This window comes from Diabrotica virgifera, chromosome 5, assembly GCF_917563875.1.
Source record: "Diabrotica virgifera virgifera chromosome 5, PGI_DIABVI_V3a".
NCBI classification, from domain to species: domain Eukaryota; kingdom Metazoa; phylum Arthropoda; class Insecta; order Coleoptera; family Chrysomelidae; genus Diabrotica; species Diabrotica virgifera.
Window position 1 is genome coordinate 19366044 of NC_065447.1, and position 287818 is coordinate 19653861.

At 32.9% G+C, this 287818-nt stretch overlaps 3 protein-coding genes and 1 long non-coding RNA gene across 5 annotated transcripts; 2 read left to right on the forward strand and 2 right to left on the reverse strand.

Moving 5' to 3' along the window:
* Positions 1-13694: 13694 nt before the first annotated feature.
* Positions 13695-217352, reverse strand: LOC114335011 (single-minded homolog 2). 2 transcript variants are annotated; one of them, XM_028285162.2, is made up of 8 exons: positions 217095-217352; positions 56585-56782; positions 48927-49102; positions 43583-43780; positions 31527-31729; positions 24698-24804; positions 23504-23651; positions 13695-22558 (listed from the first exon to the last, which is right to left on the reverse strand). In XM_028285162.2, the coding sequence occupies exons 2-8, from the start codon at positions 56757-56759 to the stop codon at positions 21949-21951; spliced, it is 1617 nt and encodes a 538-aa protein (XP_028140963.1). In that variant the 5' UTR covers positions 56760-56782; positions 217095-217352; the 3' UTR covers positions 13695-21948. The 2 variants fall into 2 exon arrangements, with proteins under 2 accessions (XP_028140963.1, XP_028140965.1); XM_028285164.2 differs by having other exon boundaries at positions 56585-56785.
* Positions 217353-241093: 23741 nt separating this feature from the next.
* Positions 241094-255987, forward strand: LOC114333804 (uncharacterized). Its single transcript, XR_003653008.2, has 2 exons — positions 241094-242808; positions 255756-255987. It is a non-coding gene; the product is annotated as an uncharacterized LOC114333804 (long non-coding RNA).
* LOC114333803 (transmembrane protein 267) lies at positions 247242-255951 on the reverse strand. The gene is made up of 2 exons (XM_028283808.2): positions 255664-255951; positions 247242-248125 (listed from the first exon to the last, which is right to left on the reverse strand). The coding sequence occupies exons 1-2, from the start codon at positions 255949-255951 to the stop codon at positions 247802-247804; spliced, it is 612 nt and encodes a 203-aa protein (XP_028139609.1). The 3' UTR covers positions 247242-247801.
* Positions 255988-256075: 88 nt separating the features above from the next.
* Positions 256076-270809, forward strand: LOC114333802 (eukaryotic translation initiation factor 4E type 2). The gene is made up of 6 exons (XM_028283807.2): positions 256076-256405; positions 256473-256635; positions 257633-257809; positions 259101-259178; positions 268492-268679; positions 270676-270809. The coding sequence occupies exons 1-6, from the start codon at positions 256353-256355 to the stop codon at positions 270713-270715; spliced, it is 699 nt and encodes a 232-aa protein (XP_028139608.1). The 5' UTR covers positions 256076-256352; the 3' UTR covers positions 270716-270809.
* The last annotated feature ends 17009 nt before the right edge of the window (positions 270810-287818 follow it).

Here is a 287818-nt window from a genome sequence, read left to right on the forward strand (position 1 = left end):
ACAGAACATTAAAAAACGCAAATTCAGTATTTAAACGCAAGTATATTTAAGGTAAAAATATATACCACAGCTTTGATCAACTAATATTTTTTATAATTAATGTTTTTAATTTTAATTTTAAATTAATCACTTTGACATTTACGTCAAATTTCCGGTAAACGTTTACAGACTTGTCACTACTGGCGCTCACGAATTTATAAATATCCCCTCTACGTACGAGCTCACAGCGGATAGGGATTTTCATCGATTGTCATTTGTTTCGAGCTTCTGTCATAATAATAATACTGAAAAGGCCCATGAACGATCACATCAATCACTTATTTTGTATTTGCTTTCTTTTTCTATAACAAACGTTTGTTATTTATAGAAAAAGACAGCAAATACAAAATAAGTGATTGATGTGATCGTTCATGGGTATTCTTTCATTTTTCCTACTGTAAATCACCTTAAATCAAAAACATCCTCAGAAAAATACAGCTGTTCAACAATAATATATATTATTATTTACTATCTTTAATGGAAATTAACAACAATTTAAGTTTAAAATACGTTTATTTTGACTTTTCGCTTTCCACTTCGGAAATCGTTGTCAATAGACGAAATTATCTTAATTAAGACTAAACAAATTATTTTGTTCTGTTGTTAAACAGAAATTGTGGTCAATTTTCAATAAAGATAGCAAAAAATAGCTTCAGAACAACGACATAACATACACTCAGGTGCAAAAAATTCGATATTTTATAGAGAAGATACATTTTTGGAGATGTGTGGATGTGGAGATCTTCAAAGACACATTTTTGGAGATGCCACTTAGGTATAGATTGGGCATATACAGGGTGTTTCATTAATAATTGTCCAAATAGTAACTGGAGAAACCTTAGCACAAAATACGAAGATTTAACATAAAACACTTAAATAAAATGTGGTTCCTTACTGAGTTACAGGGTGTTTTATCTTTAAAAACTATTTTTGCTCAGCATTTTAAAACTATTCGATCTATCCTTTTCATACTTGGCAGAAAGTGCGACTACTTTACACCCTATTAAACTGTGATACACAAACATTTCTAGCTACTACCAGAGGCATACGACAGGGGATAGTGAACGGTTGACCCTTCTCAAATTCTACGCTACTGGAGAAATTACTATTTTAGTACCAGTTTTAGATTCTCCAATACTTTCTACGTAAATAATATACTCCTCATTGGTAACGATAAAGTCATTATTTTTCGAGATATTTGAAGTTAAAATGAAACGGCACAGTTATTTTGATTAATTTATGAAATAATTCATAATATGATTAAAATTTAAAAATTATTTGTACCCAGTACTCTAAAACTATTTGGCGTATCCTTATCATACTTGGCAGAAAGTGTAGGTTCTGTACACCCTACTAAATTGAGATAAATACACGTTTCTAGCTACTACCAGAGGCGTACGACAGGGGATAGTGGCTGGTTGACCCTTCCCGAATTCTACGCCCATGACGAAATTACTATTTTAGTGTAATTTTTTGATTTTCCAATACTTTTTATGCAAATAATATACTGTTCATTCGTAACGATAAAATGATTAGTTTTCGATATATTTGAAATTAAAAATGAAGCGATACAAGACATTAATCAAAATAACCGAGTCGTTTAATTATTAACTTCAAAGATCTCGAAAACTAATGACTTTATCGTTACGAATGAAGAGTATATTATTTTCATAAAAAGTGTTGGAGAATCCAAAAATTTAACTAAAATAGCAATTCCGCCAGTGGCGTAGAATTTGGAAAGGGTCCACCATTCACTTTCCCCAGTTGTACGCCTCTGGTAATAGCCAGAAACGTTTGTTTATCATAATTTAGTAGGGTGTATAGTAGTCGCACTTTCTGCTAAGTATGAAAAGGATACGTCAAATAGCTTTAAAATTCTGAGCAAAAATAGTTTTTAAATTTTTAGATAAAACACCCTGTAACTCAGTAAGGAACCACATTTTATTTAAGTGTTTTAGGTTAAATCTTCATATTCTGTGCTAAGGTTTCTCCAGTTACTATATGGACAATTATTAATGAAATACCCTGTATATTTAAGGAGGAACATTAAATGTAGGTAGGTAAATAAGAAACAATTTATGCTAAAAAATTATTTGTTTATAAATTAATATGTACTTACATAAATACCAATGGCAATATTTGAAAATTGAAAAAAAAAATGAAAAGGTGATAAACAGTTATAACAAAATAATGTTATCTGTTTATGTCGTTATTGTTATGAGTACCTACCTAGTATTTCGGACCCTTATGACAGCCTGCCTAACTCTTGACATTGTGGTAGTTATAAATTGTGGACATGAAGTTGGTCCAATTTGTCCCACATTGTCTGATGAGCCGCACGAAGCTCAGGCAAGTTGTTTGAACGAGGTAGCAGCAGGTGAATTTATCTTACCCAGCATGTTTCATATATGTCAACATTCATTGACAATTCTACCACATTGGAGACGTGCGATATCGTCCATAAAATAAAAAACAAGGTCATATGAATGGCGCAAAAGGTACCACATGCTCATCTAAAATGAATATTATATACCTTGGTTCTGTCATAGAATCTCCATCCACAAGAACTAGGTAGGTTACTACGGGCATCGGAACTTGTGCCAGCTTAAACCATATAAGTGAGCCTCTTCGTTATGTTATTCTATCGGAAATATTTCATTGGGCAAATAGTTCTCCTTGTCTTCTCCAGATTATTTCACGTCCAGAGAAATTTTGGTGAAATCAAGCAAAACCTTATAGACCAGGGCTCATCTGTAAAAATATTAGCACATTTGGACGTTGAGAGGTGACTCAAATTTTTTTGCAGAAATTACTTGAAAATAAATCAAATATGTAATTATATTTGAGTTATCCTCCCTCTCAAAAAGGTCCGGAACATTGTTTACAGGGCCGGCGATAACGGGCCTGCAAGGGATGCACTGCAGGCGGGCGCCTTTTTTTGGGGGCGCCAGAATGAGCTTTTTTCTGTTGGTGTTATGCAAAATACTAAAATAGAAAAATGTAATTTTTAAATGTGGTTTAAATTTGTCTTAATGCCCTAATCTGTGTTTGTTAGTTTTGAATATCACACAATTGTAAATACAAAAATATGCAATGGCTCATAGAATTCTTACCATGCAGTAATATAATTTATTGGTCAAATACTTATATCATATTTCAACCAAACAACTTGTTTTGTCAGATGATGGGTCCAATAAAACTGTAACCGAACTTTATTTACCGGGAACATTTGCGGATAGCGGGACACCGACTTAAGTCGGTTCCTCGCTGCCCGGAACACACGTTTTTAGGACACAAGTCCAAAATCAAGTCATTAATACGGAGAACAGCTCTTCTAGCTACCTCTAAAATCAGGTGGTTTAACCACATAAAGTAATACAGAGGATGTCCCATTACCCAGGGTATCCAAGGTAACATTCAGTACAAAGTCTCCTCATTCGTTATGTAGGTACTACTATAGGGAGGGGTGGTGGTATAGCTTGTACTTGGGGGTCAGATAGATACCACTCCAGGTTATGGGCGGTCAGATAGGTACCACTCCTGGTTACGCATTGTGACCGATTTGATCTTCGGACATTGTGGGTCTCACTATTCCATTAGAAGAGACATAATGTCCCCGAGGCTGGTGTACGAGTATATGTGTGTGTGTGTGGGAGGGGGCTATTGTGTTAGTTTTGCAGGAGGGCACCTTATACCCTAGCGCCGGCACTGATTGTTTAAATAATCAAAATGTCAAAAAATGAAGGAAAAATTCGATTTTTTTCTTCGTTTTTTGATTATAACTTATAAAGTATTCATTTCGGAGAAAAGTTGTACTGACATAAAAGTTGCGTAATTAAATTTCCTACGATATAGAATTGGTTAACAATTTAAAAAATCAATACAGAAGTAAAAACTTCGAGATGTATTCTGGTATAAAATCGTTTATTTAAAACTATAAAATGTCATCGATTGCAGAACGTTTTCGTTCTAAACAGAACATCTTCAGTGCCTAGAATGAAGTATTTCCACGTTAGTTTAAAGCAAAAGGTTAAAAATGTGGCTGTTAAAATGAAAAATGTGGGAATACTTACATCCTGCCGAGTATTTTGAAACTAGCACACTGTAAATAGTGTTAACATCATCATATATGGTTTACATAATGTAATATGTTAAAATGTTATGACTAAAAGTCGATGTTAATGGATAAAGTGGAACACATGCTAAAAGGGTGCCATGGTTCCCTGTTCGAAGATGCTAGGTACTTGCCAATTCAATGGGCACAGACCAACTGAGAAATTATGAAGTGGATATACAATTTGACAAGGGTGACATGACATGACAAGATAAAGCCAATTTTTGGTTAAAGTTTCATTTGATTTTGGATTTTTTAATAAAAAAAATTTAAAAAATAGTCACCCTTGTTGCAAAATAGCAATAATTGCGAAAAAAACATACAAAAACAAGTATTCGCATTTTACGTTTTTCAACCATTTGTGCTACACTTAGGACCTTCATATTTCACCAAGAAAAACTTTATGATACCGTAAAATAATACTGTAAATTTCATTAAGATCGGTTCAATAGATTTTGCAAAATAAATGTTGCATTCTAGCTTTCGCAAAAAAATTCATTTTTTCAAAATGTTACAGGACTGAAAATAAAGCAGATAACAAGTTATTTTTTTTTGCGTATAGAAGTGTACTGTACCTTTCATTTTCAATTTTGCAAAATTAAAATCGATTAACCACCACGGCGTCAGGAATTTTTTTAAATAAACATTCGTTATTGGTGCTACGCGCAGGACAGCGGATAGTTTGCTATTATTGGGCATTCCAATGACCTTTGATAATGATTGATACATTTTAATTTTTATTACATTCCGGTATAAATAAATAAATTTGTTTATTGCAAAATAAAAACACATACTCTATCCTTTGAAATAACACTTTTATTAGCAAAAACTTTATTGTTTATAGGTATATTTTAACTTAGAGAATAAAAGTTTATTATTTTTAAACATATGCAATTGTTTAAACAATATTTCACAAACAATAATAAAATTAGTTTGATTTTTGTGGAATTAAAATATTAAAATACAACAAAATATAGAGTAAGAAAATAATATATTAGATAAAGATTAGAAGAAATTTGGGTGGAAATCAACTTGTGTGAATCGAACATCGCTGTCCTGCGCGTAGCACCAAAAATTAATGTTTATTTAAAAAATTTCCTGACGCCGTAGTAATTAATCGATTTTAATTTTGCAAATTGCAAATGAAAGGTACAGTACACTTCTATAACAAAAAAATTTCAACGTGCTATCTGCTTTATTTTCAGTCCTGTAACATTTTGAAAAATGAATTTTTTTTTTCGAGAGCTGGATTGCAAAATTTAGTTTGCAAAATCTATTGAACCGATCTTAATGAAATTTACAGTATTATTTTACGGTATCATAAAGTTTTTCTGGGTGAAATATGAAGGTCCTAAGTGTAGCACAAATGGTTGAAAAACGTAAAATGCGAATACTTGTTTTTGTATTGTTTTTTCGCAATTATTGCTATTTTGCAACAAGGGTGACTATTTTTAAAATTTTTTACCAATTCTATATTGTAGAAAATTTAATTACGCAACTTTTATGTCAGTAAAACTTTTCTCGGAAATGAATACTTTTACAGTTATATTCAAAAAACGAAAAAAAAATCGAATTTTTCCTTAATTTTTTGACATTTTAATTATTTAAACAATGTTCCGGACCTTTTTGAGTGAGAGGATGACTCAAATATTATTATTTGATTTATTTTCAAGCAATTTCTGCAAAAAAATTTGAGTCACCTCTCAACATCCATCTCAAAACAGATACGCCCTCGACTATTAGACTTATCTGAGAACAAAACATTATTCCAAACTGCGTAAATACAATTTTCGTGTTCTCTTCCGAGCTATGCGCTCCCAAAATCAAGTCGAGCTCTGCGGTGTTCTATGGATAGCTGTGAACATAGGGCTAGTCTTCTGGATAATAAATTCGCTTCTTGCAGTCGTCGATGAAGTGCTCAAAGCACAAAAGTAAGGAAGATATGGACTGGACAACGTTGAGGAACTTCAGGCAGAATGAAGATAAAACAGAATAAAGATATACTTATATGAACTGGTAAAGTTAGGATCAATAAAAATGGAGGAATGAGTAAAATATTACTTATCTACGACTTATTACAAGAAAAAAGATATCATACACTTCGCCAACTTACGAAAAAAGAGACAGACAAACACTAGTTGCAGACATATCTAAAAACGTAATAAGAGATGCGCTACAAACTTAAACTAATGAAAATTACGAAAGACAGTTCAGATTTACTACTACAGTAAGTAGTGGTAGTAGTGGACGACCATATCGCCGCCGCCTACGAAAAGTATAACTCCGAAAAATGCCGGTAAGAGTAGAACTTTCAATGAACTCCGCGAAGAATATTATTTTTGATATGATTGTCAAAATTATAATCCCTAATAAAGTGTTTTGAGGAGTATCAGCAAAAAACATCATTTTGTTTTTGGGTAAACGAAAATTATAATTACTAAAAGTTCTCAGAAATAATTGTTTTCGTCGGCAGACACAGAAACAGAAAGGGAAATAATTGTTTTCGTCGACATCTAAGTATTATGAACTAAATCTTTTCGTTATAAATATTTTGGGAGTTATAATCTTCGCGGACACGCATATAAAAAATAATTGTATCGCCAACACTTATCAAAGAGTTATTATTTTCACTGGAAATGTATTAGGAACCACTTTAATCATAGGTACCAGCGATATAATCGAACAGGTAATGGATTGTAGATACCTACTTATGGGATGGGTGTGGAAATATCTAGCGACAGGCATCTGTGGCAAGAAACAAAACAGCAGGCAACGAAAGCAGCGAGAATATCTGGTTTCCTGAGGGATATAATCTGGCGAAATAAATATATGAGCACCGAAAGCAAAGTCCGCATTTATAAGACATGTGTTAGACCCGTACTGACATACTCAGCTGAGACAAGGGCCGAGACAACAAAGACCAAACAACTAATGAGTACAACAGAGATGAAAACCCTAAGATCCATAAAAGGTATCACACTCAGAGATACAATACGAAACGAATACACATTGAAAGAGCTAGGCGTTCAAGACGTAGTGAGATGGATAAGAGCACGACGACGCATGTGGGGAGACCACGTAGATCGGATGGACCCTGAACGTATGGCGAAATGGGCGAAGACATAGAAGCCCAACACCAAGCGGCTCATAGGAAGACCCAAAAAACGATGGTACGAGAGCTGGAGCTCCGGATCGCAGCAGAGACTGTAACAGAAAAAACAGGACATAGTCCTATTAAAAGAAGAAGTTAAGGTTTTATTTCAATACAGAGTACCACCATTCATTTGCTTTATGTATTACATTCTTATGGAATCCTCAGAGCGAACTGCGGTAAGCTCTCTGAATGAAACAAAATCTTTTTGTCATTTTACAACACATGACAACATGTAATTACAACATGTGCTTACCATAATTAACTCTGAGGATTCCATAAGGATGAAACAGATATAAGCGAATGGTGGTACTCTTTGTTGAAATTAAATCTTAACTGTCTTTCGTATTTGTCATTTAGGTACTCGCGCAATATGAGTACTTACTACAAATCAGTTTGCTATGGGTTCTTGCCTAGATAAGTTGACGTATCATGTATCATGGAATGCAATTTTTAGATTCCTCATGCCAGTTCATTTATCGTCTGTTTAATTTGCAAATGGACGGGATTCTGCAGAAAGGATCCAAACCACACTTTGTTAAAACTGAGATATTAGCCAAAAACTTTATGATCAAATTTAAAATTCTCTATTAAAAATAATCATGGTTTAACATTAAAATATATGCATTAGGTTTGATTTATCATACTGTTTGATTCAAGCAAACAGTTGTTTTTCAAAAAAAATCCACTTTTGTGGCTTGGTTCCCTTCTGCAAAACAACTTAGGTGAATTCAAAGTTAACAAACATTTATTTTCCATTATTGAGTTACATAATCATGCGTATACATAATCTAAAAAATGTTAATATGACATTACTGGGATTTAATAATTTGTTCTGGTAGTCCCGTGAATTCAAGAAAACAGTTGTCATAAAAAATCTACTTTTGTAGCTTGGTTCCCTTCTGCAAAATAACTTAAGTGAATTTGCATAAAGGAACCAACCCACATGGATCTTTTCTGCAGAACGCTGTCATGCTGCAACGATAATGTTGGTTGGTTCTTTCGCTCATAGAGGACGGTATAAGTATATCGTAATGGTATGTGGCTTGGTTCTTTTCTGCACAAGTATCTATGGGGTATTTTACAACCTATGAGACTGTTAATAGGAAAAATACATATTTGTAGCTTAGTTCCTTTCTGCAGAATCCAGTCCAAATTATAGAAAGCGCATATTTTGAATTTTCCTGAATTGATTCCAAATGTAAGAAATCCTTGGATTTCTATTGTTAATAAAAATTAGTTAATAAATAACAACTGTCAAAAAATGCGACTTGAGCCCTTAAGAGTTGAGCCCTTGGATATTTAAATGCTTACTTTATCAGACCTGGAAAAATCAATATATGAAAGTCAACATACAAATGGAGGAACCTAACGTCTTCCTAACTGAATAAATTACTCAGATTCTCCAAAACTTCCTCTAAACTGGAAGAGACATACTGTACGGCTAAAGAAATAAGCCAGACTTAGGAAAAGGAAAAGGGCATTGTCTATCTGCAAACTGTATTATAATTGGTAGAAAATCTTTCTACAAACATGAATCAGATATTACGACGGGAAACTAAAGCGGGTGTGTGCCGTCTCCTTGGAAACGGTGGGGGTGGCTACGCCGCCCCAGCCCCCATTCCCCCATCGGATTGTCATTAGCGACGGTTTAGCTGTCCCACTCGACGTCAAATATACAGAGTGGATTATGCAAGATGATGTGTTTATCATCGGTTAAACAATTTATAGAACCGACTAATAAACTGGGAGAAAGTGATGGAAGATTATTATTATAAGTAAAGAATGTCAATTTTATGTGTATTTACAGCTTTTATTAGGAATAGTATATTGTACAACAAGTGAGAGAAAAGCCATATTTCTCACGAGCGCAGAAGTTTGTTGCGAGGGAGAATCAAGCGAGGGAGAAATATGTCATATTTCTCATGTGTTGTACACTGTACTTTTTCTATGGATGCGGTTTTGTCAAGAGTTCAAATTTCAAAATTAAATAATTTAGGTGCTTTTAGGTATATTACATGCATAAATTGAAATAAAATACATATACATGTAGGTATTTAATATATTCTTAAAATTTATATACCTTATTTTTTAAATTCTAATTAACAGTTATTTTTAAACAGTTTTGAAAGGTAATTCCTGGTAGGTTTTGCTTTAACACATTTATTTGACAACATTAATTGTGTTTGTATTGTGCATGTTACCATGAAAACGGCGATCATAGTATGGAAGACCGTAGGAGAACCCGTGAGAAAAAATATTTCTCACTGCAATGGCCGACTTTTCTCACTGCATAAGGAATTGTTCGTTTTGAATGTATGTAAATAGTGAGAGAAGTTGCATATTGTATAGCATCCATAGAAAAACTAGTGATTTTACCCGCCGTCGCAAGGCGCGAGTACAATCAATTGCCCCCTACTGTCACTGCATTCAATTTTTTTTACTTCCTATTTTATCGTATCTCCCTCAAATTTTTTCTGACTACCTCTTTTTTGTTCTGAGCCTTCCTATTTTTCTTCCACCCATTTTTTGTTGACGTCATTTAATTGTTACTGACTCCCACTAATTTATTTTTATTATATATATAAATATAGATTTCAAAAACGAATTACAATAAATAACGGCACGTGGCACATGGTGACAGAAATGACTACTTCTTATAGCGCGTTATACAGTGCGTCCATAAAGTAAGGAATAAATTCATTATTTCGTAAACCGGTGACTTTAAGGAAAAATCCCGAAACAGGTCGATCTTTATTTTTAAAATATGATTTTTTTGGCATATATAGCATACTAGTAACGTCATTCATCTGGGCGTGATGACGTAATCGATGATTTTTTCAAATGAGAATAGGGGTCATGTGATGGCTCATTTGAAAGGGTATTCAATTCTCTATTCATTAATATAAATATTTCCATAATTATTTATACAGGGTGCTCAAAAACATTATTTTAAATAAAATTAATTGAGTCAAAAAGAAGAATGTATCTGTGTAATTTATTTAATTCAAAATACGTTTTATTGTTGTCATAAAACAGAAAATCAATGTTTATTTTTCAAATATTTGTTTTTTCTCTTTTCTGACATCTGTAAAATGTATTTAGAATTATTTTTCTCTTTTTTTTCCTGTAACTGGCTGTATACCATAAATCACAAAAAATAAAAACCTTAACTTGTAAAAGGTATATTTAAAATCCCTAAAAAGGGGTATATCACAACAAAACGTTTTCGGAATCAATATTCCATCATCAGTGTTATCACAGGTTTACATGCTTTAAGCCACCAAAATATACGGGTAAAAACCCTTGAGTTGTTTTTGAACAGTTGAGGATGTGTGAACGTGAGGATAATATTTGATTTTAAAGGATGTTAAAAATATTTCCAAATTAACCCCTGGCAAAAATATTAATATTTTTTGTATTTTGACAATGGCATCCGATTTGGACGTCGAAACGTTAATAACATCATTTTTTTAGTAAAATTGTGGCTTATTTCCCATCAAAACTAGTTATCTACTTATACTAGCCACAAGACAATAACGAAACAAAATTTCGGTAATATCCAATGCCAATGAGTCGGAGAAAACATTCAGGAGAAAACATTCACAGACGAATTTCCCTTGCTTTTTTATAAAAACAAAAGCGTCAGACTACCCATTATAAGCATATTTTCCCACATACGTTCCGATTTGGTCGTTCACGTGCCACAAAATAATAGCAGGTTTATTTAATAGGTACAAATAAGTCGTACGCTGCACAAACCACCCCCTACAACCCTCTAGAACAGTGACGTCTTTAATGGCCAACGTGCGTCTCTATTGTTAAACGGAAATAACACCGGGAGTCAATTCTATTGGCATTGTTAACTTGTCACCCTCTCTCGAGAGTCTCGATATGAGAACATTTTTTGTTCTACTAAACATCTTCGTTAAAATAATAATACGGTAGTGCATGTAAGAGGGTTGATTGGAAAGAGATTGCAGGAAAGTAATTTGTGGCAGATTTTTTGGATTTCAAAGATTTGTTTTCTGTATCTTGAAATCTTTTTACCAACACAATTACTTTTCAAAAAGAACAGAAGTTCTTAATTATGAACAGAAGCGTGTTTAGGATTCATGTGGGTACCGAAACAGTAGTCAGCCCCCTAGTTTGTCTTTTTTTATTAATATTTTTTTATTATTGACTCTTTTTTATTGATATATTTGTTTATTTTCATAAGAATAATCAACGTTATCGCTCATAATTTTTCTATTATTTTTTTATAGGCAATAAATAAAAGAGTATGAGAAAACTTAAAATCCGTGTAAAATAAACTCATAAAAATCTCATAATTTTAGTAGTTCTTCATCATCATTCTCTTTGTCTTATCCCTATGCGGGGTCGGCTTCCCTAATTGCATTCCTCCACACAATTCTATCTTGGGTCATATCAATGTTAATCCATTTTACCAACATGTCCTGCCTTATCGTCTCCCCCCAGGTCTTCTTTGGTCTTCGTCTCCTACTTCTTCCAGGAATCTGAACTTCAGCTATTCTTCGTAAAGGGTGATTAACGTCTCGACGTTGAACATGACGAAACCATCTTAACCTATGCTCTCTCATTTTGGCATCAATTGGTGCCACACCTAGACTTCCCCTAATATAATCATTTCTAATTTTATCCTTTTTTGTCACTCCACTCATCCATCTAAGCATTCTCATTTCCGCCATATGCATTCATTATTCCTCTTTCTTTTTCACTGCCCAACATTCCTTTCATTTTCCCTTCAGCTTCATTGGAATTTTTCTGTCAAACAACACACCACTCGCTTCTTTCCACTTCATCCATCCAGCCCTAATTCTACTGCATGCATCTCCATCTATTTCTCCATTACTCTGTAATACCGATCCTACGTACTTAAAACTATTGCTTTTCACAATCATTTCACCATCCAAAGATACCATTTTATTTGTAGTAACTCCATCTTTAAATGAACATTCCAAATACTTACTCTGTTTTAGTCCTACTAAGTTTTAAACCTTTTTCCTCCAGAGCTTGTCTCCACTGTTCCAGTTTTTGTTCTAAGTCTTTTTCACTATTTCCTATTAACACTACATCATCATCATACATTAGGCACCATGGAATGCTACCCTGTAGTTTCGCTGTTATCTGGTCCAAAACTAATGAGAATAAATAAGGACTAAGCACCGAGCCTTGGTGCAATCCTACTTTCACCTGAAATTTATCAGTCTCTCCCACACCTATCCTAACACTAGTCGTTACTCCCTCATACATATCTCTCACAATCTTCACATATTCGCCAGCGACTCCTTTCTTATGGAGTTCCCACCACAGAATCTCTCGAGGAACTCTATCATATGCTTTCTCAAGATCAATGAATACCATATGAGCGTTGGTCTCTTTATTCCTGTATTTTTACATCAGTTGCCTTACAATGAAAATTGCATCTGTTGTTGATCTGCCCTGCATAAAGCCAAATTGATTATCGGATATTTTGGTTTCTTCACGTATCCGTCTATCAATTACTCTCTCCCATATTTTCATGGTGTGGCTGAGTAGTTTTATAGCCCTGTAGTTTGTACATTGTTGTATGTCTCCCTTATTTTTGTAGACAGGTACTAATATACTGCTTCTCCATTGGTCTGGCATTTGTCCAACTTCCATAATTCTATTAAATAGACCTGCTAGCCAACTTATTCCTGTCTCTCCCAATGCTCTCCATACTTCCCCACGAATATCATCTGGTCCGACTGCTTTTCCTTTCTTTATTTTTTGAAGCGCTTGAGCTACTTCCTCGTTTGTTATTCTGGTAACCATTGCTGTTACTGTCTCCGTTAACTCCACAGGCTGTCTGTCAAATTCTTCATTTAATAAACTGTCAAAATACTTTCTCCATCTCTTTTTGACATCCTTTTCGTGAATTAGTATTTTATTATTTTCATCTCGGATACATCTAATCTGATTAAAATCTCTTGCTTTCTTTGCTCTCTGTTTGGCTATTTTATATGTAAGAACAGGCAGGATACGCCTTTAAAAATATCACGCAGTCTTCCATATGCTGCCCATCCCAGAGTTATTCTTCTTAGCAGCTCAGCAGTTTGATTGTCTCCGATTTATTCATTAATAAATAGGTATTTAATATTAATCAGCACCTTGTGCAAGTCTCTATTTTAAACATGTTCTATTCTAATCCACTATAATTCTAAGTAGCTATTTTTAATATATCCGTTATTTCAGCTCGTTTATCCTTGTCTTGCCCGGTTTGTCATGATTTGTTTCCTTTTAATTTTTTCAGTTCAGATTACCATATGTTTGAAGAAGGGGTTGCTACCTCAGGGCCTCCATTTAACTCAAAATTAATACGAATAACAAATAAAACACTTTCTAAAATAACATAAAACTTATATTTGGTTGGATAAGACAGTTATTAAATACATAATAATAATAATACAATAATATATGGTTGCTTAAAAATTACTTTACAATCTTTTCTATGTACAATCTATTCACAGTCAAAAATTATTGTCATATCTATATAAATATATAAACCATTAAATATTTCGCCTGCATGGCCAGCGCAACATATCCACCCTTAGTTAGAAGTTCCCTTAGATGAGGGAAGGTTACATATATTCAGAATGTTATTCGAATCTGGGGAGAGTTTCCAAAAAGAAGAAAGATTGTACACAAAAATAAACTTAATAATGCATTGCAACAGTGAAAAGAAATAGGAAAGATAAATGAAATAAACGAAAGGTCGTTCTGAAACAGACCTCGGGAAAATATACAGGGTGTTTGGTAAAGAATGGGCCATAGCTTAACCTTAGATTCCTGAGGTTAAAATAGGTCGATTTAAGCTAACTAACCTTAGTACCAAAGTTGATAATAACCGAAATACAGGGTGTCAAAGTTAAACTTTTATTTTATTTATTTTTGAATATTTCCTGACAGGCATGGGACAACAACACGAAATTTGGTAAGTGGTGCTGGTATTGTACAATCTACTAAATTATGTTAAACAAACGTTTCTGGCTACTACCAGAGGCGTACGACGGGGGAACGTGAATGGTTGGCCCTTCCCAAATTCTACGCCACTGAAGGAATTGCTATTTTAGTGCAATTTTTTTATTCTCCAATACTTTCTATGTAATAAACATACTCTTCATTCGTAACGATAAAGCCATTAGTTTTCGAGATATTTGAAGCTAAAAGCGAAGGAGCATAATACATTAATCAATATACATAAGTGTGCCTTTTCATTATTAGAGAGTTATCAAGTAAAATTCTATCCATCCGTTATTTTGACACGTAAACGCTATTTTTTTACGGTATAAGTTTTAACGTATATGTAATTTTAGAGTTATAAAGTGGTTGAATTTCTGCTTCACGTTAATAGTTGGCAGCTGTCAGTCATATTTCGTATTTGACAGCAACATAATTAAATTTTTTTTTAAATTTGTTCTGTTTTTGGTTTTTTTCACCCAAGATACATATTTTGTAATTTTGACTTGTTTTGTACAATTTGGATTTCAAATTTTTCTAAAAAATATGGAAGAGATCTTAGAACAGGCAATGTTACTTGAAGCCAATGACGATGATATAGAGTACTTAATACTAAATCTCGTTTTAAATGATGATAACGTTCAAAATCAAAATGTACATCCTGTCTTTAATTTCGATACCTTAGAACCTGAACAAGCCAAACAGTATTTTCGGTTTGAAAAGCAGGATATTCCAAGGCTTGTACAATTGTTAGGAATACCAGATATAATTGTAACAGAAACTGGCCATACCTGTACTGGTAAGTAATGCTGAGAGGAACTAAAACTTTAAACTCAACCAAACCAAAACCAAGCCAAGAAAACAAAGACAAAATACCTGTTAACATACAAAATAAAATTTCATAACACAACATATTTATTTATTACATGAACATGACAGAACTGAAATGGCCGAGCCACTCCGAGTCCTGCCGAATTGGTGCGATTCGCTGCTAACGTTACCGTATTTTAAGCCCGCTATCCGACCTACCGTAACGGAGCACGTTAACGTTAAAATCATTTCCGTTATTCAATATTCATACTGCGCATGCTCCATTGCTAAAATAGCGTTACCGTATTCTCCTCGAGTTACTTGATAACTCTCTATTAACTTCAAATATCTCGAAAAGTAATGACTTTATCGTTACGAATAAATAGTAGGTATACTATTTGCATAGAAAGTATTGGAGAATCTAAAAATTATGCTAAAATAGCAGTTTCATCAATGGCGTAGAATTTGTGAAGGGTCGACCATTCACTTTCCCCTGTCGTACGCCTCTGGTTAACCGCAAACGATTATTTAACATAATTTAGTATGGTGTACAGTACCTACACTTTCTACCATAAGGATATGTCAAATAGTTTTATAGTACCGGGCACACATAGTTCTTATTGTTTTAAATAAAGAATAAATTATTAAAAAAAAAGAATACTTTAAAATAATTTGACATATCCGTGTGATACTTGGCAGAAAGTGTAGGCACTGTACACCCTAGTAAATTATGTTAAATAATCGTTTTTGGCTACTACCAGAGGCGTACGACAGGGGAAAGTGAATGGTCAACCCTTCCCAAATTCTACGCCACTGATAAAACTGCTATTTAAGCATAATTTTTAGATTCTCCAATACTTTCTATGCAAATAATATACTATTTATTCGTAACGTCATTAGTTTTCGAGATATTTGAAGTTAAAAATGAAAAGGCACACTTATTTTGATTAATGTATTATGCTCCTTTGTTTTTAGCTTCAAATATATCGAAAACTTATGACTTTATCGTTACGAATGAAGAGTATTTTTTTAAAAAGAAAGTATTGGAGAATAAAAAAAATTGCACTAAAATAGAAAATCCGCCAGTGGCGTAGAATTTGGGAAGGTTCAACCATTCACGTTACCCCATCGTACGCCTCTGGTAGTAGCCAGAAACGTTTGTTTAACATAATTTAGTAGATTGTACAATACCAGCACCACTTACCAAATTTCGTGTTGTCCCATGCCTGTCAGGAAATATTCAAAAATAAATAAAATAAAAGTTTAACTTTGTAACCCCTGTATTTCGGTTATTATCAACTTTTGTACTAAGGTAAGTTAGCTTAAATCGACCTATTTTAACCTCAGGAATCTAAGATTAAGCTATGGCCCATTCTTTACCAAACACCGTGTATATCATGTACAGCTTCCGGAGCAAACCATGGCCGTTGAGAGAAACCCTTCTGCGTAAAGTTTAGGTGGGCGTGCGACCGCGACCGACCGCAACGACAGCGTTTCTCATCGGCCATGGTTCGTTCCGGGAGCTGTAGGCACATGAAAAAAGTACGCATTTGTAATTATAGAGGGAAACTATAGATGACAAGGGTGGATATTATTACTTGTCCACGAATTTTTACGCTATAATAAAAGTATAAAAGTTGCCCTTACTTAAAAACATATATGACAGGGTTGTATTGATAAAAATAAGTAAAAAAAAATAAAGTATTTACCGAACATATCATATGGCACGATATTCTGGGTATAAGAATATACAATAAATATGATACATAAAAGTAAGGAATAAGTGTATAGTCTCAAAAGAGTTACGTATATTACATTGAAATAAAACCAAATATTTTAGTGATATCATTAAAAAGTCTTCTTTTTAAGGAACCGGACTCGATGGCCAACGGACTCCGTCGATGTGAGCATTTTAGTAAATTGTAGTCACAGACCAGCCAACTCTTTAGCGTGAAGAATACTGAAAAAGTTAAAAAACCAGAATATTTCTCTCAATATTTTCTAACTATAATATCAATCGGATACGATATAAAGAGTACGAAAACGAAGATTCTTTACGAGAAGAAATATACACTTTTCAGTAACTACTAGAAGTACTAGAACTTTCAGCAACTACTGAACTACTTTCAGTACTACAAAAAAATATAAATATGCGTAAACCATGTCTGGAGTAAAAATATAGAATTATGGAGTTTCTGGAATAACCGAGTTGCTACCTAAGGTCCGTTTAGAGTTTAGAGGGCTTATCTGCGGGCCAGCAGCCCCTACTTGGGAGTTTTACGTATCAGCAACAATGTAATATACTCCTAATACCAAGAGTATAAGAATTAAAGGCTTTTCACTCATGTAAGTATTTAGTGGCTTTAAACCACTATGTTATGTGTTATGTGATGTAGCTCAAAAGGATTCTTTTAAATAAACATTACTTTTATAAAGGATTTTTAATAAAAATGTGTTTTTTTTATTAATACCTATAGTAACTATTTGGCCAATACGACGTTTCCCTCAATAAAAATATCCTCAAAAATATATCAAATATAAAAACAAATTTTGGGAACCAGCCCAATATTATAAGTAGTAACTGTACCCAATCTTCGATTAAGATTAAAAAAGAAAACTTCTTTCCAAATGATATCACTAAAATATATTCGTACGGTAAATTACCCTTTTTAAATAATACGAGGGTCAATCGGAAGAAAAGGTTCCCTACGCCGCTTAGAAAAAGTGTGACACGCTTGAAATCTGGCAACACTGCCTTACACATTAACTCTCCCTCTTTCTCTGACCCCACCACTTTCGCCACGCTGCATTGCTCAGTGTCGGCCTTGCAGCCTTAATAGATGGAATCCATTTTCCTTTAAAAAAACGTTTCACAGCATGGATTTCACATTGGCTGTAACAGCGACAGGAACCTCCATCTTCAAAGGCTGCTAGGCCGACACTGAGCAATAATGTAGCGATGCGAAAGCTGTGAGGTAAGAGAGAGGGAGAGTTGATGTGTAAGGCAGTATTGCCAGATTTCTCCCAGTCTTTCTCAGTGGCATAGGGAATCTTTTTTTACGAATGACCCTTGTGTTATACAACATAAAGTTGGAGAAAAAATGATTTGACAGTATTATCAAATTTTCAGTCATAAATTTTGGAACAGCATAATTTTTCATGTCGCCAACATGTTACAATTGGATATTTTGATTAGCACTTGACAAATAAAAATGCTTCTGAACTTTGACATAAATACTTTTGCATCAGGAAGCTTGGTATACAGCTTCAACATATTATTTACACAGACGGCCTGAATGGCCAAGTATGGCCTGAAGATAAGAACAGACGCATTGAAGAGAAGGATAAATAAACACCAAATAAAAATAGTACAAGAGACTTTTCAAATATGAATATTGTAAGATATGATGGACCGGGGCAAGACATCTCTCAACGTGACAGTTCGCAACAGCGACACTTCGTAACATTGACAATTCGTAACTATAACATTGATAGAGGAGATCGTCTAATACAGCGATACGCATGCGGCCCTCTTACGTTTGTTATGCGGCCCGAAGGCTAACTGAAAGACCCTGTAAATGATTGTTTTGAACTCAAGTAAGATAGTTGGTGGTAGCTTTTATTATTTTTTATTTGCGACATAACAGAAAAACTTGGCGAACTTAATCGTCGTTTACACATTAAAAGGTAAACATAAAATTATTTTCGTAGTTGACAAAAATAAAGTATTTGCTTTCGTGGATAAGCTAAAAGATGTACATCGGGGAAATTAATATAAAAAATCTGCATAACTTTCCGACATTGGTGAAAGCTCAACAAGATGAAATTGATGTATTTCCAGGAAACTATGCTATTTATTTCTAATTTTCTAGTTTTCTTGAGCGATGAATTTCAGAAAAGATTTAATGATTTATGAAACATTAGGAAATGTCTTCTATTAATGGAAAATCCCTGGCACTTAGAAGTAGCCGCTACTATACAACTTGCGGCCGTCTTGATTTAACAGCGCAAACTTGTCACATGAACAAATTAATTTTAAAAATGATACAAATCTGGAGGAAATTTTTAAAGAAAAAAGAGACGCAAATCAATATGAAGAATTCTGGAAATTAGTACCGGATAACTATAAAACTCTCAAAAGTTGCGCTTGCTTGTTCCTCACGTTGTCTTCGCTTCATCATACCTGTGCGAATCCTCATATTCAGAAATGAAATATGCAAAAAAATGTTTACCTATCCTGACAATGATTCGCACCTGGACGACGTTGTTATTTCGTAAGCGGGTGACTTTAAATCCTGAATCAGGTCGATTTTTATTTTTAAATTATGTTTTTTTTACATATTATATATTATATCATACTATCGTCATCCATCTGAGCGTGATGACGTAATCGATCTTTTTTGAATGAGAATAGGGGTCGTGTGCTAGCTCATTTGAAATTCTCTGTATAGAAATATAAACATTGACATAATTAAGTATACAGTATGCCCAAAAATTTTTTGTTTTGAATTAAATTAATTGACAAAAAAAAAAGAAAAATGAATGTAATTTATTTAATTTAAAATACATTTTACTTCTGTCAGAAAACAGAAGAAAATGTTTATTTGACAAATAATAAACACTGCTTTTCTCTTAAATCCAAAGTTCAAGCTGCCAATAGGCAGGTGGTTGGAAGCTTGAACAATAAATTTAAGCGAAAAACAATGTTTATTTGTGAAATAAACATTTTTTTCTATTTTCTGACAACAATAAGCTATATTTTGAATTAAATAAATGACATACATTCTTCTTTTTGTGTCAATTAATTTAATTCAAAACAAAAAATTTTTGGGCATCCTGTGAATATCCTTTTAAATGAGTTAGCACACGACCCCTATTCTAATTTAAAAAAAAATCATCGATTACGTCATCACGCCCAGGTGGGTGACGTTACTAGTATGATACATAATATGCCAAAAAATCGTAATTTAAAACTAAAAATCGATGTTTCAGAATTTTTCCTTAAAGTCGCCAGATTAAGAAATAACGAATTTATTCCTTTCATTTGCATCAATGACCTTCGAATTATAACAAATCTATATTATAAACAGCAAGCACACATACGCATTAATGAACACACATCCGAAGAGTTCGAAATTAAAAGAGGAGTGCGACAGGGGGTGTGTATTGTCACCACTACTATTCAATGCATACTCTGAAAAAATTATGAAAAGAGCTCTTGAGGGAGAAACAGCAGAAATAAAGGTAAATGGAATGCCAATTAACAACATTAGATATGCGGACGATACTATCATAATAGCAGACAACCTTGAAGACCTCCAAAAGCTAATGAACAAGATAGTAGAGTATGGAGAAGAATATGGATTATCAATAAACAGCAAGAAAACTAAATTTATGAGGATATCAAAAACCCAAAAAACTTTAAAACAAGTTGAAAACTACAACTATCTTGGCACAATAATTAATCACACAAACGATTACTCCAAAGAAATCAAAGTTCGAATAGAGAAAGCAAGAACAAACTTCAATAAAATGAGAAAGGTACTTTGTGCAAGGGAACTGAAATTAGACTTGAGAGTTGGGTTGGCAAGGTGTTATATTTTCTCGACCCTGCTTTACGGGATAGAAGCATGGACACTTAACGCGTCGACTACTAAAAAGTTGGAAGCATTTGAACTCTGGGTGTATAGAAGAATCCTGAAGATATCATGGACCGAGCATATAACAAACAACGAAGTGATGAGAAGAGTCAACAAAAGACTGGAAATATTGGAAACCATCAAGACACGAAAGCTGCAATACCTGGGGCATGTTATGCGTAATGAGAGATACAACATACTTCAATTGATTATACAGGGCAAGAGAAGTGTAGGAAGGAGAAGAATCTCATGGTTGCGTAACTTGAGGGAATGGTACAGATGCACATCAACCGAACTATTCAGAGCAGCAGCATCTAAGATTATAATAGCCATGATGATTGCCAAGAAGAAGAACTATAACTATTCGTAACGACATAATTCGTAACGGCATTATTCGTAACGGTAAGATTTAATTATTATTTTATTTTTGTTAACGTGGAAACAACTTTTAGTACAGATGCAATTGAAATTACGTTTATAAATTTAACGAACCAGCATTAAGATAAACATTTTTCAAACATTTTTTGAAGATTCTGGCTTAAATAAATATAATCTACCGTTAATAGTAGTTCACAACTTTAAAGTGATAATTCAGGATAAAAAATTTAAAAACATATTCTTTAGTTGCCATATTTACAAAAATATATGTAAAAATATGTGTGAAATAAATTTCAAAAGAAGTGGTCTTCTAGAAGTACTACTCTTTTTAGTGTAGGAAAGTATGCAAAATAGGTACATTAATTATTGTATGTATACATTGAGTAATGCTACATCTGCTAAAAAAACTAAACGTTGTCGTTACGAATTATACCGTTACGAAAGTGATCGTTTCGAACAGTCGGTGTTACGAAGTATCGCCGTTACGAATTGTCGGCATTACATAGTGTCCGTTACCATTTGTGAAGTTACGAACTGTTGTGTTACGAGATGTCATGGAACCATTATAGATAGAGTGTAAGACCATATCAGTTTTTGCACTTGACAGTTTGGCAAGTGCTTAATATACACAAGAAGCATTTGAAATTTAAACTTGAAATAATTATCAAAACTGAATTATTGATACATAATTATACATTTTCCTTCTTAAACCGTTACAGAGAAACAGTCAATGCAACTTCTGTACAATTATATTTAGCATGAAGTACGGAATATTTTTGTCACAGTTGAGGCAGCTTTTTATTGATTCGCCGTTACTAATGCACATACTCATTTGCTAACTGATACTGCTGAGCATCCACAATGACACTGGTGTACCCAGCACCGTGTGCCTGCCCGATCAAAGGCTTGAACTCATGCCCCTGCCAGTTCTGCGCCGCTTGGCTCGCTTGATTGTTATTGAAACAGTTGATGCTAAAACTATGGGCTTCCGGGCAAAAGTTATTGCTGTTCAAGTTCTGCAAATGGAGCTCGCTTTCTGAGGAACTGCAGGACGAACTGGAGGCACTGAACGGGCGCTGCTGTGGGGTTCCTAACATGTGTTGGCTGATCTCGGGATCAGAATAAGAGTAAAACATATCTTGGTGTTGATAGTATGGATCTTCTGTGTGGTAATGGATGAAACCTGATGAGTACTCGAGTGAAGGATACGTAATTGCTCCATTGGAATCGCTGAATTCGTCGTCCGGTATGGAAGGGGGTTGTGAAGGAATAATATTGACAGGAATGCGATGTGTGGGAGTGTATTTAGGTTGTGATGAAATGCTCCTTGTTGGGGGATGTATCGGGCTTCGTGGGGAGCTGGGAATATCTTCTCTCGGTGTACCTTGCGCAAGGTTTAGAGTTAGATCTTTGGCTTCAAAATCACTGCAAGAAAAACAATCATGCTATAAAATAAATTTAAAATAAAATAAAAAAAAATATATAAATTATAAGAGCAATATTTCTACTTTTCGATCACTTTTCTAAAGGGGGAGGGATAAGCAGATTTTTACCAAATTTAAGCATTTATTATACTTACCTTAAAAAAGTAGCCTATTCGCTGTGTGTAAGAAGGTACTTGGAGGGGATACGAGAAACGATCGTGCACGGGTAGCGGAGAAATCTTGCAACTTTCAGTAATTCATATTGTCAATTGAAATTGTCATATTGACATATTTCATACCTACTGTCATTGAAAAAAATGGGATTTCACAAATGCTGTGTTATAAATTTGTGAAAATACACCAAAAAATTGTTAATTGAAGTTCTATTATTGAAAGTATAGGAGCGAAAGTACCTATACTTGGGCAAGATTTTTAATAAACGAGGGTTCGGTGTCTGCGTTTTGTTTCCAGAAATTTTAAAATTACTCAGTTGACAAATGACAAAAAATACTTTCCAAAAATTGGCTATGTTTATAAACAGCTGTGTCTGGTGTATCTTTGAATATACTAAATAGATTTTAATTTACCAATGTTCATTCTAAAAACTCATATAGGGTAAAAAGGCTATTTTTGATCGATTCGAGGAGCATATTTCAGGCCCAGGGGCACCTAGAAGACTAGAAAATAGCTATAGGCTAATTTTTAAGGTATAATGATATACTAAAATTTAGTGAAAATTCGTGGGCAGCTCCTACAAAAGTGGTTGAAAAGTAAAAATATAAATATAAAATATAAATATAAAACAATAAGATATGAAATTAAAAAAATAAAACAAAAATAAAATAAGTATTTAAGAAAAGCTTCTGGTTCAGGTTTTGTACTATTATTTGTAATGAAGTAAGATTAATTCAGTTGATTAATATAATATGCATAATATGCAACTTACCTTAAAACGTAATTAACGGAAACAATACAGTGTGGTCTGGAAGATCTGGAATTATGTACTATCGTCGCGTAACTTTGCATCCAAACCCATCCGCCTCCTTTGCAAAGAAACCGGTAATATTTAGTGGTTACTTGACCCTTACAAAGTACTGTAAATAGAAAAAACATAATCAGGTTGATTTAAATTTGACACAAAAAAGGTTATTGCAAAGTAGATGCAAATAAAATATCTGTACTATTTAGTCGTCAGATATTACAATGCCATTATAGCGGCACCACACTTCGCTATGTGTTATTTTGTTATGCACCTTATTCGGCCGCATAGGACGAAGTGCGGAGGGTTCATTCGTCAATATTCGCTTCATTCGCGCGTATAATGAGTAAGCACGCATAGCAAATACGCCTATCCATCCAGTTGTCGGTTTTAACAAACTTCAAAGGACAAATATTTGGGCACATACAACGTAGCCGCATAACACATAACGCATAGCGAAGTGTGGTGCCCCCATAACATTGTCCATTAATATTTCGCTGCTTTGTGTGCACTGTGGAGAGTTTACGTTGTCAAAATATTCAATTCTAGACCATATAATATAAATCACTAATCATTCATTGAGCTGTCACCTCATTCCTTGAGCTCTTAAATACTCTAAATATTGTTGATAGGCCCTCATTGGCTGCGGTCCTGTACAAGATGGACGATTTTATGTAGGGATTTTCCCACTTAAGTCTTCATTTGGTCTGCCCATCTTGTTGGAGATCTTCATGTTCGAAGGGCCTTCGAAGGTCTTCAGCCTTCGTCGAATATGATAATGAGATAATTTGTATAATTTTTATATAACTCAGAAAGTCATCTACTATTTAACAATATAGAGTTGTAAATGTATATTTTTTTAGCCATGTAATGAGACTATGAGACATTTAGTCTGTATGGTTAATAAATAAATAAATATAATCCAACACAAGCTATTCGCCAGTGAAACATTTTTACTAGATAATCGCTTTGTCATCCTCCATTCAGTCCTGATTTCGTACTGAATGACTATATTCCGGTTTATCAAAAATAAAGTTCAATAATATGTACTGAAATGTTTTTACGTGATAAACACCTAAATATTCTGTTGCGACGGTTGTACAATAGTTATTAAAGAAGTTAAAAATTACTCTATTATGTATTTAGCAAAAGAATACTTACATTGATGGTGCGAGAGCCTAAGTGATAAGATATCGCTGCCGTGGACGTAATGGTACAGTGTTTTTTCTATAAGATCTTGAGGTTCATATCCAGTCAACTGCCCCACTCTGTAACAAGTAACAATGATATTTTGGATGATAAAAATACAAACAGTTTAATAACAAATAATATTATAGAATATAATTATGCTTGTGCCACTGAAAATTTTTACAATTTTATGGACAAAGCTTACATACAGTCAAAAGAAAAATAATATCAATAACAACTACAATTTACTAAAATTAGATAAATCGTCAATATACAGTATAATAAGCTCTAAAAGCCAAGACAAAAACAATTTATTGCAAAATTTATATAAATTGCAAATTGAACATATGTACTTACAACAAATAAAATACAACATTAGGAACTGACAAGTTTAAGCTACTGCGTAGTGCGTATGAAACCCAATTTTCTTAGTTATTCATTAAGAAATTCTTCTATTGAATAATAATATGGTCTTTTAGATAGATAGGCTTTTGTCATTTTACGGAACTTTGTGAAAGAGGTTGCAGGATTTAAGTTGTAACGGGAGATGGTTGTAAAGTTTTTTGCGGAATATAATATAGATTTATTTACTAACTCAGTGGATGGGATCAGTAAATAAATATTAAAGATTGAAATAAAAATGTATACCATTTTTATTAACTAGGTTGCATTTTTCAGGTAACTAGGTGCATTTTCCGTTGGAACTTTACCAAGCTGCAGACGGGGGATGTGAATTGCATAGTGTAGAATTCCTTTCCTTTGTCTTCACTGCAGCATCCATTTGGCTTGCAAATTGTAGAAGCCTTGGAGATGTCACCAGGAAAATGTACCAATAAGTTTTTAAATTTAAAAATCTTTTAGTAATATTTTTAATATTATCAATATTATTAATGTTGCTATTAGGATTAAAAAACTTCATCTTTCATCTATTAAAGATTGAATTTCTGGTGAAGTAAAGATTATTGGGCCTTTCTGGAAAGACATGAAGGTGTTTACGAATTAAACCGTTTCTAGAATATATAAAGATGGAAGTGTTAAAATTCCGTGATCTCTGAAGTAACTTCTGCAATGTGTAGATTTTCTGAGGCCAAATAGATATCTTATTGCCCTTTTTTGCAGTTTAAAAATAACATCAAATTGAGCAGCTGTACTAGAACCCCAAAAAGGAAGACCATAGCGAAGATGAGACTCGAACAACGAAAAATATGCTATTTTAGAAGATGCTAAAATTGAGTTCCCTTGAGACTGATCTGATTGCATAGCAAGCTGAGGCGAGTTTCTTACTTAACGAATCGATATGAAGGGACCATTTGAGGTTGCTGTCTAAAAAATACCAAGAAATTGTACAGAATCAACGGTACTGATCTGGCTGTTATTAAGAGGCAAAATCTGAAGAGCTCCTTTATAGGATAATGCTACTGTTTTATCTACGTTAAAAGAGAGTAAATTAGAGTCAGACCAGGTCTTTATCGTCAGTAGATTCGAAGTTATAGTTTCATGAAGAGATGCAATAGTTGAGTTGCTCCAAGTGATACTGGTATCATCAGCAAAAAGAAAAATTTTCCCATTGATTTTTAAATTAGTGATGTCATTTATAAAGATAAGGAACTGAAGAGGACCCAATACTGAGCCTTGTGGTACTTCACATGCAATTTTTTTGAGACTAGAGTCAATATCATTTGCTATAACTAGTTTTTTTCTTATTATTCAAGTAGGATTGGAACCAATTCAAAGAAATACCTCGAATTCCATAGAAATTTTGTTTTTTAATCAAGATGTCGTGATTTACACAATCAAAAGCTTTGGCACAGTCACAGAAAACAGTGGCAGTAGTAAGGCAATAGGTCTATAGTTGCAGGCATCAGATTTTTCACCACCCTTATGAAGAGGAATAATAATGGCTGTGTTTAGGCACCTGGAAATTTACCTTTTTCGAAGGAATCATTAATTAGTGAGACGAGGATTTCCGTCATATAGTATAGTAATAATTACAGTAAATAATTCTACAAGTCTGGACCTCAGAGGTAAACTACACTATGTCGACATGGTGTTGTTTTGAATAAGTTTTTTAATCCACTTATTTTATTAGTTGGATTATACAAATTGGTTATATATTATCATTAAAATATGGTCACATTGTTTCTCAAGTAATTATGGGATATATCAGATTTTTATAACATCCTAAGTTCCTAAGTGCCCTAAACTTTGTTGCAAACACATGCTAAAAACATAGTTGCTCAAAATAACATAGTGTAGTAGTTTACCTTCGAGGTCCAGAAATATTCCTTAAAATATAAATTTAACCCAAAAGACAAACGCAAAGACACAATCAACGTATATCTAGAGCAGCGCAGGATAAAGGGGAGGGCAAACCGGGGGCCAAATTTTCAGGGGATACATTTTTTTCACGAAAATTAAATACTTGGATCTTTAATAACTTAAAAATTATTTATTTATTTTAATAACGTTATATAACAAATTTTATGTAGAATTTGTCCTTCTATCGATTTGTGGGGGCTATTTTTAATAAAATAATTTTCACCCCCGAGAAAGGGTGGTATCCATCTTCAGGGTAAAAGCGCATGTTGGCACCATCTCACTTTTGTTTCTTAAGGTATCCTCAAACCACTCACCGATTTTTGTGAAAATCGATGGAGGTTCACCGAAATCGAAGGTAATAGTTGATTTTTACCTTCATTGACTGTACTATACGAAAGAAATTGCAATTCAATGACCGAATTGAGCGTATTTTGCGAGCTCATAAATTATTAAACGAAATGTAGTCGCAAAATAATTCATTTTATTCATTTTAAGTACAATTCTCTCTTAAGCCAAGAAGATGCGGAGGTTTTCTTGCGAAGGAGTTATAGCTCAATACTCGAAATGCGCGTCTTTTAAGAGTTTATTCTTAGAATTTATACTCTATAAAAATTATATTCGCGATACGATATACTTAGGTTTAATATTTCTCAGCATTTTCTCTTGTTGAATCAATTAAAGGGTTGTTTTGGGGTGAAGGGGATGAGCTCAAAAATCGAAACTATATCTCTTCGAAAGCTCATAAACAGCTCGTAAGTCTACCGCAAAGACGGATTCAATATCCCTATTTTTAAGTAGTGGGGGGCTGAATCCAACTACTAAACTAATAAATTCCTGCTCAGTGTAACGAGCTCAGAAAGCTCATAAATAGCTCGTAAATCAGCGCTATTTGTTTTTTATTTCTGCAAGTGGGTGGGGGGAAGGCAGCTCAACAGGGATATTTGATATTGATGGTACTGAATTAAACAAAAAAATTATATCTTTCAAAAACCTAATAATTTTATAAAAATTAACGACAATTATTATGCCAAATCTCCGGACAACATTAAGCATATTGCTAACAATTCCGCATATTGGAACGTTGCAGCTTACGAACGTAGTTTCAGTAAATTGGAACATTAGTCCAGGTCGCATCTGTTTTGAGGTGGACGTTGAGAGGTGACTCAAATTTTTTTGCAGAAATTGCTTGAAAATAAATCACATAATAATATTTGAGTTATCCTACCTCTCAAAAAGGTCCGGAACATTGTTTAAATAATCAAAATGTCAAAAATTGACTGAAAAATTCGATTTTTTTCTTCGTTTTTTGATTATTACTTTAAAAGTATTCATTTCCGAGAAAAGTTGCGTAATTAAATTTCCTACAATATAGAATTGGTTAAAAATTTAAAAAATAGTCACCCTAGTTGCAAAATAGCAATAATTGCGAAAAAACCATACAAAAACAAGTATTCGCATTTTACGTTTTTCAACCATTTATGCTACACCTAAGACTTTCATATTTTACCCAGAAAAACTCTATAACACAACAAAACAATTCTGTAAATTTCATTAAGATCGGTTTTACAGATTTTGCAAAATAAATTTTGCAATCCAGCTTTCGCAAAAAAAATTCATTTTTTCAAAATGTTACAGGACTGAAAATAAAGCAGGTAGCAAGTTGAAATTTTTTTCACTTATAGAAGTGTACTGTACCTTTCATTTGCAATTTTCAAAATTAAAATCGATTAATTACCATGGCGTCAGAAAATTTTTGAAATAAACAATAATTTTTGGTGCTACGCGCAAGACAGCGGTGTTCGATTCACACAAGTTGATTTCCACCAATAATTTCTTCCAATCTATATCTAATACATTATTTTCTTACTCAATATTTTGTTGTATTTTAATATTTTAATTCCACAAAAATCAAACTAATTTTATTATGGTTTGTTAAATATTGTTTAAACAATTGCAAATGTTTAAAAATAATAAACTTTTATTATTTAAGTTAAAATATATGAACAAAGAAAGTTTTTGCTAATAAAAGTGTTATTTCAAAGGATAGAGTATGTGTTTTTATTTTGCAATAAACAAACTTATTTATTTATATCGAAATGTAATAAAAATTAAAATGTATCAATCATTATCAAAGGTCATTGGAATGCCCAATCAGAGCAAACTATCAGCTGTCCTGCGCGTAGCACCAATAATTGATGTTTATTTAAAAAAAATTCCTGACGCCGTGGTGTTAATTGATTTTAATTTTGCAGAATTGCAAATGAAAGGTACAGTACACTTCTATATGCAAAAAAAATTTTCAACTTGCTATCTGCTTTATTTTCAGTCCTGTAACATTTTGAAAAAATGGATTTTTTTATCGAAAGCTGAATTGCAAAATTTATTTTGGAAAATCTATTGAACCGATCTTAATGATATTTACAGTGTCGTTTTACTGTATAATAAAGTTTTTCATGGTGAAACATGAAGGTCCTAAGTGTAGTATAAATGGTTGAAAAACGTAAAATGCGAATACTTGTTTTTGTATGTTTTTTTCACAATTATTGCTATTTTGCAACAATGATGACTATTTTTTAAATTTTTTACCAAATCCATATTGTAGGAAATTTAATTACGCAACTTTTATGTTAGCACAACTTTTCTCGGAAATTAATACTTTTAAAGTTATAATCAAAAAACCAAGAAAAAAATCGAATTTTTCCTCAATTTTTTGACATTTTGATTATTTAAACAATATTCCGGACCTTTTTGAGAGGGAGGATAACTCAAATATTATTATTTGATTTATTTTCAAGCAATTTCTGCAAAAAAATTTGAGTCACCTCTCAACGTCCAAATGTACTAATATTTTTACAGATGCGCCCTGGTCTACATTTTAAAGTCAATGAAATGATACATTTTTTTAGTTTGCAGTGAATTTGTAAAGTATTCTTGCATAAAAGGGAGCCAAATTTTGCTTTGCCCGGGGCATTCAAAACCTCTATAATGATCTCTCTTTGTTTATATTTACAAAGTTGTATTGTTTTATCGAGAAATTGAATACTCTACTTTTTTTAGATAATATCAAATCACCACTTTAGTTTGATGATGGTGGTGGTATAAACACTTTTTAAGTTTATTTATAGGGAGCGGAGCAACACGATACTGTATAAAGTTTTTAGTTTCAAGATCAAAATTGCTAGATGTGAATCGAACACCTGGTTCAATAACAAAAATTGGATTTCAATACAAGTAGAGAATGTTAGGATTGAAAAATAGGGAACTCAACATTCAAAGGTGAATTATCGAGCATATGTATATGATTTTTGTGTATGTTACCTTATGTTTTCACGTTCAGTACCGTACCCACTTTTTAACAAAATGGAGCCTAATAAAAATATAGTGCATTCAGGCGAATGTTTAACTAATGTCTGAACTTGTGTTTCTTAGCTTCCTATGCTCGATTTTGAAAATGCCTGATAGCCCAGTTTTTATGGAAGAATATTTCAACTGTCTTTATACTGGACTGAGCAGCGTTCAGTAAAGCAATTTTTAAAAATTGTTGACCCTCCCTCTTCCCCATGTAACGCGCCTTACGTTTTTCTCTACTATTCCTTCACCAAGTGACCATTTTTAAATAAAAGTACCAATTATATTGCGAAAAGTACCGGAAAGTCGATAAAATAACTTTGTTACTGTTTTTTAACGTGTATTGTGCACGATTGGCACTGTCTCTTTTTTTCTTTAAAAGTGTTTCTTCTTTCATTTCTTTATGCAATTTTGTAAATTCTATATGGACATCGTCTTACGCTATACCAGTGTCCCTTGCTTCAGGAAAATCAGTAAATTAGGCCAATTTTCTTTGATAAGTGTTTCTTGAGCCAGATCGTTTGGAACATTTTTAGTGATGTCCGTCCGAAAAAATCAAAGTCGTCTGTTGTTTTTTAGAGGGTTTGTCCAGGTTGTAATCTTTTAGCGATGAGCGATTTTACTAAATTTAATAAAATAAACGAAAAGTAGACAAAATATTATTAAGTTTTACTGTATGTTACACAGCCCCGACTACGATGAAAACCTGATCCATCAGTGTTTAGTATCGGAATCTAATCAACGGAAATAAAGGTGGGATAGCCAGAACAACAAAAGAATGCCAAACTGTATAAGTTAGTACAATAAACTAGCAACTAGTCACAGGAATATATAGTAAACAACCTCGACGAGAAAGAAGGAATTGTTACGTGGTAATAATTACTATTTGTGTGTGGATGATTATTATTACTTCATGACATACACATAATTCGAACACAATGAGAAGGAAGGGAAACTGTATATGACTCAAAGCGCGAAAGTCTTGTTGATCACGAGTTATTTCATATTCGGTTTCAAATCTAAATTATCTTTCAATATCTTAAATAGATATCAAAGCAATTCTAAATGCCTATTTACATTTATAAAAAGTATTAGATACTTTATGACACTGTGAAAGTTAAATGTAGGTACTCACCTTGCATCCAGAAAGATCAGCTTCAAATCTAAACTAGCCCTAAACATAAACATGTTGGTGTGTAATTTGATTTCTGTGATGGAGCTGGGAGGTAAGGAATGGCCCACGGCAACGAGTCCCATGATTTGGCAATAGCTGGTGTCATATGGACCTGAACCTCCCGTCAGAGGTTTCACCTTTAGATAACCTGAGCAGTGGATAACCTATAAAAAAAGGTAAAAGGTAAAACAATGTAGATACGGGTTTTCTTTCTACTGTAATTACTTAAACCTAGTTGCTGGTTACTTCTAGGTCCAGCTTTAGAGGATTTTCAACACATATTAGACTTAGACATTATTAGACAAAAAAGGACAGCGCATTATCCCCTGGCAAACTGGAATTCTAAAATTACAAACCTACTTGTACAATTGTACGGAAATATCTAAAATAAAATAGCAATATCGTTAAATTTGTTACATTTAAAGGTATTGATATAGCAAATAAGTTCGTTCTTCTTCTTCTTTTTAACTCAGGCGATACTCGTTAGTCTCTGGTACTTGGTCATAAGACCTTTGTACCAAACCCTGTTCTTCTCCTTAAACTCTAATAAGTACCGTGGCCTCAACGAAAACCAACAGTTTTCTTATTGGTAGTTTTAGGATCTCTTCTGGTTCAAACCTCATTTGAACTGTGAAGTCCTGCCTTACACCACTTAGCACACTGCAATGGCATAGTATGTGTATGGCAGTTTCTTCTTCCATCTTGCACTTTCTGCACCATGGTTCATTCACCTTACCTAGTTTGTATAGGTGATTTCTTAAACGGCAATGTCCGGTCACCATTTCAGTGACCGTTTTGATCTCTGGTTTATTGAGGTTCATCAAACTGTTGAGAGTTTTTTAACAATATTCTTGATTATTTTTTTAGTCTGGATTTCCCCTTGAGTGGTTTTCCATTTATTTTGATGATTCTTTATCAGCCATTTCTGAACCTCGTTTTCCGTAGCATATTTGGTGATGCCACAGAAAGTTCTGGGCCTTCAAAAGTTTCCCTCGAGCCTTGTTTCGCTAACATATCTGCTCGTTCGTTCCCATGCACCCCTTCATGACCCGGCACCCATATTAAAGACACTTTATTGTCTTTTGCCAGGTTATTGAGGAGATCTTTGCAGTTTTTCACCAGTTTTGATTTGGTAAGAGGGTTCTTTACAGCCAGAAAAATAAATTCGTTATATGAACTGTACACGGTATACAATACACTCACCATTCACCTGATTTATATTTTTACCCTTTATTCTGCTGTCAAACATTAAGAAATACGTATACATTATAATCACTTCTGTAATCGAAAATAAAGACAGTAAACTGTCCCTAGTTCTACAAATAAATAATATTGACTGCCACTGTGCTTACAAATAAATTCGTGTACTGAATAAAAAGAGTAAGATAACCGACATCTCAATTGCAGATTCATCTCGACAATACCATGAATATGCTACACAAACAAAATCACGTGTGTATTCCTCTTGATTTCACAAATACTAATAAATAGACCCTAATTGAATGATAATTAACAAAAATTACCATTCTGTCTTTACAAAATTGCCCATTACTAATTGCTAATTGCCTTTCATGTCCCACATGAAAGGAATGGAGTATTGTCGCATGCGGAAAGCATATGTGAAGTGTTGCCGAGCAACATGGATGCATATTCACAGCTCATTATTGTTAATAGGCGTGCATAGATATGATTTGATTAATGCTGCTGAACGGAGGAGTTGTAAGGTTTTTCGACATTTTTTTTCTTTATGTTTCGGTTTTCGCGAAACAATAATTATAAATAAAAGTAAGGGAAAATGGGGGAATGGTGCGCACTTAAGCAGAAATCGATTCTGTTGTAAATTCTTTAAATCTATCATAACGGCTAGTATGTTACAGTAAGCTCTAATTATTCTACTTTGAATATTTAAAATAGGTTTTAGAGAAATACAAAGTACTAAAGCAAAATATTAAAAAACGAAAAGAAGTGCCTTTGCGCACGATTTCGTATCCATGAGGGTAATCATGCGCACGGATTGGTAAATGGTGCGCACTGAATAATGTTTTTATAAAATTCTTTAAACATTGTTCTTTTCTGTTTTTCAGCAAATACAACATGTTCCTAGGTGCAGCTGGTTTTCTGGTGGTGGAATGAAACTTAATTTTATATCATATATAATTTGTCTTCATTGATAATATCTGACAAATGAGTGTCTGTTACATCAGACTACTCAGGTGTTACCTCCTTCTGCATTCTTTTCTTGTTTTGTTTGCCTTCAAGTTTTTTTTGTCTGGCGAGATATCTAGCGATTTTTTAACAAATCATTTTTGAACAGTTGCCTTTCTTGCTGCTTTCTCTTGAGATTCACGTCCCTTAATATCTTTTTTCTTTGGCGTTCTCCAATTTTGTCTTCATTGGTGAGCTTATAAGATTTTTCGATTGTTCGAGATTTTCTTTTAGTTGCTGGTTTAACTCGTAATAGATCAACATGAGTGGAATATAATTTTCTCCAGCACTCATGCAATAAACGGCCATAGTTCTTCCACCATCAACAGAGAGAGCCTACATATATAGCTTCTTTAGGTACCTAAACCCGTTCGTCTTTTTCTTGAAGTCGATCTTGAATGTCGAAAGGTTTTATCGTTTCCCTTATTTCTCTGCCGTCATTTCTAATTGCATACAGAGGATTTTGTAAATCTTCGTTAGTATAATATGTAAGAGTCATAGATTTTCTAGTGTAGTTTTGTGGCCTCTGGAAAGGAAAATGGTAACTTTATTATTTACCACTTCATTGTTTGTGGGGGAATCATGCGCACTCCTGCGCACTATTACCCCCTTTACGCCTTAAATAGCAAACGTCGTCACAAACAAAAAAACTACTAAACCATATAAACCAACAGATGCACCAAAATATACGGAAAACAACATGATTTCAATCAATAGTAATAGCGTCTTAATTTTTGGAGCAGAAAAACTAAAAGAGTTCTTGCAATTTTCAATAATCGAATCTCACTTAGTCCACGTGCAACATTCGACCAAAGATAATGGCGTCAACCGTTCACGAGATCATCCAAAAGGTGTAGGACTTGTTGAGTTTTTAAAATCATCCATGGAATTTGAAATACAATGCAGCGCACGATTACCCGCTGCGCACCATTCCCCCACTTTCTCTTACATACTTAAATCAATTATATTTCACAGTGCTTATAGGTCGACAGAAATATCTGAAGCCGTCAAGGTCAGACCGATCGAAAACTTTGGTTACGCGATGTTGTCAGATCAATTGGGCTTCAAAGGTTTTTCGATTTTTTATTTTTTACTTGTTTCGCAATAAAAGCGATAACAATCCTATAATGCTTTTGCATTTCTATAATGAATCGAAATATTTGACGTAATAAGTAACAGTGTATATTAGTGAAATTCTGGTTCAATTATTTCAGTTAAATAAAAATAAGGAATAATAAGTGTTCATTAATGACTTCAACCAACAAACATCTATCTATTAACGTTTTCATTGGTATTTTTCATAAGATTTTAATCTATAATATGGTAGGAGAGCCCAAGCAATCCAAGAGGATCCCAAGAGGATATTTGCAGTTGCTTGTGGGCGTCAGAAAATCACATGGGTAGAAACTTTGTACCCTGTAAATGTACCCCTACCATATATGGACTCTTAATACAGGGAAGTTCGTTAAGGGGGATTCGAAAAAAAATCTATCCTTAGAAAAACTCGAAATCGTCAGATTAAGATAAGGTAAGTTGAGTACATGCAGAACAGTGTAGGTATATATTTCAAAAATCTGACGATTTGAGTGAAGCGGAAGGAAATGGGAAGTCACAATATTTCACAAAAAAAGCGAATATTTCGCGAAGTGAACGTCAGATCGAAAAACTGAAAAATATGTTTTCAATATTTTTCAGAAATCTATCGAATGATCCCAAACACGACTCCCCACGGAGAGGGGGATCCTGTGCAAAAGTAGAATGGATAATAAGCAATTTGAATTTAGGAACTGTCTAGGAACAAGATTGAGGCCAAATAAGTTACATGTCAAATAAATTAATTGTGGTTTAATTCCATATAAATAAGTACAATACAGTGATGAATGCTCTAATAACCGGCAAAATAACGTAGGTAAAAGATGGAAAACATAATATACTGTGAAGTAAAAAGCGATGTAACTAGTAGAGGTGGAAATTATACATAAACGTGTAAATTAATATTAATAACATAGTTTCCTACCTTTAGACTTATCGGATGAGTATGACAACTCTCAATGTGACAGGAGAATTTTATAAAATACTCCTGTCACAGACGTCTAAAGGTGGGAAACTATGTAATGTAAATTTATACGTTTATATCGATAATTTCCACCTCCACTAGTTGCATCTCTTTTTGTTTCACAATGTATTATGTTTTCCACCTTTTGCGATATTTTTCCACGGCTCATCACTGTATATTTAACTTAAATAAAAACAGTTTCAGGACCTCTTTAGTAGTACTTATTCACGTTAACTACATTTTGATAGATGTTGAATAACTCCTGTTTTTTCTGTTTGGATCAACGTTTGCATATTATATGCGATATTGCAATACGATGTGGCATTTCATCTTTAATACGATGTAAGTTGCTCCCTGGTATAGAAAGAAAATGATAACTCATGTAAAAGACTACTAACCTACCCCATTATCGATAGTTTGTCAGCTTTGCGAAGGGGGTCATTGCGTTTCTTTGTTATGGTCACGTTTTAGCTTGTATGAATTAATTTAGTGGATTTGGCTTTACGGTAATATGGTTTTAAAGATTTATTATTTGCTTATATCAAAATATATTGGTTTATATATTGAGTTTTATTGAATAGAATTAATTCAGCTAAGTCATTTAGAAATGATAAACGATTGATACTATTTTCTTTATTTGTAGATATCGTTTCTAAATAAAATTTTCGGAAACTCACCATTTTTGGTTTTTATGGTTTTTATTAAATCGAAAGTTCCACTTTACACAAATCGTACCAAAAACAACTGCCTTCAGAATCGGGACGATTTTTATCAGTTTGGGAACGATTTTTGTACTTTTGGAAGGATTTTGAGTATCTACGTAGGCGGCCTTAAGGTTATACAGTAGCGATCAACAGGTAGCCAAAACGCGTTCCAAGATTGCGGCTGTAATTTTGAATATCTTTTCCGAGATATTTGGCACACGTATTCGTAATATAATAAAGAATGGCGGTACAGAGCCCAATTTGAAAAATATATTAACATGTGGAAATTACTCGGTAATTAAATACAATATTAAAAAAACGAGCCTGTACCGCCATTAAGAACAAAAAAATACACTTTCTTCAAATAAACTTTTTTATCCGATGCCTAGATTTTGTGTCATTTTGGAACTACTAATGAAATAAAAAAATTTTAGTAGTTCCAAAATGACACAAAATCTAGGCATCGGATAAAAAAGTTTATTTGAAGAAAGTGTATTTTTTTGTTCTTCTTAATGGCGGTACAGGCTCGTTTTTTTAATATAGTATTTAATTACAGAGTAATTTCCACATATTAATATATTTTTCAAATTGGGCTCTGTACCGCCATTATTTATTATATTACGAATACGTGTGCCAAATATCTCGAAAAAATATTCAAAATTACAGCCGCAATCTTGTAACGCGTTTTCGCTACCTGTTGATCGCTACTGTTTCCTCTTAATGGTAGGGGAGCCCAAGCGGGGATTTTTGCAGTTACTCGAGCGCGTCAGATTATTACATGGGAAGAAACCTTGTACCCTAAAAATATACCTCTACCATGTATTGGCTCTTAATGCAGGGGAGTACGTTAAGGGGGAGCCGAAAAAATATATCATTAGAAAAACTCGAAATCGTCAGATTAAGATAAGGTAAGTTAAGTACATGCAAAACAGTGTATATTTAAAAAATCTGACGATTTCAGCGGGGCGTAAAGAAATGGGCGAGTCCCAAAGTTTCACAAGAAAAAAGCAAATATTTCGCGAAATGAATGACAATCGAAAAACTAAAAAATTCGTGCTCAATATTTTTCAAAAATCTATCGAATGATACCAAACACGACTTCCCACGGAGAGGGGTGGGGGTAAATTTAAAAGTTTAAATAGGAATCCCGCGATATTTCGCGAAATGAACATCAGATCGAAAAACTGAAAAATACACGTATTCAATATTTTTGAAAAATCTATCGAATGGCACCAAACACGACCCCCACGGAGATGGGGAGGGGGGTTACTTTAAAATCTTAAATGAATGATACCAAACACGACTTCCCACGGAGAGGGGTGGGGGTAAATTTAAAAGTTTAAATAGGAATCCCGCGATATTTCGCGAAATGAACATCAGATCGAAAAACTGAAAAATACACGTATTCAATATTTTTGAAAAATCTATCGAATGGCACCAAACACGACCCCCACGGAGATGGGGAGGGGGGTTACTTTAAAATCTTAAATGAATGATACCAAACACGACTTCCCACGGAGAGGGGTGGGGGTAAATTTAAAAGTTTAAATACGAATCCCGCGATATTTCGCGAAATGAACATCAGATCGAAAAACTGAAAAATACACGTATTCAATATTTTTGAAAAATCTATCGAATGGCACCAAACACGACCCCCACGGAGATGGGGTGGGGGGGTTACTTTAAAATCTTAAATGGAAGTCCCAGTTTTTTATTGCAGATTTGGATTCCTTATGTAAAAATGAGTAACTTTTATTCGAGACCATTTTTGGAATTATGGATAGATGGCGTTATAATCTAAAAAAACAATTGTTGGAAATGGAAAATTAAATTAAAAATGGACAAGTCCCCACTAAAATGGAAAATTTTACTTAACTTTTTTTGGTTTTAGGGCCTACTCGTCACAACCCAATAGGTCCCCATAACGCTCGAGTGACTGCACATTTAGCATACTTTGCTCCCCTACCATAACAATAATATCAACCTGTATTTTTTTTATGACAGCGCCTGTCGTATAAGATTCGAAAGTGGTTTCGCTTTTCCATTTCAAAAAATGGAAATTAGTAGATACCTAAAAGTGACGCCGAATTGATTCCACATGAGATTAGTGAAGTTGGTAAAACGACTACTTATAAATTATTTCCGTAAAAGTCAAGAGAGGTATGAATTGGTCTACAATGTATTTCAAAAATGGAGCAATGAAAAAATGTGCATAATATAAATGAAGAAGTCATTCTTGCATATTTAATGGAAAAATCTAGAATCTTAAAGCCCTCGAGCGTCTGTAGCAATTGACTCAATAGGATTAAAAATGAACATGAGTAAAACCAAAATCATGACAAATACAAACGACAAAATAAATGTAAATATAAATATGTAATGTCAATATTGAGGTTGTTGACGAATTTATATACCTGGGTCAAATAATCAAAGCTAATAAAGAGAAGCAAACAATTGAAGTACAGAGAAGAATCTGATTGGCGTGGGCAGCATTTGGAAAGTTAAGATGGATACTAAAAAGCAAAAAGATACAACAGTACCTAAAAACCCGTGTATTTGACCAGTGCATCCTTCCTGTTCTGACGTATGGCTCAGAAACATGGACATTAACAAAAGTCAACGTAAACAAAATTGAAATAACTCAGAGAAAAATGGAAAGATCCATGTTAGGAATAATACTACAAGACAGAAAATCAAATAAATGGATAAGAGAGAAAACAATGACGTATGGCTCAGAAACATGGACATTAACAAGGGCCAACATAAACAAAATTGAAGTAACTCGGAGAAAAATGGAAAGATCCATGTTGGGAATAAAACTACAAGACAGAAAATCAAATAAATGGATAAGAGAGAAAACAAAAGTAAAAAATGTAACTGAACATATAACAGGGTTAAAATGGAGATTTGCGGGCCACAATGCGAGACAGGAAGATAAAAGATGGAATGCTGAAATACAAAACTGGAGACCGTGGACAGGAAGAAGAGGAAGAGGAAGACCTCAGATGCGATGGACGATATTGTAAAAGCTAACAGGAACTAACTGGAAAAGCGCAGCCAAGGACAGACGGAAATGGAAAGATTTGGGGAAAGTATATTTCCAAAATTGGATAGAAATGGCCTAAAAGAAGAAGAAGAAGAAGAAGAACACTGTCTGACTACCAATTTCTACAATTGTATACATTTTTTTAAATACTAAAGGGCCAAATTTTGAAAAAAATTGAGGTTGTTAAATATCATGTTGTTCTGAAGCTATTTCCTTGTGGCATTTTTATGATTAATTATTTATATGGGAAATAAGCCACAATTAAAATGAAAAAAAATGAAAAAAATGAAAAAAATAATTTTATTAACGTTTCGACGCCCAAATCGGGTGCCGTTGTCAAAATACAAAATATTACTAAAATAAACTAAAGTGTTGTTGCTAAGCAAAAAAAATTCTTCTAATAATTTATTTAATCTCACTCATTTATATTGGCAATTCAGACATATATTATACATTTTAAAGTAGAAGACTTTAAAATGATATTGCCAATATTTATGAGTTGCGTTCCTGGGACGACTTACTGAAAGATAGTTCATTCGATTACATGAAATTAACCCCAACTCAAGAATATCCGTCATAAAAAATTATAGCATGTGATATGTCTTTAAAAAGACAACCAAATGCAACGACAGTAAAATTCTCGCGTTAGAGACTTCATAGTAAATCACAAGGGAAAACCAGGAAAAACCCTGTGATACTATCCCGACATCGTAAGTATTTGGTCTTACATTAATTTACTCTCAAAAAATAATACCAAATTCTGACTTGTAACATGTTTAAATTATAAATATTATTAATAATACTAGATATATAAGTAATACTAAAATATAAAATATGTACTAGCTCGATATTATTGACTTACTAATCTTGGTATTTTCTTTCTATTGACTTCCTCTTTCAGTATGGGTAACCACATCCTACTGCATTCTACCGAGGAATTTGCGACACAATTGGTTTCATTTAGCATAATTAGAGCCGCTTCTTTGATTTTTCTCTTTTTACTATCTGATTCTTTCAGGACTATACTTGAATCTCTCCACTGAACTCTATGTTCATTATCCCATGCGTGTTGACATATTTGAGATCTCTCAAATTCTCTATTTTTAATATAAGATTGATGTTCACTTATTCTAACGTCTAATGGTCTTGATGTCTCACCTAAATAAAATTGTTCGCATTCACAAGGTATTTTATAAATGCAATTTTTTGTTCTTTCTTGATCATTGTTAGGTTTAGTTTTAGATAGAATAGATCTCAATGTGTTTGTTGTTTTGAATGTTGTTGAAATGTTGAATTTATTTCCTATTGTTTTAAGTTTCTCGGATAGTCCTTTTATATATGGTATTGATATTTTCCTCGTATTATTTCTGGTGAATATTGTAGGATCCCGTTCTAAGTTGTTCTGTTCCATTCGATCCAAACTTGACAATTCCTTATTTATAAACGATAAAGGATAATCATTTTTTAATAAAACAGATGTTAACAATTGTTTTTCTGCTAAAAAGGAATTTTCGTTAGAACAAGTAATTTTGGAAATTAATTAATTTATTTTAACATCAGCAAAGAGGAAATGAAGGCTTTAAAAACTTTAAGAAATGATGACTCCATAACAATCCTACCAGCGGATAAAGGCAATGCAACTGTAATAATGAATAAAATACAATATGAGGACAAAATTACAGATCTAATTACAAATGGACCTTATAGCAAATTAACGAAGGATCCAACGAAGACACTGGAAAACAAAATATATAGAGCTTTATTCAAATTTAAAAATGATCTAACATACTATCAAAGAAAATTAATGACACCTCACTACAGTAAGACACCACATTTTTATGGAGTGCCGAAAATTCATAAAGCGAACATACCACTTAGACCCATTTGTAGTACCATCAATTCTCCTTGTAGTGAACTATCAAAATTCTTATTAAACATTCTAAAACCATTTGCTAATAATGATGACACTTTTATAAAAAATACAAAACATTTTTTAAACAAATTATCAACTATTGAATTTAATCCAAATAATATTTTAGTAAGTTTTGACATAAACAGTTTATTTACAAATGTACCATTAGATAAAACTTTAAACATAATCAAAACGAAATTAGAGAATGATAATACATTGGCAACTAGGACAAGACTAAATGTATCAGCTATAATGGAGTTATTGACATTATGTACCCATAATACCTATTTTCAACTAAACAATGAATTCTATAAACAAAATTTTGGTCTAGCAATGGGCTCTTCTTTATCTCCATTATTGGCTAATATATTTATGGAGGATTTCGAAACTAATATTATTTCTAAACAAAATTTAAAACCCACAGTATGGTGGAGATATGTAGATGATGTGTTTTCAATATGGCCTCATGGATCAGAATTGTTGGATACATTCCTGAATATTATAAACGATCAAGAAGAGACAATAAAATTTACAATGGAAAAGGAATACAATAACAGCCTACCTTTCCTCGATGTTTTGATCTCAAAGAAGGATATTGGATATGAGACTCAAGTGTATAGAAAACCAACACACACCAACAGATATCTCAATTACAAGTCAAATCACAACATCAACGTTAAAAAGGGAATCATTAAATCCTTATATGATAGAGCCAAAATTACTTGTTCTAACGAAAATTCCTTTTTAGCAGAAAAACAATTGTTAACATCTGTTTTATTAAAAAATGATTATCCTTTATCGTTTATAAATAAGGAATTGTCAAGATTGGATCGAATGGAACAGAACAACTTAGAACGGGATCCTACAATATTCACCAGAAATAATACGAGGAAAATATCAATACCATATATAAAAGGACTATCCGAGAAACTTAAAACAATAGGAAATACATTCAACATTTCAACAACATTCAAAACAACAAACACATTGAGATCTATTCTATCTAAAACTAAACCTAACAATGATCAAGAAAGAACAAAAAATTGCATTTATAAAATACCTTGTGAATGCGAACAATTTTATTTAGGTGAGACATCAAGACCATTAGACGTTAGAATAAGTGAACATCAATCTTATATTAAAAATAGAGAATTTGAGAGATCTCAAATATGTCAACACGCATGGGATAATGAACATAGAGTTCAGTGGAGAGATTCAAGTATAGTCCTGAAAGAATCAGATAGTAAAAAGAGAAAAATCAAAGAAGCGGCTCTAATTATGCTAAATGAAACCAATTGTGTCGCAAATTCCTCGGTAGAATGCAGTAGGATGTGGTTACCCATACTGAAAGAGGAAGTCAATAGAAAGAAAATACCAAGATTAGTAAGTCAATAATATCGAGCTAGTACATATTTTATATTTTAGTATTACTTATATATCTAGTATTATTAATAATATTTATAATTTAAACATGTTACAAGTCAGAATTTGGTATTATTTTTTGAGAGTAAATTAATGTAAGACCAAATACTTACGATGTCGGGATAGTATCACAGGGTTTTTCCTGGTTTTCCCTTGTGATTTACTATGAAGTCTCTAACGCGAGAATTTTACTGTCGTTGCATTTGGTTGTCTTTTTAAAGACATATCACATGCTATAATTTTTTTATGACGGATATTCTTGAGTTGGGGTTAATTTCATGTAATCGAATGAACTATCTTTCAGTAAGTCGTCCCAGGAACGCAACTCATAAATATTGGCAATATCATTTTAAAGTCTTCTACTTTAAAATGTATAATATATGTCTGAATTGCCAATATAAATGAGTGAGATTAAATAAATTATTAGAAGAATTTTTTTTGCTTAGCAACAACACTTTAGTTTATTTTAGTAATATTTTGTATTTTGACAACGGCACCCGATTTGGGCGTCGAAACGTTAATAAAATTATTTTTTTCATTTTAATTGTGGCTTATTTCCCATATAAATAATTAGTTAAATATCATATTACACCAATATCCAAAATATAATTACATATTAGTAGAAACAAAAATATGTGAGTCAAAGGGTTAAGTATATAAATAATTTCTTACCTTATAACCACTATTCGTCAATCCTGCGTTTCGTTTGGCTAAAACACACTTCATCCTCAGGAAAAAGGCTCGCTCACTCTCGTGCTCGTGTAGGGGGGCGATCCCTGGAGGGTAAAGCGTGGGTGTAAGTACAGCTGTCATCTCGTCGTGGTCTGCGGGGTGGATGTATTCGTATATACTGTTCCCCGTCAGTTCTACCTGGGAAAAAAGACATGCAGAAAATCCAGAAAACATAGCTTCTATGTACTTTTTTAAATGTGTAATAAGTAAAAAATGTGGCATATACTTAGAACCAGACAGCAAGATTAGTCTTCAAAATTTCAAGGAAACGAAAGATTTCTAAATAAAAAGGGAGTAAGGTAAGGTTGTATACTTTCTCCAATGCTGTTTAATTTATACGTCGAAAAAATATTCGCAGAAGCAGTGGTAGACTCTAATAAGGGTTTAAAGTAAATGGCATATTTGTTAATAACATTAAACATGTGATAACACAGCGATAGTAGCAGATAACGTCGAACATCTCCAATGCCTTTTAAATGATCTAACTCTTGCAAGCAAAGCTTTGGATTTGAAAGTAAGTATCAAGAAGCACGGGTGTAACCAGGATGATCCTAAGGGGGGGGTTACAACTACTTGGTGGTCTCTGGGGGTATGGAATAGTAATGGTATTAAACGTATAGAGCTCAAAGTAAATCAGATGGGGGGTTACAACCCCCAAAACCGCCCCCTGTACGCCTATGTCAAGAAGGCAAAAACATAGATTATGGGAGAAATGATAACTCAAATCCATAGTTTTATGTAGCTGGAGAAGGAATCGATTAATTTAGGTAATTTAAATACTTCATTTGTCTGCTAAACAATAGTTATAGTTATCACCCTGCAGTGGGAGCACGCAAAATATAATTCTATTTTGCTGACGTCACAAAACGAATTTCACAATGCGAGAATCGAAGGTTGCTAGGCAACGTTACGTCACTAAAATAGAATTCTATTTTGCGTGCTCCCACCAGAGACATATGTTAACCGTAGACAAGGCATACTACTGAGCAAAAAAGCGTAACGCGCGGCAGTCGATCGGTGGTCTATCTATCTCTTTTTACTCAGCGATACCGCTCATATGACAGACAAAGATGGCTAGACCACTCAAAATGAATATTGACCAATGGCGTCCTTGATATCGGCGTTACACCTCGATGCACAGAGCGGCCCATAGTTAGCCTAATCTACAGGTTATTATACAGGCTGTAACAAAAATACAGGTCATAAATTAAATCACATATTCTGGGACCAAAAATAGTTCGAATGAACCTAACTTACCTTAGTACAAATATGCACATAAAAAAAGTTACAGCCCTTTGAAGTTACAAAATGAAAATCGATTTTTTCGAATATATCGAAAACTACTGGAGATTTTTTATTGAAAATGGATATTGTGGCATTCTTATGGCAGGAACATCTTAACCTTTAACTACACGCGCTGGCGTATTTTGTACGCCAGATATAAGAATTCTACTGCAAACTGCAAATATATTTAAAAATTTAATTTTTGACCTTGTTTATGTCTCTAACCTATCACTGGAATGTGCTTTACAATTTGGTTTTAGTTTCGTTATAATCGGCGTTCTGGGAAGATTGTAATTTATAGTTTATTATTTGTTGTTTCCGGTGGTGGACAATATGCGCCACGATTATATTAATACAAGTAGTAATATAAGTACATATTTCAATTGTTTTTTAGTCATTATGGCACGAAATATATTTTTCTTTATAAACAATACTTTTTCTCCCGTAAAAAATCACATTTCAAAAAATTTTTTATTAGCAATTTTATTTATCATGGAATCCAGTTGTTCCATAATTCCAGTTATAAATCCCAATTGGCTTACTGAGAAGGAACTCCAAGTATTCACTGATGCCAAATAAGGTTTATAACAAACAACTAAGTGTATTTTTTTCAAAAAAAAAAACAAATGCGCTGTTATTGTGTATTTTCTTGTGGCGTATAAAGTACGCCACGCGTGTAGTTATGCCATAACTTGATGCGCGGGTAGTTAAAGGTTAAAAGAAAAATTATAGTGAAATTTGTGCACCCCATAAAAATTTTATGGGGATTTTGTTCCCTTAAAGCCCCCCCTTCCCCCTCCAAACTTTTGTGTACGTCTCAATTACATTATTATTGTGGTAAACATTACATTAGTTAAACTCAATATTCTTAAACCTTTTTGCCTCTTAGTATTTTTTCGATAAAAAATAAATTTTTTCGTTTACATAAAAATTTTATGGGGGTTTTGTTCTTTTAAAGCCCCCAAATGTTTGTGTACGTTCCAATTAAAATATTACTGCGGTATCATTAGTTAAACACAGTGTTTTTAAAACTTTTTGCGTGTTTATATTTTTTCGAGAAGGCAGTTTTTATCGAGATGTGGCTTCTTTTTTAATATGGTTGTATAAATAAAAATGTAAATCATAAATAAATTTTCATATTATTATCAAGTCTCCATAATCGTACTTAACCATTTATAAATACCTATATGGTGGATTTGACAAATATTCAAAATATCTCGATAAAAACTGACTTTTCAAAAAAGTAGTAAGAGGCAAAAAAGTCTTAGAAATATTGTGTTTAACTAATGGTACTACAATAACAATTAAATTGGAAAGGACACAAAAGTTTGGGGTGGTTTAAAGGAACAAAACCCCCATAAAATTTTTATGGGGTGTCCAAATTTCACTATATTTTTTTCTTAAGATGCTACTGCCATAATAATGCCAGATGTCCATTTTCAATAAAAAATCTATTGGTTTTCGATATATTGGAAAAATCGATTTTCATTTTGTAACTTCAAAGGGCTGTAACTTTTTTTATGTGCACATTTGTACTAAGGTAAGTTACGTTCAATCGAACTATTTTTGGCCCCAGAATATGTGATTAAATTTATGACCTGTATTTTTGTTAGACGCTGTATATATGGCTCCCACTACTGAAACTGAAATAAAGAGTAGAGTTTAACCAAAAAGTCTTGAAAGAACTTCGCGAATTTCTGACTGATCGCAAGTTGGATTTCAACCTGAGATACAAAATGCTAAAGTCAGATTCATTAACAAACTTGAAGTTTTTGAAATTTGGTGCATGCGAAGAATGCTTAGAATATCATGAAAAAGAATCGGAAATGAGGACGATTTATGGAAAAGGACAGATTTATGAGGAACCAGTACTAGAAGTTTCGAGATGTGGTGCTACCGTCGAATGCTGAAGATAAGTTGGGTTAAAAAAAGTTACAAACCTTGAAGTATTACGAAGGATAGGAAAAGACCCAGAAATTTTGTCAACGATAAAAGGAAGAAAACTCCAATATCTGGGTCACCTGATGAGAGGACGTAAATACGCATTACTTCAAAATATAATGCAAGGAAAAATAGAAGGAAAACGCAATCCAGACCGTAGAAGAATGTCATGGTTGCGGAATTTAAGAGAGTGGTTTGGCTGCACCACTAATGAACTTTTTAGGTCACAAAAATTGGAATAAATCCTTTGTAAAAGGTATAAAATTTATTAAAATCTCTAAAGGGCTACATCAGAACAAAACAATCATCATCAGTGTAAGACAGTCTGGATGCTAGCTGAGCCACCAAAGAAATATAGGGGTAATAACCCTTCAAATATAAAATGTATGCTTTACAGATGCATATTTACTTAAAATGCCTTGTGATGGGCAAAAGGCAACAGGAATAATGCCCTAAGGTAAGGTATTTAAATTCCCAACATGTGGGATGCAAAAAAATTGAGTTTACATTTCGATGACTTTATGGCAAAGTTGCCATAAAGTCATCGAAATGTAAACTCAATTTTTTTGCATCCCATCCCAAGTTGCCATAAAGTCATCGAAATGTAAACTCAATTTTTTTGCATCCCACATGTTGGGAATTTAAATACCTTACCTTAGGGCATTATTCCTGTTGCCTTTTGCCCATCACAAGGCATTTTAAGTAAATATGCATCTGTAAAGCATACATTTTATATTTGAAGGGTTATTACCCCTATATTTCTTTGGTGGCTCAGCTAGCATCCAGACTGTCTTACACTGATGATGATTTTGTAATAAAATCGAAAACGTTTTGTTCTGATGTAGCCCTTTAGGGATTTTAATAAATTTTATACCTTTTACAAAGGATTTATTCCAATTTTTGTGATTGATGGTATACAGCCAACTACAGGAAAACTTTTCTTTCCTTGTGGATTTTTTAGGTCAGCTGTAAACAAGGTCATGATAGCCTTGATGATTTCCAATCTCCGATAGGAGTGGCACAAGAAGAAGAAGTACTGGAAGGAAGTATAGAGGGTAATGGACAGGAATCCGCAGTTTTGAAATAACATACTTTCTAACATACATGACAAGATACGGTGACAATGTACAGTGGATGCCTACACAGAAATGCACGGCATCTTTAGAAGAAGAGGAACTCTGTCATACAGCGTATTTAAGACATGCGATTCAGTGTACGAAGGATAGGGTCATGGAAACTAAATGAGAATTTTCTTGACAATGTTGCCGCTCTTCACGACAGCGGACAGCGGGTAGTATTAGGCAGGTACTTGTAGACGATTATCGCTGTTAACTGCTGTGGAATAGAAAAGGACTTATTTATGATAATTCACAGAATGGGCTAAATATATGACAATCGCATTATAGAGTCCAAACTATTCCATTCTTAACCTTTAACTACCCGCGCATCAAGTTATGACATAACTACACGCGTGGCGTACTTTATACGCCACAAGAAAATACACAATAACAGCGCATTTGTTTATTTTTTTTTTTGAAAAAATACACTTAGTTGTTTGTTATAAACCTTATTTGGCATCAGTGAATACTTACGAGTTCCTTCTCAGTAAGCCAATTGGGATTTATAACTGGAATTATGGAATAACTGGATTCCATGATAAATAAAATTGCTAATAAAAATTTTTTTGAAATGTGATTTTTTACGGGAGAAAAAGTATTGTTTATAAAGAAAAATATATTTTGTGCCATAATGACTAAAAAACAATTGAAATATGTACTTATATTACTACTTATATTAATATAATCGTGGCGCATATTGTCCACCACCGGAAACAACAAATAATAAACTGTAAATTACGACCTTTCCAGAACGCCGATTATAACGAAACTAAAACCAAATTGTAAAGCACATTCCAGTGATAGGTTAGAGAGATAAACAAGGTCAAAAATTAAATTTTTAAATATATTTGCAGTAGAATCCTTATATCTGGCGTACAAAATACGCCAGCGCGTGTAGTTAAAGGTTAATAAAGACTAGGTACATTGTATGTGTCTCTTACCTGTGATAATCCTAAATGAACGGAGGCTGTTTCTGATATGTACATGATTTTCCCGTCGTGGGCTACTACAAAAATAAAACCATCTAAGGTCTGCAACAGATACGATCCTAGTTCTTTGATGGGTGCCTCCCTGGGGTTTGGAATAACTGGAGTGGCTCCCCAAGCATCTCCCAAACCTATAATAAAATTTCCAGTAAAACCTTTGCTTGATATTATAGTATTTCTATAGGGCTTTTCATCGATTGTCATTTGTTTCGAGCTTCTGTCATGTGTCACATAATATTAATATATCTACGTCATACGTTATTGGTATATACCAATGATACAAACCAAAGACGTATGACGTAGATATATTAATATTATGTGACACATGACAGAAGCTCGAAACAAATGACTGTGAATGAAAAGCCCTATTTATAAAATACACTGTAACAATTTCTATGTGGGAGAAAGCGCAAGACCACTAAGTACCTATCAAGATAACCGAACATGAAACATACATCAAAAACAAAAACTTCAACAAAGGACAGAGTACAATGGAAAGGAAAGATAGATCAATATAATCATGAAAGAAAATAATGAAAAAGAGAAAAATCAATGAAACAACTCTCATCCTATCCTATATAACAGGGGTGGCCAAGCTCCTTGATAGTCCGAGCCATTTTTCAAAATTTGAAATGTTTCGAGAGCCGCAATTAAACAATTATCTAAAAAGTGTACAGAATGTATTACATTTTTCTCTCACTGGTTGGATTGCACGAATTTTAAGTGAAATAAAATGGTTAACATCGTTGTTTCAAATATTCAAATAATTCTACAAGCAGCCTTTGCTAATTCAGGATACTTCGATTCTTCATCATCCTTCCATCTATTTCTGGGATTGCCTACTTATCGTCTATCGCCTTTCAAAAAACACCGTCTTTAAAACTCTGTCTTCCTCTGATTTACCACATGAACTGCCCATCTTATCTTAGCGAATAATTAGCTATACGGTCTTAATTTAGATTGTCTTTTTAGCTGCTTGGATCTTAATAATGATGGTAGGGAGTATAATGTTCTATTCCACGCAACTATCCTTGCTGAGACCTCTTTTTAGATGAGCCCATCAGAGTCAAAACCTGCTAAATCCTAAATTTTTCGTTCTGCTAAATCCAAACTAAAGTACAAATTTCTGAAGATGTAAGGGGCGTGCAGAAAAATTACAAATTAGTGTGCCATTTTATGATATTTATTGATGCCCCTTTGATTGAAAAATACCGGATACTTTTTAGACAAGGCGGAAACGGCGGGTTCGTTGGGAAAAATATTCCCATGAGATATTTTTGCATAATCACATTCGTGAGACGTCCCAGAATAAGGTTCAAGAAGTCGCCCACGTGAAAAGTGGGCCAATTTTTTTTTAACAATTTTTTTTAATCAAATTGCAAAAATCGATATTTTTGGCCCGCACTAATTTTTTTTTTAGGTTTTTTGGGCCATTCTGGACAAAGAAGGTCTCTTATAATTTTTCTCTAAAGTTGATCTTTTTCGAGTTATAAGCAATTTAAAATTTGAAAAACGCGAAAATGGCTATTTGTAAGACTTAATAACTCGGTTAAAAATTATTATTATGAAAGTCAGAAAGCGACTAAATCAAAGTTTAAAGTCTCCGCTACATGATCCTGAAGAAATCTGTGTCATTAATTTACTACTAAGCTGTTATTTTTAATTAAAAACAATGAGCGGTTAGACATAGACAAATAGCGGTCGTATTGACACGGTTGTAAATGTGAGTGCGACAAGATGCACAATTGGACTGCTGGAATGGCTTCTCTCTCGCACTCGCATTTACAGTGGCCGCACACATGCATGGCGCTTATTATTTTTATTTAAAAATAACAGCTTAGTAATAAAATAATGACAAAAATTTCTTCAGGATCTTGTAGGGGGGCTTTAAACTTTGATTTAGTCATATACTGACTTTCATAATAATAACTTTTAACCGAGTTATTAAGCCTTGAAAATCGTCATTTTTCGTTTTTTTTTTCAATTTTAAATTGCTTATAAGTCGAAAACGATCAACTTTAGAGAAAAATTATAAGAGATCTTTTTTGTTCAGAATGGTCCAAAAAATTAAAGAAAAAATTTTTCGGGCCAAAAATATTGATTCTTGCAATTTGATTAAAAAAAAATTGTTAAAAAAAAATTGGCCCACTTTTCACGTGGGCGACTTCTTGAACCTTATTCTGGGATGTCTCACGAATGTGATTATGCAAAAAAATCTCATGGGAATGTTTTTCCCTTCGAACCCGCCGTTTTCGCCTTGTCTATTTTGGAAAATTTACCATTTATTGCCCCACCGATTTTTATAACCGAGTTACAGGGTGTTTTTATCGATTTTGCCCATTTTTGTCTGGATCATAACTTTATAACCACCTTGTATATTTTTTGATATTTGATACAAGTAGGTCTTATTTAGAACCCAAACGATAGAACTACTAATCAGAAGAAAAATCCAGGTCTGGATTAAAAAAATTATACTTAAATTCATTGTAACCGTGAAACAACATCCTGTATATCTTGAAATTTTCAAAGCCCGTTTGCACATTTGAAAAGAGCACAAAAAACTGAGTTTATACTAATCAATACTTAGTTACTACATTGGAACTAACCACTTACTGCTGATCACACCAAAAATACAGGTCAATAACAAAAAAATTTAAAGTGATTGTGACCTTGAAACAACACCCTGTATATTGAAATTTTCAAAACCCGTTTGCACATTTGAAAAGACCACAAAAACTAAGTTTAATGGTTCACCTTTATTTTTTGCGCAGACAATTTAACGATTTCAAATAATTTTGAAATTACGTTGAAATTTTTAGGAACTCATAACAAAAATTTCGATTAAATTTCGAAATTAATGTCAATAAATTGTCTGCACAAAAAATTGAAACGGTCAATTGAACTTGGTTTTTTGTACTCTTTTCAAATGTGCAAACGGATTTTGACAATTTTAATATACAGGATGTTGTTTCGAGGTCACAATTATTTTATATTTTTTTGTTAAATCAAACCTGGGTTTTCTTGTGATAAGTAGGTAAGTGTCATTCCAATGTAGTATATAATTATGGATTATTTTTAAAATGTGTATTTATTCATTAACTTTAATAATTTATTATTCAAAGTGCTTTAACAACCTGCTTTTTAATCTTAGAGTTCTTAAAAATATCAGTATATTTAATGTCAAAATTAAAGTCATTAAATTTTCTGTACCCAAAATTAAAGCGAACATGTAAACTCAGTTTTGTGCTCTTTTCAAATATGCAAATGAATCTGGAAAATTTAAATATACAGGGTGTTGTTTCAAGGACACAATGACTTTATATTTTTTTGTTAATCCGGACTTGAATTTTTCCTGTGATTACTAAAAATGGGTTGTTCCAATGTAGTAAATAAGTGTTGAATATTTTTAAAATGGGTATTTGTTCATTAACTTTAATAATTTATTATTTAAAGTTAATATTACGTGCTTTTTAATCCCAGAATTCTTAAATATTTCAATATAATTTCACAATTAAAGTCATTAAATTGTCTGCCTCACGCACAAACACTGCGGCACACTCTCAAATAATTTGACAAACATGTGAAATTTGACAAATCATTTGACCGTTTACAGAGCCTTTTAGTGAGCCTTCGGGCCGCATAAGAAACGCTAGAGGGCCGCATGCGGCCCGCGGGCCGCAAGTTGAGTATCACTGCATTAGACTATATTCTGATTGCTGCTGGATGAACGATTAATAGGGCTTTTCATTCACAGTCATTTATTTCGAGCTTCTGGTACGACATACGTTATTGGTATATACAATAATGCAAACCAAAGACGTACGACTTAGATATATTAATATTATGTGACACATGACAGAAGCTCGAAACAAATGACAATCGATGAAAAGCCCTATATCTATCCTATTAAAAAATCGTGGCTTAATCACAAACATAATATTTAGATATTTTATCTTTCTTAAATATAATATTCAACTTGCATATTTTAATAAGGAAAGTGTTATTTGGCACAAAACCCTGTCAAATCTTGTTTTTTTTTTCCTCCAAGATCAGAATCTTTATTAGTATTGTCACCCTTTTATTCACAAGATCTCTTGTAAGGTTCCTTAGAGGCTTTCAACATTCAGAAAGAAGATTCTATTCAATGATTGCAATGGACGGAAAACAGTGGATGAATGGTATTGAAAAGATTTTGTGATACAATATATACTAAGATACATTTACATATCAAAACTAATGTAGGAAACGCTAGATTAGAAAAGATAACATTGAATATTTTAATTCATCTGAATGCTTTGATAATAATGAAAGGAAAAAATACATAAATCAAAGTTTTAAATTTGGAATTAATGTAAAATATTTGTGACCAATATTGCAATATTTACTCAAACTCAAACAGATATTTTTATTATAGACATATATACAGGGTGAGGGTGAATCCCAAAAGAAAAATACGATTTTCTCATATTTGTTATAGTTTGTCAAACTCTTTCCTACGTTTGACAAACTGTAAATGTACAACCCTATCTCCTTCTTTTTCTTGTCCTAAGAGAAGCACTCTTCTTCTTCACCTTTTTCTTCATGTACATGTCCTTTCAGAACGTTGGTTACCATCATAGCTATCTTAATTTTACTCACTGTCACTCTATATAGCCTTATATCAATACCATACCAATCACGTAAACCTTCACGTAAACCAATCACATAAAAATCACGTATAGTTTGTCAAACTCTTTCCTACGTTTGACAAACTGTAAATGTACAACCCTATCTCCTTCTTTTTCTTGTCCTAAGAGAAGCACTCTTCTTCTTCACCTTTTTCTTCATGTACATGTCCTTTCAGAACGTTGGTTACCATCATAGCTATCTTAATTTTACTCACTGTCACTCTATATAGCCTTATATCAATACCATACCAATCACGTAAACCTTCTTCGTCCTGGACTGCGTTTGCCTGCTATTTTTCCTTTTATAATATTTTATAGCAACCTACATTTGGGATCTCTCATTACATGTCCTAAATAATCCAGCTTTCTCTTCTTGATGCTTTTTATAATCTCAGTAGTCTTGCTGAGACGTTCTAGTATTATGGAGTTTCGAATCCTCTCCACCTAAAAAACTTTTAAAATTCTTCTAGAGCACCACATTTCGAAAGCCTAAAGGCGATTTAGATAAATTTTATTCACAGTCCAAGACTCGACACCATAAAGTAAGACCGAGAACACTTAGCAGCGAAGCAGGCGGATCCTCAATCCAATTTTAGGTCTCTGTTGCACAATACCTTGGACATCCTTCTAAAAGCGGCTATAGCCTGTTCTATTTTGACCAAGCACTCCCTATACCTAAACTCATTACTTTCCGAGATATGTACTTGATAGGTACAGTCTGTTACAGCTTATAATGGAAGGCAAGATTGAAGAAGAGAGTTGTGAAGGAATAAGAAGTGAATGTTTCCAAATACCAGAAGCTACAAACTAGTGATGAGCGAGACTGGTCTTGGTCTTGCGGTCTTGGTCTTGGTCTTGCAGCAAGACCAAGACCAAGACCAAGACCAAGACCAAGACCGCCTTTTGGTTGCAAGACCAAGACCAAGACCAAGCTTGCAAGAACAAGACCAAGACCAAGACCGAACCTTGCAAGACCACGCAAGACCAAGACCAACCTGCACTTTTTTGAGAAAAATTGGTTTTTATTATTTAACTTTACTTTTTAGTTCAATAATATATACTGACAATGTAAGAAACCTTAAACAATATCGAATTTTTAAAATACATAATATTTTGGTTATATTTTTAAGTCGTTTTGATTAAGTCAAACGGTTTGCATTTTCTCAACCTTCAAAGTGTCCAAAAGACAAGTTTTCAAACGGCGACAGTTCAAGGACAATTGAAATTACTTGTAAGACAAAAAAAATGTAATTATAGATAGGGTAATCCATTAAAAAAAATACAATTACAAACGGTTTTTCTGTACCAGTAGTTTTCGCTTTTTTGTCTAATAAAAATACTGACACTTATTTCAATTCTTTTCGCATAATCGAGGAAAAATGTAGGTCGTTAAATTTAAAATTGAAAAAGATTGAAAAGGGATTCACAATGCTGTGAAAGCATTGTGGCCTGAATAAAAAAAAACTGGTTGTCGATTGTAATGTGTCAAGCTTGGTATCGCAAAATCCAAAGCTTAGGTTCAGTTTCTGAATATAATGACAAAAATTCCGATACTGGGAAATTTTTAAAATTATTTTTTGGATTAATTTTTTACAGTCAACGAAAGTTGGAAGGTGAATTATTTGTGAAAATCCCGGATGACAAACGCGTAAAGAAGTTTACTGATTTCATAGTTGAAAACTATTTGGAAGAATCTAGGTTTTCCCCAGAAAGGGCCAGTACTACAAATAGTATGTGCCGCACTTGAAATGCATGCGCATCATTTCAGTGTGTTCTAAATTCTAGTTTTTACTACCCACATCCGAATATTTCAACTTTTTAAATGTCATAATGGGTATTCAATCCAAAAATATGTGAAAATAAAAAGTGCGAATAACTCGTGTTACGAGAGCAATGTAGTTTAAATAAAATTAAAGAACTGCAAGATAACAGATTACAGAATTAAGCGTTTATAACTCCCCATTAGGTATAGTTATTATGTTATAGTATTAGGTCTATAAATAGGTGTGGTAAATATGAACGTATTTACTAAAAAGTATGTTTTAGTTAGTTTATAAAAAAAGTTAATTATATTAAATAATGATTAAATAGAGTAAAAAATATTTGATTTTTGTGTTCTCTTAAAAAAATTTAATTTATGTTCTTAAATTTGACCCTCGTAGGATAAATACTACAGTGTTCGAGTGGAGGAGCAGATCATTATCTGTTAACAACTACAAACCGTTTATCTTTAAGAAGCTCTTTTTCTTTAACATTTTATTAAAATACAGGGGCAATAAACAATAATCCAGATTCAAGACGTGGTCTGAAGGCAGGCGGCAGGTATCGACAGCATGCAAAACACAACGTGACACAACCGAAGGCCGGCAATTGGAACAAGGGTTGTAAATGCAGGTTTTTCCTACTGATAAACATTACCATTATAAAAATATACTCTAATCTCTTTATATAGAGAGAAATAATTAGGTCATTAGGTGAATGTATAATGTTAAAATTGGTATCCGTTTGAAACTACATTCTACATTCTGTTAAAATTTTAAAGCAAATAATATAGTTTCATTCTTCACATCTTTATTTATTTCAATGTACATTTTATTCGAAATTGTTTGGTTCAAATTATTACTACCAAAACAGCAAGACCAGCAAGACTCTTGCAGCAAGACCAAGACCAAGAACTAGACCGGCTAGTGCAAGACCAAGACCAAGACTGCCTTTTATCTGCAAGACCAAGACCAAGACCAAGCTTGCAAGAACAAGACCAAGACCAAGACTAACTTGGTCTTGGTCTTGTTCTTGTTTTGCTCATCACTACTACAAACATATTACAGGAGGCAAAAACCAGAGAAACATTTATGGTGGTCGTCAACTTTCAATAAAAGACAGCACCTAAATTTGACATGCAACGATCTTTATGTGTTTAGTCTATATAAAGTAGTAAATACTCACCATCGGGAAAAACTTGTCTCATTTTAAGGTACGAAGTAGTCAACCGAATAACTGATGCTTTATCAAGTTGTGATGTGATCGCAGCTGGAAGTGGGAGTAACTTTGCTAGCTCCAAAAATTCAGCATTTTCCTTTTCTCTTCTACTCCTTGCTGCATTTTTGCTTTTTTCCTTCATGGCACCCTTAGTGCCAAGCACTCCTGCTGAAACAAAACAACGATTTTAACATACTGTGTTTGATGTTTAAAAATAAAGCCACTTAAATAATAATAAAATATATAATTTTGGCTTAAATTTGGGGATTAAAAATATTAACGGTATTGGCATCTTCTTCTTCCTATGGTGCCTATCCAGTACGAATGTTGGACACTAGTGGCTATTTTGACTTTATTGACTACTGCCCTTAAAAGTCCCGTTGTGGTCCAGTTAAATAATTTTCGTAGGTAGATTATGCAACTAGGATATTCCTCTTCTTCCTGGACCTCTTTTTTCATGCAGCTTACCTTGAAGATGGTCCGAAATAGGTCGAATCGTCCTTCATAAGAAATTATCCAATCATTATATGATAGCCCAAAACACTTGCTTTAACGAAAATACATTTCAGGAAGAAAAAAAATCTGCTAACAAAGGTTTCAAGAAAGACTGCCCATTGTAATTTATAAACAAGGAATTCTATAAGATAGAAAAAAAAACAAGAAAACATGACAAACAATACAGAAACACTTACAAGAATGGATTCAAAGATGACAACAATACCATAATGTACCTAACGGGCTTATCAGAAAACCGAAAAAAGTACTATATTACAATATTAAAAATAACCAATACACTCACACTCAGATCTATCCTGTCCTAAACGAAACCTACCAATACACAATAGAGATCAAAGAACCGCATCTATAAAATACTCAGTGAATGCAACAATTTCAATATCTAAGAAACTATAAGACCACTAAGTTTGAGGATAAACGAGCAAAAAACAAAAATAACCATATACAAAACCCATATACAACCAGTGTTGACATATGGATCGGAGACATGGACCATCTCCAAGGCAGATGAAAACCTTCTGCTTATATTTTAACGAAGGATCCTGAAAGCAATATTCGGTGGCATCCGTGAAAATGATATTTGGAGGAGGAGGTACAACTACGAGGTATACCACAGATATAAACATATATTTGGTGGTAAAGACGTAGTATCTCTTATAAGAATAGGAAGACTAAGATGGGCAGGACATCTAGCAAGATCACGACATAACAATAACAACCCTCGTAAAAGAATCCTTATCACACAACCTGTAGGAAGTAGAAGTAGGGGTAGGCCAAAACTTAGATGGAAGGATGGTGTAGATGAGGACGGGAGAAAAATAGGCGCAGCAAACTGGCAACGGGTAGCAATGGATAGGACTGACTGGCGTAATAGACTTGGGAAAGTCTAGGCTGTTTCATAGGGCTGTAGCACCATTGCTGATGAAGATGTGTGTTGCGCCAGATAGTGTGTTTAAGACATCCTGCTATTCTGTTGGTTTGTATACTTGTTGGGCAATTTCCGCTTCTGTATCACCATAACTGTACATTAGCACTCCCAGGTAGCTGATACTTCTTTCTTGCTTGCTAGATTATTTTGCTGTCCATTTCCAGCTTGCACTTTATTGGATCTTTAGAAATTACCTTACTTTAATGAAGAAGGTAGAAGGCAGTGGCGTGCTGGAACGTTTCAAGCGGCCCGGTGATTTTATAGAAAAGCGGCCTCCCATCCTCATTTTACCTTCTGTTTTGAGAATTTTTTAGTTGAATTTTAGTAAATCAATAATACAAGATAGTACAAATTCAAGTATAGTGCAAATACTTTAATTTAACAATATTTAAAATAACACTTAAAGGCAATAATCTAAACATTATTTTGCAATTATTTTATAAAATAGTTACATAGCTCTCGATCAATAATTTCCGCATTAAAATAGATCTTTGAGCAAATTCGTACGTTATTTCATCATTTTTAAGCTCATACAAAGCTAATACTTTTTTTCTATAACTATTAGCATAAATGTTTCCAAGTGATCTTGTGTTAAAGTAGGTACATACTTCTTAACCAATTTTTTATGTATTTCAACGTTTACAAGCTTTTTTAGCAAGATACTTGTGTCACTAAAAGAGTGAATAAATGCTTATATATGTACAATATTTGTACTATATTTGTACTATATTTAAATTTGGATAAGCACACTAATATACGTTTTACTTATGCAAAACAGCGTAACAGCAAGCTATACAATCTTTACAATTTTTAGTACCACACGGAGGTGAATTTTCACGATATTAACAACACTTTCATGTGTTACTTCATGCTCATTATCACTTAGATTAATAATATCATCCTTCATATTTTCTGTAGACTGAACATATTCATCACTAAATAATTTCAGTATTTTGCAAAATCCTATTTTTTAATACAATCAATTTATCAGAAAATCCAGAAGTTCTTCTCTAATTGCAGTCGCAGATAATATGATATGATAATGTTTTTTTAATTTTTCAGTAAATGATTTAAATGACGTTAAAGGTACATATACCATTTTTCATTTTATCAAAATTTCTAAGATGTAGAGTGCTTATATTATCATAAAATGATTTGTCTTGATCAAATCGTCATGACCAAGACAAATCGTTTTTCGATACTTCCAATAATTCGGTCAAAAATTTGCAAGACGTTTTTCCATTTTTTATTCTGCAGAGTACATATTTTAGATTTAGATGTTTGAAGAAAATTGGAAAATCATAAATATACTACTTGTATGTATGAAAATAAATATTATCTGTAGCAATAATTTATGTACAATATAATTTATATAGCAATAATTTATGTAAATAATTGTTTTCGAAATTAAAAAATATTTTTTTTTGTTACATCTTAAATTTTTTGTGCTAAAACCTATTTGACCGGCCTCAAGAGGCCGCGGCCTCTCGGTGATTGCACCGATTCATTTATATGGCCAGCACGCCACTGGTAGAAGGTATCCTACTTGATAAAGAAAAATATGTACCAAACCAATCAGAATGTAGCAGGTTTTGGTTGGCAATACTAAATTGTGGCTTAATCCAATATAAACACAATATAAGGGTAGGTAAAGAAACTAAAGAGAGGACGACCAAGAAAAAGCTGGATAAGTAAAATTGTAAAAGCACTTAAATTCAGAAGCATGAACTACACAAAAATGAAAATGATATTATTGAGAAACAAAACAGAATGGAAAAGAGTATGAACGAACGAGAAATTTAGAGCAGACGAAGAAGAGAAATAAATGTAGTGAAGTATGTAATTATTGCCATTTTTTCTATTCCTCTATGTTAAGTACACTTATGTTATCAATAAGAATAATTAATGATCAGGCAATTAATGATGGTAAATTAATGATCAAATTCATTAAGCATTGAACATTTTTGTTGTGGTATCAAAGTTTTGTATCAAAGTCTTTCTGCTAGAATTGTTAGTTTAGTGAAATGTATAATAGACCAGGGCGCATCTGTAAAAATATTAGTACATTTGGACGTTGAGAGGTGACTCAAATTTTTTTTACAGAAATTGCTTGAAAATAATTCAAATAATAATATTTGAGTTATCCTCCCTCTCAAGAAGGTCCGGAACATTGTTTAAATAATCAAAATGTCAAAAAATGAAGGAAAAATTCGATTTTTTTCTTCGTTTTTTGATTATAACTTTAAAAGTATTCATTTTCGAGAAAAATTGTACTGACATAAAAGTTGCGTAATTGTATTTCCTACAATATAAAATTGGTTAAACATTTAAAAAATAGTCACCCTTGTTGCAAAATAGCAATAATTGCGAAAGAACCATACAAAAACATGCATTCGCATTTTACGTTTTTCAACCATTTATGCTAAACTTAGGACTTCACATTTCACCCAGATAAACTTTATGATACAGTAAAACAACACTGTAAATTTCATTAAGATCGATTTAAGAGATTTTGCAAAATAAATTTTGAAATCCAGCTTTCTAAAAAAAAATTCATTTTTTCAAAATGGTACAGGACTGAAAATTAAGCAGATATCAAGTTGAAATTTTTTTTGCGTATAGAAGTGTACTGTACCTTTCATTGGCAATTAGCAAAATTAAAATCGATTAACTACTACGGCGTCAGTAATTTTTTTAAATAAACATTAATTATTGGTGCTACGCGCAGGACAGAGGATAGTTTGCTCTGATTGGGCATTCCAATGACCTTTGATAATGATTAATACATTTTAATTTTTATTACATTTCGATATAAATAAATAAATTTGTTTATTGCAAAATAAAAACACATTCTTTATCTTTTAAAATAACACTTTTTTTAGCAAAAACTTTCTTTGTTCATATATTTTAACTTAGAGAATAAAAGTTTATTATTTTTAAACATATGCAATTGTTTAAACAATATTTCACAAACAATAATAAAATTAGTTTGATTTTTGTGGAAATAAAATATTAAAATACAACAAAATATAGAGTAAGAAAATAATATATTAGATAAAGATTGGAAGAAATTTTGGTGGAAATCAACTTGTGTGAATCGAACACCGCTGTCCTGCGTGTAGCACCAAAAATTAATGTTTATTTAAAAAATTTCCTGACGCCGTGGTAATTAGTCGATTTTAATTTTGCAAATTGCAAATAAAATGTACAGTACACTTCTATAAGCAAAAAAGAATTCGACTTGCTATCTGCTTTATTTTCAGTCCTGTAACATTTAACAAAAATGAATTATTTTTGCGAAAGCTGGATTGCAAAATTTATTTTGCAAAATCTACTAAACCGATCTGAATAAAATTCACAGTATTATTTTACTATATCATAAAGTTTTTCAGTATGTAGCATAAATGATTGAAAAGCTTAAAATTAGTCCAGAAAGCCACTGCGCATCCGCTAGGAAAAATATTCTAATTCGGATTTTTTGCACAATCTTACTCAAAAAGGACCCCTTATAACAAATTTGCATGTTGCCAGGATCAAAAGTTGGTCAAAAATTTTTTAAACGTTTTTTTTTTGTTTTTTTTCCTAAAATTATTTTTTTTGCATGGAACAAATTTTTTTTAGATTTTTTGGATCATTCCAAACAGAAAAGGTCTTTAGTGACATTTTTCTAAAGTTGATAGTTTTTGACATATAAGCGATTAAAAATTGAAAAATTGCGAAATCGGCCATTTTTAACCCTCAAAAACTATGTGAAAAACTGAAAATTTGAACGTTGCCAAGATAGGTAGATATTCTTTAAACATCGATTGATGAAATCCCGAAGAGTTTTTTGCAATACAATATCAAAAACCCCTTTGTTTTTTAATTGGCAATCAAGCATGCGCGACACTATTTTTCACCGTTGCATGTGTATGCAGTATGGTGCAAATGAAAGGAATAAATTCGTTATTTCGTAAATCGGCGACTTTAAGGAAAAATCCCGAAACAGGTCGATTTTTATTTTTAAGTTATGATATTGTGACATATATGGTATACTAGTGACGTCATCCATCTGGGCGTGGTGACGTAATCGATGATTTTTTTAAATGAGAATAGGGGTCGAGTGCTAGCCCATTTGAAAGGTTCTTCAATTCTCTATTTAGTAATATAAACATTTACATAATTATTTGTACAGGGTGTCCAATAATTTAATTTTTTTGTCAATTTGCCAAATGATTTAATTTAATAAAAATTTTTTGGACACCCTGTATAAATAATTATGTACACGTTTATATTACTGGATGGAGAATTGAAGAACCTTTCAAATGAGCCAGCATGCGACCCGTATTCTCATTTAAAAAAATCATCGATTACGTCATCACGCCCAGATGGATGACGTCACTAGTATACTATATATGCCATAATATCATAACTTAAAAATAAAAACCGACCTGTTTTGGGATTTTTCCTTAAAGTCACCGGTTTACGAAATAACGAATTTATTCCTTTCATTTGCACCATACTGTATACACATGCAACTGTGGAAAATAGTGTCGCGCACGCTTGATTGGCAATTAAAAAACAAAGGGGTTTTTGATATTGTATTGCAAAAAACTCTTCGGGATTTTATCAATCGATGTTTAAAGAATATCTACCTACCTTGGCAACATTCAAATTTTCAGTTTTTCACATAGTTTTTGAGGGTTCAAAATGGCCGATTTCGCAATTTTTCAATTTTTAATCGCTTATATGTCAAAAACTATCAACTTTAGAGAAAAGTCACTAAAGACCTTTTCTGTTTGGAATGATCCAAAAAACCTAAAAAATTTTGTTCCATGCAAAAAAAATAATTTTAGGAAAAAAACAAAAAAAAAAACGTTTAAAAAATTTTTGACCAACTTTTGGTCCTGGCAACATGCAAATTTGTTAAAAGTGGTCCTTTATGAGTAAGATTGTGCAAAAAATCCGAATTAGAATATTTTTCCTAGCGGATGCGCAGTGGCTTTCTGGACTAAATGCGAATACTTGTTTTTTATGTTTTTTTCGCAATTATTGCTATTTTGCAACAAGGGTGACAATTTTTAAAGTTTTTAACCAATTCTATATTGTAGGAAATTTAATTACGCAACTTTTATGTTAGTGCAACTTTTCTCGGAAGTGAATACTTTGAAAGTTATAATCAAAAAACGAAGAAAAAAGTCAAATGTTTCCTTAATTTTTTTACATTTTAATTATTTAAAGAATGTTCCGGACCTTTTTGAGTGGGAGGATAACTCAAATATTATTATTTGAGTTATTTTCAAGCAATTTCTGCAAAAAAATTTGAGTCATCTCTCAACGTCCATCTCAAAACAGATGCGCCCTGGACTATAATTTTTGTGTCTAATTTGGAAAATCCTAATTGCCACTAGGACGCCTACACAATACATCGTTAAGCATTGAAAAGAAATTACAGTTTTAACTTTCTTTGGGTAATTACCTATTGATATTTAAAAATTTCATTGCCATCTGCAATTTACATTGTAAACGTCGAAACTTGTTTTTTCTAACATTTGCTAACATTTGAGTCTACTTTTTTCAAATATCTTTTTTTATATTTTAAGTAGTATTTCTGAAAAATCCGCACATAAAGTGATGCAAAGGAAAACCTTAATTAAATATTTTCTTCGAAAATACACTGCTGGACAAAAAAATACGTGACGTGAAATGGTCAAAAGAACTAATGTTGTTTCTCCCTTTCTACTCTTGCAATCATATCTTTTCATATTTTGATATCTTTTCTAGCAAATTACATAATGTTCGTATATCTCGGTGTTATTTTTTATCTCTCTTTCTTTAATAAGGATACTTACTTTCATTTGTATTCAGGTTACTTATAATAATATAATCGGTTCATAACGTTCTACGACGTCTTCCGATTCCCAATCGCCATTGTTCTCGATCGTAGCACATGTCTTCGTTCAAGCCTCTTTCTCTGATTTCCCTATGGATTCCTTATATTCAGCTTTTCCTAGGTCTTCCTCTTTTCCGCCGTCCTATTGGTGCCCATCGTAGCACTTGCTTGGGTAATCTGTCATCTTCCATACGTTGTACGTGGCAAAACCATCATAGTTGCTTTGTTTTTATATCGTCCATTATTGTATGCTTTACATCCATTATCTCCAATATTCTTGTATTTCTGATTTTATGTATTCTTGATATACCAACAGCTCTTCTCCAGAAGTCCATTTCAGTTTTTCTGAGCATATTTTCGGATTTTTCTTTAAGTGGCCAAACTTCGCTGCTATATGTTATAATGCTCTTAACAATGCTGTTATAGATGTTATGTTTATTTTCTTTGGAGATACTTTGGTCCCATAGCCCATAGGATTTTGTTCAGTAATGCGATAGCTTTCCTTCCTTGTGTGCACCTTTCTTGGATATTGTTGCCCAATGTTCCATCTTGTGTAATTTTAAGACCCAAGTATTTATATTCCTGACAGTGATTAATAGTTATTTCATTTTCCAACGCTAGATCCTGCTGTATACCTCCAACGCACATGACATATATATTCCGTTTTCTTGGTATTCACTTCTAAACCCCAGTTCCGGTACTCTTCTATGATTTTGCGGGTAATATATTCAATATTGTGATAATCCTGGGCATAAGAATCTGATCATCCGCAGAACATTGAGTGTACAAGCATGTTACCATCATTTAGATTTAGCGGTAGGTATACCCAGATTCTTACATTTCCTTTTCCAGGATTTCAAAACTTGCTCTAAATATATTTTAAATAGTGTCGGCAATAGACAGCAACCCTGTTTAAGACCTTTATTCACTTCAAATCCTGACGAGATTTCCTTGCCCAGCTTAACTTTTGCTATATTATTGTGGTATAGATTTTTTACAGCTTTAATGAGGTTCAGACTGATGTTAGTTTTTTCGAGGGCTTCCCAAAGTTTACTTTGTGGTACAGTATCGTATGCTTTTTTTAAGTCTATGTACACTAAATGAAGTTCTTAATTGTAGGCTATTTGTTTGTCTATTAACTGTGTTACACAATATATGTGGTCAGTGGTGGATCTGCCAGCGTGGAAACCGGCTTGCTCTTCGGCCTCTAAGTCCTTGTATTCTTCTACTATGTTATTTTTAATAATTTTTCCGTAAACTCTGCTGATGGTGCTTGTGACAGATATTCCCCGGTAATTATCGCATAATATATTTTTACTGCCTTGTGTATTGTAGATACTACAGACAATTGCCATTCTTTTAGTGTGACTTCGCCATTCATACATCTATAATTATTCAGGTTACTTACTTTTGCATATTTTACTTTTAATCTCAAATAACATATTCTGTCAGATATTAGCTTGAAAATCTATCAGCATTTGAAATGTGATGTTACCGAAGGATGATGCGTATCTAGTGAACACAACCACTGAAAATGTATTAAGTCACGTATCCATACAAGGGTGAACTCCGCTCCGTGTAGCTGCTCAAATGGATACGACATGCGCTCCCCTACATATAAACCGCAAATCGGTTGAATCGAAGAGGGTGAGGGCCGAGCGGCGATCACCGACGTATCCACTATGTGGAGCTGCTACACGGAGCGGGGTTCACCCTTGTATGGATACCTACTAGATCTAGATCCAACGAACTGTCAATACTGATGGAATGGGCATGAAGGGAATTTAATGCGGCCAGGATGAGATAGCGTAGTCAGGGAAGGCTGAAAGATAATCGCCATCTTTCGTAAACAAAAAAAAAATGATAGTGGTAGTCAGGGTTGCCAGATTGGGGTAATATCCCACAATTTTGGAGTAACTTGAAAGCGTCTAGGGGAATTTTTTAAGCAAAAATGGTTGGGGGATTTTTTGGGGGGACAATTATGGAAGATTTTATGAAGTCATGGTAAATTCAATTTGCGAATATACATAGAACTGTATATTTTACTCTCATATTTTTCAGTTTCTAAGTGGGGGATTTATAAAATCACATCTGGTAACTCTGGTGGTAGTTGTAGCAAATTTTCGCTGGCATTCTCCGTCTCTCTCTAGGACCTCTCTCTTGTGCGTTGGCCGCAATCTCGCTGTTTGAATGGGACGGGGCCATTCCATCAGTATTGACAGTTCGTTGACTAGATCACTATCAGAAGCTGATCTTGATCTGTACAGTAAAACATAGAAGACTTTCATATTTTGGTCATATGATAAAAAACGATAAATACCACATTCTACAAGTTGTCATGCAGGCAGGGCCGCCCCTACCATGCGTGCTAAGTGTGCATCGCACACGGGCGGTCAACAATAGGGGCGGCCAAAAGCAGTCCACTGATGGTACTACTTTTTTTAAAACGAAAATAAATTCAAATAATTAAATAGTAATGATTCAGAAAACTTGAATATCTGGGGCATATAATGAGAGGTAGCAGATACAGGATGCTGCAGTTAATTTTCAATGGAAAGATCGACGGAAAAAGAGGAATTGGTCTGAAGAAATATTCATGGCTCCGAAACCTTCGTCAATGGACTGGCTTATCAGCAGATCAATTGTTACATGCCGCACAAGATCGAGAACGATATCGGCAAATTGTTATGGAAGCTACACACGCCTAAAAATTTGGGCACGGTACTTAAAGAAGAAAAATGATTCTAATAATTCTGTAAACCATTATTATTATTGCCTGATAATACTAAAATGCGTTTCATTTATCATTTATAGTTCTTTTTTTCATCCTAATCTAAACAAAAATGTCAGAAAATATTATTTATTCTATGCACTGCCCTTTTGCAACTACATATAGTCATAAAGCAGTTCCGGGAACACTTTTTCATTCAAAGCGGCTGGCGGCTGTGGGACTTTTAGATATATTTTCTCGTCCCTGTGTGCAGGCGGGCCGCTCAAGTGGAATACCTCCACAGCTTCTCCTGTTCATATCTCTTTGGTTAGTCAAGCTCCTAACCTGTCCCTATGTGATAGTCACGGGCGCCCATATAAAAATTTTCAGGGGGGGGGCCAGACGTGAAGATGTTGCTCATTATATTTTTTTATGCTTTGGATAACCATATATAGTATACAGCACCTGAAAAGCTAGGGGGGGGCCACGGCCCCCCCCTGCCCATGGGTATGGGCGCCCATGGTGATAGTTAATACTCCCAACTATCATACGACACCCACCCCTACCCATCATAGGTACACGTCCCGATAGGCCCGATACCCAAACCTATACCCGCGGAGAAAACCTCTGAAACCAGTGGAGGAAACCACTGAAAACAAACGGATATGCATAGGGATGACAGCTATGTATCATCCTAATATACCGCCACCCCAACCTCAAAGTGTAACACCATCATGCCGAAGGGGTGATGGCCCAGGGGTAACATAGTGGGTTACAAGCGATGCCTAAGAGAGATTGCGCACTGCCCCACTGAACCGATCAGCACGACCCAACTAGTGGGAAGAAAAATGGGACAAAAAAGAAAAACAATAAAGTCGGAAAAGAGAGCAGCGGGAAAAAGGAAGGAACAAAACTCGAGGGAAGAAAAGCTGGAGGCGAAAAGTGGAAGAAAAGGGATAAATAGGATCTAGAACCAGTGCAATCAAAAGCAATGGAAAAGACAGAGAAGATAAGAGGAAAAAAGGAAGGAAGAGAGAAACAGCAAACAAAGAGAGAGGAAGAAAGAAAGAGAACAGGAAGAGAAAAATAGGGAGAAGAGAAGAGACAGACAGGCATTTCATTTATTAAAAATAATAGGTGAAAATAGTTTCTATCCTTGTGGCATCGGTACCCACCGGAAGGACAGCAGACGTTTAGATACAATTAAGGTAGACTTCCGCACCAAGCGACCGAGACAGGAGACCGCGACAGGCGACAGATAGGTCGCGATTAGACGATAGTTGGTCGCTGGTCTCTGTCGCGGGCTGCAGAACTACCCTGATATAATTGCATTGAGAGCAGTCGTGGGGAGACCTCGCCTATCTGTCGCCTGTCGCGGTCTCCTGTCTCGGTCGCTTGGTGCGGAAGTCTACCTTTAGCGTCTCTTTTGAAGTCGACTTTTCAAAGTAACAAGATATTTACTCAACACATTACTTCTGCACATTTCTTTAAATACTAGTAAGGTACATTTTTCTAAAGTGTTGAAATTGGAAGAGGGCGGCAAATATTAAGTTGCACACACCTTAGTGGCGGCCCTGCATGCAGGGTAAACGAAAAGGAAGCAGGGCAGAGTGTCGGGTAGACGATGGATCTATTGGCTGAAAAATTTGAGTGAGTGGATGGGTAAAACATACTAACGACTTGTTTAGGACCGCTGGCGCTGTAAACAAGCTGAAGTCAGCCAGAACGGTCGTCTACATTTAATGATGATATCGCAGGGAAAGAAGAAGAAAAATCCCACTCCAGAAAATCTATTTGTTCCACCGCTTTTGATGACACAATGCTCAGTGCTACTATAGAATGCTCTTCCTTTTTTTACTATTCCATTTGTCAATTTTTATGCTATTTTGTATACATTCTTATATGAAGGCAATAATTACTTTGCTTTGAAGTATTGTTTGTTAACTTTTTCTCCTGTTCTTAGATTATCTTCAAAAATTGGTTGCCTTTTTATAACGATGTAGGTATCATTTTTCTATGCTGTGATTTTTCTATTAGTTTTTTGTATATTTTCGTTTAATAGCTTCTGTTAGTTGTCCTTCTTCTTTATGTCATTCTTTCCTATCCACTCACATATTTTGCCCATATCTAACATTAGATATGTAGAGATGACAGATGACACCATATTGATAACGGATAGTACCTACACAAGGATTGAAAACACTTGCCAAGGTTACGCAAAAGAATTTGTTGGAAGAGAGTAGGCGCAAAATTTCCGGCCAATGCTTTTTACACGCATTCATTTTTTTCGGATCCTGAGGAAACTAATTAATATTTTTGAAAAATTTAAACACAGAATGAAAGATTACATTATTACCGAGGGCCGAAAGTTCCTTATAATTTCTATAGTGTATATTTTAATAAGTTTATTTATATAAATTTATAATTTTATAAAATATTTATTGTTTTTTTCAGGATTTGAAAAAATAATGAATGCATTTAAAACAGCCCGAAATTTTGCGCCTAGGCTCTTAAGAGCTATTGTATTTGCACAGAGCCGTGCGGTACATCTTTTCAATATGATGCAAGTCTTCGAAATGCCGCCCCTTAAATATTATTGAAACTTAACTTACTTTTATTTTTATTTAAGGGGTAGACGCAAAATCTTGTTTGCGCCTACGGGAGTCATTTTTTCGAATCTTGAGAAAACTAATTAATATTTTTGAAAAATTTAAATGCAGAATGAAAGAATACATTTTTACCGAGGAGCGAAAGTAACTTGAATGAACAAAAAGTTTTTTTGAATGAAATATTTGAAATTAAAAATCATACTAAATTTTCTATTTTTCTCACCTGTAACTTTCGGCCCTCGATAATAATGTAATATCTTTCATTCTGCGTTTTCATTTTTCAAAAATACTTATTAGTTATCTCAGAATTCGAAAAAAAAATGAATCTATTTAAATAGCATTAGACCAAGATTTTGTGCCTACCTCCTTAAATGAAACTACACAAAATGAACGAAAACTTTTATTTTAAAAACAAAACATACTTTAAATTAAATGAAGTATGTACCCTTCTGACTTTAATTTTGACAAACTCGTCAATCAGATTGGTGTAGTTTAGTGGGGATAGATAGGTCTAGCAGCTATAGTGAGAACTCTATTGAAATACGTGCTAAATTTTTTAGTTTTGTTTGTATTATTCGTAAATAGTTTTTAATAATTTTTAATTTTGAAAAACTTCAAACTTACTCCACTAACTACCGAGACAGGGAGGTTAATAAAATTCTTAGTGATACTAATACATTCGGGTATAAAGAAATTAGGTCATTTTGGCAGAAATAGTTAAAACCTCAAGTATCATTTTGGATATATCACGCAATTCTTCTAGAAGATCATTTGTCTCTATATCAGGTTCCTTTTCTTTTTCTATTGAAAGTATTGAATGAAGATTCAGATAATATTTTTCTAGTGTTTTATTATCCATTTCTCTCAATTTGAAAATATCATATAAAAGTTTAAAATCTTTATTATGAGTTTCTCGAAGCGAAAATCGATCAATCAAAGAATTAACAGCAATGTCTAAAATATAGATGAACAAATTTATTTTAAATAAGTTTCATCTGTTAACAGCTCGTCCACAGATTTTTCGTAATCAAATAGACGCTTTTTTCTCCTGGCTCGAATTTCATTTTCACCTGGAAATTCGGAACTTAACATATTAAGATTTTCTCCAATTTCATTAAATTTTTATTTGGTCATTAGCATTGTCTGTAACTTTCCATTTTTTCTATAGTTTCTGACAATATTTTTACTCAATCTGACAATTTTTTTTTAATTTTACTGATTATGGCGCCCCCTTGTGATGCCGCCTGATGCGACTGCCTCGCCGCATCATAGCACGGCACGGCCCTGTATTTGCACAGTTTTGGATATTCTGTACCATAATAGAATTATCGACCAATGTCCAATGTCGTAGATACTAATAACTCACCCTGTATATACCTATAGATGAAAAAACTCATTAGGTTTCTAGAAATACTATCCACAATTAATCACATTTTTAATTTGAGCAATTGTAAAAGTACTTATATTACTATTTCCTTCTACTTCTCTCATACACATCTCTTGAATGAGACTCCATTTTAAAAATACAAATCACAGAAAAAAAAACCAAATAAGCAGATACTCGAGCACTGGCGAAAACATCCTGCTGATGTCTTTTTTCCCAACGGTATGCAAATTTTCAAGAGCTCTCCTCGTATTTGGACACTCAAAAGGCTTTCAAATAAATTTATTCATTTCGTCTTTAATTAAAATCAAGAGACAACTAGGTGCTCTCGTGAAAGTAACGTTTTTGAGAGGATGTGCTTATGAAAATAATTATTTCTGTTTTTACGGCATAATAAAATGTGGTTTATTGACTGAACAACAAAAAATTTCTATTGCAAGTGCATCATTATAGTATTTAATATTTAATTACGGTTATATCACAATACATATAGCAAAAAATATTGCGCTTATTAAATGTTTACTATAATCAATGATTTATTGATCTGAAAATAAAAGTCCGTCGAGTACGGTATCTTAAAGATAATTATATTGTTATAATATTATTAAAACACTTTTTTAATTGCTTCCTTATAGTTAGCTTGGTGTGCTTTGCTGAAACATTCCCCTCTTTGGAAGCTTCTTCTTGGTTATCATTCTTCTGAAGTAACCAATGTTTCTGCGTAACACGCTAAGTTTACTTACTATATTTTGTAGAAATTAAAAAGGCTTTTCATATCTGCTTGCTGTTTCTAGCGTTCATTTTGTTCTCTCTGTGTCAAGTCGTGTTTCTGCCACGTATTTTATTATTTTCCTGATGACTGTTTAGTAAATTCTACTTTTCATTTCTTTCCCGATATTCTTATTTCTCCATATTGTATCATTCAGGCATCCCGACTCTATTCACTTGATCTTCCACTTGTTTCGAACTTTCCGTAACTAGATAGTGTGATGCCTAGATATTTAAACTCCATCACATGTTCTATCTGACACTTCAGCACCAATTTACATCTTATAGTAGATTTGCTGTTAAAACATATTGCTACTCCACTGTATAATAGTAGATATACAGGGTGTCCAGAAACTCTCCCAACAAACGAAGACCGGAAATTCCTCAGATAATTTGAAGAAAATTTAATCCAATTCACCTAGTCCAAAAATGCTTCCTAAGGGAGCTAGAGCTCTTTAAATATAGCGTCTTGTAATTGTTTTTTTAATAGCTCCAGAACGCTTATATGTATTTAGAAAATCGAAAACTGGTACGCCTATTTATCTTCCAGAGATAAATCTATTCCATCAATTGCGAATTTCTAGTACCGGTCATAGGCGTCCGTTTTGGGTAGGGCAACGGTTATTTTATTCCAAACTTTTTTGTCTTTAACTTTTAAGCATTCCTGATACTGGATTATTAAACTCGGAGGTATTCTAGTCTAGAACTAAAAGGTACTCTGGCTTTAAATTGGTATGATTCACCGTTTTCTAGAAAAAACGATTTGAAAATTTTTTTGAAGTTGAAAAAAAAATTAAAAAAAAAACTATATAGAAGAGCGAAAACTGGTACGTTTATTTATCTTCCAGATATGAATCGATTTTATCAATTAATTGCGAATTTCTAGTAGGTACCAGTCATAGCCGTCCGTTTGGGCTAGGTCAACGGTTATTTTATCGCCATACCTATAGGTTTCTTCTTTAATCTTTAAGCATGTTTGACACTAAATTATATTAAATTATGAGATATTCTAGTACTAAAAGTTACTCTTGCTTTAAGTCAATAAAATACACCGTTTTATTTTGAAAATTGTTTTCAAATTTTTTTCAAATTCAAAAAATGGAAAATTTTCAAATCGATTTCAAATAACCGTTTTACTACCCAAAACGGACGCCTATGACCGGTACTAGAAATTCGCAATTGATAGAGTCGATTTATCTCTATAGTTCGTTTGAAAATATAAAATATTGATACAGTAGGAAAAATAAAAGAATACCCATGAACGAACATATAAAACACGCTGTATTTTCCTGTCACCGTGTCACACAAAAAATTGGGCAGCGCAAATACATGTAATAGTAATTATTGTTACATGTACTTGCACCAGACAATTTTCTTTGTGACACGGTGACAGGAAAATACAGCGTCTTTTATATGTTCGTTCATGGGTATTCTTTCATTTTTCCGACTGTATATGTAGTCGGTTCGCGAAACTCGAGACACAACTGGCTAGTGATTTTAGTAGGTAATTTTTTCGTTTTTGGCCAATTTTGCCAAAATTGGCCAAATTACTAACTATTTCGTAATTATTAACTATTTAGTAATTATTTTTTTTGCCAAATTTATCAAATTGGCAAAATTACTTACTAAAAACACTAGCCAATTGTGTCTGGAGTTTAGTGAACCGACTATAGCACAGTTTTTAAGATGCAGGTCATTTGTATTGTATGTTGCATTGTACATACTCGAAATCATCAACTTCGAATACAATGCAACATACAATACAAAAATTACCTGCGTCGTAAAAACTGCGCTATCAATAATTGTGAAACGGATTATAGAAGATGAATAGGCGTAACAGTTTTCGTTTTTCTAAATATGTATAAGCGTTCTGGTTCTGAAGTTATTTTCAAAAAAATAATTACAAGACACCATCTTTAAAGAGCTATAGCTCCCTTAGGAAGCATTTTCGGACGATATGAATTGGGTTAAATTATCTTAAAATTATCTGGGGAATCTCCGGTCTTTGTTTGTCGGGAGAGTTTCTGGACACCCTGTATATTCACCTAATTTGGCCTTTTCCTTTCTTTTTTGTTTCCTGTAGAGCGCATACGTCTATTTGTTTCTCTTTCAGCACTTATGGTAATTCCATGTGATAATTTATTCTCATCTAGGTTTATCTTGTCTTTTTCTTCCTTGGGCAGAATTTGGAGAGAATATATTAATTTGATATTTCTTATACTGAGGCCACAGTAACGTTGACGTCTAACGTCCATTATCGTATTAATTAACACACCAAAAATGATGGAATAAACTGCGCGTTAAAGTGACTGGCCACACTTATTTTAGCGTGAAGTCAGCAGAAAACGCGTTTTTTAATCCAATAATTTCAAGATGGAAGTCAAAGCTGCTACGCCGTTATATTTTATGAGTGCTAATTATTATTTTATAAACGGATCAAGCAAAAACCAAGACTCAAATGAAGATGGTGGATGATAAAAATGCACAGAAAACGAACACGGTAATGACATCAAATGCAAACCAGCTTGTTTTATAATATATACCTCATTCGTTCCCATGACAGATTTTAACGATTTTTTTATATTTATTAAATTGGTCCTATAGTAGGTATCCCATAAGTGTGTCTTTTTTTCTTTTTCAAATCTTCTACCGTCGCTGGAAAAGATAATTATTGCACAATTCGACGCCAAGCGTCACCATGAACACCACGATTTTTATGTGAGTTTTATCGGGGATCCCATAAACAAGTTTCTGTTTCGAACACTGTTAAAAATTCAAGTATTTTCTCGTTATTCCACTCCATTTTCGTAGAATAGTATCTATGTAACCTATTTCACAAAACAAATTACTCTGCTGCGCTGCAAGCTAGAGCTTGTTAAAACAGTGCAAGTGTAGCCACAACAACGAAATAAGTAACGGAGTAACTCCTTTGTGGTGTCAAAATAAACCGACACCCGATCTATCGCCTAACGTTTAACGGCATTAATAATAGGGAGTTTTTGTTGCTACGTAACGTACGCATCTCCGTATACGTAAAGCCACTAACGTGTCGTAGAGGATGAACGTTAAAATAGGTAGTTTTTGTGACGCTGTGTCTAGGTACACGCTAACGTGTACGCAAATAAAAAATTAGGTACACGCGAATTAAACTTCATCAAGCGAGTGACGTCATTATTTAGCGTGCGCGCAGTGACTTTATATTTTGGTACACGCTATTTTGATATGTTTGTGTTTGTTGTTTGTTTAATAGAAAATATTTTTATTAAGTGAAGGGGAAGGAAAGCAAAACTATTCAGATATTTCAAACTTAATTGTACTAAAACAATATGTATCTAAAAGTATATATTCAGGTTAGCAAAATAAATAGCTATTCGTTAACATGATATATACAAAATACTGCTAAAATAATTTTTATACGTAAGTTAATTATACCAGTTTATATTGGTGTTCATTTTTGCTGTGGTGTTTATTTTTATTTATACAGGGAGTTGAACTTGTTACGATTTTCATGTAAAATTGGTTTTAACTTTGTAAATACCCTGTATAACATAATAAACTTTTATATTTTTGTGATATGGAAGTTAAGAAGATTTCGAACATAAAATAAAATATAGGGTGTTGCATTTAAAAAACATAAGTTTCGTCTGCCACTATATTATCGAACGCCCTGTAACATTCTAACTAATTTTAGTAATTTTGTAATATGAAGCTCAAAGTTTGCTAAAATTTTGTTACTAACTTTTATTGTTATCTATTACTATTCGCCCCGAGCGTTAACAAAATGTCAAAGCAAAATCGACCGACCTGCTCATGGTGGCGGTTTTTTGAAATTTTATAAGGACGCTTTGTGTATGTTTAAATGAGACATTTAAAAAAAATGCCGTGTCACGCTAGTGATATTATGTATTAATATAAACAGAAAATAAAAACGCACTTAATCTGATATAAATTCTTCACTTTCCAATATTGATTATCAGTTAGATTTTGTATACATAACCTCACTATCGCAGTTTATGTCAATAAATCTTTATTAACGCAAAAGAAAATATTTTTGTTGCACTATAAATTACAGTATAAATTAATAACTAATGAATTCTAACAATTTTTTTCGGTTATTATCACTACAAAATAAAATATTCAAGTTTAACAAAATAATCCCATAAGACTCAATGTTAAAACGTCCTTACAAAATCTGACAGCGTGTCACGTGACTGTAAGTAGAGGGGAGACGCACGGAGCCAATAGCGAATCTACTGAGCTTTATCACACTAATCAATCACCCCGTATATTTTATCTTATTACTTCTGCTTCCCTTAATCACGAATTTTTGTCTCTTATCTCATTTATACTGTTTTAGAATGTTGTTAAACTCATTAAAAGAACTAAATAATTGTCCATACTCCATAGTTAATTAACAAAAAAAACACTAAACAAGTAAAAATAAGGAAACTCTTTACAAATTAATGTTAAAGTGTAAACATAATGCGATTAGACAAAATACAGATACTTAATACCACAGCATACATGCGGCTCAAATTAGCGTGTACCAAAAAACCCAGCCATAGTACCTACACGCTAAATAATGACGTCACTGACTTGATGTCGTTTAAGCGTGTAGGTACCTAACTTTTTTATTTGCGTACACGTTAGCGTGTACCTAGACACAGCGTTTTTGTGACTGCCTTAACGTAACGTAAAGCAAATCGTAAAGTAATTTTTAAATTCCGTTGACATTAAAAAAATAAAACAATGTTCACACAATATACAATTAATATACAAATGTAAAAAAAGATAGATGAATGATGAAATTGTATGGTTTTTATTGCTTCTATTTAAATATAAAAATATTATTTTTCCTTAGGTTAAATTTTTTTTATTTTTGTTTATACCTACTTTTTAGTTGTAAATTATTGTACCTACATCAGAATTCCAGTATAATGTAAATAGTTTGTTCATATTTATTTGAAAATTTTACAGAAATTAGGTCATTTATTTATCAAGTTATTAATTGTGGTGATCACAGTATTTCTTAAATTAATACAAGATTTGTTTGTTTTGCTTTATTAATAGACAACTTGAAAACAATAAAATTTTAAATCTATTATGAAGTTCCAATTTCCAATTACAAACACAGAATAATTTTACTCAATTAGACTAAACCAATAACCAATATAACCTTAAATATTTATAAACGGCTAGTACGCTGATTAAATGTTCATTTGGTAGCCATTGGTAGGTAATCGCCAATCGGGCAAGATCCTCGTGTGCATTCGGTGACTTTCGTCTCGATAGGGATGCGTTCTCACGTACGTATCAGAGCGCTACTTTAGGTAATACGCATCGAGATACGGGAGTTCAACCATTAATGCGCAAGCGTATATGTCAAAAAGATGGGTTACGTTTACGTATTTGTGTGCACAAAAACTCCCTAATGGCATTAACAACTTAGCGCGCGAAGTCATGGCTACACCTAACGCGTTAGTCAAATAAAGCTTTAATTAACGGCATTAGACGTTACTGTGGCCCCACCATTAGAATCGGTTATATTCGGAACTCATCATATTTTTCCTTGCTTCTTTTTGTCCGTTAAGTTGACCAAATCTGTATTTCTAGATTTCTAAATGAGACTAAGTTATTTCTACTTACAAAAATTGGATTTAGGGAACGCTTTATAAAAATGAAAGACATAAATTGAATATTTCGAAAAAAAACTATATAGGGTTGTACATTTAAAAATATCAGACACTCATATTTTTTTTGTAATTCACCCTGTATACCAAAGATTGCTGTTAAACGTAGTTTGAAAACTAGAACATATTATTTACTTTTACTTTATTACATAAAATGAATAATAATTATTTGTGTATTCCGTCTTTATACACAGGGTGTTTATTGCGTAGCGATATTTCGATTAAATACATAAATACTCTATATTATGGTAGTCTAAAACACGGTAAAACTATAAGGAAAGAACAGTAATTATGAGAAGAATCAAAATATGAGAAAATATAGAAAGTGTTCTATTTAAAAAATTGTATATTTAGTTTACCACGTAGTTATTCATCACCTTGTAGAATTTAGCATATTTTTGAGCCTGGAGAATATCACTGCCTAAATTTTTTTAAATATCTATTTATTTTAGATATTCTGTACCATGAGAAATATACGGGGTGTTCTTATACCATGAAAAGTACCTATACGTATAAAGGTAAGAACAGTAATTATGAGAAGAATCTTAATATGAGAAAATTACAAGGTGTTCTATTTAAAAAGATTTATATTTCCTTTACCACGTAGTTAATCACCCTGTAGAATTCGGCATATTTTTCAAGCCTGAGGAATATCATTGTCTAAATTTTTCTAAATATATTTTTTTAGATATTTTGTACCATAACGGAGTTACACATATACCTATGTCGTATAAAAACTCACCTATACATAAAACATAAATAGCCGAAACATCGAAAAACATAAATAACCTAATTATAAAATCTTAGGAAATCTACGCAAATCAAGAGTATTATTTTGAAATATACCAAAATCACACTAAAATAAATATTAAAAATGAAGTAGGAACAAAAATATAGGTATCGTATATCCAATTAGCAAAAGTTGAAACATAAAAAATATTGAGATTTAATAGATACACACCTTCTTTACCACTAGACATAAAACTGCTTCCGATAGTTTCTTGAGCGACGAATCTCATAATCAAAACAAAAAACAAAACATAAACAAAAAACTTTTACACGCGATTACAAATGTTACACAGACATAATCAAAGTCACCTGCGAGTGCGACCAACACTTGTTTTGCGACTGGCGGACAATAACGTTTTACGATGGGTGAATATTGCCACCATCTGGTCTAGAAATTTGGAAAAGCCCTACATAATGTACATAAAGCAATAAAGGTGTTTCTTTAGCCAACTGAAGTCAATGGCAGTTGACCTATTGCGTTTTCAGGTAAAACCAGAAAAGTAAAGTGATTAGTTCTTTGGGGTACTACATTATGGTGTTACCTTTGAAGAATGAGAGGTGTTAGTCGAAACGCCCTCTCTTTCAAGAATCACTGTTGGAGGTCTAAGCTTAAGATTAGGGATACAATAGAGTGTCATTCTAGATAATTGGGATTGTCTTGATAGTTGGATTAAGGCTTTGTTGGTACTATTACCCTGGGAAAACACGCAAAATTACCAATTTATTAAGAAAAATAAAGATTCTTTTATATTTAAGAAAAGAATAGAGAAATAAACAAAATGAGAATTACTGGGATATTTTGAAATATACAAGAAGAACAAAGCGAATTACAATACATATACATATTCAGCATCTTTTATCCCATTGTTTAATAGAATAATCTTCTTTTTTATACTTCGATTTAGAATGTGCCTCTAAGAATTTTTTCTTTTTATTTCAAAGATTGGTTTTTCCATTTCGTTATGATAGATCTCATCACGTATACGAGGAAATTAAAAATTTACAAGCACAAATGATGAAACTAGGTATAGGTATAACAATTATCCCATAAAAATTAGAAACAAACAAAATAAAAAATTGAATTTTAGTATTTTGGTTTCATCTAATATTTTCACTTTTGGTTCTATTAACATATATTTTTTCTACGGTCGAGCTAAAACAGCCACTTTCCCGCACGCATTTCGTTTCCAAAAGTTGCACTTCCCCGCACGGCGTGCGGGAAAGTAGAATACCTTCTAATATGCCATTATCATATACTATAATACATGCAATAAACTAATATTTAGATATTATTTACTAATTTATTTCAAATGTATCTTATTGTGTTCATGTTTTAATGAAATTAACGCAATCATTCGATGAAAAAAAAATTATTTTGACATAATATTTAAAAGTCAAATCAGTAGACAATTACAATGGTTTTGAATCGTCGTCATGAAAATCAATATCGTCGTCGTAGTAACCCATTATATTGAAAGTTTGGTTTTGACAACCTTGTCAAAGAATTAATTTATGTATTTTCACTTCTAAAGAAAAATTGATATGACTCTATTTTTTGTGGTTTTTTTCCAAACGTTTTTGTGGCGTTTTTCTCTAGAAAAAATATTTTTCCTAACTAGTGCGGAAAGTGATACTTTCCCGCACGCGACTGCCGTTGACCCGAACTCCGCTTCGGGTCAACGGCAGTCGCGTGCGGGAAAGTATCACTTTCCGCACTAGTTACTAAAATAACTATTTCATTTCCGATATAAGACTAATAAAACAATTAGAAAACAAATAAAACAAGACATACAAAAATGGAACGAGGACTTGAGGAAACAGTAGCGATCAACAGGTAGCGAAAACGCGTTCCAAGATTGCGGCTGTAATTTTGAATATTTTTTCGAGATATTTGGCACACGTATTCGTAATATAATAAGGAATGGCGGTACAGAGCTCAATTTGAAAAATATATTAATATGTGGAAGTTACTATGTAATTAATTACAATATTAAAAAAACGAGCCTGTATCGCCATTAAGAAGAACAAAAAATACACTTTCTTCAAATAAATTTTTTATCCGATGCCTAGATTTTGTGTCATTTTGGAACTACTAAAATTTTTTATTTCATTAGTAGTTCCAAAATGACACAAAATCTAGGCATCGGATAAAAAAGTTTATTTAAAGAAAGTGTATTTTTTTGTTCTTCTTAATGGCGGTACAGGCTCGTTTTTTTAATATTGTATTTAATTACAGAGTAATTTCCACATATTAATATATTTTTCAAATTGGGCTCTGTACCGCCATTCTTTATTCTATTACGAATACGTGTGCCAAATATCTCGAAAAAATATTCAAAATTACAGCCGCAATCTTGGAACGCGTTTTGGCTACCTGTTGATCGCTACTGTATCACCTTAATCGAGAAAGTCATTGAAAACAACAGAGGCCTAAAATGTCATAAGATCAACACTGGGTGTCCAAAAAATTATAAAAATTAAGTACAATATTAATAAGGAAGAGAATGACAAACATAAAATAACAAAGATAGTCAAAGACTTCTACAAAACATCTCGCAAAGCCAGCCTAATAAATCAACAAAGAAGAACGGCAAAAGAAAAATAAAAACGTGGGATCAGAGGTAGTACCAGATATAAAGGGATTCGAAATAGAAAGGGCTTTAAAAGAACTAAAAAATAAAGGTCTAGGACAAGACGGCATAATTGCGGAGTCCTTCGCTTCGCATTCCGGTTCGCCCATTCCTCTTTTCTTAGCCTTTAAGCGTTGACTGAAAAATATACTGCTTTAAGCTTATTCCAAGCATTGATCTCTAGGTCTCTCCATTTTACGTTGTGTGTTTACTAAAGAGTGAATGAAGGTTTCTACTCCGTATGTGAAGTCAGTCAGGATATCTACTGTTTATTATAGTAGGACAGGCAAGTATAAAATTCTAAATTTGTAGTTACTCGAGCGTTATGGGAACCTATTGGGTTATGAAGATTAGGTCCTAAAATCAAACCAAGTCAAGTTTTCCATTTTAGTGGGGTTCCAACAATCGTTTTTTCCGATTACAGCGCTATCTATCCATAATTCCAAGTAATGTCTCGAATAAAAGTTGCGTATTTTTACGCAAGGAATCCAAATCTGCGATAAAAAAATGGGGGCTCCTATTTATTATTTTAAAGTAAGTCCACCTCCGTGGGTGGTCGTGTTTTGTATCATTCGATAGATTTTTAAAAAACATTGAGCATGTAAGTATTTTTCAGCTTTTTGATCTGATGTTCATTTCGCGAAATATCGTGGGGTTCCTATTTAAAATTTTACAATTAACCCGCAACCCTCTCCGTGGGGGAGTCGTGTTTGGTATCATTCGATAGATTTTTGAAAAATATTGAACACGTATTTTTCAGTTTTTCGATCTAAAGTTCATTTCGCGAAATAGTCGCATTTTTTGTGAAAAATTATGACTCAGCCATTTCCTTACGCCCCGCTCAAATCGTCTGATTTTTGAAATATACACTGTTTTGCATTTAATTAATTTACCTTATTTTAATCTGACGATTTCGGGTTTTTCTAAGGATAGATTTGTCTTCGGACCCCCTCCCCGTAACGTACTCCCCTGTATTAAGAGCCAATATATGGTAGATGTACATTTACAGGGAGGGTACAAGGTTTCTCCCCATGTGATACTCGACACGCTCGAGTAACTGCAAAAATCCCCACTTGGGCTCCCGTACCATTATGTAACTATTCCCAATCTTAAGTACACATTATTTTCTGTATTTTTCATCTTGGTGCTATATTACATAATATGGTAGGGGAGCACAGTATGCTAAATGTGCAGTCACTCGAGCGCTTTGGGGACCTATTGGGTTGTGATTATTAGGTCCTAAAACCAAAAAAAGTTAAGTAAAATTTTCCATTTTAGTGAGGACTTCCCATATTTAATTTTAATTTAATTTTCCATTTCCAACAATCGTTTTTTCCGATTTTAGCGCCATCTATCCATAATTCGAAAAAATGTTTCGAATAAAAGTTGCTTATTTTTATGCAAAGAATCCAAATCTGCAATAAAAAATTGTTTTTCGATCTGATGTTTATTTTGCGAAATATCGATAAAGGACATCGCACACATCTTATGGAAAATATAATGTCACTCAAATTCAATAAAATTTATACCAATAGATTCGTTTTAAATTAACGATCAAATCTTATCATTGCGCCAACTCTCTATTTTCAAAAATAAGAGCAGAAATTGATATAAATAAATCTGAAATCAAATGGGTAGGTACATAAGTTAGAGAGAGAAAAAATATTTTAAAATACCCAGATTTTCGGTACTCCATAAATCAGCGGATTAGTTTCACTAATCCGCTTAGGCCCAGCGGGTTTTAAGCTGTTATGAATAGCACTCAGAGCAATAATGATTGTAAACTAACATTTTATGGACTCCAAAAATGTGATTTCGATAAACTTTAATTGCAATTTGCGCCGTAATTAATCATAATTAAGAGTTGGCGCAATGATAAGAATTGATCGTTATATTAAAACGAATCTAATCGTATAAATTTTATTGAATTTGAGTGACATTATATTTTCCATAAGATGTGTGCGATAGATTTTTGAAAAATATCTATTGAATACGTAGTTTTTAGTTTTTCGATCTGACGTTCATTTCGCGAAATATTCGCTTTTTTTGTGAAACTTTTTGACTGGCCCATTTCCGTACGCCCCGCTCAAATCGTCAGATTTTTGAAATATATGTACACTCTTTTGGCCTCTTGGGCTCCCCTACCATTATCTTAAAAACATTTTTACCCAATCTTATTTGAATGGGGTTTTCTTTCTAAGGTACTAAAGGCAGTACTAAACATAATAAACAAAATAACCCGATCAAAGAACAATCTGACAGCAAAAAAAATACAGGAAGGATGAAAATTTGGGAATAGGTAGTTGAAATTGTATATTATTATATAAGAAAAAGTTTACAATTCGACATCCCCTGCATTTTACAAAAATGGACGGGAATGCCCCCCTCTTGAAGGTAAAAAAATACATTCAAAATAAGACCGGAATTGGATAAAATGACTAATTCTAAACAACTTTTGTTCTAGAGTTTTTTCACTAAGTCAATACTTTCCGAGTTATTTGAGAGTGAATATGTTCAAGTTTAACAAAATAAAACATGTTTTTGAACGGTTTTTCGGAGATAACTCAAAAATAAGTATTTTAGCGAAAAAAATATTCTTAGCAAAAATATAGCTCATAAAAAATTGAAAAAAATGGTGTATACATGAGGTCTGTAGACCCAGTAGAAGCAGAGTTGCAGCTAATGAAAAGTAGGTTCTTCTTCGTCAAATTCCAAATCGAATATTTCAATGTGAAATAACCCAAATACGATGCACTTTTCGGGGAAAATTCATTTTAACTTTTTTAAAGTGTTTAAAAAAGGTTTATTTTTGTTTTTTTTTAACTTGTAACATTAAAAGTAAGTGTTTAAAAGTGGGGGTGATTAAAATCACCCCCTAATTAGCATTACAAATAAAAATTTATCATTACCACTTCACAAGTTACTTTGTCTATGTATTATTTATATGATCTGAAAGTTTCATCGGTTCAAAGAGCTTCTTTTTGAAAAAGATGTTGTTAAAATGGCTTGAGCGAGTAACTAATCACGAGTTTAGGCAAATTTGGAACAGCCCTAGATAACCAATTTTTGTCTAACAAAAAAACAAAAAATCAAAAATATTCAGAAAAGCAAAAGGTATATTTTATTACTTCTTGAGATTTTTGGTATTATGTACTAATAATTTTTAAGTTAATAACATAAACAATTCCGATTTTTTTTTCAAAATAAAAGAAAATGTTTTATTTTAAACCACATTTTTTCAAAACTGAGCACTTTAAACCAATGAAACTTATACAGGGTGAGTCATGAGGAACTGTACATACTCCTACCTCGTATAGAGGCTCCTATGGGGAATAACAAATGACCATTAAAAAGTGTCTGCTCCCCTTGTTTAATAATCCACAGGGCGATTTTCGCATTTTGACAGAAATTTATATTCGTCATAATTTTTGAACGGTCAGATTGATGTCTCTTATTTTGGTCAATCGTTACACTATTACCACCTAATGAACTGATTTATTCAAACTAGAAAAAAAATCAGGTCCGGCTTTAAAAAATTAGTTCGTTTGGGTCCTAGAAAAAATTTCACCTTGTATACGCTTTTTGAGAACTCTAATATGAATTTTACAAATTAGACAAATAGGCAATTAAAATGGCATATTTATTTTTTTCCCCACACGATTACTTAATTTTTTATAAAAAAATCAAATTTGACTATGAATAATAATTAAAAGTTTGGTAAAGTGAACCATAGATTTAAAAAAATTTACTTTTATTACAAAAATTAATTTTTTTTGAACAAATATTTAACTTATGTTACCAACCAATCAACTGATTTATTCAAACTAGAAAAAAATCAGGCCCGGATTTAAAAAATTATTTCGTTTTGGTCTTAGAAAAAATTTCACCCTGTATACGCTTTTTGAAAACTATAATATGAATTTTACAAATTAGAAAAATAAGTAATTAAAATGGCATATTTATTTTTTTCCCCACACGATTACTTAATTTTGTATTAAAACATCAAATTTGTCAAAATCAGAATTTTAACCTAAAAATGAAAAAAAAAGATGAAATCACGGTTTAACTCGCTACAACGTTCCATTTAAAAAAAATTTTTCTGAAATTTTTACAGCACATATCTCTTACCATTGTGAAGACTATGACAATTATTGTTGTAGACTTTCAGTCTTCTTCTCGTAAAAGTTATGAATTTTTAAAAATAAAAGGTGCAGCTTCGTGAATTGCAAAGTTAAATCGCAAAAATTAAGTGAAAAAATTTAAAATTTATCTATTTGATCACGTCTAAGTTATACTATAGAGTCCAAAGAGAAGTGTTATGGGGAGTTTTAGATCTAGACGTGTTATAGAAAAAAAAATGATGAAACTTTTAATTTTAAGAAAAACGTTGTTTAATTTTTTTTATTTTTATGGTAAAATTGCGATTTTGACAAATTTGATTTTTTAATAAAAAATTAAGTAATCGTGTGGGGAAAAAATAAATATGCCATTTTAATTGCCTATTTGTCTAATTTGTAAAATTCATATTAGAGTTTTCAAAAAGCGTATACAGGGTGAAATTTTTTCTAAGGCCCAAACGAACTAACTTTTTAAAGCCTGACCTGATTTTTTTCTAGTTTGAATAAATCAGTGGATTGGGTGGTAACATAAATCAAATATTTGTTTAAAAAAATTAATTTTTGTAATAAAAGTTAATTTTTGTTAAAAATGAACATATTCATTAATAGATAGCAAATAACTCGAAAAGTATTGACTTTGTAAAAAAAACTCTATAGAACAAAAGTTGCTTAGAATTAGTCATTATATCCAATTCCGGACTTATTTTGAACGTATTTTTTTTTCACCCCCGAGAAAAAATTTGTCACCTTGTATTTTCCAATTTTTGTAAAATGGAGGGGATGTAGAATTGTAAACTTTTTCTTATACAATAATAGACAATTTCAACTACCTATTCCCAAATTTTCATCCTTCCTTTATTTGTTTGGAGGTTTTCGTAAAATTTTGTGTTCCTTGTTCGGGCTAAATATCTTCGTTCTTGTCGATGTAGGTACCCATGAAATTCGTAATTTTTTGCAATACATCCAGGGCTAAAAAGTTTATATTATCTTCTTCAGTTCTTCTTTACGTAACATCTCAGAAGACACATATCACATTTACAGTTCTCGATTGAGTAAGTACCTAATTCTCGATTGCAGAATACTTATTTTTGAGTTTCATAAATGTTTCTATTGTAATGCCATATTCCCGATCAGCCAATGGTTTATTTTCTGAAGTCCTTGTATTATGTTTATTTAAATGTTGTTGATTATGTACATTAGATTTTTGTGAGGAAACTTATTAGTGGAGTCACTGAAGGTGGATAAGAGCTATTACCTCCAATTTCGTTGAACCTCCAACGATTTGCATGAAAATTGGTGAGTGGTTAGAGGATATCTCAAGAAACAAAGGTGATATGGTGCCAACTTGCGCTTTTACCCTGGGGGTGGATGCCACCCCTTGTCAGGGGTGAAAATTATTTTATTAAAAACAACCCCATAATTCGATAGAGGGACAAATTTCAAGCCAAATTTGTTATATAAAGTTATTAAAATAAATCAAAACTTTTTGAGTTATTAAAGATCAAAGGTTTTAATTTTTCTTGAGAAAAATGCATGTTTTTAACCAATTTTTCATCAATAACTCAAAAAGTGTAAGTTTTTACAAAAAAGTTGTTATTATCAAAATTGAAGCTAATAAAAAATTAAATAAACCCCTTACTAGAAAAACCTTTTAATGGTAACTAAAAGTGAGTTATAGGTAATTGAATTTATATTTTCTTCGGCGAGTAAAAAATTCGAAGTATTCAAGCTAAAATAACGGGAAATTGATGTATTTTATAATATAAACTTATTAAACAGTTGTCAAAGTACTTAAAAATATTTATCAAATGAGCCCCCGAATATGCTGATAGCGTTAAAATTTATGCTCCGAATTTTTTTCAAAATTTATCTTTTAAAAATTTTTCCAAAAAATGTTATTGTTTTTTTTAATAACTCCGTTTGTGTCTACGATATCAGGTTCATCTAAAAATTGTTTGAAAGTTAATTCCAAGTGCTATTTAATCACGTTGAACCTAATCTTTTAGACCCATTACTTTTTTAAAAATAAAAGGTTAAATGACCCCGGTTGCATGGTTCCCACAGAAAAATTTAAGATTTAAACGTTTCTATCTCGGTTATTTTTTACCCTATAGAAATAGTAAAACAGGTAAAATATTTGGCACAGAAAACACTAAAATTTGGTTATATATAATTTTTTACGTATATTGAGTATTTTTGGAGTTATTATCAAAAGAATATGAGAATTACATTAATTTTTAAAAGTATGATTTTTTAGAATATATCTTTTTTTCAAAAATATGCATTCTAAACCGGTCAAAATTATCGAAAACATTACTTATGCTAATATAAAGAAGTTCTTGTAAGGATTGCTATAAATTTTAATTTTTGTGGAAATGGCGTATGTTTTATTTTTCACTTCTTCCTAAAAAATTCGAAACGCTTCTTTTATTTTCATTATAACTTGCTTAATTTTGACGCTATTACCTTGTCCTGAAGCTCATTTGATAGATATTCCGAAGTATTTGACAAATGTTTAGCAGGAATATTTTATACATTGCATCGTTTTCCTGTTATTTAAGCTTGAATATTTAGATTTGATTACTCGTCGAAAAAAATACACATTCAATTGCCAATAACTCACTTTGAACTAACATTAGTTTAGTTCTTTATGTGAGAAATGTATTAAATTTTTTATTATCTTCTGTTTCAGTAATAATAACTTTTTTGTAAAAGCTTATAGTTTTTGATTTATACGTGAAAAACCGATTTAAAACATGCATTTTTTTACGAAAAAATAAAATCTTTGGTCTTTAATAACTCAAAAAGTGCTGATTTATTTTAATAACTTTATATAACAAATTTTGCTTATAATTTGTCCCTCTATCGACTTATGGTATTATTTTTAATAGAATAATTTTCACCCCCGAGAAGGGGTGGCATCCACCCCCAGGGTAAAAGCGCAAGTTGGCATTATGTCACCTTTGTTTCTTGAGGTATCCTCTAACCACTCACCAATTTTCATGAAAATCGATGGAGGTTCAACGAAATCGGAGGTGAAAACCTTCAGTGACTGCACTATATCTAAAAGCTGGAAAATCCACCAAACATTATAAACGTGTCGCTTTGCTGGTCTAAACACCATTCTCTAGCTTCCATACCTTTCCAGAATCCATATAATTGATCTGAAGGGAACTTATTTGCACTTTTTTTAGAGTTATTTTGTAAAACTTTAGATATAAGTATTTTCAAGACATGGATTTATCATACTATGCACATCAATTCATAATACAAATACATTATCACTAGTAATACCACTAGAGGTCAAATTATTTCCGGAAATTTTTTTGGGATCATGAATATTTTGAAAATTTCCCGAGTCGCAGACGAGGGAAATTTTCTAAAAATATTCATGATCAAAAAAAAATTTCCGGATATTAATTTGACTTCGCGTGGTATTCGGTAAGAAAATTCCACACCAAATTTGCATTTGAAAATCCAAAGCTGCATGAACAGATTAATAGCGCGCCATATCTTTGTCAGCAATTATTTAGGCTTTCAAATTCGTAATTTCTACTCATTGTAGTTGCATGGGAATACCATTTCAAGATAGAAAATAGTATATTCTTCAATTTTACATAAGTTTTGAGTAACTACAAGTGATACAAAATTATTTTTTGGCGTTTTATTTTAAATTATGTACTTAAACAAATAAAAACCAGTCTGTCAAAAATGTTCTGTTATTGTAAACGTCAAAAAATTTCCACTATAATTCGCTGTTGGGTACCCCACGAGCAAAAAATTTCCGATAAAATACCTCCGTTGCCATGGTGATCTGTCAAAATAACGTAGGTATTTTGATTGGTTCAAAATTACAGGTGTGGAATTTTCATAATAATTATAGTGTAGGAAACAGAGGTTGAACCTTGCAAAATGGACACAAGTCCGGTTTTATTTTTTTTCTGGCATATCAAGGGGTGCTTATTATAAGACTAACTTTTTCTGAAAAAATTTCGCCCCGGAACCCCCCTTTTCACCCCTTTAAAGGTGGTAATTTATGGTTTTTGCAGAACGTAGCCCTTCCTGTACCTTTTACAAAAAATTTCTTTTATAGAAATATGAAGAGGATTATATTTTCTACGATTTATTTCCGACAGCATCTCTCTATCATCCACCGTTTAGCAAGGGTGGCGCCCCAAAGTTGACAAGTTTTTAAAAAAGATGTTTTTTAAAAAAATATATTTTTCCCTAACTGTAACGGAAATTAAAAAGAAATGCTGCGGAAATTATTCACAAATAGATGATTGATTTTTTGGTATAGGTTTCACTTAAGGGTAATTACCCTTTTTTTAATTACAGGGTGTTACATTTTAAAAAACCCCTTTTTATACCATCTGAACCGTTTATGCTAGAGTAAAAAGACTTTCAGCGATTACCCACGTACTGGTGTTGTTTACAAATTTGTATAATGCACCCCCATTTTTTCCCCGGAACCACCCAAAAAAAAAGAAGAATTAATAAATAAAGTGATTTTATTGGAATCCTTCACACACAATGCCCTTCATTAATATGCTTCATATATCATTTTGTGAAAGTTATTATTACCCATACATGGACACTAAAAGCGATTTCCTAGTGCAACCCCTGTAGCCAAAAACAATAAATAAAATGGGGGGTTGAAAATTTTTTTTTGTTTTTTGCTTTTTGATCCATATGGGCATATGCTTCATCAATAGTGCTTTTCAAAAATATATATGGTTATTGCAACATCCCTGCGCAAACCACCCCTATCCTTGAAAATATACTGCAGAAACTACCCCTATACCTTATCCAGCATGTTTTTACGATTTTCTCATTACCTATTCATATTTTTTTAAACAAAACTTATACAAAGTTAAAGATCACTATTTACTCTAAAAATTAGGTCCTATTCATTTTTTTCATTTAAGCAACCGTTACGGCACAGTGGCGCCGTAAACCTCATATATGCTTTGACGGGCTCCAGTTTTTGTTTATTTTTTCATCTGTTTGTTTTATTGATAAAGTACTTCTGTAAAATAAAACAACACAGTGTAACCTACAAATCATGACCTATGCACATTTTACATTCTTTGCTCCCCAAAGCTACAGTGGTGGCCCAAAATAAATTTTTTCATATTTTCGCCACCTACACGCATTTTATTGCGTTAATGCTACCTTAATAGCACAATATTCACCCCTAAGTGGTCGCTAAGCAGTGACGGATCCAGGGAGGGGTGATGGGGGCGATCACCCCCACCCCTCTCAAACCAAGTGATATTATATTTGAAGATTATAAAAATATTCATTTATTTTTATAGAAATACTTATATTAATATTATTTTTATAAGAATGACTTTTTATCCTTTAGCGACAGTGGCGGATCCAGCATCGTTAAGAGGGGGGTGCCAATTGGTTAAATTTCTATAAAAATAAATGAATATTTTTATAATCTTTGAATATAATATCACTTGGTTTGAGAGGGGGGGGAGGTGATCACCCCCATCACCCCTCCCTGGATCCGCCACTGCGTAGCGACCACCTAAGGGTAAATATTGTGCTGTTAAGGTAGCATTAATGCAATAAAATGCATGTAGGTGGCGAAAATATGCCAAAATTTATTTTGGGCCACCACTGTGGCTTTGGGGAGCAAAGAATGTAAAATGTGCATAAGTCATAATTTGTAGGTTACACTGTGTTGTTTTATTTTGCATAAGTACTTTATCAATAAAACGAACAGATGACGAAAAAAAAAACAAAAACTGGAGCCCGCCAAAACATATATGAGGTTTACGGCGCCACTGTGCCGTCACGGTTGCTTATACGAAAAAATGAATAGGACATAATTTTTAGAGTAAATAGTGGTCTTTAACCTTGTATAAGTTTTGTTTAAAAAGAATACATAGGTAATGAGAAAATCGTAAAAATATGCTCGCCAAGGGATAGGGGTAGTTTCTGCAGTATATTTTCAAGGATAGGGGTGGTTTTCGCAGAGATGTTGCAATAACCATATATATTTTTGAAAAGCACTATTGATGAAGCATATGCCCATATGGATCAAAAAGCAAAAAACAAAAAAAAATTTTCAACCCCCCATTTTATTTATTTTTTTTTGCTACAGGGGTTGCACTAGGAATTGCTTTTGGTGTCCATGCATGGGTAATAATAACGTGCACAAAATAATATATAAAGTATATTAATAAAGGGCATTGTGTGTGAAGGATTCCAAGAAAATCAGTTTATTTATTAATTCTTTTTTTTTTGGGGTTGTTCCGGGGAAAAAATGGAGGTGCATTATAAAAATTTGTAAATAGCACCAGTACATGGGTAATCGCTGAAAGTTTTTTTACTCTAGCATAAACGGTTCAGATGGTATAAAAAGAGGTTTTTTAAAATGTAACACCCTGTAATTAAAAAAAGGGCAATTACCCTTAAGTGAAACCTATACCAAAAAATCAGTCAATTATTTGTGAATACTTGCCGCAGGATTTCTTCTTAATGTCCGTTACAGTTAGGGAAAAATATATATTTTTTAAAAACATCTTTTTTAAAAACTTGTCAACTTTAGGGCGCCACCCCCGCTAAACGGTGGATGATAGAGAGATGGTGTCGGAAATATATCGTAGAAAATATAGTCCTCTTCAAATTTCTATAAAAGAAATTTTTTGTAAAAGGTACAGGAAGGGCTACGTTCTGCAAAAAGCACAAATTACCCCCTTTAAAGGGGTGAAAATGGAGGTTCCGGGGCGAAATTTTTTCAGAAAAATTTAGTCTTATAATAAGCACCCCTTGATATACCAGAAAAAAAATAAAACCGGACTTGTGTCCATTTTGCAAGGTTCAACCTTTGTTTCCTACACTATTATGGTTTCTACGTTTTAGTATTGGAAAATAATAATATAAAAATAATTTATATTCTAGTAAACAATCGATTTTTTCAATGGTATTTTCAAAAATTATGGCGGTCCTGTTTCAATGTAGAGCTTTTAACTTTTCCTGTTTAAGGTAAGAAGATTAACTCTTGTACACCCCCAAGTTATAATGAATGAATCATACTTATTCATACTGACTAAATTCCTGATTCCTACACCTGCACAAAAAAAAAGAAAATATATCATTTATATTTGTATTTTAAAAAGCGTAAAGCTATTTACGACAGGGATCTTTTTCATTTTTCACACCCTACGCTACCTTGATCTGCAATTGGCCCTACATTTGGTTTCTTAATCCTTGCGGATGCTCTGTGCGCGCGTACTGGCCATCCCCATTCATTCTGACACGTTTTCCTTCCGTGCGATATTTACAACCTTCCTGTTACTTTTTGGAACGTTTGGCAGTGGCGTAGCATACGAAAATGAACAATTTGGGGACTTGGGGTACTGCTTTCTATAAAGTTAGGTTAGATTTACAAACTAGTTTTCTTTTATTGGTTTCTTCTTCTTCTCAAGGTGCCGTGCATTTATGGTGGTACGGGGCTTGCAACCCCCATTAATTTGGTTGATTAATATTTATTAAACTAAATTTAAGTCACCATGTACGACAGTAAATAGTTGGTGTAAGAGATGGAAACGTCTATACTCTAACCACGTCGGTTTCTCAATAATGAATAATCTCTTTCTTTACTTTCTACGTATCTATAAATAAATCCCAATTGTTTGTTATGATTGACCACACTTGAATGTGACCGTGAATTACTAATAGCAGTATAATTGCTGACTTCGGTGTTTTCAAAATGCGTGGCCTGGATTACAAAACCAATGTCACCCATTTACGAAATCCAAACAATGCATGTAAATAATATTTGCTTAAGACTTTTAAAAATTAAATCGATATGGATTAACTCTTATTTTTTGGATGCTAATATAAATCCTTTACACATTTCTGCGTAGGCGTCCACCGTATCTTGTCTTATCAAGTGAGATGTTAGATAGTCAGGATTAAATTACTCTGTTTTTAGCAGCATTGCAAAGCATTTAATAACTGTAGATTCTTATCTATTGGCGAATATTACGCAGCCATGATATATCTTTTTACATCCTTTTTATGTGCATTTTTCTTACACAATCAAAAAGTTCCCTATATCCTGGAGGCCCGCTTTTCTTAATACCTAAGAAGGTACTTCCCTACTTTCTCATTTCTGACTGTCTTTCTAAGGATTTGCTCACTACGGAGAGCAATGGATTGTATCCTCGCTCCGACCCTTGCTCCCTAGTATTTATATTCGTGAATTCTCGCATTTAAAATAATGTATTTATTTTACATAGCGATCGAAACTATATTATCGATCGCTATGTAAAATAAATACATTATTTTAAATGCGAGAATTCACGAATATAACGTATATAAATACCAGGGAGGCAAGGGTCGGAGCGAGGATACAGTTCATTGCTCTCCGTAGTGAGCACAACTATGAGATTCTAGGTATTCGGCGCAGCCACAAAATTTCAAAAACTGTCTGTTAATGGATGTGGCCTTTAAAGCCCATGATTCCATTCCATACAAGAGAACAGACCAAGCGTAACATTTTAGCCTGTTGTATCTCATATTGAAATCCAACTTGCGATCACTCAGAAAGTACCACGCACAAACCTTGGAAATGGAAATTAGGTTCCAGTGGATTTCGTTCATTGGGAAAATACTCTTTGAAGCATCTTGATAAAAAGTTCTCATGGGTACAACTCAATCGTATGAAGGATTTTTAAGATATAGAGGCACAAACTCGGAAAATTATAAGATTTACTGGGTATTCCAATTCCCTGAGTTACTGGTTATCTGGCAACATGTAAAAGTTTGGATCAAGGAAAAGTACTAGTAGTCCAGGATTTTTCCTGGCTATCCAATGGCGACCTTTACTTTGACCTTGATCTTCAACGGACGTCATCTTCTAGAGTTTCGAGGGTTTTCGGCATTAAATTGATATAAACAGATTACTCATGGGTTTTGGGATCGCTAAACACGAATATGCCATCAGAATTGACATCCGGAGGACGTGGTGACCAGGGCCACTGCAAGAGACGTCATCTTCTAGAGTTTCGATCGTTTTCGGCATTTAATTGGTGCAAATGAATTACTGGAGGGTTTTTTGAGGTCGCTATAAATACGAATATGCCACCAGAACCGATTCCCGAAGCACCTGGTTTCCAAGGTCAATGAAAGGGGCTCCTGGAGCTTCGAGGGTCTTTGGTACTACATTAATGCAAACGGATTAGTTATAGGTTTTTGGGGTTGCTGAGCACGAATACGTGATCAGCACAGACACAGGAGCACCTGGTGCCTAAGACAGGTTATCTTCTGTAGTTTCGGAGGAATCAAATGGATTACTCTTAGGTTTTTAACTTTTATATCAATCTAATGCCGAAAACCCTCTAAACCAGTGGTGTCATCGTGTGGGAACGCGTGGGAACGCCGTTCCCGCACTGGTTAAGAAAAGAAAAAAAAATAGAGAATTTAGGTTTTGTAAACAAAAATTAGCAGTACGTTCCGGCACTGCGTTCCCGCACTGCTAATTTTGCCATGACACCACTGCTCTAAACTCTAGAAGATGACGTCCGTTGAAGGTCAAGGTCAACGTAAAGGTCGCCATTGGATAGCCAGGAAAAAATCCTAGACTACTAGTAGGTACTTTTCCTTGATCCAAACTTCTACATGTTGCCAGATAACCAGTAACTCAGGGAATTGGAATACCCAGTAAATCTTATAATTTTCCAAGTCTGTGCCTCTATCTCTATCTCTATCTTGAAAATCCTTCATACGATTGAGTTGTGCCCATGAGAACTTTTTATCAGGATGCTTCAAAGAGTATTTTACCAAAGTATGAACGAAATCCACTGGGACCTAATTTCCATAAGGTTTGTGCGGGGTAGTTGCAAAAAAGCATTTCTGGCTTATCCTACTCTGCTCTTTATTTCAGTTTCAGGGTCCCAACTATCGTTTAGCAGACAACCAAGTATTTAAACTGCTTGACTTGCTTGATTTCTTCTCCAGCTACATATATATTTGCATTTCTGTAATTATTTCTACCTATAATCATTGTTTTTGTCTTTTTGATATTTATTTTCAAACACAAAGCTTCACTTGCAAGAGTTGATCAGGTAAAAGACATTGAATATCTTTGATGTTATCTGTAACTATATCTATCCGTGTCATCGGCATACCTAATGTTGTTAATAAATATACCGTTTACTTTAATACCCCAATAGGAAGACGATCAGTGGGAAGGTCACGAAAACGATGGAACGACAACTTACTAGAGGCACATTGAAAAAACAGACAGTCATGTCTATACAAAAAGAAGAAGAAGAAGAAGAAGAAGACTTTAATACCCTTATTAGTGTCTGCTACTGCTTCTGCGAATGCTTTTTCTACGTATAAGTTAAACAACAATAGAAAAAGTATACACAACCTTTTCCTATTCCCTTGTTTATTCGGAAGAAATCTTCCGTTTCGTTTTGAAGACGTACTACTGCTATATGGGCTATATTGGCTCAAGATAAGAATGGAAGCAATTGTGAGAGACCTACATTCAGCAGTGGATGGAAAATGGTTGACAAAAACTGTTGCTGTCTGATTCCAAATTCCAATACAGATTGGCGATATCTCTTGTATTCGGAGCATCCAATCCCAACTCTTATATATATTTTATCAGTTCGTGTTTTAAGTTATCGAATGCTTTCCCATAATCGATGAAACAGAGAAAAGATCCTTTCTTTGATCTAAACGATTCTGTATTAATTTTGCATACTAAAGATCGCCCCTCTCGTGATAAGTCCATTTTTGAAACCAAACTGATTCCAGTCCCTGACCTCTTTACATTTCCTGAATAATCTTGTGCGTATTTTGCTCAAGAAAAGTTTTAAAAAGTGGCTTGCAGGGCCGTAACTACGATGTTGGGGGGCCCCGGGACAAACGTGATCTGAGGGCCCTCTACCGGGGGTCTGGTGGGATTTACCCACTTCCCAGCGGAAGGGGGGGGGGTCCGAAAAATGTTTGATATTTAACCCCTTGCAAGTTTTCATGAAAACGCATTTTAATTTGAAAGCACCTTATTTTAAGCTAAATAATTTTGCAAGTAAGTACCATCAATATAACATCTTCTGTTTTCATAAAAAATATACTATAATGTTAATTACATTGTTCGGCTACAATACAATGTAGGTTTGTAATCGAGTTATATTGCCTATAGACAGTATGTATAACGTGATTACAAACGCGTTATATTGTCTCTTGGCACGTTCATTTTCAACACAAAGTAGAGCTAAAGCTGCGAAGTCGGTCTTGTCCCATTGCATTCCTAAGATAATTCTTGCTTAATTTTAATTTAGAAAACGACCTCTCAGCCTTGAAGACAGTTATACGAGACGGGCAGATACATTACACAAGCTGTACAAACATCAGGATAGATTGAAGACATGTTGTGATCCATGATTAACAATTAACATGTCTGACATTTCTCTAACACTGGTGACCTTCTCGAGTTTTCTTTTAAACGTAGTCCTCACTCATAAGATTTGAGACGGAAAGAATGAAGAAATATCATCTGGAAAACGTTTTACGAAGTTGATTGCTTCGTTTTGAAGGTCTTGTTCGTTTGCATTCAAAATAAAATCAGGTTGAACAATTCGGTACGTATCTAACACTGCTTTCATTCCTTGAAAGCGAGTGTCTAGCTGAGTAAAATCATTGAGTAAAACACGGTTACTCTCAAGCATGACTTGGGATATTGAAGTCTTTCATCTTCGCACAGTTCATCGAAATGTTTTTTCGTCTTCTGCATTCTTTTTGGAGCGAACCCTACTGGTATTCCCCAACGTTGACACAATATTTGAAGCCTCTTCAAAAGGTTTGAAATTGTCCTCTCATTTCAGTTAGTTTTAAGAGGCTCTCTTCAAATAAACTGTAAGCTGTCAGAAGGTCCAAAGATTCTGATTGCAGTGTTTTCGAGACCATGTTGAGGATTTCAAGGATTTTATTTTGCACAACTAGTAACAAAACAAATTTCAATGATTCTAGTTTCCTTTTCAGTTGTGCTGATTCGTCTCTTTAATTTCTTTTGTTACTTGTCAGTACTAGACTTCAAAACATTGCAAAATCTGTGTTTCAATGCATTTCCTGCATCAAATCTTCCAGCCCAGCTTGTTGAATTGAGAGGTTTTAGAGTCACTTTAAAGGAACATCTTTCAATTGGTATGAATGAGGACTTCAGTGCCTCCCAACGAAAGAGGTAAAATCGATCAATAAAGTTGTTAGAATTAGTATGCCGTGTACTTATTACAACCTGACAACTCGAAGTAGAACTTGACTGAAAATACTTTGAAAAGTTTATTTGACCTCGTTAAAATCTATGCGCGACCAACCAAAGGGGCCCCCCTTGACCGGGGGCCCCGGGGCACTGCCCCGGTTGCCCCAATGGTAGATACGGCCGTGTTAATAGGTTTATTAATCGGTGGTTCTTGCAGAATTTCGCATGTAGGGTTTTGAGTACGGCATAAGGCATAAACGTAAAGAGTTAAGCCAATATTATGGAATCTGGCGCGTATCGTAGATATTGTCAAAGAGGTTCACAATAATGCTTAGATTTTCTTTATCAAGCAAAAATTCTACATAATGTCTAGAATTACTTCAAAAACGGGTGGGACAATGACACCATTTCTAAGCTACAAACAAGAATGTCATCAAGAGTTACACAAATGGCTCTAATGCAACAGTAGCAAGAGGATCCGCCTACTTCGCTGCTACGTGTTCTCTGTCTTACTTACTTACTTTATGGTGTCGAGTCCTAGACTGTGAATAAAATCGATCTAAATCGCCTTGAAGCTTTCGAAATGTGGTGCTATAGAAGAATTTTAAAAGTTTCCTGGGTGGAGAAGATTCGAAACTCCACAATACTAGAACGTCTCAGCAAGACTACTGAGATCATAAAAAGCATCAAGCAGAGAAAGCTGGAGTACTTCGGACATGTAATGAGAGGTCCCAAATATAGGTTGCTACAAAATATTATGCAAGGAAAATAGCAGGCAAACGCGGTCCAGGACGAAGAAGAACCTCATGGTTGAAGAACTTGCGAGATTGGTATGGTGTTGATACAAGCATGCTATTTAGGGTGGCAGTGAATAAAATTAGGATAGCTATGATGGTAACCAACGTTCTGAAAGGACATGGTACATGAAGAAGAAGAAGAACTGAGATAGGAATGAACTGACCTTGAACTCAGTCTACGCAAAGATCCAAGCATCTATCTAGAGTTCTAGAGGAAAATTCTGCATTTGAAAGATCTGCTAAGTCAAATTTGGACAAAAAATATCGGGGAAAAGAGAATGTAATAATGACTAATAGTTAAACAACCATCAACGCAGTCAAATATGATCAGCTCAAAAGTGGTATAATAATGGTTAGAGAAATTAAATAATTCAAGGAAAATTTATGACCGATTGCACCAACAGATCTTAAGCTTAAGACGAGAATAACACAAGAATTAATATAATATAATTAAATATTATAATAAAACTATCATAATATAACAATAGATTTGATATAATTGATAATAAGGCAAGAATCGAAAATTATGGTGCAACGTAAGTGACACTCAAGGAGGCCCTATCTATAAGTAGAGATTAGCTAAGCTGGAGCTTAAGATCTGTTGGTGCAACCAGGCATTAGTTACTCTCAAAATGACGGATTTCCTGTGACTGTTCCAAAATTGACGGCGACCATGATTTTGTACTAAGAAATTATCTGAAACATAAACTTCTCAAAGATGTCTGTTTAGCTTTAGCATACCCACTAGTAACTATAGAATGAAATAAAAAAAACAAGCTCTATAAAGAATATAACTGTATTTAAATTGTGGTTGCCGTATGTAAAAAATGTTTTCTCAAAATAATTTCTCAAAAATGTTTTTTTACATCATACGGTGACCACGATTTCTCAAAAACTTTGACTCGCCCTTCTGAAATTTTAACCAAGTATTTTTCACACATTTGAGTATCGCATGAACTAAAATCACGTTATAATTTTAATTTTTTCTACCTTTTTCTGTTGTCAAACTGCCAAAAATTGTAAACAACAATCGAAAATTTTGTCTGTTGCCATTCAGCTATTTTCTTTATAAAACTTGTTTTTTTTTTAGTTCATTCTATAGTTACTAGAATGCCAAAGAGACATCTTTGTGAGGCAAAATAATGTTAAACATAATTCCTTAGCACAAAATCATGGTCGCCATCAATTTTTAGACAGACAGGCAGAAAATTCGCCATTTTGTTTATAAAATGTTGAAAAATAATTTTTTCTATGGATGCTATACAATGTGCAACTTCTGTCACTACTTACATGCATTCAAAACGAACAATTCCTCACGCAGTGAGAAAAGTCGGCCATTGCAGTGAGAAATATTTTTTCTCACGGGTTCTCTTACGGTTTTCCATATTATATGATCGCCGTTTCCATACAATACAAACACAGTTAATGTTGTCAAACAAAATGTGCTGAATCAAAACATACCAGGAATTACCTTTTAAAACTGTTCAAAAATAACTGTTAATTAGAATTTTAAATAAATAACGTATATAAATTTTAAAAATATTAAATATCTACATGTAAGTATGTATATGTATTTTATTTCAATTTATGCATATAATATACCTAAAGCACCTAAATTATTTAATTTTGAAGTTTGAACTATTGACAAAACCGGATTCATAGAAAAAGTACAGTGTACAACACATGAGAAAATGACATATTTCTCCCTCGCTTGATTTGCGGCACTCGCCTCGTGCCTCGACTCGTACCAATAAACTTCTGCCCTCGTGAGAGATATGTCTTTTTTCTCACTTGTTGTACAATATACTATTTTTTGCATATTTTATTAGTGCACTATTAAACCAAAAAATGTGCACTATTAAACCTTATATTTAAAAATCACACAATAAATTCCAAAATCAATATTTTTTTCGAAATTGATGCATGGTAAAGGCCCCTTAAAGATACGCCTCTGGTAGTGCAATATTTTCTAATAATTCTATCACCTGACCAATCCACAAATTCTCTCTCACGGTTGTACAACACAAAAGTCAAAGGAAGATCAATTACACCTCTAGAAACGTGACTAAACAAAAATAACAAACAACTACATTTCCATTGCCAATAAATACGAAGAAAATAAACACAAGTCGAAAATGTTTAGTTGTACAGGTGATTAGGCGAGTCACCTTGTATTGTTCAAATATTTTTCTTTGATATAATTCTAAAATATATACATACGTGAAAGAATGTGGATAAGAACGGTAATACTATCCATGTATTTTGCTACAATTCGTATTATGCTTGAAAAATCAAAAAAAGATTAGAGAAGCCTTTGAGATGAAAAAGATGATATAGAAACGATTGATGAGGATTCTGATATTCAATCTTAAGGTGATACAGTAGCGATCAACAGGTAGCGAAAACGCGTTCCAAGATTGCGGCTGTAATTTTGAATATTTTTTCGAGATATTTGGCACACGTATTCGTAATATAGAGAATGGCGGTACAGAGTCCAATTTGAAAAATATATTAATATGTGAAAATTACTCTGTAATTAAATACAATATTAAAAAAACGAGCCTGTACCGCCATTAAGAAGAACAAAAAAATGCACTTTCTTCAAATAAACTTTTTTATCCGATGCCTAGATTTTGTGTCATTTTGGAACTACTAATGAAATAAAAAATTTTAGTAGTTCCAAAATGACACAAAATCTTGAGCACACGCTTGATTATCAATTAAAAAAACAAAGGGGTTTTCGATATTTTATTGCAAAAAACTCTTCTAGATTTCATCAATCAATGTTTAAAGAATAACTACGTACCTTGGTAACATTGAAATTTTTAGATAAATGTCCGATTTAGGGTTAAAAATGGCCGATTTCTCAATTTTCAAAATTTTCAATCGCTCATATAACAAAAACTATTAACTATTAAGAAAAATCACTAAAGACGTTTTCTGTTTGAAATGATTCAAAAAACCTAAAAAAAATTTGTTCGATGCAAAAAGAATAATTTTAGGAAAAACCCCTAATCTTTCCCCTCGCCTGGCAAGGTCTTATGCTCTTCAGAATCGCCTGTCATTGTACACATTTCTTCTAAATGACTTACTCAAACACATACTTAAATTTAAACCTTACAGGAGAAAGTTTATTTACCCCCTAAATTTGCACTTTTCGATTCACCTGGTAGATACACGTGCACCGCTGAGACCTGCCAGGTCATGGTTTTTAGCCTTGGTGTGCTATGAATTATCACTAGAAAAATTTTTAGCCTTACAGGACGACCGTTAGTCGGAGGGTTCACTAGCTCTTAGACTAGTAATTCGTCGGCATACTGCCAAAAGTGACCAAGTCAAAAAAATCTCATTTTGATGTTTATTGATCAATTAACTTAAAATTATAATATCTTTTCAGAAAAAAATGCTTAAGTCGCAATACAAAAATATGGTTGCCTAATTTCAGGTACCTCTTAGAATGCTCAAGTCATAATACTAGTATTCGCTACTGCGAAAACTGACCAAGTCGACTTGGTCACTTTTTTCGGTAGAGAGTTGATATTGAATTTGTCTGATCAATTTAACTTAAGTAGACGTTACGTACAAGTATACTTAATTTTGTGTCAAAATCATTGTTCTAACGCAAAGAAATTTCAAAAACAAGGTTAGAACAAATACAGATACTAATATTATAAGTGCAACTTTTGATCTACAATCTTTTGGTTTTAAACCTTTCAATGTGTCATACGTTTCTCAAATGTATTATACAAGGAAATTATCTACCTACAATTTAAATACTCATGAAACTGCGAAACCCAATAATGCTTATTGTTTTTGTTGGACAGAATTAACTGGTCAAAGGGAAGGGTGAAATGGAAACTGCTTTACTCTGCTGGATTAAAAGTATTAAAACTACTATAAAAGAAAGTGTTTTTCTGATAGCTGAAGTGAACAGAACCGAAATCAATTTATTTTGGCTCTATTTTTTGTATATTCTGCAGCACATGCTGTTTGATGTTATCTAACATAACTTTTTGGAGAAAGGGCGCACATACATGGAGGTATACTCCAGACTGGATGCATTCTGCAATCAAAAACCCAAAAAAATGTATGTATCTTTACACACAATGACCTTTGAAACGTTTTCCAACTTGCACGTTCCAAATGCAATAAAAATAAAAGTTGTCGTCCCTATAACGTACACGAATTAAGATTTTCTGATTTCTTCTCTTCTTTGTGTGCCCTGTCCGTTGCGAACCTTGGCTATTATCACGGAAATTCTGATCTTGCTTATGGCCCTTCTGAATAGTTCGATCGATGTGGCGCGAAACACCTCCGCAGATTTTGGAGCCACGGGTGTCTTCTCCTGCCTGGCCCTCGCTTACTGTCTATTTTCCCAAAGTTCGAATGCTTCTACTTTTTCATGCGCGTCTCTGTCAGAGCTCAGACCTCCGCACCATAGATTCTGATTTCATTTACTTCAAATCTCTAGCAAGTAACTTGGTTAAAAATAAAAGCAAAGATAAAAGAAGCAATAAAGTTGAATGGCTTAAAGTGAAATGCATGAAATATGAAATGCCCAAGGATGTATTTTATTTAAATATAGATCTTCAGAGACCGAGTTTCATGTTTTTCGGGTATTTTTTTTTCGGTAGTTAAGTTCGTTTTACTAAAGTTTGTCGTCCAAGGCATTTAATTAATCTTATCTTACATCGGAAGTGACCAAGTCATATTTATTGCATTTTTGTTAGTTTATGATAAGAGCTTAATTATTAGCAACTACATTATTTGCTTCTAGATGACTAAGCCTAGGAACAAAAAAACCTTCAAAACTGTGTAGTTATCATGTTCGATTTTATAGTTCCTTCTATTTACACTTCATTTTCTCGAAACTACCCAAACATGACTTGGTCACTTTTGGCAGTATGCCGACGGTATATGCATTATAATATTTTAGGGTAAAAATTCTTTTGTAAAGAAAATACGAAAATATCATCATAATAAAAAAATATTTTAATCTCCAATTTTATCGATATTTGAGTCTGTTCACCTTACATTTGTTTGATAGCTGGTCCTAATAATCCACCGTTTTAATAGAAATAGCCGTTTACTAATTGACCAAACGTGCTTTTTCTCGATTTTAGGGTCACGTTTCAGTAAACACTCTCTGCGAACTGTAGCAGAGAGGGATACTATAATATATCACCGGGTTGTGCTGTATGTGCACTAAATGCACACCTAGCAAATACCATGGCAAGTACATGTGTTAAATGTGTAATTATTCGGTGCTAATTGCTGTTTGGAGACACGTTTCGGAGATTATCGCGTTACAGATGAATATTACAATGTCTGTATTGATGGATGGTGTTTGTTTGCAATGTACTGCATCTATATCCAGATTTTTCTTTCAATAAACCATTGGAATCAATATTGGAACTGTAATTCATGCCTAGGGGCGCCGCCCATGAAATCTTTATTAGAGTCTGAATAGTTTAGTGGGCATCATTGGCATACACTGGGCATCCAAAAAAACCATTTCAGCTATTTTTGTTACAAACATACCCTTAATTACTGACGTGGACGTTCCAAAACGTAGACTCTGACATGCGGTATGTCATACCGTTGCCTATTCTCCTTTGTTTTTAACATAAGTTTGTCTTGTCTTATATCACTGTATTTGTTTTTTACATCAACTACTGAATGATTCTTTACACTGCTGTAGAATAAAATACTGTTCAAAATAAAATAAACTTAATTTTTTCATGAAAATTATGAACACGTGTATAATATTAAAAAAATGGTGGAGGTTCTTACAAAATTCTTTTTAAACTGAATTACAAAAAAACTTGAGTATTGGTAACTCAAAAATAATAAAATAGTGCTTTCCACTTAAAGGCAGAACAACTGGATGATCTTGCTGCCATACTAATAGCGAAGGAATACACTGGATTGCTTTTAACTTAGAAACGTTAACACTGACATGGTACGTGATATCGCAAGAAAACTTTACTCAACGTAGCTCAAAGACTAAAGGCTGTATGATACTTTGCATTTTCTTGTATCGTTTCTGATATGTCAAAAAAATGCATAGTGGCATACACAGATACAAGAAACGATATTAGAAACGATACAAGAATTTGTGTCAGGCACAGATTCTTGTACAAGAACTGCGCCAATTTCTGTGCAAAGAGCAAAAACGTAAAACCTGCTGGTAAAACATCTAAATGTCATAATGATAATGGCGGCTGAAAATGAGATCATATGATTTATGTCTTGATGAATTTATTTGTGTTTTTATAAGTATTATTTATAAATCTTTTATTGATACGTAATATACCGTTTGGTATGGACTACTGTTCTACTAATAACCATATATTTAGCTCCTAGTAAAGTCCAAACTATGTATAACTTTGGGTTTCATGTTGCATAATTTTTTAACAGAGGAAAATACAATAGTTCCTAATTTGGATCAAACTGAAGATATGTAATTCTAATGCAAATATTCTAGCACAAATATCAAAACAAAATAAAAAACACAAATAATCAACAGTCAACGTAAAAGTTCTGGTTAATATTAAAATGTTAAATTTATGTTTTTAAAAGTTTATAAATTTTATAAAATCCTTAAAATCAGCCGTAGACAGTGTAGACGCAGTACTACCATACCAATGTAACGTGACACAGGGTGACAAACAAAATTTCGACCAGAATTAACTTAAAAATTATTAGTAATACATACTAAAAATCTCAAAGAGTAATAAAATGTACGTTTTGCTTTTGTGAATATTTCTGAATTTTTGTTTTCTTGTTAGACAAAAATTGGTTACTCTATGTATGGCTGTTCAAAATTTGCCTAAACTCGTGATTAGTTACTCGTTCAAGGCATTTTAACTAACGCTTTTTCAAAAAGAAGCACTTTGAACCGATGAAACTTACAGATCATATATAAATAATACATAGACAAAGTAACTTGTGAAGTGGTAATGATAAAATTTATTTGTGATGCTAATTAAGGGGTGATTTTCGCGATTTTTTACCAAAAAATAAAAGGGACCAACAATATTTTGAGCGTAACTCACTTACTTTTAATGTTACAAGTTTTTTTAGAAACAAAAATAAACCATTTTTAAACACTTTAAAAAAGTTAAAATGAATTTTCTCCGAAAAGTGCTCCGTTTTTGGGTTATTTCACATTGAAATATTCGATTTGGAATTTGACGAAGAAGAACCTACTTATTAGCTGCACCTCTGCTTCTACTGGGTCTACAGACCTCATGTATAGACCATTTTTTTTCAATTTTTTATTATCTATATTTTTGTTATGAACATTTTTTTCGCTAAAATACTTACTTTTTGAGTTATCTCCGAAAAACCGTCCAAAAACATGTTTTATTTTGTTAAACATGAACATATTCACTCGCAAATAACTCGAAAAGTATTGACTTAATGAAAAAATTCTATAGAACAAAAGTTGTTTAGCATTAGTCATTTTATCCAATTCTAGTCTTATTTTGAATGTATATTTTTCACCTTCGAGAGGGGGGTATTCCACTCAATTTTTGTAAAATGGAGGGGATGTAGAATTGTAAACTTTTCTCATATAATAATAGACAATTTCAACTACCTATTCCCAAATTTTCGTCTTTCCTTTATTTTTTTGGGGGTCAGATTGTTCTTTGATCGGGCTATAAATAGAGTAGAAGCAGTAATGATTAGCATATAATCTTAAAATATGGTTTTTATAGTTAAAAATATTTCTTTTCAGTTAATGTTTTACTAACTCTAATCTTTCAATGATTATAACATAATGTATTCCATATTACCCGACTATTTCATATTAACCTCCATTTGTAACTTTTTTTGTAATAAATATTTTTATAAAAACAAAATAAATATTTCATTTCTTACAAGTGATAGTTCATTGTTCATCGTGTACCTAGTATGGAGTCATGATGATTTTGGGAATTTGGTTTTATTATTATTGATTTCAAACCTATTTCTATTGGTGGAAAGTGTTTCCAATTTATTGGTCAGCCACATCTTGGAACCTTTGTTCTTAATAGGCTGTCAAATGATAATATCATAACAGCTCTGGAAGCGTATTTTGCAACCCTTCCAGATTCTCACTGCAGGGATGGAATTTGCAAATTGGAGACTATACTGAATAATAAATAAAGTGTATTAATTTGGAACCATAAGGTGGAATGTCCAGCTTTAAGGTGGATATTCACGGTCATGCCATCGCATCAAATGGCGTGATACCTATACAGCCAAATTTTGATCGTGAGTGTTGAATCATGATTGCTTTTTTGGCGTGATGCTAAAATCCGGATTTCCATTCTCTTCGTAATCCAGCGCGTCATACCGTTGCTTGACGCCAAGCCATCATGCCGTCTGCTCGTGAGTGGTGATACACCGCGTCATGCCATCGCGCCACCCTCCCGTCAATGTCCAAACCCACGTCCATTTTTCGTTCATTCTAAGCAGAGTTCTTCGGAATCCGATATTGTGCGTCTTTACTGAACCACATCAAATACGAAATGATAACCAATTTTGAGTGATCGTGAATGAGCTATGATTTTGGCGTCAATCCATGTGACTGAAGCCATTTGGCGTGGCTCCAAATGGATTGACCGTGAATGCCCAGCTTAAAGTTGTGTTTTTCTTATTGAACCGCAAAATTTATTGAACCACCTATGTATAAATACACACAAATTCGTTATTCGGTGGAGTTGATGACCTCAAACAACCTGAGAAGTGCATTCGGGACATAGAGAAAATATTTTTATTGTTTGGCCAACATTCAAAATAAATAACAAAATAATTACAAAATCGATTACTTCTATGTCAAATCAGTCACTCGAAATTCCAAGGGATAATATTCCTTCCAAGAAATCCGCGGCAGATGGCATTTGTGAAAAGCCTTGCACAAATTAATTATTACTGTAAAATTGTAAAAGTCATGGACAAAGCCCCGTGTATACAATCCTCTACTTTTAAATGTTTGAAATGTACAATTTTATTTGCAATTTTTCAGAGAAACCATATGCATTCGACGTTTGTGTTGAGATCTCTTCCTGGAATCTCCGCGTATCATGTGTATAGTGTACAGGTTTAAAAGGAAACGAACAACAAAAACAAAAGAAATAACAAAACAATTTATAGTCCTCGTCGAATCAATCTCGCAGCTTTTGAAAAGAAGTGTTGCTGTGGTTTTAATTGCTCTATGAGAAAGGTCAGTGTCGTCCGAAGCTTTATTGACTAAGAAATATAAAAACGTCGTTTTTGTAATATTATTCCAAGTACCTATAATATAAGAGCGGTACTGGAAGTCATTAAAAGAAAAAATATCAACATATCGCTGTCTTTAGTGTGAAGTGCGAGTGAGAAAAACCTGCTGCTAGAATTAAACTTTAAACTGCCTCTGAGAGTGACAATATGGCATAGACCAGTGGCGGCTCTATGGGAGCGTCCAAAAAATTCCAGGAATTTCCACCCCCTTAACAAGGTTAACAAAAAAAATTGTTGAAACATAAAAATATATTAGCCGACATGAAAATATATTGCTTAGCAAGAAAATTTTCGTTGTCCATTTTTAGCCTAAGAGATAATTAGAAAATGATACATAATATATTTTACCCATAATAAGGCCAAGCACCTGGACTTTGAAAAAAGGTCATAAAATCTAATAGATTTTACTGTCCAACTAATGTTTAGACATATTTTGGCATTTTTTTTATTTGTACACTTTCTATTTTTCTTTTTTTTTTTTGTTGATCGCAATTATTTATAATTTGGTAATAACATATTAGAAAATTCCTCGGAAGTATGATTCATTTGATGCGTTAAATACTGATAATTTTCTGTAAATTTGAAGGCGAGGATGAAAAATTTCTTGATGATCAACATTTTTGAGAATAGTATGTCATCTGTAACTTTTCACATGGGTTACTTACTATTTAAAAAGATAACTCATTTTAATATGCAGTAGGTACTTGTCATATATTTTAATAGTTGATTGTGAATGAAAAGTAAGGCACAAGTTAAATTGTAAAATTCGAAGAAACTATGCTCAAGTTATGTTGATTGGATAACCGAAAAATAATATATGTTTACATTTTTGAAAAAAAAAATGCATGATAGGTTTGAGAATCACGAAGAAATAGACAATTAGACGACTAACAATTAATAAGTGAGTTTATTGATATACTTCTGTAGGATTTTTGTAACATTCAACATTTCATTTTTCTATAAGTTTATAGAAAATAGTAAAAGTGTCGGTGATAAATGTTTTAATAAACGAAAAATGTAAACTGCAAGTTTTAATCAAATTCCTGGTGCAAGCAATATTTCCCATCTTTAAGGGGACACAGAGGCTGCTGCAGTGCGAGTGAGACGCATAGAACAGAAAGCGAATGAGTGGAAGGAGGAAACGGAGAAAACGGCCTCTGTCCCGCTTTAACTAATGACGAAATAATTTTTTCCCGATCGATATTCTTTGACGCGGCATCTACCAATCACAGAAGACGAAATGAGAAATTCTCATTTTTTACGGCGTTTTTTTTACTTCGGGGTGTTGGGCCTTATTTCACGTTTTTTTAGTATCTCATAAACAAAAGGTGGACAAAAAAAATTTTTTGCTGGACAAGGGTGGACATTTGATGGACAATCAAACGTGAAAAAAAATTTCCAAAAAATCTCATTTTTACTACTTAAAAAACGATGATTATTGCTAATTTAAATAAATAAAAGGTGGACAATTAAAAAAAATGCCTGGACAAGTGTGGACAACAGTTGGACAATCAAACGTATCAGTTTTTACGACGTTTTTTGACTTCGGGGTGTTGGGCCTTATTTCACGTTTTTTTAGTATCTCGTAAACAAAAGGTGGACAAAAAAAATTTTTGCTGGACAAGGGTGGACATTCGATGGACAATCAAACGTGAAAAAAAATTTCCAAAAATTCTCATTTTTTTGGCATTTTTACTACTTAAAAAACGATAATTATTGCTAATTTAAATAAATAAAAGGTGGACAATTAAAAAAAATGCCTGGACAAGTGTGGACAACAGTTGGACAATCAAACGTATCAGTGTTTACGTTTTTTTGACTTCGGGGAGTTGGGCCTTATTTCACGTTTTTTTAGTATCTCGTAAACAAAAGGTGGACAAAAAAAATTTTTTGCTGGACAAGGGTGGACATTCGATGGACAATCAAACGTGAAAAAAAAAATTCGAAAAATTCTCTTTTTTTGGCATTTTTACTACTTAACAAACGATGATTATTGCTAATTTAAATAAATAAAAGGTGGACAATTAAAAAAAACGCCTGGACAAGTGTGGACAACAGTTGGACAATCAAACGTATCAGTTTTTACGACGTTTTTTTGACTTCGCGGTGTTGGGCCTTATTTCACGTTTTTTTAGTATCTCGTAAACAAAAGGTGGACAAAAAAAAATTTTTACTGGACAAGAGTGAACATTTGATGGACAATTAAAAAAAAGAAAAATTTTTGAAAAAATCGTATTTAGAGGTGCCAACTTCACAAGGCTTTGAACGCTCCCTCGCCCATTTCTTTAATTTATCCTATCTTAATCTGATAACTTCGAGTATTTTTAAGGATATATTTTTTTTTCTTAACGAACTTCCCTGTGTTAAGAGCCAATATATGGTAGAGGTACATCTGCAGGGTACCAGGTTTCTCCTCATATGATAATCTGACGCGCTCGAGTAACTGCAAAAATTCCCGCTTGGGCTCCTTTACCATAATATGTTTACAAAAAAAGAACCTCGATCAAAATAATATAGCCTAGAATAGCAAACATGAACTCTATTGGAGAACCAAAATGCATTTATTAGAACGGATATGGGGACACAGATCATAAAAATCCAAAGAGAAGTTAGACATGGTTGTATACTATGTATACTCTCTGAGTAACTACAAAATTTGTTAGACAAGGTAGTGAGTGAGGGTGAAACACATGGTCTTAAAAGTAATGCAAAGAAAACAAAAACAATGGTGAAAACGAAAAAGAACATAAACATATTAGTATTAGTAAATGAAAATTAACTGAACAAAAAATTGAGTTTAAATATCTAGGATATTGGATACTAAAAGGTTCTAACACAGTATCCACTCGTTCAATGAGATTGACTTCACGCACAGTGCTATTGAAAAGAAAAAGAGCCTGTTTAATAGAACAGAAATAAAACTTAATGACTCATAAATTAACAACGAAGATAATTTAATGAGTTTAATGAAATTTGCTCAAAATATTATGATGACACTGTTGGGCGCGCGTTCCATGCTATTTTGTTTTATTTGACATTATCGTAAATACAGGACATTGTTAAAAAGTAAATAGTAAATATTGACCCTGCAGAATAAATACTCAGTTTTATAGCCCTTTGTGCTTTTCGGCATTACCCATTGAGACATTATTATCCTTGGGCCTACAATAAAAGAATAAAGAATCACTTGCTGTTCGGGTACTGTGGGTACTGTGAGAACCTGTTACTTCGAGGTTCCCAAATGATAAAATTCAAATGAGGAAGGAAGGAGGTAGTACGGTAAATCATAAAATTTTCGGAAGTAGGTTCAATAATCGTCATTCTATCGACAGGTGTCTATCACCTGATGCCATGGGAATTTTTGCTTTTGCGATTCACAGGATGCTGTTCGTAAATATTTGAGAAAATTATTTTTTTACGGTTATTAGTATTATAGGTACCTACATTTTATTTTTGTTTTTGTTTGGCATTGGTCTTTTTCTTACTAAATTCTCCGACTAAAACTTCTCCGACTGACTGAATTACACCAAAAATATATAAATATAATAAGATCGTTATGGAATAAATCTAAAAGCAATGAAACAAATTAGGGGCCGTTCAAGTATTACGTAACGCAGGTTGGGGGTCAAACATGAGGGGGGAGGGAGTGCGTTACGTAGGGGAGTGGGGTTAAAAATCTTCAAAAAGCGCGTTACGTAATACTTGAACGCTCCCTTACACGAAAGAAAAATATAATGGAATGAAATATAATTGTAAAGTGGAATCATGTTCATCCAAAGATAAAGAAATTGCTAAAAGACATATTAAGGAAACAAAATTTTTTATAGATGATTACTACACAACCCAAGAAAGGGACATACAAAGACAATTAAGAGAAGTTGCAAAACAACAAAGAGCACAAGGAAAATTCGTAAAAGTCAGATATCAAAAGATCATTGTAAATGATGAAATATGGAAATAGGATAAGGTAACCTGCTCGATTAAAAAGGAAAGCAATGATACAAATTCAAAAAACTAATGATAAAAAAGGTACCTGATAAGGCAACAAATTCGGCAACGAAAAAGGAAATGAAACTGGACTTAAAAAATGTAGAAAACGAAAATAAGAAAAGTAATGAAAAATCATCATATTATAGGTATGGAAAAAAACTTCATGAAAAGAAATTAAAATGGACTGGGCACTTATTTAGAATGAAAGACGGCAGACAGGTTAAAATGACATGGGAAGCGAGGCCGATAGGGAAAACAGGAGAGGCCGACCAAGGAAAACGTGGAATACCAGTGTAATGGATATATTGCAGAATAGAGGAAAATCGTCGCAAGAAGCCAAAGAATTAGCTAGGGATCGAAAAAAGTGGCGTAAGTTCGCAGAGAATAACGAGTAAAGAAGACACCTCGACACCTTACGGTATAAGAAGATCATCGATTATGTTATAAAAAATATAATAAATGGCGAATTAAAATACAACACTACCATCACCGAATTAGTTATATTATGCAAAGAGCATTTCATGATGGTCATTATGATGCGAGTATGACGAATACGGCGGATCTACATAATTGAGGCCGCCAGAAGGACACAAGGGGTGTAAGTAAGTGACAAATCTTAGGAAATTGGGTTAAATACAAAAATGTACTCTCAACACACATAGAAAACATGGTGGCTTCAAACTTTCTACATAAAATAACAATAACATGATGAAAAATGACATGTCATTGAAAATATGCTAACTATTTATATAGTAGGTACCTATGTACCTAGATTTTTAAATTTGTCTAGATAGTCCATATGGTGAGACCGCTTCCGTCTGAAAAAATTTCTGATTCGGTATGTTTGTGGATTCCTATTCAAAAATGTCCCCTTTAAACAAATCTGAAGGGTGCCGGGCGGAATTTTTGGACAGAAATTGTTTAAACAATTTTTTTAAAGAAATAAAAAAGATCACCTTTTTTGCTCTGGAACATATATTTTGAAGTTTTGTGGGTCATTCTAAACAATAAAGGTATCTTGTAAATTTTATAACTTTAAAACTATTAACTTTTGAGAAAAATGTCAAGAAACTTATTTTATTTAAAATATCCCAAAGAATCCAGAAAAAATATTTTTCGGATGAAAATAGAAGATTTTTAGAACATATTTAACAATTAAAAAACAACGGTAATTAAGGTTAGACGCGATTACTCTCCAGAATCTTGAACCTGAATGTTTAGTCTTCAATTTAAGTATGTGGCAACCTCAAAAATACTAATTTAAATATTAGTTTTTAAGCCTCGAAAATGCGTATTTTCGCATTTTTCAGATTTTAAATCGCCTATAACTCGAAAACCTATTTTTAAGAAAAATTACAAGATAACTTTCTTGTTTAAAATAATCCAAAAAACCTATAAATATAATAATATGTTCCAGAGCAAAAAACGTGATCTTTTGTATTTGTTTAAAAAATTGTTTAAACAATTATTTCTGCCCAAAAATTCCGCCCAGCACCCTTCAGATTTGTTTAAAGGGGACATTTTTGAATATGAATCCACAAAGAAATCGAATCAGAAATTTTTTCAGACGGGAGCGGTCTCACCACATGGACTAAGAACTGTAGAACTTTGAACAACGTTTTCTCAAAACTTGGTACTTAACGACGTTCTACACCTTCGGCAAAGAATTAAAGATTTGCATGAAATTTTAGCATGTTATAGTTTACTTCAAAAAACTAAGACTTGATTTTTTAAAAATTGTTTTACTGTGCCGTTTAATTATTATTAAGGGTAAAAGTTATATTGTAACATGGGCTCTTATGGGAATTCTTAAAAAGTTAATAACTTTTGACCCAAATTTACGATTTTTAATTATTTGTGCTTAAATTAAAGGTTTTTTTTGTGAGGAATAACATAATAAAAAATGAGGATTGTTTACCGTACCATTTATTTTTAATTTATTTATTATAATTAATTACGTAATTTATTCCGCAATTTCCGTAATTTATTATAATTTATTTTTATAAAGTATTCAATATTGAAACATATGATTTGACTATTCTGCTATAAATGCATTGTTACCAACTTTCGCTTGCATTTAAGTTTCCTCCCTTTCCTCTGAGAGGCATATCCCGCAACGAAGGTGTAGAACATCGTTAACACACCTTGTGTCCTAGGGGCCTCAATTATACAAACAATCAAGACATGCCACGAATACAACATAGAACATAACACCCTCTTTAGTCCATTTTTTCACGGTTTTTGCTCTACATTTTAAACAACCGCTTGGATTGATATGAAATTTGGCATACACATCGCTAACAAGTCAAAGAAAAAAAGTGATATTGTGCCGATGTGTGCTTTTGCCCTGGGGGTGACTTTCACCCCCTCTTGGAGGTGAAAAAATATATGTCCAAAATAAGTCCGGAAATGGGTAAACTGACTAATTTTAAGTAACTTTTGTTCTATAGAGCTTTTTCGCCAAGTCAACACTTTTCGAGTTATTTGCAAGTGAATATGTTCATTTTTCAACAAAATAACCACATTTTTAGACGGTTTTTCGCAAATAACTCAAAAAGTAAGTATTTTGTCGAAAAAAACGTTCTTAGCAAAAATATAGCCTATAAAAAAAGTAAAAAATGGTGTACGAGTTAGGTCTCTGGATCTCGTAGAACCAGAGTTACAGCCAATGAAAAATAGATTCATATTCACCAAATTTCAAATAGAATATTTAGACGTGAAATATCCAAAAAATTAAGCACTTTTTGGGGAAAACCTATTATAACTTTTTTAAAGTGTTTAAAAAAAGCTTTATTTCTGTTTTTACAAAAAGTTTCTAGCATTAAATTTAAGCAAGTTACGCTCAAAATAAGTTGGTCCCTTTTGTTTTTCCAAAAAAAAAATCGGGAAGACCACATTTTACTTATGTTGTGTTTATATGATCTGTAAGTTTTATCGATTCAAAGTGCTTATTTTTGAAAAAATTTGGTTTCAAAGTAAAATTTTTAAAAATTTAAATTTTGAAAAATATGCTTTTTTTTCAAAATAACTTAAAAATTGTTAGAGATACCAAAAATCTCAAAAAACAAAAAAAGCCAGATTTGCTTTTCTGAATATCATGTATTTTTTTGTTTTTCTGTTAGACAAAAATTGATTGTTTCTAAATTTGCATACATTCGTGATCAGTGACTCGTTCAACCCCTTTTAACTACAGCCCTTTCAATAATAAGGACTTTGAACCGATGAAACTAACAGATCATATAAACAATATGGGTCTAGGACGTTTCATCGCCGCCGTTTCGATGCCGCCAGTTCGATGCCGCCAGTTCTATGCCGATGCCGGCCGATTCATCGCCAGTCAATTAATCGCTATCTGATATATTTCCGAATTTTCGACAGTTACAATTATTAGTTATTTTTAGTATTAATTAGGAATTCTAGGAAATGCGAGATATGACGGCGATGAAATGGACTGGCGATGAACCGGCGGCATCGAAACGGCCGGCGATTAACCGGCGGCATCGAAACGTCCCATTCCGAAACAATATATACATGAGTCAAGAAACTTGTGAAGTCGTAACGATTAAGTTCGTTTAATGTACTAATTAGGGGGTGATTTTCTCGATTTTTTTACCAAAACCAAAAGGGACAAACTTTATTTTGAGCGTAACTTGTTTAATTTTGATGCTAGAAATTTTTTTTATAAAACAAAATGAAGCTTTTTTTAAACACTTTAAATAATTTGTAATGAGTTTTCCCCGAAATGCGCTTTATTTTTGGTTATTTCACGTTAAAGTATTCCATTTGGAATTTGACGAATATGAACCTATTTTTCATTAGCTATAACTCTGCTTCTACTAGGTGTAGAGACGTGATATATACACCATTTTTTTTAAATTTTTTACAGGCTATATTTTTGCTAAGAATGTTTTTTCGACAAAATACTCACTATTTGAGTTATTTGCGAAAAACCGTCTAAAAGCGTGGTTATTTTGTTGAAAAAATGAACATATTCACTGCCAGATAACTCAAAAAGTATTGACTTAGTGAAAAAACTCTATAGAACAAAAGTTACTTAAAATTAACCAGTTTATCCATTTCCTGACTTTCTTTGGACGAATATTTTTCACCCCCAAGAGGGGGTGAAAACCACACCCAGGGCAAAAGCACATATCGGCACAATATCACTTTTTTTCTTTGACTTGTTAGCTATGTGTATGCCAAATTTCATGTCAATCCAAGCGGTTCTTTAAAATTTAGAGGTTTTGCAATATTTTACCGTTAAAGAACGGACTACTTCGTAAACTTCAGACAAGCCCTTCACTGTATTGGAAGAAATAAATTATTTAATGATATGAATAATTAAGATATACGCTAATTAATGTTTAAGATATACACTAATTGTCACTAAAAATTTTTCCATACCTGATGTATCTTCTATAACTCCCTCTTCAGTTTTGATCTCATCTACTCTTAATATATCCATAATAGTCAGATCCATCGCACAAAAATATCATCACTTATCTTTAACCACTTCACAGTTATATTTTTAATTTATCTAAAATAGTAACATCAAAAAATCAGAACCAATAACTCTACAAAATTATAGGTACTAACAAATTTTAAAAATCTGTCTTCGATTTGATAATTATACTTTATAACTTTTTTAGTTATGGTATTAATTTTTTGATGCTTTGGTACAAGAGCCTGTAGAAATAAATGTATCAGTTTAAATCAGCAGTGGATTTGGACCTCTATACCTAGTAGTCACATAATTTAAAACATAGAAAATTAAATACTTATACAGAGTGGGCCAATGAAAACAGTCCACCTCGATATTTGGCAGTATTTATTGGGTTTTAAGGAAATGAGGAAACAGGTCGATTTTTGTTCTAAATGGCAAAGTATGCTAAATTTGCAGTCACTCGAGCGTTATGGGGACCTATTGGGGTGTGATTATTAGGATCTAAAACCAAGACTAGTTAAATACAATTTTCCATTTCCAACGATTGTTTTTTCTGATTATAGCGCCATCTATCCACAATTCGGAAAAATGTCTCGAATAAAAGTTGCTTATTTTTACATAAAGAATCCAAATCTGCAATAAAAATTTGGGGATCCCATTTAAGATTTTAAAGTAACACCCACCCCACCTCCGTGGGGGTCATGTTTAGTACCATTCGATAGAATTTAAAAAAATATTGCAGATATATTTTTTAGTTTTTCGATCTGACGTTCATTTCGCGAAATATTCTATTTTTTTTGTGAAACTTTTTGACTCAACCATTTCCTTACGCCCCGCTCAAATCGTCAGATTTTTGAAATATACACTCTTTTGCATGTATGTATCTACTTAACTTACCTTATTTTAATCTGACAATTTCAAGTATTTTTAAGGATAGATTTTTTTTTCGGGCCCCCCTTAACGAACTCCCCTGAGTTAAGACCCAAAATATGGTACTATGGAACACAGGTTTCTCCCCATATGATAATCTGACGCGCTCGAGTAACTGCAAAAATCCCCGCTTGGGCTCCCCTACCATAACGAGGACACATTTTTACGATACATACATCTGTCATTTGTCAATCCCCTCCCTTCTACTTTCCCAACCCCTTATTTAAACAGGGAATATACCATGTGCAACACATCATTAGAAAGGCACTTGGATGGGGCATTTAGAAATAACGATCATCCACGATTTTTTTTCCGATATTTGCATCGTCTTAATTTATTGAAAGTACAATACCTCTTAAAAATGAAACGTAACGCCTATGAAGTAGTACGCCATTTTTTCTGTCATATCAAAAGTTTCTGTTCTTGTATGTACACTTTTCGTTTTCAAAAAATATGGAAATAACCTTAACTCGTTCTGTAATAGAATTATACAATTTTGGAAATATTGAAAAATACCTAAATTTATTAACTAACAATAATGTTATACAGAGTGGGCCAAACAAAAGAGTCCACCTCGATATTTGGCAGTATTTATTAGATTTTAAGGAAATAAAAAACAGGTCAATTTTTGATCTAAGGGGGACACATTTTTAAGGTACATACATTTGTCATTTGTCAACGCCTTCCCTTCCTGCTCCCCCACCCCTAATTTTTTAAATAGGGAATAGGGATCGTGTGCTAGCTCATTTGAAAGGTTATTCAATTCTTTATTCAGTAATATCAACATTAACATAATTATCTAATAATAAAACACTGAAAACGTTTGTTTTCTATACTTCCACAGAATTTATTATAACTAAGTGACTACAGCTGTTTCTAAGTGTTGTAAACTATATCACTTGAGAAAGGCACTCTGCCGAAACAGCTGTAGTCACTTAGTTATAATAAATTCTGTGGAAGTATAGAAAACAAACGTTTTCAGTGTTTTATTATTAGATAAAATGAACTTCCATCAAGTAACGGTCGAATCCATCAATTATTAACATAATTATTTATATAGATAGGGTGTCCAAGAAAAACATATTTTAATTAAATTAATTGACACAAAAAGAAGAATCTATGTAATTTATTTAATTCAAAATACATTCTACTGCTGTCACAAAACAGAAAAAATTGTTTTTTGATAAATAGACATTGCTTTTCGCTTAATTTCAATGTTCAAGCTGGCACCCATCTGCCTCTTGGTAGGTTGAATATTGAATTTAAGCAACAAACAATGTTTATTTATCAAATAAACATTTTTTTCTGTTTTCTGTCCACAGTAGAATGTATTCTGAGTTAAATAAATTACAAACATTCTTCTTTTTTTGTCAATTAATTTAATTCAAAATAATTTTTCTTTGACACCCTGTGTACATGATTATGTCAATGTTAATATTACTGAATAGAGAATTGAATAACCTTTCAAATGAGGTAGCACACGACCCCTATTCCCTATTTCAAAATAAGGTGTGGGGGAAGTGGAAGGGAGGGGGTTGATAAATGACAGATATATGTACCATAAAAATGTGACCCCCTTAGATCAAAAATTGACCTGTTTTTTTATTTCCTTAAAATCTAATAAATACTGCCAAATATCGAGGTGGGTGGACTCTTTTGTTTGGCCCACTCTGTATAAAACAACTGTCAGTATCAAATTACTAATTTTGTTTTAATTTACTTTTGATGTGACAGAAAAAAATGACATACTAGCAAACCATAGGCGTTACGTTTATTTTTTAAGAAGTGTTGTACTTTAAGACTTTTTTTGCAAAGACGGTGTAAATATCGAAAAAAAAATCGTGGACAATCGTTATAACCGAATACTCTATCTAACTAGCGAATGGGCCTTTCTAATGATGTGCCGCACATGGTATATTCCCTATTTAAAAATAAGGGGTTGGGGAAGTGGAATGAAGGGGGTTGACAAAAACAGATGTGTTTCGTAAAAATGTGACCCATTTAGAACAAAAATCGAGCTATTTCCCCATTTCCTTAAAATCTAATAAATAGTACTGCCAAATATCGAGGTGAACTGTTTTCATTGGCCCACCCTGTATTTTGAATCAATTATTGCAATTGGAACCAGTTACTTGCATTTATTTTTTAGTACATTATGGTCAAGCCAGGACTGGCCCGCAGTACAGTGTACCTTTATTAGCATCTATCCGTAAAATAAATTCAGAACCTTTACCCAGAGATGATGCAACTACCGTTCACCTAATTTTTGTTACATGCTCTTGATTTCGTAATTTGATTGATTCATTTGTGCAAAGATCAATTGATTTTGTGTTAGTACCAACATCCACTGAATTCTGTACAAGCCTCAGAAGCTCAGAACCCTACATAACGGTGCCAGTGGGTTAGTGATGTTAATTATAGTTACTTTCGAGTATCCCCTACATATCGTTACTTTTGTATAAAGTAATTATTACTTTTGTATTTGAGTACCGGTAATCATATCAAAGTCACGACATTGGGAAGCAAACAGGAGAAGTTGGATATAGACCAGAGCGGATCTGTGAAAAAACGTCTATTTCTGGATGTGCGAGGTGGCATTCGGGTTTTTGCAGATAAAGTTAGGTGACAACTTCAACAATAATAATTGACTTATGCTCCTTCTCAAATATGCCCGTAACATTAATAAAAAAATTAATGTATTTAAAAATTTCGAAAAACATCGATTTTTTATACTTTCTTTGCTTATAACTTTAAAACGATTCATTTTGGAACAAAGTCGTAGGGAAATAAAATAAAGATAATTGAATTTTGTATGATAAACGACTGGTTATTACCCTTTCTGCAAAATAGCAATAAATACAAAATAAGGGGGCAAAATTTTTTATTCAATGTTTTTCAACCATTTTGGTTGCACTTAGAACTTTCGTAATTCGCTTAGAAAATTCTTACAACATGCTTAAATCGTTCATCAAATTTCATTAAGATCGACCTGATAGATTTTGCAGAATAATTTTGCAATCTAAATTTTTTTAAAAAAAGTTCAAATTTTTTATAAAATTTGTTTGAAGAAAAAGTAGACCATTTAGAAGTTTACTAATTTTTATACATATAAAGAGGTTCTCTACCTATCTAATACACTTTATGACGTCACTAGTATGATATTTATGCCAAAAAATAATAATTTAAAAATAAAAATCGATCTGTTTCGGGATTTATCTCCAGAGTCGCCCATTCTCAAGAAAATAAATTTATTCCAACTCAAACGTCCTCACTGTATTTGTTTATAAACCAAAACATTGTTTATAATTTTAAAACAGTGCTGAGGCCGCTTAAATAATCCGATTTTAATTCTGTAAAGTATATTAGATACGTAGAGAACCTCTTTATATGTAAAAAAAATAATAAACTTCTAAATGGTCTACTTTTTGTTCAGAAAGTTTTTAAGAAATTGAACTTTTAAAAAAAAATTTAGATTGCAAAATTATTATGCAAAATCTATTAGGTCGATTTTAATGAAATTTGGTGGACGGTTTAAGTATATTGTAAGAATTTTCTAAGCGAATTATGAAGGTTCTAAGTGCAATTAAAGTGGTTGAAAAACAATGAACAAAAACAGGCTTATTTTGCCCCCTTATTTTGTATTTATTGCTATTTTGCAGAAAGGGTAATAATTTAAGACATTTTTAACTAGTCGTACATTATGCACAATTCAATTATCTTTATTTTCCTTCCCTACGACTTTGTTCCAAAATAAATCGTTTTAAAGTTATAAGCAATGAAAGTAGAAAAAAATCGATATTTTTTGAAATTTTTAAATATTTAAATTATTTTATTAATGTTCCGGGCATATTTGAGAAGGAGCATAAGTCAATTATAATTATTGAAGTTGTCACCTAACTTTATCTGCAAAAATCCGAATGCCACCTCTCACATCCACCTCAAAACAGATCAGTCCTGGTCTAATATAAAAATCGGAAGAATAGTAATGGAACAAGTAAGAAACTATCGATACTTAGGAGTGGAGATACAACAAACAGAATGGAAAACACGATCTAGAGATCAACGACAGGATACAAAAAACTTTAAAGCTCTATCATGCGATGAATACCACTTTTATAAGCAAGAGAAAAATTTTAAGAAAAACAAAAATAGATTAGTAAAAAGTATTATAGAAAAAGGATGAAAAAATTTATTTAACTTAATTAGTGCGTCACTTAAACATTCGTTTATTGAGAATACATTACTTGAAGTAAAATAAACAGTCAAAGAAGTTGATTAACAGACATACAACACTACTGACAATATTAATTATTACTGGAGTACAAAATGAACAGTAATACTGAGCAAACCAAGTCAGCAAATATTACATCGTGTGAGTACTTGCTTAACTTATTTTAAGATTAGTCCGTCTAGTAAAGTTTATGATGTTGGGATTTAAAAAGCACACATAAACATGAAGGTACGCAAACATTGTCTCTATAATGTTTGTTGAAATGAACGATGAATGAAAAAGTGCCATGAATAAAAATTATAAAAAGGAACTAGAACTTTCAGTCAACCATACCTCCACTGAGCTCCTTTTTCTGTCTTTTTTTTTGTAGATAATTGGAAGTGGAAATAATTTTTGAAAGCTTAGGTAATTAGAATATAACGATGGCTTCCTATTCTTGTTCCATGATGTCAATTAAAAATTTGAATGTAATTGGGCAGTTCTTATAATGTTAGGCCTAGGACAGGACCTAATATACAGGGTGTCCCGAAAAGGTTGGTCATAAATTATACCACACATTCTGGGGTCAAAAATAGTTCGATTGAACCTAACTTACCTTAGTACAAATGTGCTCATAAAAAAAGTTACAGCCCTTTGAAGTTACAAAATGAAAATCGATTTTTTTCAATATATCTAAAACTATTAGAGATTTTTTATTGAAAATGGACATGGGGCATTCTTATGGCAGGAACATCTTAAAACAAAATTATAGTGAAATTTGTCCGCCCCATAAAAATTTTAAGGGGGTTTTGTTCCCTTAAACCCCCCAAACTTTTGTGTACGTTCCAATTAATTCATTATTGTGGTACCATTAGTTAAACACAACGTTTCTAAAACTTTTTTGCCTCTTGGTATTTTTTAGATAAGCCAGTTTTTATCGGGATGCGGCTTCTTTTTTAATATGTTTACATAAAAATTTTATATGTATGTGTACGTTCCAATTAAACTAATATTGTGGTACCATTAGGTAAACACAGTGTTTTTAAAACTTTTTTGCCTCTTAGTCTTTTTTTGATAAGTCACCTTTTATCGAGATGTGGCTTCTTTTTCAAAATATACCTAATAATGTAAATTATAAATAAATTTTCAGATTATTAACAGCTCTCTATTATAATCGTACTTAACCATACAAATATGTGGTGGATTCGACAAATATTCAAAATATCTCGATAAACACTGGCTGATCGAAAAAGTACTAAGAGGCAAAAAAGTTTTAAAAATATTGTGTTTACCTAATAGTGCCACAATAATAATTTAATTGGAACGTACACAAAAGTTTGGGGGGTTTAAGGGAACAAAACCCCCATAAAATTTTTATGGGATGCACAAATTTCACTTTAATTTTTTTTTAAGATGGTGCTAGTATAAGAATGCCACATGTCTATTTTTAATAAAAAATCACTATAGGCCAATCAAGTTAGGTTTTTACTAGAAATAACGGAAAAGACGAGGTTTGACAGTTGAAATGTGTATTGAAATGTGTATTGAATGAGTATGAGATATTACAAAAATCTTTGGATTCATCAATTTTTTAGTGGAACATTTTTTAAATAAACAATCAAAACGTCAAACTTAGTTTTTTACTCATAACTTAAAAACTTGTTTATTTAGAAATTTGACGTCCACAGGTAACTTTCTCAGAAAAAAAGATACATCGAATGAGATACGCTAAATAAAAATCGGTTAATAAACAAAAAAGTTATTGCAAAACGGATGACAAAATCACTGTTTTTGAATATAGTTAATAACAATTTTATTGTTTGTTAAAATACGTTTTAATATACCCAAAATTGAGGGCACTATGGTGTTTGAATGGTGTACAAAAAATGGTCCAGATCTGTTAAATAGTTTTCGTAAAATTGAATTTGTTTATAAAATTTTTTGAAAAACGAGCTAATTTCTGAGGCTGGTCCAGTTAATATGGCTGAATGTATCTCAATAATCCGGGGCTCATTTCCTTCGTTAAGATGTATACTAACAGCTTATGAAAAAAAAAGTAAAAAAAAATTACATATACGTACACAAAATTATTTGTTAATAACTAGCAGTTTTTAAGCTTATAAACAATTACAATAATCTCGTAGAAATTAGATCAAATTAAATGGCAATAAAAAATACGGAAAGCTGGTTAAAATACACAACTTTCAAAAAAAAATTTTAGGTCCTACGACCCTTGGGGTCTGAGATAGCCCCTTTTTTTGAAAAAATCACTGTTACGTTAATTAACAACACTAAAAGCTGAACTTAACCAATCTTTTATAAGAAAAGTCAAAGTTTTTAACAAAGTTTTTAGTAAGAAAAAATGTTAAAAATTGTTTAAATAGGAGTGTTATAAACACAGAGTATTTTGCGTTCCGACTAAAGTAAAAAATAGCGGGCGTAGTCGACTGACTGAATAGTGGGCGCGGTTGGCGACCGGCATGCGGCAGCAACTATTAAAATTACGTTATCCCGACCACAAAATCCACTTTAAGGTGAATGACAAATTTTCGTCATTCCATATGTTTTCGAGGTCTCTGAATCCGAATATGGAGTTAATTTTTTTCTAGAATTAGTGGAACATGTTCAAAAATCAAATTTTATGCAAAAACGCGAAAAATCAATTTTGATGATTTTTCAATTTTAACTCACTGCATTTTTGGTCGCTGTAAATATTTCCTTTTGAAAATTTTACTGTGTTATCTTTGAAGCATTTAGATAACAATGAGATTTGTCCAAAATGACTCAACACGTTAAAAGAGAAGTTGTTAATTTTTAAACATTTTGTCGTCAAATTTCGTTAGTTTTTACTTTATAATTTTAATTAACACAGAAATAAAATATAATTTATGAAGAAGTTTTCCAAAAAAATTTAATTTAAAATATGCAATAGGAAAAATTATGTGACTTTATAGACGAGCGGCACACCCCAAAAAAAGCTGATTTCTCGAGATACTGATCCTAATTTTGGTCATACTTTATATTTTTGATGGTGCTCAAAACTAAAATTAGGGTTGTTTTGAATTTTACGTGGGGGAACATTATCAAAATCGCAACTTTACCCTAAAAATAAAAAAAAATCACGTTTTTTTGAGTTTAATTTGCTACAACTCTGTTCCATTGTAATATTTTTTTCTGATATTTTTATAGTATATATTTCTCACCTTTCTGAAGACAATGGGACCTGCTTCAATATTTCTGTCTTGCCATAAAGAAAGTTATAAATTGTTTGAAGTAAAAGGTGCAGATTCTTGAATTGCAAAGTTTAATCGCAAAAGTTGAGTAACAAAATTTGAAATTTAGCTGTTTAATTAATTTTAAGTTAAAATCTAGAGTACAGAGAACAAAACGTTTTATAGAAAAAAAGTGGTGTAACTTTTAATTTTAAGAAAAACGTGATTTCATTTTTTTTTTATTTTTAGGGTAAAATTGCGATTTTGACAATGTTTCCCCATCTAAAATTCAAAATAAAACTCATTTTCGTATTCAGCACCATAAAAAGTATAAAGTAAGACCAAAATTAGCCATTCACCACACCGTGGTTGATATCTCGAGAAATGAGCGTTTTTTTGGGGGGAGTACCACGTACCACTCGTCTATAAGTTTGCGTAACTTTTTTTCTGTTGCATATTTTGACTTTGTGGCCTTCTTATTGTTATTTTTTAAATTTATTTATTTAAAATTTAATTTTACTAAATAAATGTGCAACATAATAATATTCATAAAATTCAAGTTTCTACCAAAATATATAAATATAATATTAAGCTTCAAATCCGGTATACTGTCAATGTTAAAAATGGGCTGCAACTAGTGTTGCCAGGTCCAATTTGTTTTTAATCGGTAAATAATCAAAAACAAATCGGGATTTAGGGTTGTAGATCGGGACAAATAAACAAAAATAGCCCAGTAAATGACCGCCCAGTAAAAAAGTCAATACTTGTCGAGTAATTTTATCGAAAAAAATATTCTTAGCAAAAATGTAGCTTTTAAAAAAGCAAAAAAATTGTATCAAAAGAAATGTCAGAAAGTCTATAAAACCAGTAAAAGCAATGTTGTAGCTCATAAAAAATACGTTATAATTCGTCAAATTCCAAATCGAATTTTTCAACTTGAAATAACCAAAATATTAAGCAATTTTCGGCAAAACCTATTAAATTTTTTAAAGTGTTTATCTGTAAGTAAGTACGATCTGTAAGGTTTACCGGTTATAGAATAGAATAGAATAGAAATATGCTTTATTGTCATGAAAAATTTAACAATTTTATAGACAAAGCTTACAAGAATCATAAAAATAAGAACAATAACAAATAACAAATACAATTTACTAAAATGATATAAATCGTCTACATAAATAAAAATAATGAAGATAAACAAAAAAAACAGTAACAACCTATTGCAAAATTAAAAAAAAAAAAAATTTGCAAATTGCATAATCTACCTTAAGAAATTTAATAAGTTAAGTTAAGCTGCTGCATATGACACTCAAATATAGATTAAGATTATACTTATAAATAAGAATACTGTACTTTCTTAGTTATTGGTTAAGAAACTCTGCTGTTGAATAATATGGTCTTTCAGATAAATAGGCTTTAGTCATTTTACGGAACTTGGAGAAAGATGTTGCAGATTTAAGTTGTAGAGGGAGATGGTTGTAAAGTTTTTTCGCAGAATATAATATAGATTTCTTTACTAACTTACTGGACGGGATCGGTAAATAGATGTCAAAGGTAGAATTTCTGGTGGAATAGTCATGTCTAGGTCTTGCTGGAAAGACATGTAGATGTTTACGAATTAAACAAACAGTTTCTAAAATATATAAAGAAGGTAGTGTTAGAATCCTGTGATCTTTGAAGTAGCTTCTGCAATGTGTTGTTCTTCTGAGGCCAAACAGATATCTTATTGCTCTTTTTTGTAATTTAAAAATAACATCAGATTGGGCAGCCGTACCAGAACCCCAAAAAGGGAGACCATATCGAAGATGTGACTCGAACAAAGAAAAATATGTTATTTTGGAAGAGGCTAAATTCATTTCCTTTGAAACAGATCTTATTGCAAAGCAAGCTGAGGATAGTTTCTTGCTTAACACATCAATATGAAGGGACCATTTCAGATTGCTATCTAAAAAAATACCAAGAAACTTTACAGAATCAACGATACTGATCTGGCTGTTATGAAGAGGTAAGGGTTGAAGAGCTCCTTTATAGGACAATGCTACTGTTTTATCTACATTAAAAGAGAGTAAATTTGAATCGGACCAAGATTTTATTGTAAGTAGATCAGAAGTTATAGTAGCATGAAGAGTTGCGATATTTGAGTTGCTCCAAGTGATACTGGTATCATCAGCAAAAAGAAAAACTTTGCCATCGATTTTTAAGCTAGTGATGTCATTAATAAAGATAAGGAAAAGTAGAGGACCCAATACTGAACCTTGTGGTACCCCACATACAACATTTTTGAGACTAGAGTCTGTATCATTTGCTCTAACCAGTTGTTTCCTATTATCCAAGTAAGATTGAAACCAGTTCGAAGAAATACCTCGAATTCCGTAGAAATCTAGTTTTTTTATCAAAATGTCGTGATTCACACAATCAAAAGCTTTGGCATAATCACAAAAAACAGTGGCAGTGTGCAGATTATTGTTTAATGCTTGATAAACCTCATGTAGTACAGAAAACATGGCATCTGTGGTACATTTATTATTTAAAAAGCCGAACTGATTTTGTGATAAAATATTGTTATCAACGAGAAAGGACATAAGTCGGGCTTTTATGAGTCTCTCAATAATTTTGGAGAGTACCGGTAGTAATGCAATAGGTCTATAATTGCAGGCATTTGATTTTTCACCACCCTTATGAAGAGGAATAATGATGGCCGTCTTTAGGCACTCTGGAAATTTACCTTTCTCAAAAGAATCATTAATTAGAGAGATGAGGACTCCCAACACACTGTCTGGGAGATTTGAGAAAATTTTTATGGATAGTCCATCGGTACTACACGAAGATTTGCTTTTGATATTATTGATTGTCTGAATCAGTTCAGATTTATCAACCGGTCTTATAAAGAATGAATTCGAGACCTTTCCTGAATTAGGGAGATAGGAAATGGGATCTTGTTGTGACACAATAGTTGATGTTATATTTTTACTCACATTAACAAAGTATTCATTTAGATTTTCTGGGTCTGGAAGGGAAAATGTTTGAGCTGTGTGAGTTTTATTACGAAGATCGTTTATTATGGACCAAGTTTCTTTTGCAACACTTTTAGAGCTTCTCAGACGATTTTGATAGTACAATTTTTTAGCTGATTTTATCAGTTTTAAATAGATCGCCCTGTACTTGGTGATATATTCAGTAACAGAGACGTTGGTAGTAAATTTCTTGATATACAGTAGTGAACGCATATTTTTGGCTGATATGCGGACACCTTTGGTAGTCCAGGGTTTGTGATGTTTTGGCTTAATTGTGATTAAAGGAAATGCTTTATTGAAGATACAGACAAGCTTATTCAAAAAGTCACTGAAATTATTATCGACGTTCATAGAAGGAAAGGGCCACTCAGAGGTTAAGCATAAATTTTGGAATTTACGAAAATTCCGAGCGGAAAAAATCCTGCCTAAACGTCGAGTTTTCGAAGAGTGCTTGCTAAAGATGTTAAACTTCGTATAAACCGCTTCATGATCAGATAGTCCCGCATTAACAGTTGTAGAGCAGACATCACGGGGTGAGAAATCTGAGACAATATAATCAATTATGGTAGATGAAGTTTTTGTAATCCTTGTAGGAGAATCAATGTGCATTGTTAGACCATACGATTCAAATATGTTGACCAGGGATATTTGTGTAGCACAAGCAGCAGCATAATTAATGTTAAAGTCCCCGCATAAAATTTTTCTGCTTTTATGGGGCAGGTCATCTAACAAATTAAGCAGGTTCTGAAAAAATAGTTCCACGGAAGAGTCAGGTGATCTATAAATGCAAATAATATAAAGATTAAAGTTCTTACTGTAAACTAAGGAAAACTCAAAGAATGCTTCGCTTAATAGAAAATCATATTTTGTTACCAGAGAAAAATCATTACTTGTAGAAAGAATCAGGGTGCCTCCATGCGCTGAACTTTGACGATCGTACCTAGCAATAGTGGAATATTTTTCTACAAAAAAAGGCTCGTTGACTTCAAGCCAGTGCTCAGTAACCGCAACTATCGGAGGAAACCCTAATTCCTCTAGAAATAGAAATAATTCATCAGTTTTATATCTTATAGAACGAATATTAATCAGAACCATGCTAAAGTTGTTATCACTAAAATAATTTGAGGATTCTAGTCCCTCAGAACACGTCGTGATGTTTAAAAATTTCGTTTAGGAGACACAGCGGAATAGTAATTTTGGTGACATTCCCTTGATTTTTGTAAATGGATAATTCTTTCAGAAGCGAGAAAGGACCTAAAAGCAGCAAGATCAGCTTCCACCTCATCTGGACCAATTCCATAGACTTCGTTAAATTCTAGAAGAATTTTTCGTAGATCTTCCGTGTTGGTAGGAAGCCCTTCGGAGGCCAAAAACAGTTTAACGCTTGTGTTGGTAAATCCATCGTAAAATACAGAAGCAGGTTGGTCGTGTAGATAAGCAAGATGAAGTTTAATGGCTTTTAAGATATCCGGTTCCCTTAATCTGGCTAGAAGATACCGACTATTAGAGTTATTGGTTAATCTAACTCTTGGTGGAGTCAAAGGATCCAGATTTATAGATGGTTCTAAAGTATCTTTCTTAACGAAATTAATTTGCGAATGGAAAGGATTCTTAGATTTACAAATTTCGATGGTTAGGAGTGCTTAGTACAAAAAAATTGGTTTTATAGTAAAAAAATTTCCTAAAATATTGGAAAATGCCCTTTTTTCAAAATAACTTAAAAAAAGTTTTAGCAATACTAAAAATCTCAAGTAGTAAAAAGTAGGTAGGTTTTGCTTTTATAAATATTTTGTTTTATTTTGTTTTTCTGTAAGACAAAAATTGGTTAAAATATGGCTGTTCATATTTTGCATAAACTCGTGATTACTGACTCTTTCAGGAACTTTCAATCATGTAAAAAATACATAAGTAAAGTAAATTGTTTGTAAAGCGGTAACGATTAATTTCTTTTGGGGTGCTAAGTAGGGGGAGATTTTCACGATTTTTTTTATCAAAAAAAAAGGAGTCAACTTGATTTTGTGCACAACTCGCTTAGTTTTGATGGTAGAAACGTATTTAAAACATAAAAATAAAGCTTTATTAAAAAAGTTTTAATTGGTTTTTCCCGAAAAGTGCTTCATTTCTTGGTTATTTCACGTTGAAATATTTGATTTGGAATTTCACGAATAAGAACGTATTTTTCATGGGTTACAACTTTTGTTTTGCTGAGTCTACAGACTTTACGAGTTCATAATTTTTTTCATTTTTTTATATTATTTTTGCTAAGAATATTTTTTTCGATCAAATACTTACTTTTTAAGTTGATGGTATAAATCGCCTAAAAACGTATTTTTTCTGTCGAAAAATAAACATTTTCAATCGTAAATAACTCGAAAAGTATGAAGTTAAAATTCTATAGAACTAAAATTGCTTAGAATTAGTCAATTTATCCATCTCCGGACTTATTTTAAACGAGCGGTTTTTCACCCCCAACTAGGGGTGACTGTCACCCCCGAGTAAAAGTAACCAACGGCACAAGCCGTCCAAATTTTCATGCAATTCATGATTCTGAAAATTACACGGTATCACCGTATTTCCCGTTCATTTACTGGACTACAAGGTGTTTCTATAATCTGTATAATTTAATCCTACATAATAAGAATAATCAGACGAAATTACAAAAAAAAAATCGTAGATTAAAGAAAATAATTAATTTTTTATTAAAATTATATTTTTCATTCGATTTTGCCGCTTTTAGGAGTGCCTTGTTTTTATAACATAGTTATAAAATTCACTGTAAGTCCTCCTGAAATTGGTTTTAGTGGGTGAAAATCGGGACATTTAGTGTCCCGGTCAGGTACAAATCGGTACGCGTCCCTGGACCCCTGAAAATCGGGACGTCCCGCGCAAATCGGGACACCTGGTAACGCTAGCTGCAACGGTCTAGCGCTAGCGAATGCTAGTCCGCGAATTTATTCTCATTCGGCTGCGCCCATCATTTTTTTTTACTTTAGTCGGAGTCGGAACGCAAATTACTCTTTCTTTATAACAATACTGTTTAAACAACTTTTAACATTTTTTCTTGCAAAAAACTTTGTTAAAAACTTTGACTTTTCTTATAAAAGATTGGTTAATTTAAGATCTTAGTGTTGTTAATTAACGTAACTGATTTTTTCAAAAAAGGGGCTATCTCAGACCCCAAGGGTCGTAGGACCTGAAAAGTATTTTTTTTAGTTGTGTATTTTAACCAGCTTTCAGTATTTTTATTGCCATTTAATTTGATCTAATTTCTACGAAATTATTGTAATTGTTTATAAGCTTAAAAACTGCTATGTATTAACAAATAATTTTGTGTACGTACATGTAATTTTTTTTTACTTTTTTTTTCATAGGGTATTAGTATACATCTTAACAAAGGAAATGAGTCCCTGATTATTGAGATACATTCAGCCATATTAACTGGACCAGCCTCAGAACTTAGCTCGTTTTTCAAAAAATTTTAAAAACAAATTAAATTTTGCAAAAACTGTTTAACAGATCTGGACCATTTTTTGCACACCATTCAAACACCATAATGCCCTCAAGTTTAGGTATATTTAAACATATTATAATAAACAATACAATTGTTATTAACCATATTCAAAAACAGTGATTTTGTCGTCGGTTTTGCAATAACTTTTTTGTTTATTAACCGATTTTAATTTGGTGTATCTCATTCGATGTATCTTTTTTTTCTGAAAAAGTTACCTGTGGACGTTAAATTTCTAAATAAACAAGTTTTTAAGTTATGAGCAAAAAACTAAGTTTGACGTTTTGATTGTTTATTTAAAAAATGTTCCACTAAAAAATTTATGAATCCCAAGATGGTAGCCTTTTTGTAATATATATATGATGATATATATGATGATTTGATGGTAGCCTTTATAAGCAAGAGAAAAATTTTAAGAAAAACAAAAATAGATGGACTCATACTACACATTTCAACTGTCAAACCTCATCTTTTCAATTCTGTCGAAAAACGGCTTATTTTTTACTAACTTGATTGGTCTACTAAGAGTTTTCGATATATGAAAAAAAATCGATTTTCATTTTGTAACTTCGAAGGGCTGTAACTATTTTTGTGTGCACTATTGTATATAGGTAAGTGCGGTTCAATCAACCTATTTTTGACCACAGAATCTGTGGTATAATTTATGACCAATCTTTTCGGGACACCCTGTATAAGAACTTTCATATAAAAAAACAAAAACAATAGGATGCTGTAGTTCGAATATAAGAAACAAATCAACAACAAACACAAAAACCGATAGAGGAGGTAATAGAAGTAATAAGAGACCTAAAAAATAGTAAAAGTACGGGAGAAAGCGAAGTGAGAGCAGAAATATTAAAAGTAGGAGATAAATAATATAAGTACTGTAGCAAAAGATACCTCGACTTATTATGAAAATATGGTAAAACGAAAAAACGCCAGAGCAATGGAACACAGCACTCATCTTTCCGATTCATAATAAAGGTGATAAAACTGTACAAATATGTGAAAATTACAAAGGAATCACACTATTACAAGTATGTAGTATGTAGTATATTATAAGATATTAGCAAAAATTATAAGAAGTAGAATAGAAACCTACGAAAGAGAGGTAATAGGAGAAAAACAGGCTGGTTTCAGACAGGGAAGAACAACCACCGATCAAATTTTTATGCTAAAATTATTACAAAACAATAATAGTTATGAACAAAATCTGTTTGAATATGCTCTTTATTGATTTTAAACAGGCCTATGAGTCCATCTCAACAAACGGACTATACGAAGCAATGAGATCACTAGGAATACCGGAGAATCTGATACAATTAAATAAGTATTACGCCAACTATGTACTTATTACAGTCAATAAAGTAACGAAGGAAACCTTTCAAATCAGTTTAACATCAATAAAGGATTAAAATAGGGAGCCCCGGTTAACAGACTAATTCAACCTAATATTAGGAAAAATAATAAGAGGAGCCAAGATCCAGACAAATTTCACGATTCTGAACAAAAGACAACAGCGCATAGGTTTGGCAGATGACTTATAAATATTTCTGACATGTTCAAGAAGAATTAAACTTCAAAAAATGTTTACAAAATTTGAAGAAGCTAGAAAATATGGCGTGAATATAAATCAAGAAAAAACTAAGTATATGGAATGACTTAGGGAGTATAACAGACCCATACACAATCTCATCATAGAGTTATCAATACCAAAGAAACTCATTCGGATGACCAAAGTTTGTATGGAGGGTGGAATTCTAAAGTAGGTACATACGTGTAAATAATAAACTGTCTGGCAGCTTTGAAATCAAGAGTGGACTCAAACAGGGTGATGCGTTATCTCCACTACTTTTTAACCTTGTATTAGAGAAAGCCATGAGGTCGGCCGAAATAAAAACAGAATTGCTATCGGTTGAAGGTCCAAAGAGACAGGATAGGACAAAATGTGACGGCCAACACCTTCAAATTCGAAAGAGTACAACGTTTTAAGTATCTGGGGTTCGTAATCACAGATGACAACGGTGTTACTGAAGAAATAAAAGACAGAATCCAACAAGCACATCGCTGTACAAAAAATCGTACTAGAAGTTGAAAGATTAAAATCTATAAATCCATCGTCAGACCTGTACTAACATATGGATGCGAAACGTGGACCATGACCAAAGCAAACGAAGAAAAGTTCAAACGTTTTAAACGAAAAATATTTTTGAACGAAAAAATTTTCGGACCTCACCACGACATCAGCACAAACCAGTATAGGATCAGAACCAATATCGAATTAAAAGCACTCCACAATGATGCCGATATTGTCCAAGAAATTAAATCACACCGACTAAGATGGGCAGGCCACGTGCACAGACTTCATAACGAGAGACTTGTAAGACTGGCATGGGAGGAGATTCCTACAGGCAAAAGACCACTCGGACGTCCCAGAATGCGATGGAGAGATAACATCCAACTATATCTACGTAATCTGAACATTCCATTTGACCCTAGGTTGATGGAAGACCGAACAAATTGGAAAAAAGTTGTACAGTCAGCCAAGACCCACCCAGAGTTGTAGGGCTGATGATGATGATATGGAATGACAGGGAAAAATGCATAAGAAAATGAATGGATCACTTTAAGGACCAATGGGAGAGAGTATAAATTTGAGAGTTAACACAATTTGAGTATTAGGTACCTTGTAGTAACAGTTAGAAATAGAGGAGACGAAGAAAGAGAAATAGATAAACGGTTGTTGAAAGGTAGCAAAGCAGTAGGATTAGGATCATTAAATGCGCTGTCGAAGGCAAAAAACTTATCCAGGGCAGTTGGGCAGCCAAGATGCGAACTTATGAAACAATAGTGAGACCAAAAGTGTTGTATGCATGTGAAACATGGATAATGAATCAGAAAGGAGAAAAACGTTGTTTTTCAAACAAGATTTGCGAGAGAGAAATCTTGAGAAAAGTTTTTGGTAGTATGCACATATAAAAGAGGCTAACGAGGAATGACGCAAGAACAAACTAGGAGATAATGGATATTATTAGAGACCCAAAATAACACAAAAATCAGGGCACAGAGAGTTAGATGGTTGAGACATGTTTTACGAATGCCAAAAGAAAGAAACGTCCCAAGAGTTCTGTAAGTAGGAGAACAAGGGAAGAAAGGAAGGGAGACCACGGAGGAAGCGGTTTGATGCCGTCCGGACTGACATAGAAGAAATGGAACTGGAGAGAACTAGTAAAGGACTGAAAAAGTGGACGAAACTAGTCAAGATTATCGAAGTCAAGGGGTTTTATGGCAAGGCCTGTAATTATAATATAGTTTTACATCGTTCACAAATATTTCGATATTTTGATTAAAATCAATTAGAAACAAAATAAAAAAATATCTTAGCTAAATTATTTAAAACAACAAAACTTATCATTCAATACAAACTGAAAACACGACAAAAGACCTTGTAAACAATAGACATAAAACTAAACAATTTTTTGTTACGTGTTAAAATAAAAACAACTAGGTATTATACGTTTTCGGCGTGTATTATGTAGGAGCAAAAACTAAAACACTCCTACAGGATCTTGTATTAACATAAATTAATTTAACTAACCACTTCACTAGTTTGAAATATCAGTAACACCTCTCACATTAAACTTTCACAAGAAACTAAACCTGTAAAGAAAAGAAACTTAAACTGATGTTTTCCCATGGCCAACGAAAATTGCTGATTTTGCACTCTTTGAAGACCTTGTTTATAAAAATGTATAACAATGTTTTATAAATGTTTTTAAATATATAAGTCACTGCTGACACGGCATGTGTCATAGAAGGTTCCGAGATTTTAGTTTATTGTTATTAAATCAGTTTCCATATAAAGAATTAGAATACCTACTTATTATGGTATAAACGTTTAAGAAACTTAAGAAGATGTTATTGTTATGGTTCCTGGTTGGGAAAAAAACTAAAAATAAGTATTTTCGAACAATGTTGAAAGCATTTCCAGCTGATTACTGTTTGAAAAATGTAAAAAATATAATCACAGGTGCGAGATTTGTATTTACAACTCCTCTTCTTCTTCTTCTTCTTCTTCTTCTTCTTCTTCTTCTTCTTCTTCTACTTGTTCTTCTTTTTCTTCTTCTACTTCTTCTTCTTCTTCTTCTTCGTGTCCCTCTCTATTGGAGATTAGATGCCATCAAGTATATCCTAGCGAAAACCAAAAGAAGACACAAAACAAAAGATTGGTATGATGAAGAATGTCAAGAAGTAGCAGAAGCAATAAGAAAGGTAAGACTCAAAAATCTCACAAATGACAAAGAAAGCACTAGAGAAGAATACAGAGAATTGAGAAAAATCATGAAAAGAAAATGTAGAAGCAAAAAGAGAAAATACAACGAGAACAAACTGAAAGATATAGAAGAAAAATTTCAAAAAAACGAAATAAGATCATTCTACCAGGAAGCAAAAAAAATGGAAAGAGGATATCAAAAAAAAACAACCCATATATGAGAGATGATAAAGGGCTGTTGCTAAATGAGCCGGAAAACATAATGGAAAACTGGCAAAACTATTTCACAGAACTGCTAAATAAGAGCGAAGTACAAAAGGAAACAAACCATCAAATTGAAGATGATCAGATAGCAATAGAAATACCCACAGAACAAGAAATAAAGAACGAAATAAAGAGCTTGAAAAATAACAAAAGCCCAGGAATAACAGAAATATCGGCCGAAATGATAAAATCAGGAGGGAAAAGATTACAGAGAGAGATATATGACCTGATAAAAAGAATATGGGAAGTAGAAAAAATGCCAGAAGACTGGACCATAGCAAGGATATGCCCTATACATAAAAAAGGTGATACAATGCTATGCGAAAACTACAGAGGCATCGCACTATTACAAATAGTTTACAAAATCTTGGCACAAAGTATAAGAAAAAGGCTAAGTCAATATTCGGAAAAAATACTGGGAGAATACCAGGCAGGTTTTAGAAACAACAGATTAACGACTGACCAAATATTTGCCTTAAAAGAAATACAGACTACCTGTAACGAACATAAAACAGTACTATATGCTTTGTTCATAGACTTTAAGCAGGCTTACGACACAGTAAATAGACAGCAGATGTACGAACTGATGAAAGAATTGGGGATACCAAGTAAAATTGTCAGGATGATAAAGATGACGATGGAAAAACACAACAAACGAAATAGCTTGGAAAGGGTATACATCCAAAAAGTTTGAAACCAAGGAAGGATTACGACAAGGAGACCCACTATCAACAACGGCACTCAATCTAACTTTGGAAGGAATAATCAGGAAAAGCAGAATAAACATGGAAGAAACGATATTTAAAAACGGCCATCAATGCATAGCATTTGCAGATGATCTGACGCTATTAGCAACAAGCAAAATAGAACTACAAAAGTTAATGAAAAACATAATAATAGAAGCCAAAAAATTCGGACTTAAAATAAATGAAGAAAAGACAAAGTATATGATAATGGGAGAGATCCAAAAAGAAAAAGAGAATAACATCATAGTACAAATAGATGGAGAAAAAACATACTCGTTCAAAAGAGCCAAAGAAATTATTTACCTGGGAGCCAAAATAGATGAAAATGGTCATGAAGAAGGCCAAGAAGGGGAGATAAAGGCAAGAATAGCTAAAGGAAATAAAAAATATGGAGCATTACGCACATTATTGAAATCCAAATATGTACCTACGTATCAAGAAAAACAAAAATAAGAATTTATAAGACTGTTATCAGACCTACAGTAACATACGCATGCGAAACATGGGTGCTCAAAAAGTCAGAAACAGACCTTTTAGAAAGATGGGAGAGAAAAATGCAAAGAGCAATATATGGAGGTGTGAAAATAGAAGGTCAGTAGAGAAGAAGAACCAATAAAGAATTGGAAGAACTATATCAAGAGCCAACGATCACGACGACGATCAAAGCACAGAGAATACGATACTTGGGGCACATCGAGAGAATGGGAAGTAAACGAATGCCAAAAATGGTACTCTCACGAAGACAAATACAAAAGAGGAAAGGCAGGCCAAGGAAAAGATGGAAGGACAGTGTGTATGAAGACTTGAAGAAAAGTAACTTTGAGAGATGGAAAGAACTAGCATTGGACAGGAGGAGATGGAGAGAGGTGGTGAAGGAGTGTATAAAAAGACTGAAGTGTAATTAAGTAAATAAAATGTATAAGTTTTATAAGTTATGTAAGTTATATTAAGTTATTTATTATATTATTTATGTAATCAGAAATGTAAACATTTTAACCCTAGGCCTACAAGGCCTGTTGCGCTTAATAAATATAAAAAATATAAATACTTATTATGGTATAAACGTTTAAGAAACTTAAGAAGATGTTATTGTTATGGTTTCTGGTTGGGAAAAAAACTAAAAATAAGTATTGGCGAACAATAATGTTGAAAGCATTTCCAGCTGATTACTGTTTGAAAAATGTAAAAAATATATATCACAGGTGCGAGATTTGTATTTACAACTCTTCTTCTTCTTCTTCTTCTTCTTCTTCTTCTTCTTCTTCTTCTTCGTGTGCCTCTCTATTGGAGATTAGATGCCATCAAGTCTATCCTAATCTTATTTACAGATTTTCTAAACAGCTCCCTTGTTGTGCAACCAAACTCCTTCCTTAAGTTTCTCATCCAGTATATTCTTATTCGGTCAAATTCTTTCTTCTCCTTTTCGTGCCTTAACCATTGAAGACCTTGGCTATTAATAAGGCAATTCGTATCTTGTTGGCTGCTTGTTAGGCCGAACCACTGGCGTAGCTTTTGTATCCAAGAGTTTCATCCAGTATACTCTTCTTCGGTCAAATTCGAACCACAGGCGTAGCTTTTGCATCCAAGAGTTTCTTCTAACAGTTTATCAACCTTTTTATTGCCTACGTGGCCTTTGAGCCTTGAAACCCAGGCTAGTGTCGGTAGTTGGAAGTCTATTCTGACTTCCAACCTGGGATTTTGAACAGTCAAAACAAATGTCCACAACAGGTCCCAAAGAGTCCCACACAAATTATGAATCAACCTGCATAGAGCTAAGGGCTTTTAGAGCTGTTTGATTACCGGAGTACAACATATTGAGTCATTCTCCACTTGCCAATATAATACTTCCATAGCGCACCTTTCCATAGCTACAACTTCTGCCGGAAATACTGTGGCATGTGTTTCCAATCTTTCTGTCTGTTCAACGGATTTCTATTTCTGTTCCTGGTTTTACCAGCTAACCAGCTCCTGCACCTTAATCGGTTTTGGAGCCGTCTGTATACAGGCGCACTCGTTTCTCAGTCTTCCCTCTTTGGTACTATGATATTAAAATGTTCATTTAAGTTATACATTTGGACCATTGGACCATTAAGTTGATCATAACTACAGGCATGCCCAGAACGGGGTCCGCCTTTATCTCCTGCTACATAGCATCTAAAGTAAAGATGTGACCTAAAAGATTGCCATGTTAAAATGGAATTGGACAGGACACATAGGATGAATGAAAGACAACCGTTGGACGAAGCGAATTCTTGAATGGCGACCAAGACACCAAGAGCAGGTAATGGAAGTAGATGCAGACCTCAAACCAGATGGACTTGTGACTTTAAGCGAATGACTGGCTGGATGCAAACAGAAATGATAGACACACCTAAGGAAGGCTTACAACCGACAATAAATGTAATAACTATTGATGAGGATGATGATGATGATGATGATGATGATGATGATGATGATGATGATGATGACATAGCATCTTACATAGGCTCGTACAAGGATTTTACATAGGATCTTAACATTCACATTCGTAGAGGGAGACATAATATCACGATTATTAAACAATTTCATAATTTTTATAAAAATGGGCATTGCAATTTCAATACTTTTAAAGTTTTGGCCACTTCGTTTCATTTATTGTATGTAATCGTAGGTCCAAATTATCATTTTTCTACAACCACTATTCAAAGTGCACTTTTCTGCACAGTTTTATGTTAACAATGTTGATATTTTCTCACAGTATAAGATTTATGACATTAGTGTGCAGAAAAGTGATGTTTCTGTGCCGGAAAGTGACGTTTCTGTGCCGGAAAGTTCTTTTCTGCAGAGTACCATTACATTCCACAATAAAATCATAAATATAATTATTAGGACCGTGCAAGTTCGGCAAAGCGACCTCTATTTCTACGCTCTGTACTTTTATTCGCACTTTTAATTATATTGGCCAATTATATTAGTCCTGGTTGCTGGATAATTGTCAAGGCCATAGTCCAAAAAAATAATAAGAAGAAAAAATAAGATGCAGGTTATGTTATGCAAACGTAAACAATTGTATGTAGTAAATAAAATTAGTTATTAAAATGCAGTACTGCAAGCAAAATACAATTAATTAAATTTACCTTTATATAATAATTGTATATCATATCAATATTGTGGAGCAATATATAATTTTTCTGCTTCAATGACAGAAGGTATGAAATATACGTCAATTTGACAATTTCAATTGACAACATGAATTATTTAAGATAGTTGCAATATTTCTCCTCGACTCGCGCACGGTCGTTTCTCGTTTCCCTTCCAAGTACCTACTTGCACACCGCGAATAATATGTTTAGATGAAATGGTTTTATTTAAGATATTAGATTTTGACATATTTGCTATTGTGACATATTATTTTTGAACTTTATATTTGGTATTTTACAAATGACTACGTCATACGTCATTCTGAGTAACATTATAAATATATTATTCTGTTTACATATGTGGTTAAAATGTAGACAAATATACAACCTGTAAGACAAATATACCTGTAAGACAATTATTTTACCTAATTATCGAATAGAAATTAAATTTTGGATGTTACAACTGTTTTATTTTACAATTTTATTCTTAATAAACATTTTATAATTATCAATTAACCAATAAAGATTTAGCAACCTCAGCAAGATACGTCGAATGAAGTAGGTCTGGCGGAATTTCGTGACTGCATAAATATATAATGTCAAATGTGACATTATTTTGTAATAATTTATTTAAAATAGTTTAAATTCAAACAAATTAAGGCAGTGCATTAATTTTTTAACTGATTTCTGTGTAATTTTTTTAGGTATAAGGAATTTAAATTGATTAGTATTAATTAAATACAGTTTAAAATTTATAATTTGTCAGATATTATAATAAACCTTCGTTTGGAAATTGTGATTTTTATTTTTAGCAAAAACTGTGGTTGTAGAAAAAGTATAGTGTGTAACACGTGCAGAAAGGTAATTTCTGACTCGTTTGAATTGCGGCACTCGCTTGCGCTCGTACCGAAACTTTTCAAACTCGTGAGAAATTAGTACCTTTCTGCACTTGTTGCACAATATACTGTTTTGTAAAAGTTCAAGATATTTCGACGTTGTGGATACCAGTATTATTGTATAAATACAGTGTTGAGCATACAGACTGTTAAGTTTTAAATTAGATATACAACTTTTAAATGGCAACACTGCGCTTATGTAGGAGACGTAAACATTAGCAAGTGTATTAGTTGCTGACAGCAGAGTATGAATTTCATCAGCCAAATATTGAAGGCTATGTCGTTTAGTTTTTGAATATTCTTGGACAATCTTTACTTGCATAATCGCTTAAATTATTTATTAATTTAATTAATAGGATTTTTCACTAACCATGTACTCAATGATTACAATAATTCATATACTATGCAAAAAAAACTAATTATCGACAAAAGGGAAAAATTGATTAAGTGATTTTAATAACACACTGTTACTATCGGAACACAATACCTACTAGGTCTGGATCCCGCGTAGGAAAAAAAAGTTGATTAATAGCAAGCTGAAAATTTGTTAATAGCTTAAGGGTGTCTAGTAGGATAAACTTTGATATATGCGAACACTGGAACAGGGGTAGTTTTAATTGTGGAACAGGTTAAAAATTTGGAACGGTCACACCACGAAAACGGCACATTTATTTTGTCCGACAGAACAGACTTAAACTCTCCGAACAGAGATTAAACTCTCATGCAAAAATCAGACTGCTATTTATCACCTGTCATAATTCCTGTCATTTGACATATTCTACATGTTCCACTTATTAAAACGCCCATTTGGTGATAAGTAGCAGTCTGATTTTTGCATGAGAGTTTAATCTCTGTTCGAAGAGTTTAAGTCTGTTCTGTCGGACAAAATACATGTGCCGTTTTCGTGGTCTGACCGTTCCAAATTTTTAACCTGTTCCGCAATTAAAACTTCCCCTGTTCCAGTTTTCCCATATATCAAAGTTTGTCCGACTAGACACCCTTAGGGCCGGTTGTTCGAAAGCTAATCAAAACTGATCATTATCAAATATTTAATTACAATTATATTTGATTAAGCGTACTTCTGACAGATGTCGCATTTTGAGGTTATGTTGACTGATTTATTTTATTATTTTGGTTTTAATTTAAAATAAAACATAACTAAACTCTTTCTGATCTTAATTTCTTGTTTTTACTTACAAATCAATAATAATAATAAGCAATTTTTAATAATTTAAGAGCTGCGGCTATATTTTAATTACTGTTTTACCTACAATCAATAACTGATTACTGTTTTACATGTATTTTTCATGTCGCGATTTGATTCCCATCAAGAAAATTGATTACAATAAATGATTGATTATAATCAACTTCTTGATTAGCGTTCGAACAACCGGCCCTTAAGCTATTAACAAATTTTCAGCTTGCTATTAATCAACTTTTTTTTCATACGCGGGATCCAGACCTATACTAAAATACAATTATTATAGTATACATAAATGTTACCGATTTTAGCGTTTCAAATCAAAATCAAAATCTAATCAAAAACTAAACGGTATGCATATAATATTATAGTTATGGACTTGAAATTCATACTTCTGTAAGGACTTCTTCAGCTCCATTGGTTTACTATTTTTAGTACTTTTTTTATTGTGTTTTATATTTTTTCTTTTAATATGCCTTTGAAATAGTAAGTTTCAAACCGAAAGGAAGAAATATAGAACGATTTGACAAGAAGAAACGAAATTTGTTGCAAAAACTGGCAACAAATGGCTAAACCCTAGAGTGAACATTTTTGAACATGTCATAGGTCATATTTTTATCCCGTAGGTACCTACTTTGACGTCATTGAGGTATTTATTTTTCTAATGATACCTAATACCTATTTTACATATTGCTAACTTACAGAATAGTAAAAAGGACCTCGAAAATAACAAATACTCCAGCATAATTTGTTCACATCGATTTTCTTTCCGTTTTAAAATGCACTTAGACGCGTTTCTGCCCTATCTACATCGGCATTCAATACAAAAACAACCGAAGCAGGGAGAAAAGAAGATAGCAATCGAAATTTTTGCGTTCTCACGAACTTTCTAGTGTCTATAATAAAGAAAACCGATCACCAATTATCATTTAATCAATAATCAATATCTCTTGTATTCTTTTTGCATTTCGCAAGGGTTGAAATTACCCGCAGTTTTTATTCTGACGCCTTTTGTTTTCGGTAGGACGTTTATGATGCATGGGAAGCTGAGGTATATCTTGAATATTTTAACATAAAATAATAGGTATATATTTTTCAATAAGCGCATTTTAAGGTATTATCAGTTTTAACTATTGTAGTTGTTGGTTTTGATCATATTGATAACATATATATTTTTTATATTCAAATATCTGAACTGTTCGTACGGGTGATTTATCGAAACATGTAGGTATCAAAAGGATATATGTTATACAAGGGGAATAGAGCATTATACTCCCTATTATCATTAGTAAGATCTAAGCTGCTAAAAATAAAATCTAAATTAAGATTGTACATGTCAATTAGTCAATTATTCGCTTAGTTATCACATATGGAAGTGAAACATGGACCCTACATCAGCGGGAAATAAGTAAACTGCTGGTACTTATTTGAAAGGAAGGTTCTCAGAATGATATTTTGACTTCATAGAGATGAATTGACAAGAGAGTGGAGAAGGCGCGGTAATGCTGAGTTGGTGACTCTATGGTACTGAAAACATCGTCAGACATAATATAAAAGCTAACCGTATAAAATGGGCAGGTCATGTGGTATGGTCAGAGAAAGAGTCTCATAGGCCTGACAGAAGAGGACACCTGTCGGTTCTGTCTGGAAGAAGAGGAAACCGCTCTACACGTTCTGTGTCATTGCGAAGGTCTCGCACGAGTGCGGTTTCTAGAACTCGGTGAGGAAAAACCGGAAGCACCAGGCTACATGAAAAGGCCACTATCAAGGCTGTTAAGTCTCATTAAGAGGACTAAGCTAGATGAAGTGCTTTAAAAGAAAGGGGAAACACAATAGATCTACTAAGGTCGCAGTGTATCAGGCTCTATTGGCCGCCCCATTTTCTACATTCTACATGATCAGAGGAAAATAGTAAGTATATTAAAGACAGTATTTTTGAGAGACCAGATGGTAGAAGATCAGTAGGCCATCACAGAAAAAGATATGGAAGGATGATGTTAAAGTCAATTTATCTAGGATTGGGGTACTAGTGGATGGAGGGCTATAGTGGATGCGACTAAGACTCTCCCCGAATTATAAGGCCAGTCAAGAAGAAGAAGAAGATGTATCAACGAATGAAAAGAAAAATTTTAAAAAAATGTGTGTGAACTTTGTACGCACGTAAGAAGTTATTCTTCTATTAAATACATGATACATATATGATTTCAACGAAATAAATATACTTTAAACAGTTTATTCGTATTTTATTTAAATATTAAACTAATCTTAGAAGAGAGGAAATACTGTTCTGCAGCCTTTTTGGATGTCTTGCAAGCTTTTAATAAAGTCTGGCACACTGGCCTGCTATACAAAATAAGACAAGTCCTTCATCTAAACTACTTTCTAATCCTCAAGTACTACCTTTCCGACCGCCATTTCCTTGTAAAAATAAAGGATCAGTGCACTAACTTATATCCAATTAAAGCTGAAGTACTTGGACCTGCTCTCTACATACCCTACCTACACGTCAGTCTTCATACAAGTCAAAACATCATCACACCCACATATGCAGACGATACAGCAATCCTGGCGCCTCACTCAAACCCATACATCGCCTCGCAACTGCTCCAGACCAATCTCGATAAAATAAAGATTTGGTTACAAAGCGAATTAAAGTAAACGAAAGCAAGTCAGTAACTACATACATATTTATAACGTTCACTAATCGAAAAGAAACATGCCCAAATGTCTCATTAAACAACCAAGTACTACAACAAAAGGTTGATATAAAATACCTAGGTATGCACTTGGACCGCAGATAAACGTGGAGGAAACACATATTCACGAAAAGAAAACAGTTGGGTCTGAAACTCAGTAAAATGTACTGGCTAATAGGGAAAGGTCACAACTGAATTTGTACAATAAAATTCTAGTGTACACGTCAGTGATAAAGCCAATATGGAGCTATGGAATCCAACTGTGGGGATCTGCGTCGAGGTCCAATATCGACATCCTGGAGAGATTCCAATCGAAGACTTTGAATGCACCGTGGTACATTTCCAATGAATACATTAATCGCGATCTTCAAATGAAGACTATCAAAGAAGAAATTGCTAGTTACTCCCAAATATACGACAGACGAGTGCAAAACCACCCCAACAGGCTAGCGAAAAACCTTAGGAGGCCCCAGACAAGTAGAATGGTAAAAGGCCACACTCCAAGCAATCTACCAACTCTATTTTAAATCATACACTCATAATGCAAGGAAAGATATATGGCAGAAGAAGCATCGGAAGAAGACGAATTTCATGGCTGAAGAACCTGAGAGACCGGTTTGGATGCAGCTCAAAACAACTATTTAGAGCTACTGCCTCAAAAATTAAAATAGCTATGACGATTGCCAACCTCCGTAACGGAGATGGCACCTGAAGAAGAAGAATTAGAGAGTCACAAATAATTTTATTATTAAAATTAGGATTTATTTAATGGGTTACAAAGGTTAGGATATATTTTAGGTTATTGTCACTGGGCACTCTCCGGAAAGTCTCTTGTAATCTAATTAAACAATTTACCTACTTATTGTAATCATTATTACAGATTGTAAATAAATGGTATGTTAAAAATATTAGGTTATAGGCCTGGATCCCGCGTACCAAAAAAAAGTTTATTAATAGCAAGCTAGAAATTTGTTAATAGCTTAACGGCGTCTAATCTGACAAACTTTGATGTATGGGAACACTGGAACAGGGGAAGTTTTAATTGTGGAACGTGATTTTAATTGTGGAACTTGTCATCCTGACAAGTTTATGATTGTGAAAACTAGCAGGTTGTTTTTAAGTTTATTGTTGGGCATTTTAATAAGTCCGACACGTAGAACATGTCAAATGACAGGAATTATGGGAGACCGGGGAAGAACGGGATTTAGAAAAAAAACATCATAGAAAGAAAACTACACTGTGTATTAAAAAATAACAAAGTCAGACAGGAACACTTGCTATTAAACTTCATATAACTTACTTTATTTATAATCCAAATTGCTTAGTTATTTGGCTATAAAGAGCTTAACTTATCAGTCCGAAATTCCCATCCGGGGCAACATGGGAAATGCTACGTTGCAAAATGGGAATGTATTTTAGTCAAGCTGACAGAGCTCACAAATATAAGTACCTTCGTCTTCATCCTCAACACCTGCGCATTAATTATGAGCCCGTCCATGGCAGACACCACACACTACCCATCCTTCAGTTGACTGCAAATATAAGTATCCACAGTAGATGCAACCACAATATTTCGCATTTTCTTCTGATGAGTCAATGTTCATCTCGTTTTTTTCTTTAGTTTTCTTTGATTTTTTTTATTAGTTTCAGTTTTAGTTAAGTTCTTTTTACAAAGTTTAAATTCTGTAAAGTAGTAGCAATATAGGATGGGATAGTCCCATCTTACCCCGACCGCTTTGCCCCAACAGACATCTTTTCAAATAAAATTAGTCATTTCTAACACGTAAAAGATATAAAACGGTTCACAGCACGCAATTTAAAATTCAGTAACATATCTATCATATTATTATTTGAATGAAAAAACGTGATAAAATTTGCTGACTCCCCTTATAGCATTTCTATAAATATCCCTAAATTTTTTAACAAAACGAAAGAAAACGGATTTTATGTCTGTAAAGAAGCACACTATGATTAGAAGTTTATTTCTATGAGTGAAGTGAGTCAACCCACGTTCTTTCGAATGGCGCTATTGCCGATATTATGACGGCTATAAGTTATGCACACCGATCCATTTCCCGTTCTGTCCCGAGCCTCGTTTTGCCCCGGTCACCCCTTGGTGATAAAGAGCAGTTTGATTTTGGCATGAGAGTTTAATGAAAGGATAACAAATAAATTTGAAGTTCTGTCCGACAAAACACATGGGACGTTTTCGTAGTCTGACGTTCGAAACCTGTAACCTGTTCCACAATTAAATATTCCCCTGTTCCAGTGTTTCCGTAGATCAAAGTTTGTCCGACTAGACACCGTTAAGCTATTAACAAATTTTCAGCTTGTTATTAATAATTTTTTTTTGTACGCGGGATCCAGGCCTATTAATTTTACTGATTATTCAAATATAAAACAAACAATTAAATAACCTTTGTAATAACATTCTCAAGGCACTCATAACCGAACAAAAGCCAGAAGCGAATGCTCGATTTGGAAACAGGTCTAACAATAATAGAAGCAATAAGCGTAAGTGTCGAATGCCCTTCGCTTGATTTGAAATGTGTTCACCCCCCAAAGAACACAAAATCAGAATGCGACAAGGGCACAAATCAAAACTAAGAACGCCGCTAAATGATAATCCTCTTCAAATGGCCACTGGTGGCGATAAAAGAGGGATTTCCTCAAAGATCAAAAGATTAAATTATTTGGAGCAGACTACGATTTCTAATGTTACAAATGGAAAAAAGTGAATTTTGTATACAGTCACAAAAAATTGCTTTTGTTAAAGTATAAATATGTTATGTTCTGATCGCTATTATAGTGGTACTCGTTAATTAAAAAAAATACTAAAATCCTTTATAAGAGGTTTTTATTACAATCCCTTAAAAGGACTACATATCAGAACATTTTCGGAATAAAAATTCCATCATCAGTGCTTTTTACAGATTAAAGGACATGCTTGAGCCACTAAGATATGTGGGTGAAAACTGAAAACCCTTTAGATCTTATATAGTCATAAAATGTTTACATAATTGCATTAAAATTAGCTGTGACGTTTAAAATATTCCTGGATCTAACATCGCTTAAACGTGATCGCATCTCAACAAAAAGGGAATATTGGACACGCTTTACCAAAGAAATGGTATACGATTTGTATGGGGCGCAAAGAAAAGTTTGGAAAATACTAAAAAATAGGAAAAAACCCATTAACGAATATAGAAGTTTAAATAAAATAGAAGCAGAACAATGGACCGCCGATATAGAAGAACTATAAATATAAGGAAGATACTAAAGTACCTGAAGAAGAGGAAGAAACAGGAAATGAAGACGAATCCAACATAGACACAGAACTAGAAATCACAAAAGAAGAAATAAGGAATAACATACGTAAATTAAAAAACAGAAAAGCACCAGGACCCGATGGGATACCAAATGAACTCCTGAAATACGGAGGAGAAACCTTAATCGAAAACATAGAGATCCTCTTTCAAGAAATAATATGTAGCCAGCTTGTACCAGACCAGTGGAGGACGAGTATAACAATACCTATACACAAGAGAGGAAACAGCAAAGACCCTAGCAACTACCGTACCATCACCTTGCTGAGCACAACTCTTAAACTCTTAACAAAAATACTTGCCAATAAAATAAATGAAGAATACACAATTAATGAGGAACAACAAGGTTTTCGGAAAAATAAGTCCACAATAGACGCCATATTCATAGCCAGACAAATTGCTGAGAAAGCACTGGAATATAATAAACCTGCATTTATGTGCTTTATAGATCTGACTAAGGCCTTCGATTGTGTAAGATTGGAAGATGTGCTAAGATTGCTAAAGGAGAAAAATCAGCCCAACAAGATGATAAGGATAATTAAAGACATTAATACGAAGAACAAAACCAGAATAAAATAAAAGTCGAGAATGAACTAACATCGGAAGTAGAAATCAACTCGGGAATCAGACAAGGGGATAGCTTGAGCCCATTGCTTTCTAATTCAGTCAAGGACAAAATCATAGAGAACATTAAAGGTACTGGAAAAGGATATAAGATGGCGGAAAAACAAATAAAAATCCTCTGTTATGCTGACGACGCAATTTTAATCTCCGATAACGAGGATAACCTACAGCGAATGGCACAAACTTTCAATACAGTGGCGAAGAACTACAACATGAAAATATCAACACCCAAGACAAAATCCCTGGTAGTGTCAAGAGAACCTATAAAATGCAAATTAGTAATTAACAACGAACTAATTGAACAAGTCTCGAGATTCCAATATCTGGGAATCGAAATATGTAGTTATGCAGATGTTAAAGAGAGCGCCCGAAAGCAAGCAAATAAAGCCAATTACGTGTCAGGATGTCTGAGGGATGTCATCTGGAGAAACAAAGATATGAGGCTGGAAGGGAAAGTACGGATATACAAAACATGTGTAAGACCGATCATGAAGTACGTGATAGAAACAAGATGTGACACTGCAGAAACCAAGACCAAGAGGATACTGAGAACATCAGAAATGAGAACGTTGAGGTCAATAACTGGGAAAACACTGAGAGACAGAATACCGAACGACAGAATAAGAGATCTCTGTAACATACAATAGTACGGTGGGTAAGACAAAGACGACGTGAGTGGAATCAGCATGTGACGAGAATGGACAGCGAGAGAATAGCCCGTATAGCCAGAGATTCGAATAACAGGCAAGAGACCAATAGGAAGGCCCTTTAAAAGGTGGCGAGATAGCTGGCAGTCAACATCACAGCTACGAATACAAGCTCAAAATCGGTAAGGAACAGGCCAAGAGGCCTATTATAAGAAGAAGAAGAAGAAGAAGAAGAAGAAGAAGAAGAAGAAGAAGAAGAATATAACATGAAAAATAATCAGTATTTCTTAAGGACTTCAAAGCGCAAAAATATACAGGGTGTTCTATTTGAAATAAGAAGGTTCATTAGATTTACAGAAAAACGGAAGATCTGACAACAATGTAATTATCACTATAATATCGGCTACATTAGAAAACCCCTACCCACCAAAATCTATAAAAATCGTGCAAGTGGTTTCCGAGATAACTTGAGGGTTTCTATACATAAAACTCGCTCTATACTCTATATAAGGTCATTTCTGATGGATAACTGGACAGTCAAAGGAAAAAGTAGAAAGTAATATACCAATAGGAAGTTATGTTACGGAGTAAATGCATCCTGATCAGAAAATCAGACATAGAACAAAATTTGCTCATTCAAAATAGAGAGCAGAATGGGTGTCGAAAGAAGACGAATATCTTGGCTGAAGTATCTAATAGAATGGCGTGGTTGCAATTCAAAACAGCACTTTGAAGCAGTTGTTTAGAAAGTTATAGTGGCTATGATGATTGTCAACCTCCGTTATAGAGATGGCACCTAAAGAAGAAAATTCAACCTTCATCTAAAATATTTTTCTGCAATGATAAAGTCAACTTGAAGTTAAGAGACGATAAAATTCTCATAAAGAAGAAGAAAAAATAAGAAAAATTAGTGCATATTATATATTTCCGACTTGATTTCTTCCTTCTATTATACGATCCCATTGGAAATATATGGTAAGTATGTACCTACTAAACATAATCCCAGATTAGCGTGAATAAACATTAACTCCACCTCTTTATTGTAAAAAAATCTTTCTAACACACTCTGTATATGAAAGAATTGACTGAACCAAGTTACAGGTGTGGAGCCCTAAAGTCTGGGTGTCCACAATAGTTACCTACATAAAAATAGCAGTAAAATTCTCCCTGAAGGGTTAATGACAACGGCCATATTTACTTACAGAAGATTTCGTGAGAGAATGCTGATTGGTGACGAGGATGAGTTGAACCCTCTTGCATAACTAAACATACCGATTTTCTAGGGGTTATAGGCTTCAACGTTTGTTTTGGTTCAAATACAGTATAAAAATAACTGGAAAAGGGTGAAATTATACGTTTTTTAAAACTACGCTCGTATGGTTTGTAAATGTAAGATTAAACATATTTTGACATACCTAACATGTTTTCTATTTGATTGAATTCAATACATTTATGATGCTTTAATAAAACTAATAAAATTAGTGAATTCTTACAAATTATTGTTATATAAACTCTTTCACTTTCAAAATTTTGTATAATCGGCAAAAATTTATTTTTATTTGTGCATTTAATGCATCATAAATGTTTTGTATATCTTTCCGTAGTGTTTTGTCTCATTCCCTTTTGATTCTGTCTATTTTATTATCGCCTTGCGATAAGCCTGCATATCTCAATTTGTCTCGCCTTGTGATCGCCTGCATAAGTTCTTGCATGTTTATGTGGTGAATTCCATATAAAGTTTGTTCTTCTAAGTCTTCTATAATACAGGCTGAGTCATGAAGAACTGCACATACTCCTATCTCGAATGAAGGCTTCTATGGGGAATAACAAATGACCATTACAGGTGGGGTGCCTTTGGAGATCCCTAATGACCAAGGAAGGAACTTCGAGTTCCTATTACAGGAAATCTACGATAGACTAGGCATAAAGTAAACAAGAGCTACAGCTGATCCCCCGCAATCGGATGGAATGGTAGAGCGAATGAATACGACAGATGGCAACGATTTGGCAAAAAATGATGTCCTATAAAAGTCATATTTGGGCGCGAATTGGTCCGTTCCCATCTTTAGATCGCTAGCAATAAAATTAAGAAACGGTATGATACCCGAGCCAAAAAGGGATGTTTTAAGAAGAATGGCAAAGTCTGACTCTATAATCCAAAGAAGCGAAAGAGTTGTTCTCCCAAGTTGCAGCAGTTCTGGGAAGGTCCGTACTTTATTAGGGAGAAGATTAACGATGTCATAGTCATCTACTGAATAAGCAAGATGATAGTACACCATAACCGGCTAGCACCATTCAAAGTGGACCATTACATTAATTTAATTTATAAATTATTTACGTATGTAATTATTACATTTTCGTCCAACTGTGCGTTATTTATATCATAGTCTCTACACAGATTTTGCTATATCTTAACACTCTTCACATACTAGTACATACACCTGAAGCTATTTCCGGTTACCTATACCGGAAGTGAACTATTACTTTCTCATTTTAAATGGAACACCTTATTATTGCATTTTTAAATTCTGCGTAAAATTTTACACATTAACAAGAGTACTTGGTTTTCAGGAAAGAATATTGCGGGTATAAAATATTAAATATTAAATCAACTATTTTCAATGGGACATAAGCCACAATTTTACCAAAAAAATGATTTTATTAACGTTTCGACGCCAAGTAACACATACGAGTTAGTACATATTTTATATTTTAGTACCTATTATTTATATAATATCTATGTACCTATTATTAATATTATTTATAATTTAAAATAGCATGTATTATTATATTAAAGTCAGAATTTGGTATTAGTTTTGAGAGTAAACTAAATGTAAGCCCAAACACTTACGATGTCGGGATAGTATCACGAGGTTTTTTCCTGGTTTTTACTCGTGATTTACTATGGAATCTCTAGCGCGAGAATTTTACTACCACCGTTGCATTTGGTTGTCTTTTTAAAGACATATCACATGCTATGATTTTTTGTGGCGGATATTCTTGAGTTGAGGTTGATTTCATCATATAATCGAATGAACTATCTTTTAGTAAAGTCGTCCCAGGAACGCAACTCATCAATATTTACAATATCATTTTAAAGTCTTCTACTTTAAAATGTATAATACATGCCTGAATTACCGATATAAATGAGTCAGATTAAATAAATTATTAGAAGAATTTTTTGCTAAGCAACAACATTTTTGTTTAATCTAGTATTATTTTGTATTTTGACAACGACACCTGACTTGGGCGTCGAAACGTTAATAAAATCATTTTTTTGGTAAAATTGTGGCTTATTTCCCATTGAAAATAGTTGATTATAAAAATGCCACAAGAAAATACCTTCAGAACAACATAAATATTAAATATTATATAAATATAAGTTACTATATTATATAAATATAGTAAATATGGAGTCTCTAGGGCGAGAATTTTACTGCCATCGTTGCATTTGGTTGTCTTTTTAAAGACAGATCACATGCTATGATTTTTTGTGGCGGATATTCTTGAGTTGGGTTGATTTCATGTAATCAAATTAACTATCTTTTAGTAAAGTCGTCCCAGGAACGCAACTCATCAATATATTGGCATACATGTCTGAATTGCCGATATAAATGAGTTATTAGATATTAAATAAATTATCAGAATTTTTTACTAAGCAACAACATTTTTGTTTAATTTAGTATTATTTTGTATTTTGACAACGACATCCGACTTGGGCGTCGAAACGTTAATAAACTCATTTTTTTGGTAAAATTGTGGCTTATTTCCCATTGAAAATAGTTGATAGTATTACACCACTATTTAGAAATCCTATTGAATCTAGTCCCTATTATATATCCGTTCTGATATTTTATCGTACTTAATCGTTAGTTAGGCAAAAATAGATATTTTCATAAGCACACATTCCGTTTCCCTAAATAGAAATCACAGTTTAATCCCTCTCAAAATTAAACAAACAATCTTCAACCCTCCGCAAAATCAACATCCTACAATTTGTAAACGTCCGTGCGACCCTTCGATGCGAAAATCGAGACAAAATCCCTGGATCATCGGCACCAATTAAAAAAACATCCGGAACGTCCAAAGCCCACTCTGCATCTGAAGTGCTGGAGCGTGTTAAATTGGCCTAATTTCGATGGTGGATACGCCGTTTGCCTTTCCCTTGCTAGCGAGGCTGATTCAACCCCTACACGGCCTCTTAAGGGGATTTAACACAAGCGATCGAATTCGATATTGTCTTGGAAAAGTAAGGAAATCGGTTTTGAAATGTACAACTCAATCATGAGGCTTTATTGTTTCTATATCTCTCGTGCGTTGTACATAATTCGGCAAGAATAAATATGATGACTGTATATTTATATTATCCAGAATATTTCTTTCTTGTGGTCATGTGTTTTCTTTAGGAGCTTGTACGTTTTTGTCGCAGAAGTTCCTGCGATATTAATGGGGCTCCACGTTTATACAATAATTACACAGTGTAATAACTGAATTACATGAAGTTGATTTTTGAAATATTTATATGTTACAATTCAAGTTGATTATCCAGTTGAAGTTGACTTTTCCTAGTTCGAGTCGACTCAAACGGCTGGTTTTAGTAAAAGTTTATTATAAAATTTATAATCAACTTTTATAATAATAAATCAATATTTAATATAAAATGAAGATTTTTATTCAACATTTACTAGTAAAAGTAGACTAGTAGACTCCAACTAGTTAAAGTATACTCTTCCCAATGCCATTTAGTCAAAGTTGATTCACACAAACAACTGATTCTAGAAATTAAATGTTACTGTATATTATGTTCAAATCGTGATATTTATAGTGCAGGCTGTATCGTCGCCCCCGTTAGGTAAATTATTCCAGTTCGATTTTTTGCACAAACTTACTCAAAAAGAGGTCCTTATAACGAATCCACAGGGTGTCAGGTGGTACCGTAATCGAAAAATTGTTTAAACATTTTTTTTAAACAAATTCACAAAAAAATTCACTTCGGACATTTTTTTTACATCATTAATTTGGGCCATTCGGAGCAAAAGAGGTCTTTTGTGATTTTTCTGTAAAATTTATTGTTCTCGAGTTATACGCGATTTAAAATTTGAAAAATGCGAAAATGACCATTTTCAAGGCTTAATAACTCAGTTAAAAATTATTATTATGAAAGTCAGAAAGTCACCAAATCAAATTTTAACGACCCCCTTCAAGGTACTGAAGAAATATTTGTCATTATTGTATTACTAAGCTGTTATTTTTAATTATTACCAATAGGTCAGTTACGAGGTCCTGTCTTTACAATTTTACAATAAGGTACAATTTCACTAATTTTGAGTCATTTTTACTAAACTTTCGGTCATAATTGTTTAAACGGAAATGACTTCAAAACCGGAACTACAAATTCAAGCTCGACTTTACACGCTTCGATTTATATGTCACATATACTATTTCCGCGACTATAATATGACACTTCCGTTTTGAACTTTTTCACCGGAAATGATATAAAATACGAAAGGATACATTCTCATCTAGCTAAGGCACGTCGAATAATATATCGCTTACGCTTTTTCGGTGACTACAAAACGGTACTTTCGGTTGCAACTTGAAAACCTGAAGTCCGAGGTCAAAAATCCTAATATTTAATACGATCTTTGGATTATAAGCTTTCATTCGACACCTCATTTGTGATTCTATTCTATCTGTATTAATAACGGAGTAGTTACATCCGCGGACAGACGGACAGACAGTCGTGAAACCGGACGTAGGTATATATTTGTTCTCGTGTTTAGTAGTCTTCGGCGACTTTAAAACAGTACTTCCGGTTACATTTCTACTAAAACCTAGTAACCTAGGTCTTAGTCCTTGGATGATAAGCTTTCATTCGACAGCTCATTTGTCATTCTGACTGGTACATATTATAACGACGGAGGAATTGTGCTTACGGACGGACAGACGGACGGACGTGGATAATTCAACGTTTTTACATTTTTTCAAAATGGGGTGACCACAATAGTTCGAAATCACTTTTTGACATCCTTGTAAAATTCTTAAACAAATAATTATCTAGCATTATTTCCATAGTTAAATTACTCATTGTTTCGCGTTTACTTAAAAAAGGGCGTATCCACATTTTCTGCTTTTTATTTTTCTTTTTTATGTATCGTCGTAGCACGATTAAGGACGCAGCATTTTGTACAATGTCGGACATCTTTATTTTTGACTTCGTCTCGTCAATATTTCAAAAAGGTATTTTTCATCTAAAACGGAAATATAATGCAACAAGCATGGCTGGAAATATTGTAGTAAATATTTTTTATTATTGTTGACAGTTGACAGGCCATACGTAATATGTCTGTTTTCACAAATATCGCTGAGCAATATTTCTACTAAATATTGCCGAAAATGTGCAATTTTAGTGGCCCGTCTAAAGGCCCCTAAGTATCCAACTTAAGTCAAATCCTGCCCACAAATGGTAGGGTCTGGATTTGCTTATTAATTTTAAAATATAATAAATTACTTGTACAATATCTTTCATACCATTCAATCAGTGCCGGATTTAGGGTACTTGCGGCCCTAGGCAAAATTATCCCGAGCGGCCCCCGATAACTTCACGATTATATAATTAAAGCATACACACTTAATAATAATAGAAATAATTAAAACTTTTATTTTAATCTTACTTTTTAAATTTCGTAATACAAAGTATAACATAAATGAATAGAAATGCCTCTAATGTTATATTTGAATACGGACATAAATAGGTTGAAATGTATTCACTAATTAAATAATCTTGGTTTGCAATTTTGGCTAAAACCCCAAAACAGCTCTAATGACAATTTCTATATTTATAGAAAGAATGCTGAAGATCTCTTGACAGATCACGTGACCAACAACGAGGTGCTGAGAAGAATGGAGACTGAGAGAAAACTCCTAAATATTGTAAAAAATAGAAAAACGAGATATCTAGACATAATTCACAGAGGAAAAAAATACAACTTTTTACGACTCATAATGGAAGGGAAAGTGGAAGGAAGAAGAGGTTCAGGAAGAAGAAAATGCTCCTGGCTGAAGAACGTGAGAGACTGGACAGGTATGGACACACATTCGATACTCAGCAGATAGCAGAAGAATTTCTCAAGATAGAGAGCAATTTGCTGTAGTTATAGCCAACATTCAGTAATGGAGAAGGCACCTTAAGAAGAAGATATAAAATATATAATTCAAATGTTAGCAAACAGCAGTTATTTGTAAAATTATTAATATTGCTAAGATTATTATGTGTATTATAAATTAGTATTGTAGTTAATTGTTAAAATTAAATACCATTTGTTTCATTCGGAGGGAAAAGTACAGATGACAACAAAAAACTAAAAAAGTTGAGTTGAAAAGACATTATAAGTAAAAGAACAAGCAAAATAATATAAACTGTACTAGTAATAGGCCACGGTACTGACAAATAAAAATAGTGCCTGGTTGCACCAACAAATCTTAACCCAGAGATTAAAGCTTAAAGATCCAGCTTAACCCAGCTCAGCTTATAAATAGGGCCGATTTAAGTGTCACATACGTTGCACCATAATTTTGATTTCTTATCGATGCAATCCACATGACAATATATTGTGGCAAGCTGAAAATTGATCTAAGACTCAATGGTGCAACGCATATGTTTCTTTAATGCACGCCTTAAGCTTAAGATCTGTTGGTGCAACCAGGCATAAGAATACAACAAATAAACTTCTAGATCATTCAATTCATTATTCTCTTGTACTGAAAAACGTCAATGTCATGTTCTGAAATTCTTAATTTGTATAAAGTTGGATTATTGAGTAACATTGACACTCACTCCACTCCATACTTATAATAAATCTCATATCTAAACTCTAAACACTCACTTTTCTAGCTTTTTTATCTGCAAAATCTTTAATCAAATTTTTTAAGTCTAAGGCTTGAAAAAACTCAGCATTTGAAACAAAACTAGCCAAACTAGACAATCTAGAATCTTCGTCAGAAGTCGAGTTTCTCAAGTAGTTTTTAATTCTTTTCAACACGCTGAATTATTTTTCTCCAGATGCATTAGATGTCATCATGCCTAGTAGAATGCGCAAAGCCGTGTCCATATTTGGAAATAATGTTATTAACTGTTTTTCATGAATGAGTTTCAGATACTCCAAAAGTGTATTCCTCGGAGGCTTGGTAATCTTGTTGTTATGAGATTCTCTTTCTTCATCAAATATATCTTCAACAAAGCCTTTGAACTGTACACACTCTTCTCTAAAGTCACCAACTACATATGTCGATTCGATACTTTTTAGTCCAAATAGAAAATTTTACCCTGATTTCTTTATTGGAAATTGACGATAAGATGTTTAAAAATCCAAATTTTTCATTAAGACTAAAATAAACTTCGGCCGTTTCATTAAATTCTGAATTAAGCGTGTCAATTACAACATTGAATGTATTAATCTTTAAGTCTTCTTTGCCAGTAAAGTGGGGTTCAGTGGATTCATCTTCTTTGTCTTAGCCAAGGAGAGCTTTTCTTTTCGGGCGTCTTTTTATTTCAAGAATATAGGTTTCATTTTTAGACAACTTTTTTCCTCTTTTTCATAGGAATCAAAGTTGTCTCTCAGACTCAATGCGTACTCCGTTAGGGATTTGTATGTTGCAAGTCACATTCAAGTATGTAGCAGTTTTTGCAATGTTTTGCTACTCTTGTCAAAACATTGTAAAACATCGTACCACGTGTTTAGTAGAATATCCATTCTCTTATTTAAAAAATTGTTAACTGATTTCAATTCAATTAGTAAAAATTTTTTTACCAAAAAAGTTTTTTTTTACAAAACGCTGCGGCCCCCTTTTGCATGTGGCCCTAGGCCGCGGCCTAGTGGTAAATCCGGCACTGCATTCAATGCCCAATTTGGACCAAATGTATTTTTTTTGAGTAGGGTATAAAATTTAAAAATTTTAGTGTCATATCCGTTTTTGTTTCTTGTTTCAGAAACCACTGTGTTAATAATTTAAAAATGTTCGAAAGAAAAATAACAGTAGCCGAGTAGCCATAACAACGTACCTAATTCGTTTATCTTCATGAAAATCGTGTACACACTTCTTCTTCTTCTGAACGTATTGGGTCATAAATTCGTCTAGCCAACGGTCATAACTTTTTTTTATTATTTTTATGGTTATTGTTATTGTTATTGAATTTCTCCAAACAACCAGTTCTTTGTTCTTATTTTTAGTTATTGAAACATAAAATGTGTTTCGTTTTTCAGGATTTATTAACTTCAAAAATTCACACTTAATGTTCTGGTATCGTGTGTCATATGAGTTTCTGTTCTGTTCGTCAGAGTTTGTTTTGTTTTCTGTTGGGTTCGAAATCTTTTATTAGCTACTCAGTTATGCTGGGACGTTTGTATTGTTTTATGGCTGTTGTTTTGTCTATAGATTTCAGAGAATGTGAGAGTGTATTATTTACTACTACATATTTAAATTTCATTAGTTTTAGATGGTTTTTACCATCAATAGTTGTCGCGAACACAAAGAAAAGTAATGTACCTGATAATTGCGTTAGAAAATCTTGATATCATTAGACTTTAAGTACCAATCCTGTGATGTCGAGATGCTCAGTTCCGTTAGGTGTTAAAAAGTAGACAATATGACGCCTTTTGATCTAATCTTCGACGTTTTATCTTATATTAAGAAACATTTTACAAAGAATAAAGCAGATAAGATGTTTCACGGATACCGATAGAGACCGGTATCCGATGATATTAACAAGGAGGACTATCACCTTACTGCTTTTAACCCAGAAATAAAGATACCCCCTTTCAGTAGCGTACTGATAGATCGTCGTGCCCTGGTTCCAATAAAAATACTCATTGTATATAAAAAGTTTTTAATAAACATTAAATATGAATCATAATATATCGTAAAATAAATCATAATATTAAGTGATACATATTGTGCCGATGTGTGCTTTTGCCCTGGGGGTGAGTTTCGCCCCTTCTCGCAGGTGAAAAACATACGTTCAGGATAAGTCGAGTTATTTGTGAGTGAATATGTTCATTTTTCCCAAAAAAAAAAACACCTTTTGAGACGTTTTTTAAAATATTCTTAACCCTTAAGTACTAACATCTTAAATCACTGACGTAAACACTAACTAACAGCCTGACAGACGGGTTTAACATTTTAGTGGTAATTCTTGTTTTTGTTAAATATTTTAATGCAAAAAAATATCTCGATGACTTACTGAAAGTATTGATTATCTAAAAAACACAGTAATTAATCTAGTTCTTCTGTATTTCTAAAAATAAAAAACATTATATATAACAAGAATGGAAGGATTGTTTGTGCACCTTTTTACTCCTGAAAAAAAGTGTGATAAAAATTAAACAAAATAAAGAATTTTAATAAAAATTTATAATCGAGTTAAACAAAGAGTAAGGAAAATGAAAATAAAAAGGTTTTTAAAAAGTGTTAAAACGAAAAAAACTGACAGGTACTATAGTTAGTACAGTGTAGCAATGGTATAGTCAGTGGTAATATTTTCATCACAAATTGATTCCACTTCGCTTATGTCGTCTTCTACCTCATCAAACCATTTCAAAAGAGTTTCCTCAGGGTCTTTATTACCTTATTTGATGTGTTTTGACGAACTGGGGCACATTATGTGTAATGAGGAACTGGGCACAAACACTAACACCCAGTCTATTAGACGTAAATCACACTTTGAGCCTAAATATCTTTCGAATAACAACCTGCCGCAAATTGCCGAATTCAATACTATTAAAGAACAACCCAACTTGAAAAGTCATAAACGGGTGACCTTCAAAATTTTCTAGGAAGGGAAATATCCCACTTTCGACAAGCGATGCCGTCTGAGAGACGGGGTGTTAGTACTTAAGGGTTAATAACAATATAGCCTATAAAAAAGTGAAAAAAATGGTGTATATGCGAAGTCTGTAGACCCAGGAGAAGCAGAGTTGTAGGTAATGAAAAATAGGTTGTTATTGGTCAAATTCCAATTTGAATAATCTTTCAACGTGAAATAACCAAAACATGAAGCGCTTTAGGGAAAAACTCATCACAGCTTTTTTAAAGTTTTTAAAAAGCTTTATTTTTGTATTCTTTTTTTAGTTTCTAGCATCAATATTAAGTGTAACGCTCAAAATAAAGTTGGTCCCTTTTAGTCGTAAAAATCACCCCCTAATTAGCATCCCAAATGAAATTAATCGTTACCGCTTCACAAATCACTTGACTTATTTATTTTTTACATGATCTGGTCATTTTCATCTCTTGCTGGACGACTTGTAATAAGCTTTTAACAATCAGTTTGAAGTCTGAACACTTTGTATAATACCTCTTTCCAACGACCTTTGTTGGATCAATGGATATGTTTATTTTATGTCCATAAGGACCTACTATTCGTCGTTTCTGGGGCATAGGCTGCTCCTGTCTCCCATATCTGCTAGAATCAGCAGGGACTCCAAATCTTTCTGCCATTCAGAACGTCCTTCCTTCCTTCGGAACCTTCATTCCTGCTATTCCAAATCCTTTAGTAACCTTATGCTCCCACCGAAACCCAAAAGTCTCTTTAGGGGTAACTCACTCGTTTACCATAAAGACCGAACCCAAGATCTTCCTACTCTGATACGCCAGCACCGGGCACTTCCAGAGGACATGTGAGGAGGTTACCTCCTCCGCATCACATAGAGGGCATCGTGGGCAATCCGCCAATCTAAGCAGATGAAGGTGCCGCCCGAGTCTACAGTGGCTGATAAGCATACTGACCCCCATAGAGAATCTTCTACGGTCTAGAGTCTAGAAGAAGACGTTGAGCTGTAAGACCTGTCTCATACCTCCACAACTGGCTCAGGAATCCTGGATCCTCCACAAAAAACGTTCCTTGAGACTACCCCGATCAGTACTGAACGGCACTCCAATCACAGGTTCTGGTCCCCCAGGTAGAGTGGATGAGCCATGTCTTACAAGGGCGTCAGCCCGTTCGTTCCCTTCCACACCTGTGTGTCCCAGTACCCATGACCCTATTCAATGCTCTCTTGCACCCCTGAACCAGCTTATAACTGATTTGAGGGCTTCAAAAGCCAATAACGCTGCTTGACTGTCAGAGCAGATAGCAGATAGAGATGGTCCTGCCGGAGCAAGCCCTAAGTATCTATTTTCTCCTGAGAACATGCCAGGATCGCAAATATCTCGGCCTGAAAAGAGACCGATCAAACTGAGGAGGGAAGACTGGAGGCAAATACTTCTTCTTCTTCTTCTTTGTATGCCAAGTCGTGCTCGTGATAAAGTCATCAACAATAAGAAAATATAATGTAAAACATTGTTTTTTTACTGAAAAGCCTGAAATTCCAGACAATCGAAATATACATATACTTATATAGTGGCTAAAACACCCCCGTGGGGTAGCGCCGCCTTTACAGGCTCTCTAGATCGATGTTTTTGAGGCGGATCAGTCCTCCATTCTTCTTTTTCTTAAACTGCATTACATATCCGGTTCCAACTCCTTCTGTCTCTTGCTCTTTCTTCTGCATTTCTAATTCCCATTTCCTCTAGATCTCGCTTCACCTCTTCCAGCCATTTGGACCTCGGTCTTCCTCCTCGTCTCCTTCCGGCCGGAGACCACTTTGTTACTATGTTTATTATCGCTTCTTCCCCTGCTCTGCATACATACCAAGCCATCTCAATATTTGTCTTTTTATTCTCCTGTATATATCTTGCCCCTTCAATTCCTCATTTATTTCGTTATTTCTTCGACTCCTGTATTCACTTTCTGCTGTTTTTATTGGTCCTAATATTGCCCGAATTCATATATAAGTAATATTTTAGGAACTAGACACGCTGTATATTTCCCTTATTCCTTTTCAAGGTCACACAGATATATTTAGCAATTTCACCAATCTAAATAACGGCCATAAGTTGTTGATTTATTTGGCGAGGCAGTTGAATTGTGGAGTTATTTCACTAAAAGCAGATCTCTATTTTCGTGTTGGCTATTTGCTTTGGTCTCGTTCTGCATAATCTGATTTATTAGTGGCCATGAACCAGTGCTAGATAGTGGATGTGGTTGTTTACTTACTTCACTCCGAATTTACGGTACATGAGAAATGGTCAGTGATTTACATATTGTGTATAATATTTTGGAATAGAAAGTGAAATGGTAATGAAAACAAAAAATGTTTTAAAAGGGCGATAATAAATAAACTTAATCCCAAAAGTTTTACAACGCTCCAAAAATTATGTTTATTTTCAAAGTTGATTTTCTCGTGAACGGATTAATAGATTCCGCTATTTTTTATTATTTTAGATTTTTTGTTCACTGTTTGAAATATTTTTAAACATACTTGTTTTTGTTACTAAGTATGGGGGCCATGCCCCCCCTCTCCCGAGAATTTAAAAAAATTGTTGATTTGCTAGCCAAATAAAAATCCTTTAATAACGATAAGTTTTGAATGTCTTTGTGGCACTCAAAAGTATGTGAAAAGTGCCTTAAGACTCACCATTTTAACCCTAATTTTTATAAAAATTTCCCACAGACCTAATACCCGGTATCATCTCTCCAAAAAAAAACTTCATCCCCCCCGAAAATCGATCCTGGATCTGCTTTTGCTGTAAGGAGGACAAGGGACAAGGTACCTCCAAATGCCAAGAAGCAACTTAACAATAAAAAATAACAACAGTTAACAAAACTTTAAAAACAGACAAACACATAAAGTACTTAAATCGTTCTGATGAAGCTCAAAGTAGTAATGTTGATTATAGTTACTTTATAGTATCCGTTACAAATCGTTACTTTTGTATAAAGTAATCATTTACAGTATTCGTTACTTTGATTACTTTTGTTACTTTTGTATTTGAGTACTGGTAATCATTAGGCTATTGATTATGTACTATAGAAAGGAACTACAACGTTAACGGGGTTTTATTATTTCATATCGTCAATGAATCTCTATATATGAAAAAACCGCGGAGTGCTACCATTTAAAGGGGTGCGTTTTTGAGAAATGGATGAATTAGTCCCTGGGCACAGGTTACATTAGGGTGAGTGTTATGAACTTTTGGTACAAACACGTCTACATAAAAATTGTCCTTGGTTAAATGTCCTATCCAAATATAACTTTTTAAAGTCAAGGATACTTTTTTTTACAAAAATATATTGAAAAGAAAAAGCACAGAGGAAACCAAAAGAAAGAAATTTTGTTTTTTGTCCCATAACTTTTGTCCACGGAGATAGAGAGGTATAGACATTGCTTCATAGACAGTTTATTAAGTTCATTAGGATTTACAGTTTTCGAAATATGATTTTTCAAAGTTTGCCACTCACAGCAATTTTGGGCAATTTTCCTTGTTATTTCGCAAATATTGTTCTGCAACTTTTTTCTACGCAACTTTAGGCATGTGCAATGCAACATGTAAGAGGAATAGAAATCAATTACCTTTAAAATGTTCTACTGTATACTGTATAATGCTGTACGACTTCTTTTAAAGAGGTTATCTTTTCAAGATTTTATACTTTTAACGAGTTTTTATATTTTTTACGATTATTTTTTAAATTTCCCATTATAACTTTTTTTTCTACATTTAGGTATATATTATAATAAAAAAGAAAGCTTATTCTGTTTACTTTAAAATGGTGTATTATAAAAAATTCTAGGATTATTTTTGAATAAGATATGGTTTTTCAAAATGTAATAAGTACCTACTTGCATCGATTTTTGATTTTAGGATTATATTTTAAATTTCTCATTACAACTTTTTTATGTGATTGTGTGTTATGATTGAATCTTATTTTTTATAAGTAATACTTTGGATCCACTTGACTCGGCCGGGCAAACTTCAAAATATGGATTAATTCCAATATTTACTGTCAAAGCGCCTGCACCACAAGCTTTGCTTGAAAAAATAGCATGTAAATGTACCAAAGGATGTACAAAAAACTGCGGTTGTAGGAAGATAGGAATTAGTTGTTCAATATTCTGCAAAGGGTGCATGTGCATGGGTACTAATTGTGGGAACTCTAAGATAACTGAGGTGTCAGAAGAAGATATTGAAGCTAATGCTAACGAAGAGATGGAGTTTGGTTTTGAAAATTTTTTAAATGTCAAGGTTTAAATAATTTTAACTAAAGTGATGTTTTCTAAGACTAATCTTTATGTAATTTTTGTAAAAGAAATAATTTTAAATAATACAGGTAAAAAAATATCAAAGAATCACTCGGTTTCCATTATTTAAATATAAATGATACACCATTTTAAAGAACAAAAAATAAGCCCTCTTTATTGAGCAATATATAGTATATTCACGTACAAGAAAAAAAAAGTTATAATGAGAAATTTAAAAAATAATCCTAAAATCAAAAATCGTTGCAAGTACTTATTACATTTTGAAAAATAATATCTTATTCAAAAATAATCCTAGAGTTTTTTGTAATACACCATTTTAAAGTAAACAAAATAAGCTTTTTTTATTATATAATATATAATATATACCTAAATGTAGAAGAAAAAAAATTATAATGAGAAATTTCAAAAATAATCGTAAAAAATGTAAAAAATAATATTTTTTTATATTAGGTGTTATATAATATATAATATAATATTATATTAAATATACTATATATAATATATTATATAATAATATTATTTTATTTTTATATTATATTATAAAAAATCGTTAAAAGTATAAAACCTTGAAAAACCATAATCTCTTTCGAAAAGAAAAAGTCGTACAACGTTATAAAGTAGACCATTTTAAAGGTAATTCATTTCTGTTCCTATTACGTGTACCATTGCATATACCTAAAGTTACGTAGAAAAAAGTTACAGAACAATATTTGCGAAATAACAAGGAAAACTGCCCAAAATTGCTGTGAGTGGCGAACTTTGAAAAATCATATTTCGAAAACTATAAATCTTAATTATTTACCTCTACTAAACAACATTTTAAAGAAGAAATATGTAGGTTTTTTTTTCTGTAAAGCAATGTCTATACCTATATCCTCGTGGACAAAAGTTATGAGACAAAAAACAAAATTTCTTTCTTTTGGGTTTCTTTGTGCTTTTTCTTTTGAATATATTTTTGTAAAAAAAAGTATCATTGACTTTACAACAATTTTTATGTAGGTATGTTTGTACCAAAAGTGCATAGAACTAACCCTAATGTAACCTGTGCCCAGGGACTAATTCACCCATTTCTCAAAAACGCACCCCTTTAAATGGTAGCACTCCGCGGTTTTTTCATATATAGATCTATAGATGTCCATATCGAGAATCGCATTTCTCAGTACATATTTTGTATAAAGTCGACTTTACACTACATGATTTATCATTACGTATTTTTTATGGGAAATAAGCCACAATTTTACTAAAAAATGAATTTATTAACGTTTCGAAGCCCAAATCGGGTTTCGTTGTCAAAATACAAAATACTATTAAAATAAAACAAACATGTTGTTGCTAAGTAAAAAAATTCTTCTAATAATTTATTTAATCTGACTCATTTATATTGGCAATTCAGACGTATATTATACATTTTAAAGTAGAAGACTTTAAAATGATATCGCTAATATTTATGAGTTGCGTTCCTGGGACGACTTTACTAAAAGATAGTTCATTCGATTACATGAAATCAATCCCAACTCAAGAATATCCGTCGCAAAAAAATCATAGCATGTGATCTGTCTTTAAAAAGACAACCAAATGCAACGATGACAGTAAAATTCTCGCGTTAGAGATTCCATAGTAAATCACGAGGGAAAACCAGGAAAAAACCTCGTGATACTATCCCGACATCGTAAGTATTTGGTCTTACATTTAATCTACCTTCAAAAAACTAATACCAAATTCTAACTTTAATATGTTTAAATTATAAATAATATTAATATTACATAGATATACAATAAGTAATACTAAAATATAAAATTTGTATATGTTGGATACATTCCTGAATATTATAAACGATCAAGAAGAGACAATAAAATTTACAATGGAAAAGGAATACAATAACACTTTGCCTTTCCTCGATGTTTTAGTCTCAAAGAAGGATACTGGATATGAGACTCAAGTGTATAGAAAACCAACACACACCAACAGATATCTCAATTACAAATCAAATCACAACATCAACGTTAAAAAGGGAATCATTAAATCCTTATATGATAGAGCCAAAATTACTTGTTCTAACGAAAATTCATTTTTAGAAGAAAAACAATTGTTAACATCTGTTTTATTAAAAAATGATTATCCTTTATCGTTTATAAATAAGGAATTGACAAGATTAGATCGAATGGAACAGAACAACTTAGAACGGGATCCTACAACATTCACAAGAAATAATACGAGGAAAATAACAATACCATATATAAAAGGACTATCCGAGAAACTTAAAACGATAGGAAATAAATTCAACATTTCAACAACATTCAAAACAACAAACACATTGAGATCTATTCTATCTAAAACTAAACCTAACAATGAACAAGAAAGAACAAAGAATTGCATTTATAGAATACCTTGTGAATGCGAACAATTTTATTTAGGTGAAACATCAAGACCATTAAACGTTAGAATAAGTGAACATCAGTCTTATATTAAAAACAGAGAATTTGATAGATCTCAGATATGTCAACACGCATGGGATAATGAACATAGAGTTCAGTGGAGAGATTCAAGTATAGTCCTGAAAGAATCAGATAGTAAAAAGAGAAAAATCAAAGAAGCGGCTCTAATTATGCTAAATGAAACCAATTGTGTCGCAAATTCCTCGGTAGAATGCAGTAGGATGTGGTTACCCATACTGAAAGAGGAAGTCAATAGAAAGAAAATACCACGATTAGTAAGTCAATAACATATCGAGTTAGTACAAATTTTATATTTTAGTATTACTTATTGTATATCTATGTAATATTAATATTATTTATAATTTAAACATATTAAAGTTAGAATTTGGTATTAGTTTTTTGAAGGTAGATTAAATGTAAGACCAAATACTTACGATGTCGGGATAGTATCACGAGGTTTTTTCCTGGTTTTCCCTCGTGATTTACTATGGAATCTCTAACGCGAGAATTTTACTGTCATCGTTGCATTTGGTTGTCTTTTTAAAGACAGATCACATGCTATGATTTTTTTGCGACGGATATTCTTGAGTTGGGATTGATTTCATGTAATCGAATGAACTATCTTTTAGTAAAGTCGTCCCAGGAACGCAACTCATAAATATTAGCGATATCATTTTAAAGTCTTCTACTTTAAAATGTATAATATACGTCTGAATTGCCAATATAAATGAGTCAGATTAAATAAATTATTAGAAGAATTTTTTTACTTAGCAACAACATGTTTGTTTTATTTTAATAGTATTTTGTATTTTGACAACGAAACCCGATTTGGGCTTCGAAACGTTAATAAATTCATTTTTTAGTAAAATTGTGGCTTATTTCCCATAAAAAATACGTAATTATAAAAATGCCACAAGGAAATAGCTTCAGAACAACATGATTTATCATGTGATTTGTCATATGATTTTTCCCATGACAAGCCGCATGACAATGCTTATGATTAAACGAGCCGTAGAACAATGCAAAATCATATGACAAATCACACAGTGTAAACATGTAAAATCGACTTTAGTGTTAGTAGGATACTTTGATTACTATAATTACTTTTCTATTTGAGTACCGGTAATCATATCGAGAATAGCATTTTTCAGTATTTCGTATATTTCATTTTTCAGTATATTAAGTATAAGATCCGATATAACAACGACCTTCACCGATGTAAGCTATTATGTTAAAAATTATTAAAAACAAGGGTGGCCGACATAATTTTGTCCAGACTAATTAATAATTAAAAATGAATTTTTTTATAGATTCTACTAATTTTTTTGGCCCGAGCAGATATTATTTTAGATTTTTGGATCATAACAATAAAATACACATAGAGCAAGGCATTTAGGAAAAAATAAATGATTTTTAGGGAAATAGTGAAACAGGAAAAAGTTTTCAATAGAAAAATGGGTGGAAATGCATAATTGCAGTATAAAATGCATCAAAAAGTACGTAAACATGTCAAAATCAGTATATTAAGGGTCAGATTTTGTTATTCGGTGGTTTTTGGGATCACTGAACACGACTACGCAATCAGAACCAACCTCCGAAGCACCTGCTGCCCAGGGTTACTGCTAAGGTACGTCATCTGTAGGTTTGAGAATCAAATACCCCGAAATAAGAAAATCTGGCTGATATATATCTGCCTTAATATACTGATTTTAACATGTTTATGCATTTTTCGATGCGTTTTATACACTTTAAAATGTAATAATGCATTTCCACCCATTGTCATATTGTAGACTTTTTCCAGACGTCATCCTAATCCTAAATACAATGCAAAAAGTTGCAAGTCTCTATGTACCTACTATATTTAAAAATAGATTTATTCCTGTGTTTTTAGTGCTAAATGTCCTGATCTAAAAAAAAACAATGTAACAATGTAAACCTACATGTAAAATTAAAGTTGATAATCATAGTCTAGAAATATTATCATTTCTACATTTTTTCCGGTCAATCTAAGCTATTTTCTTTCTAGGCCTGATAAGAATAGTGTGTATTTATTATTAAAATCTAATGTGTTGCATTTTTATTTTCAAAGGAACGAACATCTGTGAAATCCTGTGAATTATCTACCTCGACAAATCGTATAGACTAGACATCTGTTTCTGGGTGCATGCTTCTTAAATGATATACCTCTCTCTGTTTCAACTACTTCTCAGCGCCCTGTAAAAATCCTGTAAAACTCTTCATAGCCTTCGCCCTTCATAGATAAAATTTTAGTTAACTGTACTGATACCGAACACTCGTGGAATACCGGTTTGATTCCGATATCAACCGATTGTAGATACAATACTCAAATAGGTAATCGCTCTGATACGATTGGTAGGAAGTAATCAGAGTAATCAGAGTAATCAAAGTAATCAAAGTAATCAAAGTAACGACTTGCCTCTATAGTAATCGTTACTTTCGGTATTCGTAAGTAACGAGTACTTTGTAACGAATAGATACTTTTTCAACATCACTAGCGCGAAGGTGAGCGGTATGCACAGCGCAGAGAGACATAGGTAAGAGAGACGAGATTGTTTAATGGAGGCTCTGTGATGTTTTGGAGTGGAATTTAATTGACAGCAACAACGGATGTGACGTCTTTACGTGCAGGTTCTTTAAATACGGAAAGGTACATTACAGACATTTTTCTTTGAACACTTTGTTCCTTTCACACCTTATATAGGAAATAATTTCATCTTAATGCACGATAAGGCAATCATGTGAGATAAATATTCAGATATTGAATTGGTCCCCTCACAGTACCGACATGAATCCTATTGATTACTTATGGGATATTGTCGTAGACAATTAAGACTTCGTCAGCTCCTTCCTGCTTCCCTGCAATATATAGAAACTATGATTATTGCTATCTGAAACTCCATATATAGACGAAAATCAAATAGCCCGCATAATATCCAGCATGACTAGGCAATGTGATTGAAATCGTTCGCTGTTCGCTGAACGGTGGTAGAGCTCCCAAAAGTGAAATACTAGCCCACGACCCCTATTCTCATTTACAAAAAAATCATTGAACGCTCAGATAGACAGTATGGTATGTTTATAGGTATTCCAAAAAATCGTACTTTAAAAATAAAAATCCACCTGTTTCGGCATTTGTCTCCAAAATCGCCCATTCTCTAAAAAATGGATGTATATCATAATATTTTGCCCCTCACTATAATTTACATCTCGGATAGACCCCTTATTATTTATTTTCTTGTTGTCGTATTCCCCAGCAAGTTAAAATCGACGCCTGAGGATCTTGACGTAAATAAACTTTTTTTATGATAGCTGATGTGTTTGCCTTTAAATGGCTTCTTTAATTTTCTTCGTTTTGAATTTCTCTATATATTTCTTTGTTTTCATCTAGCTTTGTTTCTTTTCAATTCTTACATTTATCACTTGTTAATTCCATTGCCAATCTTCTCAAATTCCAAATGTTGATTTAAGTGGATCTGATAAAAATCTTTTACATTGTGTTCTTCGGAGTAAATAGATATAGAAAAATAATATTTTCATAGTAAATATCCTTTAAAAAACAATACAAAAGGAAAGAATTAGTGGGTGGATATAGGCTCAATTACACCCCCCGCCAAACGACAACGCTCCAGGTCAATTAGAACAAAAGCTAAGCGATGCTGTGCGCTTCACCCATCATTACACTCATTATTTTTCTCTAGCGCCACGTGACCTTTTTTAACGAACTACAATGGACAATTTGGGTTTTGTTTTCAAATAATTGCTGAATATTGAGGAAACGCTTTTGATGTACCTACCTACTACTTCACAAACTAAATTATATTTTATGGCATCGTTAACAAATGTGTTTATCTTTCAAATATAAATGTTTGAAGTACATATTACAATGTAACGGTTTTATAAACACTAGAAAATTAAAAAAAACTATGTGAGAGATTGAAAAGTCAGCATATTCCAAATTATCCACAATTTACTACATTTTATCATAAATTTTTCAAATGAGGTAATTAAAAGAATTCTTTAGAATCCACTAGATTGTATGCAGATGTTTGCATCGTCTGCGTTTAAATTTTTCAAAAATACTTATTAGTTTTCTCAGGATTCGAAAAAAAATAAAAGCACAGTAAAACCTCGATATAACGGACTAATTGGGGGGACAAGGTGTCCGTTAAAGGCCAAAGTCCTTTATATAAAAATAGCCCTTTCGTGACCGGCTGACACGATCGTGAGCTCATGTTTATGTGGGTATCAATATCAAAATAAACATATTTTTACTAGGAAAGATGATATCAATATGTTGTGTCTATCGTGTATTATCAGAGTAACTGAAATTATTTAACGAATTCGCGCTTAGTTTGCAATAGAATACCCTATAAAGAAGGCTGTGTATTTTGACGACAAAACCGATAAAGGTAAGTAAAAGATATCTTGTTTTTTATAAGTGTTTATGTTATTGTAACGGGGCTGTGGTATATAGATAAAGTTTCAACTTCAAGATAATAAACAAGATTTAAGAAATTATTGGTTTGTTTGTAGAGATCTTGTCTCGTAAAATTTGAATATCACGATAGTGAGTTGCCGTCACACATTCAATTTTCAATAGCAGGAAATTAAAATACTAAATATTTATTGGTTTGGCTTTTTATTAATTTTTCTATATATTAATGATAAAAGTAGTTTTTTTAATTATTACAGGTGTGCCTCTCACCCACGATTTGGCTCTAGAGGTGTTAAATGATGGTAACTAGTCCGAAATAGAAGATTTAGATGGCGAAAATGATGTTGCTTTTGACGTTCAGATGTTTAAAAATAACACCGATGACAAGGATATTGAAGACACTGTATTAGATGAAGAACCTGTATTGGATGAAGAACCTGTTCCTTCAACGAGCTCTTCTTCAGCAAAGAGGCAATGGAAAGACATGACATTTCAGCAAAAAATGTTTGTTCTATTTTAGTTAGCATATTAAACAATTATAAAAATAATTTTTATTTGGCCCTAATGGTGTTTTACGTTTAATAAAAATGAATTTTTTCATACACTTACGATCCTGCATTCATAGAACATAAGCCCAGAGCGCACGAACGTGACATGTCATTTGTGACATAATCAAACAATGAATTTTTCTTTCTGCATTTTTTACACCTTTTTTAGATACCGTATATCGTATTTATTCAAAGGGAAACTTCATTTTCACTAAAAAAAAATTCAGGCCTGAAAGGGGTTTAAAATAAAACAAAATTAAGTTTTGTTTGCACTTTTGAAGATTGCTGTATTTTTATAATTAGATATGTGTCCGCGTTATGTGCATTATAAAAAATGTATTGAAACTCTTTGTACAATACAGAGACGTTTTTATTTTTTTTACATTTGACCGGATTTTCTTGTCCGTTATATCCGAATTCCGTTAAATAGAGGTCCGTTATATCGAGGTTTTACTGCATTTAAAAATAATTCGACCGAAATTTTTCGCCTACGCTCTCAAATAGGATTAAAGTATTATACATTTTTGTAATCAGTATTTCAAAAGCTTTTAAATGAGGTGGCACATGATGTACTTTCCCATTTAAAAAAAATCAAAGTTATGCCGGTCACCTGAAGAGGGATCGCGTAAAGTTCAAAACATTGATGCTATAATATGGTTATTTTAAAAATCGACCTGTCCGAGCGTTTTGCTTATGTGCTAAAAATAAATGTGGGGTACTATTGATTCCAGCGCACTGTATGATTTAATTTATGGCCTACCCTGGTATTTTGTTACACCCTGTATATTAAATTTTCTCTTTGAAAGGCAATAAATTATCACTGTTTTATTAGTACAAGATCCACTTTATGCCTAAAAATATGGAAAATAAAAGTCTTGGCTCTCTGTCCAGACTCCAGACGAAATAGATTAACCCTTATTAGCTACGGTCGTACCGATTTATTGCCTTCAAAATCTTTTATAGTTCGGATTTTTAGAACAAATAAAGATTATGTAACGAAACACACACACACATTCAAATAATATACCGTGTGGTGAATCGTAAAACTGGCCATGGGAAACTCAATCGGAAATTCTAAACGGTTGAATTCCTGCTTTCCTAATTATTTTACATAAAAAGTCATGAGATACCATTTTTAGATGACTGCAATCTGTATTGGGGAGTTGCGTTTGATTATATTCAAAATAAGATAGCTAAAAGGAACCACAACGTTAACGGGGTTTTATTATTTCATACGGTCAGTGGACATCTATATATGAAAAAACTGCGGAGTGCTACCATTTAAAGGGGTGCGTTTTTGAGAAATGGGTGAATTAGTCCCTGGGCGCAGGTTACATTAGGGTGAGTTCTATGCACTTTTGGTACAAACATATCTACATAAAAATTGTTCCTGGTTAAATTTTCTATATAAATATTACTTTTTAAAGTCAATGATACTTTTTTTTACAAACATATATTCAAAAGAAAAAGCACAAAGAAACCCAAAAGAAAGAAATTTTGTTTTTTGTCCCATAACTTTTGTCCACGAGGATATAGGTATCGACATTGCTTTACAGAAAAAAACCTACATATTTCTTCTTTAAAATTTTGTTTAGTAGAGGTAATTAGGGTTTATAGTTTTCGAAATATGATTTTTCAAAATTCGCCACTCACAGCAATTTTGGGCAATTTTCCTTGTTATTTCTCAAATTTTGTTCTGTAACTTTTTTCTACGTTACTTTAGGTAAAGGCAATGGCACACGTAATAGGAATAGGAATCAATTACTTTTAATATGGTCTACAGCAGCGGTTCTCAATCTTTTTGAGCCAGGTACCACCAAATATGTTTTATTATTTTTGGTACCACCTAACTAAAATACCTATCTAGCTAGGTGAGCTAATTAACTATAATTGTGCCAATAGTGGTGCTGATTTTGGCTGTTTTGAGTTTTGTGTACCACCTCAAATAATGAAATGTACCACCAGTGGTACATGTACCACAGATTGAGAACCGCTGGTCTACAGTATAACGTTGTACGACTTTTTTTAAAGAGATTATGGTTTTTCAAGGTTTTATACTTTTAACGATTTTTTATAATATAATATAATATAAAAATAAAATAATATTATATAATATATTATATAATATTATATTATATATAGTATATATAATATAATATTATATTATATATTATATATTATATATTATCTATTATATATTATATATTATATATTATATAATACCTAATATAAAAAAATACTATTTTCTACATTTTTTACGATTATTTTTGAAATTTCTCATTATAACTTTTTTTTCTTGTACATAAATATACTATATATTGCTCAATAAAGAGGGCTTACTTTCTGTTCTTTAAAATGGTGTATCATCTATATTTAAATATGTAATGGAAACCGAGTGATTCTTTGATATTTTTTTACCTGTATTATTTAAAATTATTTCTTTTACAAAAATTACATAAACATTAGTCTTAGAAAACATCACTTTAGTTAAAATTATTTAAACATTGACATTTTAAAAATTTTCAAAATAAAAGTCCATCTCTTCGTTATCATTAGCCTCAATATCCCTAAATGTAGAAAAAAAACGTTATAATGGGAAATTTAAAAAATAATCGTAAAAAATATAGAAACTCGTTAAAAGTATAAAGTCTTGAAACAGATAACCTCTTTAAAAGAAGTCGTACAACATTATACAGTAGAACATTTTAAAGGTCATTGATTTCTATTCCTCTTACATGTACTATTGCATATGCCTAAAGTTACGTAGAAAAAAGTTACAGAACAATATTTGCGAAATAACAATGAAAATTTCCCAAAATTGTTGTGAGTGGCGAACTTTGAAAAATCATATTTCGAAAACTGTAAATTCTAATGACCTCTACCAAACATCACTTTAAAGAGAATATATGTAAGTTTTTTTTCTGTGAAGCAATGCCTATACCTATATCCTCGTGGACAAAAGTTATGGGACAAAAAACAAAATTTCTTTCTTTTGGGTTTCTTTGTGCTTTTTCTTTTGAATATATGTTTGTAAAAAAAAGTATCATTGACTTTAAAAAGTAATATTTATATAGAAAATTTAACCAGGAACAATTTTTATGTAGATATGTTTGTACCAAAAGTGCATAGAACTCACCCTAATGTAACCTGCGCCCAGGGACTAATTCACCCATTTCTCAAAAACGCACCCCTTTAAATGGCAGCACTCCGCGGTTTTTTCATATATAGAGATTCATTAACTATATGAAATAATAAAACCCCGTTAACGTTGTAGTTCTTTCTATAGTACATAATTAATAGCCTATAAACACGGATGGAATAGAAAAACAGAACTTCAAAAAAGAATAGTAAAGGAAAACAAAGCTTATTTTTCACTAACCCATGTGTTCTTCTTCTAAAACACACACTGGAAATCAGGGTCTACAAAATTATTATCAGATCAATATTATGCTATGGATACGAGGGGGTCCGGACAAATAATCCCCGGACAAATAATCCCGGACAAAAAATCCCCACAAATTATCCCTGGACAAAAAATCCCCAGACAAATATTCCCCGGACAAAAAATCCCCACAAAAAAAATCCCGGACAAAAAATCCTCAAGAAATATTTGCTGCCAAATAGTTCTCTAAAAGTTTTCCCGTGGGGAATGAGCTAAGGCTGTGGGAATCATGTTGTAATTACATATTCGCTTAAATGTTTTGCTGGCTCTGCTTTGAATAACTAGTTTCTAAACATGGCCTACTATCTATGTGCATCACCAACGCATTTAAAATAAAACGGGGAGTGCGACAGGGAGACACAATTTAGCCAGAATTGTTTACAATTTACAACATTATTAGAGCATTATGTTCAAGAACGCAAATCTGAGTGAAAAGGGAATTAATGTCAACGGAGAAATTCTTAGTCATTTGAGATTAGCTGACGATATTCTTCTTGCTTCTTTTTTTTTTGTTTTTGTTATTTTTGCTGACGCATCGATGATATATTCAAATACATATGAGCAAATATTTCTTGGGGATATTTTGTGCGGGATTTTTTGTGGGGATTTTTTGTCCGGGGAGTTTTTATCTGGGGATTTTTTGTCCAGGGATAATTTGTGGGGATTTTTTGACCGGAGATTATTTTCTGTCCTAGCTTCGATACGAGACATGGGTAATGACAGAAATAAAAAAAAAAAAAAAAAAAAAAAAAACTAGCAGTCTTTCAAAGAAAGGTCCTAAGGTCGATATTTAGATATATCGTGTATTAACGAAAACGGAGTATGAAGATCCAGGTCCTGTCCAGGAACTGTTCGAAGACAAAAGAGACACCAATCTCAGATTTCATTAAACTTCAGACTTCGATGGGCTGGTCATGTAGTGAGAATGGAGACCGAAAGGGCACTAGATGAGGGGCCACAGAAAAGGTGTGAGGATGAATTTGGAGTGTGAATAAAAGTGATCTAAATCGCCTTGAGACTTTCAAAATGAGGTGTTGTTATAGAAGATTTTAAAAGTTTCTTGCATGGGATTCGAAACTCCACAATATACTAGAATGTCTAAGCAAGACTTCTTATTATAAAAGCTATAATTACTTAATGTTGTTCTAAAGCTATTTCCTTGTGGCATTTTTATAATCAACTATTTTTAACGGGAATAAGCCACAATTACTTATTATAAAAAGCATCAAGAAGAGAAATCTGGAGTAGGGGAGAGCGGGTACAATTGTAACGCGGTACAAATGTAACATTGCTTATAAACATCTTGTTTCTGGTCGACTAGAGCTGGCAACGCTGCATGTGAGAAAATATTTAGTGATGGAAGATGGAATGTTGACCGTAGTTTGGCGATGTAAAGTGAGGGAGTTAAGTTGTTAGATGAAAATATTGGTTTTTATACCAGGCGAGTAAAATTAATTAAATTTTGTATTTTTTGAATAATCGCTATAGTTTTAGAGTTATTTTTTAGAAAGGGTGGCATAAGAATTAAAGAATTGACTCATATTATACATTTATCAATATATTTATTAAATTGAAATTAGATTTCGTGATGTGTTATAAAATTCTGATAAACCATTGGCATGTCGTTGTGGTACAATTGTAACACTAGGAACGGGTACATTTGTAACGTGTATTACCCATACCAGTATATACATACACATTATATTATGTTTGTTTCACTATGTATGTGATATATGTATGTATGTGTATCACTATGTATGTGTATCACTATGTATGTGAAATATATATGTAATATATTATGTATACATTATATAATGTTTGTGTGTTTTGGAATACATTTTTGATTTATTATGTTCATTTCAAGTAGTAGTAAGTAGGTCTTTATATAATATTTAATTCTTTGTTGGCTTACAAGACACCTGTTTATAAATACTTAATTTGGGAATAAGTTAGATAAAATTCGATGATCTTGACATTGTTACATTTGTCCCCTTTATGTGTTACAATTGTCCCTCGAATGGGTACAGATGTAACACTTGTTGTTAAGTTAAAATGATGCATTTTTCTAGTTACCTAATCAATAAAACTTACAAAATAAAATTGGAAATTGAAGTTAAATGTTCAACCTATATTCCCCTATTTTTATATCCCACTTATATGGAACCCATTTTTCAATAAAAAATTATAAGTAAAAAATGTTACAATTGTACCCACTCTCCCCTACTTCGGTCATAATAATGAGAGCAGATCCCAAATATATGTTGCCACAAAATATTATGCAAAAGAAAATAAAAGCAGTACACGACGAAGAAAAATTTCATGGTTGAAGAATGTGCGAGATTGGTATGGTATGGTATATTGATATAAGTATCCTATTTAGGGTGGCAATGAATAAAATTAAGATAGCCATGATGGTAACCAACGTTCTAAGAGGAACGACTGGGTAAGATTAAAAACAAAAGTCGAGGACATAACAACAAAATTTGCCAAACTTAAATGGAGCTTCGCAGGCCACACTGCTAGACAAAAAGACTAACGATGGAATTCAATAATACAACACTGGAGACCTTACGAAAGTAAACGACCGAGAGGAAGACCACAGATGAGGTGGTTTGATGATATTAAAAGAGTAGCCTACAAATTGGAAATATTATGTTGCTCAGGATAGAGACCGATGAAGGAGTTAGAGAGGCTTGTGTTAAAGAGTGGACGATACAAGGACGATATAAGAAGAAGAAGAATAGATAGAAGAATAAATAAGATATAAGAAGAAGAAGATTGGAATATTAAATTCTACAATGGTTTTGTATAGTGTGTCTGGTTACACTGTCATTCTTCTTCTTGTAGTTCCTTCTCCTATCGGAGGCTGGCTATCTTCACAGCTATCCGTACCTTATTGGCGGCTGCTCTGAAAAGATCTACTGAGCAGCAACTATACACACTGTCATAGGCTCATCTAAAATATACAAACAAATGGTGAGTATCAATTCAATACTCATATGTTTTTTCCAAAGACTGTCTTAAAAGGAATATTTAATGGATAGTTGACTTTTCTTTGCGAAACCCATACTGGTATTTGCCTATTAGGTATGTTTGCCACAGTATTGCTTTCTTTTAATTTCCTATTTGTTTTTAGAAAGGAATAGCAACAAAAACCGTTGTGGAACAAATACGTTTTCCTGTACATAATTTATTTTGTTTTTGTAAGAACTGCTTATCTTAAAAGTTCTCACTCTGCCGATAACTAATTTTAACTCATAAATAGGAAACTAAACACTTAATGGCGTCATGCAGAAAATGTTATATATACTCGAACGTCTCGAACAATACTAAGTATGTATTTTTATCCTGAGGTATACGTTTACAAATCCTGCAGTGTAGTGACCTGTGTACGTACAATAAATCTTAAGTTAATGTTCTTCAGAAAACGAAACAATATCCTCACTTGGAATTGCAGAATTTAATCTAGACACCTGCAAAAGTCGACCGAGTTCTTAAAATAAAACCAATGATATTTTAGAAGCCAGACATGAATAACTATAAAAAAAAAGAGTGAGTGTCCAATGGACCGTTGTAGTTTGAACGATTGTTGACACAACCATAAAACAAACATTGCTGCAGACATGGCTGTTGTGTATGTGTGTTTATCAACATCGGTTTTGGTTTCTTTGCTTTCTTTTTATTATAAAATACTTGTTACCCCTACTAGTGCAGTCACTGAAGGTGGATATGAGCCATTACCTCCGATTTCGTTGAACCTCTATCGATTTGCATGAAAATTGGTGAGTGGTTAGAGGATAGCTCAAGGAACAAAGGTGACATGGTGCTAACTTGCGCTGTTACCCTGGGGGAAATGCCACCCCTTTCGGGGGGGGGCGAAATTCTTTTTTTAATTGCCCCATAATAATTTGATAGATGGAGAAATTGTAAGCAAAATTTGTTATATAAAGTTATTAAAGTAAATCAAAACTTTTTGAGTTATTCAAGATTAAAGATTTTAAGTTTTCGTGAGAAAAATGCATGTTTTTAACCGATTTTTCATAAATAACTCAAAAACTATAAGTTCTTACACAAAAGTTATTATTACCAAAATTGAAGCTAATAAAAAATGAAATAAACTTCTTACTGGAAAAATCTTTTAATGTTAACTATAAGTGAAATAGAAGGTATGTAATTGAATGTATATTTTTTTCGGCGGGTACCTAAATCTAAGTATTCAAGCTTAAATAACGGGAAAATGATGCATTTTATAACATAAACCTATTAAATATTTGTCAAAGTATTTAGAAATATCTATCAAACGAGCCCGAACAAATTGATAGCATTAAAATTTATCCCCCAAAAAGTTTTCAAAATTTATCATTTAAAAATTTTTCCAGAAAATGTTATTGTTTTTTTTTTAATAACTCCGTTAATTTTTAAGATATAAGGTTCACTTAAAAACCATTTGAAAGATTTCAAGGGCTATTAAACCACGTTGATAATCTTTTAAGCCTCTTACTTTTTTAAAAATAAAAGGTTAAATGGCCATGGTTACATGGTTCTCGGAGCAAAATTTAAGCTTTAAACGTGTATATCTCGGTTATTTTTTACCCTACAGAAATAGTAAATAAGGTAAACTGTTTACTTAATATAGAAAAAACTAAAATTCGGTTATGTATCATTTTTTACGCATATTGAGTATTTTTGGAGTTATTATCAAAAGAAAATAAAAATTACGATAATTTTAAAAATTCGGATTTTTTAAATTATACCCCATTCCACGAATATACGACCCTCTTGGATTATCGCGACAACGAATATTTTACTGTGCAAAATATGCAGAACGAAATTAAATTGCAAATTATATTGTTGTTTATTGAAGTAATTATTAGACCAAAATACTTTCGTACTTCTTATGTTGCACACTAAAATATTCGTTGTCGCGATAATCCAAAACAGCCGTATATTCGTGGAATACACGATATATCTTTTTTTCAAAAATATGCATTCTAAACCGGTCAAAATTGTTGAAATCATTACTTATGCTAATATAAATAAATTGTAAGGATTACTATAAATTTTAATTTTTATGGAAATGGCGTATGTTTTGTTTTTCACTTTTTCCTAAAACCATTGAAAAGGTTCTCTTATTTTCATCATAACTTGCCTAATTTTGATGCTATTATACTTCTTCTGGAGCTCATTTGATAGGTATTCCAAAGTTCTTTTACAAATGTTTCGCTATATTTTATCAACTGCATCGTTGTCCCGTTATTTAAGCTTGAATACTTAGATTTGAGTATTCGTCGAAAAAAATATACATTTAATTACCCCTAACTCACTTCGAATTAAAATTAATTTAGTTCTTTAAGTGATAATTGTATTCAATTTTTTATTATCTTCAATTTTGGTAAGAATAACTTTTTTGTAAAAGCTTATAGTTTTTGAGTTATACGTGAAAACATCTTTAAAACATGTATTTTTTTACGAAAAAATAAAATTTTAACTCAAAAAGTATTGATTTATATTAATAACTTTATATAACAAATTTGACTTAGAATTTGTTTCTCTATCGATTTATGGTATTATTTTTAATAAAATAATTTTCACTCCCTGAGAAGGGGTGGCATCCACCCCCAGGGTAAAAGCGCAAGTTGGCATCATGTCACATTTGTTCCTTAAGGTATCCTCTAACTACTCACCAATTTTCTTGAAAATCGATGGAGGTTCAACGAAATCGGAGATGAAAACCTTCAGTGACTGCACTATACATACATACATCTATCTGAACGTTATTTGTGTTATTACACATTTTTTAAATTACCTACTCAAAATTAACACGACACTCAACTGTTTTGCATTGAATATTTTGTAGCTTTTGGGAATAAATTACAATCATTGTAATTATATTATAAAATTATATGTTTTGACATTCGACGTTTCGACATCCAGTCGGAAATCATTTGCAAAGAAACAGTTAAGGATGCTAATTCATGCCAAAACGAGGAAACATAGAGCATATGTCAAAATGGTTAGGGTCTGTTGAACACCGAAATTATAATCATCCAATACAGGGGCGTCATTTGATAGGGTCAGGGGGGGCATTTGCCAGTGGCATAGCTAGCCCCACGGGGGCCCCATATCAAAGTTTGTCGCGGGTCCCTTCCCCCGCGACAAAAGAATTAAAAACGCTTGTATACAATAGAATAGAAATATGTTTTATTGTCACTGAAAATTTTACAATCTTATGGACAAAGCTTACAAAAAGTCAGAAAAAAACAATAACAAATACAGTTTACTGAAATTACATAAATCGTCAATATTAGTAGATACAAAATAAAAGATAATGAAATAAAACAAAACAATTTATTGCAAATTACATAATACAACCTTAGGAACTAATAAGTTCTGCGAACACCCAAATATAGATAATAATAATAAACCTAATAAACTCTAATAAACCAAAGTCGAAAAATAGATTTAAATTGTCGAGACTCATTGTTTGAAAACAGATTCAGTTTTTTCAATGCAAGGATGAATGGACATTGAAAATGAGCTTAAACAAAGAAAAAAGCTCTGTGCTTATGGTATAACGGCGAGCGGCCGGCAAATACACTTCTCTAAGAAATTAACGTACCACCATAAAAGTAGGTCATTTTTGAGGTCTCGAATTTCATAACACCTGTTGTCTGACTTAAGTGATTTTTTAAATATGTTATAGCCTTATTCTTTAACAATATCGCTGTAATAATATTGTTGCTAAACAGGTAAATTGTCATTGTATACCGGGTGTACCAATCAAACTTTGATTTTTTCTCAAAGTACGCGTCACCCTGTGGAATATTTTAGCATTTATAAAATACTGAAATTAAAACCCAACTACATAATAGAGCCTCGTGTTTTCTGTTTTTCACATTCTGTTTTTTGATTCATTCGCTTATGTTGGATAATAAAAACGTTAGGTACTTTAACAACTAGTCTTGTTTTTCGTCAATATACAGGGTGTTTTTAAATAAGTATGCCAATCAGCATAATCTGAAACAATTAATAAATAAACCTACTCGCGTCACAAGAACAACATCTACTTTACTGGACTTGATTTTGGTTACAGATAATACTCCAACATTAGAGGCAGATACTATAGTTATTCCAGAAGAACAGTCTGATCATTTTATTGTTTACTGTTCTCTTAAGGAATTTGTAAATATATCTGAAATTCAAATGATATACAGGAGAAATTTAAAAGATATTGACCTTGAATATTTTCAAAATTTGTTACTTTACTCACCATTTTTTCATATTTTAAATATTCCTGATGTTAATGAAAAGGTATTGTTTTTTAACAGTATTTACAGGTAACAGGTATGATACGACCGATAGTCAATTATGGGTCAGTACTCTGGTGGTGAAAGACGGCTTTGCAATCTTGTGTGACCACTCTCACCACCCTACAAAGACAAGCGCTTCTAAATATAACAGGAGCCTTGAATAGTATAGGAACGATTTCATTGGAGGCTATCACAGGTCTCCCTCCGCTGGAATTATATATTTCGGCGGTAGCCTTTATGATAATCCTGAGACTCAAAGCAAACAATACTTGGAGGCCGAATTATGTATTGAATAGCCACACAAACATTACTGGGACTATACTTGAGGAATACGTCTTTATGATGAACTCAGATATGATGACCCCAGAACTAATCTTCACTGAGAAGATTAACACAATTATACCATCAAGAGAACAAAAAGGCCCAAATATTAATGGGGACTTAATACGGTTCACTGATGGATCTAAAACTGCCCATGGTACTGGGTCAGGAGTCTTTGGGCAAACATGTAACTATAATAAATCTTACAGCCTAGGTCAACATACAACGGTGTTCCAGGCTGAAGTTTTTGCTTTGGTCGCCTGCATTGATGAAGACTCTAAAGTTAAGAGAATCAAAATTTACACAGATAGCCAATCGGCTATTCTGGCTGTAAAGAACCCTCTCACCAAATCAAAACTGGTGAGAAACTGCAAAGATCTCGTCAATAACCTGGCAAAAGACAATAGAGTGTCTTTAATATGGGTGCCGGGTCATGAAGGGGTGCATGGGAACGAACGAGCAGATATTTAGCGACACAAGGCTCGAGAGAAACTTTTGAAGGCCCAGAACCTTTCTGTGGCACCACTAAAGATGCTATGAAAAACGGGGTTCAGAAATGGCTGATAAAGAATCATCAAAATAAATGGAGAACCACTCGAGGGTAAATCCAGACTAAAAAATAATCAAGAATATTGATAAAAAACTCTCGAACAGTTTGATGAACCTCAATAAACGAGAGATCAAAACGGTCACTGAAATGGTGACTGGACATTGCCGTTTAAGAAATCACCTATACAAACTAGGTGTGCTAGGTGATGTAAGGCAGGACTTCACTGGTCAAATGAGGTTTGAACCAGAAGAGATCCTAAAAATACAAATACGAAAACTGTTGGCCTTCGTTGAGGCCACAGGACTTATTAAAGTTTAAGGAGAAGAACAGGGTTTGGTACAAAGGTCTTATGACCAAGTGCCAGAGACTAACCAGTCTCGCCTGAGTTAAGAAGAAGAATAAGACACTCCGCTCCCAGATGTTCAGCATATTCTCTTGATTTTTGTTCATAACCCATGTTTCGTTTCCGCAAAGGACTGTTAGCTGGATCACTGTTCAGTACCTATAGTCTCAATATTTTGCCTATCTGGGGATGTTTTTTACTCTTAGTAGTTTGTGTAGGGCTCTGACAGTCTTTCTTCCTCTCGAAATTCGCTTCCCAATTTCTTGGCTTTCTTCCCCTTTACTTGTTAGGGTTACTCCAAGATACTCAAACTCACGTCACCTTTTTGAAGCAATACTCTTTACTCTCGTTGTTTGTGGTAGTCTTCAGTTGTGCATCAGCTATTCTAATTACTGATAAATTATCGAAGAAGACAAGAGAAGAAGGACACAAAAAAACTCAAAGGGAACTATAATGCGAAGGATTAACCAAACAAATTGAATTTTTTATATAAATAAAAAATTTCTGACCTTCTAACCGATATTTTAAGACAAATTATGGTCTTTTTCTTATAAAAAATGTTCCATTTGTATTTTATTGTAGTGATATCAAATATCTAACGTGACTAAACGACCGTATTAGTAATAGTTAATAACAAATTACTCATACACGTAAAATTACGTCGAATCAGTGATTGTTCTACTTTTATTATTTATACGGCAGAAATTGCACGTGTTTATCACCGATTCTGATTACTTGGAAAAGAACCTATCAGGTGTAATTTTAACCTCTTTTAAATAATATATTATGAATTTTCTTACGATTCAACCTACTACAGTTTCCCAGATTTGATAAAGTTGAAAATAATACAAAAATATTTATACAGGGTAGCGAAAAAGTAGATATGGAAACACGGTAATTTCTCTGAAATTGTATTTATGTATTTATGAAATTCTAGGAACATGAATGGGATAATGATATTCTTCATTTTCTAGAGATCATTTCAAATCTATGTGACGTCAGCGTTTAGCGTGTCGCAGCCATCTTGATCTTTTTTAAATGGCAACCTAGGTCGAGTGATATAGCATAGAAAAGCTTACCTGCACACTATCATAAAATTGATAAGCAATATTTTTGAATACCGTTTTCTCTCGGAGATGTATTGGTCGAAGAGGTGCAGGTGCAATTGAATGGCCGGTAAGATCTCCCGACTTGACTCCATTTGATTTTTTTATGCGCTATCTTAAGCACCGGGTCTATGTAAATAGAGCAACTAATTAATGATTTATTAAATCATTACCAAGAAACTGACGAGACGACTAACACTTTGAACACTTTTTGTAAAATAGTGCATTTTTTTCATTATTGCTACTTTTCAAAATTAATATAAATTGTTCAACAATTTCATGTCAATTTCATCTTTGGAAATTTTTCCTGTATTATCTAGTGTCATTACGTTAGTGATACGGTACTTTTTGGTATTGCTGAAAAGAGGAAAAAATAAGCTGTATCTACTCTATCTCATTATCTATAAGTTTTTAGTTTGTGAAAACTATCATAAATTGCAGTACGTGAAGGGTTTAAAGTGTGCGTGAAGTAACAATGTATTTTAAATGGATTTACTTTTTCGCACTGTTTTTTGGCACACTTTCATATTATAATCAAATATCCTTAACTTTCGCGTTGTCATGGTGATGACATGTGAGCAATAAATTACAAGAAAAGTTTTGACAGTTTTGTGGTTTGAAGGAAGTTTGAATTTTTAAATATCAAAGTTCTAAAAACTGTCGAATAGTGTATTCCAGTGACGAAGAGTTGCAGTTTTTTTTATTTGTTTATCGTAGATTATTTTTTTTCACCTGTCAGATTCTGACGTTTTTGCTTTTTCAGCCAATCACCACACGTCGTTCTAGCCAATCATTGAGTGTAATACTGATAAAACAGCCTCTTCCTTGATAAAACAGTCTCTTCCCTGATAAAACTTAAGGTACCCTAAATTTCACATAATACGTACATACCTGTGTTTACTAACTTAATTTATTTTTAAATCATAAAATAATTTATCTATAACCTACTTAAGACATTGATCCTAGTTGTCTTAAAAATATTTCACAGATGCCCGTATTTACTAATAATACATATTGGTTCACAAAATAATCTTTTCAAATACCACTCGTCCTCTAAATTTTGCTTGATAAATTTTTTCGTTTTCATACTTAAACTTCTTTATTTAGGGTAAAATCACTCAAACAAACCGAAATGGATAAAATCACTCGTCCTTCGGACTCGTGATTTTATCATTCGGTTTGTTTTCGTAATTTTACCAAATAAAGAAGTTTTCGTGAAAACAAAAAAATTTATCGATAAAATTTAGAGGACTCGTGGTATTACCTTTGATAAAATACTGTATATTGTATGAAACTGTGCGTGAAGTACTTTTTGAGCACTTACTCGATGTAAGTAAAAAGCATACTTCACGAACTGTTTCATAAATAACTATTTTATGATACATCACTTGACCTAGGTTGTCATTAAAAAAAAATAAGATGGAGGCAATACACTAAACGCTGACGTCGCATAAATTTGAAATGTTTTTTAGAAAATGCAAAATCTCATCTCATTCATCATCTCATCATTTCATAAATATACATTCATTGGTTTCAGAGAAATTACCGTGTTTCCATACTTTTCGCTACCCTGTATACAAAGTATTTACTTATCTGCGTTAGTCTTACAGTTTTTTATAAAAAGATTAGTTCTTTATTTTTTTAATATATGTACATACTGTATATTCCCCAACAAAAACATCCCTTTGTTTTTAAACATTTTTTTATTTCACAACGCGATGGAGATAATGTGAAAAACGATGTTTTAACGTGGTATTAAGTTACTTAATTTAAGAAGGAAATATAAAGACCACCTATCTAGCATAAGGGCTTAGGGATTCCCTTTCAAGGACCGATACAGGAATATACACGTGGGGCACATAATTTGTGCTGGATGTCTGCTAAAATCATCTCGAGCGGAACTTACAGATTAGCGGATTAAGAATCGATTTGTTGGGACAACCCATAGGTTATAAATTTTATAGTTTATGTAAATATTTAAATGGATGTCATTTAAGACTATCGTATCTATGACTAAATTCATTCTTCATCAAAAATACCCCTGTAACTTATTAAAATAAACATTATAGAAGTTTTCATGGACTTTGGTCCCTCGGTAATAATGTAGTCTTTCATTCTGCGTTTAAATTTTTCAAAAATATTTATTACTTTTCTCAGGATTCGAAAAAAATAAATGCATTTAAATAGCATTGGACCAAGATTTTTCGCGTACGCTCTGAAACATCCACGTCAGTAGTTAAGGGTTGAATTAACCCTTAACTACAGACATCCCAATATTATCACGTCACTACAGACTCCCGGTATTTTTTACCGGTCATTATAAAATAGAGTCAAAATATAAAGTTAATAATAAAAAACAAAAACGTTTTGCATTATGTGTTTTTATGGAATCTCTAGATATGGGAAAAATGGTAAAAGTGATTTTAATAATATAATACAAGATTTTTGAAGAATAATTTATTAAACCAGAATTTTGGTAACATTTTTGGTCTATTGAAACAAACGGCCATAAATGCTATGGACAAAAATTTAAACTTTTTTTTAACAAATAAACGTAACATAGAATCACAAAGGAAATATAAAATAGCATCCTCGAAAATTTTTACATTCATGAAAAAAAATGTGCAAGGGGTAAAATTGTAATAAAATTAAATGGCAATTCCATTTTTGCAAAGTGGCCTCAAAATTTTTATCTTCAAATTTAACCTTCATTGAAGGTCTAGGATGTCTTCCACAGTCCATTTCTTTACTTTTTCCCCAAAAACACAAAAAAATAATGTAAACATTTCAGATTTACAAATATAGTACTCATATAAAAATACTCCCTTAACACAGACATCCGGTAATTTTTACCGGTTAAGATTTTTGATATGTACCAGAAAAGAAAATATTGACAATACACAATACACGCTTTGACTAGCATTGTTTTATACAAACTGCCCGAGAGGTACAGAGACACATGAACTTGTAAGTTGTGAGGTTACCACGAAATCCACATTTTGGGAATGCCCGCCGGTAAAAAATACCGGATGTCTGTAGTTAAGGGTTAAGGTCCATGAATGTTTTCTTTAATAATAATTGGTCTTAAAATTAATAATTAATTAGATTAAAAATAAGTATAACTTTTTTGTAATTAGTTGAGGTATTTTTTTGTAAATTATTAATCCCCTTTCATTTCACATTTATATTCGTCCAAATGTTTATTACTTGTGAATAAATATTTGATTAGAAGAAGATAAAGAAGAATATTACAGGCAGAGACGATTGGTAAAAAAGACAGTCACACAAGCAAAAGCAGAATCATGGAAAGAATTTTAAGAAGAACTACAAGGAGGATATGTAACAAGTAATAGAAACTTTTGGGCGACAATACGACACATGAAGGGGGGAAAGCGAATGGAAATAAATGCAGTAAGAGATACATCAATGCAAATGAACCCAGAACTAATAAATAGGGTATGGAATGAATATTATGAGCAAAAATTTGATACCGAAGTAATAAAGAAATACAAATACAATGTAATAAATGAAGGCGAAGAAACCACAGAGATGGGGCAAATATGTAGAGAAGAAGTAATAGAAGGGTTATCAAACATAAAAATAGGCAAGGCAGGTGGAGATGATGAAATTGAACCGGAAATGGTAAAATTCATGGAAAAGAAGGAATAAACTGGCTATGGACAATAAATAAAGAGGCGTTAGAAAAACAAATAATCCCTAGAGACTGGCAGAACAACATCATCGTACCAATATAAAAAAAAGGAAAACATGTAAACTGCGATAACTATAGAGCTATATGTCTGTCATCGGTATGCTTTAAAATGTATACGAAAATAATAGAGAGGAGACTAAGACAAGAAGTAGAAATGAAATTGGGAGAAGAACAAGCAGCCTTTAGACCAGGAAGACAAACAAATGACAACATAATATATAACATTAGAAACCTAATCGAAAGAAGTATAGACACGGGGGAAAACTGCATTAGGTCTTAGCATTGAGGTCTATGAATTAGCATTCATAGACAGGGGCGGTTTTTCCATTGGTTCACTTGTGCAGTGAACACCCAATAAAAGTTAATTAAAATACAGTTTTTTTAAATCTCATAAATATTAAAATATTTTTATTAATCTTATTGAATCATTAAATTAAAACATAACTTTATTTAGTAATCATATTTATTTGCTCTACGCCGCGCCGCTGGATGCACGTGACAAGTGCAGATACTTGTGCTCTGGTGCAGAATTCAAATTGAACCAGCCAGTACTAACCTACGCCTGTATTAGAAAGAGAAATCTTAAAATCGGTGAAAGAGCATTTCGCCTATATAAAATAGTAAGAATTTGTGCAGTGCACCCAGAGACCAGTGGTGCGTTTCGGCGGAGAACGTTCTCTGGTTTCGGTTCACAGTTTGGAATTTTCTGTTGTGGGTTCTAGTTAAATACAAAATCTTAAATACAATATTAATAGTTTTATGATGGAGCCTTATTCAGTGGATTTTATAAAGGAAAATGCAAATAGTTTTGAAAATCGACTTCTTATAAAAAATAATGGTCCACCTCGGCCGGAGATAAACTTGGTACAAGAATGTGCTATAAAAAACAAAAAGTTTAAACGTTTAAACGTGTGATAGACTACATTTTTTGTTTTGTTTTCCATGTTTAGTACTTTCGAAAAATGAAACTATTTCTTCAGAGTGGACAAAAACGGGTGTTCGGGATTTATCTCATTTATCGACAAAAATTAAAAATCACGGATCTTCCCAAATTCATTTAAAAAATGAAATGCAACTCTCAGATATTGGCAATATTGATGTTCGCCAATTATTAGATTCTGGGTATAGGAAATCAATATAAAATAGACTTTAACGACCAAGTTAAAAAAATCGTTACATTTTATCCGGTCTTATCGATTGTGTAAAATTTTGTAATTAATCATAATTAAGAGTTGGCGCAATGATACGAAATGACCGTTAAATTGAGACGAATCTATTTATGTAAGTTTTATTGAATTTGAGTTATATATTCCATAAGATGTGTGCGGTGTCCTTTAGACAAAAAAGGGCGAGGTCTCAAAACCCCCCACCGTGTCTATAATTACATTCCTTAATTGAACACCCATTTTAAATTACCACGAGCCGCCACTGTTCATAGACCTAGACCTAAGAGCAGCATTTGACACGATAGAAAGACAAATTATAGGGGAATGCTTGAGGAAAATAAATGTTATGTACCAAATACATTGATAAAAATTATAGGAAGTATTTACCTACAAAGAGGTAAAAGGAAGAGTACAAATAACAGGGGAACGATCAGAAGAATTTGATTGGAAGAGAGGTATTAAACAAGGAGATAGTCTCAGCCCTTTGCTATTCATAATCGTAATGAACGAATTAATAAGAAAAACTAAAGTAAGAACCAACCAACTACAAACAATAACAGGATACCACATATTACAACCGGTAACAATAGAGACAATGTATGCGGACGACATAGTACTAATAGCAGATTCCGAGAACAAAATGCAGAAACTAATTGATATGTGGGTAGAGCATATAGAAGAGCTAAAAATGGGAGTAAACGAGAAAAAAAGAAAGATAATGATAATCAACGGCCAATAAGATAATGAAATAAAGATAAACTGGAAATAGTTACAACTTACGAATACCTGGGAAGTATCATTACTAACGACGGAAAAATAGGCTGGCAAATAACAAATAGAGCAAAAAAATTAAACAAGTTATGCTATGCGTTAGCCCCAATACTTAGGACCAATGTTAGCGAAGCAAGGCTCGAGAGAAACTTTTGAAGGCCCAGAACCTTTCTGTGGCTGTGGCATCACTAAAGATGCTATGAAAAACGAGGTTCAGAAATGGCTGATTAAGAATCATCAAAATAAATGGAGAACCACTCAAGGGCAAATCCAGACTAAAAAATAATCAAGAATATTGATAAAAAACTGTGGAATAGTTTGATGAACCTCAATAAACGAGAGATCAAAACGGTCGCTAGAAATGGTGACTGGACATTACCGTTTTAGAAATCACCTATACAAACTAGGAAGGTAAATGAACCATGGTGCAGAAAGTGCCAAATGGAAGAAAAGACTACCATACACATACTATGCCATTGCAATGTGCTAGGTGGTGTAAGCAGGACTTCACTGGTCAAATGAGGTTTGAACCAGAAGAGATCCTAAAAACTACCAATAAGAAAACTGTTGGCCTTCGTTGGGGCCACTGGACTTATTAATGTTTAAGGAGAAGAACAGGGTTTGGTACAAAGGTCTTATGACCAAGTGCCAAAGACTAACGAGTCTCGCCTGAGTTAAGAAGAAGAATAATAGCCCCAATACTGGAAAAAAGAAAACTTCAAGAGAGACAAAAAGAAAAATATATAACACAATAGTGATACCGACTGTGCTCTATACAAGTGCAAACTTGACAATTCCGGAAAAACATAAGAGCAGGATAAATTCAATGGAGGTGAGACATTTAAGACGGATAGTTGGAAAGACAAAATGGTTATGCAACGAGAATGGCCAACCAAGAACCAGTATTGAATTAACTAACAAAGAGGCAAATGAACTGGTATGGGCATTTGAGGATGCAATCCAACAGAATTACAAGAAAAGAATATCGTAAAAAAAAAGAGGCAGACCAAGAAAAAAATGGATACAGCAAATAGTAGAGGCGGGAAAAGCTAAAGGAAAATAGGAAATTAATATGAGTGAATGGAAATTAAAATAGCGAGCCCAAATCCGACACCCCGATAGTGTAAAAGTAATGGTTGAAAGAAAGAAAGAGAGAATAAATATTTTTTTCTACAAGAATTTTCTTGTTGATTATTTTGCGCAAATCCTTCAGGAATGTTCAGATAGCGATCGGTACACCGCACACCAAGCGCGGATCCAGGGAGGGGGCCATGGCCCGGGGGCCATGGCCCCCTCCGAGAAGAAAAAAACTATAAATTTAAATACTTGTAGTTCAAATCTTTTTATTTTAAAACACATATATACATATGTACAAAACAGGGGATACATATATCTTCTGGACTAGAATTGAACAAAAGCAGTAACGGAAACTTTAAGAATGACATAGGATGTTGTGTAAATCAAAATGTTGATAATTTTATAAAGTGTCAATGGTTAGAACGACCTTGTCAGCCATCAAAATCATATCAATTTCTATACTCTGTACACACAAATAAAAAAGAAATGAAGCTTTACTTCGGTCAACAGGTTTCTTCACCAAGTTTTTGGGATCACCAGGTTTTTTTCAGGTCACCAACGGATTTTTCTAATGACAAATATGGCCATAATAAAGATGATGACAGCCAAAAGCCTTGTCATGAAACCTTTAAACATCTTTCGCCAAACTAATGGGCAACGACGGAGCCATACAATCCCATGAAAAAACATCAGAATACATGGAGTGGGTTCAGGTTAAGCTAGATTTTCTACAAAGTTATCGCAGCCCGCAAAAGTCAGTCATTAACCAGATAGACTCTCAGAGGTCTAAACAGATACAACGAAATAGAGAAATACTAAAGACTATGACCATTAGTAGAGTCTATAGTGTTCTTAGGTCGACAAAATATTGCTCTAAGAGGCCATCGTGTAGATGGCCTTCTGCTTCTGGACTAAGATGCTGGATCTAGCACTGAGGGGAATTGTGAACGTTTAAAATCGCATCAGGAGATAAGACTCTTAAACAACACCTATCCACAGCATCTTTCCGAGCAACATACCCGTAGCAGCAGTCAAAATCAATTGATCAACGTGTTGTGGTGAAAAAATAATTGAACAGATAATGAATAAATGTGAGATACATACACAATACCAAATAACAACATTCGTCAAGATTTTTCAAGTCCATTGACGCTTATGAGAACGTAAACATAATAAGCGAAAATCAAGAAAGAGGGGAAGAACAAGGCCTGATAGGAGAAGCATTGGGAAAAATAGTATTAAAATTGTTGAAAGAACTGCACTTGGATCAGAAGAAATGCACTAGGAATCGGTACTGACTTTAATAATACTTTAATAAAGATAAGTTATGAATGACAATATGGCAATTAAAAGTGTGTGGAAAGTGCCTTAAAACTAACTATTGTATCCCTAATTTTTAAAAATAACCCCCAGACCCCTCGGTACCCCTCACCAAAAAAAGTTCATGGCCCCTCCCGAAAATCGGTCCTGGATCCGCCCTTGCCGCACACTATAATAATAGGGCTATATGCACAGGTAGACCGCATTCTCGGGATAGACCGCATACTATAGTAGCACCTTCTTTGTCCTCTCGGTATTTCCAATGTGTACTTATGACTTATGTTGAATCTTTTAAAGAAAGAACGGGTTATTTATATATTTATTCTTAGCTCGTTTGTGTTGTGATACAGAAGTTAGCTTATTAAAAAGAGCCCGCGCAGACTGCAGACTTTTTATCGGCCGATAGTTTAGTCGGGTTGGGCTGTTAGTGCGCATACCGAGCCAACTAAATAGTCGGGTTGGTGAAAAGCACACTAGCAACAACTGTCGACCAACTATTCTCGAACGATTTACTAAAGTTCGTATTTGACTGTTGAAGTGAGTGGTTGCATTTGCATAATGAAAAAATTGTCCAGAAATGTGATTATTGTTGTCATACAACGGAGTTATTTATTTTGTCTCACTAAAAATTTTATATTTTCATTTTTCGGTAGATCTTTTGAGTTTCTATATCATTAAATTAAATATCGGTTGATTTTTGTTTCATTTCGGTATATCGTTAAACTGGAGTCAACTGGAATCAAAGAGCACAACATGTAATAGATAACGAGCCCAGTCCAGAAACTGAAATCAGGAGAGGAGTTAGGCAGGGATGTATTATGTCTTGCATTACTCTTTAATGCATATAGTGAAGCAATTTTTGAAGAAACATTACTATCTCAAAGTGAAGGAATAATAATTAACGGAAGATCTATTAACAACATAAGATATGCAGATGACACCATGATTATGGCAAGCTCTGGTGGACAACTCCAATTACTACTAAACAAAACAAACAGTTTCTGTGAAGAATATGGACTAAAAATGAATATAAAAAAGACCAAATATATAATAATATCTAAGAATAAAACAAACATACAGTGTACAAACAAGCTTACATTGGGAAATTTGCCGATAGAAAGGGATGGCAGATACAAATACCTAGGAACCTGGATTCAGAGAAAAATGATTAAACGACAGAAATAATGACCAGGATAGGAGTACCAAGAAATGTGTTTGTAAAATTCTCTGCAACTCTCTGCAACAAGGACCTTAGATTCGAACTGAGAGTAAGTGCTTTGAGATGCTACGTGTTCCCGATACTGCAATATGGACTTGAATGCTGGACATTGAAGCAAGAACACATAAATAAACTACAGTCATTTGAAATGTGGTGTTACAGAAGGATGCTTAGAATAGCATGGACACAGAAGAAAAGGAACAAGGAAGTATTGCGAGAAATCGCTATTCTATTGCGAAAAGGCTCTTATCCATTGCCTGCTATTCTCTTTGTCATTTCTATTTATATCCTTAACATACGTGACTTACAACAATGGAATGGATATTAGCAGTGGCGGTCCTAGCCTGGGCAGGGGGCAACTGCCCCCCGTTTTTACAGGACTTTTGTACTAGAATCTTCGTGAAAAAGGCACGTTATCTTGTTTATTCACCGGTTGTGTTCCCTTGCCCCCCACCCCAGTTTTTTGGTCTATAACCGCCACTGGATATTAGGATATTTGCATTTTTGTTTACATTGTTGTAGTTTTCTAGTTCTCTGAAAGGATAACAAAAGACTACCTTCCTTTCTTGTCTTATGCCTCCTCTACACATCGGCAGACGCGTCTGCGGATGCATCTGCCGATGTATCATCACGCGCTGACCACACATCTGTAGTACACATCTGTAAATCGTTCAGTCTGTGTTAATTCTCGGGTGACGCAATATTTACTTTGAATTCACTGCGAAAACTAATGCGTCGTAGAGGTCCGAGGTAAACAACAGACGATCAAATTACCCCATCTACACATCTGCGGATGCATACGCAGATGCCGTCCGCGGACACGTCTGCCGATGTGTAGAGGAGGCATTAAACATGACTGTATTCAAAAATTCAAACCGTCATGTATATTCCGAATCCGAAAATTGTTCGAGAATTCTATAAACTGAACTATCGGCCGATAAAACAATCGACAATCGTCGTGTGTGCGCAAGTCGTAGTTAGCCAATACTGATTAAACAGTCGGCCTATAGTTGGCCGACTTTTTAGTTTGAATGCAATCGGGAAGCCCATCAAACTTTTTTGTCGGCCGAGACTGAATCGGTGTAATGTGCGCATCTGCATACCTCTCTGTACTGATTAAGACGCCGACCAAACTATCGGCCGATAAAAAGTCTGCAGTCTGCGCGGGCTCTTACGAAAAATAAAATCAACACAGAAATTCAGAAAATTGTTAATTTTATTTCGGCTGTAAATGTAATTCATTCGAAAGTGCGTCTCTACGTTAGGGAAAAACCATTCTATAATACTTCTAAAGGATCGTTTAAACACAGCGATAAATCAAACAACTTATCAAGGTCAGTCGAGTTGTTGCAACTTATCATTGTGTCTAAAGCGTCGTTTAAACACAACGACAAGTCACAGCAACTAGTTGTGATGACAAGTTGAAACGCTGTTTAGACGCTGCGATTCAATGCGATACCACCTTCAACCCAACTCCAACTTTGATAAGTTGTGCGATGCACCGTTTACACACAGTGATAAGTTGCAACAACTTGATTGACCTTGATAAGTTGTTTGATTTATCGCTGTGTTTAAACGATCCTTAAACGGTGCATCGCACAACTTATCAAAGTTGGAGTTGGGTTGAAGGTGGTATCGCATTGAATCGCAGCGTCTAAACAGCGTTTCAACTTGTCATCACAACTAGTTGCTGTGACTTATCGTTGTGTTTAAACGACGCTTAAAGACTTCCCTTGGGTATTGCCAGATGTTGGTAAATTTTAGTGGTTATTACGAGGATTAGTACACAGCCAGTAATAAAGAAATAAAGAAATATTGGTGTTGACAAAGAACAGGTAAGCTCATAAACTAAATACTACTACCTGACTAGGAAGTCCCAATTTGTAGACGGAAACATTTTTGAATTTTGGTGTAGAATTAAAATTACCTATTTTGTGATTTTTCACACTTCAAATAAAACTTAGAGAAAGTGTAACGCATTCACCATTTACTAATAGATACATATAATTGTTTTATTGAATACTTAATATTTTTTGGAAATAATTAATTACTCAGTTTTTAACTGAATATTTAATATTTTTTGGAAATCGAGCACAAAAATTGTAATTAAAATTACATATTCTTTGTTTCTGGCGTTTCGACTTCTAGTCTGAACATTATTTTCAATTACATACTTACTCTCTTTATTTACGACTAATTATTATAATATGAATAATTACTACAGTCGGAAAAATGAAAGAATACCCATGAACGAACATATAAAACACGCTGTATTTTCCTGTCACCGTGTCACACAAAAAATTGGCCAGCGCAACTACATATAATAATTATTATTACATGCACTTGCGTTGGGCAATTTTCTTTGTGACAGGGTGACAGGAAAATACAGCGTGTTTTATATGTTCGTTCATGGGTATTCTTTCATTTTTCCGACTGTATGTAGTTTTTGCTGTATCAAAGGGTTAGTTCAGGATGTGCTCCACGAATAGACCTATAATCTGTAGCAGACTGTGCTTATCATTACAGAACACATGGTCCAGATAATATGACGCTTTCTTCCTTTTAACAGTTGTTGTTAATAATTTCATCTCTTTACCCATTACCCAATTATCTCAATACCTCAGTGTTAGTTGCAATAAGAACAGGAAAATTAATATCTACAAAATTTTTGGATACGACCACGAGAATCAAACAAGGAAACAAACTCGGCGAAGGATTTCTGACAAATAAAGGGCTCAAACAAGTATGCTGCCTCTGCCTCTCTCCAACACTTTTTAAAATACATTTGGAACAAGCTCTTAAAAATTGGAAACGGAAATGCAAGAACATGGGACTCCCACTAAATGACCATACACTATATACTCTTTGTTTCGCAGACGACCAAATACTAATAGCACAAGACTACGATGATATCTGTTACATGACAAGAAAGCTAATAGAGGAATACAGGAAATGGGGGCTAGAGATCAACCTAGGAAAAACCAAATATATGAATATCTGTGGAACGCAGCAGGACTTGATACTAGAAGGAGGAGAAACAATAAGTAAATGTAACGAATATAAACACCTGGGTATGAAAATCACGAATGATGGAACACTGGACGGGGCCATTAAAGAACGAAATACTCAGGGCAGGAAAGCAATTACGCTCCTAAACTCAGTACTCTGGGTCAAGCAGATAAACAACCAAAACAAGAAAAAGATCTATAGGTAATAGCGCCGTAGTGAAAAGCATTATAACATACAGCTGCAAAGTATGGCCTATGAAGGAAAAATCAACACGAATGGTAGAGGTCACCGAAATGGATTTCTGGAGAAGATCTGTAGGAAGATCAAGAAGAGAACATGTCACCAATGAACGGATACGAGAAATAATGAAGGTCACACAATAAATGACGAAATCAACGAAATACAACTACGATGGTTGTTTCACGTACAAAGAATGCATGAAGAGAGAATCCCAAAACCAGTACTAAACTGGAAACCGCAAAGTAGAAGAAGAAGAGGTAGACCGAGCAAAAGTTGGCATGCAGGAATAAACAAAGCCATGGATGAAAGAGGTCTGCAAGTAGATCAATGTGCGGACAGAGAGGAATGGCAAATAAGTATCGGAAGACGGAGAACATTGTAAACCGATAATATATAAATATAATAAAAGATAAACCTCCTTATTTGCAAACATTTAAATGATAATAAGCTAATAAAAATTGCTGATACCAAAATTTCCGCAATTTGTCTGGCATAATTATTCACAACTCAGAGCTTCGTAAAGAGTAACTGAAGAAAATATGCATGATACTTTACATTATTCATTTGTTGCGAAAAGTGCGGTATCAGAAGTAGTAAAAGCATCAAGATTGAGATGGCTGGGACATTTAGAAAGAATGAAAGAAGAACGAATATCAAAAATATTAATAAATTACAGAGATGGGTTACAAAAGAGCTGTTAGATAAGAAAAGGTATAAAAAGAAGAACCTATGCTGAGATCATGAGTCTTTTTAAAAAGCCTACGATATTATCAGAAGTAATATAATGAAAATAAAGAACGCCAAATATATTAATTAATACAGAGATTAAAGACAAAAAAAGAGTATAGGTCGACAAAAAAAGACATGGTTAAATGAAGCAGAAAAGTATCTTAACGAGAAAGGTGTTAGGCATTGGAGAGGAAAAAAACTAAGGACCGTAAATAATGGAGAACAATAATAATTATTGTCAAGCTATGGGCATAAAATGCGTGCATTAGCACTATTTTGTATATTTTTTTAACAGGTACTATTTTTTTACAGGTATTTAATTGGCTTAAGAAAAATTTCAAATTTTTAAAAATGGCTCTGATAGGACTATCAAGGAGCTTGCATGGGTAACAAAAATTGCTCAATTATAAATTATGAGCAATAATGGTTGATTCCAATATTGAGCGATAAAGAGCAACTGGAAGACACAAAACCGTACTTTCATAATATACGAGCAATTCAGTGGAAAACAGCGCTATCCATGGACGACATTCTTGCTGCGACGGCTTGTACAGTGCTTTTATTACCATGAGTCAAAAGCAAAAAAAGAAAAAAGAAATATTTGGTTGCGACCATTTTAGCAAGACCAAAGCAAACATCATTTTGTTGTGAATTAAATATTTTATTTAAAACTTTTATTAGAATGTCTCGAATTCATTTTTAATTTCTTTTTAATAAAGTTTCAATTAAGGGCGTAGGCGCTACATTTCGCGCCAATGTGTTTTAAAGTCATTTACTAATACAAACTGCTATAATGCAATAAAATGTATAACTAATAAGTATTTTTGAAAAATTTACACGCAGAATGAAAGATTACATTATTACCGAGGACTGAGACACCCATAGAATAACCAAAAAGGTTATTTTGAATGAGATTCTCTTCCTTTTCACACCTGTAACTTATTAAAATAAACATTATAGAAGTTTTCAGGGATTTTCGGCCCTAGGTAATAAGCAATCTTTCATTCTGCGTTTAAATTTTTTTAAAATAATACTCATTAGTTTTCTCAGGATTCGAAAAAAATTATTGCATTTAAAACACATTGCCGCAAAATTCTGCGCCTACGCCCTTAACAATAATTATTCAGCAGAAAAAATCATACAAAATATACCTAAACAAATTGACTTGAATACCTATATTCACTGGATATTCGGCATTTCGTATCAGCGATATTGAGCAATATATGGAACAATTAGAAGTAATATTGCCGAAACAGCTGCCGCAGTTTATATATCGCTCCACTAATTACTCCAGATTGATCCATTCGCGTTTCACGTTGTCCAGCAACTATTGCATTGCTCAAAAAAAATACCTGTATAAGCGCACCGCGAGGACGAGCTTGTAGTTCTATTATCTAATAATGAAAATCAACTTACAATCTTAATATCTCCATTTTATCCATATTTATTCTTTTCCACTGTCACTAAACTTTATATAGTTCATATTCCCGCACTGAAACCATCGGACATTTGTTGCATGTTAAGTCAAAGTCAACACATCGCACAGCAAATTTTTACTAACTCAAGATCCGTTCCTTGCCCATGAAACCAAAGCAGCAATCCATTCCAGATTCAGAGTTAGACTAAACGCGAATGCGGCCAGAAACATAGGGAAATAATGTGACTAAAAGTGAACGTGTCGAATTACGTATTCCCGGGAATAAAGTGAAACTGGAATGTCCTTTATTCCAACATGTACATTTCCATCCGGAACGTGACCTCCTGGCCTTTTTCTTTCCGACTTGGTGTTGGTTAGGAGCCAAGTCACGTTTTGAAATCAACAAAAAATTAATATGCCTCTAATTCACATTGGCGGTTATAATTTACAGGAAGGAAGAAATTTTGATTTGAATCATTTGGGATATAATGTTAATATAAATAATATGCGACATACGGTCGACATTTGCGGAAAGAGCAGAATATTTGCAGTGATTAGGTACTTTCAGTATGAATATTAAGAGCAAACAGTAGCGATTAACAGGTAGCAACAAACGCGTTCCAAGATTGCGGCTCTAATTTTGAATATTTTGTCGAGCTATTTGGCAGACACATTCGTAATATAATAAAGAATGGCGGTACAGAGCCCAATTTCAGAAATATGTTATTCTGTGGAAATTACTCTATAACTAAATAAAATATTGAAAAAAGGAGCCTGTAGCGCCATTGAGAAAGACAAAAAAATACACTTTCTTCAAATAAACTTTTTTATCCCGTGCCTAGATTTTGTGTCAAATTGGAACTAGTAAAAATCGATTTTTTATAACAAGAAATCGAACGTCACTGACTTGGCAACATTTCGCGCCTATGTGTATAAAAATTATTGTTTTTGATAGTATAAACGTCACTGTCAGTGTCGAATTACCGACGCACTGTTTCCTCACTTTTGTAAGTTCGCAGAACTTTCGCAATCTTGGACCGCGTTTGTTGCTACCTGTTGATCGCTACTGTGTGCTCTTAACTGCAACAGTATGAGATAAATCTACAAACAAATACAGGGTGTTTCATTAATAATTGTCCATATAGTAACTGGAGAAATCTTAGTACAAAATACGAAGATTTAACCTAAAACACTTAAATAAAATGTGGTTCCTTACTGAGTTACAGGGTGTTTTATCTAAAAATTTAAAAATTATTATGCTCAGCATTTTAAAACTATTCGACGTATCCTGTTCATACTTGGCAGGAAGTATAGGTACTATACAAACTACTAAATTATGTCAAACAAACGTTTCTGTCTATTACCAGAGGCGTACGACGGGGGAAAGTGAATGGTTGACCCTTTCCACATTCTACGCCACTGGCGGAATTGCTATTTTAGTTTAATTTTTGGATTCTCCAATATTTTCTATGAAAATAATATCCTCTTCATTCGTAACGATTAAGTCATTAGTTTTCGAGATCTTTGAAGTTAAAAATGAAACGACACGGTTATTTTGATTAATGTAGTGTATCGATTCATTTTTAATTTAAAATATCTCGAAAACTAATCATTTAATCGTTACGAATGAAGAGTATATTATTTACGTAAAAAGTATTGGAAAATCAAAAAATTACACTAAAATAGCAATTTCGTCAGTGGCGTAGAATTTGGGAAGGGTCAACCAGCCACTATCCCCTGTCGTACGCCTCTGGTAGTAGCTAGAAACGTTTGTGTCTCATAATTTAGTAGGGTGTATAGTAGTCGCACTTTCTGCCAAATATGAAAAGGATATGTCGAATAGTTTTAAAATGCTGAGCAAAAATAGTTTTTAAATTTTTAGATAAAACACCCTGTAACTCAGTAAGGATCCACAATCTATTTAAGTGTTTTAGGTTAAATCTTCGTATTTTGAGCTAAGGTTTCTCCAGTTACTATATGGACAATTATTAATGAAACACCCTCTATAGAGTGGGCCAAAGAAAACAGTCCACTTCGATATTTGGCAGTATTTATTGGATTTTAAGGAAATGACGAAAGAAGTCGATTTTTGATCTAAGGGGGACACATTTTTATGGTACATACATCTGTCATTTGTCAACCCCCTCTCTTCCACTTTCCCAGCCCTTATTTTTAAATAGGGAATAGGGGTCGTGTGCTAGCTCATTTGAAAGGTTATTCAATTCTCTATTCAGTAATATAAACATTAACATAATTAAGTATACAGGGTGCCCAAGAAAAAAAAATTTAATCAAATTAATTGACACAAAAAGAAGAATGTATGTAATTTATTTATTTCAAAATACATTCTACTGTTGTCACAAAACAGAAAAAAATGTTTTTTGATAAATTAACTTTGCGTTTCGCTTAATTTCAATGTTCAAGCTGCCACCCATCTGCCTCTTGGTAGGTTGAATATTGAATTTAAGCAACAAACAACGTTTATTTATCAAATAAACATTTTTTTCTGTTTTCTGTCAGCAGTAGAATGTATTTTGAGTTAAATAAATTACATACATTCTTCTTTTTGTGTCAATTAATTTAATTCAAAATAACTTTTCTTGGACATCCTGTATAAATAATTATGTCAATGTTAATATTACTGAATAGAGAATTGAATAACCTTTCAAATGAGCCAGCCACGACCCCTATTCCCTATTAAAAAACGGGTGGGGAAGTGGAAGGGAGGGGGTTGACAAATGACAGATGTATGTACCCTAAAAATGTGTCTCCCTTAGATCAAAAACCTGTTTCATCATTTCCTTAAACTCTAATAAATACTGCCAAATATCCAGGTGGATTTTTCAAATAACTTATTAGTTTTCTCAGAATTCGAAAAAAATGAATCCCCATTTGAATAGCATTGCAGCCGAAAATACGTACCCATCCCCTTAAGGAGATACTCGAAATATTTTGGGTATCATACAAGATAAAACAATTGACGGTTTATATAGAGTTGGTACGAAAAACGGAACAATAAACACACTTTTTTCAAGAAATCAAATAAGAGAATGCAAAGAGCATTTTCTTAATTTCGAAGATGTTCCAGACGTTAAGCTGTGTCTAAGAGAAATTAGTACAAAAGATTCTAAATTTGGAGGACAACGCTTTATAAAATGCTACTGCAATAAGAAATGCTCTTCAAAATTATGTAAGTGTAAAAGGTCTAACGTATCGTGCAACTCTAAATGCCATAATGCCTTAACATGTGACAATAAACACTAATTTTTTTCAAAAATGAATAACCATTTTCAATTTCGTTGCAATACGAAACTACAGCCGCATCATCATTCCAGTCCATTCAGAGAGTGCAGCAAGCACCTTTACCGGTTTCGAAACTTATTAGTCTCTCATCAGGAGGCACATAATGCTGCCCTCTTTGACCCAACTAAACTAGGACAAACCCCGGCGTTCAGTCACGGATTGCAACGAACGAAATGGCAGGATTGCAAAAAACTAAGTTTTCAATCTAATAGCACATAAAACAACATCCAAAAATGTTATTCTACATCCCACCAGACTGAAAACAATGGGAACCTTCTCTGGTAACACCTCCGAGGCTTCTACAATTTGCAAGCCATAACGGATGCTGAGACTAAGGAAGATGAGGGAATTTTACAATTTATAATTCACGTCCCATTTGCTCAGCGCGGTAAAGTTCCAACGAGAATGGTTCACTTCGTGGTCCCCTGAGTTTTTTTTAGTTTTTTTTATTAATTTTTTATTTTAATTACGGCAATATAAAAATAATAAACATTAAAATTAAAAAATGACGTTTTATTAAACCTAATCTAACAAATTACGACATTTTAACAGCTGATAGGGGTTTGACTAGTCAAACCCCGATTTCATAAGATTAAATTTCGACCTTTGCCTAACCAACTTAGTCATATCCTAGGTTTGGCTAGTCAAAGGCCGAAACTGTAATTTATTTCGGGCTTTGACTAAGACCGTCAGTCATACTTGAGGATTGCCTAGTCAAAGCTAGGAGTGCCTGAAATTCGGGCTTTGACTAGAACATATAGGTACACTTAATCGTGAAATTTTACTTATAGGTAGAGATCGAATATTGACCTTTGTTATATTCAAAATCATTGCCAGAATGTGTCGTTAAATCTCCGAAGAATGATGCTTGAATGGAAATAGCAAAATAGTAATAATGGTATAGGTGGTAATATCATTACTCGTATGTTCTATCGTAAAATTTTATCCGAGGTCCCACCAATTCCAATAATTTAAACGGTTCTGATGTTCGAAAAGATAATATATTGGGATGAAGTCTAGATTTTTGAAGTGTCGCAAATAAAACTGCTCTAGTTAGTACTTATTCGCGAACAAAATTCTGCCGAACCGAACGAGCTGATCATTTCGGAGGAGTGTCGGTAACTGCGGAAAGATCAAAAACGAGCATTTGTTCGTTGATGCACAGTGAGTACGGCTATACTCCAAATTCGTTGTTACCGTGGTCGGATGAACACTGAAATAAACTGAGCAGAACATGGGAACGCGGCGAATAGAACGAACGCGAAGTTAGGACAAATAATCCCGGACAGAAAATCCCCACAAATTATCCCTGGACAAAAAATCCCCGAACAAATAATCCCCACAATTTTTTTGGACAAAATATCCCTACAAAAATCCCGGACAAAATATCTCCAAGAAATATTTGCTGCCGAATAGTCCTCTAAAAGTTTTCCCGTAAATGCAATCGACGAAAATGTTTTTCAGCCTCAGTGCACAAAACCAATAAGCGAACTCGCACACCAAATAGACCAGGGCATTTAGCACTAAAACCACCCGAATAAATAGATTTTTAAACACAGCACCTAGAGACTTGCAGTTCTTTGCATTATGTTCAGGATGACGTCAGGAAAAAAGTCTACTATTCAAAAATGGGTGGAAATGCGTAATTGCACTGTAAAGCGCATAAAATGCATCCAAAATTGCATAAATATAGAAATAAAGTCAAAATCAGTATACTAAGGAACAAAATTTATTATTTGGGGGGGTTTTTGGGGCAACTGAAAACGATTACACCATCAGAACTGATCCCCGGATCACCTGGTGCATAAGGTCACGGCAAGAGACGTCATCTTCTGGAGTTTCGATGGTTTTCGACATTAAATCGATGCAAACGGATTACTCACGGGTTTTAGGGGTCGCTAAATACGAATATGATATCAGAATTGACTTCTGGAGTACCTGGTGCCCAGGGTCGATACTAAGGCACGTCATCTTCTGAAGTTTCGAGGGATTTCGGCACTAAATTGATGTAACTGGCTGGACTACTCGGGGGTTTTTGAGGTGGTTAAACACGAAGATGCCATCAGGACAGACCTTAGGATCATCTCGTACCCAAGGTCACTGCAAGGGACGTCACCTTCTGGAGTTTCGGGGGCTTTCAGTATCAAATTGATGCAGTATCCCTACATCGCATAACATACAGTCGGAGAGATACGCACTGAGTCTCACATCTGGTTTTCGGTGCAGCGAAAACCAGATGTGACACAGTGCTTATCTTTTCGCAGTGCATGTTATATGCGATGTAGGATATTGCTTTGGTGTGCGAGCTCGCTTAATCGCCATGAAACCGCTTTTCGGTACGAAAAATTAAGATTAAGCATGAATATTGTAATTTCGATTACTAAATTTCGAATTCCAGTTCCATGTCGAAAACTTGAAATTTTACATGACAAAAGAGTGTGAGTTTTTTTAAACATCGTGGAAGATATTATTCGCTTAAATCTTTTGCTCACTCTGCTTTGAATAACTATGTTCAAAACATTGCGTATAGGGCTTTTCATTCACAGTCATTTGTTTCGAGCTTCTGTCATGTGTCACATAATATTAATATATGTACGTCATACGTCTCTGGTTTGTACCATTGTCATATACCAATAACGTATGACGTAGATATATTAATATTATGTGACACATGACAGAAGCTCGAAACAAATGACAATCGATGAAAAGCCCTATTCGTGATGATAACTGCTCGTCTTCAAAACGATAATCTTGATAGTAATGCAAAAAAACCTGTTCCTTTTTGTAAATTTAACGTCAAGAATTTAGTCATCATCATCATCAATGTCGTTATTCGTTATAACTCTTCGTAAGTCTTTGCCGCGTTTACTATTGCCTTCAATGTTTGTCGGTCCTGTGCCACTAATTCCCATTGTCGCACTCCCATTTTCTCCAGATCTTCTCTGACTGCATGTTTCCACCTTTTTCTAGGCCGTCCTACAGACCTCCCATCTGGCCTCTCCCCGGGCAGCTATGAAAGATTTTTGAAAAAACTCACATTTTTTGTCATGTAAAATTTGAAGTTTTCGGCATGGAATTGGAATTCGAAATTTAGTAAAATTTCGGGAGAACTATTCGGCAGCACATATTTCTTGGGGATTTTTTTGTCCGGGATATTTTGTGGGGATGTTTTGTCCAAAAAGAATGTGTGTGTACTTTGTACGCACGTAAGAAGTTATACTTCTATTATATGATTTAAACGAAATTAATATACTTTTTATTTATATTTTATTTAAAAATTAAACTAATTTATACTTACTACTTCTCAAACATTTTTATTAAAACAGTGCCAAAAATTAAAATAATAAAAGAATTTTACACACACAAACACATTAAAAATGCCACAAATGATTTCTGAACATTAATTGTCGGAAAATGTTTTAACTAAATACGTATTTTCTGAAAATAAAATTATATAATAAATATACTTACAATCATAAAATGTATAAAAAAAAATAAAAAAATAAAAGTTTTTATTGGGATTCGAACCAGCTATCAGCGCGGTTGGTATATTGGGGTTCATTCGCTTTAAAAGCTTCGCCACGGAGGCAATGTGTCATTATGTGCGAAGATCGACTAACTAAACGGATTAAGCTTTTGACATTTTTGAATTAAATTAAATTATTTTGATTTTGAATTGAAATGATTTAGAATTGAAAAAATACAACAAAACATAGAGTAAGAAAACAATATATTAGGTGAACATTGATAGAAATTTTCATGGTAATCAAATTACGTAAATAAAAGTATTAAGTACATACTATGTATTTTGGTAGGTTCAAATAGGTAGGTACCTATGATACATTTACAATTATTACGTACCTGTTGCTTTTAAAAACTATTTAAATGTCACTACAATTATAAACTCTTTTGTTTCTGTCCTCACAACAATAAAACTAATATATTATACATTTGTTTACCTTCATATTGAACAATTATTTATTATTGACAGATCATTTCAACACCCAATCAGAGCCCGTATAACGACTAATACCATACTGTCGGTGTGCGCATGCGCGCAGATCAATATCAATTCACCCTCAATCTCAATCGCGCCTAAACAAGTATAACTTCAAAAAAATTTGTGGGGATTATTTGTGGGGATATTTTGTCCGGGAATTAGGTATTTGTCCGGGGATTTTTTGTCTGGGGATTTTTTGTCCAGAGATAATTTGTGGGAATTTTTGTCCGGGATTATTTGTCCGGATCGTCCTTTGAATATAGTTTGTAATTCATGGGATGCATCCGGAATGAATAAAATAAAAGTACAAGGTGAAAAGAATGTCGTGAAATGTGAAAAAAAATGGAAATTCCCCAATAAGGCAATAAGAAATTTTAAGCACCATTCAATGAGCATAAACACCGTTATTAGTCTTTAAATCCCAATCTACAGAAATTATTGTTTTTTTGCGTTAGCTACAGCAGTGTATTATTTTTTATTTTAACTACTTCCTACAGGTAGGTGCATTTTATTTTACGACTAGTGGGTAGGTCAATAAACTTCTATAAAATCGATCGTAAAATTAGAGAAATATTAATTTTATCGAACTTTTGTTAAACTTTACGTCACAGCGTTTCATTCATTAAAATAGTTCATAAGCTGACGAGAAGATAAAGGTATTGTCATGGTAATAAAGAAGCAAGAAGCGGAATGATGTTGGTAATACGGTCACTCATTATGGGAACAAATTGATAAAGTACCTAATCGGTAGCAACTGCAAATTTTGCGCATTTATAGTTGTTGATTAGTCCTGATCTTAAAGCGATAACCTACAGTTGAGATATTAAAGTCAGTAATATTGAAGTATGAATCATATAGATACAAAAATAATACCTACTTATTAGTTATTTATGATATAAGTGTTGAAAGTACAATTTTAAGGCACGCATGTGAAAGTTTGCAGAATGAGCGAAGCGAATTCTGCAATTCACATGAGTGCCTTAAAAATGTACTTTTTAACACGTATATTTTTGTTAATTGCTGAAACCATGAAACCCATGACCCGTAAAAGGTAGAACTGGTTGTCTACACTCGAGGGGAATGTCTAAAAATTCTTAGCGAAAATATTTCCTATACCGTTACATAAACTTGTCTTTTCTACAAACGTGTTAAAAAAAGCAATAATACACTTTAAATTAAATTTTAAAAAACCTTTTAAACCACCTTTTTCAAATTGCGGAAGTTGTACTATTAATATTATTGTTAATAAATGAAATATAAATATTTTGACGTTTCACAATCTGACTCAATTTTGAATTCACTTTTAACTGCAGTGCCTTAAAAATTTTAAAGTAGCATTTTTAACACTCCTATGGACTGCTAAAAATTGCATTTTTAACACTCCTATGGAGTGCTAAAAATTGCATTTTTAACACGGTTGTAGAAAACATATTTTTTGAATTTTTAATAATGACATTGTAATTGTATAATAGATAGGTACCTACTGCAAACAATGAGTGGTTTCGTGGTTTGTAAAATGTAACAGTATAATAATATATTCATATTTTATAATTTATCATGTTTATAATAGGTATATCATGCAATTTCTTATTTATAGCTCTTAGCTCTACATTTTGGCACTAGCTGTGTATGACAAGGGTGTAAACAAGTCAACAAGTAAAGTAGTTCATATTGTAACCAGGCATTCTTGTTATAATAAAAACGTTTACTTGTCAACACGTCCTTTGTAATGTTCCATCAAGTAGATTATTTCCTACCTCGTAGCTCTACAGGTTATGGGCCCAGAACTGTTGGGCCCGATAGCGGGCGGCATGCAAGGGATGTACAGCAAGCGGGCGCCACTGTTTGGGGGCGCCAAAATGATGTTTTTTTCTGCTGGTGTTATACAAAATATTATTTAAAAAAAAAAACAAAAGGTCGTCTATGTCTATGCTTCTTTTGCAGGCGGGCACCTTATACACCAACGCCAGGACTGCGAAATCAAGTTGTAAACATCTAACCCTTTGATGTCTTCAAAAGTTTTACTAGAAAAAGTTGGTCTCTTAGTTGTCCTCATAGGCGTAACCAGGGGGGGTTTTGGGGGTTATAACCTCCCCCCATTGGGATATACTTTGAGCTCTATACGCTTAACACCATACCCCCCAGAGACCTTTCAGTAGTTAGTAGTTGTAATCCCCCCCTCCCTCCCGTTTATCATCCTGACGCCGTTGGTTGTCCTATCCCAAGATGAACTTGGAGGTTCTTGAAAAATCCTTTATAAACTGAATTACAAAAAAAAACTAGTATTGGTAACTAAAAAATAGTAAAATAATGTTGATAGCAGTTAGATAGAACAACTGGATGAACTTGATGCCATACTAAAGCGAAAAAATACACTGGACTGCTTTTAACTAAAGAAAGTAACACAGATGCGGTACGTGATACCGCAAGAAACCTTTATGTCAACGTAGCTCAAAGACTAAACACACTAAAATTGCCGCATTTGAGAGCAGGTGCGGGAGCACGCCAAATAGAATTCTATTGTAGTGACGTCACGTTGCCTAGCAACCGTCGATTCTCCCATTAGGAAATTCTATTTTGTGATGTCAGCAAAATATAATTCTATTTGGCGTGCTCTTGGACCTGGTACAATTGTACACATCCGAAAATATATTTTCGGCGCGGTATGGCATACCGCACGTCAGTGGTTAAGGGTTAAATTTGCAAGGCGAAAAAGACCAAAAATCGCTGCTACAATATTTGCAACGAAATATTGTAAATTTAATATTCTGAGTGATAGGACTTTATACCAAAGAAAGTCTGTAATATTTTCCACAAAAGACCATACCAATATACAGGATGTTTCATTAAAAAAAAATGAGAAAATTTTGTCTTTGAAAGTAGTAACCACACACATCGAAGATTGTATGGCTGGATGACAAAATAATAGATTATTAAAAAAATAACATTAAGGGCCAGTTATTCAATCAATGATTAACTCATGGATTAAGTAAACCATGATTAAATTTAATTCGAAGATTATTTCTAATTAAGTTGTTCAATGCAGGTTAACTTTCGGATTTATTAAACCCAAATACTGAAACAGTGGCAATGTTGCCAGTTATTAATTAACGGCTTGGAACAAATTTTATCACGAAAATTGTACTGAAAATTGTGTTCTGTGGTATAAACGGTGGTGTTCATGACTTTTGACGCAGTGACGCTCCCATATCAGTGATTATTTTCGTGTTTTAAATTTAAATTTCAAAAATGGTATTATATAAAAATAATAAAAGAAAGGGAAATATTAGAGCCATAGATAAATAATATAGTATTACCGGATTCAAGCTTTACGGCTGATGAAGAAGAAAAATAATATATTTCGTTAAAAAATATAAACATATTCTCGAGAATAATTAAGTGATGCAGTTACAAATTACGGGAAAAAGTAGCCCAATAGGCCAAACTAGTTTGTCGTAAAATCGGGTTTGGCCGGTAATTTTATATACAGTCGGAAAAATGAAAGAATACCCATGAACGATCACATCAATCACTTATTTTGTATTTGCTGTCTTTTTCTATAACAAATGTTTGTTATTTATAGAATAAGACAGCAAATAAAAAATAAGTGATGGATGTGATCGTTCATGGGTATTCTTTAATTTTTCCGACTGTATTTGTTAATTAACTATTATAAATAGTTTACCTATTTGTAGGATGAGCTAGCCTGTCTCTTATATGATCAACAATCATAAAAACTGTTTCCTTTGGTACACGAAATCTATTCAAAAACTCATTATCTGACCACTTATGAAAATTATTTCTTCGTCTAAGAACTCTTCGTCTTCTGTGATATCTCCATCTTCAAAATCAAAGACACCATTATTTTAGCAATAGCCAAAATTATATTTTATGTAGACACTAAATTATAATAAATTATTTTAAATCTTATCCACGATTTAAAAGTAGCAATACCAACACAATATATTATAGTACAATAACTATGGTAGTTTTAATCTGGAATTTTCTTGACAATATTTAATTTAAAACCAGAAAATAAGGTTACAAATCTCTAGTTAACACCGTTAATCCTTCGTTTTTGGCCGGTTAAGATAATCTCTGGTTAACAAATGGTTAAGTGTTAAACTTGCATTGAACAACGCAATATTACGTTTAATTGAAGATTATTTTTAATCTGAAGATAATCTCCAATTGAACAATCGGGCCTTAAACTAAAAAAACATTGACATGTTATTTACATTGTTATTACCTTGGAAACCTAATCCACACTGCTTTAAATTATATTACCATTTTTCTGGATAACAGTAGGTATAAATATTTCAAAATTATGAGCTTTAGGCCTATAGAACCTTATACAAACTCTTCATATTTTAAAAAAATACATATATTCAAAAAAGCTTTAGTATACAGGGTACCTGGGTCCATTAAAAAAACACAATTTTGGGTAATTATGTTGTTCTGAATGACCCTGTAAGTATAATCGAAAATAATTTTTTTGCACGATTGATCATTTTTGACTGTTTACCGTGACATATTTTACGTCAGTAGGTGACATTTACTAGCAACTCGACGGTAAGTAATCCAACTCGACGGTAAGTACTCCAACTCGACGGTAAGTAATTCACTTACCGTCGAGTTAAAAAATCTCTTAATTTTAATTTATTTTTTGAAAGAATAAAGAAAACTAACGAATTATTTATTAATATTGAAACTTATGGTATAATTTGTTAAATTATTTAATGAAATCCCACTTGCTTGGGCTGTGGTTTCACTTCTAACAGAAAATCCTGCATTTTTTCTCTTCAAATACGCGATCAAAGTTGAAAACTTGGAAATATCAATGCCATCATAAAGAAAAACGGTGGATTTAATCATTGAATATTCTGCCCAGAGGCTTCCAGGAGCTTTCAACTTCATATGTCTTTGAACGAAATATGCCAATAGAGTCTTTTCTTCGATTCTTAAATTCTTGCCTTCGCACCATTTTTTAAAACTTTGGTAGGTATTTTGATAACGGATTTTGGATTTTTCGGGAATTGCGGAACACCCTTCTTCCCAAGCCCGTTCAATTTCTTCAAATTCACTTTCGCTCATATTTTAATTTATAATAATCAAAATTGTACTTAAAATGATTGACAACTAAATAAAAACTCAAATCTCCATTGTTGTTATGCACCCTAGTTACTACCTAACAACCAAAGTATCTATCTTGATAAAATGAATGAAACTAGTCAATATGACAAAAATGTTTAATTTTATAATTTATAATGGTATCAATCGTGCAAAAAACGTTATAAGCATGTCGAACGTTAAGGGTAACCGATCTCAGACAATAATTGGAGTCGTCGCTCCGCTCCTCCTCCAAACAATTGTCTTCGATCGGTATAAAACCCTTACCGTTCTCCATACTTAATATACTATAAATTATAGACGTCTTTGATATACTTCAGTTTTGTAACATTTTTATATACTCCATAGTTTAGCCGTAATCAAGAAAACCAAATTGTAATTCAACATTCAGACTTTATACCTACTGTAGGTATTTAAAATTGGCGCCCTCTTTTATTTTGTAACAATATGAAGAAATTGGCTGTGAGTTTCGACGGTAGCGCTATCTCGCGGTTTGAAACTTATACTTTTCTGATAAAATTTATGTATGTGAAATATGCAAAACGAAAAAAATAGATACTTATCTAGAAAGACACAAATTATGAACTGAAATATTATTGTAACCTGATTACTAAACGAATACACAGAATTAATAGTAAAATTAATTATGTTTTTTTATTTTATTCATTATAATTTTAATATTTAATATATAAGTTTTTTGAAAAATCCATATTATCCGCCATTTCAGTTTGTGAAGTTTATCAAATGCACAAAACAAAACTGCCAAGGCCAACTGCCACTAACACAGCGTTGCCACATTTTATTTAGAAAATCTACTGTAAGTTTAGCTTACTAAAATTTACTTATCAAAAACTAAAATATACTATAAAACTTTATTAATATATTTGTATATAATTTAGGACTTTTTATAATAAAAATAACAGCTGACTAACTAGAATTTTTTTTTATTTAGCTAATGCCTAGACAACTAATGGGCATTGGCATGGTGATAGTACAGTGGATTTTACCAATTAGGTAGCTAGTGTTATGTGTAGTGTGTGTGTTGAGTAAGTGTCTTGTTACTTTGCAAAGTCGATGTCATTGTCTCTGCAGAGACGCTAATTGTATCCGAACGTCTGCGGTCCCTCCGGTGGGTACCGATCCCACAAGGATAGAAACTATTTTCATTTATTAATTTATAATAAACGAAAAATTCTCTACCCTGGTGAGATTCGAACTCACGACCATTCGGACCTTTCGATCCAAAGGTAGGAGCGCTTTCCACTGAGCCACAGAGGGAGTTTAACTAGAAATTAATATGACTGTTTGTAAACAAAAACCAAACTTTTTTATATTTTAACTGGGGAACAAAATGACCAACTATAATTAATTTTTATCAGTTTCATATTTAATATTTGTATATAATATTTTGTCATCAACTGATTTTAACATCTGCATGTCTGGATCACATTCTTCAAACAATTATTTCGCATTTTACATTAGAAACACGCAAACACAACATTTGTTGTTTTGCAAAGTTACATATATTATAATTATAATATATATTATATAATATATATTATAATGGGTCATTCCATTTCAAATCACTCAATTTTGGAGCAAAAAAAATTTTGGACCTCCGATTTGTCTGAAAATTGGTATATAGCTTCTTCGGGACGTAAAAATAAGATATTTAAGGTCAAAAAATCTTCTTCTTCGTTTGTTTCTCAAAATGTTATTTTATGCGATTTTACAGTGATTTGGTGTTTATTTAGACAAATTTGCATTTTCTATTGTAAAGTATCAATGGAAAAAAAAATATTTTAATAGAAGGGACTCAAAAATGTCATTATAACAAGTTACTTTGATTCAAAACAAGCTTTTGATCAAATTTTATAGTGTAGAAAACGTTAAAATACCGTTTTTTACATTTTTCTCGATTCCCAAAATACATCAAAATCGATTTGGCTGAAAATTTGCCCACATATAGACAAAACATAGGACTTTAAGTGGTGAAAAGGATTTGAATTATATATTACAATACGAAAAAAGTTACATGCAATATTATAGTCAAAAATATAGGCATCTACTGTAAGTACAATTAACTCAAAAATATCGACTTCACGACAAAAATTGTTAGAAAGAAATTGTAATAATTGTAAATATGATTTATTTGGAACAATTTCAGTTCCTACCATTTTTGTCGAAAAGTTCAAAATGGCGGAGATATTGAGCAAAACAGGTTCTCCTTTAATATCAAGATGGCGGCAAACGTAACGGAGGAATTAATTCGTGATTTTAAATTTAGGCTACTATTGACTCCCCTAAAGATCAGAAAAATAAAATTTTTGGGCAGCTCGGCATTCAAGGTCAAATGCTATCCCGACTGGACTAATATATACTGTTGGGTCTGATATTACTGCATGTAACTTTTTTGGTATTGGAATATAATTCAAATCCTTCTAACCACTTAGAGTCCTATCTTTTGGCTATCGGTGGGCAAATTTTCAGACAAATCAATGATGATGTATTTTGGGAATGGAGGAAAATGTAAAAAACGGTATTTTAACATTTTTTACACTATAAAATTTGATCAAAAACTTGTTTTGATTCAAAATAACTTATTATAATGCCATATGATGACATTTTTGAGTCCTTTCTCAAGTCTCGAGACAGAAAATGCAAATTTGTTTAAATAAACACCAAATCACTGTGAAATCGCATAAAATACGATTTTGAGAAAAAAAGAAGAAGAAGATTTTTTGACCTTAATTATCTTATTTTTACGTCCCGCAGAAGCTATATACCAATTTTCAGACAAATCGGAGATCCAAAATTTTTGCCTGAGTGATTTGACATGGAATGTACCTAATATATATTATATTTTAGTTTTCCATCGTTAGCTTCTAACATCAGGCTCACCGAATACCAGAACTCTTCAATAACACCTGAAATAGGTACTGATTGCACTGCTACTTGAAATCTGCAAGTTTGTTACACCAGAATCCAGTTTAATTCATTTCTGTTTAATATTCATCTTCTACGTCCTGGGGCTAGATTCCGTGCACTGTAGATATCTGCACTTCGCTTTCTATCGATGTCAATTGTCGTGAAAATATTTGAATTTTTAGCTTTAATTGAATTATTTTCTAGTTTTGCTAGTTGATGCTGAAGTGACACTTAGGGCCGGTTGTTCGAACGCTAATCAACACTGATCACTATCAAATATTTAATTACTGTCACAACTGTCAATGTCAACTTTGGTTGGGTTGCTGAAAACATAATTTATTATAATTATGAGATTAGTTAATCAATTAACATAACAATTATTAACATAATTGATTAATTAATTTCATAATTGTAATCAATAAAATTGTTTTCAGCAACCCAATCAAAGTTGACATTGACAGTTGTGAAAGTAATTAAATATTTGATAATGATCATTTTTGATTAGCGTTCGAACAACCGGCCCTTTAAAACAAGAAAATATTTGAATTAAAACTAAAAATTCAAATATATTGACATTGATAGAAAGCGGTCGGCGGTGTTAGCAATTGTACACAGAATCCCACCACTGAATCTTATTTTCGGTAATGACATTGGGAAATTGTGACAAAATGTCTAAAAATTAATTTAGAAATGGGGTAAATACTATTAAAAAGCAAATTTTATTTTAGTCATAAGAAAATGTTGAAATATACCAAAAATCTACTAATAAATATTGCCTACTAGAATTTTTTAAAATATATCAAAAATCTACCAAAAAAGTAGAAATCTACTAAATGTGGCAACGCTGCACTAACAGCGCTGGTGAAAACCGTCAAATCCCCTCTCCTCTACCCATGGCGCGCCATTTGAATTTATCAGATAAATGCACAAAACTGCCACTAACAGCGCTGGCGAAAGCTGTCAAATCCCCTCTACCCATCGGCTCATGGCGAATAGATGAAACAAATTAAACCCTTCGCAAACCTGAAAGAGATTAAGAAATCGAAAAGAATTAAATTTTTTAATCTTAAGCTTGTCAGCTTAAACAGATAGTGAAACAAATTATCAACATCTGTTGTTAAATACCTTCAAAGTAAATAGGTACTAAATTTATTTTTAAGCTGAACAGCTTATTATTAAGCGTAAATCCCGGATATACACCATAATTATTGATAAAATCATGAAAACAGTATTACTCACCTTCTACTTTGCAACCATAAACTTATAGTCCTGCAAGTAAACTAAGAGAGTCATTAATATTCAGATCAGCGGGTATTACTATTGGTGAAAATGTGCAGTTAAAAGTTAAATAAACAAGGGATCATTCCATAAAACAGGTAGATCGAGATCCCTTTTTGATAGAATTTCACACTTTAAAATAGCACCCCGCTGAGCAGAATATTAATGACACTCTTAGTTTGCTTGCAAAACTTTACAGCAAATAACGAAAATAACATGATCCCTAATTACGACAAAAATTACCATCATATAATACATGGATGCCTCCAAGATCATAAATGGAATAGGAGCGTGCTTTTTGACATCACATTAACATTTCATCTATAAATTGTCTCCTAAGACAAGTATTTTTACAGCAGAACTATTTGCCATAATAATTAACGCCCTAGCCATTATTCTAGAAAAAAAACTTCACAAATCTCTTATAATATCTGATTCACTTAGCTGTCTGATATCTATTTCTCAGGTTTATCCCTCTCATCTGACATTACAGCTAAAGTTTATTTTATACCAAAATAATTTGGTAGTAGAGTTCCTCTGAATAGATGGTAACGAAAAGGCAGATAGCCTAGCTAGAGTCTAGCTAGATTTGCAGTAACCAGTACAGCGTACAGCCGCATTAGTGGAAAATCTAAAAGTGCATTTGGATTTAAAACTTTACTTAAAAGCAAAATGCACGATGTTTGGCTTTGGCAAATTGATAGAAATATATTCTTTCGCCCTTCCCTGGAACTTCTGGCATTCAAAGCGACAAAATACTCAAGTCCCCATGTCATCATGTCTCAGATTAGGACACCTCTGCAACACATGCATACCTACTTGCTGAAAAGAAAAAAAGGGACCAATGTGTTCTGTTTGTGAATGTATAATGTATAGTGACAGTGAAGCGACATTTTTCGAATGTATAGCGATATTTCGATCGACTCTCCAAGATACTAAGTTGAAATTCAAGACTATGACTATTATATGAGAGAATATCGAACAAACACAGTTAGTTTGAAATTACGTTTATCTGATATTTCGATTTACTCTTCGGAACTCGATATTAAAATACAAAATGAATAAACTAGACAAATTTTATTTTTGTTGCTGATTAAAATAAATTCTTCTAATAATTTAATTTCATCTGACTCATTCATATTGACAATTCAGACATATATTTATACATTTTAATTTAAAGTACTTAGATAACTTTAAAATAATATTGCCAATATTTATGAGGTGCATTTCTGGGACGACTTTATTGGAGGATAGATCAGGTTCATGGGACAATGAATAAAGATTCAGTGGAAAGATTCAACTATAGGTAGTTCTGAAAAAAAAAGAGATGGGAAGAAGACAAAAATCAAAGAAGCAGCTCTAATTATGTTAAATGAAACCAATTGTGTCGCAAATTCCTCGATAAAATGCAGTAGGGTGTGGTTACCCATACTAAGAGAGGAAATCAATAGAAAGAAAATACCACCATTAGTATCTAAGCCAATAACATATCGAGCATACATGTGTTTTATTTTAAAATAACATAGGTACATTATAAAATCAGAGTTTGTTGTTTGTTGTTAATTTTGCGAGTAAACTAAATGTAAGACCAAATACTTACCATGTCGGGATAGTATGATGATGTTTTTTCCATGTTTTTTCCTCATGCTTTACTATGGGATCACTAACAGGAGAATTTTACTGTTATCATTGCATGTGGTTGTAAAGAGAAATGACATGCTATGATTTTTCTGACGGATAGGTCTATCTATTCTTAAGTTAAAGTTGTCCCAGGAACGCAACTCATAAACATTGGCAATATCATTTCAAAGTTGTCTACTTTAAAATGTATCTATAGGTAAGTAATTGTAATTATCTATGTGTCTGAATTGTCAATATGAATGAGTCAGATAAAATTAAATTAAGTATTAGAAGAATTTTATATTAAGTAACAAAAACAAAATTAATTTAATTTACTAATGTTTTTTATTTTGATAACGATTTCCTTCCTAAGTGGAAATCGAAAAGTCAAATAAACTTAATTTCAAAGTAAAATTGTGGCTTAATCCGAACTAAATCCAAAAATATAGTATAATAATTGATACAATCATGAAAAAAAAACAATAGGTATTACTCACCCCTTTAAAATAAAACCTATCGGAATGGTCACCCACCAAAAAACAAAAAACGCGCGACTCACAAAACCGACACCATAAACTACTATAACCTCAGCATACTATTCTACTTTGACTAACTTGTCAAAAAAACTTTGTTTTTGTTTCGAAGGCAAGTAATCCGCGACCCGTCGCTAGTAGCACGAGCTGCGTGGACCTTTTGAAATCTAGGAGGCTGCGATCTCGCGAGGCGCGAAACAATCGACAGTAGCAGCGATGGAATAGGCGGGTCGGATGGGTGCACCCCGATGGGACGGGCATGGGCGATATGGTATATGGGCGGATGTAAGCATGTGTGGTGTGTGAGGATAATGAGGATGATATGATGGGTCGTTAGAAAGTATACATACACTGTCTGAAGTGGTACGGTGATTTGACAAACAATCGAAGAATGGTGGGACAAATAAAAGGGGGTAAGGGGTATAATAGGCGTGCTAACTAAAGGGCTCTACTACATTTATTAAAAAATTTTCGGACTTACCAGTAACTGGTTGACAATAATTATTGTCAATATAAAGATCGTTCCATAAAAAACGAAGAAAAATCAAGCTGCAAAGCGGTCTTACATACCACTAGGGGAAAGGCGGGCAAAATGGGGTACTTAAGGTTTAAATTGGGATTTAAAAAAAATATGTTACTTTTAAGGTCTAATAATAAGACAAATATCATTGTTATAGTAGTAACTATTTATTAATATAATTTAAAGTTAAAAAAAGTAAAAGTTTTTTTTATTATATGAAAAAACAGAAACTAATGCAAATTACCCCATTATGCCCATCGTATAGGGTAAAATGGGGTACCAAATTGAAACCAAGGACAACTTATTGACAAAATTCGCATATAAGTACTGCTTCATCATCCTCATATTCAACACTTGCACATGAATTTTCAGCCCATTTATGGCAACTGGATCAGCTTATCCATCCTTCTGTGGAACTTGAATAAAAGTTTCCGCAGAACCAGTTGGTGTCATTATCTTCGCCTTCTGAATCTGACTCTACTTTTTAGTTTTTTTCAATTGCTATTTTTTACTCTTCTGTGATTTGGTTTGATCATCGGCTATCTTAGGTACTTGGTATGGTAAAAAGGGTAAAGACTACCAATAGATATGGTAAAATGGGTACCCCATTTTACCCTACCTATTGGTACCCCATTTTGCCCAAAGAGCAGATTTTGAGAATATGACCTGTTTAAATTATTGCAAGTTTTTATTTTTCAACATAACGGCAAATGAATACTCTAGAACACATTCACTGTTAGTTGGAAGTAATGATATTAAATAATAAATTGGTTTAGTAATACTAACGATGGATTATTTTTCGACCGATTTAACTTGGTTAACTAAAAACGCACATGTACTGTTTACAACAATCGACTAACAGCTAATTAAATCTGCTTTATGACAGAAGCCGTAAACAGGCGTCTATAATATAATTTCATATTTCATTAACGTCGTATAGAGTATATAGAGTATAGATGGAGCGAGTGATATTGAAAAAAAAGGGGGTACCCCGTTTTATGCAGCTACCCCGTTTTGCCCGCCTTTCCCCTATTTCATTTTAACTTTTGATAGGACGTAAAACGAGTAACCTAACAGAAAATTTTAGTTAGCACTTACAATAAAATAGTAGTGGACCAAGAGACAATAAAATAGTAGTGGACCAAGAGGAAAAGTAGTCGGAAAAAAAATCATTTTGAGACGGCTGATTTTTTCATATATTGTTCCCTATGCTTCCTCGAACACCGTACCGGCCATCTGGCTATGGCTACTGATACAGGTTGCGTTCATTACTGCGCAGCACACTTGTACAGGTAAACATATCGAATTTAAAATTATTGTAAGACGAAAAATTTTTTTGTCATTACTTTTTAAACATTATTAGAAATATGAACTGTAATTGCCAGACATTTCTGTGGTTTAAAAAGTAATGACAAAAAAATGTTTCGTCCTAATAGTTATTTATGATATATTATAACTTTAAAAGTATTCATTTCCGAGAAAAGTTGTACTGACATAAAAGTTGCGTAATTAAATTTCCTATAATATAGAATTGGTTAAAAATTTAAAAAATAGTCAGCCTTGTTGCAAAATAGCAATAATTGCAAAAAAAAACATACAAAAACAAGTCTTGTACCCTCGCAGATCCGTGGAAAAAATTTACACCCAAAATAACAAAATTCAGTTTGGCAACACTGTGCGAATGTTGATACTAACATATCCTTTTTAAGATAAGCACAACGTTAATTTAGTCCAAACAAATTAATATATTTTTTTTGCCAACAAAAATGAGATTTTTCAACCAAATAATGTTTCAAATATGATGTGCAAAATAATTTTTAATTGGGTTCTGCTAATGGGCTTGCTTTTTTTGTCATTAAAATAAAAAAAAACTAAATTTTACTCATTAAATCAATGTTGTCCGGTTATCGTCTTAATTATTTTAACTGTACTAATATCCGTTGAGTAATTATGAATGATTATTAGGTCGTTAAAACATTTTATCTATAGCGGCTTCTGGAATATCTTAAAAATATCGAATTTCATTGATAAAATGCGCATATTCCACCGATCTTCGCTTCGACAATACTTATTGGCATTTTACGTTTATCAACCGTTTATGCTACACTTAGGACTTTCATATTTCACCCAGAAAAACTTTATGATACAATTAAACAATACTGTAAATTTCATTAAGATAGGTTTAATAGATTTTGCAAAATAAATTTTGCAATCCAGCTTTCGCAAAAATAATTCATTTTTTTTCAAAAGGACTGAAAATTTGAAAATAAAGCAGATAGCAAGTTGAAATTTTTTTTGCTTATAGAAGTGTACTGTATCTTTCATTTGCAAGTCGCAATATTAAAATCGATTAACTGCCACGGTGTCAGGAATTTTTTTTAAATAAACATTAAATTATTGGTGCTACGCGCAGGACAGCGGATAGTTTGCTCTGATTGGGCATTCCAATGACCTTTGATAATGATTGATACATTTTAATTTTTATTACATTTCGTTATAAATAAATAAATTTGTGTATTGCAAAATAAAAACAGATACTCTATTCTTTAAAATAACACTTTTTTAGCAAAAACTTTCTTTGTTCATATATTTTAACTTAGAGAATAAAAGTTTATTATTTTTAAACATATGCAATTGTTTAAACAATATTTCACAAAGAATAATAAAATTAGTTTGTTTTTTGTGAAATTAAAATATTAAAATACACAAAATATAGAGTAAGAAAATAATATATTAGATAAAGATTGGAAGAAATTTTGGTGGAAATCAACTTGTGTGAATTGAACACCGCTGTCCTGCGCGTAGCACCAAAAATTAATGTTTATTTAAAAAATTTCCTGACGCCGTGGTAATTAATCGATTTTAATTTTGCAAATTGAAAATGAAAGGTACAGTACACTTCCATAAGAAAAAAAAATTCAACTTGCTATCTGCTTTATTTTCAGTCCTGCAACATTTTAAAATAATGAATTTTTTTTGCGAAAGCTGGATTGCAAAATTTATTTTGCAAAATCTATTAAACCGATCTTAATAAAATTTATAGTCTTGTTTAACTATATCATAAAGTTTTTCTGGGTAAAATATGAAGGTCCTAAGTGTGGCATAAATGGTTGAAAAATGTAAAATGAGAATACTTGTTTTTGTATGTTTTTTTTCGCTATTATTGCTATTTTGCAACAAAAGTGACTATTTTTTAATTTATTAACCAATTTTATATTGTAGGAAATTTAATTACGCAACTTTTATGTCAGTAGATACAACTTTTCTCAGAAATGAATAGTTTTAAAGTTATAATCAAAAATCCAATAAAAAAATCGAATTTTTCCTTCATATTTTGACATTTGGATTATTTAAACAATGTTCCGGACCATTTTGAGTGGGAGGATAACTTAAATATTATTATTATTTGAGTTATTTTCAAGCAATTTCTGCAAAAAAATTTGAGTCACCTCTCAACGTCCATCTCAAAACAGATGCGCCCTGGACTACTAATATTTATTATGTTTATTACCATGGGGTTAAGCCACAAAATTATTCTTTAATGGTAGATAGCAACCTGCGGTTGCAGTCTGCAGAGGGAACTACATGTTCATAAATCATGTACCTATGTTTTCTGAAATCGTTTCCTGCAGTAGGTATTCATTTGTTTTAAATACGCAAATTTTCAAATTATTAAAGAATGTCTTTAAATAAAAAGCATTAAATACAAAACCCACTAGGTAGGTATATTGATACCTACTTACTTAGTTTAGAAAATTGATAGATATTTAAAAAAAAATAATAGGTACCCTTATTTAAAGTGTGATTCCTGAATTATTAATTTCAAAGTTTTATGTGATTAATATTTTGACGAAAATTATACATATCTAATTTCAAAATTTTACCTTGCATTATTCATAATAGACTCTACATAAGGGAGTGTTCAAGTATTACGTAACGCAGGTTGGGAGGGGGGTCAAAAATCTTCAAAAATTGCGTTACGCAATAGTTAAACGCCCATTATAGTGCGTTACGTAGGGGGGAGGGCGGGGGTCAAAAATCTTCAAAAATTGCTTTACGTAATAAGTACTTGAACGCTCCCTAATACACATTTTTAAGATGAGGTTGTTAAGCAGCTTCTAAAAACAAAAATATACAGGGTGTTTAGGTAATTAACATTAAAGATAATGGACTATGCTAGACTTGAGTGAATCACCCTGTATACTCAAATTTATGTTGAAATAGTCCATAGTTGAATTTAAAAGTTGACGTATCCTAGCGTTTTTAAAATTTTCTAAAATGACACATGACAAAAACAAATAAGTGGTTTCCATACATTATAATTTTAAATGATCACCCTGTATTATTCATAAAGACCATGAAATAAGATTGTTAAGCAGCTTTTAAAAATATAAAAATATACAGGGTGTTAAAAAATAAAGCTTATGGACTACGGTAGGCTTGCATGAATCGCTCTGTACATTTAAATTTATGTTTAAAAAGCACACATTTTTTTATATATGAAAATCTACGGGTCTCAGCGTTGTTTAAAATTGAATAAAACAAGGACAGAAATAATTTTATTCCATAAGCGCCTTCTTATATAATATACAGGGTGTTTCAGAAAAAGGTAACACGATCTCTAAGGTGAAAAACTGAAAAATAATGGGGGTTTGCTTAGTATAAAATTTTTGTAACGGCATGCGTTTTCACGATACAGGGCGTTGAAGAACAAAAAGTTTTACACATTTTTTTCACTATTTTTCCGAAACTACTGGCAACATCGTATATTATTTAATACAAAAATTTTTACTAAGCAAAATAAAATGTTGAAATAATAAATATGTTATTTTATTTTAAGTTTTTATTAAAAAAGATAAAATAGAAGGATGCATGAGAAGAACAATAAAGGATGAAGCCAAAAATGTATGTAAGGATGGGGCCAAGCAGGGAAAATGTAAATGTAAAATTAGTAATAAAAGATTATTATTGTAAGTTTTGGACATATGTATTTCATGTCATTGGACATGAAATTACGATTGGCAGGGATAACCAGACACATGAACTAAAAAGAAAAATCGTTCTTGGGTGGGCAGCATTTGAAAAACTGAGAGAAACTTTTAAAAGCGAGTTGCCCAGCCCACATGCCTAAAGAGAAAGTTATTTGATCAGTGCGTCCTTCCAGTCTTGATGTACGGATCAGAAACTCAGAAACACTTACCTTACCTAAAGCCTCGGCTACCAAACTAAGAGTAACGCAGAGAAGAATGGAGCGGTCAATGTTAGGAATAACTCTGCGAGACAAAATCAAAAACGAAGAAATCAGGAGAAGAACTAAGGTGACTGACGTCATCAAAAGGCTAGCCAGGTTGAAGTGGAGATGGGCTGGACACATAGCCAGAATGACAGATGGGCGATGGACAAAAAGGTTATACGAATGGAGGCCAAGAGAAGACAAGAGAAGCGTCGGTCGACCGCCTACAAGATGGACAGACGACGTAAGAAAGCTAAATAAAAACTGGATGAGAGCGACGCAGGATAGACGTGGTTGGAAACGAGGGGAGGAGGCCTATGTTCAGCAGTGGACTTTTGAGGCTGGATGATGATTGTAAGTTTTTATTATTATCTCAAATGCGATTAAAATAATAACAAAGTTCTTTTACCGAGTTTCCGGTACTTTTCTCAACCTAGTTTTCAATTTAGGTTCAAATGGTCACTTGGGTATTACGTAACGTTTAGGTAGGGGAGGGGGGTACATAAAAACGTTACGGTGCGTTACATGGGGGGGACGAGGGGTCAAAAATCTCCAAAAATTGCGTTACGTAATAGGTACTTACTTGAATGCTCCCAAACACCAGCAGTCATCACTGCTAACTATTGTATCCATGGACGTATAAATAAAGATTATTTATACGACCTATATCTTTATTTATAGGTCCATGATTGTATCTTTTTCGTGACTTTTCGCAAACGTAGGTACCAAAAGTCATGAAATTCAACAGTTCGCGTTTAGAGTATGGAAACATAAAGATATCTAAAAAAATACCAGGTTATTTTAAAAGATATATTTTAAAATACCCTAAATAAGGGTCACAATACAAAACATTTTCGGATTACGAAATCCATCATCAGTGTTTAAAAGCCAAAAATTGCATCCTTGAGCCACCAAAATGTATTGGGTAAAAACCCTTTAGATGTAAAAGATATAGTTGTTTTACATATTTATATAAAATTCATGTGATGTCAAAGATATGCCTGGATGTAACCCAGAGCAACACAGGACTCTTCCCACGTGATTTTAATTTTTTGTTGAGAAAACTTCACATATTGCATTTCAATGGCCAACTGGCCAGTTGACAATAGAGAGATGTCATCGTTTAAACTCGGAATATCCTTAAATTTAAATGTACCTACACAGCGGCCCTCGAAAACTACCCGTTCAGTTTGCGTTTTCTCATATGGAATCACAGAATGTAGGTAGGTACCTATAGCCCTGTGAAGTTGGCACCTCTAAATACGATTTTTTCAAAAATTTTTCTTTTTTTTAATTGTCCATCAAATGTCCACTCTTGTCCAGTAAAAAATTTTTTTTGTCCACCTTTTGTTTACGAGATACTAAAAAAACGTGAAATAGGGCCCAACACCCAGAAGTCAAAAAAACGTCGTAAAAACTGATACGTTTGATTGTCCAACTGTTGTCCACACTTGTCCAGGCATTTTTTTTAATTGTCCACCTGTTATTTATTTAAATTAGCAATAATTATCGTTTGTTAAGTAGTAAAAATGCCAAAAAATGAGAATTTTTGGAAATTTTTTTTCACGTTTGTTGTCCATCGAATGTCCACCCTTGTCCAGCAAAAATTTTTTTTGTCCACCTTTTGTCTACGAGATACTAAAAAAACGTGAAATAAGGCCCAACACCCCGAAGTCAAAAAAACGTCGTAAAAACTGATACGTTTGATTGTCCAACTGTTGTCCACACTTGTCCAGGCATTTTTTTTAATTGTCCACCTTTTATTTATTTAAATTAGCAATAATCATCGTTTGTTAAGTAGTCAAAATGCCAAAAAATGAGAATTTTTGGAAATTTTTTTTCACGTTTGATTGTCCATCGAATGTCCACACTTGTCCAGCAAAAAATCTTTTTTGTCCACCTTTTATTTACGAGATACTAAAAAAACGTGAAATAAGGCCCAACACCCCGAAGTCAAAAAAACGTCATAAAAACTGGTACGTTTAATTGTCCAACTGTTGTCCACACTTGTCCAGGCATTTTTTTTAATTGTCCATCTGTTATTTATTTAAATTAGCAATAATTATCGTTTGTTAAATAGTAAAAATGCCAAAAAATGAGAATTTTTGGAAATTTTTTTTCACGTTTGATTGTCCATCGAATGTCCACCCTTGTCCAGCAAAAATTTTTTTTTGTCCACCTTTTGTTTACGAGATACTAAAAAAACGTGAAATAAGGCCCAACACCCCGAAGTCAAAAAACCTCCTTAAAAACTGATACGTTTGATTGTCCAACTGTTGTCCACACTTGTCCAGGCATTTTTTTTAACTGTCCACCTTTTGTTTATTTAAATTAGCAATAATTATTGTTTGTTAGTAAAAATGCCAAAAAATGAGAATTTCTCATTTCGTCTTCTGTGATTGGTAGATGCCGCGTCAAAGAATATCGATCGGGAAAAAATTATTTCGTCATTAGTTAAAGCGGGACAGAGGCCGTTTCCTCCTTCCACTCATTCGCTTTCTGTTCTATGCGTCTCACTCGCACTGCAGCAGCCTCTGTGTCCCCTTAAGATGGGAAATATTGCTTGCACCAGGAATTTGATTAAAACTTGCAGTTTACATTTTTCGTTTATTAAAACATTTATCACCGACACTTTTACTATTTTCTATAAACTTATAGAAAAATGACATGTTGAATGTTTACAAAAATCCTACAGAAGTATATCAATAAACTCACTTATTAATTGTTAGTCGTCTAATCAGTGGCGGCTCGTGACCTCAGTATCCGGGTAGGCAACACATATGGTGTATAATAATATGTACATGCCTATATAGGTACAGGGTGTTTGGTAAAGAATGGGCCATAGCTTAATCTTACATTCCTGAGCTTAAAATTTGGTCGATTTAAGCTAACTTACCTTAGTATTAAAGTTGATAATAACCGAAATACAGGGTGTCAAACTTAAACTTTCATTTTATTTATTCTTGAATATTTCCTGACAGACATGGGATAACAACAGGAAATTTGGTAGGTAAGCGGGGTTTTTTTAGATTAGAAATCCAAATTTGCCACCAAAAATGATCTATTACCCAGAGGGCGCTACATACGTCTTTCGGCGCTCATTTAATACGTTCAATTTTTTTTATCTCCCACGCCACGTAGTTTTTGAATCCACATTTTTATTCTCTTAATATTTTTACTTTAAAAAGGTATACTTCATTCATCTCGCTAAGCTCAAATGTTTTCGAGATAAACGCATTTTAAATCTGCGATACAACATAATTTTTGCATATCATTGTATGTAGTTAGACCCGAAAAATAAACTTGAAACCATAATAATTGTGCCAGTTCTCATATTTATGTCGCAAATTCCATTTGAAGAAATTTGAGATACATTTTTGTAAATTTTTATGATTTTAAGTTATTTTTCGGGTGTAACTGTAACTACAATGATTACTGCAAAAAATTATGTTGCCTCGCAGATTTAAAATGCGTTTATCTCGAAAACGGTTGAGTTTAGCGAGATGAATGTAGTATACCCTTTTTAAGTAGAAATATTAATAGAATAAAATTTTTTATTTAGAAAGTATGTAGAGTGGGTAATAATAAAATTGAACCTATTAAATTAGCGCTGAAAGGCGTATGTGGCGCCCCCTGGATAATACATAATTTTTGGTGACGAATTTAGATTTCTCGTCTCAAAGAATTCCCGCTTACCAAATTTTGTGTTATTATTCCATGTCTGTTAGGAAATATTCAAGAATAAATAAAATAAAAGTTTTAACTTTGACACCCTGTATTTCGGTTATTATCAACTTTCGTACTAAGGTAAGTTAGCTCAAATCGACATATTTTAACCTCATAAATCTAGTGTTAAGCTATAGCCCATTCTTTACCAAACACCCTGTACACAGTGTGTCGCATTTAAGATGAAGACACCCTTATATTTCGGCTATTAAAATAAATACAGATTTGAAATTTTGCAGTCATTGATTTTGATGGTTTACACTTTTTAAGATAGTCAACTGAAATTTAAATTTTAAACGCGGCCTACTGCGAATTCACAAACAGGACGAATTTTCAATATTTTGTTTCGCGTTAGAGATATCGCAAAAAGTTATTTCGAAAAATTGTTAGAAATATTATTCTGACCCCACATATCAAATTTCATGACAAAATTCGAACTTTTCGTTTTTTTCAGAATTGGTAGTCAAGATCCTAAAACATACAATTGGCAGTTCCGAGATGCAGCTCGACACAACCAATGTCAAAGGCTCAAAAAAATCTAGCCTACCTATAGCCCGAAAATACACGGCCAGGCAAGCGACAATACAGCCGCTGTGCTTAGCGCAAAGAGTGAAACAAATATGCGACTGTTCGGCTACTTTTTAGAGAGCCTGCCCTAGGGTAAAGCCGTCGTAGTAATGCTACGCTACGGGGAGCGTACAATAATTATTACAACTTCAGAGATGAATTAAAAATTGTCCAGAAAGCCACTGCGCATCCGCTAGGAAAAATATTCTAATTCGGATTTTTTGCACAATCTTACTCAAAAAGGACTCCTTTTAACAAATTTGCATGTTGCCAGGACCAAAAGGTGGTCAAAAATTTTTTAAACGTTTTTTTTTTTGTTTTTTTCCTAAAATTCTTTTTTTTGCATGGAAAAAAGTTTTTTTAGGTTTTCTGGATCATTCCAAACAGAAAAGGTCTTTAGTGACTTTTCTCTAAAAATGATAGTTTTTGACATATAAGCGATTAAAAATTGAAAAAATGCGAAATCGGCCATTTTGTACCCTCAAAAACTATGTGAAAAACTGAAAATTTGAATGTTGCCAAGGTAGGTAGATATTCTTTAAACATCGATTGATGAAATCCCGAAGAGTTTTTTGCAATACAATATTCAAAACTCCTTTGTTTTTTAATTGCTAATCAAGCGTGCGCGACACTATTTTCCACCGACAGTATGGTGCAAATGAAAGGAATAAATTCGTTATTTCGTAAACCGGCGACTTTCAGGAAAAATCCCGAAACAGGTCGATTTTTATTTTTAAGTTATGATATTGTGGCATATATGGTATACTAGTGACGTCATCCGTCTGGGCATGATGACGTAATCGATGATTTTTTTAAATGAGAATGGGGGTCGTGTGGTAGCTCATTTGAAAGTTTATTTAATTCTCTATTCAGCAATATAAACATTTACATAATTATTTATACAGGGTGTCCAAAAAATTTGTATTAAATTAAATTATTTGACAAAAAAGAAGTAGACGGACACCCTGTATAAATAATTATGTAAATGTTTATATTACTGAATAGAGAATTAAAGATCCTTTCAAATGAGCTAGCACACGACCCCTATTCCCATTTAAAAAAATCATCGATTACGTCATCACGCCCAGACGGATGACGTCACTAGTATACTATATATGCCACTATATCATAACTTAAAAATAAAAATCGACCTGTTTCGGGATTTTTCCCCAAAGTCGCCGGTTTACGAAAAGACGAATTTATTCCTTTCATTTGCACCATACTGTCGGTGGAAAATAGTGTCGCGCACGCTTGATTACCAATTAAAAAACAAAGGAGTTTTCAAAATTGTATTGCAAAAAACTCTTCGAGATTTCATCAATCGATGTTTAAAGAATATCTACCTACCTTGGCAACATTCAAATTTTCAGTTTTTCACATAGTTTTTGAGGGTTAAAAATGGTCGATTTCGCATTTTTTCAATTTTTAATCGCTTATATGTCAAAAACTATCATTTTTAGAGAAAAGTCACTAAAGACCTTTTCTGTTTGGAATGATCCAAAAAATCTAAAAAAACTTTTTTCCATGCAAAAAAAATTATTTAAGGAAAAAAACAAAAAAAAAACGTTTAAAAAATTTTTGACCACCTTTTGGTCCTGGTAACATGCAAATTTGTTAAAAGGAGTCCTTTTTGAGTAAGATTGTGCAAAAAATCTGAATTAGAATATTTTTCATAGCGGATGCGCAGTGGCTTTCTGGACTAAAAGTAGCTTTGCTTTATTTTAGATTTTTAGATACTTCGGTATTGTCTCAAAATTTATAAATTACTGTTTTGAAATAAGTAATTTATATTAATAAATAATTTATCATTGCACATTTGAAGAGGTTAGGCGGCGCCTACCTTGCCTACCCTGACGGGCCGCCCCTGCGTCTAATTGTCTATTTCTCCGTGATTCTCAAATCGATCATGCATTTTTTTTTCAAAATATGTAAACATATATTATAGTTTCTTCGAATTTTACAATTTAACTTGTGCCTTACTTTTCATTCACAATCAACTAATAAAATATATGACAAGTACTGCATACTAAAATGAGTTATCTTTTTAAATAGTAAGTAACCCATGTGAAAAGTTACAGATGACATACTTTTCTCAAAAATGTTGATCATCAATTCATCAAGAAATTTTTCTTCCTCGCCTTCAAATTTACAGAAAATTGTCAGCATTTAACCCATCAAATGAATCATACTTCCGAGGAATTTTCTAATATGTTATTACCAAATTATAAATAATTGCGATCAACAAAAAAAAAAGAAAAATAGAAAGTGTACAAATAAAAAAAATGCCAAAATATGTCTAAACATCAGTTGGACAGTAAAATCTATTAGTTTTTATGACCTTTTTTCAAAGCCCATGTGCTTGGCCTTATTATGGGTAAAATATATTATGTATCATTTTCTAATTATCTCTTAGGCTAAAAATGGACAACGAAAATTTTCTTGCTAAGCAATAGTAAAAGTTAAAAACATCAAACAAACAATAACATATTTCTTCACTAGTGTGGAAAAGTTTTTTTAAACGAATCTGAGGGTTGCAATGCGAGTCGAAGGCGAGCATTGTAGGTAATCAGATGAGTTAAAAAAACTGTTCCACACTAGTGAAGAAATATGTTAACACACTAGTTAAGAACGATATTTTATTCAACAATGTGTGAAAATGCGAATATTACATCGCTCGAGCGTGTGGAAAAGTAACCTTTCCTACACGGCGTTGAATAAAAATATCATTTTTTGGAATTCGCATTCATGATCCATTGTTGCTACCAAACTAAAAAATATTGCTGAGAAAAAAACAATGTTTCACAAGTAATGAAAATGTCTGAACACGAATGGACAACTTTTGGACAATCCAAAGCTGTTAGTCCTGACAACTTTTTCTCGAATTCGGAAACTTGTACTCCTTCCCTGTCCAAAAAATTTTTTTCAACTATTTTTTTCAAAAAAGGTGGACAAAAAAAACTTTTTGTTGGACAAGGGTGGACATTCGACGAACAATCAAACGTGAAAAAAAAATTCCAAAAATTCTCATTTTTTGGCATTTTTACTAACAAACAATAATTATTGCTAATTTAAATAAACAAAAGGTGGACAATTAATAAAAATGCTTGGACAAGTGTGGACAACAGTTGGACAATCAAACGTATCAGTTTTTACGACATTTTTTTGACTTCGCGGTGTTGGGCCTTATTTCACGTTTTTTTAGTATCACGTAAACAAAAGGTGGACAAAAAAAATTTTGCTGGACAAGGGTGGACATTCGATGGACAATCAAACGTGAAAAAAGATTTCCAAAAATTCTCATTTTTTGGCATTTTTACTACTTAACAAACGATAATTATTGCTAATTTAAATAAATAAAAGGTGGACAATTAAAACAAATGCCTGGACAAGTGTGGACAACAGTTGGACAATCAAACGTATCAGTTTTTACGACATTTTTTTGACTTCGGAGTGTTGGGCCTTATTTCACGTTTTTTTAGTATCTCGTAAACAAAAGGTGGACAAAAAAAATTTTTGCTGGACAAGGGTGGACATTCGATGGACAATCAAACGTGAAAAAAAAATTTCCAAAAATTCTCATTTTTTGGCATTTTTACTAACAAACGATAATTATTGCTAATTTAAATAAATAAAAGGTGGACAATTAAAAAAAAATGCCTGGACAAGTGTGGACACCAGTTGGACAATCAAACGTATTAGTTTTTACGACGTTTTTTTGACTTCGGGGTGTTGGGCCTTATTTCACGTTTTTTTAGTATCTCGTAAACAAAAGGTGGACAAAAAAAACTTTTGCTGGACAAGGGTGGACATTCGATGGACAATCAAAAGTGAAAAAAAAATTTTCCAAAAATTCTCATTTTTTGGCATTTTTACTAACAAACGATAATTATTGCTAATTTAAATAAATGAAAGGTGGACAATTAAAAAAAATGCCTGGACAAGTGTGGACAACAGTTGGACAATCAAACGTATTAGTTTTTACGACGTTTTTTTGACTTCGGGGTGTTGGGCCTTATTTCACGTTTTTTTAGTATCTCGTAAACAACAGGTGGACAAAAAAAATTTTTACTGGACAAGAGTGGACATTTGATGGACAATTAAAAAAAACAAAAATTTTTGAAAATATCGTATTTAGAGGTGCCAACTTCACAGGGCTGGTACCTATAAGTAATTATTAGATACTAGATACTACATTTATTTGTGCTTTTCTATAGCAGAATAATTGGTCTGCTTGGTCATACAAAAACTTTAATTCTTCGACGAAGACGAAGCGATTAACCGTCATAAAAATACCAAAAAACATGTTTTTTTTTCAATGGTAAAAATTAGTAAAAACTGAGGCAATAAATCACGAATCAATAGATAAAAGGGTTAGGTTACAAAAACCCAGTTGTTCTCAAGACATGTTGCAAGACCTGTTCATTTAGGTAGATACATATAGACGGTTCTGATAAGAGTTGGATTTTCTGATTATATTTTATAGAAAATAAAAGCAAGAAAAAGGCAAAACTAGAGGTAGAAAAAATACCTAGATAGTTTTGGATGACGAGTTTATAATCAAAAAACGAAGAAAAAAATCGAATTTTTCCTTAATTTTTTGACATTTTGATTATTTAAAGAATGTTCCGGACCTTTTTGAGAGGGAGGATAACTCAAATATGAATATCTGAGTTATTTTCAAGCAATTTCTGCAAAAAAATTTGAATCACCTCTCAACGTCCAAATGTACTAAGTACCTATCTAATATTTTTACAGATGCGCCCTGGTCTATAGTAGGTATCGATTTAAACAATTTTAAAAGTCAAAACTATTGAATTATAATATTTCTTTATGCATTTTAAGGTTAGCTAAAGCAAAAAATAGCAAAATATTCCAAACATTAATTTTCCTTGAAATCTCTGAAACTTTTTGTGTGACACCAATAGATAAAAGGAAAACGAATATTTTAGCTAAATGATTGTTCTTTTTGCATTGAACAGCTCAATAAAATCATATTCACATCGTTCCTCTTTTCACCGGCCACCCTTTCCTTCATTTAGTCCCTTTCTTCCTTTAAAAATTCCCCGTATACCGCCCTGTCATTGGTCCTCGACGTTAGCCATGCTGTCGGCATCTATTGGCTGGGCGTGCCACCGCCGGGCCAATGTCGCCCACTCGATCCCTTCCAAGGCCTACTTTCCACGGCTGATTCACGGCCTGCTGTTTACAGACGATTAAAGAAACGTTATCGGCAACGTGCAGCTGTGTTTGGACGCAGATTGACGATAGGTGAAAGTTTTGAATGAAGAGGGTGGTTTACCGGTGATTGATGTGTGGCAATTGCTAAGGGTGCTATACTGAATGTTTTTTCCAAAGATTATTCTTGAATAAGTAGATATATCTAATATTATGTATTAAATATTTCCTGCAGTTGGCTAAATAATGACAATGTTATACCCAGGGCCGTAACTACCATTGGGGCAACCGGGGCAATGCCCCGGGCCACCCGGCCAAAGGGGGCCGGGGCCCCGCAGGGGCCCTCGTTCGTTTGGCCTTGCATAGATTTTAAGGAGGAAAATAAAAATATTAGATATGTAGATAAGGTAAACGTACCTATTATCGGCACCTTTAGCACGTTAAGCACAATGGAGCTTCATTTTAATTAGGTTAGTAACCAAATTAGCTAAATAAAGTGTATTCAGATTATTGTTTTGGCTAATAAAATCTATCACAATTACACACAGAATATTTACTTTATCCTAAAATAAACTCATAATATTTAAAAAATTAATAAAATAAAAAGTGTCGTAAGTCCCCATTATCGGCATCCTAAATTAAATTCATGATCTAATTTTCGGCATATCAAGGATCCTTCTTTCGGCATGCACTAGCTACTCAAAATTTGAATAATTATTGTAGAAGATACTTACCTAAATATTTACTTAGATACTATTGAAGTAAATAAATTATTGTATTATACTATACATATTATTTCTAACAATTATTAAAGCTAATTGGCTCTTCCCAAAGCCATAAATTCCACAAAAAGAAGAAAAATTCCTACGCATTACTACACCCTTCCTTGAGGCACTTACGAATTTTTTTCAAAATTTCAAAAATTTTTATCAAGTTGTCGCGAAAAAGGATAAAATGTGAGATTCTATCTAACGGCGCGACTTCTCGCGGGTTAAACACACTTTATTTTAGTAGTCATTGACACAAGCATTTCCTTTTCATTTTACTCTTCTGGTGTGGAAAACGGGCCTTCGTGACATTATTCAATTTAATCTTTGTCTTGCGATTAGAAATTCTATTATTAAAGGTTTGTGCAACTTTTTTTTCTTTTCGTTTTCCAATTTTTTTGGATGCGCTTTTCTTTCCGTTACATTTTTAGCTATTCTTGTTTTTCATTTCTTCTATTTTCTTGTAATATTGTCGCCACTGATATTGTTATATCATATATGTTCAATAAATCATTGAAACTGCCTATCCAACAACTGCGTTTTTGTTGCAGGAAATCCACAGGCTGCAATCCGAAATAGTCATGCTATCAGTAGGTTTTCTTTTTCTTCTGTTAGTGTGATCCCTGGTCCAGATTTCTTCTCTAAAGAAGTTCTACCGTTTACTTTATCCTGTAGATTCGATCTAGGTACCTTATACAATTTGTCAGCTGTTTTAAATGGCATTCCTGACTGAACAGTTACAACAGTTTTGTTTATATTATTATCTTCTGAAGAATATTGAATTCTATTTTTCTTTTACATTATTAATTTCTTAATTTTAGTCTAAAACAAAGAATTTCCAATTATCGGCACGTATAGTCATGTATTATCGGCAGTGTTATACTTGGTCAAATTATGACTATTTCTAGTATAGATGTGGGATGCCGAAAATTGGTACAGAGAATCATCGTTTTTTATTGCATATAATGACCAAACATTAAGTCATAGTAACTTAAAAGATGACGCTAAAATCAACATATATTATAGAGTATAATGCATATAACCAATTATCGGCACTCCAGCCGATGATTGGATCATCTGTTAATATTTACGTACCTATTATCGGCACCCTCAAAATACTGCAAAAAGCTATAGAAAAACAGTTTTTGGCCAACAAATAATCAAAATCAACTATTTCTCAACACATAAAACTTAATAAAACGGTTATTCGAAATTTTAATCAGAAGATATAGCATTCTATAGCTTACCTGTTTCTTAACACATACAATAAGAAACACTTCCCATGAGAGCTTGGCGCCAACAGGCGAAAATATTTTTTCCACCTACCTCTACTGAAAGTATACTTTTCCGGACCTGCTTGTAGGGAGCAAAGTTGTACTTTTCCTCCCTAGGGAGGAAAATATTTTTCCTCCCTAGGGAGGAAAAGTGAAAGTGGGGTTATATGGTATTTCATTCATGAAATATAACTTATTGGCGCCCTGTACAATATCTATTTTCTATTACCTAAGTATCTATACATTTTAACGTTTATTTAAAAACACACTGTATTTTGCAGAATGGTAAAAAACAGTAAATTGTTATTCTGATTTAACAATGTTTACATTAATGATTTGACTTATATTTGACAGTTGACAGTTATATTGTACCTACTTGTTAATTTTAGTTCTAATAAATTTTGTTGGTTAGTAACATAAATAAATTAAGTAAAAATGAAAAAAGGACTTGTTATTTGAGGAAGGTGGAAAAACCATATGTATAACATGGGAGTAAAGTGTCTTTTCCTCCCTTGAATGATTACTGCCCTCCGCTACGCGTCGGGCAGTAAACTTCATTCTCGGGAGGAAAAGTAACACTTTCCTCCCTTGTTATACAAATAGCTATTAAATGTTGTAATTACAGTTTTCGTCTGACAATTGACATATTTTTCGTACGCGTAGATAAAAGTTCTTATAAATTAGTGAAATACTTTCGTTCAACAATCACGCGCAAGAATTCTTATTTTTTTCGATTATGAAGAATAACTGCCGATAATTGGGGTAGTGTCGAAAATAGGGTCGTTTACCTTACCTACCTATCTTAAAAGCCGATCTCATCGAAATATTTTCAAATGACACAATTTTAAAAAGACCTTAGGTACAGGTACACCCTAGACCTCGACATAAAGTTTTAATTTTTCACTGGGGGAAATTAGTCAGTCGACTAAAATGCAATTGTAACAGAACAGGGGCACCTGAGACTGAGACCTGAGTTAAGCTGGGGCCCCCGAGACCTTAGCATAAAAATTTAAATTATTACTTATATATATACAATAGCACTAAAGGCCTTAGAGGCCCATGGCTTAAATTATTACTTAGGAAATTAGTTATTTCGGCGTAATAAAACCTAAAATGCTATTGAAAGAGGGGGTCCGGGCTAAGCTGGGGCCCCCGAGACCTTTCGTAAAGATATAAAGATATCCAGAATACAACAAGTCTAGGAAGGGGTGCCTCAGGGGCAGGGGAGTATTATTTAATATAGAGGTATATAGATAGGGTTACCATAATTTATTAAGGCCAAATCCGGACAGGGGTAGTCCAAGGGGTTGTAGAAAATGTAAATTTGACTGTGTTGCTAGCTACCTCTACATTATTCATATATGCGAAATGCATATTATGGCACAATTAAAAGTACATCTGTTTCGCTACAATATGCAACTAACATCGAAAATCTCTGAAAGTTTAAAATACATATAGGGGAAGGGAGGGCAAGATGGAAGGCTTAACTTTATGATGTGTAAAAAAATAAAACAACGTAATACAAAACTTTCATTTTAATCATTCTTGAAAGAGACCTTATACAGTTACAAAAGTCAGCCATTAAATATTATTAATAATAAGTAGAATTTTTTTTATGAGTAATTAAAAAATAATGTCAAAAATTCCATCTTGCCCTTATCCTGAGGGCAGGATGGAAAGCTTGTTTGGGCAAGATGGAATGTAGATGAAAGCACTACATTTTACAGTTTACACACATAAAACTGCCATCTTCTGTGTCGGTACACAATTCATGTGCCCAACCATTACATACAGGACATTGTACACAGTCCTCTGTGGGCGGTTCCACATAACGTTCACCACATACACAGAACACATCATTTTGTGAAGACTGTTCTAAATGTTGTACAATATTTTTAATTTCTTCTGTTTTTGTCCCTTTTCTTTTATTTTCGCAGGTTCCTATTTCCTTGCTTTTATTTTTGCCTAACTATTATCTTTCAACTTGCCCTAAGTTGCAATTTTCCATCTTGCCCATATGCCCATTTCCAATAATACCTAATATCAATATTTTAAAAATGCTTTAGATATTATTTCTCTTATTTAAATATCAATTCAGATAACCTGTACCTAATAGATACTTTGTATAAATGCATAATAATAATATTATACACCTTGTTTAAATAATCGTATCAGAAAAATTCAATAATTGCGTAATATTTAACTGCGAAAATAAGAAGGAAGCGTGTATCTACACTCATTAGCTGATCTGAACTGATTGAGCCGTCGTTTGTAAATGGAAGATGTTCGCCTGCATCTGTGCGAGTGTGGATCCGGGCGCTTCATTGCGCAGTTCGGGTTTTATAGGTAATTTCCATCTTGCCCTATCCTTCCATCTTACCCTCCTTTCCCCTACACCTTACACCTATGTTTTAACATACTTTAGACCTAGAAAATAATATTACAGAACGAAATAACTTAACTAGATGCTGCGCAGAATGAAATTTCCCATCGCTGGGCCAAATGTTTTCCATTTTTTTAGTAAAGAAAAAAATCCGGACATTTCTCATATCCGGAAGCCAATCCGGGCATGTCTTTCAAATCCGGACTGTCCGGACGTATGCGTAACCCTATATAGGGGAAGGGAGGGCAAGACGGAAGGCTTAACTTTATAATGTGTAAAAAAATAAAACAACGTAATACAAAACTTTCATTTTAATCATTCTTGAAAGAGACCTTATACAGTTACAAAAGTCAGCCATTAAATATTATTAATAATAAGTAGAATTTTTTTTATAAGTAATTAAAAAATAATGTCAAAAATTCCATCTTGCCCTTACCCTGAGGGCAGGATGGAAAGCTTGTTAGGGCAAGATGGAATGTAGAGGAAAGCACTACATTTTACAGTTTACACACATAAAACTGGCATCTTCTGTGTCGGTACACAATTCATGTGCCCAACCATTACATACAGGACATTGTACCCAGTCCTCTGTGGGCGGTTCCACATAACGTTCACCACATACACAGAGCACATCATTTTGTGAAGACTGTTCTAAATGTTGTACAATATTTTTAACTTTTTTTGTTTTTGTCCCTTTTCCTTTACCTTTTCTTTTATTCTCGCAAGTTCCTATCTCCTTGCTTTTATTTTTGCCCAACTATTATCTTCCAACTTGCCCTAAGTTGCAATTTTCCATCTTGCCCATATGGCCCTTTCCAATAATAATATCAATATTTTAAAAATGCTTTATTATTTCTCTTATTTAAATATCAATTCAGATAACCTGTACCTAATAGATACTTTGTATAAATGCATAATAATAATATTATACACCTTGTTTAAATAATCGTATCACAAAAATTCAATAATTGCGTAATATTTAACCCGTGTTGAGCTGGCCCCCCCCACTTGCAAAAATTAAAAAACAAATAGCCCTGATTTATGAGCTATTTATGAGCTCTCATATTCCGCAAACTAAAAATTTTGAGCTCGTTCCACTGAGCAGGAATTTAATACCCTAGTGGGGGGGGGGGCTGAGTCAGCCCCCCCCCCACTACTTAAAAATAGGAATATTGAATCGGTTTTTGCGGCAGAATTACGAGCTATTTATGAGCTCTTGAAATTATATAGTTTCGATTTTTGAGCTCATCCCCTTCACCCCCAAACAACCCTTTAATTGATTTAACTTAAGAGAAAGATGCTGAGAAAACTTAAAATATATCGTATTGCGAATATAATTCCTATAGCTTATATACTCTAAGAATAAACTATTAAATCAAGAGCATTTCGATTATTGAGCTACAACCCCTTCGCAAGAAAACCACCCTATCTTCCCGGCTTAAGAGAAAGTTGTATTAAAAATGCGTTAAACTAATTATTTGGTGACTACATATCATTTAATAATTTATAAGCTTCCAAATTACGCGCATTTAGATCAGTAAATTGCAATTTATTTTGTATAGTGCAGTCACTGAAGGTAAAAATCAACGATTACCTTCAATTTCGGTGAACCTTCATCGATTTTCACGAAAATTGGTCAGTAGTTAGAGGATACGTCAAGAAACAAAGACAAAGGTGACATGGTACCACCTTGCGCCTTTACCCTGAGGGTGGATACCGCCCCTTCTCGGGGGTGAAAATTATTTTATAAAAAATAAATGCACAAATCAATAAAAGAACAAATTAAAAGCAAAATTTATTATATAAAGTTAATAAAATAAGTCAATACTTTTTAAGTTATTAAAGATCAAAGATTTTAATTATTTGTGAAAAAATGCATGTTTTGAAAAGGTTTTTTGTAAATCACTGAAAAACTTTAAGTTTTTACAAAAAAGTTAATAGTAGTTTAATTCGTATAGCTTATATTCTAAGAATAAACTCTTAAATCACGCGTCTTTCGATTATAGAGCTACAACCCCTTCGCAAGAAAACGACCCCATATTCCCGGCTTAAGAGAGAGTTGTTCTTAAAATAATTTAAATTAATTATTTGGCGACTACATATCGTTTAATAATTTATGAGCTTGCAAAATATACGCATCTCAATTATTGAATTGCCATTTTCTTTCTATAGTGCAGTCACTGAAGGTAAAAATCAACTAGTACCTTCGATTTCGGTAAATCTCCATTCATTTTCACGAAAATTGGTGAGCGGATTTTGATACTATCAACTTTTTCTGCATCTTATTTTTCATAGTTATTTCTAAGTACTTTGACAAGTATTTAGTACCTAAGTGTTATAAAATGCATCTCTTTCCCGTTATTTAAGCTTGAACCCTTAGATTTTAACAGTCGCGGAAAAAATATACATTTAATTACCAATAACTTACTTTAAATTAACATTAAAGGGTTTTTCAAGTAAGCAATTTATTATATTTTTTATTAGCTTCAATTTTAGTGATGAAAACTTTTTTGTAAAAACTTACAGTTTTTGAGTCATTTATGAAAAATCGCTCTAAAGCATGAATTTTCTTTCCAAAAATTAAAATATTTGATCTTTAATAACTCAAAAAGTATTGATTTATTTTAATCACATTATATAACAAATTTTGCTTACAATTTGTCCCTCTCTCGATTTGTGGGGTTATTTTTAATAAAGTAATTTTCACTCCCGAGAAGGGGTGACATATACCCCAGGCTAAAACCCCAAGTTGTTATTGTCAATTCGTGAAAATAAATGGAGATTTACCGAAATCGAAGGTACTAGTTGATTTTTACCTTCAGTGACTGCACTATAGAAAGAAAATGGCAATTCAATAATTGAGATGCGTATATTTTGCAAGCTCATAAATTATTAAACGATATGTAGTCGCCAAATAATTAATTTAAATTATTTTAAGAACAACTCTCTCTTAAGCCCGGAATATGGGGTCGTTTTCTTGCGAAGGGGTTGTAGCTCTATAATCGAAAGACGCGTGATTTAAGAGTTTATTCTTAGAATATAAGCTATACGAATTAAACTACTATTAACTTTTTTGTAAAAACTTGAAAGTTTTTCAGTGATTTACAAAAAACCTTTTCAAAACATGCATTTTTTTCACAAATAATTAAAATCTTTGATCTTTAATAACTTAAAAAGTATTGACTTATTTTATTAACTTTATATAATAAATTTTGCTTTTAATTTGTTCTTTTATTGATTTGTGCATTTATTTTTTATAAAATAATTTTCACCCCCGAGAAGGGGCGGTATCCACCCTCAGGGTAAAGGCGCAAGGTGGTACCATGTCACCTTTGTTTCTTGACGTATCCTCTAACTACTGACCAATTTTCGTGAAAATCGATGAAGGTTCACCGAAATTTAAGGTAATCGTTGATTTTTACCTTCAGTGACTGCACTTCCTATTTTTAAGTAGTGGGGGGGGGGCTGACTCAGCCCCCCCCACTAGGGTATTAAATTTCTGCTCAGTGGAACGAGCTCAAAATTTTTAGTTTGCGGAATATGAGAGCTCATAAATAGCTCATAAATCAGGGCTATTTGTTTTTTAATTTTTGCAAGTGGGGGGGGGGGGCAGCTCAACACGGGTTAATATTTAACTGCGAAAATAAGAAGGAAGCGTGTACACTCATTAACTGACCTGAACTGAATGAGCCGTCGTTTGTAAATGGAAGAGGTTCGCCTGCATCTGTGTGAGTGTGGATCCGGGCGCTTCATTGCGCAGTTCGGGTTTTATAGGTAATTTCCATCTTGCCCTATCGTTCCATCTTGCCCTCCTCTCCCCTATAGAGTGTATGTTAAACTATGTTTCACTTTGTGTCTCAAGAGATTTCTAACTAAGTAATAAAATTGAAATGGTAAAATAAAATTACAATTAATAATAGAAATCTTTTGATAATAACAATGTATTTGTAAAAAGGCAAATTGCCTTTTACATTATTCGGCTACACTTAGATTTGTAATCGCGGCAATATAACGCGTTTGTAATCGCGTTACAGTTACAGTGCCTATAGGCAATAAGTATAACGCGATTACAAACCTACATTGTAGCCGAACAATGTAATAACATTACTTATAGTATATTTTTTAATGAAAAAATGAAAACAGAAAATATGTTATATTGATGGTACCTACTTGCAAAATTATTTAGCTTAAAATACGGTGATTTCAAAATTTTTTGTTGGTGGTCAACTAAAATAGCAATAGGTACCTACTTATGTAGGTATAGGTAGGTAGGTGCATACAAGAAACTTCAGTCATGGAATGCATTACAATACGTTTTCAAGGGGTTAAATATCAAACATTTTTCCGCTGGGAGGTAAACCCCCGGACTTCCCGGTAGGGGGTCCCCAGCCCCAATATCATACTTACGGCCCTGGTACCTACTACCTAACCAATATTAATTTCTTTTTGAATTTAATCACGAAAAAAATTAAATAATATATGTATCTTGATAATATTGGTTTGAGATTAAAATATTTAAGTATAACCCATAGATAGTAGGGGAGGAAAGTATGCTAAATTTGCAGTTACTCGAGCGTTATGTGGGGACATATTGGGTTGTGAAGAGTAGGTACCTACCTAGGGTTTTCCTACCTCTAGGTCCTAAAACCATAAAGTGGGGCACTTTCCATTTTTTAATTTAATCTTCCATTTTCAACAATCGTTTTTTCCGATTATAGCGCCATCTATGTATATCCATAATTAGAAAAAAATGCTTCGAATATAAGTTGCTACGCACAGAATCCAAATCTGCAATAAAAATTGGGGGCTCCTATTTAAGATTTTAAAGTAACCCCCCACCACATCTCCGTGCGGGGTTTTGTGTTTGGTGTCATTCGATAGATTTGTCAAAAATGTTGAATACCTAAGTACCTACGTGTATCTTGCAGTTTTTCGATCTGATATCTGATGTTCATTTCGCGAAATATCGCAGGGTTCGTATTTAAAATTTTAAAACCTTCCACCCCTCTCCATGGGGGGTCGTGTTTGGTATCATTCGATAGATTTTTATAAAATATTGAACACGTATTTTTTATTTTTCGATCTGACGTTCATTTCGCGAAATACTTATTCGCTTTGTTTGTGAAACTTTGTGACTCACCCATTTGCTTACGCCCCGGTCACCGGTCAAATTGTTAGATTTTTGAAATAAGTAGGTGTAGGTAGGAATACCTACCTATACCTATTCTTTAGATGGGAAATAAGCCACAATTAAATTTAAAAAATAATTTGATTAACGTTTCGACGCCCAGATCGGGTGTAGTTGTCAAAATACAAAATACTACCTACATAAATCTTTATTTATACGTCCATGCCTCAACTCTTAACTCTCTATATCAAACTTTTTTGAAATACCTACTAATCAGGAGCGTCATTTGAAATTTTGCTAGGGGGGCAAACATTATATATACAATACATTATATACGCAAACATAATACAAAATTGATCTATTTTTCGTAAATTTCAGTCATTTTCAGGGCAAATGCCCCCCCTGACCCTATCAAATGACGCCCCTGCTACTAATGCATGTAAAGTAAATCAATATTATTTGGGATTTTTTTATTTATGTTTTCTTTAAATCCATAAACTTTAATATCAGCCAAGACAAGAAGTTTCTCATTTGTCCCTTACCTATAGGTAGGTAAATAGTACCTACTCTGTTACACTCTTTTGTTTTGTGCCTACTCTCTGGACACTCAAATGTATTTTTAATAAGTTTGAGTAATTTTTCAACTGCTTTTACGGAAGGATTTACTCGATCAAATAAAATCAGAAAAATAATTGTGATTGGGGATCAATACCAATACCTAGGGGAAATTTGGACAAAACCGGGTACCCCTTGGTTCTTCTAACTGTCTGCTGCTATCTATCAGACAATGTTAAAATTAGAAACTGTCAACAGTCGCGTGTATCCATTTCTACTTCATTTGAGTACTCTGTGCCGGAGCAGTAAGACCCCACCTGTTTTTTGATGCAGCAAACTCGATTTTTAGGGTAAGTTTATAGTTGTTTTTTCTTCTACTGAATAACTAATGGCCATTTCAAAATTTAATACATGTAACCTAGTATATTACCTTTAATTTGGCCAAAAATTTTGAATATTATTTCATAACTTAAAAATTTAAATAATATTAATTTAATGTCTTGTTTACGAGTTCGACAAAACCGGGTACTCCGAAAATCGACAAAACCGGGTACCCGATTTTATCAGACCTGTTGATACTTCCAGTTTCTGCAGAGGTGTAACCAGGATGATCCTAAGGGGGGGGGGGGTTACAGCTATAGGTGATGGTCTCTGGGGATATGGAATATTACCTAATGGTGTTAAGCGTATAGAGCTCAAAGTACATCCAAATGGGGGGTTATAACCCCAAACCCCCCCTGGTTACGCCTATGAGTTTCTGTAGTGGTTCTTTTGCTTTTAGTTAAGTTCAACATGATGTGGCATTATAAAAGAAAAACTACTCGTCAGTCATGGGATCAAGAAAGCATGCAAAATGCAATATTGGAAGTGCTAGAACATAGGATGGTAGGTAAACAAAAAAGCCTCTCAATAAGTTGGAGTAAGCGAACTGTACAAAAAAAGTGTCCTCTCAAACTGGACAAAAAAGGAAAAACGTACCTAGATATAGTAAAAAAACAAAAACAAAACTGGTTCCAAAATAACCGATTGCAGATTCTGAGAGTTTGGAGGAAGAAGATAATAATGACGATGCGTGTCTATACATATTACAATGAACTATTTTCAAATTCTAAGGCGAAGAAAGGCTGAATAAAATGTGTGTCTCGCACCAAATGGGCTCATGAAGCATGTAGAGCCTATGATATCATGATGTACTTAGATGAAGTTTTTATTGGTGACTTCTGTTCATAGATTTTCGATTTTTGTTCACATATTTACTTTCAATAAATATTTTATTTTCTGCCCATTAGTCTTTTTACATGGTAATTAAGTTACTACCCCGTTTTATCATAACGGTTGGGCAAAACCGGGTATTTTGCAATATTTTCATAAAAATAAAAAAAACTCAAAATTTAAGAATATTTATAAAAATTGACATTGGTATGTCGAACAAGTCATTTGAAAATATTTTTAATCTGCAGCAAACGTTTGCTACTCTAACATAGTGTGACACCCGACTGTTTTCAGCTCTCGGACTAACAGACTGCGAATATGTTTACCTGTGGTTGGTAATAGTCTAAGAGCTGGGAGCGGATTTTGTGCGTGATAAGATAAGTAATATGGAAAAACTATACGGGGATATGTTGAATTAGTTGTGTACATGACTTTCACCAACAGCCGGAAACCAGAGTGGGGGCCGAGGGTAGTTATAAGGGGTCAAAGTCGCGGTTTTTATTATTTTTTTATGACGGTCATGATCGAGATAGTGCACCAAAATTTGGAAATAAGTAGGTCATGACGTACCTAAGTAAAATCTCTAGGGGCGCAACGCTGCGTGGCCGACAAAGGGGTGGGGTAGGGGTGAATATAAAAAATATAAGGGGTTTTTTGCGACGTTCGTGATTGATATAGTGCAATGCTTGGGTATAAGTAGACCATGACATAAATAAGTAAAATCCCCAGAGCCGGAAACCAGAGTGGGGGAGGAAGGTAGTTATAAGGGGTCAAAGTCCCGTTTTTTATTATTTTTTTTTGTGACGCTCATGATCGAGATAGTGCACCAAAATTTGGGAATAAGTAGGTCATGACGTAACTAAGTAAAATCTCTAGAAGTGGAACGCTGTGTGGCCGACAAAGGGGTGGGGAAGGGGTGAATATAAAAAATGTAAGGGGTTTTTTGCGACGTTCGTGATTGAGATAGTGCACCAAAGTTTGGGAATAAGTAGACCATGACATAACTAAGTAATACCCCCAGAGGCTGAAACCAGAGTGGCGGACGAGGGTAGTTATAAGGGGTAAAAGTTGCGGTTTTTATTATTTTTTTTTGTGACCCTCATGATGGAGATAGTGCACCAAAACTTGGGAGTAAGTAGGTCATGAGGTAACTAAGTAAAATCTCCAGGGGCGGAACGCTGCTTGGGGTACAAAGGGGTGGTAGGCAGGGGTGAGTATAAAAATATATGGGGGGTTTTTTTGCCGTTCGTGAGCGAGATAGTGCACCAAAATTTGAGAATAAGTAGATCATGGTATTAATAAGTAAAATCTCCAGGGGCGGAACAAATGTTGTGCCGGGTCACAAAAAAAATAATACACACTGCGACTTTGACCCCTTAAAACTACCCTCATTGCCAACTCTGGTTTCCGGCTCTGGGGATTTTACTTAGCTAAGTCATGGTCTACTTATTCCCAAATTTTGGTGCACTATCTCAATCTAGCACGTCGCAAAAAACTTATATTATTATTTATATTCACACCTACCCCCACCCCTTTATCGGCCACGCAGCGTTCCACCCCTGGAGATTGTACTTAGTTACCTCATGACCTACTTATTTCCAAATTTTGGTGCACTATCTCGATCATGAGCGTCACAAAAAAAAAATAATAAAAACGGCGACTTTGACCCCTTATAACTACCCTTGTCCCCTACTCGGGTTTCCGGCTCTGAGGATTTTACTTAGTTATGTCATGGTCTACTTATTCCCAAATTTTGGTGCACTCTCTCAATCACGAACGTCGCGAAAAACCCCTTATATTTTTTGTATTCACCCCTGCCCCACCTCTTTGTCGGCCACGCAGCGTGCCACCCCTGGAGATTTTACTTAGTTACGTCATGACCTACTTATTCTCAAATGTTGGTGCACTATCTCGATCATGAGCATCACAAAGAAAAAATAATAAAAACGGCGACTTTGACCCTTATAACTACCCTCGTCCCCCACTCTGGTTTCCGGCTCTGGGGATTTTACTTAGTAATGTCATGGTCTACTTATTCTTAAATTTTGGTCCACTATTTCAATCACGAACGTCGAAAAAAACCCTTTATATTTTTTATATTCACCCCTATCCCCACCCCTTTGTCGGCCACGCAGCGTTCCGCCCCAAGAGATTTTACTTAGTTACGTCATGACCTACTTATTTCCAAATTTTGGTGCACTATCTCAATCATGAGCGTCCCAAAAAAATTATAAAAACCGCGATTTTGACCCCTTATAACTACCCTCGGCCCCCACTCTGGTTTCCGGCCGTTGGTGAAAGTCATGTACACAACTAATTCAACATATCCCCGTATAGTTTTTCCATATTACTTATCATGCACAAAATCCGCTTCTATCTCTCCGACTAAAAGAAAGATCTCGACCGAGTTTGTTTACATACCTTTGCCTAATAATTGTTCTTTTGTTATTGTACTAGAAAATTCGATTTTACGTGCTTTAAGTTATTATGTAAATACTCGTTTATTCTGGATCATTCTTTTGTATTCGAGATGATTAAGCATTGTATAAATAAGAGGGATTTGGAAATTAGCAGGGAGTTGTGAATTTGAATACGTCGGTGTACTTGATATGTATCGAGCGTGATATTTGTGAACTTGTAATTATGTAAATAAATTCATAGGTTTAGTGCAATACCTACATAAATTAGATATCGTAGTTTGTAAAATAAAAGATATAAATTCAGTGTCTTTCATTTGTTTAGAAGTAAGTTATTAATAAATAAATGAAGTCAACTAAAATTAAACTTAGTTCCTAGAAACATAAATAATAAAATAGTAAAGTCAACCGCGTAAAGTCGGTTTTGTAACAATAGCACGAGATACAGACGGTTTTTGGACTGGTACCCGGTTTTGTCCAACTCTCCCCTACCTACCTAGAACCACATTTCTGAATTTTTTAGTGCGCTCCAACACTCAATTTAAAAAACACTTTCGAAAATGGTATAGTAGGTATTTTAGTAGGTAGATACGTATTTTACATTATACTTATGAAAATAGTTTTCACTCATTAGTTTTATTTTCTTGAGTTTACCTACGACATACGTAATACTTTGATTTACGCATTAGGAATACAGCAATTCGAAAATTTAGAAATAAATTCCTTCCGGGGCAGTGGCGGATCCAGAAATTGGGGGGGGTCATGGATCTTCTTGAGGGTGATTTAATTACTTTTCTCTGATGCAAGGTCACTTAGTCTTACCACCCCTAAACCCTAGTACCTATAAGTGGGTTTTCAATTATTTTTTGGATGGACCTAAATTTTTTTTTGTTTGACGGCTCATCTCGGTTTTTCTTTTTTTAGGATTATTGAATTATGTAATATTTATTTTTGTCTGAGGGTGGGGGGTCACTACCACGGTGACACCTTCCTTGGATCCGCCACTGCATCGGGGTACCAGTTACGTACGTATATTTACTGGTTTGTAGGTAACACTAGGTGACTGTTGAAAAGTTTGATCCATTTTTCCGGCCAGATAAAAAGCATTAGGTAACTTATCTCAAATATAGGGAAATATAAGTAAAACTACTTACTTCAAATGATTATAAAGAAAATTTTATTAAAAATAATAACAAAAATATGCTTTAAATAACTTAAAATCTCTAAATTTTGATGTAATAAAAAGTAGGTACGTCTACGTATGTACCTACCTATTTCTTACTATTAGTAAAAACAAAGCTATATTAGGATATATTTTGAAATGCTTTATGTTGAGCTGGGATTATAAAACTTTTTATTACGATATAGGTACCTAATGAAAATAATCTTGACAAAATACCTTTGCACAATATGAATGAGTACATATGTATACAGATAATTGGTACTGGAATAAAATCGAGTAAGTAGTTGCATGGAAAAAACACTGGTTTTTGTGGTACAGTGAAACGAAATTGAAAAAATGTTCCAGTTCGCATAAAAAGTGCACCTGCAACTTTTGATATGAAAACTAGCACTGTTTAACTTAGTATCACATAATCAAATTAAAGCAAAAACTGATAACTGAGTGGATATGTATATATACTTATAACATAACTAAACAAAAATGCCTAATCATAGGCAATATCACTTTTTAAAATATACCTACTCCTTAATCCTAAATATGTATCACAGGTCTACTGGTATTTTTAAGTCCGTTAAAATATCTATGCACATACATGACAGTATGTGGCAAGACACAACTAATCCCAATGTACATTATATATGGTAGAGGTACTGTAGAACCAAATGGATAGAACCAATATCCACGTCTAGTAGCATCTCTTGTGTGATGGCTTCCAAAAGCAGTAAAGAGTAATAAACCATTTCTCTTCAAGGCATAATTGTCCAAAACATGTCCTGTTAGGAACAATAATATGCAAAAAGCTAAAGGAAATGTCGAACAATGAAGAAATGGTCTGTGTTTCAATTTTGTTGCATTCTGAAAAAGAAAAATTGTTTAATATATGTATAAACTTCTAATTATGTATAATGAATTATGCTGCAGGTAGTAATAATAGATGCAGTTTTAGTCAGGGAGGCGTTGTTTGCTTTTAACGTGATGGCTCAAAGATGCATGGATATGAATGTGGATGTTAAGTTGATTTTGAAAAAGCATTTGACAAAGTGAGACATGAAAAACATGTATTAGTTCAAAGAACACAGCAAAAGGGACAGAATAATAACAAACTTTTACTGGAATCAAAGAGCACAAATTGTAATAGACAACGAACCCAGTTCAGAAATTGAAATTAGGAGAGGAGTTAGGCAGGGATGTATTATGTCTCCATAACTATTCAATTTATATAGTGAATTCATTTTTGAATAAGCATTACTATCTGAAAGTGAAGGAATAATTATGGAGGAGGAAATAAGGAACGTAAGAACTATTAACACCATAAGATATGCAGATGACCCTGATTATGGCAAACTCTACTGAATGACTCCAACTCCTACTAAACAAGACAAGCAGTTTCTGTGAAAAATATAGGCTAAGAAAGATTAAATATTATGATAAAAACAAGGAAAACATAAAATCATACATCATTTGGAAGATATACTGATAGAAAGAGTTGGTAATTACAAATACCTGGAAAACTAGCTTTCAGAAAATAATGATAGAATAGAATATAATAGAAATATGCTTTATTGTCATTGAAAATTTTTACAATTTTATGTCATTACATTTTCTACATACAGTCAAAAGAAAAATAATATCAACAACAAATAACAAATAACAACTACAATTTACTAAAATTAGATAAATCGTCAATATACAGTAAATATGATATAAAACCAAAGACAAAAACAATTAATTGCAAAATTTATATAAATTGCAAATTGAACATACTTACAACAAATAAAATATAACATTAGGAATTGACAGTTTAAGCTACTGCGTATGAAACCCAATTTTCTTAGTTATTCATTAAGAAATTCTTCTATTGAATAATATGGTCTTTTAGATAGATAGACTTTGGTCATTTTACGAAACTTTGGGAAAGATGTTGCAGATTTAAGTTGTAAAAGGAGATGGTTGTAAAGTTTTTTTGCGGAATATAATATACAGAGAGAGTCTGTAATTTGGAATAAATTCAATATCTCAAATACTAATTGTTTTTTTTTAAATTCTCAGACCCGTCGATTAGTATTTCAAATTGTCCTTTTTGACATACAATAATAATGTATACAGGGTGTCCCAATTTAGAGATATGACGTCATCGTTGATTTTCTTAAATGGCAACACTGTCATTTTGATAAGGTTTGTAAAGTTATACACAACTGCAAAATATCAAAGTTATATCTGTAATTTGGAATAAATTCAATAATTAAAATAATACTAACTGTTTTTTTGAAAAATGCTCAGACCCGTCGATTAGTATTTCAAATTGTCATTTTTGACATACAGTAGACTCGCGATTATCCGAGGTAACTGGGACCGTGACTACCTCGGATACGGAAAAACTCGGTTAACACTGACATTGGTTATATTGATAGAAAAACACGTGAATAATCATAATTGTGGATATTTTAATGACAAAATTAATACAGTACTGTCTATAAAAGATAAAAACATTTACCTTAATAATGTTACTGTTTAAAAATGTATTTGATTTTGCATAAGCTTTGCTCCTCTTTTTGATATTGAGGCGGCGATGTTGCGGGATGGTTGAAAATTGTAACTCACCTGTTCTGACTTTTGCCTCGGTTAACCGAGGGGCTCGGATGACCGAGACTCGGATAATCGCGAGTCTACTGTATAATAATAATGTTTACAGGGTGTCCCAATTTAGAGATATGACGTCATCGTTGATTTTCTTAAATGGTAACACTGTCATTTTGATAGCGTGTGTAAAGTTATACACATCTGCAAAATTTCAAATTTTTATTCCCTACCATTTACAAGATAATAAAAAATAACACAGTTATAAAGAACAAGAAGTAATCAAATAATAATTGAATTTAATTATTTCAATTCAGCAAATGCTCATAACGTTGCCCATTGACAATTTGACAATAATTGAGGGCAACATTATGAGCATTTGCTTAATTTATTGAAATAATTAAATTCAATTATTAGTTGATTACTTGTTTTTCATAACTTTGTTACTTTTTATTATCTTCTAAACGGTAGGGAATAAAAATATGAAATTTTGCAGTTGTGTATAACTTTACGCACCCTATCAAAATAGCTATCAAAATGACAGTGTTGCTGTTTAAGAAAATCAACGATGACGTCATATCTCTAAATTGGGACACCCTGTATACATTATTATTGTATGTCAAAAAGGACAATTTTTTGAAATACTAATAGACGGGTCTGAGCATTTTTCAAAAAAACAAGTAGTATTCGAGATATTGAATTTATTCCAAATTACAGACTCTCTCTGTACATTTCTTTACTAACTCAGTGGATGGGATCGGTAAATAAATATCAAAGATTGAATTTCTGGTGGAGTAAATATGATTGGGCCTTGCTGGAAACACATGAAGGTGTTTACGAATTAAACAAACCGTTTCTAGAATATATAAAGATGGAAGTGTTAGAATTTCGTGATTTCTGAAGTAACTTCTGCAATGTGTAGATCTTCTGAGGCCAAACAGATATCTTATTGCTCTTTTTTGCAATTTAAAAATAACATCAAATTGAGCAGCTGTACTAGAAGCCCAAAAAGGAAGACCATATCGAAGATGAGACTCAAACAACGAAAAATATGTTATTTTAGAAGATGCTAAATTGAGTTCCCTTGAGACAGATCTTATTGCATAGCAAGCTGAGGCGAGTTTCTTACTTAACGAATCGATATATATGAAGGGACCATTTGAGGTTGCTGTCTAAAAAAATACCAAGAAATTTTACAGAATCAACGGTACTGATCTGGCTGTTATTAAGAGGCAAAGGTTGAAGAGCTCCTTTATAGGATAATGCTACTGTTTTGTCTATATTAAAAGAGAGTAAATTAGAGTCAGACCAGGTCTTTATCGTCAGTAGATCCGAAGTTATAGTTTCATGAAGAGATGCAATAGTTGAGTTGCTCCAAGTGATACTGGTATCATCAGCAAAAAGAAAAATTTTCCCATCGATTTTTAAATTAGTGATGTCATTTATAAAGATAAGGAACAGAAGAGGACCCAATACTGAACCTTGCGGTACTCCACATACAATGTTTTTGAGACTAGAGTCAGTATCATTTGCTCTAACTAGTTGTTTCCTATTATTCAAGTAGGATTGGAACCAATTCAAAGAAATACCTCTAATTTCATAGAAATTTAGTTTTTTAATCAAGATGTCGTGATTTACACAATCAAAAGCTTTGGCATAGTCACAGAAAACAGTGGCAGTATAAAGATTATTGTTTAGTGCTTGATAAACCTCATGTAGTACAGAAAACATGGCATCAGTGGTACATTTATTAATTAAAAAGCCGAACTGATTTTGAGATAACATGTTGTTATCAACGATAAAGGACATAAGTTGAGTTTTAATGAGTCTCTCAATAATTTTGGAGAGTGCCGGTAGTAAGGCAATAGGTCTATAGTTGCAGGCATTAGATTTTTCACCACCCTTATGAAGAGGAATAATAATGACTGTCTTTAGGCACTCTGGAAATTTACCTTTTTCGAAGGAATCATTAATTAGTGAGACGAGGATTTCCAACACATTTTCTGTGAGATTAGAGAAAATTTTTATAGTTTCAGTACTACAGGATGATTTGCTTTTGATACTATTGATTATTTGGGTCAGTTCAGAGTTATCGACTGGTTTTAAAAAGAATGAATTCGAGACCTTTCTTGAATTAGGGAGATAAGAAATGGGATATTGTTGCGGCAAAATAGTTGATGTTATATTCTTATTCACATTAACGAAGTAATCGTTTAAGGGTGATCAATAGAACTAAGGGCCAGGATATAAATATCAAGAAATGCGTTTGCACAAATGAAACCAATTTCCTGCAATAAAGACCTTAAATTAGAACTGAGAGTAAGAACTCTTGAGATGTGACATATTTTCTATACTATGACTTGAAAGCTTGAAACTGAAACAAGAACAAAAAATAAGCTCCAGTCATTTGAAATGTGTTGTTACAGAGGAATGATTTGAATAGCATGGACACAGAAGAAAATGAACACGGAAGTATTGTGAGAAATGGGCAAAGAATGCGAAATAATAAATATAGAAAGTTACAATATCTGGGACACATAATGAGAGGACAACGATATGAAATGCTAAAACATTGATAATACCAGAAAAGATAAGAGAAGGTAAGAGTATAGGATGAACGAGAATGTTATGGTTGAATAAGTTAAGGGACTGTTATAAAAAAAGCTCAATAGGACTCTTCAGAGCAGCGGTGGATAGAGCAAAGTATATAGACCTTATAGAAGGGTACTGCCCTGTAACGTTTCAGCATAGGATTTTGTGCACCAACTGAGTAGGTGCATGTGACCTGACAATGACTAGAGTATTTTCAAGGGACAAATAAACGTGACCATCTGTTCCATGCAAACTCTTCTTCTAGGAGAGTATATATTCTTTGGATAGAGTAAGGATGGTGATGATGATATGCAAAGACATAATATCGACCCATGCAACGAAGACTATTGTAACTCACTTTTGGATGAACTGAGATAATCGCGTTTGAAAATTTTTCGCAAAGAGATCGCTCTAAGAAATGACGATATCTTTGGAAGAAATATGCCTTACAACCTGAAATTTCTGGTATATTATATGTAAAGGGTTTTAAAAGGTTTCACAGTTTAAACATAACAAAACACACATTTTTTTGCTAAATTTTGAAGACTTACTATAGTTTTCGTCGAAGCAATTAAGGAAAAAAACATACTTACTCTATACTAAGGGCCGGTTGTTCGAACGCTAATCAACATTGATCACTATCACATATTTAATTACTGTCACAACTGTCAATGTCAGCTTTGGTTGAATTGCTGAAAACATAGTTAATTACAATTATGAGATTAGTTAGTCAATTAACATAACAATTATTAACATAATTGATTAACTAATTTTATAATTGTCATCAACAATTCTCTAGTGTTAGGGCAAAAGGACTTAAGTCCATTTTTGGCCAAAATGAGTTATCTACACATTTGGTTGTAAATTGTGAAGAAGATCGTTTTGGTAAAAAAGAATTAAGTCTATCCTAAAGTATACGGTTTTTATTAAAACTGGTTCAACGAACATAAGTTTCATCGGACTATTTTTGTTTGAGCAAACGAACATTATGTAACTTAAGTCCTTTTTACCGAATGCTATTTTTGTCCGATATAAACAACTTATGAGTCCATGCGTAGGTGCCGGTGTAAGTGTTTATGACATAAATCCTACTGATCGTGCTAAAACACTCACTTGTTGATTGATAAACGCTAAAAGTTTTCTTCTTCTTCTTCTGTTTCTTTTTATACGAGAAAGTACTGGACTTACAATTTAACTGTACATAATTGTGCTTCAGGAGCAGCTTCCTGTTATATCTGGCATGAATCAATTGCTCACCGTGGTGCAAATGAAATTGCTTCTTGTCTTTTGAAGGAAATAATGAACCTGCCACCTGAAGTCACTAAAATAACCTTTTACTCAAATACATGTGCAAGGCAGAATAAAAATTCCCACGTAACTGCCATGTTCATGTCAGTCATTTAAATGAAAAGCTCAATAAATGAGATCAACCATAAATTTTTCATCTCTGGGCATTCACACATGGAATGCGATGTCGACCATTCCCTTATTAAAAAAACAGAAAAAAATCGAGAATGAAAATTGCTTATCCTCATGATTGGGCATCTCTCATTAGATGCACAAACAAAAAACGTCCATTTAAGGTCATTGAATTAACTTCAGATGACTTCTACGATTTTGCTGCTTTATTAAGGACAACGTTTGTAAAGAAGCAAAAAAATGTTGATGGAGAGTTGTTCAAACTACAGAAATATTGTTGGCTGCAATACAGAAAGAAATATGCTACAATTTTTTATAAGAGTTCTCTGGAAGAGTCAGAAAATTTTAAGAAAATTAATTTTACTATAAGAGGTCGGCAAAGTGCAAAAGAACTCAAGAAAAAGTATGATTAATACCTATAACTCTTGAAAAACAGCAACATATTCTAGATCTCTTACCGCTCGTACCAGAAGTATACAAAAATTTTTATCAAGAACTGCCAACTACAACTATGAACGATAAGGACCCAGATTTAGAGGAGTTTGTTTCTGATGACGAATAACTTCATCATAGTTATATGTATTATAATATAAAAACTAAATATTACTGTTATTAAAATGTAAACTTGTGTATTTAATATGATTAAAATATCAGGTCAAAAAAACTTAAGTATTTTATTCTCTGGTCCGAAGGACTTAAGTCAGATCAAACTTTATTATTTTACAATATTTGATTATAAATATTGCATATCAATATACTGTTATTAAAATGTAAACTTGTGTATTTAATATAATTAAAATATCTGGTCAAAAAAACTTAAGTATTTTATTCTCTGATCCAAAGGATTTAAGTCAGATCAAACTTTATTATTTTACAATATTTCATATTAAACTAGACTATGTATTGTAAATAAGCTGTTTTTGACCCATATGTGCTGACAAAATATTTAATTAGGATAAAAATAGATTTAGCGTATTTCATCAAATCTTTAAAAATTATTTCTACAATATTCCATTTACTGACTTAAGTCCTTTTACCCTAACGCTAGAGAATTATGTTTTCGGCAACCCAACCAAAGTTGACATTGACAGTTGTGACAGTAATTAAGTATTTGATAGTGATCAATGTTGATTAGCGTTCGAACAACCGGCCCTTAGTAACAGTAAATGACGTTATCTTTGGAAGAAATATGTCTTACAAATTTAAATTTCTGTTATATTATATATATGAAGGGTTTTAAGGGATTTCACAGATCAAACATAACAAAAAATAGATTTTTTGCTAAATTTTGTAGACTTACTATAGTTTTCGTTAACAGTTAACGAAAAAATATTTATTCGAGACTAGACTTACTAGTTTACTAGAACAGATTTATTGAAGCAAAGCAGTAATATTTAAAAAATTATAATAAAACACATTTCTATAGTTAATCGGAATAACTAAAATTACTAAACTAGAGAAAACTATAGTAAGTCAAACAGTTTAACTCAAACTTGCAATACCTTCCGCTGTTTCTTGTAACAAAGACTGCAGTAACTCAACTTACTATCACAGATCACCTACCTTCTCTAGAAGTTAGGTGATCTGTGCTTACTATGGTTTTCGCCTGCAGGAGTGTGGGTCAGTAAACTTACTATACACATGCAAATGCTTTACTGGTTGCCTTAAAATTCATACCTGATTTACCATACTTTTCTACCAAATAAAGCTTAAAAAAATAATACCCTAATAGTAAGTCAAATGTAACGTTTTTTGAGTTACTATAGTCTTCGTTGCATGGGTCGATATGATGTAAGTGTAAGTACCTTTAGATTTATGGAACGTGCTTCAATAAAATGATCTATATCAATTAGAGAAGATATTAAACTGCATATCACTACTTCTATTATTTTTTCAGTGTGGCTGACATCCTTTGAATTTAAACATACAATCAACCAAGAGAGGCCCCCTATTAAAAAGTGAGTGGTATTGTCAAATAATGCTTGAAACACGTGAAGTTTACTGTAGCTTACTACATAGTCACCAATTATAGCTGTGAGGAATATTAAGAACGTTAGATAAGTTGTTAATTTGTTAATATAAAAAAATAACATTACAGCTATTTTTCAAATAAATTGAGGTTATATTTACATTCGTTTCTGTCAAACTCTCCTACTTCTACTCTGCTCCACGCCTACCTTGTCTTTTCTTGTTGGCACATCCATTCATGATTTGATTTGATACTGCGTTAAAAGAGGATAAATGAAAGATAAACTTGATCCTTATAATTAATTAAAAATTATAATACCTGGTGGGGAATTGTACAATTGAAAATGCCCTTAACACATGGGATATTTTCATTTTTCTAACTAACAACTTATTTGATAAAAGTCCTCCAGCTCCATTTTCTATTTTGGGGTTATAAAAGTGACATCTTGCAGTGACATTAGAGTCGTAATTTCAAATAGTTTACTATTTATAAATTAAAAAGAATACAGCTGTGATAAAAAGTTTCATGGTATTTAACATTAATAAATCTGCTTCAAACATGTCAAACAAATTCGAAACGTAAGTACCATTCGAAATGCAATAACCTGTTTCAATATCCTTTGTTTATACTTTGACTACACTGTAGATTGAAACACCATGTGGACGACGACAGTGGAAGTGGAGACGAAGATTCAGGCCCAAATATCACAGATTTGGGCCCCATTGACTATCCTCCAGGAGAACACAGGCTGCAACATCCCTATTGTTTATGGTTTTCAAAGAGACCTCAACAAATACAAGGGTTGCAGGTGCAATATTTTGTTTTATTTATATTTAAATTACATCAAATATATGCTTATATTCATTAAAATTATTAATATATTATTAGTAAACGGAGTTTATGGATTTCTACTGTTAAGAGTGATTCAAGATTCAATGTCAAACAGCAAAGACCATTTCAAAGTAATTTCAGATCAAATAAAGATTTCATTTCTATGTTCATGTAATGTTTATGAAACATTTCACTTTTCTGTATTTGACTGTTACATTACAACTTACCTTTACTTCGGATAATATAAATATATTAAAATTTTATTTTAATATTTTTAATCTAGTAATCTAATTCCAAATAAATGTCATCATCCATTTTGTAAAATTTTCCTCCATTTGTATTTAAAACAGAAATTATCATAAATTATTTCATTCATAGATATTTTCACCAATGAAACCTACAAAAATCAAAATTTCAGCTACAATAATTTTTGATAATTACCTTTTGTTAAGTAGCAGTAGATGTTCTTCTTTGTTATGCAAATTTAAAATTAAGCAAACATCCAATGGCATTAATCACAATTAATATTTTACAAATTGTCAAAGTGAACATCATGAGCAGCATAGGGATTACAAACACACTCGATACGAATTGTATCCGCCATGTTTTACTGTAAGGCGCTACAGTAAAACATGGCAGATACGATTCGTATTGAGTGTTCGTAATCCCATGCCAGGTTTAGCAAATATTCAGACGATGATATCAATAAGGTGATTAAAAAACAGTTTTATTCATGAAATAATCTTCCGAATTACATTCAACCTCTTAAAATTATACAGATTTGTATTGCCCTCGTAACAATTTGACAATTCGTAAAAGTATCAAAGTGTCACTAGGGATACAAATCGGTAATTTTAGAGCTCTTGTGTAATTGTAAGTGAGAATTTGATATTAGATTCACAAATTTATTGATATCAGTTTTTTTTTATTTGTGTGTTATAAGTAAAATAAATAAATATTGACCACCATTTTAGGGATATAGTCAAGCACTGAGGTTGGTAGGGCAGGTGGGCACAGTTGAACAATGGTGGGCGTTGTATTCGCATATGGTTAGACTACAAGACATACCTGCCCACAGAGACATACATCTTTTTAAAAAAGGTATAAAACCTATGTGGGAAGATGCAGCCAATAAAAAAGGAGGCAAATGGGTAAGATTTAATAACTATAATAAATTCTGAATTTTCTAGTAGTTCCTGGCTAGTTTTTCACAAGTTTCGGACCAATTAGAGATTAGTTAGTTATTAGTTTATAGGTTTCAATTCTCTGTGAATGATTTTCTGTAAGCATAGCGCTTGCACTGACTAAAAATCTGCACTCTAATCTACATACCCAAAAGACCTGTCTGTGACTGATCATGAACCATTTAAAAAACTTGGTGAACATCAAACTTTCTCTCAAATTTCCGGATTTTTCACACTGTAAATGTTGAAAGTGCTACTGTGCATGCAAATCAGTCAGAAACCAGTCATGGATTGTCTCCTTTATTTTATTTATTAAGCTCAACAGGCCTTGTAGGCCTAGGACTCTTGTTTCCTTTAACAAAGTTATTTACATATTGAAAATACAGTGGGACTCCGATAAGTCGGCCTCTGATAACCCGGAAGTCCGGCTAACCCGGACCGATTTTCATCAGACAAAACAAACATTTTTTCACTTTGACAGAGTTTTTACCAAGAAATAAATAATACTGTATACAACTATACGTAATTTAGATGTATTGTGCATATTATGTATTTCATGTTTTTACAATTATAATGGAGTTTATCTGTAAGTATACAGTATTTTATTAATTCTTACCATATTCTCCGGCTAACCCGGATCGGTCTCAGCGAGGTTCCACTGTACAAATTAATTACTCAATATTTTTGTAAATTTGTTATCATTAGAAGTTGTTTTAATTCAAATCTTCCTATTGTGGTCTACATATGGATAGAGTTATTCGAAAAGGAACCAAGCGCCTATTTAGTAGTTTGGAGAAAATTACGTTAGAAGTTTAGTTTAAAAAATAAGTCGGTGGTGTTGGCGCTTGGTGTTCTTGTTAATAGATGTCATTATAGTCGTTCTGGGACTTACGATATTTTTATAATATTCAATATACTCTAGTAGAAATCGGTTGGTGGTAATTTCTTAAATATTCTCGAATTTGTCACGAATGAAAATTATGTTAGAAGTTTAGTTTAAATTATAAATCGTTATTGTTGGCGCTTGGTGTTCTTGTTAATAGATGTCGTTGGAGTCGTTCTGGGGCTTAGATATTTTTAGAATATTCAATATACTCCAGTAGAAATCGGTTGGTGGTAATTTCTTAATATTCTCGAATTTGTCGCTTGGTTCCTTTTCGAATAACTCTATCCATATGGTCTAAATGTATAGTATAATCATATTGTTGATTTTTAACAAGATCTTTACCAAATATCTAGTTTTATTAATTTTTTGCAGGTTATAAGACTTAGGAAAGAACAAGCAGGAAGGGCTTGGGAGAACTTATGTATGGCTATGTTAGGAGAACAGTTTATGGTAAATATTTTATTACTAAACAAAGAAAATTATCTTAAACAGTGACTATGTGTGGTTTATATATCGCACCTCCGCTCCAAAGAGGTTTCAAAAAAATATACGAAATATTAAAATATAATAATAAATATAAAATATATTAAATATTATCAAATATAAATCAAAAGTGACACTCACAGCACAGAATATAATATCATTATTATTATCTGGTTAACAGATTTATACTTTTTAATGATGAAACTTTAAATATAAGTAACAACATTAAACACAAAATACTGCGAAAAGAAAGATAAATAAGTGATAAATGTGTCACTTTTCTTGAGCACATACACAGATTGCTTTGAATAAAGTAATCATATATAATGTCTTAACTCGATGAACGACGCTTTATACACATCTTAGATGGACAAATGCTTTGCACAAGTCGATATGTGACACTGTTTGTGTTTGGGGCGTCTTTGATTTTGGATAATCGTATAATGACACTAGTGTCATCTAACGATAAATAGACGTGACACATTGTGAGATAGGAGTTTATAGTTTTATTAAACTGTTGGTGCAATAAAACCGATTTTAAATTTTTTTGAGTTATAACACTCTTTGAGCGGAGGTGCAATATTATAACTGAGGCGCATAGTGCAAAAGTGGCCTAACTAAAAAAAAATGATATTTGAGTTAATAACACCGAGCGTTAGTATTTTTATTAATCTATCGTGTGCAATAGTGGCCCACATCGATTTGATTAAAATGACGGTAGAGGAATGGTCAAGGTCACTTTGGCGTATTACGATTTGTTGACAAACGGTTGTGCAGTAATAGCCCAACGTTCGTGCTTATCTATGTGTTTCAATTTCTCGTGTGCACTAGTGGCCTATCTTTTAACCTTAAAATTATTATTTGTTTTTTAACAGCTCGTGTATACTTTAATTGTTTAACTTTAGTTATTTGGAAGTTTCATTATGGATAATCCATCCACATCAGGTAAATATATTATCCAGATCATTTTCTTAAGTAGTAATATTATTAAAAGTAAAAGCAGAAATTTTGGAATAAGGTGTTAAAAAGTATATTTTAATACACAGCTGAATTACTGTAACTTATCTCTTTCAGGCAAAAGCAATAATATCTTTGATGACAGTGATATCTCTAGTATTGATGATCCATTTGCAGATTCAGGTTCCAGCTACAATCCTTCATATAGAGGAATCGTCAAGTGAAAAAAGTACAGGTATTTTATTATTATTATAATCGTTTGCGAGAAACTAATAAACTTTGTTTTAGCTGAAAATGAAAAGGTGCTGGTGGCTGATGAGAATTTACAAAGCAATTTTCAGTCTAACGATATTGCAAATCCTGGAGAAATTCCAAGAAGTAAGAAACGTGGTCCTTGGCGCAAATTTACAGATAAAAGTCAATGGCAACGTAATATAAGAAAAAAATTACGAAACAGTGGACGTGAGTATACAACCATTAAGGGTAAGGTAGTTGCTGCCAAACAATTTGATCCATCCGACTGCCGCTGCTTTAAAGAATGCCATAAACTTATTACTCTTCAACAGCGTGAAACTATTTTTAAAGATTTCTATAAACTCACCAATTATGATTTACAGACGTCTTATTTATGTGGCCAAATCAAACTTACTTCAAAATTAGCCAATACTGCTCAAAGTGACTCCAGAAAATACACAAGACGATATTATTTGACAAGAGAAAGAGGCATAGAGATTCCAGTTTGCAAGGAGTCTTTTAAAAAAGTCCTGAGAGTTTCAGATGGTCGGCTTACACGTGCTTTGAATAATAACGAGCAAGGTTAACGAGCAACACCTTCTAAGGATAAACGAGGAAAAAAGGAGCCTCATAATAAAACAAGTCAGGAGAAACTTGACAATATTTTTAATTTTATTTCGAGATTCCCAAAATATCAGTCACACTATTCTAGAACAAAAAATCCCAATCTTTGTTATTTGGCTCCCACTTTAAATCTGTCAACTATGTATTCCTTATACAAACAAGAAACAAATGATCCTGCGTCACAATTTGTTTTTAGAGATGTTTTCAGAAAAAAAATTAATTTAACTTTTCATGCACCTATATCTGACAGTTGTAGAAGATGTGACGAATTTGAACAAAAAATAAAAACAGAAACTTCTGAAGTTACTTTAGCAAGTTTAAAGTTAGAGAAAGAATTGCATCTTCGAAAGGCAGAAAGCGCACGTGCTGGGATGGCATTGGATTCGGAGTTGGGTAAAATAGCTGAAAACGATGTCACTATAATAGCGTTTGATCTCATGTCTACATTACCTACTCCTCATCTTTCAACTGGGGTATGTTACTACAAAAGACAGTTGTGGACATACTGTTTAGGTATCCACAACTTGTCAAGCAATCAGGCCCACATGTACGTTTGGCATGAAGCCATAGCATCTAGAGGACCTCAAGAGATTGGATCTTGCATACAGCATTATATTAAAAACTATGTTAACACGTCAAAATTAATTATGTGTAGTGACCAATGCGGAGGGCAGAATAGGAATATCAAAATGTCTCTATTCTGTAATTATATCATACAAAACAAGATATCAAAAGTCCAGCAAATTGACCATAAATTTTTGGTGTCGGGGCATTCATATCTAGCCTGTGACCATGACTTTGGGATCATAGAGAAGAACAAAAAAACTTTCAATGATATCTATGTACCTGGAGATTGGACCAGAGTGATTAGGACAGCCAAAAAACAAAATCCATTCACAGTTGTAGAAATGACCAGCAACGATTTCGTGAGTAGTGTTCCATTAGAGAAAACCATTACTAATCGTAAAAAGACTGTCGAGGGTGAATCGGTCAACTGGTTAAAAATGCAATGGTTGCGATACTCTTTAACTGAACCATTACAATTACATTATAAAGAATCTAACAATCCGGATGTTATTTTTAAACATATAGATATTACGAAGCGCAATATATCTACGTTTATTGGAAAACTTCCACTTTTATACCCAAAGGGCAGAGACATTGAAGCAGCTAAATTTAGCAATTTACAAGATTTGTTGGTGTATGTACCACCCTATTTACATAATTTTTATAACAACCTGAATGTTAAAAACTCAGGTCAACATATACAAAATAATGATGAAGATAACGTGTTTTACGCTATAGAAGATTCCGAACAAATAGTGGAATAAATGTTTATAAAAAAAATTAGTTAAGGGCATTGTTTTGAGGTATTGAAGTATTGTAAAAATATATTTTATGCAAAAACGCACTTTATTTTTTTTATTTATAAAATGTTAGTGCAAAAGTGGCCTACAATTTTTTTTCCAAAAATGTTTTGAACATTTTTCTTTTTTGTGATATTAATGTAAAATGAAATTTATTAACTTAATTTAAGGTGTTGAAATTTAAAACTAAGGATAATAATCCTTACAGAAAAGAGAGTGGTCATATTTAATAAAAACTAAATCGTCTTTTTCTCAATATCAGTTTTTACGAGTTAGGCCACTCTTGCACTAAGCGCCTCAACTGTGATTCTTGTATTAGACCAGGGCGGATCTGTTTTGAGGTGGATGTGAGAGGTGGCATTCGGACTTTTGCAGATAAAATTAGGTGACAACTTCAGTAATTATAATTGACTTATGCTCCTTCTCAACTATGGCCGGAACATTAATAAAAAAATTAAAATATTTAAAAATTTCGAAAAACATCGATTTTTTTCAACTTTCATTGCTTATAACTTTAAAAACGATTCGTTTAGGAACAAAGTCGTAAGGAAATAAAATAAAGATAATTGAATTTTGTATGATATACGACTGGTTTAAAATAATAGTTAAAATTTTTTAAAAACTTTCTGAACAAAAAGTAGACCATTTATAAGTTTCTAATTTTTTTACATATCAAGAGGCGCTGTACCTATCTAATACACTTTACAGAATTAAAATCAGAGTATTTCAGCGGCCTCAGCACTGTTTTAAAGTTATAAACAATTTTGTGGCTTATAAACAAATATACTAGTGAGGACGTTTGAGTTGGAATAAATTAATTTTCTCGAGAATGGGCGACTCTGGAGATAAATCCCGAAACAAGTCGATTTTTATATTTAAATTATAATTTTTTGGCATATATATCATACTAGTGACGTCATCCATCTGGGTGTAATGACGTAATCGATGATTTTTTAAAATGAGAATAGGGGTCGTGTCCTAGATTATTCGAAAGGTTATTCAATTCTCTATTCATTAATATAGACATTAACATAATTAAACAAAATCAATGGGAAAGTCTCAGTAGCTGGCTGTATACCATAATTAAAAATCGTACAGAACAAGTAAAAACTTCGTTTGTATAATGGTATAAAAAGTTTTAAACTTTTTATACCATTATACAAACGAATTTTTTTACTTGTTCTGTATGATTAACATAATTATTTATACAGGGTGCCCAAAAATTTTTTTTTAATTAATTGAGACAAAAAGGAGAAAGCATATAATTTATTTAATTCGAAATACATTTTACTGCTGTCCTAAAACAGAAAAAAATGTTTATTTGATAAATAACTGAAAAATGAATGTATTCCAACTCAAACGTCCTCACTGTATTTGTTTATACGCCAAAAAATTGTTTATTAACTTTAAAACAGTGCTGAGGCCGCTTAAATAATCCAATTTTAGTTCTGTAAAGTGCATTAGATAGGTAGAGCGCCTCTTTATTTGTAAAAAAATTAGCAAACTTCTAAATGGTCTACTTTTTCTCCAGAGTTTTTAAAAAATTTTAATTAAAAAAAATTTAGATTGCAAAATTATTATGCAAAATCTATTAAGTCAATTTTAATGAAATTTCGTGGACGATTTAAGTATGTTGTAAGAATTTTCTAATCGAATTACGAAGGTTCTAAGTGCAACCAAAGTGGCTGAAAAAAAATGGAATAAAAACAGGCTTATTTTGCCCCTTTATTTTGTATTTATTGCTATTTTGCAGAAAGGTTAATAATTTAAGACATTTTTAACCATTCGAATATGATACAAAATTCAATTATCTTTATTTTATTTCCCCACGACTTTTTTCCATAATGAATCGTTTTAAAGTTATAAGCAAGGAAAGTAGAAAAAAATCGATGTTATTAGAAATTTTTATATATTTTAATTTTTTTATTAATGTTCCGGGCATATTTGAGAAGGAGCATAAGTCTGTTATCATTATTGAAGCTGTCACCTAACTTTAGATAAAAAAATCCGAATGCCACCTCGCACATCCAATAATAGACGTTTTATCACAGATCCGCTCTGGTCTATATACTTTTTTATATTACCAAGAAAAAAAATAAGGAAGGTTTTAGATTTAAATTAGTGTATATTATTTTTAATAATGTATTCTGTATCTGAGAATTCCTACTTTCTATTTTCTTAAAAAAAAATTGTTTAATTTATATTTTGACATCAATTCTACATTAAAATGTAGATTTTATATATGGATAACAATATCCAGTTCTTGTCTATTAATGTAACCATATTACTATATTTCAATAAGTGAGGGCTCAGTGAGCGAAGATCTCTTACTGGAGTCTGTTTTCACAAGTAGAAAATTTGTATTTATGCAAGGAAAAACAGTTTTAATACAACAATAGTTTTAGAATAATAAAAAACTGGTACGGCTCTACCGTTACTTAATATTTTAGAAAACTGGATAATCTACACTCGGATGCAAAAAAATCGATCCTGTTGTCCGATTTAAGTGATTTTTTACCATAGTGTAGCCTTATTCATTGACAATATCGCTGTAATAATATTGTTGCTAGACAGGTAAACTGTCATTGTATACCGGGTGTACGAAACAAACTGTGTTTTTTTCTCAAAGTTCGCATCACCCTGTGGACTATTCTAGCGTTTATAAAATACCGAAATTAAAAACCAACTACAGCCTCAGGTTTTCTTAACATTATGTTTTTAGATTCATTCGCTTATGTTGGACAATAAAAAAGTTAGGTACTTTAACAACTGGCTATGTTCGTCATCAGTAGGAGGGTGTTTCGAAATAAGTGCGGCAAACTTTAAGGGGTAATTTTACACATGAAAATAATGACAGTTTGCTTATAATCATATGTCCGCAAACGCTTCGTTTCCGAGATGCGGGATGTTCAATTTTTTTTACAAACTGACGATTTATTTATTGCTTTAAAACCATTTGAGATATGCAAATCAAATTTGGTGGTTTTTAAGACGTAGTTATTGCACATTTGGCTAGCCTGGAACTAAAGTGGTCTATGTCGCAAATGTATGAAAATTGAGATTTTGTTATATTTGACTTTAAAAGCTAGTAATCTATCAGTACTAAAATGGTCTATGTCTAAATCTCAGTCAGAGTCCGTAAAATAACAATGTACCACTTTTACTTTTGGGGAAATTGAAATTTGTTAAAATTCGTAAGGGGTCTATGTAACACTATGCATCATAGACCTATAGATTTCTACCAAAGTAAAAATTCTAAATTCTAAAGTGGTCTATGAAGCACATTAATCAACGAAACTGAAGTAAGAAAGGGAAGAAAGAAAATGAAACAAGAGGCTTTATAGGGGAAATACGTCAGAAAGAGATGTAGAGCTTCAAGAGAGGAATACACTAGTATGAAAGGGAAAGTTATGGCCGCTAAAACGTTTTTTTACATTGAATGTAATTGTCGTCTAAAATGCAGTAATAGAGTGCCAGAGAATGTCCAGAGAGAAGTACATGACAGATTTTACAAACTACAGGATTGGAACGCTCAAACTAGCTTGTTGTGTGGTACAGTTAGAATTAAAGCACCTAAATGTCCCCGAAAAAAAAAAATACACCCAGAATCTGTGAGTCGTAAACAATATTCACGGATATTTCAACTAAATGTTCAGAACGTGTGTAAATTTTTTTTTAAAGTATTACAAATAAGTAATTATCGATTAGATTATGCATTAAGAGTAAAAAAAGCCGAAAATAGTGATATCCCCTCCCCGATCAAAGAGGAAGAAAAGTTCCTGGAAATAAAATAAACGAGGAGAAATTGAAGTGGATTCGTGATCATATTAATAGTTTTCCTAAATTTAAGAGCCACTATATGGAAGAAGGACCTCAAAGCGTCAATATTTAGCACCCTTTTTAAATATATCCAAAATGTACGAACTGTTTAAATGTAAATTAATTACTGAAGGAAAACCAGTTCTTAAAAAAAGTATCTATGAAAAAATCTTTAGAACCGAATTTAATATTCATTTCTATATACCTAAAAAAGATACTTGCAAATTTTGCGATTCATTTCAAATAAGTTTAAATGCCGAAAGTAATAAAGAAAAATTAGAAGAAGTAAAAATAAAAAGGGACCAGCATATTGCTCTGTCTCAAAAGGCTAGGAAACTTCTGAAAGATTACAAAAACGAGTGTGTGAAGCCGGACAGTACAGGTGTATTAATTACATTTGATTTGGAAAGAACACTTCCCTTATCTCACATAAATACCGGTGAGGTGTATTACTTAAGGCAGATGCACATGTTAAACTTAGAAATTCATACTTATGAAAGTGGTGAAGAAAACGTTTTTTTGGACATGTCGTATGAGACCAAAGGGGCTAGAGGTTCTCAAGAAGTGATAAGTTGTTTATATCACTATTTTTAAAACGACATTCCTCCTCATGCTACAAAACTTGTTCTCTTTAGTGACTGTTGTGGGGGACAAAATCGGAACTGGAATTTGTTACATTTTCTTATGTACATGGTTAACGTTTTACCGAATATTCAAGATATCTATGTAAATTTTTTGGTTACCGGTCACATATATTTACCCAACGATGGCGATTTTTCATTTATTAGTAGGGCACAGAATTTAACCCAGTGTACACTCCTGAAGCATGGATGGAATTAATTTCAAATTGTCGAAAGCGCCACCCATTTCGTGTAAAAAACATGGTGGATAAGTTTGTGTCATTCGATAAGTTGAAGAATTGTAAGTCACCTCATGCCCTGCGGGGTTCTGGCGTAATGATTTCTCAAATACGCAGAATCAAGTTCTCCAAAGATACATCGGTAATGTTTTTCAATGATGATTACTCGGATCCTTATAATGCTATAGATCTAAATAAAATGAATTCTTTTCAAGAATTTGCACAAGTATTAAAGAACTTTTCCCCGGAGGTTGCAGCAGATATTAGACCCTTATCTTTTAATAAAATGAAAGATATAAAAAATGCTACAATTTGTGCCTCCTGTGCATCATCCGTTTTATCTTTCTTTACCCCATTACAATCGCAGAGGTGAAAGGGAGGATAATGAAGACATACTACCACCATTTCGAGGTGAAGATTTGGATGAATTAGTTTACTTAATTATTTTTAATAATTCTAAAATGGTCTATGTTACATTTTAAATAAAAAAAAAATTAACAAAATGAAGTTCAGTTATCAGTAAGAATTTTTTTTATGTTTGTAAGATTTTTGGTAACCGTAATTAAACTTTTGTACAAAAATTTTGGTTTTAGTTCCTGTACCAACCGCCTTATACATTAAAATGTATTTTTTAATTTTCTCAAAAAAGTGGTTTTGTTACTTAGATCACTTTAGTTCCAGGCTAGCCATTTTTTGACAAAAAATTAAGAATTTAATATTCACCATTAGCGCGCAAACGGGTATTATGACCGATTATATTACCCGTATGCACGCCGATGGTGAATATAAAATTCTTAATTGTATGTCAAAAATGTGCAATAACTACATCCTAAACCCCACCAAATTTAATTTGCATATCTTAACTGGTTTTAAAGCAATAAATAAATCGTCAATTTGTAAAAAAAATGAACATTCCGTATCTCGGAAAAGACGCGTTTGCGGACATATGATTATAAAGCAAACTGTCATTATTTTCTCATGTAAAATTACCTTTTAAAGATTGTCGCACTTATTTAGAAATACCCTGTACTGATGAAGAACATGGCTAGTTGTTAAAGTACCTAACTTTTTTATTATCCAACATAAGCGAATGAATCTAAAAACATAATGTTATATATGTATTTTATAAACGTTAGAATAGTCCACAGGGTGATGCGAACTTTGAGAAAAAACAGTTTGATTCGTACACCCGGTATACAATGACAGTTTACCTGTCTAGCAATAATATTTTTACAGCGATATTGTTAATGAATAAGGCTATAACATGGTAAAAAAGTTATTTAAATCGGACAGCAGGTTTAGGAAATTCAAGACATCACAAATGGCCAAATTTTCAGTGGATCGAGTTTTTTGCACCCGAGTGTATATATAGTAAACCGGTACTTTTTGAAAATTATTCTAGCAAAACCCATTTTTTTAGGCTGGTAATGAAATATGTGGAGTAGTTGTATCAACGCGATATCAGGAATACCTCCTAAGTATTTGGAATCGGACGGCTTCAGATCAAGCAACCACAGCTAGAATAAGAGATGCCTTAAAACGACTGTTAAATATACCTTCTGGTGCCACTATGGAGTACAAAACACACAATGATTGTCTCAAATATGGGTAGGTATTGTGTATACATTCCTGATTTAATCACTATTGTAATTTATTTTGTAACAAAATAGTAACCAATGTGTAGTACTAAGGCTACAACCTAGATCATTGAGTGAACACAGTTGTTTAACAATAAAAGACACTTTAAGTGGCACTTGAGATGCCAATTTTAGTGTTGGGCTTCAATTAACTCTTTCTCAGGTGTGGGTACATCTTATCTTAATGTAAATTGTACAATAAGAAATTTGGCAGGGACAAATAAGAGATTATACTAACTAATTCAATTACATAATTCATTAAATATAAAGCAACAAAGTGCAAACAAAAAGCAACTCTTGTTTAAGCCAGATAAAGAAAAGATAGAGGAAAAGAAAGGACTATGAAGGAAAAGAGTAAAGTGGCTAAGAAACAACCGACAATGGACAGGGCTAAATTTTGAACAGTTGGTAGTCCAAGAGGCAGCGCTGAAAAATCTCTCTGAATTTACTAAAGTTAGGCATTTTCACAGTTGATTACTGTGATTGTGTAGAGAAACATGCTGCGGTCGGTCAAGTTAAACGTAGAACAGGGGTTACTGATAGGTTATCAAAGTTGCTTTCCTGCGAAGGTAATGCAATCCATTTACTAAGGCTGAAAATCAGTACACACATTCTAAATTGAATATAAATAAAAGTTACTATAGTCGGTCAGCTGTATGCCGAGCCGGTCGGTCGGCCCCAGTGAAGTACAGGGTTATTCACTATATTTTGACCCCCCTGCAAACTGCTTTATTTACATAATTAGAAAAAATGTAAAATACAAAAGTTATTCGATTTTTAAATTATGATTTTTTGACAAATATATCGTACTAGTGACGTCATTCATTTGGGCGTGATGACGTAATCGACTATTTTTTTAAATACGAATAGAGGTTGAGTGCTAGCTCATTTGAAAGGCTATTCAATTCCCTATTCAGTAATATAAACATTAACATGATTAATTATACAGGGTGTCCAAACATTTTTTTAAATTAAATCAATTGACGCAAAAAGAAGAATGTATGTAATTTATTTAATTCAAAATACATTCTACTGCTGTCAGAAAACAGAAATAAATGTTTATTGAACAAATAAACATTACTTTTCACTTAAATTCAGTGTTCAAGCTGCCACCCATCTGCCTCTTGGCAGTTTGAACATTGAATTTAAGCAAAAATCAATGTTTGTTTGTGCAATAAACTTTTATTTCTGTTTTTTAACAGCAGTAAAATGTATTTTAAATTAAATAAATTACATACATTCTTTTCGTGTCAATTAATTTAATTAAAAAATATTTTTTTTGACACAGTGTATAAATAATTATCTTAATGTTTATATTAGTGAATAGAGAATTGAATTACCTTTCAAATGAGCTAGCACACGACCCCTATTCTCATTAAAAAAATAGTCGATTACGTCATCACGCCCAGATGGATGACGTCACTAGTATGTTAAAACTACTAGCATGTCAAAAAATCGCATTTTAAATGTCAAAATATAGTGAATAACCCTGACTATAATAACTTTTATTTATATTCAATTTAGAATGTATGTACTGATTTTCAGCCTTAGTAAATTTATTGCATTACGTTCGTACGAAAGCAACTTTCATAACCTGTCAGTAACCCCTGTTCTACATTTCGTTTGACCGACCGCAGTATGTTTCTCTACACAATCACAGTAATCAATTGTGAAAAAACTATTTTTAGTAAATTCAGAGAGATTTTTCGGCGCTGCCTCTCCGTCTATGAAGACAAAGAATAGTTTGCAATAATTGTAGTAATCTCCATTGAGAAGATGACACTTTAAGAAGAAGAATGATTTAATTGTTACAAAAATAGTTCAACAATTCAAGGGAACTTTTGGTATATCTATCTAATCTTTATTCCCCTATAACTAATTCTGTAAAATTGTTTTGTAATTATATTAATAATTTATCTCGTTTATCTATTATATTTTATATCTAATTTTATCTTTTCTTGTTTTAGGGCTACAAAAACAATACCAAACAATTTGTTAAAAAGCTGACCCCGTAAAAAGTTTTAGAAAATTATGATTTTACTGTTTACTGAAATCTGTATTGAAAAAATAATAATTAAGATAAACTTCATTAATGTTAAAACATCTTTTATTTGCTGATATATTGCAATACCCTATTGAATGAATATTTTCTACATAAACCAAACTATATGTGTAATGTTAGAGTACTTACGTTTTTAAAACTTTTGAAGATTCACAAATTATTTTCATTTAACTGCCTCTTATCTATTTTCGCTTTAAAGTTACTGATGGCATCATGATTATATAAGGTCGTTCTTACTGTTATTTTGCTCTATCTCCAATAGTAATACAGCCCGAATCGAGTTCTTGCTTTCTGGTTCTCACATCTAACAAATTTTGCACAAATAAATTAATATATTATAACAAAACAAAAGCAAGTTTGACATTTACTAATGCGTTAGTTAGATGGCTCTACTTTAACGTTTACCATTTTGAACTTTGAGATTACATTTTCTCCAACCTAATTTTTGATTGGAATTTTGCTATTTTTGGCAATTTACACTCGTAATATCGATAGTTTTTATTATAATAATATATGTTATGAGTATTTTAAAGATATGAAAATTGGTCTGGAGAAAGAAGACTAAACTAAAAAGGTGATGGTTCGAAAATTATGATCCTATTGTTGATATCTTTGCCGTAAATATCGGTCAACTTTGACCGGTTGTATCTCAGGAACCACTCATTACAATTAAACGTTTTTTCTTTTAGAACAAGCGACCTGCCACTTTTTTCCAATATCGTTTTCATGATTTAATTCAATTTAATATTTCACGAGATATTCTATTTGTTTATAAGCCAAAAAATTGTTTATAATTTTAAAATATTCCCGAGGTCGCTTAAATAATCCAATTTCAATTCTGTAAAGTACATTAGATAGGTACAGTATCTTTTTATACAAAAATCATAGTTATTCTTATGTATCATAATTATTGTGGTTATTATAGCGACCGTAAATTTTTAATTACCAATTCAATTGTTGCTAAACTGTTCATTCAATTTCAATCGGCTTCTGGAATTATAATCTATATACGAAAAGAGCTTTTATATTACCAAGTTATTTAATTATTGATGAACAATTACTTATCTAAAATTTTAGTTGAAATTAAAGATTTTGTTGGAAAAACCAGCATTTTCCGGGGAAAATTTTGGTCGAAGTAAATCGGGAAAACACGTCTCTATGCAGAATTTAATTACGGTGATATTATTACAGATATTAAATACCTATTTCTTATACCGTTGTTTTTAAGATTCTCGTTCTGATATTTATCGGCCCTGTCTTGTATCTTCAAAGATTGCTCTTCTTTCGATATATTTCTTGTGTTCTTTATTTCTTTTCTATGTGGTCTCTTTACACTCGTCACTGAACCACTCTCTTTTTGTTATTTGTACCTATGATTTTTCTTGTTGCGTTAATTACTTTTATTTTGATTTCTTCCCAATATTCTTCGGTGCCTAGACTGTCTGTATTTGTCAGTGTTTGTGTAATGTATCTCTCTAATCTAACCTAAAACCACCGCAAGAGAACTCACGAACCTTTTTTTCTGTAAACCAAACATTTTCCTCTAACATTCAATGGTCGCATTCAGGAGACGAAAAAGTGAAGGAGCAGCTCTCGATGGAGCGGTAATAGTTTTGTTTCGTCTTGTGAACGTTCCGCTCCCTAAATTCGTGACAACTCATCTTCTTCTTCTTGTGCTACTCCTATCAGAGATTGGAAATCATCAAGGCTACCCTGACTTTGTTTACAGCTGACCTAAAAAGTTCATTAGTGGTGCAGCCAAACCACTCTCTCAAATTCCGCAACCATGACATTCTTCTACGGCCTGGATTCCGTTTTCCTTCTATTGTGACAACTCATCACTATCTGTTATATATGTGAGGTTATAAACTTGCCTCTGCACAATAAATTAATTGTTTTTACTTCCTAATCATGGTCAAAGACCAGTGACGGTTTCTCCATAAGTGCAATGTGCACGTGAACTGCCAAAATTATTTTCACACAAACATTCATATGTAAAATTTATCACTCTATAAATACCATTTTAATCTTAATTTAAATCACAAACCACAGATCCAAGGAGTTTATAAGTAATAGGTAATATTTAATTATTTTTATTCTATTTCGACGAGGAAATTGCACGCATGCGAGGCCTTAGACAGAACCTCTCGTTCACCGCTCTTACGGTGGCTTCTATCCCAATGACTTATCATAGGGCAAAATACAACTCACCACACACCCCGCTTCCCGTTCTAGCCCACAAGTTTAGATGGCCACAAGTGCACAAGTTGACTGTGATCAGTGTGACCTTATGGTGTTTTTAACGTGCACGGCGCATAATATGTACATTTAAATTTTGCTTTTGTGAAGTTCGAATTTCGGAACAATATTAAGAATGGAGGGATTTGTGGATGTGAATGTTAGCGTGGAATATTTAACATCAATTAAATTTTTTCATTATATTTAGAAGAAAAATTAAAATATCTAAACCAAACTTCTTAATTACGAATGTACCTAAGTTAATTTTTTATTGAGAATAATTTACAAGATGATTTTTCTGAAATAATTTGAATTCTTTAATTACTTGTTACGATGCCAGTGACAACTGAAGAAACAGAACGATGTTTCTCTCACTGGCGGATCCAGAGGGGTGTACTGGGGATCATGACCCCCCCCCCCATAATTGTAAACCCACGTATCCTAAGGTTGGTAAGACTAAGTCACCTTGCATCAGAGATAGGTAATTAAATCACCCTCAAGACCCATGACCCCACCCTCAAACAAAATTTCTGGATCCGCCACTGGTCTCTGCGTTGAAACGTATCAAAACCAAAACTTTCCTGAGAATGGCTATGGGCTAGGATCGACTAAAGGCTGTATGACACTATGCATTTTCTTGTATCATTTCTGATATCGTTTCTGATATCGTTTCTTGTATACATTTTCTTCTATCATTTCTTGTACGTACATTTGTGCCCTGTATGACACTATGCAAGTTCTTGTATCGAAAATTGTATGAAATTCGGCACGTGATTGGTCGAAATTTTGTTTGTCACCCTGTGTCACGTTATGGTAGTACTGCATCTACAGACACAGCTGATTTTAAATATTTTATAAAATTTATAAACTTTTATATAATTAACATTTTAATGTTAACCAGAATTTTACGTTGACTGAGGTTGATTATTTGTGTTTTTATTTTGTTTTGATATTTGTGCTAAAATATTTGCATTAGAATTATCTTCAGTTGGATCCAAATTAGGAACTATTGTATTTTCGTCTATTAAAAAATTATGCACCATGAAACCTAAATTTAAATTTTGAACTTTACTAGGAGCTAAATATATGGTTATTAGTAGAACAGTAGTCCATACCAAACGGTATATTAAGTATCAATAAAAGATTTATAAATAATACCTACAAAAACACAAATAAATTCATCAATACATTATCCCATTTTCATTTCAGCCGCCATTATGAGTAAGTAATTATGACATTTTAGATGTTTTACCAGCAGGTTTTACGTTTTTGCTCTTTGCGCAGAAATTGGCGCAGTTCTTGTACAATAATCTGTGCCTGACACAAATTCTTGTATCGTTTCTGATATCGTTTCTTGTATCTGTGTATGACACTATGCATTTTTTTGACATATCAGAAACGATATTAGAAATGATACAAGAAAATGTATAGTGTCATACAGCCTTAACAGCACTCGCAATGTTTTCAATAAAAAAAAAATGATTCAAGAAATTTCAAATTTTACTGAATTGTTTATTGAAGAATTTATCTAAAAATAACAGGCGACTTGACTTTTATTACAAAACTTGCTTGTAACATTTAAACACTAAATTATTTTAAGCCAATAAAATACATTTATTGTAATTTTTTAAAAATGTTCTTTGATTTTTACAATTTGACGACACTCAAAAAATTTTACCTAGGGAAATAGGGCCTCAAGGGCTTTTTATCTCTTAATATTATGTGTGCACCCCCAATACTTTACACCAGGCGCCGCCACTGTCAAAGACCATGAATTGTTTACCGTCTGCGCTATTTTCCAATTGATAATATAATTAGTACTCGACGCCATCTTTCAACAAGTCTATTGACAAATTCACAAAAGTAGCATACGTTGGACGGAGGTAGCGCAGCGGAATTAAAATGAGCTCACTGTCAAGGCGACCGATTCGTAACACGTTTCGCAAGTAGCGCCACATTCCGAGAACGAATTCCCAACAGTTGCGGAGCCGCTCCGTCACTTTTTCATCTGAATGCGACAATAGAAAAACCAAAATGTTGTCACTTATCGCATTCAGGAGACGAAAATGTGACGGACCGGTTCCGCAACTGTTGGGAATTCGTTCTCGGAATGTGGCGCTACTTGCGAAACGTGTTACGAATCGGTCGCCTTGACAGTGAGCTCATTTTAATTCCGCTACCTCCGTCTAACGTATGCTACTTTTGTGAATTTGTCAATAGACTTGTTGAATGATGGCGTCAAGTACTAAATATCAACTGGAAAACAATCCATGCATGATCTTTGACCATGAATACGAAGTAAAACACGATTTATTGTACAGAGGTAAGTATATAACCTTACCTTACATATAACAGAAAGTGATAGGCTGTCACGAATTTCGGGAGCAGAGCATTCACAAGATGAAACCCAACTGTTACCGCTCCATTAGAAACTGCTCCCTCACTTTTTCGTCTCTTGAATGGGTGCATTCAGCAGACGCAATCGCTAACTAATCGATTAGTGATTTTCTGCTGAATGCCACATAAATTGTGGCATTTCAGTATGTAAATCACAAATCGATTACTAATCGATTAGTTAGCGATTGCGTCTGCTGAATGCACCCAATGTGACCACTGTGTTTTTGATACACATTTTGGTAAAGAAGTACCCCGTATTGGCTCCGTGCGTCTCCCCTCTACTTACCACGTGACACGCTGTCAGATTTTGTCAGGACGTTTTAACGTTGAGTCTTATGGGATTATTTTGTTTTATTTTGTAGTGATAATAACCGAATACAATTGTTAGAATTCATTAGTTATTAATTTATACTCGTGCGTCTCCCCTCTACTTACAGTCACGTGACACGCTGTCAGATTTTGTCAGGACGTTTTAACGTTGAGTCTTAAAGGCCGCGTCTCACCATCAAATAATTTGATCAAACAGTTTGAGCAAACTTGACGTACTTGAGGAAATACGTCAAAGTGACGTCACAATTGCAGTTTTTTTGAAATTCTAAAAATCTGTGCTCTCACTATCAGTCTAGTTTGATCAAATTTTTTGTATTGAGTTGTCTAACTTGTTTGTACTTTATTTAAAATTAAAATTTTTCATTATTCACAATGAACACTCAGGATGTGACGTCACTAACTGTCACTTTCAGTTTGCTCAAACCAGTTTGATCAAATTATTTGCTGGTGGGACGCGGTCTTTATGGGATTATTTTGTTAAACTTAGATATTTTATTTTGTAGTGATAATAACCGAATACAATTGTGAGAATTCATTAGTTATTCATTTATACTGTAATTTATAGTGCAACAAAAATATTTTCTTTTTCGTTAATAAAGATTTATTGACATAAACTGCGATAGTGAGTATAAATATGTATATATATAAATATATAAATATGTATACAAAATCAAACTGATAATCAATATTGGAAATAGAAGAACTTATATCGGATTAAGTGCGTTTTTATTTTCTGTTTATATTAATAAATAATATCACTAGCGGGACACGGCATTTTTTCTAAATGTCTCATTTAAACATACACAAAGCGTCCTGATAAAATTTCAAAAAACCGCCACCATGAGCAGGTCGGTCGATTTTGCTTTGACACAATGGGTGCATTCAGCAGACGCAATCGCTAACTAATCGATTAGTAATCGATTTGTGATTTACATGCTGAATGTCACAATAATGTGGCATTCAGCAGAAAATCACTAATCGATTAGTTAGCGATTGTGTCTGCTGAATGCACCCTTTGTTAACGCTCACAGCGAATAGATAACCGATAACTTGTAGAAGGCATGTGACATTTCCATTCTGGTCAACACTTTGAAAGCAAACACTCCTTCCGTTGTTTTTATATTTTAAGCTCTGAAGTTCCTGTGAGACAAGCCAGCATTACTCCTGTAATTGCCAGAATACATATTGAACCGCACATGCCTTTTCAGGCTTAGTTTTATACAGTATACCTCTGCTTATGAAGTATATCTGTCCTATAAAATATCATTCTCCTAACAAATCCTTGTTACTAATATTCATCTAGTTTAAAAATAATAAGTAAACAAAATTTCATTTTATGATTTAATCATTACTTCAAAGTTACACTATTTCTTTGCTGATATATTCAAATGTTTTTTAACATGAAGTTTGTTCTAATCCATATAAATAGCTATAATTTTAAATATGTGCTTTGAATGTACAATTAACACCATCTAAAAGAAATATTTGTCCCATGCGGAACACAACAAAATAATTAAGAATATAAGTTATGTTGGTGTGATATTTATCATTATGTGACAAATGATTTTATAAAGTATAAAATATAAACCCCAAATATATATACATATAAACGAATTTCACGCATATGAGAAAAGAATTGTTTCAGTAATGAGCAGCTGATGCTCTAAATTAGTATTTACATTTCAAGTTTAAAAAAAATAGTCCAAATGGCTTGAGCATGTAAAATATGAAAATTCTAGAGCATTCATTATATACAAATACATATTAAAAAAATAAGTCAGCCCCAATTCTAGCATATAGGTACTGACGACGTGAACATTATAACAAAAACCAGGGCGAGAATCATGGAATCATAACCAAGGTAGTACCAGAACGAATGGGGTTACATATAAATCAAAATAAAACCAAATTCATGAAGATTAACACAAACACAAGAGTTGGAAATGTTGACGCAGATCTAATTGTCAATGACCAAAACTTCCGAGAGGTCAAAGAGTTCACATATCTAGGGACAGCGGTTAACCCCAATAATAACACATCACGGGAAATAAAAAGGAAAATAAGTACTTAGCTAACAAAGCATCTCAAAAAACTCGTGTAAGACTACAGAACACTTACTAACATACGGATCAAAGGCATGGACCCTAACCAAAACATACGAATCCTCTCATATAGATTTTTGAAAGATAGGTACTACGCAAGATATTCGGAGCGGTCTGTAAAAACAAAATATGGAGGAGTATATAACTTTGAATTGCAGAATATCTAGACGCATAAGTTTGGAGGAAAAGATATTACTACTATAACACGTCGGTAGTGGCAGAACATGAACCCGGGAACACGAAATCAAACATGATAAGTAAGATTCTAACAGTACAACCGGTGGAAATGAAAAAACGGGGTAGACCAAAATCTGATGTAGATAGTCGGGGTAACACACGATGCTGAGAGGATTGGTGTTGATAACTGGACAATCCAAGCAAGGGACAGAGCAGAATGGCGCACATAGTTTGAAAAAGTCTAGGCCGTAGACAGGACATTTGTCGGATCAGGCAATATATTATTTTCTGATCGTGTTGGGTATATCAGGACTACCATGAAAGTTCTTATAGTACGGGATCCGAATAGGAGGTCAAAATGTACCCATCTCCTTACAGGATGAAACATTTTTTTATTAGATTTCATACATAGACAAATAAACTGCTCGTCAAAAGTTAGGGATATAGAAAATTCGGCTGAATTTTCATAGTAGATTTTTTCGTGAACAGATTAACGGATTCCGCTAATTTTTTTTATTATTTTAGATTTTTCTTTAGTATTTACACAGTTATGCAAAGGTTTACTCAAACTTTTTTTTGTACTTATACCGGGTGGAAGAAAAGAAATGTTTTTCTTATGTTAAGTTTGAGACGCCCTGTAGGGAGGACGAGGTACAAATGTGAGTATACATCGAAATCGTATTGTAGTCTTATGTTTTGTGAACATGTTGTTGTGTGAATGTCCCTGATATCTTTAGAAACAAAAAAAAATAAACGGTTTTGTAATTTAACATGTGTTTTAACCGAAACAAAAGTTTAACACCTTGTAGGGAGAAAAAGGCACAAAGGTGAGTATACCTCGATATTATGTTGTAGTCTCATATTTTGTGAATATTTTATTTTCTCTATTATCTTTAATAACAAAGAAACTAGACGGTATTACTTTTTAATATGTATTTTAACTGACGACATGCATCACATCACACATGTGAAACATAGAAACACATATTAAAGAGTAATACCGTCTAGTTTATTTTGTTATTGAAGATATCAGAGAAATTAAAAAAATAAAATATTCACAAAATACGAAACTACAACATAATATCGAGGTATACTCACCATTGTGCCCTTTTCTCCCTACAAGGTGTTAAACTTTTGTTTCGGTTAAAACACATGTTAAATTACAAAACCGTTTATTTTTTTTTGTTTCTAAAGATATCAGGGACATTCAAACAACAACATGTTCACAAAACATAAGACTACAATACGATTCTGATGTATACTCACATTTGTACCTCGTTCTCCCTACAGGGTGTCTCAAACTTAACATAAGAAAAACATTTCTTTTCTTCCACCCGGTATAGGTACAAAAAATAAGTTTGAGTAAACCTTTTCACAATAATTGTGTAAACACTAAAGAAAAATCTAAAATAAAAAAAAATAGCGGAATCCGTCTGTTCGCGAAAAAATCAACTATGAAAATCAGCATAATTTTCTATATCCCTAACTTTTGACGAGCAGTTTATTTCTAGCATGGGTTGCCTATCAAAATCGTGTCATAGCTATCCTTAAGGAGAGGCCGAAGGGGTTGAAATAAATATTCCAAACACATTTTTTTTGAAACTATGGTAGAATTATTTTATTTTTAAATTAAATAAGCATATTCAGTACAAATCATAGATTACTCAAGAAAAAAATTAATGAAAAATACTGAAAAATAAGCCAACGGTGGCAAATTTTTAAATGACACCTCAAAATATAATAAATTTTGCGGTGGACATCAGAACTCATCATTTAATCATGGTAAACAAAAAATTCAAAAAGATTTTATTAGCTTATGAGTTTCTCGAGGTAACGCTGTCAAGTTTTTTTAGTTTTATGTAATTTTTACTTTTTGATATCACTCAGAAATCTAAACAAATAATTTTTTTTGCAAAAAGGGTGAAAATCAACAAAATTGTTATTGTTAAACAAAAAATAAGCATATAACAAAAATATCTCGACAGCGTTACCTCAAGGAATGTCTAAAGAAAATATATACAAAATTCCAGGTGAGTTGGTCAAGTAGTTCTTGAGTTGCAATGTCTACAGCCTAAAAAAAGCAGTTTTGAGAAAAACGCGTTTAAAGTATTGTCAACTTTTATTTTCAATTTCTTTTTTATCTGTCAAATGGTAAAGTGATGCACACCGAAATATGTTTTTAAATCGCGGAGTAATTTACAAAAGAAAATAAGAACAGCTGTTGACCGTTTCTCACTACGCTCAAGCGCGTTGGCACGAACTTGCTATAAAACTAGTCGAAGGTAGGGAGATAGTGTTAAATAGCCCTACCTTCGACTCGATTTGCAGCAGGTTCGCGCCAGCACTCTTGAACGTAGTGAACAACGGTCAACAGCTATTTTTATTTTCTTTTGTAAATTACTCCGCGATTCAAAAAGATATTCCGTTGTGCATCATTTTACGATTTTAAAGCCAAAAAAGAAATTGAAAATAAAAGTTGATAATACTTTAAACGCGTTTTCCTCAAAACTACTTTTTTCAAAGGCTGTAGACTTTGTAACTCAAAAACTACTTGACCGACCTACCTGGAATGTTGTGTATATTTTCTTTAGACTTTAGACATTCCTTGAGGTAAAGCTGTCGAGATATTTTTTGTTGTATGCTTATTTTTTGTTTAACAATAATAAATGTTAATTTTTACCCGTTTTTACAAAAAAATTCGTTGTTTTGCCTTCTGAGTGGTATCAAAAAGTCAAAATTAGATAAAACTAAAAAAATTCGACAGCGTTACCTCGAGAAACTCATAAGCTAATAAAATCTTGAATTTTTTGTTTACTATGATCCAATGATGAGTTCTGATGTCCACCGCAAAATACATTATATTTTGAGGTGTCATTTAAAAATTTGCCACCGTTGGCTTATTTTACAGTATTTTTCCTTAATTTTTTTCTTGAGTAATCTATGAATTGTACTGAATATGCCTATTTAATTTAAAAATTAATTAATTCTAAAAAATTGTGTTTGGAATATTGATTTCAACCCCTTCGGCCCCCCTTAAGGATAGCTATGCCACGATTTTGATAGGCAACCCATGATAGAAATATTATTTGTCTATGTATGAAATTTAATAAAAAAAATGTTTCATCCGGCAAGCAGATGGGTACATTTCGACCTCCTATTCGGATCTTAGACTATTATTACAATTATTATTTCATTTATACATTTTAATCAAGTTAGTTAATAGTAAAGTCGAAGTTATTTTAATTTTGGAACGACTTTTTTCTATTAATTAAAATTCGTAGTTTTTAAGTTCGCCTTGATTTTTTTACAGTTACTACAGACTAGCAAGGCTAAAACTCTAGCGATGCTCACAATATGGTTTGTAACCCAAAACCTATGATTTATTGTCGATTTTGCACAGAAAGAGAAAATTTCGGATGACAAGGTAAACGCAGAAAAAGCCACGGTTATAGATGATCGACTCATAGTATCCAAAACACACGTCAAACGACAGAACAAGGACTTGGTTAAGCTAGTTTAAAACTATATAGACCATAAAAAGCCCGAAATTTCCGAGAGATTATGGAGTAGCAGAGTCTTGGTTAGAGCATATCAAAATTGGACCGATGATTGGGTCGGTTTTGTTTAGGAGGTAGCCGTTTCTTTATAAAATCGATTGATATAAGGGAATGTGTATGTATATCAAAGGCCCATAGAATAAAATTAACCGTTTATAGTGCAGTCACTGAAGGTGGATATGAGCTATTACCTCCGATTTCGTTGAACCTCCATCGATTTGCATGAAAATTGGTGAGTGGTTAGATGATATCTCAAGGAACAAAGGTGACATGGTGCCAACTTGCGCTTTTTCCCTGGGGGTGGATGACACCCCTCCTCGGGGGTGAAAATTATTTTATTAAAAATAACCCCACAATTCGATAGAGGGACTTTTTGAGTTATTAAAGATCAAAGATTTTAATTTTTCGTAAGAAAAATGCATGTTTTTAACCGATTTTTCATAAATAACTCAAAAACTATAAGTTTTTACAAAAAAGTTATTATTATCAAAATTGAGGCTAATAAAAAATCAAATAAACTCCTTACTAGAAAAACCTTTCAATGTTAACTAAAAGTGAGTAGTGAGTTATAGGTAATTGAATGTATATTTCTTTCGTCGAGTACCCAAATCTAAGTATTCAAGCTTAAATACCGGGAAAATGATGCATTTTATAACATAAACTTATTAAACATTTGTCAAAGTTCATAGAAATATCTATCAAATAAGCCCTCGAACAAGTTGATAGCATTAAAATTTATGCACCAAAAATGTTTCAAAATGTATCTTTTAAAAATTTTTCCAAAAAATGTTATTGTTTTTTTGTAAATAACTCCGTTAATTTTTAAGATATCAGGTTCACCTAAAAACTAATTAAAAGTTGATTTCAAGAGCTATTAAAAAACGTCGAAATTAGTCTTTTAAACCTCTTAGTTTTTTAAAAATAAAAGGTTAAATGGTCCCGGTTACATGGTTCTCGCAGCAAAATTGAAATTTTAAACGTTTCTATCTCGGTTATTTTTTACTCTACGGAAATAGCAAAATCGGTAAAGTATTTGGAACAGAAAAACTAAAATTTAGTTATACATATATCATTTTTTACGTATATTGAGTATTTTTGGAGTTATTATCAAAAGAAAATGAAAAATAAAAAAATTCTAATTTTTTTAAATTATATCTTTTTTTTTTTTCAAAAATATGGATTCTAAACCGGTCAAAATTGTTGAAATCATTAACTATGTTAACCTAAAGAAATTCTTGTGAGGATTGCTACAAATTTTAATTTTTGTGGAAATGGCGTATGTTTTATTTTTCACTTTTTCCTAAAAAAATCGAAAGGGTTCTCTTATTTTCAACATAGCTTGCTTAATTTTGATGCTATTAACTTCTACTTGAGCTCATTTGATAGGTATTCCGAAGTAGCTTTGACAAGTGCTTAACAAGTATACATATTCTATAAAATGCATTGTTTTCCCGTTATGTAAGCTTGAATACTTAGATTTGAGTACTCGTCGAAAAAAATATACATTCAATTACCCATAACTCACTTTGAAATAACATTAGTTTAGTCCTTTAAGTGAGGAGTGTATTCAATTTTTTATTATTTTCAATTTTGGTAATAATAGCTTTTTTATAAAAGCTTATAGTTTTTGAGTAATACGTGAAAAACAGCTTTAAACATGCATTTTTTTAAGAAAAAATAAAATCTTTGATATTTAATAACTCAAAAAGTATTGATTTATGTTATGGTGTATTCCACGAATATACGACTGTTTTGGATTATTGCGACAACGAATATTTTAGTGTGCAACATAAGAAGTACGAAAGTATTTTGCTCTAATAATTACTCCAACAAACAACAATATAATTTGCAATTTACTTTCGTTCTTCATATTTTGCACAGTAAAATATTCGTTGTCGCGATAATTCAAGAGGGTCGAATATTCGTGGAATGGGGTATAATAACTTTATATAACAAATTTTGCTTAGAAGTTGCCCCTCTATCGATTTCTGGTATTATTTTTAATAAAAAAAATTTCACCCCGAGAAGGGATGGCATCCACCCCCAGGGTAAAAGCGCAAGTTGGCATCATGTCACCTTTTCCTCCATTCCCAATATACATCATAATCGAATTGGCTGAAAATTTGCCCAGAGATAGCCAAAACATAGGACTCTAAGTGGCTAGGATTTGAATTATATTACAATACAAAAAAAGTTACGTTAGTCCAGTATATAAAAAGTTATATTAGTTACAAAAGTATATTAGTCAGTCGGTTTAGCATTTGACCTTGCATGCCGAGATACCCAAAATTTTATTTTTCTAATCTTTAGGGGAGTCAATAGTATCCTAAATTTAAAATCACGAATGAATTCCTCCGTTACGTTAGCCGCCATCTTGATTTTAAAGGAGGACCGGTTTTGCTCAATATCTGCGCCATTTTTAACTTTTCGATAAAAATGGTAGGAACTGAAATTGTTCCAAATAAATCGTATTTACAATTATTACAATTTCTTTTTAACAATTTTTGTCGTGAGGTCGATATTTTCCGAGTTAATTGTACTTGCAGTAGACACCTATATTTTTGACTATGATATTGCATGTAACTTTTTTAGTATTGTAATATAATTCAAATCCTTCTAACCACTTAAAGTCCTATGTTTTGGCTATCTGCCTATGTTTTGGCTATCTGTGTGCAAATTTTCAGCCAAATCGATTATGATGTATTTTGGGAATGGAGGAAGATGTAAAAAACGGTATTTTATTAACGTTTTCTACACTATAAAATTTGATCAAAAACGTGTTTTGAATCAAAATAACTTGTTATAATGACATTTTTAGTCCCTTCTATTAAAATATTATTTTTTCCATTGAAACTTTACGATAGAAAATGCAAATCTGTTTAAATAAATACTAAATCGCTGTAAAATCGCTTAAAATAACAAGAGAAGAAGGAGAAGAAGACAATTCGACGTTAAATTTTTATTTTTACATCCAACAAATGCTATATACTATATACCAATTTTCAGACAAATAGGAGATCCAAAAGTTTTTTTGGTCCAAAATTGAGTGATTTGAAATGGAATCACCCATAAATATAACCATAAACAAATAAAATATAATTAGATGACGTCACGGGTTGTTTGAAATGGTTTAAATATGTACACAAAAGATTTTAAATTTGTACTTCTAAGTTATTATGAGTTTTTGAAGCGTGAAATTTTGGAAATCTCATTTTTAAACAAAGCTGAACATTATTATGTAATAAAAAAATGTGCAAGTGCAAGCCCTATTAGAGGATCATTTGTTAATAAATTCAGAGAGTTCTTATCCAGATTTATTGGCAAATAATGCGCATGATTGCTCAATCTTGCCTACCAATTTAAACGTAAGTACTAGAAGAGCAAATACCAAGTACACACTCCAGCGTTGGATGATCCAATTTATTCACCAGATCTTGCGCCATGCGCCTTTTATCTTTTTTAAGGTCAAATCTGCATTAAAATGTATAGGATTTCGAGTCAGTTAAGGCTGCAAAAGAGAAAACGACACTCGTATTGAAGTATCAAATAGTCTGTGAATAGATTTTTAATCAACTAAATCACTTCAGAGTTGGGCCATCCAACTCGTTCACCAGATCTTGCGCCATCCGACGTCTATCTTTTTTTTTTGAGGCCAACTCTGCATTAAAATGTACAAGACTTGAGTCAGTTAAGGCTGTAAAAGAGAAAACGACACTCGTATTGAAGAAGACAATTTCCAGAATTGTGTAGAATTGTAGAACAATGTAAGATTGGCATGGAGCCTTGTAGGGAAATAAGACTGGTGTATGTTGCAAGTGGTAATAAATAAATATGTATGGAGTTTTGAGTTTTAAAGTGAGTCTCGATATTTCATATCTACACCATATATGTTGATAATGTGTTACACAGTGATGACTTAAAATTTTAAATACCACCCATTAATGTTTTTTAATACTGTTCACAGATACTACTAGAAAATAAATTTAATTTGGTTTTAAAAAACGATCACTTATGATTAAACATTCAAACTAACTATAATATTCGCTTATCCAAGGGAGCGAACCATGGCCGATGACAGACGCTCTCGTCGGTCGTACACCCACCTAGGCTTTACGGAGACAGGGTTTCTCTCACCTTCCATGGTTCGCTCCGAGAGGCATCTAAACATTCCGTATATGTATTTGGCACCTAGGAGTTTTCTATTGGTTCCTTGCGACAAGCGGCCATATTTCAACCAATAGGCGGCGAGGTGCCATTCACGTATACCAGTGGCGTGCGGTGACATTTTCGGAAGAGGAAGCGATTCAATAATCCGCATAAGGGTTTAACAAATATTTTCTTACGAGGGTCGAGATCAAAATATATACCTACTTAATAGGTGTATACCTAATGTATTACCTGTTAACTTATATCGACTAAAAACAAGAACTACAAAAAATTAGGTCTAGTGTTAAGCCAGTCTGAGAGACATGCACACGCCTTGAGAATGAGATTCGGGTGACACAAATTCATTGAGGCAAGGAGGATTTACTCTTATAAGCGGGCGTCACTCCATCCCGCCCAATGCTTCATACTATCCACTTCCCCTCCGATAGCAAAGTGCTTATTATGTGGGAGTCCTGCATACAAGGACTCACAAACGAAATCCTACCCCGATCAATGCAGGTTAGTGACTCTAGTGACTTAGTATATCATATATCTAGTGACTTATTATCGATCTGTACTGCTTGCTCAGGGTCGAGTCCCTGCTCCAGGCTTGGTTTCTTTAAACTTAAAAAGAAGAGTTCTATTCAAAATTGTTTTTATATTCCGATTTCGAATCACCTTCCATAACACACGACTTTCAACAATATGACACTTATTTACTTATACTCGAGTCCTATTCTCTTATCAACCAATGCAAATTTTTTGTCGATAACATCGTCGTAAAATTTTGGATTTTCTGATAATTGTTTAATAAATGCACTCTTTTTCAATGGATAATAGGGCTAACTTGGAAAGTCTGTCTTCACTTGTAAAATTTATTGTAAAACTTTTGATGCGTTTTAATACTGAAAAACTTCGTTCAACTGATGCACTTGTAGCTGGGATAGTTGGTACCTACTACTTAATTCACACAACTTGCCCACTTCACACAGAGACTGATTTAAACCAGTAGTATTCAAAAAATTCAACCGATTCCTAAGTATTTCTTTATCACTAATTTCAGGTGTTTTATAAATGACATTTAACTGAGAATGCAAAGCTAGATTATCAAAAAAAATCATAATTTAATCGTACTGAATTAAATAGGTACATACCTCTGTGGGAGATTTTAATGAATTATAATTAGACATATTAAAATTACATAATTCTACATATTTTATTTCTTTAAAGGGCCGGTTGTTCGAACGCTAATCAACAATGATCATTATTAAATATTTAATTACTGTCACCAAAACTGTCAATGTCAACTTTGTTTGGGTTGCTGAAAACATAATTAATTACAATTATGAGATTTATTATTAATTATGTTAATAATTATTGTTATATTAATTGATTATAGTCTCAGAATTGTAATTAATTATGTTTTAACAATTGACATTGACAGGAATTAATTATTTGATAATGATCATTGTTGATTAGCGTTCGAACAACCGGCCCTAAAATTTTCAAAGTGATAATTCATTTGTTGTAGAATATTATCAAAAATTTCGATGTATAATCGTCGATAGGTCTCTCATTCGCCGACAATATCAATCATCATTATTTTTCTTTTAGGTTCGAAGCCCATATTTTCAGCTTTATCCCAAATATTTTTGAACAGCTCATTTTTTTAATCATCATAAGTCATCAAATTGTCTTATACAAAATGCAATGTCACTTGTCTGTAAAATGTCGTAGGTACTATAAAATATCAGTAAAAGGAAAAATCTCAAAATGTCAAATAAAATATTAGTAAAAATATTAAGCAAAAAATTGAAATCGAGCCATCTGTACCTAAATACCTACCCCTTATAGCAGCAGTAACAGACTCCGCATCTCGTTTTCGGAATCGGTCGGACGAGAGCTTCTAGGCGTATCAAAATTCGCGTGAAAGGAACATGACTAGCGGGTGAGGTTATTAAACCCTGATCAATTTTTGAACGGGACAAATGCATGACAAGCAGCGATTTTGAGATGCGCTTCCGTCAGGACCGGACTGAATCGTTGAATTGTGTGCTTATTTGAGACCGTTCGTATGCGATCAATTTTTAATGTTTCAATG

What these genes read in the sequence shown, in the direction of transcription:
- LOC114335011 (XM_028285162.2), bottom strand. Translation starts at nt 56,759, where the DNA reads ATGAAGGAAAAAAGCAAAAATGCAGCAAGGAGTAGAAGAGAAAAGGAA. An exon ending in TGACGAATAGTGGTTATAAG is followed by an intron (nt 31,730 to 43,582) that starts GTAAGAAATTAT and finishes CTTTTTTTATAG; the next exon opens with GTTATCCACTGCTCAGGTTA. An exon ending in TAGGCTCTCGCACCATCAAT is followed by an intron (nt 23,652 to 24,697) that starts GTAAGTATTCTT and finishes TTCTATTTACAG; the next exon opens with TACTTTGTAAGGGTCAAGTA.
- LOC114333803 (XM_028283808.2), bottom strand. Translation starts at nt 255,951, where the DNA reads ATGTTATTTTTTTATATTAACAAATTAACAACTTATCTAACGTTCTTA. An exon ending in CACGTTCCATAAATCTAAAG is followed by an intron (nt 248,126 to 255,663) that starts GTACTTACACTT and finishes TTTCTTTTTCAG; the next exon opens with AATGCAACAAAATTGAAACA.
- LOC114333802 (XM_028283807.2), top strand. Translation starts at nt 256,353, where the DNA reads ATGGTATTTAACATTAATAAATCTGCTTCAAACATGTCAAACAAATTC. An exon ending in AACAAATACAAGGGTTGCAG is followed by an intron (nt 256,636 to 257,632) that starts GTGCAATATTTT and finishes CCACCATTTTAG; the next exon opens with GGATATAGTCAAGCACTGAG. An exon ending in ATAAAAAAGGAGGCAAATGG is followed by an intron (nt 257,810 to 259,100) that starts GTAAGATTTAAT and finishes AATTTTTTGCAG; the next exon opens with GTTATAAGACTTAGGAAAGA.